This window comes from Vanessa cardui, chromosome 17, assembly GCF_905220365.1.
Source record: "Vanessa cardui chromosome 17, ilVanCard2.1, whole genome shotgun sequence".
NCBI classification, from domain to species: Eukaryota; Metazoa; Arthropoda; class Insecta; order Lepidoptera; family Nymphalidae; genus Vanessa; species Vanessa cardui.
This window is the reverse complement of record NC_061139.1, coordinates 8,138,987-8,427,344: the sequence shown is the minus strand read 5'-3', so window position 1 is coordinate 8,427,344 and position 288,358 is coordinate 8,138,987. Positions and strand designations below refer to the sequence as shown.

The 288,358-nt window shown below is 32.6% G+C and overlaps 5 protein-coding genes across 8 annotated transcripts; 1 reads left to right on the top strand and 4 right to left on the bottom strand.

Annotated features, from left to right (window-relative positions):
* Positions 1-83,847: 83,847 nt before the first annotated feature.
* On the top strand, positions 83,848-89,155 carry LOC124537102 (protein sister of odd and bowel-like). The gene is made up of 2 exons (XM_047113822.1): positions 83,848-85,030; positions 88,122-89,155. The coding sequence occupies exons 1-2, from the start codon at positions 83,976-83,978 to the stop codon at positions 88,495-88,497; spliced, it is 1,431 nt and encodes a 476-aa protein (XP_046969778.1). The 5' UTR covers positions 83,848-83,975; the 3' UTR covers positions 88,498-89,155.
* Positions 89,156-162,110: 72,955 nt separating this feature from the next.
* On the bottom strand, positions 162,111-187,635 carry LOC124536956 (protein drumstick). 4 transcript variants are annotated; one of them, XM_047113627.1, is made up of 4 exons: positions 187,400-187,635; positions 168,566-168,826; positions 162,886-162,962; positions 162,111-162,485 (listed from the first exon to the last, which is right to left on the bottom strand). In XM_047113627.1, the coding sequence occupies exons 2-3, from the start codon at positions 168,781-168,783 to the stop codon at positions 162,938-162,940; spliced, it is 243 nt and encodes an 80-aa protein (XP_046969583.1). In that variant the 5' UTR covers positions 168,784-168,826; positions 187,400-187,635; the 3' UTR covers positions 162,111-162,485; positions 162,886-162,937. The 4 variants fall into 4 exon arrangements, with proteins under 4 accessions (XP_046969583.1, XP_046969585.1, XP_046969582.1 ...); XM_047113629.1 differs by lacking the exon at positions 187,400-187,635 and adding an exon at positions 184,482-184,730; XM_047113626.1 differs by lacking the exon at positions 187,400-187,635 and adding an exon at positions 184,152-184,415.
* A 22,416-nt stretch (positions 187,636-210,051) lies between these two features.
* Positions 210,052-221,966, bottom strand: LOC124536944 (piwi-like protein Ago3). Its single transcript, XM_047113613.1, has 17 exons — positions 221,801-221,966; positions 221,267-221,418; positions 220,997-221,078; positions 220,787-220,877; positions 220,255-220,393; positions 219,822-219,993; positions 219,336-219,463; positions 218,419-218,582; positions 217,196-217,393; positions 216,741-216,890; positions 216,133-216,310; positions 214,675-214,932; positions 213,726-213,953; positions 212,798-212,981; positions 211,956-212,121; positions 211,329-211,547; positions 210,052-210,383 (listed from the first exon to the last, which is right to left on the bottom strand). The coding sequence occupies exons 2-17, from the start codon at positions 221,402-221,404 to the stop codon at positions 210,119-210,121; spliced, it is 2,760 nt and encodes a 919-aa protein (XP_046969569.1). The 5' UTR covers positions 221,405-221,418; positions 221,801-221,966; the 3' UTR covers positions 210,052-210,118.
* A 3,402-nt stretch (positions 221,967-225,368) lies between these two features.
* Positions 225,369-227,331, bottom strand: LOC124536747 (NFU1 iron-sulfur cluster scaffold homolog, mitochondrial-like). The gene is made up of 5 exons (XM_047113332.1): positions 227,170-227,331; positions 226,859-227,085; positions 226,598-226,783; positions 226,028-226,215; positions 225,369-225,603 (listed from the first exon to the last, which is right to left on the bottom strand). The coding sequence occupies exons 1-5, from the start codon at positions 227,235-227,237 to the stop codon at positions 225,472-225,474; spliced, it is 801 nt and encodes a 266-aa protein (XP_046969288.1). The 5' UTR covers positions 227,238-227,331; the 3' UTR covers positions 225,369-225,471.
* Positions 227,332-235,871: 8,540 nt separating this feature from the next.
* Positions 235,872-287,100, bottom strand: LOC124536724 (protein spaetzle 3). The gene is made up of 7 exons (XM_047113295.1): positions 286,836-287,100; positions 272,391-273,381; positions 263,643-263,764; positions 240,801-240,925; positions 240,082-240,279; positions 238,690-238,815; positions 235,872-236,997 (listed from the first exon to the last, which is right to left on the bottom strand). Exons 2-7 carry the CDS (start codon positions 273,184-273,186, stop codon positions 236,841-236,843), a joined length of 1,524 nt encoding a protein of 507 aa, XP_046969251.1. The 5' UTR covers positions 273,187-273,381; positions 286,836-287,100; the 3' UTR covers positions 235,872-236,840.
* Positions 287,101-288,358: the final 1,258 nt, after the last annotated feature.

Below are 288,358 nucleotides of genomic sequence, written 5' to 3'. Positions count from 1 at the left end.
GAAATAGCATTCAATATCGTCATCTATCACTAACTACATATATGAGCTATGATGCTACATAAATGTTTCTTTACCTAATACTGATTCATTCGCCTATTAAACTGGAACAATGTTTATCTGACAGATATTTTATAAGATATAAAAAAAAATCCTATCCCCGAATAACTTTAAATAAAATATATATATATTTTTTCTTTTTTGTCATCACCTGTTATTTTTTAAACCGGGGATATTTAATTTATTCAAAAATCCATAAATTTAAATGCAAATTTTCAAACGTTTGTCACGTGACACAAAACGCTCCTGATAGCCCGGTTTTTGGTGAAGTCATTTTCTTGTAAATTTTGCTTTTCTACTATATGTACCACAGGTTAAAATACAAGTAAGTGTCTTCACCGACCACATTGCAGCGCCATATTGTCCAAGTAGCGTTTTCGCGCTCTAAATATGGAATTTTTGATATGATATTTTTCGCAAATATGTACTAGAAATAAAAAACACAACTTTTACAGAGTTCCTCAACTTCTACTAAATAATATAAAATGAATTTTAAAAACCAGTCAAATAGCCTATTATAGAAGCATTACTACACTTACTTATTGATTGTCAAATTAAACACTACCACTCAACTAAACTCAGCAGGTCAATTTGTCAAATTTATTATTTACATATATACAATATTAAAAGAAATGTTTACGAGCAAGGAAGGGAAAAAGTGAAAGGGAATATACATCTTCGAGATCATTATTTCTCGCAACGATAATCTAAAAATGTAAGGCAAAAATCCTGCTATTTTTTTTTACTAAATATTAAGCGGTAAATATACCGTAATCTCAAAACTTCGATACACTGTAAATTAATAATTTTATTTAATCTTCTTGACAGTTAATGTTTAAACCATTGAAATAAACAAACGATCAAGTCGTTCTTAGAAGAATACAAACTCCTTGGTGAACTTAAGAAGGATAACGGATTTGAGACGCGTATTTAAAACTTCTCAACTAAAGGACCGTTAATCCGATTAAAAAATTAAGAAAAAATCTTTAACGAATTAAAATACAAATAGAATTTTTTTTTAATAAATGCTACATTTAATTCAGGGCACGGTTTGTATTTTTTGCGGCTTACAATCGAGCATTGCGTGCGTATAATTACACATCAGATGTGTTTTTAATTCGTAATCGCAGGATTTTTAGAACTGACAATTAAATAGATGATAGTTTATAGGGAAGGGTTTTGAAACAATCTCTCAATCAGTCTTCTGACTAAAACCAGGTAAAGCTGAAACGATTTTGATAAAAAAAATAGGCGTATAATTATAAAGGATCTCGACGTGGATTCCGTAGTTGCCATCGGTTATTAGGGGTCCAAATGCTGTTATAATAGTCCCGAAATTCGGTTACAATGATATGGGTATAGATAATTGTAATTTTGTTGTGACTTTAGACGAAATTCGCGGTCTGTTCGCATTTTAAAAGCGTATCTTATTCGTTTTGAAAAGACTCAGGTCTAATAATAGGAGTTAGTTGGCATGTGACAGTGTATTGACGAGATTTATGACTCAATAACTATGAACATACCAGGATAGCATCTCTATTTAATAGCTCACTTTGTGTAATGTACTTTAAATTTGATAGAATGTCATATTAATCATCAATGATATAACAGTATTTATTAGCAATATTTTTATTTGAGAGTCAAATAATTTCCAAGTTTGTTACGATTAGAACCTTATGTTACATTTTTATATTGTGATATAGGACAGAGCATTTGAAGATTTTTCTTTGATTATGCGAATACTAAATTCTAAACATTACTTTATAATTTACTTTAAATTTACCTTCTGACGTACGAACGTACGTATTAGATTAAAAATGTACATCTATTAATGGAATAGGTAGGTCTGGTCAATGGACCCCCTGATAGTACGAGGTCACCCATAGACAGTGGGTCCATAGATAATTCCTTGTATATCCAATGCGCCACCAACCTTGGGAACTAAGTTATTATGTGCCTTGTTCTTGTTACACTGGCTCGATCATCCTTTAAACCGGAACACAACAGTAGGTACCCAATATTGCTGCTTTGCGATAGAATGTTACGAGTGATTGATATATACCCAGACGGCACAAAGCACCACCTAGAAATTGTTTAAAATTTTAAACATTAATCACCAAACAACGGTAGTTATATTTAAATTAAAACGGTTACTCATTGTCTTTTTATACCTAAGTTATAAATAAAAAAAGACTAAAACCATAGGGTCGGTACCGGTACCTTTTGAAAGTCGGTCCTTAATGAAAATAATTTCGATATTAATATTAAGAAATAGGTAATTTATTGGCGCCACCGATTCGAACCGGCATCCCGACGGTCAACCGCAAACTAATCAAACACCCGGTCATTACGGCATCATTCTAAAATGATTTCGTGGGATGGGACGCAAGGAAAATGTGTAAAAGTTAAGTCACAGATTAAAAATGTATTATAGATGATTACTTTCACTAATTTTATTTGTTAATATTACAGATAAAAAATATGAAGATGTTATATATAAAACGAATTAATAAAAAAATGTTTTTGTTTTTTTGTTTAATTATATTTATTATACCACAGATATATTTAAAATATAGATATTTTAAATATATCTATGGTGTTTCTCATAGCAATTAATAAATAAAATAAGTTAAAATATTTAAAAAATAAATAATTTAATTTTGGTCAACATTTATGATTTAATATTGCACTTATTAATGATACAATTTTTATAATATTTATGCCAGTGTCAAATGAAATTTTACGTTGACTTCAAAACATTTAATTTTTAGAACGAAATATAAAACTTACAAAGAATACATCATCATTATATTTAACATCAAGCTCGGTATACTTAAGGTGTTTACGGTCGATATGTCAAAAATTATGGTAACCCACGGTCGGTTTCATTTCTGACCACCTATCATTATAACGAGAATCTTTTCGTTTTTGCACTATTTATGAATGAACGTTAATGATTACAGTTGCAAAATTCCGATTTCATTGTATTTTACGACGCAAAAACTCACTGACCGGAGCTGAGTCATTAATTTAACGTTTGTTTAATAGTAGTGTTTAGTTGTGATTGTAAAAAAAATCTAGACTATTTAAATGACTAACCGCTAGCGAACTTAGGGAGTTGCGAGACTTGTTTTTTAATATAACAGTCTTTAAATGTATCACTGCTGGGAACTGATCTACTTATGAGAAAATTTAAACTTACTCTACAAAGGGTCGAGATGGCCCAGTGGTTAGAACGAGTGCATCTTAACCGATGATTGCGGGTTCAAACTAGACAAGTGCCTTTTAATCTTCATGTGCTCAATTTGTGTTTATAATTCAGCTTATGCGGCGGTGAAGGTAGGTGGGAATGTAGGAAACTGCAAGTTTCTAATTTCATAGACATTCTGCCACACATGTATTCCCTAACCCGCATTGGAACAGCGTGGTGGAATATGTTCCAAAAACCTTGTCCTCAAAGGGAGAGGAGGCCTTAGCCCAGCAGTGGGAATTTTATAGACTGTTGTTGTTGTTGTTGTAAATAGACAACAATAGGAATTACGCAATTTACATAAGTAATAGATTTTCGTCACTCATGCAAGGTTTCGTCTCAAACAATGACACACAATTTCCAAAAGATTCAAGTAATCTTCTGTATCAATGAAAATATCTTGATGAGTCTAAATTTATTACGAGTCTTTTGTACCAATACTGGGATATGTCAGCTTATTATTGACTTTGATACAAAAAACCAAAAACTATTGTATTGATTCTTTCTAGGGGTTTTGATCTATTAAACATTGGATCTGAAAAAGACCTTAGTTAAGCTTTTAAGGTTGAGCTAGCTACTAAACATAGAAGGAATTTATCCAGTAACCTTACACTATCATAATCATCATTACATATTATAAAACAAAGTAGCGTTCCAATGTCTATCAGTCTGTATGCTTATACCTTTAAATTACGCAACAGATTTTGATGCGCTTTTTTTAAAAGATAGAGTGATTCGAGGGGAAGGTTTTTGTATGTAATATATGAAGAATATAGTAAAGAAACGTTGATCATTTTAGAAGCTTCTAATGTCATGTCTTAAATAAACATATTCTAGTAGTATATTTAGTAATACCCGTAGTTGCACTCGTGCGAAGCCGGGTCAATACTATATATATCCTTAACTATATAGACAAAAATAAATTCTTTTTCATATCTTCTAGATGGAATTTAATGTGTAATGTGATAAAATAGTCCTCGTTCAGGATAAACAGATTTGACACATCACGATTTTAAAATAACACAAAACATAAACAATTCTAGCATCATATCTAACACATGAAATTACAATAACAGATTAACGAGTCAGATTTCTTGCATAGGTGCCTTTAACTACCGGTCAGGGACATTACGAGGGAGATAACGTTTTAATGTATTAAACACGCGACAGAGTTTTTATAAGAGATACTCATCGGATATTTAAAGATATATATACTATAGCTGAGATGGCCCAGTGGTTAGAATGTGTGCATCTTAACTGTCGATTTCGGGTTCAAACCCAGGCAAGCACCACTATTTATATGTGCTTAATTTGTGTTTATAATTCATCTCGTGCTCGGCAATGAAGGAAAACATCTTGAGGAAACCTGCATATGTCTAATTCTGCCACATGTGCATTCCACCAACCCACATTGGAACGGCGTGGTGGAATATGTTGCAAGCCCTCTCCTTAATGAGAAAGGAGGCCTTAGCCCAGCAGTGGACAATTTATAGGCCGTTTACTTTACTTATGTATGTTTTATAAGCATTTGTGGATTTTGAAAGATATCAATAAAAATTTATAGATAGTGTTATCTATTTTTACTAAGAACTTGAAAATTTTGATAAGGTTTTAATGGTTTTGAATACTTCATGGGCTAAACTGCAGACATTCGCATATTCCATCGCCAAACTCTTTCTCTTTTTCTAATTTGTAGAATGAGTAATCCAGTGTAACTAGCAACTACAGGTGTAATTGACATTCCAACCATTTGCCAATCTGCTTATATATTTGCAATAAAAAAACAAGTTTCTTTCGCACCCAAGCTTGTCAGTGTTCTTATCTAACGGCACCAAGGTGTAAATAATTCTGAAAAGAGAAAAAGAACAACCCGTTCTGTACTTTCTGCTAAATAATCTATGAGGTCCTTCTTTCATACATATTGTACACATATGTATTATATACGAATGAACAAAGATATCCCAATACGAGTAAAATCTTTTATTTGTAGTAACTATTACTTTCATTTATTTAAAAACTAGCTGTACCCACGACCTTGTACACGCCTTTGAATTTAACAAAAAAAAAATGTAGCCTAAGTTACCTTACTACTTATTATATCAGTTAACTTCCAGTGAAATATCCGTCAAAATCAGTCCAGTCGTTCCAGAGATTAACCGGATCAAACAGACATACAGACCGACAAAAATTGTAAAAAAAAAATATTATGACTTATGTACCGTATGCATAAATACATATACATTGAGTAAAAAGAACTGTTTGATATTTGTTTTTTACTTAACAGATATTATTTTAATATTACAAACAGACACTCCAATTTTATTATTAATTTACATATAACTTTTTTTTCAAATTAGACGTCCATAATTAATATTCCTTTGTTATGAAATTTGAATTTGAGAATGACTTATGAATATGCAAAGCACTAGAAGTTTAATTGGTTACGCTACTCTACTGCCTAGCAACCTTAAGCAAAATTCCACAAGTTATAACCATTAGATCATCACGTACGATCACCACTTTATTGTATTAATACATTTTGAGCAATTATATTTGCCTTCAACTATTAAAAAATAGTTGTTCAAATATAAACATCGTTTACAATGTTGAACTGACCAGAAAACATCAGCCACAAAACAACGAAACTGATCATCAAGCGCCGATCCTAGATTGACTTGACCCAAAAAAATCTGACCAAAATCACCTGCAATAGTTACACCCAAAACATTAAGCGCTGGCTCACGACTCGCCTCAAGCCAAGATGCTTATTAGGGATGTGCCAAGCACCTGTGTGAATATTTTCATAATCCTCGTAATTAGAGGTTTGCGGATATTCCCAAAGAACGCCGAAAGCCAAACGGTTAAGCCTCACTGTGGAGGCAATAAATTGTTCGACATTTGACCCCGCGGACCGAGTTTTTTAGGGAATTCGCCCTCTGGCTGTCTTCATCCGAAGGAACGATTTGGAAAGTCCATAGTGTAATGTAACTTCGACTGAAATATATTTTATTTCAATTATCGTTTCATCGCTTTAATACGAATTCGAAATTCGTTCGATATTCAAATTTTATTAATTACTTCAATATTATAAACTTATTTTGTTATTTTTTTTTGTTTCATTCAATGATAATTGTATAAAATCTTCAAATTACGCTTTTAAGTAACACTGAATAAATATATTTAAAACAATAAAATATGCAAATTTCAAACGCTCAAGGTAATATTATACCTTGAGGTTGTACGTTCATGATAGTCTCACATAAATTCCGACGCGATGGTTGCTCTGTGTTCACTAATGTCGAATATATTTATCGCGGTGATCGTCAACTGTGGCAGTTTGCCTTAGGGCTACCCGCCTCGGCTGCGTCTTTCCCACGTGCTCTGAATGCTTGGATTGCGTGCGACCTCTTGTCCCAATCCCCTCTGACCACACTAACATCAACAACGGACCACAGATTGTTATTTTTTTAACATTATGCTCGACTCTCGTAACGCCAGTATCACAACTTTTATGTTCTTTAGTTATTTAGTCTGTGGCGCCAATGATATATGGTTTTATATTATCTATACAAACACGTATAGAGGCTATAGCTGCTTCAGTGGATCTACTGTTTGCTTCAGGCTAGAGATCTTCGTTCTCACCTTTGCCTTTTGTAACCGTGGGATTTTGGTTACTTTAAGTGGTAAGTGAAATTTGGTGAAGCAATATATGTCTTTATTTTAAATTGCTTGTAAAGACATTTTTTTGGACATTTTTTAAGTGGATTAACTATACACCTACATATAATATGACATTTTTGCAATTATGTCATAGATAATTATGTATGCTCGATTATGTTGGATAATAAATATTTTGTACATATTGTTAAAATTTGTCATTAGGAAATTTTTTTATTTTTTATTTTAGAGCCATCTCACGAAATGCAAATTTATTTGATAAATTTTATTTTCATTTCTATTTTAGAAAATTAATAAAACTGATAGCTTGATGTAAATGTTGATAATAATATCTTGAACACTAGGTAATCCAGTGTCCAGACAGATATCGCATAAATAAAAAACCCTTATTATACAAATGTAGAAAGGAGCCACGACCATTAGCGCAGCATATTCAAGGTCGTCGATAGGCAAAATAGTTCCATGACATTACATTTATAAAACTTTGCTTAGCATTCATCAAATCGATTTGACACGAAAAATAATCAGTAAAAATTTTAAATTCCAATTTAATATACCATTACAATTGTTTATTGATTATTAAATACTTACCACCGTTTTGGAAACAAATATCTCAGATCAAAAACGAATCGACTAGAGAAAATAAAAAAAAATTAATCCTTAAAAAAGTTAAAGAATTTTTCAATCTATTCTGAGACATTTTTCGTCAGGAATTCCTGTCTGTAAGACGACATAGTAATGGGGTTGTAATAGCTGGCAATTACGAACCAAAGCCACAGGTGATTACGAGTATTTACCGGATTATTTGGTAATCGATCGCTCACTGTAATAAAAGATTCCATTTTGTTTAACAAAAGACGATCGGGCGTTCATTTGTCCATATTTATTGATTAACGCACAATTTTAGAATTATTGACAATATGAAAATACTAAAATAAAATGTAGTAGAAACATTTTTAATAAACTTAATAAATTAAATTATAATAATATAAATGATACACTCATTTAATTTATATTATTATAAAAATATTTTGTGTTCCATTTCAGATATTATTATTTTACGTTGTATTACTACTTAAAAAAATCGAATCGGTCAAATTTAGAATGATGAATGATTAGTTATTGCCAGTTAATAAACGTAACTAAAAATAAAAGAAAAATATCGTTCGAAATGTTTTAATTTTAATTTGCATAATTTATGTAATATGTTTTTATTTCTTCAGAAGTTTTAAAAATAAAAAAAAATACAGGATTAACAGACTAGCTAAGTACGAAGCAATTTCTTAGGAACGTTTGTAGAAATTTCGTTTATTATAATTAAATGTTATCATAAAGAATTTGGATTAAGAAAATTCTTCGTTATAAATACAGTGTTTATTGAAGGAATTTTAATGGTGAATGTAACCAGTATGGAAATACCGCGGAGTAATTGGTTAATATATGTACTTAAAGGCACTTTTAAATAGCTATATTAAGTTACTTAGCTCTGTAAAGATAATTTGTTTGGGTGGTTCGTATGAGTCATGGTTGAGGATTGACTGAATTAAGCTAAACTTATTATTATATAAGTAGTTATACTTTGTTATTTATAATTATTAATTTAATAGTAAATACTCAGTGGATACCATCTCAGTCAAACCAAGGTCACACCTTCAAATCCCAGCAACCATAGAAGGTTGCTTTTTCTTCCTAGGTGATTAAAATAATAATTTTAAAATAAAATGTTTTCTTCGAATTCTGTGACATTTACGAAACTGTCATCTGACATGAGATTAAAAATATAATTTTGTATACTTACCCAGTAATTACACCTTCGCAATGTCATTCATCAATGGCCATAACAGATTGCCAATTGACTATGATTAAATTCGTACAATATATTTGGTCCCAACAAAATTACAGTCCAAACGATACCTACCAAAAGATCTTCCCAAAAATCCATCTAGTGGCACCAGCCGAATATAATCGCACTAATCATCTAGAGGCAAATCAGTAAACTACACCCTGTAATAACTTATAGCCCGCCTTTATTCCTCAAATAGTCCACCGTGAGAAAATGACCGTCGGCATAACAGTGACTCTGCTTCGTTATGATATATTACCCTAAACGTGCCATTTAGCGCTTACGCATCCATTCCTAAGTATAGTGGGGCAAATGAGGAAAAAAAATGTAAACACAACATTGTACCAATTCAATAATTAGATTAAGTTTATAATGAGGGGGTAGGTCGCTCGCGGCGACGGCGCGCCGCTCGAAACCGCCCCGTGGCGCCTCGGGCGGTCCCTTTTGACCCTATTTGTTTTAATTACCAACCAATGATCTTTAGGACAGCGGGAGAACTTTGTACTAGCCGAAAATTGACCCTAATTGGCAGTAGGCTGAAACGAATCGGCCCGTTTGAGGGGGTGGGAGTGGCGCAAATTATTAATAGTTTCATAGGACTTTTGATACTTTCGATTCGATTTTAAAATATATAACGATCGCGTACTTACTCGTCATTGTATGTCATTTCAGGAATTAACAATAATGTTTTGTTTAAACTGTACAGGCTTTTATTTCTAACACAAGTGTATCCCATTTGTCTTATGTTGCTTACCAACCTAGAGACAGATTAATTTGATGCACAAAAAGAAAATAAATTAAAAATGATTTTTGTTACGTATATCTCGTATTACTTATAATAATTCTAATTTAATATTGCAGTGGGGAGAGAAATACGAGAATAGTAACAATAGTCAGAATTGAATCCATAATATTCACATTGTTAAGAAGCGTGTAGTTTACGCTATTGAACCTCATAATTGACGTTACACATATAAAATAATATGATAATATTATTTACATCGTAAACTGCATCGTCATGTTAAAGTGTGAAATTAAATGTAAAGTTGCTATCTGTTCCAAATGCAGTTTTCACTAATAACTAATCAAGAAACTCGGAATTTCTTTCCAACGATTTTCATAAACAAGTTAATGAAATTTGATTAAATAATATTTGCCAAATGTTGGCCAAATGTCTGTTGTAGGTAAACTATTGTATATATGTACTTGTATTGTTAAACTTCAAATAAGTCAAATTGAAAAAATACCAACTTCAGCCTATTCTGGTTTGACAGGTGTAAACGTCAGTTTAATTACAGATACAATATAACAATAGATTAAGATCTAAGACTGACATTAGATGGACAATGTAATCACTATGTTCGTATTGATATAAAAATTAACGTATATTTTGTATTTATATATACATATGTTTGTAGTGGATTCAATTTCACACTGATAGAACAGTCATAAAGTTGGCATACATGTCTTTCATAGAGAAAGTTAATATTGAGCAGATTCTATGAAATAGATCGTAGCTGCTACGTTCATACGTTTATGTAGCTACCGTTCTATTGAAACAGCTACAAAAAATAATATATACAATCATACATACAGTACTTTATTAATAGTTTTTATAGTTTTTCAGACGGCAAAAATGCCACTTGGTGGTGAGTGATGGTGAGACAATGGCGCTGTAAGAAATATAAACTACTTACTAAATTGCCGACGCGCCATGAACCAGAATACACAAATATAGTTTCTGTTAGATTAACTACCCAGACGGGTTAACACGAAGATCATCCAACACAGAATATAAAATCAATTAATTACAAACACAAAATAAGAACATGCTAGTTCAGTGGTGCTTTGGGTTTGAACGCGAGATCCTTGTAAGTACAATCAGAAAACGTGCATATAGTGTAACTAATAGTAACTGGGATTCGATATATTAAAATACACCTCACTCAGGCATTATTTATTTACCTTATTATATATTTTTAATTAATTCTTTAATATAGAATATTGCTTGGTTTCATTTATCTTACCTTAACGTATTTAATACAATAAAATGATGATCTTGGTTTTTCGCTACATCTGTACCCATCGAACACACAGTGGCTTTACACCGTCTATACTTCCGGAGGCTAAATCTTTCAAACTGTTTTATGCGGTTGCGTCAATAATTGTATATAATACATGCATGTCATACTATAACATGTATAAAAGGCAGAAATTTCAATTTACCCAGCCCATTAAAAAGTTTTTGTAATGTTAGTCCTCAAATCTTAGTAGTATATACCTACACTCTTATTGTATCCGTGTAAAGCCAAAATGCCAGCTAGCGTAAAATAAATGACGCAAGCTAAGTTACCATAATAAGTTAACTTCAAAGGATATGTACACAATCAAAACAAGCTCACCGATCCTAGAATAGAATCGGACGCCGTCACTCACTCATCGAACTTGGGCAGGTAATTTAAAATTACTCAAAGATTATTGACAACTTATTTAAAATAGCTAAAACGGCTAACTTAGCCTCGGGCTCACATCTCGGCATTTCTCGGCTAAGATCGTGTGATCCTCATCCATCAAACCGGTAACGACCTTTATGCAAAACAGTGAAGTTGCTTTCATCTCACAATTTATAATACTGTTACCTACAGCGGTAAGCCTTTAAGCTTTGTGTCGACTGTGTACGATAAAACGACATGTGACATTATTATTTTTTTGTTATTATTTATTACACATACTGCTATGAATTATTAGTTCTATAGTATAAATAAAAGTTTCAGGGAGTGTACATAAAATATGATCACATATCTTGGGAGTAAAACGTAATCGTATTCAGCTAGATTCTTACTAAAATATAATTATTATTAGTAATAACAATTATATAATAATATCGCAATGAATTGCGTAGGTTTTCAGGTCTGAATTTGATGCACCACTGAATTCTTATGATTTAAAATATAATAAAATTGTGTTCCTAATTTATCCCGAAGTCCACAATGAATAAATATATCGTAAGCGAAACTAGAAGCAAGAATTATTGTTTAATCCTTGGTAGGAGTTGGACCAGTTTTTTACTGTAATTTTGTATTATAAAATGTGTTATCTTTTCTTATACCGAAGTCGTCGTCAATGTCAAAAAGTTCAATATCGACACATACATCCCGTCTGATTCTTATTTTTCAGAAGACATCAAAATATTTCAAAGCTATAATATATACCATAAATATCTGTATACGACATTAGCTTTAAGATTATGTTAAAATAATGCGTGCTAAGAAAACCTAGAGGTAAAAGGAAAGCCGTAAATAGCATTCAAAAGGATACACTGCACCATTAACCTTATTTGATTGTATTTAACTGTGAATGTGTTTGTATGTATTTACGTTGGAATATTTAGTACAATTGTTGAATTGCGTTTGGTTTACGAAATATGTTATCTTCTATCTCGTTCTTATTTCATAGTAAAGTGAGGTAAAGTAAGTAAAGTTGTTGTTTTTGTTGAGGTAAAGTAACAGCCTGTAAATTTCTCGATGCTGGGCTAAAGCCTAAACCACGTTGTTCCAATGCGGTTTGGTGGAATACACATGTGGCAGAATTCGATAAAATTAGACACATGCAGGTTTCCTCACAATGTTTTCCTTCACAGCCGAGCACGAGATGAATTGTAAATACAAATTAAGCACATATATATGTAGTGGTGCTTGCCTGGGTTTGAACCCGAAATCATCGGTTAAGATGCACGCGTTCTAACCACTGGGCCATCTCAGCTTATTTCATAAGAGGGATATAAATAGAAGTATAAGAAGGGTTCTTGTGGATAATTTTATCATGCAATATATTTAAAATATCATTAATAATGACGATGTCGAAACAATTGCCGGCAATGTCGACTAGGAGCCATACACTCGCCGCCTAGACTAAAGCAGTTACATCTACTAGTCGTGCGAAGTCGTGTTAGTAAATAATGAGCCAAATTTAAAATAATCTTCATCAATTCCTATTCAATCACGGTCGAATAATTAGACGGTATTCAGACCTTGTTATACAATATTATTTTATATATTATTTATTCAATATTTAAATGAATGGTCAATTAATGGTAGATATACATAAGAACATTCGAAAATTACAATAAGTACAAATAACTGCTTACACCGTCAATGCGCCAACATCCATGAACTCTACGATTTTAGATATCTTCTGCAATTAAATACAAAGTATTTTAATAGTGTTGTTTTAACTTTTGAGATACCCTAGTTACTCTATCCAGATGACCTAGTTCTTATAATATGTGTATCTTAACTAATGGTTATTGGGTTCAAAGCTAGTAAAATACATTGAATTAAAAAAAAAAGTGTTTTTTAAATCTGGTGCTCGATGTGAAGGGAACCGTATCAAAATCAAAATATACTTTATCCAAGTACCTAAGTCATTAACAACTGTATTAAGTGAAGCTACTGTTGGTTTGGACAGTAGATTCTACCGAGAAGAACCGGCAAGTCAAATAAAATCAATTTTTATTCAAGTAAACTTCACAATGAAGCATTTTTGAAACGTCAATAATTAAATACTCCCACCGTTTGGGAAAGCAGCTTCTAGCGAGCAAGAAACTCGCAAGAAACTAAGTAACATTTAAAAATACATGTTAGTTATATACAGTACGTATTGGAACAGCTTGGCGATTGCAAAAACGTTCTACTTGAGAGCAGCAAGACATTTCCTAATTGTGATATTTTTATATAAGTGGGTCTCGTACATATAAACTTTTTTCATCCGTACTTCTATGTTAATCATCTCACACACGCTGAGACATCTTCCTTATACGAGTGACACTCAATACTAATGAACACTCATAATTTAACGTGGAGGTACGCGTTCATGCATAACTATTAACATAACAATTAAATTCAGCCCCCTGTTACTATGACTGGCCACACCAGCGGGAAAAGCGGTTTTTTCACTTGAGTTCCACTACTACGGTAGATGTGGATAACAGATTACATTATATATGTGAATGCATAATGTGGCTTTTCCTGATTAGATAGGGTAGTTTAATGCCGTTTCGTTGTGAGATCGCGTTCAATTCTTGTGGTAAGTTGAATTTATTATGTACAGAATAACTTTCGTTCTTAAGGGCACTTTACGATAAAGATTGTTTATTATGTGTTGATGTAATTCAATATTATTGTTCTTACATAATTTAGTTTATAATATTTAACTATAAATCAGTGCTTTTTAGAGTTTTTGAAATGATTTTTTTTTAATTATAAGCCAATCTGAACAAATAGTGTTCACTGATTACAATGGTATTCTATCACCAACCAGCCATGATCACAATTAATTGGTAGCGCATTGGCGATGTAAAAATTTACATTTCTACAGCGCCAATCTATGAATATGCATGCATAGGTGGCCAATTACCAACAGTTGAACCAATATGCCAACTCAATCTCAAGAAAATGTATAAAACACTATTCATGACATTAGGTCATCCAACAAAAATAATTAATTAAAAAGATCATGACAATATATATATAAACGCGACATAATGTTTAAGCCGGAAAACAAAACATAAAATCATTGTAAAGGTGTGAGATGTCGTGACATCCGTTTAGAACGAATTTCCTTTCACTACATACTATGTACATAACATAACAGATACATAATAAAAATGAACAATGTTTTTGAATAGTTCAATGTCAATAACAAAATTGTTATTGATATTTCACGTGAATTAAAACAATAACATAAATGATATTATATACATATAAACGAAGGGAGAGAAAGGTACAATGTTCTTTTCCTCATGTGACGATTTATGTGACTTTACTTTCATGTATTGCTCCTTACAAAACCTTCCAAAAATCGAAAGCTATTTTTCAATACACTTATATTAAAACGTATGTATGTATATATATGCTGAGTAAGTCATGTATGTCGCGTAATGACAAAATTATCGGCTAACATCAAAAGGACAGGCGTGCATGTTGTCCAGGGTCGAGGGGTCACATCAAGTAGAAATTACAAGCCGGCGATGTACGTGATCAACTTGACAATAATAACAAAGCATATGCATACGCTGTGGACTCTGATAATTTCGCTGTTCAATTGTTTTTCGAAATGTGAAAGAAAATTATATCTAATCAACGATTAAAACATTTCGAAAGTCGAATTATAGTTAATGTGTGTATTTCTACATGGTATAAACCAAAGTCGCTTAACGCCATCTGAACGATTAGATTCTTTTAACTCTTTTAAGCTATGTAAAGGACTTTAATGAGGTATTCATCGATAAATAGAGTCAAGACGAAAATTTATATGTATGGTTGCGTGTTATAGAAGAGAAAATTATATCATTTCTGCATTCCTAATTCCTGCTATGCTATTATTCGCATTATTTAGTCACGATATGTATACAAAACATAATTTCGATGTAAATATTTTTTTTTACAAAATGAAGCAATTTTAAGAATTGCATATACGTAGTCTTACTTACATTGTTGCTCTCAGTAAAGTTGGAGGAAATTGACGTCATTATGATAAATTATATAATTATATATGTATGTTTCGTTCTCCATAAAATTATTATTTATTTGGTACCACTTATCAAGATTAACTTGTATAGATAAGCCCATTTGGCTACCACTCATAAATCAGATATTCTACCGGCGACTAGCAATAGTTAGTGTTATTCTGTTCAGGTTTGAACGGTGATTGAGCAGTTTAAGGGACATAACATAAGGTTGGTGGCACATTGGCGATGTAAGGATTATTTCTATGGGCTGTGCTGACCATTTATCATTAGCTGGGCCAATAGAAATTCACATATACCTTAAAATTTAAAAGAGGACATACATGAATTCGTATTAAGATTTTAATACAGCTTAGTAACAACCTTTAAGGAAAAGGTTACAGTTTATAAAATTATAATATCCAATATTATCTACAGAGGATGAATTAGGTAGGTACTGCATGCATCGATATTAACTAGGCGCTCATGAATAAACAGTAAGTTATCTAGATTATTATTACTTCTACTATCAACCAAACGTAATGAAATTTAAACACAAATATCTCTCAATTGTACGGAGAATGCGAACGAATTTAAAAACTGGTTAAAACTAGTTAACTCTATACACATTTAAATATGTTCTAAGTTATCTGGTTCAAACCGGATTTTACATTTTCCTGTCTTTCACATAAAGTTCCACATACGCATTTCATATCTACGAAGCGTCATCGCAAAATTACAGTCAGGTCAGAAAATGCATATCAGACTTATATAAGCACGATCAGATAGTTGCACCTACCAGTGGGCGTGACGGAATGGGCGGACTTCGCATTCTAAATTCAAATTGCTAGTTGCGGCTCACGCGAGCTAGTTGCGTAGATAAAAAATACAGTGAAGGTTTATGGTAATTTGAGGTATAATAGCGGTAACCTCCTTGGTTAATTTGATGGCTGGAAGTGTGAATAAAAGTACAAATAATCAATGTTGCTATTTAGTGTAGTGTCTTAATTTGCAATTTTTGTAACGTAATGATAATTCTAATAAGCAATTATTATTATCATTTTTGCTTAAGTATTTTTAACTTAAGTACTATATATATTAGCTAGTTAGCAATAATTTCCGTGACAAGTTGAAAAAAAATATATATTACTTAAAACGAAATATGTAAATTGTAACTGACAGGTGTTTTATGTATGATAAAAAAAAACTAACGAAACCATAAATAAGAATGAACATCGTAGAGCACGAATAAACAAAAAAAATAACATATTGAATACATTTATAAATAATTGACATACAAAAATGATTTAATACGTCATTAATTCTATAACACTTAACAAATTTCTCGAATAAATCATCTTAAGGAAATTTAATTTAAACAAGAAAGGGCGGGATCGCGTGCTTTTCTACACTTTATAACGGCTACCTTTTTCATATAAGATATCTCAATCGCTTTCAATAAATTGATTGCCATAATAATCGTCATTAGTCATCAGATGCAGTGTTTAAATTATTTCATACCAAGTTGCGTGTCAGGCCGCTACTTGTGTTCGCACGCAAACATATTTTTTTTAAAAGTAAATTTCCGCCTAAGGCTCTTTGAGAACACGTCCGAAAGATTATCTGTGGCTCATTCATTAGATTACGATGGCATTTCGAATCCGTATTTTGTACTTTATAAATTGTTTAACATCACGCGCATTACGTGTAAATAAATACAATGTAATAAATAGATTTAACCAGTGTGAAGTGATCTTGAAAGTCATTGTAGTCTTGATGAAGCCATAGAACTATATATACAAATTTCATTGAAGAAAAATGCTTTCTTTTCGTCATTTTAGAGCATAATAATATGTATAGTCCTAAAGACCTAATATGGTTTGACAGCCATACCCATTAACATATAGATACCGTTAAAAAGATCAGACGCAGGAACAAGTGCTTTAAGTGCTGTCTAAGGTACACTTCCAACTTTCTCGGACTCTAGGCCAATTAATTAATTCAAAACAGAAATAACTAATAACATTTTATTAGACCAACTTAGGGTTCAAATCTTTTAACTCGCTTTAATGCTTTAATGTTTGGGAAACACTGTCTTGTATTTAATAAAGTAAAGATACCGTTTGTAAGCGTTCTATTTTTGAGCATAGACTTCTCCTCCCGAGGAAAAAGTTCAGACTTTAATGCGCCACCCTGATGCGGACTATTTGGTACCTCGTCTTCCTTCTCCATCGAGCATGAAGCATGAACATGAAATCTCGGAGATATTTACCAGATCTGAATCTACTTCTTGCCTCGACATGTCATTTCAACTACAGAGTAATGTTATCTTAGGTAGCAAAAAATTAATCACATAATTATGTTAAGATATATACGTTAAGATATGACAAAAAGTCATATGTTTTTATGTAGCAGTATTAATGACTAATAATTAAATGTAATAACAGACGAGGTACATAAAAACTTACATACGAGCACAAAGATTGAGAGCTCATTATTATGTACAAATGACTGATATCGCTTACAAAGTAATTATTTTTCGCTTTCTCTTACAACAGTATGTACTACCTACAAATGCAAAATGTAACAAGGAGCTGATAAAGATTCACAGTGTATTTATTAAAAAAACTATTATGCAGAATAAAGTTTAACATTTATACTTAAAGAGAGACTGGTTTAATTACAAAACATGAAGGACTTAAGACCTTTAATCTTCGTACAACATTCACAGCATCATGAATATAATATAACAATTATGTACTAAATGTCTCACAATAAAAGCATCACATGAACCCACGTATGGATAAATGTATTAATGTTATATCATTTACATGTTCGAATCGTCATTCCCATGCGCTTTCACTGCTTAAAAGCGCTTAAGCGCTTATCTTTAAAACTTCTCACAGTATCATGAGAACTTCAATCAGCTAAACTATTTTAATGTCCTCCGATTACGAACCAATATCTTACTTGGACTGTACGCTGTTATTAACGGAACTTATATCGTTCCGAAGCTATTGTTTCCAACATTTATTTGCAGATTAAAATTACTTAATATGGACTGTCTTGTAATAGGATTAAATATACGACTTAAAAAAACTAAACGATTTTTTTGAATTGAGGTTTTTTTGTAAGCTTTTCTGTTTACTAATTCGTTTGTGTGAATATTGAACACAAAAATATTTTAACGTTATGCTATTTAGGTATTACCAATTACTTAAAAAAATTAAACACACATATAATTAGATCATGATTAAATCAGTTTTTATAGGTAAACGTAGATAAAATAATCATAAGTAAATAGTAACATCCTATTAATTTCCCATTGCTGGGCTAAGGCGGCCTCTCCCTTTGAGGAGAAGGTTGGGAGTATATTTCACCACTCCGCCCCAACACTTGTTTGTGAATTAACTTAAGCCAGGATTTCCTAAAAATTAGGCTGATTTAACACACACACACAAGCAGGGTAAACACACATAAAACACACTAAAATAAAGTGATGCTTGTCTGCGTTTTAACTCGCAATCATTGGTTAAGACGTGTTCTAACCCCTGGGCCATATCATCACTATATAAAAAAATGCACACATATTTACACTACATCAAAAGATATAGACACCAACAAGCACCATAATTCTCGGTGGTAGGACTTTCAGCGAATCTGTCTCGATACCAGCCACTCATAACAGTTCCCAAAGTTATTGGAGCATTGGCGATTTGAGGGATGGTTAATATATCTTACAGTGTCTATGGATATTAACAGTGGTGAGTGGTGATCATCCAGTCTAAGTTTCAGCCATAAACACTCAACAACAACAACACAAACAAAAAAATACAATTAGTATTTTAGTGGAAACATATCTTAAGGCTGTTATTCTCTTTTTAAATAAGTTCACTTGATAATGAAAATAAAACATCTTGATTGGCGTGGGAAAAATATTCGCAGTGAAATTCAGAAGAAAAAAGTCAAATAAGTTTTGTGAAGCGCATTCTTATTGTACTATGTCGATTATGTTGGGCCATCACTGCTCTCCGTATCGACATGGAGCTGATACGATGTTTTTATAATATTTAAATACATTAAATATAAGTAATATATAATACTCTACAATTTTATATCATAAATATTCATTTTTGAATAAAGTAAACTTATGTGACGATTAAACATTTTTTTACTAGAAAATATGGCCGCCGTAAAGGTATATACGATATTTACAAGAACACAGTCATGTGGGGAAGACTTAATATAAATGAATAAGAGCATATTTTACAGCAATTAATTAACTGGAAAATCTTTTTAAATAAACAATTATTCCATTAAGAATAATTATAATATATGTATATAGATATGGAGATTTTTAACTGTTTTTTAATCGTAACATATAGTATTGATTATACATATCAAAGAATGAATAAATTTATTTATTACATTAGTGATAAAAGGCTTTATTACCCTACTTATCTATCATATATAAATAATAGTAACTATTGTTAGATTCAATTCAAAAGTATTTTCAGTTATAAAAAAGAACAAACATATTATGATAACAAATATTAAGTCTAATATTTAATTAATGAGTTAATTAAAACAAGGATTTCAAACGAACAAGGTTCAAATGAAAAAAAACGCATATTATATATTTTCTAGGAGGTATTAACCACTCTTAATAAATGTATGAATATTATCAAGTTGTTTTTTGATCGCCATCGATGCGCAGGCGCACGCGCGTATGGGTGTATTTTTTCACGTTTCTCCGCGATTAGAATGGTGAACTCCCATCTTTATTGTTTCCAACTAAAAAACATTCTAATTTATTCTGAATCAATAATGGTGAAATTATTTCGATGTATTGTTAAGTTGTACATGCTTTTTGGGTACACTTTTTGCAATCATATTACATATATAATGGCATATATACTTTGTATATACATTCAATATATATCATTATTCATATTATATATGAATATGACCCAAGATAACATAGAAAACTAATGATAATCTAAGTACATTGACTCGGCTGGGAATCGAACATAAAAATTTGTGAATATAAAAATTTTACGTCAAGTGATTTCTATTTCTTTTCGGTAATTTCAATAAGACAGTGAGAATAGTAGATGTACATGCTGGTTTTCCTTCGTGTTAAGTCTTTGTGCAAGTCCAAGGTAAGTACTATCTACTTAAAAAGTAAAAACAAGAATACTCAGTGTTGTTGCATTGAGGTACAGGGAAATTAAGATTTCATTGTCCAAGTTGGTGTCGCATTGGTGTTTTAAGGAATCATAAATAATTACTTACAGCGGCAATATCTATGACATATGCCGACAACATATCATTAGGTTAGGAACGTTAGGTTATTTTTGAAAAAAAAACATGTATCTTTCTTTTCATACACACATACATGTATGAACTATCTGACTCTTGTTTAGTTAGATTTTCATGTTTAGCGTACGATTAATACCAGAAACAAACATGCACTTATTATATATGATTAATCAACTATGTGGAGTTAGAAATCATTTAATGACAAACCATGTATTAATATATTCGCTTTTTAAAAACAGAATCAATGAAACTTTTATAAATATATGAATTATGACCTATTTAATTTAAAAAAAAAAAACTTAAACGCCAAGCACATATAATAATTTAGGTACGAATTTCTGCTATTTAATACATTCAATCAAATTAAAAAATAAAATAACAAAATAATTAATAGAAATACTCTAGATTTAGACCTCAATAAACATTTCAATTGAAATAAAACATAAATACATTTTTAAGTTTATACGATTACAGTGATCGATATGTGCAAACATGCGGTTCAGACCGCATTGAACACGTGTTACATGAATTCTCAGCCGATTGTATGAGCTTCACTTTTAAATACTTAAGGTGAGGCCACTTGGTTCATTTCTTATATTCATCTTACTTATTATAAATGCATGCAATGAAAGTCTGTGCGTATGTATGTTTGTTACTCTTCCGCAAAAAGACTACTAAACGGATTTGGATGAAATTTTACAATAATGTAGGCTATACATAATACATAGGTTACAATTTATAATGATTTAATGCAATTCGGTTATAATACATATTAAGTATCCGAGAAAAGCCGGGACGGGTCGCTAGTTATTTAACATAACAATGAAATAATTAATTGTTACGAGCCCAGAATCAAAATCAAAATATACTTTATTCAAGTGTGCTTTTACAAGCACTTTTGAATCGTCATTTAATAATTAAGTGAAGCTACCACCGGTTCGGAAAGTAGATTCTACCGAGAAGAACCGGCAAGAAACTCAGTAGGTAGTTACTCTTTTTCAACATTTAAAAAAAATACAATCATTTTAGTTAATACAATTATTTAAATTAATATATCCTGCCTGAAAGTCAACAGGTATTAATTCCACGCTTTTTTATCATCTACAAAATTTTGTATCGAATAATACGCCTTTTTTACCAATGTATTTTTTATGAACGATTTGAATTTACGAGAGAGGATATTAAATACCGTGTTTGTTTAAAAAATCATTATTATATTATATCAACACTAGAGTGTTATGATAAAAAGCGTGGAGCTAATTAGGCAGATGTGTGTTGACTTTCAGGTAGGGTTTATTAAAAAAATATTCATTTTATTTAACTAACATAACGTTGTATCTCAAATGTTTGAAAAGAGTAACTTACGAGTTTTTGTTGGTTCTTCTTGGTAGAATCTACATTCCGAACCAATGGTGGTTAAATTCTTAACACAATTCTTAAAATTATGACGCAAAGATACTTCTAATTATGTTATAAAGTGTTAAATAAAACAATGTCAAAGAAGGACAAATAATTATATATTTCACAATATATAACAGAAAGAGACAAAGGTAAATTTAAAGAAAATGAAACGTCGCTTGGGCAAAACTCTTTTTCACTTTACTCTAAGCCGTAAAAGCACTTCGAAACAATAAAAAAAAAATTTAAAATCTTCGAATGCAATGACTTTTTAAGATTACCACCTCAAGAAGAAGTTACCAAGTAAGCCTTAGCATTAGTAAGGCGTTAAGGTGTAACCTAACCTTGCTTAGAATGAAATTGTCTATGTAACATTTTGGCAAAACAGTTTGGTTTAGTTAATCGCTTCGCCTTAAATTTCTACAGTCGAGACCCAGTGCCCTTGCACGGCTGATTGGAATTTATCGCTGGCAACTCTGAGCGGCGTTGCTTTAAACGTTTAAACGTTCACAATGGCCCGACTTGAACTTTGTACTTTGAAACCGACACACGGTTTAAATTTAACCAAACCGAAATTCATACATTTTACTAAAGTGATTTCAAATTTAAATGTATCATAAATAAAAATTCGTATATATATATTTTTTCCAACTGGCAACTTTTGTATTTTGTATATGTAATGTATTGTTGCAATTTTATTTTAATACATGGGTCAGCTTTAATACCGATATTTTTTAATTGAAAAAGTATTTGAATACCTTTACTTTGAGTAAAGTAATTTTATTGTACATATACAATTTATTATAATATATATATTTTTTTATAAATGTAACTCGGTCTTTCTCATTATTATAAATCTAACCTTTCATTAATCCTTTCATTAAATAATAGGAATACTACGCGCCTTAAGAAATGATTTATAATATACGAGTATCAATAATAAGAATAATATTTAAATACAAAAAAAAAATATTTGTTAAGATTCATCGTCGGCAAATAAATTGATAATCAATACGAGAACATAACGTAATATATATATTATAAATTAAATAATAATATTAAGCAGCATTTAATAAAATTTGTAGATACATTAAGATTCTTAAATTATAATTTGCCCTGAAATTGCCCGCGTAATTATGATCTCATTAAGCTATGCCTTTAATAATATATATATTGTACAGATTTGTAACTATAAATTAAATTTAATAAGCTATTAAAATTGTAGTCAAATGCGGAGCAAGTATTGTGCGTATGATTGCGTCATTCGAGCAGTGGTATAAAATGTAGAATGTTTGAACTGAATTATTGGCGAGGAAATAAGGTTTTATACTAATTAAAATCACATATAAACACTTGGAACATATTCATAATTAACATTTTTATTTCTAAACAATATGTTTTTTTATTTTATTTTATTTAAGGTTATGCATAGATACTCATATATTTATTATTTTTATTGTAACATTGCTGTCCCAAATTCCATGGAATTCTATGGATTAGATGAATGATAAAAATTATAGGATTCATGCACGTTTTTTTTTTTTTAAATAAACAATATTTCTAAAGAGTTCTTATTGCTTCACATTTAATTAAGAGCACAAAAAGATTATACTAATAGCCAACATAAATAAGCTCAGTATAATTGGACTTTAGATTTTATAAAACTATAGCCATAGCATGCTCTGATAGCCCAATGGTGGACCGCCCAGCCCATCTTGTGAATCTAAACCAATGGTTCTAAGTTAAAACCCAAGTAATGAACACTGAATGTATGTGCTAAAGTTGTATATATGTATAATCCATATCATGTTTGATTCGAAACCTGCACGTTGTTAAGAATCCTCTTTATCCACCAACACGCACTCGAGCAGCATATAAGCTTCAAAACCTCCTCAAAAGGGAAAAGTAGCGTTTGTAAAACAGTGGGACGTCAACAAACTATTACCTTTTTAAGGCTTTACTTTTAAATTCAAATAGATTAAAGCTTAACAACACGCGTACAATCTTCACAGTCACAGATAGATTCTGTAACGTGCTAAGGAATTAATGAGTCTTGTCTTAAGCTAGCACGGCTAAAACTTCTAATCTCTTGTGCAGGATTTCTTATCTAATAAAACATTATAAATTAACATGGTTATATTTATAAGTACAGTTATTAAACACGGGATATACATATAAATATCCCGAATAATGATACGAATATACATAAAAATAAAAAAAAAAACATGGTAAATATCCCGTATTTAATAACTGTAATCTTACCTTATACCTATTTAATATAATTTATCAATAGTTTACAATAAAAATGCTCGTACAAATTAGAAAACATGACAGAAATTAATACACAGACTTTTCATTTAAACACGTAATTAATTCAATGTATATTTGGCAACCCAAATCATATCGATCGTTGCTTACCGAAATGTCTTAAACGTTTTATGAAAAACCGTTATTTTCAGTACATAATAAATTTTCAGTTACGACTTTCTTGGCTCGGATGGAGCTTGTCGACAGCTCATTGCGTTTGCCCGCAAGGCGCCATCTATCGATCTAGTTATTGCCTGTTAATATGCAGCGTTGATGCTGTATATTACATTATTTGATCTCAAATATTATATTGTAATGTTCGCAATATATCATAAAATAAAACTTTATTCCAGCAAACCATTTTATAAGTACTTCTAAATCATTAACTTTAAATGAGTAATTGTAATTCATATTTATATGTTTGGACCTCTAAAAGCTTTTATTTTACGTTTTATAGATGCTTGATCCAGTGGCTAGGACATGTGAATCTATACCACAGATCGATCAAACCCAGACCAGGCATTTCTATATACATAATTTGGGTTAATTATTTATGTCGCGAGGAAACCATATCAAATGTATATACATATATGTAACCTACATTAGAGCAGCGTGGAATAAACTCTAATCCAACTCCTCAGGGGAAAGATTGACGGCTAAATAACCCTGAAATGAGGTATTAACAGCTGTTACACTTACACTGTTTTACTTTACTAATAATTTTTAATCTAAATACCGGAACAAAAAAACATACTGATTATTTCATACAAAAAATATCTAATTGCGTAGTACTAATAGTATAAAATGTGTGAAACCATTATTAATTTAAATTAATCATTTAAAAACTAAAAGAAACATATTTAATTACATAATAACAACCACATTAAATGACATAAATTAAATTGACCCACATAAGGCATTTAATAAAAGTTACGTTAAAAAGAAACGAAATAAATAGTAAGTATTTTAGTTTGAATGTATTTTTTAACAAAAATCCTACTTCCCCTTGAATATAACAACAACAACAACAACAGCCTGTAAATTCCCACTGCTGGGCTAAAGGCCTCCTCTCCTTTTGAGGAGAAGATTTGGAACATAGTCCACCACGCTGTTCCAATGCGGGTTGGTGGAATACACATGTGACAGAATTTCTATGAAATTTGTCACATGCAAGTTTCCTCAGGATGTTTTCCTTCACCGCTGAGCACGAGATGAATTATAAAGACAAATTAAGCACATGAATCAGCGGTGCTTCCCTGGGTTTGAACCCGCAATCATCGGTTAAGATGCACGCGTTCTAACCACTGGGCCATCTCGACTCATCGTTTTGAATATAACAACAAATTAACTCATTTAACTTCTACAGAAGTACTTCGAAGTACTAGACAATCAGAATAGTTATCGTTACTGATTCATTTGCATTTATATATTGCGCTGTTTCTGATTGTAAATTAACATTTAGACGTACTTAATACAAATAGCAAATTAAGTTCCTTAAATTTTAATAAATTATATAAAATGGTTAACTTATTATTACTTCATTAGTTAAGATTTGATTTTGATTTGATTTGATAGTTAAGATTGTATTGAAATATAGATTTTAGTTTTTGTAAATAATTTATGTTATAACTTTATTTAATATATTGATGAAAATGTGTTCTTCTTATCTCTCATTAATGTTATTATACTACTATTATATATATATATATATATATTACTCTCAATTCTTGTAATCTACTTATTAATTATTATTATTAGGTTACATTTCTCAACTCGCCACAAACACACACACACACATAGAAAACAAACATTGTAAGAACACAAATAAAAAATAAATCTCATTGATATTTTACTTTATCATAGTATTATTAAATAAATGTTACTAATGTTTACTTTTTAATTTACATTAGGTACTATTATTATAGAGTAAATTAAGAGAACTACTTGAAATAAAGAATATAAGTAATACAGATTATAAAAATATATAAATGATTACATGACGAACAAAAACCCTTCATGCTTGTATATATGAATTAATATTATATTATATGCAAAACATCCAAAAGATTATCAGCAGTACAGGATATCTCATTGTTTCCAACCTATTTGCATACAGACATCTTGCACCGTCTGATCGATTCGACATCGAGATTGTATTTTTTATATAGTGATGTATTCAATACGTACAATGTGTATTAATAAGATTTTTTTGCTGATAATAAAAAGGGCAGTGACGTACCCGTAGAAGCAACGCATATAACGTTATAAATATGTACAGTCGGGGTAAGAAAAGGTTCGTCACCTTAAAATCTATTTTCGTGTACTCAGTATAAGCGATAATCTGCTTTACCGATCGAGAATGACATATTACGTCGCAATGGTTTGATGTTTAGATTCAAAAGGTACTAAGAGTTTAAGACTTGATAAAGGAATGAATTTGAAAACTGACCAAGTTTTTCTTACCCTTACTATACATTTGTATAATATTTGATTTTATTTATAGAAATAAACGGAATCTTAATCAAAATGAATGCAAAATCAAACACAAAACCGACCTACTAGCGATGCTATATTATCAATTATGTTATATACTATCACATATTTGTATGTCTGTTCTATGTCTGTACATCAGACAAAAAACAACTATTACTATTACTCTGGCTAAATGTCAGCTATAGTTACTTAATGGTATGAATTTACTTGGTGGTAAGGTACTGTGCAAGCCGGTCTGTGTCGGCACCACCCACTTATCTCACTCATCAGTTATTCTACCGCCAAACAACAGTACTCAGTATTGTTGTGTTCCGGTTTGAAGGGTGAGTGAGCCAGCGTAACCACAGGCACTTACAGCGTCATTGTCTATTGGTGATGGTGACCACTTACCATCATGTGGCCCATATGCTCGTCCGCCAAACTATTACAAAAAAACAAAATGATTGAATGGTAGACCCATTCAATACTAACATCAATCGAATATCGAATCGCTGTCTACATCACTAGCGTTAAAACATCGACAAATAACCATACGAATAAATAAAAACCGCAGCAGTAAGTTTTCATATTCGATATATACCTAAGTGAGTTTATATATATAATCATCATTATTACATGATATAAAACAAAGTCGCTTACCGCTGTCTGTCCCTATGTATGCTTAGATCTTTAAAATTACGCAACGGATTTTGATGCGGTTTTTTTCAATAGATAGAATGATTCGAGAGGAACGTTTTTATATAATATATGGTCAATATATTGAAGATGATGTCGTAATTAACAATTTCTGTAGTATATTTTGTACCAGCATTACACCCTTGCGAAGTCGGGGCGAACGCTAGTAAAGAATACATTATAAAATAATTTCCAATAGAAAACAAATGTAACAACAACACAAGCTATACTATATACGTAACTAGATGACTGGTAGATTTAAATTACATTTTCGCCATGACGTGATAGTTGAAGCAAGGTGTGGTCTCTAGGGTTGGGACGGTGCCAAAATAACATCGATACATAAATTTTTTGAATTTGTAGGAAATCCTAATATTGATTACTAATATTTTTATTGTTAAATTTTAAATATAATAATACCTAATAGATAATATTTTGTTTGCATCAAAGTTTTCGAATGAAAATCTATTGATAGCTAGATGAGTGTTACATTTATTCCAATGATGGTTAAGAAATAAAATTATATAAATAATAAAATTTATTTATTCTGTAAAAAAATAAATATCGATAAAATGTTTACATCACTAAGCAATAGCGTGACCTCTGCCCTTCGGCCGCATCCACACATGCCTCGCCCGAGGCGAGCCCGCCCAACACCTTTTTGGTATCATCGAAAAACTTGATACCGAACCGAATCTTTACATTTACTGATCGCCGATACGCCTTCTATACTTATTAGTGACGTGACTTCGGTTTTGTGGTTTTTGTTGCTTATCGTATTTTTATCTGTATGTTAAAACAACGCGAAGCGAATTTACGAGCTATACAAAATGTTATCGATGAAGCGACTTCTAATGATATCATCCTGTATTATTCTATACTTTCGTTTTCTCTTTCACATTTACTATTAATTAAATATATTAATACAGTTAAATTCTATATTTAAAACATTATAGGTACAGACAAGAAAAAAAGTGTAATACACTTCCGTATTAACTGTCAAAATTTTGATAACAATTCGTAAGAAATACCTACCTAAGATCAGAGTCGAACCGGAGATAGAACCTCAATAGGAATTTTTAATCTTTTATCTTAAACGGCTCAGAAAGAATAGTTATAGTATTCCCGCACCATTATATTTGTAATATAAAATTTTAATTAAAAGTATTATTGCAGTTGCGAATTATTTATTTATTGTAAAAGCAAAAATATTATCAGGCAATATTCAAAATGATACGTCATTATAGGTGTAAGTTAATTCAAATTATCTAAGAAAGATTTACTCACGAGGGTTTCCTCCATTGCCGAGTACGAGATGAATTATAAACACAAATAAATTACATGAATATTCATTGGTGATTGCCTGGGTTTGAACCCACAGTCATCGGTTAAAATTCACGCGTTCTAACCACTGGGCCACTGACTCAGCTCCTACGTGACATTGGCGAAGTAATCTGTGCCCTGTCAGCAAGACTAAAAGCCATTAAACTAAGAATTGAATTGAGAAAAGATACGTCACTTTTACGTCAGTATGACGTTGACGTACTCACCACCCACTCAAACCATACCGCCAAAAACCTTATGAGTAATATTGTGTTCCAATTTGAAGGAGGCTGTAATGTTATACGCCTGTAGTATAACGGACATATTGGTTCCCAAGGTTGGTGGTGCATTGGCGATGTTGGAATTAGTTAATAATAAGTTAAAAATAATATTGTTTACGGCGCCAATACCTTGGTGACAAACGCTCAGTTGGCACATTTGTCAGTCCAATCAAATCTATACATCTAAGAAATTGAAGTGTCTATTTGTAACATTAAATTAACCGCTTTTTGCTAAATACATATGTACTGAATAAACTAATTTTCTATCTGTCTGTTTGTTCCGGTTGACTGATTTTGACGTGACTTTCATTGGCCGATAGCTGATATAATGGAGGCTACTTTTAAAAAGCAATTAATTTCAGTAAAAATTGCTAACTAAACAATATTTTTGGTAAATTCAAAATCGCATGAAGTCGCGGGCACAGCTAGTATACATACAATTATAATTGTTACAAGTTAAAACTTTGCAATATTCAATTGGCCCCATCACCCAATTTTCCCTCTTTAAAAAAAAAGATCAGTTTACACCATTCATAGATATCATATAAAAACTAAACATCAAATACAATAACAGATTTATATTACATTTGTATTATGTATACACGTTTCCTATATTTATTTACGATAGATACTAAAAAAGGTTCTATATGTACAACATGACTTTTAAATACTCCACCTTTACAATACAGATAAAAAACACAAAAGATTTTAGACGTGAAGCACGCGATCAAAAAACATGTGTTCATTAAGACGCCTTTAAGAATAATTCGAATTCCTCGCATTATTCTCTCAAAGGCGTTCAAACAACAATGTCTAAAAAGTCAGCTTGACTCGATTAAATCTTAATTCGTACAAAGAAGTCGATTAATGAAATTAAGTCGGCATTTACTCAAGTTAACCATCAAAAGCTCACAATGGCCTTAAATAGTAACAATCAAGTCAAAGGATCCTCGAAATATCGACTTAACAAAAGACCTAACTAACCCGCGCCATACAGTGACTATTAAAATTTAATGACATGATTTATTTAGAAAAAAAAAACACACACACACACACACACGAGAAAAGGGTACGATGTTACGATCCATTTTTCATACAACGCAGTTGGTAGCAAATGGTCAAATAAAAAATGTTTAACAGTCCCGACACTTTATGAAAAACGGTGTCCGACTGCGAGCGGGCTTTGTCATCGGACAGTGAATTTATTCATGCTTACCTGTTGAGCCCCAGCCGTGAATAAACTATAAAGAATATTCCATTTTTCTAGATTCATATTGCATAAAGTTGTAAGCGTCGAGAAAGTTTTATATCGACTATATTTAATACCATAAATACGGTAATGTTTACGATATTGTCTCTCACTTCTGTGGGGCAGAATATATTAGGTTCAGGATAGTCACAATATAAAATTCATGAAGTATATATGCAGATTTCATTTAATTGTAAGTATTTGAAAAAGCATTTAAGTAGTGAGAAAGAAATGTAAGTACAGCTTCTTTAACGGTTCTTCAGATTTTCAGTGATAGATTTACATTTAAATTGATCTAAAATGATAATAAAACGGTATATATTGTAAGAAAAGTTAATTATATAGTAAATAAAGTATTTTTTAAACTTATTTTTACCCACAATCTTTATTAATATTGTAAATTGATTAATTTGAAAGAAACTCTGTTTGTCTGGCTGTCAGTCGCTCTTCCGCGATCAAACCGCTGAACTAAATTTGATGAAATTTGGTATGACGCAAACTTGAACTCTAAGAAAGGACTTTATTTTTGCCTAACACATGACAACCAACACTGTAAAACGCGCGCGAAGCCCGCGGGCGACTACTAATTTAATATAAATATAAAATGTGTACAAAAAATCCGGTACAAAACTTTCTTGATGCTCAACTCTATAAATAATATTTGGTCATTCTCTTAGTGGTAGCCGTCTCATTTATAATATTTTATAGAAATCAACAAAACAGGACCGAGAACATTAACATAGACCATACAAAGCGTCATGTCTCGATTGCGCTCGTTTTTTTTTTTTTTAATTTGATACGAATTGTGTGACCAAGTTTTTTGTCTTATGCCATTAAAGCAAACTTTAGTTTAAAATAAAAAAATACAGAAATCATGCGTTATCATTATTCAAAAGTAGAACTTACTTTTCATAATAAATTTCATACAAGTACGTATATCCAATGATGCATATTAAAATAGCTTAGTAATTTTCTATTCGTTAAAAAGTTACCACTTTTGTAAACCAATATAAATAACATTAATATCGTAGAATTTTTAAATGTTACTTATAAAAAAAAAGAGTTCACCTATTTAATTATTTTGAATTAATTAATAATTATGCCAACAATATTATTAAAATAAAATCCGTGTCCTTTTATAATAAAAAAGTGCCTGTATTTCCTTGGACTTCCATCGTACTTCAAGTCAAATTTTCCAAATTACACAACAGACAGACGTATAGAGAGACATAGTTGCTTTCGCATTTATAATATTAGGATAGATTACACATAAAACATCAAAATCAACTTTTTTTCGACTACACATCTACTATTTTTTTATTGCAAAAAATAATTGATTTTTAAACCATGATATAAATTCACAAAAACATAAGCGATAAAGCAACAATAATAGCCCATGAAAAAACCCGTGAGACCTCGCAGACGAAAAGTCGCCAAACAAAACGCGACAGCAAAAAATAAGGGTAGGAGAAACAAAGATGCCTTTTGTAGGATTCCTTCACAAAATTTGTTCAGGTCATCATGACTGAGCACTCTCCCACGTGTCACCGTGCATTGTGCTCAAGTCAAAAATAGTAGCTTACACCATATCGACAAAGAATGTTAAGATAAAATCCAATCCAAAAAAAAAACATTTTTTTCCACTGAATTGGAAGCGAAAAAATTAAAATAAAATGTTGAATTTATTCGAAATTTGAGCACCTGTCACTAATTACCACCTTTTGGCGGCGATAGCTTTTGTGATAAGAAAAAAAAATGTGATCGTTATGAGATCCTTTCGAACGGGAGGCTTGATATAAATAAAATTATGAGGTAAAATGTCTTTTAGAGATTAAATTTATTCTTAAGGAATGTAAACTTAATGTTTTTTCATTCAGAATCATGAAATTATTTATGATTCTATTTTGTGTTTGACATAAAAATTATGAGTCAAAGTTAATAATAATTGTTTAAGTATAGATGAGCCGATAGAACATTGGAAAGTCACGTAGATCTTATTAGATGTTTACGGATTTAAATAAGTACCATTGAGTTTTCTATACTTTGTATCCTTACAATATTTTTTATCATTCACCTCATCTTAGGCATAGAAGACCCAGTTGATAAAACAAGCAGATCTTAATTGATAATTACCGCAAATTTCACGTTCTTAATTTATAAATATAATTCATCACGTACTGCTAATTGAGGAAAACTTGCGTGTGCCGGATGTATAATCAGCCAAATATTCCTCCTCAAAGAAAGGAAAGACGAAGAGGATTTTGACTGACGTTGAGATACTAGATACGAACTCTTACTAAGTCGTTGCAGAAAAACATCGCGAAGAAACCGGCATATATGAAATAGTCTGTGGAATATGTGTTCACCATATTCCGCATAAAGGTCCTTGTCAAAATTGTCATGATGGCATATTACATCATTATTTAAGATTACAATGTCTGAAAATTGTCAAGATGCTAGCGGCAACTTGTTGTTCAATTGCAATGAACATTAAGAGCCTGTAACTTTCCCACTGCTGGGTTAAGGCTGCTCTGAGTTTAGAGCATATACCACACGGTCGGTGGATACATAAGTGGCAGAGTTTCGTTGAAATTAGTCAGGTTTCCTCACGATGATTGAAGGTGAAGGACACCGCCGAGCACGAGATGAATTATAAACACAAATTAATGTATATGTATATCTCTGAATATTTATTCCATTAATTATAATTATCACAAGGTATTAGTGTTATCATATCGTTAAGATTTCACGCGTGAAATACGTTTTTAACATAATCTGTAACTGTAAAGCGTTTTGTGATTTGTCTCGACGTTGCCCACACTTTTTATAACTGTTAAAAAAAAATCAATCAAATCAGAGCCACGTGTAGGTTTTTTTTATTAAGTCACTCGATACACGTACATATACATTATCAGTGAATGTATTCAAATTGATGATTGATTTGAACACGCGTAGCCACAGAACTACAAACTATAATAGAAGTGGCAGAGGGTCGACAAATCCATTATTAAAATGTTAGTGAAATGATGCTTTAGTAAGTAAGGAAGGAAATCGTAAACTGATAAATATATTCACATCTAAACCAAAAAACGATGGCTGCAATAATTATAAAAAAAATGTTGACTCGTTTAATATCAAGTTTATCCTTGAAACAAGATAATACGCTTCAATTCAAGATAATGTTTATATTCTTTATAGTCTTTTAAATAAAGAAACACTCAAAACTATCTTTTGATATTTATTTTCATAAGCAATAAATAGTATAAACGCACAAGCGTATACTTTTTTTAATAACTGCATGTTTTTCCATATCATTGTACATTAAATATAAGAATCATTAGTTTTACTTGATGGTAAGACTGTGCAACCCCTTTTGCAAAGGTACAACCCACCCATAATATATTCAGAAGTTTCTAGGGTAAATTAGCCATTGTAATTACAGTGTAGGCGAAAACAACATAGCATCTCAGCTCAAAGGATTAGCCATGTAAGGAATGGTAAAATCTTTTTGCTGTGCTGTGTATATCTTATTGTCTATAGATAATAACTACCATGTGCTCCATTTTTCCGTCCGTTTTATCATAAATTAAAACGAAGTATACGTGATATTTGTACAGCTTAATAAATTTAATAGATAAATTATGCAATTATTTAGACTATAAGAATGGAAATGGTCAGAGAATCGTTACAGTATGAATGATGTCATTTCTAAATATTTTTGATCTGTGATAGTATGATTGAATAGAGATACATAATATTAGTGTCGTGGTATAAAGCAGATGTTGACCTACGACCGGTGTCGACAGTTGTGGGTGTACGCTTTGGGTACAAGGCATTCAGTGTGTTTTGGTTATAATTTTGATTAGACAACAATAACCTCGGAGATGTTAAATGTTGATGTGGAAATTTATATCCTGTTTTGAATTTGTACACATCAAAAGGTTATATAACTGTACATGTGTTTTATCGAGAAATATTTTATTCTTTATTCTGTGTTGACAAATAAAGATATAAAAATAATAGAACTGGCAATATGATCATGAAAATACCGCATATCCTTATTTTTTATACCTACATGTAAAAAACGATATAAATACCTTTCGAATGTTTGCGGTTCAAACAAATAATATTTGTGACGTCAAGATCCTGTTTCGTTTTTATGGCAGTCTGTTTATATAATCAGTCCAAAATGATGAATAAAATCAATGTTCAATACTCAAATATAATCATGGAAAGCTGTAACCATAACCGTCGAATTTTATCGCCAATCAATTTCAAAAAGTACCTCGGGAGACACATTATTCATAAACGCATTTTTGGGCATATACAGATGTACTGTGTAATGTACTGTACTGTGTATGTTGTCTAAATAGTAATAGAGAAAACTCATATACGTTTTTGACATAGTAGTGAAAATTATAGTGTAGCGCATATAAAGTTTATTTGAGGGTATTAGATAATGTTATTATATAAGAGTCGAGATGGCCCAGTGGTTAGAATGCGTGCATCTTAACTTATAATTACGGGGTCACCAAGACAAGCTCTGAATTTTCATACGTTGCAATAACCTCACGAATTCATACGAAAATATTGTGCGGAATCCTGTTTGTAATTTCAAAGAAACACATGTTATGTATCTAGTATCTACTAACCCACATTGGAACAGTGTAGTTGAAGAAGCTCCAAAATCCACTCGGAATAACTAGCCCAGCTGTGGGAAATTTACAGGCTGATATTTTACTTTTATTATAAGATAACATAACATTACTGTTTTTTTATTTGTCCTTTTGTAAATAACGTTTCTTATTGCTTTATTACATAGTATAAAACAAAGTCGCTTACCGCTGTCTGTTCCTATGTGTGCTTAGGACTTTGATGCGGTTTTTTTTTTAAATCGTGAGGAAGGTTTTTGTGGTGTATGGATGATATAGTAAAGAAACACTAATATTTATAGATGTTTCTAATGTGAAGTTGTAAATAAACAAATACTGTAGAACATTTAATATCAGTATTGCACCCGTGCGACACCAGAGCGGTACGCTAGTAAACAAATACGACTTATATTTTTGTCATGATAGCGTCAACGTAGCGTGTAAAGTATGCCAGATAACGTTGGTTGTATTAGCTAATATATCTATGTAACGGAAAGTATGATAATAACACACGAGCCGCTTTCGAATTCGCCAAACAAACAATATATTTAACTCACCGTCACCTTAATTATAGTAAACATTTATAAAATACCTTAAAAGATTAAAATTCATCGAACAGTCGGGCCAATTAAGGTCGTTCTGTACACCACTGCCGAAGATGTAACATATTGCCCTTCCAATTAAGGAGTTACTCCCTGCTGTTCCCGTACGGGTGGACTAAATAGCTACGGCACGACTTGACCCGGTCCACTTTACACCTCATTAAGTTTTGACCTTTATTGCTATGAGGATAAAGCACAGTTGGCGAGCAAAAATAGCAGGTTAGGAAACTATTAGACACACGCCCGCGAGACATTCTGCACTATTTCATAGTTTTGACTACCTACGCGGTGTTGACATTGAGAAATTATAGCGAGCGCGTGTTAGTAATATATTAGATTATTTTATTTTTTGTATATAACATGGAATTCCTGACTGTTTATCGAACGCATGTAAATTATTTATTACGGGGATGAAATAAATAAAAGACGTCGTTTGCCTTTTAAGGGTAGGTCGTCTGTGTAGGTAGGTTTTAGGTATAAAACTCCTTCCTTGGAGCTCAAACTTAAACATCATCAAAATCGATTCAGCAGCCCGTGAATGAGCAACATACAAACTTACATTCGTATTTATAATATAACTATAGATAGTTCAAGTCGTGAAAGACGTTTGTATGACTTACTTAACAAATATCGAAAAATGTCTTCTTTATTAATATATTCATAATGATTTAATGTAATTCAAATTTACTTGTATTGAAAATTGTTTATTCTGTGAAAAAAAAATATGATGCAATCTGCACGTACCAGACTATACTCCCCATGTCTACTGGAAAAAACTCTAAAGCTCATGAGGGGAGAAAGCTTTATAACCAGAAGTAGGATATAATGTATGGATAAAATTGAAATCAAACGCTTAAAAAGGTTTATCTTAAAAAATAACTTAGACGTAAAAAATATAGTTTTTAATAGAGATAAACCTAAAATGGTGCTAGTGTTTTATGCAAGCCCGCCTAGGTAGGAACCACCTAGTCATCAGTACACGTACGTACCGACACGTAAGTAGGTATTTAGGGTGTTTAGTACAACTAGTACAACAAATAGTACAGTACTGTTGTGAGCCAGTATACATCGGACATATCAACTAAGTTCCCAAAGTGAATTGGTAATGTTTTTTTTTATGGCATAGATGGCAAACGGACAGGAGGCTCACCTGATGGAAAGTGACTACCACCGCCCATGGACATCTGCAACACCAGGGGGCTTGCAGGTGCGTTGCCGGCCTTTAAGAAAGGAGTACGCTCTTTTCCTGAAGGTTCCCATGTCGTATCGGTACGGAAAAACCGCCGGCGAAAGCTGGTTCCACAAAGTGGTTGTGAGGAACGGATAGTGTTGTGAGGAAGGTGTATGTAAGGAATTGTTAGCATTTCTTATCGATGGTGACAACTTACCATCAGTTGATCCATATAAATATAAATAAAGCACTTTAATTAAATTGGTACAATTAAATATAAATAACTAATACTATATTTTAATTATTTCCATACATATCCATATTTAATTATAAAAAAATGTAAGAATATTGTAAGCAGTTTATCAGACAGAAGACCGTTTAAAACTATTACTTTTCATCTTGTATTTACCTTTAAAGGTTTTATTAATAGCTACATCCCCAACAGGTACCTAACAGTTAACGTTAACAAATGAGTTTACTTCAACGCTCAGTAACTTTATACTGGTTGAATCGCAAACATCATTCACTTCCAAGTGCATTTAAAAATTCTGACAAAAGTTTAATTCGCTACTTCCAGTTATAAAATATAGCATGTTTTCAAATTGATTAAATTATCAGTATCATATTATGCCATTTGCTACATATTTGGTTGGTTTTAAAACATTTATTTTTATATAATAATATTACTTTTTTTTTATTTATGCCACTATACTGTCCACTTAAAACTTTTAAGGTTATTAGATTTATAAATACTAAATTTAAGTTATATTTGTATTGTTAAGAAGGAATCAACAGCGTCAGGGAAAATTAAATTCCCGAGCCACTTTCCTATTATAATTTCGTAAACTATGTCTTGTATGGCAAAGATACCTACGTCATCATCCTACTTACATAAATATTTAAAGTTTAAATCTTGAGATCCCTGATTTGGGAACCCTAGGCTTGTTACACTTCCTAATAGATAAAGCTTCTCTGATCATATCAATATAATGTATAATATAAAATACATAATTTTTGGATTACAAAGTAACTCGTTTCTCACTATATAACATACTAATGCATATTTTTTATTTATAATTATAATTAAATAAGTTATTTTTTCGTATAATTAAGTACACCAATTCGAATTATTGATTGAACATCGTTAAATATACAATTATGTTAATCGGCTTGCATATTGGCATATTAAAATAGAATATGTATATTATTTTATGTACAAATATAATATGTATAAATGAACTCTCCAACCACATTTAGTCACCTACAATAAGTATTTAATTTCATTTGAATCCTAACTATGATCTGAGATGGCTCAGTGGTTAGAACGCGTGCATCTTAACCGATGTTTGCGGGTTCAAGCCCAGGCAAGCACCGCTATATATATGTGCTTAATTGTGTTTATAATTCATCTCATGCTTGGCGGTGAAGGAAAACATCATAGGAAACCTGCATGTGTCTAATTTCATCGAAATTCTGCCACATGTGCATTCCACAAACCCGCATTGGAACAGCGTGGTGGAATATGTTCCAAACCTTCTTCTTAGTGGGAGAGGAGGCCTTAACCCAGTAGTGGGAAATTTACAGGCTTTTACTGTTACCACTACCTAACTATCCAAGAGTAACAACGCAACAAATTACAAAGATTACATTACACAAGATCAAATGAAACATTACTTATATATAAATTCACAATTTAAATCAATTGATTCATTTGTCAAAATTACTATAACTTCAGGCGTTTACAAGACATGCATAGAATAAATTCCGTTAATCCTTGTCACGCAAGCGAAACCGTGTTATTAAAGACATTATGTCCAATTATCCTAATCAATTAAGTTTAATTAATATTTTAGAGTTGACGCTTTAAAGCACTTTATGCTTAACAAGTAATTGCTAGTATAAAATCTCACAGCAGTAAAACATATACAATCGAAATGTTTATAGCTTATACAGTTTCTCGTGACTTTCGTAAACGGGACAAATTATGCCATAGCTCTATGAGCTGTATTGTAAATCATTTCCCACGCGCTCACAACACTATTTGTCTTCTAACACTAAATGACTGATGTATAGTGTCGGCTAATTAAAAACAAACATAATTTGTGTATAATAACAATCCATGTGGAATGATTGTTTGTTCGTATTGCTAATATTATTTCGATTATTTGATTTTTTATAGTATCGGTAGGTGTGAGCAAATATGCTTGTGGTAAGTGGTCACCACTGCTTATTATATACCTATAATACATTGGATTATGAAATTTCAACAATTTCTTACTGAGATGTTATACTGACTTACTCGACTGTATATCTGAACGGAACAATGCTAAGTATTTAGTTTTATTTAACAGTTTGGCGTTATGTGCGGGTGGCACAAAAACATAGCACGAAATATTTATTTTATTAATATTATTAACTAGCGACCCGCCCCGACTTCGCACGACTATATGACGTCACAGTTAAAACTTCTAAAATTATAAGTGTTTATTTACTAAACTTTTCCATGTATTATATATAAAAACCTTCTTCTCAATTCACTCTGTCTATAAAAAAACCGCATCAAAATCCGTTGCGTAGTTTTAAAGATTGGAGCATACATAGGGATATAGGGACAAAGAAAGCGACTTTATTTTATACTATGTAGGGATTGACGGTAGATCGATGATAAGTGCAGATTCGTGATCGAAGATCTGCGGTAGCTTTTAACCTGTTAAGCAACATAGTTTTGCAATACTGTGAAGACATACATATGTTCGAGAAGACATTTGTCTTCTTATAATTAATAAATATTTAAGTTTAAATATATTAAGGAATATCAGTAATTCCAAAAGGAAAATAGTTAATTGTTTTTGTCCTTACTCAAAAAGTTCTGTAACTTTATTTTAGTCAATGTTAATATGTTAGAATGTATTAACATCTAACATATTGACATACGACTTTTTACACTTAAAAACAGGAACTTAATACATAAATAAGTAACTGAAAATAAAATGATATGAATAATACGATAACACTTATAAGTATTGTATACGTGATAATTATTTTAATATAATTCTCCGACTCTTCTTCTGATTTAAGTCTTGTTCTATTTGACAATGATAACCTCTGAACATTGATAAGTCTATGGGCTCAGTTTTTAAGTGCCCTGTAAAAATAACGGACCCAATAGTAAACAATCAGCATGAATCATATGTGATACTGTTATAAATGTTCCGAACATAATTGCAATCATAAAATCATGATAAAATATTTTTAATAAATTTATTATACAATCAATGCGAAGTCAGGGCATAGAATCTGTTTACAATACATTAGGATGTGTTTACAGTGAAGGCATTATAAAACAAAGACAGACAAATGATAATTTGTAATCGATGTGTATTGAAGAACAATCACAGAAGTCACAAGAGACGGATGTTGCCTGGAGCTAAGTTTGATGGATACTGTTGCCTCAGCTTAGTTGAGGACTACAGACACAATAGCACAGACTGTGAATAAACAGAGCAGACATTTGTTACTGTTGGTGGTTGAATAGATGTAAATATCACACTGCTGATTACATTCTAGAATTAGGTCAACGTTATAATGTAGGTATATTTAAGGATGCAGTTCCCGAGTCTCAAAGGTTAACCCAGGCTATGTAAAAAGAGTTTACCACATATAGACTTGCATGCACTTTAATCTAATATATCGATATATTTTTTCAATTTAACGTTTTATCTTCCACCTGTAAGTTACATTGGGAGAGCGTGGTGGAATATGTTCCAAAACTTCTCCTCAAGTACAGGCTGTTGTTGTTGTTTTTGTTGTTTGTGTAAAAATAAAAATACAAATATTATGAGCAAACAAAAAAAGTATGCTGACAAATGCCTAAATATATTTCTAACAGAGAGTTAACATTACAAGTTATGCCTGTTAAATATGCCAAGAATAAAAGATCAGGCGGCTTTCTCTATACGTTCAATGCTCTGTAAAAATCATTCATTAGCAAGTATCATTACTTACGTCAATTAATTCTTTGTTTTAAAGTGTCAGTGTTAAATTAAGAAGCAAACACTGGATACAAATGTATGAGAGATGAGCTGTCCTCAGACGGATACTTAATGAACATTCAAATACGTCGAATGCAACTAATCATTAACATAATAGGTTTGCGTAGGTAATAAGAGATTAATCTATTAAATAATAGACAATATATTGTTTACAATTCAGAACGTATCGAGCAAATGTTACTCGATTTCTTTTTTTTTCTTAGACGTATACATTAAGCTATACATATATATATGAGCTGAGATGGCAAAAGGGTTAGAACGCGTGCATCTTAACCAATGATTGCGGGTTCAAATCCAGGCAAGCACCTCTATATATATGTGCTTAATTTGTATTTATAATTCATCTCGTGCTTGGCGGTGAAGGAAAACACCGTGAGGAAACCTGCATGTGTCTAATTTCATCAAAATTCTGCCACATGTGCATTCCACCAACCCGCATTGGAACAGCGTGGTGGAATATGTTCCAAACCCTCTCCTTAATGGAAGAGGAGGCCTTATCCCAGCAGTGGGAAATTTACAGGCTGTTACTTTACTTTACTATACATTAAGGTTTAACGTTTTAGGGTTATCGTTGTCATGTATTAGGAAAAATGTAGACTATGTCCTTACGTATTATACGACATTAGTAGTATAATTTATTTCAATAGCATGAATATAATTGTATGTGCAGATATTTATAACAGGATTTCATTATATATTTATGATAAAAAATTAAATATGAAACCATTAAATTATGCGAATTAAAAACGACAATCAAAACTCTTTGTTTCCAAACATAACGTGCATTTTAATATTAACAACGAAAGAAATCATATTTTTCAATCTCGAATAACTCATTAAAACTCGCATAAAGTCCCATCCCACGAAACGACAATGGCAAATCTTAACTCGAACCTTCACGATTTAAAATTTACTCGCACGCGTCAAACCAGTAAGTAAATCACCTCAGTCGTAACAAGAATAATGATTTATATCGAGCAATTAAAAGCGCTATTTAGGGTCATTCGTGCGCATGCGCAGATGAAAATGATCGAAGCGCAGAATGAGATTAAATCGATTCGTTTCGCATCGCATCCGACGTGAAATATTTTTGTCAATTTCCTTGCAACATGTTAGAATGCTAAATCATCGACTTTAAGGTGACCACCAACCAATGTTGGACTATATATGTATAGTGAAAACATTTTGTCGTTCTTGAATGGAGCCATAAAGTCTCGCAATTTTGGTTAGGGTTGTCAAGGGGATTTAAATTTCATTTAAACATTATTCTAATTCCATTTTTTATTCCAAGTACTACTGAATACAATATTTTATTGATGTTTCGAAAAATATATAATTAGTTATCATTTTTGGTTAAAAAATTGAATTAAGTAACAAATCGCCGCTTACGCCAGAATAGATTTCACTTTTACACTCTTTGCTGACCAATATTCATTCAGTGTTTTTTAATTCTTTTCCAAATAACTCCAAAATTATTGCTAATAAGTATTAAAAAAAGTTTTGTCTAGATTTCCCAACCGAAAGTCAAAAGATTATTGATTATTTATTGAGTTATTGTAGTTACCTACTACTATAAGTTAATAAGACGTCTAATTTTTTTAAATACTTAAAAATTTTGGCGACACCCTCAGAAAAATCTACACAACGTTGAATATTTACGAAGTATTGTGACATCGGATTTCTTAAACTTTCGTGCAAACAAATGCTTTCAACTTAAAAATCTTACTAAAAATATAATAAAAGTAAATTATACTCTATATATTAGTATTAGTGGTCGTTATATTTTATGTTGCTTTCAAAATTTCCTAGTATTTCATTTTGGAAAAACTTTTGTGAAAAACTGTGAAATACTCTTATATGGTTGAATATTTTAAAAGAAGATAGTGTCGTGTAAATAGTTAACCCATTTTTAAATCAAAATAATGTATGCACACTGTTAATAGTACTAAGATAAGATGGTACAGTAACAGATGAAACCGCTACTTAATATTTTTATGTAGGTACGTTACTCTTTATGATTCGTGTTAAGTACGGTAATGAAAATAATCATGATTTCACAAGACAAGAGAGATACTTGAAATACACAGACGATCCCATTATAATTTAAAATGTAGTAGCTTTATATTAATATTAGTATCAATGCTAAGAAAACCTCGATTTCATAAATCAAAAGAAATATTTTTTTTAATAATATGAAAATCAGATTGTAATTTAATATGTAGTGTGACATTACTTTTACTATCAATGCTAAGAAACTCTCATACACCAACCCGCTTTGGAGTAGCGTTATATGAAGTCAGCTCAACTCAACATCTATTCATTTGATAAGTATTAACAAAAACAGCGCATACACTAAGAGAGACAAAAAATTAAAATACAGTACAAGAAATCTAAAATTCGATATATGCATATATGTTATAATAAGTGCTGCCTTATTTACAGGCGTTACATACACCCTTAAACGACCTCAGCCTTAGAGGATATGCCCTTAGCATACGAGTTACATTTTAAATGTATGTTTTGTTATTGCATATCTTAAAGTGTTTTACAAGTAATACCTGCCACGTCCATAGTTCTTACTCCTGTATACAATTACATCAATTAGAGAACGAGCGTGGTTGTTTAAGCTTCAATTCCAAATGTTAAATCGTAGCTATATGTAAATACAAGTTAATATAATTACGGTACATTAATAATGTATATCCAAGGGATACAATCAGAGAAAGTAACTTGTTTCAATTCTTGTAACATGTTCTTATAATACTGATATACAATTAACAAATAAGTTATCTAAAATCTGAAACTGGGCATCGTCGCTTATAGATTTTGTGACTGTTGGAATTCCTAATATAACCAATAGCCTTGGAAGCCAAGAATAATAAGATTAATAATTGGCCCTGTCACAAAAAAAAAACAATTTTTTTTGTCTTAAAAAACTTAATTCAATATTAATTTATCAGAAGCTAAAGATTGTTTCACAGATGGAAACGCGATCGAACCTAAACAATTGTTTACTCAGAAGCTAACAGGGTAACAAAAAACGAAATCATTAACAAGGAAAAGAATAATTATATTTTATAACATCCCCGCCTATTTTTGGCTACCAAAAGCACTCCCGTTTGAATTCTATTAAAACTTAATTAACTTTTTTTCTCTTCGAGATAAATTAAAGGAACCTTTACACGAACGACTCGATTTGTTTTGCTACTTCTAAACGTCACTTGATGAGTGATTAATGTGGTATTGGCGAGGAATTGCGTTTCGGACGACAACGCCGACAAAGGACGATGGAAATTAGACGATTAGTCAAATTTAGTTGAACTAACAGTGGCATTGAAAACTTAACGAAATACCTTATTAAAAATTCTATGCATATTAAGTTAGATGTTATTTTTTTTTCTTAATTTTATTACAAATGCAATACTGGGTATACTGGGTGCAATACTGATACTAAATGTACTACAGAATTTATTTACGACATCACATTACAAACTTCTAAAATTATCAGTCTTTACTATATTGTCAATGTATTATGTACAAAAACCTTCCTCTCGAATCAGTCTATGTATTAAAAAAAACCGCATCAAAATCCATTGAGTACTTTTAAAGATTTAAGCATACATAGGGATATACGGACAGAGAAAGTGACTTTGTTTTATACTAAGTAATAATAATAATGAAGTTAGAATATTGTTGAGTTTATTACTATGTTATTATGCATTATAGCTTGTATTATTTTTTAAATTTTATAATGTCCCAATAATGATTAAACTCGGGTATTAATATAAAAATATAATAAGGCGATTATAGTAAAATATTCGAACTAATTTTGCCTCGTCCGCACGTTGTGGAATTCCATCCACGCAGGAGAAGGCCTAAGGGAACCAGCCGGACCATATTTCACGGTCATCCAATGGTTTCGGGATCACCCGCTGTGCTTCTGAATTAAGTAAAAGCCTTCCAGCTCTTGTTTCTTAATACCTAGTTGGTATGAAGCTGTGGTCACACTGGGGACGGTTCATTTAAATATTAAATTCTTAACGTCTTTTAATCGTATACTTGCAACCTACATTTATTATTTATGTTTAATTGAGACGACTTTACGTAAACATCACAAAAATAATATGTTTATAATTGAAAGTGACGATATTATATACTTCTATATAGTTTATTTATTTTAATACATTAGTATATAAAATATGGATATAATATATGACTTTGTACCCTGAGATCATACGCATGTATACAGAATAAATTTAACAAAGCAACAAAGGAAAAAAAGATAACAAAACAATTTTTACATATATTATATATTTATAAGATAATAATTTATTTATTTAAGACAATTACAGTCTAGTCAATTTATGAACGATGCTTAACGATCAAGAACAAAAACAAGAATCGATTTCAATATGTATTACACATATAGCTACAAGTAAGCCCAGTGTGTCCCCACCTTAACCCCCTTAATAGATGTCTCGGTCTAATTTAAGGTTTGACGTGTTTTTAATTTAGCGTCCTCGCCCGCGGCTGCTGTCGGAAACCTAAATAACGCGTATAACTTTCAGGGATCACGCCGGCACTCATTACCGACTGATTTGAATAAAACGAACTTTTTATCCTTTTCTCGAATGTATATTTAAGGAACACGTGTCGTATATTTGTCGATTACTTTTTTGATTTTATCGGTGAGCTTCGTTTTAACCAATTAAATGTCTATCTTAGACATTAGTTGTTAAACTTCAATATATAACTCTCTAGTAGTTGTTGTCACGTGTCAGGCAAAAAAGTAGCCTATGGCCTTTCTTGGAGTTTGAGTTTGCTTTATGTTAAATTTCATCAAATTCGGTTCAACGGTTTGGTCGTGAGCGACAGATAGACAGGCAGAGTTACTTTCACATTTATAATATTAAAAAATATAGGTTTTGTTGTACTCAGAACGCTTTTATTTAAAGTTTGCTTAAGTTCGAATTGTAGTAGGAATTAATGAAGTAATCTTAACTAAAGATTGTAGGTTGATTATATATTATAGATTGTCTTAGGCGAGCATAACTAATTTTTTATATGCTTAATTGCTTGTGAAAGAAAGTAAACATTTTGTCATATATGGATTCTAACAGCAAAGTGAAAAAATCTGGGCGCCTTCACCCAGTGGAACACTTACAAGCTATAATTGTGGAACAAGAAACATTGTTATAGGTTTTCTATTAAGGAAGAAATAAATCCAGTTTAATGATAAAAATAAAATATCGTAAGTGTGTTTGATCAAAGATGTAACAAAAACATTTTTCTCGATAGAAAAAGGATCACGAAATATCCTCTAATCCTTATACTTTTTATCTATACTCTGTTCAGATGGTTGTGAAAAATATTGAAACTAAACAAGTCTGCAAGCATTACGAAAAATACTATTATTTTGCTAGTATAACAATAGAAAGCCTTTGGCGCTTACTACATTTACTTCACGCGAAAATCATATCTATCGCATGCCAAGAATAATTCAAATTCTTTTTTCTTAAATCAGTCGCTGTGGCTTATTTAAAATTCGAACGTTTTTTTCAAATTATTTTATTATATTTAAAAAAAATCTGTACTTCCGATTTTCTTCATAATAATTTGTAAATAGAATAGGTGTATATGTCAGTTTAGTATAAGTCCGTTTCGGTACATACCATTCATCAGATATACAAACCTCCAAATAGTAATACTTAGTAGGACGACCTCCGTGGTCGAGAGGTGTGTACACCGGTTTTCATGGGTACGCCACTCGGACGTCGGTTCCGGGTGCGAATCCCGGCCTAGTCAATGTAGATTATCAATAGTTTTCTATGTTGTCTTGGGTTTGAATGTTTGTGGTACCGTCGTTACTTCTGATTTTCCATAACACAAGTGTTTTAGCTACTTACATTGGGATCAGAGTAATGTATGTGATGTTGTCTCATATTTACTTAGCATTGTCGTGTTCCGGTTTAAGGGGTGAATAAAGCAGTGTCTGTTGGGACAGGGGACATAACATCTTGGTACCCAACGTTGATGACATATTGGTTATAAGCAATGGATAATATTTCTTTCGCCAATGTCAATGGGTGCTGGTGACCACTTATTATCAGGTGGCCTATTACCTACCTTAAATATAAGAAAAGTCTCAAGGAGATAAATCCTACTAATTCATAACAGTTTTGATTTGGTTTTTTTTAATTGTCCCCTGGCTTATTAATGCCTAATTGGTAAACTTAAATATTTTGTTAACAATTAACAAACTTATTTAAAAAATAAGGCGTATTATTCAACACGCGATGTTGCTGATAAGAAAGCGTTATGTTTGTATCTGTTGATTTTAAATTAGATAACGTACAGTCCCTTGATTGAAGATTCTTTTTGGCTATTGAATGTTTCATATATTTAAAAATGATCAATCGTTATGAAAATCAATTTTATTCGCCTATATTAAAAATCGTTTAAATACACACTCATTTAGACAAAATATCAGCCGCTTAAGTTAATAAAGCAATAATTCTTACAGCCATCGGGATGTGATACAGCCCAGTACCTTGATTGAAGATTCTTTTTGGCTATTGAGTGTTTCATTTATTTAAAAAGGCTCAATCGTTATGAAAATCGATTTTATTCGCCAAAATTAAAGATCGTTTAAATACATAGTCAATTAAACAAAATATCAGCCGCTAAAGTTAATAAAGCAATAATTCTTACAGCCATCGCCATCTAATACAGCCCAGTCCCTTGATTGAAGATTCTTTTTGGCTATTGAGTGTTTCATATATATTTAAATATCAATCGTAATTACGATCAATTTTTATTCCCAAAATTAAAGATCGTTTAAATACATACTCATTTAGACAAAATATCAGCCGCTAAAGTTAATAAAGTAATAATTCTTACAGCCATCGCGATGTGACACAGCCCAGTCCCTTGATTGAAGATTCTTTTCGGCTATTGAGTGTTTCATATATTTAAAAAGGATCAATCGTTATGAAAATCAATTTTATTCGCCTATATTGAAATCGTTTAAATACATACTCATTTAGACAAAATATCAGCCGCTAAACTTAATAAAGCAATAATTCTTACAGGCATCGCGATGTGACACAGCCCGTGACTCAGTACCGGTACTGGCGCTGCGCGGGGTCACTCGGGTTCAAGCGCTCAACTTTGACCGCTTAACGCCGAAATCTCGCACATTTTACCTTGGAAGCCATTGTATTCAATATTTAAATGAACCTTTACATTTTTAAATAACTAAATGAGTAAACAAATTCGTTGTTAAACTATGTAATAAATCGCATTTAGACATGTGTTAATTGTTCTATCAGTATATATGTTTGTATGTGTGTAAATATCTCTATGTTACACAATATAAAATAAAGCTGGTCCCCGAGTTTATACGGTTAGATCTTTAAACAACGCAACGGATTAAATAGAGTTATTCATAAGGAACGTTTATATGTTTGAAAAATTCATGTTATAGTAGAGAAAAACCGAGAATTATATGTATGTTTTCTATTTGGAAAAGAGCAAGAAGTTTTAATGTTTTTATCTCAAAGTTATATATACTAACCATATCTACTAAACCGGAACGAATAGCTAGTTTTATATAAATAGAAAACATCTAAAAGCGAAAAGTCTATAACAGGTGATCGTTCAACGATAAATAATGATATGGAACGACGATTCTCAAACTTTTTGTAGTGTTTAACTACACACACATATACACAAGATATACGTATGTACATATGCGTAATTGACTAGCTTATATAGCTGTGAATCATAAGAACCCGAGTTCACAAATAGGGTTATACCAATAAGTTTAATGAGTTTGTTAAGTAATTCTTAGTAACTATGAGAGCACATTGATGCTGTAGCACTCCTTGCTTCGCTTAACACGTACCAACTGTTAACCATCCCTGTCAGATTGCCATCCCATCTATACAAATAAATAAAATCGAAATATCAGATGTAAAATAAAAATAATAAAGAAATTAATATAAATGCTTATGATTTATTTGTCTGTTTTAAGTAATATCCAACGACTTAACCGATTTTGGCGAGACGTTATCATATAGATAGCGAATATTTTAAAGAGTTACTTAAGATGCTTTCATTTTGAAAAAATTAACAAATCACATGACAACAATTAAACTATAACGGTTTTGTCTGGTCAGGACAGTGTAAAAGTGACGATAGCACGTGCTGATACCTCAGTGGTTTTTTGTTGCTATTATTGTTTTGATATGTGTATTTTTGTAAATTGTTTGAACGATAAATACATTAAAAAAGTGAACCAGTGTTTGCAAGCAGTTATGATTTTGTTTTCATACATTGATCAATCTATGTGGCCATTGTGAAAGCCGTTAAATGTTACTAAAATTCCAAAATTAATCTTTTTATTTGTACCTAATTGATTAAAATTTAAAATGGTACAAAACATTATTTTTTTATAATTTTATTATACTTACACAATAATTAACATATTTGCAACGTACAGTCAGCAGAAAAATAATTTTACTTAAAACTAACATCTGTCTGGTCTGTTACCTAACTGCTGGAACGATTTCAATGAAATTTCATATGCAGATAGTTTGAGTCCCGGGAACATAGACATTTTTAACTCAGTCCTCGAGGAAGTAAAATGGGGGTGACAGATTGCGTTCTGTAGGTAAGTTTCCGTAAATTTTGTGAAGGTAAAGTCGCCAGACATAATACGGTCTGTAACTCATAAGTTTTTCCTTTTCCTCTTGTTTTGTTTACTTAAGTTACACATTGTCACGACACTGTTATTTTATGTTAAGCATAAATAATGTAAATACTTCACGCTTCTATTAGCCTTTATTTTTTTTTTCTTTTTCCTTACATATTTTTATTTAAAGATTTAACAAAACCCTAAAGACTACAGGTAAAATTATTTATATTTTTATTTTAACAAAAGAAACATTTACGGTTTTTATTTTCCACTTTTGTATGTATGTAGATTAGATGTAGCCCCATAACACCCTGGATTACCTCTAAGATATCATTATTTGTGCTACGGCCGTATATATGAATAAAAAATAATGCTATCTCTTTCTTTATCTGTCTTTCTTACTCTAACATACCTACAGTTAGTATAAGTTTTCTGATTTATAACATAGATGTATTATGTTAAAACGGTATGATGAAAATTTAAATGCGTGATAGAGATTTATGGCCCAATCGTTGAAAAGATTTTTTATTTTTACACATTTATAAAATTTTAAAAACCAGTAATATTATTTTAAATGTGACATAAGCTTTTGTTATATAACTTCATTAATACTATAAGCTAAAAATATTTCTGATAATATACACCTATATATTAAGATTTATAATTACTTGGTAGTTGACTTATAAAGTAAGATATCAATTATTACATATAATACTGCACTACAAAATAGCTTTACTGAGTTGGTCTGTTTATGTTAGAAAGAAGAGTAAGCAAGTGTTATTATAGGTACAACGGGCACTCCTTAATTCCATAGGTCTCTGCAATGGCAGTGATTTTTTTTTAATATTTTGAACAGGGGCGGTGTTAACCTACCCTTAGGTAATCTATTGCAAGTCTATCTATTTTGAATAATAAAATAATATTCAGCCTGTAGAATGATACATTATATGGCGGAATATCTTCCAACGTATACACATTTCTGGGACTAGTCCAGATTTAAACACTTTTCGGTTAAATATTGTACGATATTGTCTTGCATAAATCACTCAGATCTTACACAATAATTTATACTATAATGTAAAAAACTCAATAGTCCAACGGTAGATAAACTCTTACGTAAGGTTTAGTTCGAATCTGACACCTTTGGACTATTACGAGGGTCCTATAAAACAAAATTGAAACTTGAATGAAGACATACATTGTAGGATCAAAACTGTTTAAAAAAATTTGATGTAGCTAGGTTAACCCATTACATAAGATTTAGGTCTAAGAATTTCGATAACAACAGTACCATGATATGTAATTAAAAAATATATGACATAAACTTCTTAAATCACTATAAGTAATCCTTATAACACGATATTAAATTCAAATTACATTTACTAATTACAACAATAATATAAGAAAGTACCAATGAAGTAATATGAATTATTTATAACCAATATACAAGTCGAAATCGTCACAAACAAGATCACATCTCATAACGATTTAACTGAACAATACAACTACTTACAAAAGACTCATAAATTAAAACGATAATCAGCATTTAAATCATTCATTTGCCGAGCAAACACGATTATACAAAAGACCAAAATAAATATTTCAAACTGTTTTGTTGACTGTATTCACAAACATATTTATATTCCGAGTCCTTTGTCAGGCAAATAAGAAAAATGTCACTTTAAAAAAAAATCAATGACCTTCCATTTCGCAATGGTTCATCAGATTTTTTTTATATATTTATCGCCACCCTTTTAGGTTGAAATCGCACCAATACATTTGGTGTCTCCACCTAAAACAAATAATTTGTAATCCTGAATTATGTGCTGCTGACTGCATACATTTAAAAGATATGAATCTATAAATTAGTGATGGATATGCATGAGTCTAAAGTGTTATCGATAATTCAAGACAATGCTTACTATATTTTAACAAAAATACTGGAGAAATTCAATGGATGTAAAACTTTAATTGACATATAAGCAATAATGAAATTTATGATATTACGAATTATTTTACCATAAATATCTAAACTACATTTAAAACAACACATTCAGAAATACAATTTTACTTTCGTTGAAATATTTACTGCTGCAATTAAATATTATGTAACGTATATCGAAATTCCCAGCACTATTATTAAGTCATCGACTTGAGGAAATAAAAATATCGATGTCTCGTATCGCCCCCGACCTTTCCCGGCTGGCGTGCCTATTTGTCACCTCAACTGGACTCCTGTACGAACGCGCTGCAAACATGCTGATTCGCATCAGCAGTGTCATTTCAAAACATATTAAAAGACATTAAAACGTTTTATAAAATAAGCTTTAAAATGAACATTATAAAGTCTAATTTGATTTACACCATTTAATCATGTAGAATTGTATGAATGCGGAGACAAATTTATTCATTGGCATTGTATCCGTGAACCACGTTGTTTTAACTACGTAGCGATCAATTTGACAAGCGTTGCTTGAATTTTAAAATTGTTTAATGTAATATGTAATCGTCACTTGAATTATTAGGGAAAATTTCCTCGAACAAAATTACATTAAATCTTGCCATTAATAAATAAAAGGACCAGTCCTCGTACCGTTCGTTAGGGAAGTTACAACGTTTAAGAATAATTAAACGACAATGACAAAATTGTTATTGAAAATCCCGCGGGAATAAAACAATAATTAAAAAACAGTTCAAATAATCTATATCCATATTAATTTTGAAGATGTGAAAGTCACTCAGTCTGTCTGTCGCTCGTTCACTACCAAACCGCTAAACCGATTTTGATGAAATTTGATATAAAGCAAACTTGAACTGCCAAGAAAGGACAGGAATTTTGTGCCTGATACGTGACAATCAACACGCGTGCGGAGCTGCGGACAACTACTAGTATTAATTAAATCCATATGAATTAGAAATAGGCAGAGACAATGAAATAGTGTGGGGAAATTAGCATGAAAGGGCTCTTTTTCCTTCTAACAATATAATCAACTGAATGTAAAAGAACTTCGTTTCAATAATAATTTTCACTTAAAAAAAAGATAAACATATGAAAAGTTTTAAATCCGAGAAGATCCAGTGATAGATTGCTATCCTCGGATCGGTCTTTTCGGATTGCGACGGAGAGAGGGAGAGAGAGAATTGCAGATTCAAGACTAGCGCTAGCGCTTCTCACTTTTCACATGCTTAAGTCACAAAGAAATTAAGGAAAACATCGCGAATAAAGCTGTTCACGTTGAATATAATCTTCCCTTATGGAATACAAATAAGAAGCCTTCTCTATCGAGACATATAAATCAGTAAATTGTTAAAAAGGGTCGTTGACCTAAATAAACGCTCTTACGTTTGAATGTAAACATATTGTTGAATTTTTGTTTTGATATCATGTGCAATCGTGTGCTCGGTGCAGTGAAAAGTTAATGACGTCACGGAAGTGTTTACAGACAAAACACATTCTATGTGAACGTCGTAACTTGTTACTACGATTTTTACCTGAAGGCCACAGACAGATATTTTTATATATTTGTTTGAATATGTTGTTGTTAATTCTGCTTTTCGGGTTTGCTAGCTAGTCTGGGCAGGTACAACCTATTCATCATATAATCTACCCCTAAGGAGCAATACTTTGGATTTGTCGTGTTCGACTTTTACAGGTGAGTGAGCCAGTGTAGCTACAGGTACAATAAAAATTGTTTATTTTTTGTTACTGCGCCAGCATATATATAGGCGATAGTGATCCGTTACTATCAAGTGGCGCATATATATGCCAGTCAGCCTCCGCTTCATGTAAGGAGATGGATGGGAGCATGTACCAAAGCCAACTCCTACACCAAGGCGAGTTGGTAGATCAAAACAAATAAATACTGATAATTAATTTCGTAATCCACATATAGGGTGTACTTATATGGCAGATGTATTGAAATAAGTCACAAGGAGGTTTGCTTACGATGTTTTCCTTCAACGCTGAACACTTATAAATAAACGGAAATGCAGTTTTGTTTCACTGAGTTAGAACTTTGTACGCATTGAAACCATTCGGTTCTCATATTCTGTGATATTGACTTAAGTTAATGTTTTTAAATAAAATCTTTAATAACAACTTCTTTTCTTCTTTTCTTTATATGTGACATACAACAACTCCACGTGGAACAGGAATGCCTTCAATAGTTCAATTCACTTTAATGAGCCAGTGTAATTTTATGATACAGGATATATATGTATTATGTAATAGGTAGGCTGACGAGCAACGAATTACTTGATGGTAATTGGTCACCACCACACAAAAGTTGGTGCTGTAAGAAGTGTAAGAGATAATAACTATTTCTTACATCACACCAATGTGCCATCAACCGTGAGAACCGGAACACAACAATAATAAGTATTACTGTTGGGCGGTAGAATATCTGATAGGTGGATGGTACTTAGACGGGCTTGAACAAAGTCCTACCACCAAGTATATTTAACTTAACATTTCTTTCCCCTCGTCAAAGGCACTAAATATATACACAAAAATAATACTATGATGATGTTTATGTATTGCTTTAAATATCAATGTATAATATTATAATATTAATGTATATGTATTTGTATTACTTTCCTTTCTACATAGTATTTTTCTATGTGCCCTGTTAATATTTTGAATAAAACTCGACAACCAACCCCTTAAACGCGAACGAAGTCGCGGGCTTCAAGTAGTGATATATAATTGGAAAAATAACTCGTTAACATTATTGAAACAAATATTAAGCTTTCATAAGTACTTATTATTAAAATTTTATTTTTTAAAATTATAGATGAAACGTTTTTTTATTCAGCAAAAATACAAATTCAAAATTCCATTCAGATATACGAACAGACGAACAAGTAATTAAAATTAGAATTAAATTTTATAGCAGCAAGCGTTCGCTCGCTCGCTCTTTTGTTCTGCTTACGTTTCGAACAGTCCGCGTAGGCGTTAGAGCCATCGAATAAAATAGACCGTTCCGAACGAATAGCCCACGAAATAATTGTTTAGATTTATCTACATGTTGTTTATAGCACGGTTAGGAATCTTTCCCAATCATTAACCATAACGACCGATACAGTAAAGCAACAGACATAACGTACAAGAAGATATCCGTAAACAGAATACCTATGTAAGAATTGATTGAATTAATCGTAATTATAGACAACTTTGAGTGATATGAATGGAGTGTTGGTACTAGCAGCCGACTAATCATAAATAACAAATCAAATAAATTAAGTTGAGTACCGAGCGACATTCATTATTCTTTATAAGACATTCGATAGTCTAATGATTCTAAAACTCCGACTACCGAAATAATAAACATCAATCAAGAGCCAACGCTTTAATAAAATATATCAATCACATCGTCTATAACGAATTCGATTTTATGTAAACACAAGAAACAAAAGTATTAAAAATTAAAGGGAATAACATTTGACGTGTACCTACTGTGCAATATAAGGAGGATTCGATTAGTCATTATTTGATTTAGTTCGGCGGACTGGCAAGGCCCCTGGGGAGCGGCAGTGGGGGGTTCTTCAAGCGCTTTGCTATATGCTCGTCATCAGCGGAACCATCGACACTTAGTGGATCTGAAACGTACAGAACTGCATCCTGTGCTGTGCTCTGAGTTATGGGATCGCGAGTTATGTGGTAGTATTAACAAATTTGATATTTATTTATTGATATAGAATGTCTGCCTTCGGGCAATCGTTTTAAGATTCAATAAATCTCAAAAGTAACGCAAATAAAAACCGTTATATAAAAAAAATGTGTATTCATTATATTAGTTCTAGGAATTATTACAAGCGTATCCGCTTTATTAACTCTTATGTTTGGCTTCGAAACAACATTAGTTTTGTGTTTTATTACGATAAGACTTTTGTTATTTCGCATGTAACGTCAAATGATGTTCGTCGAATATAATTCTGGAATAACCTTTGTTGTCAATACATTATGATAAATGATTATTTTGATAAAAAAATTATAGAATTATGAAGAGTAAATTTGATAGCAGGTAGAAGTCAATTCGAATCAACGAGCTGCACACATTCATTTACTTGTACAGAAGTAATAAACTTCGAGGGGGGTTAATTATGAATAAGCAACCTCAACTTAATAAGATTAAAGTAACACAAGTAATACGATCTGAATGCAACATAATTTACCGACTTTACATGCTCATTTGTGATTAGCCGGCGCGAAAGGGCAAATCCTGTATTAAGATAGGTAATGAGGTTAAATCCTTCCTAGCATTCCGAAAGGTAACATGTTAGAAATGGATACGTTGTAATTTAAATTCTAATGATAAGTCTTACAGTACTTATGGAAAGCAATGCGTTCAAAGTTGCTGACGAGAGTGCGGTAGAAAATTAAGTACAAAAAAGTATGATATTTAATGGGATATTTTGTATTGTAGACCGTGTTGAAGGTTGAGATAGAGTCCATAATGAAAACGGTGATCTTAATGAAACGAAGAAAGAAGTTAACGATGGATTGTGTGGTAAGTCGGCACCCTGCTGCCGCGGACCCCGACCGCGCCTATCACGGACAAGACATCGATTAGTGATCGACTGAATTCAATTGCTTGGAGAGACATGAGTCGATACCGTCAAATCGAGACGGAGCGATCGAGATTTGTATTGTTCGATTTTTCGAAAATTTGCATTTTAAGAACGTCACGTCAACGACAACGCTGAGTCACCTGACAAATGAAAAGGAATCGATCGTGTCAGATATCGAAATGCGTTGACCGTAAGCCCCGTTTTATTGTTGTTGTAATATGATTACTGTCAACCGAAATATTTTTTATCGAATCACTCCTCGATTCGATCAGTCTCCGTCGATTTACTTTTGACGCTGTGTTAAATTCGTATTAAAAGAAAATCGTTTGTTAAAGTTTATTCGGATTCGAAAAAAAAAATCGATTTTACATACTTTATGTTTTGTTTAAATATGGAACATTTTATAACGAAATTTCATGTCACGCATGCGTAGCACGATCTTATAGTGTTTCGAGTTTATTGGCTTAAGTCATGACATCACCATATGCGGTGAGCGCGGATAGTTACACTTAATAAAAATGTTGATTGTTTATTATGATCGTGGCGTCACATTTATCACATGTGGCGTAAACATAAAAGTTTTAACCGGCAGTAATTAATTGTTGAACGTGCCATTATTACTTAAAATTTTAATTTAATCTTTATATCTGATATTATGACTTGTTTAATGCCTGCGTGTTAATTATTCAACAGAAATTGTTCTCGTATTTAAATTTTATGCAGTATTCATAATGATTATGATACTAGACATTCAGCATCAGCTGTACCCTGTATTATAAGAAATAAAAATATCCCTCGTGAAATACTAAAAACCGACTACATTGATAAGCTATTTCCATCCTTGTATACTTTGAATGCCTTAATTATTATAATCAATTTCGCATAACTCTGTCAAATGTCACAATTGCAGTTTCAACCTAGTATCCTACAGTCGGGGTAAGAAAAGGTTCGTTCGATCTATTTTCGCGTGCTCATTATGAGCGATAATCTGCTTTAACGATTGAAAAAGACATATTGTCGCGCAATGATTTGATGTTTAGATTCAAAAGGTAGTAAGAGCTTAAGACTTGATAAAGGAAACTGACGAAAGTTTTCTTACTCTGACTGTACATAATTTTATCTTTCTTTAGTCGTCGCCAAAGTTCCGAATCCACATTGAATATATTGGGTAACTTTCTCTTTCTCTCTCTTTTACGTTTGTGTGTGTTTACATGTGTTTGTGAATGTTTCTTTAATATTGTGTTTTTGAGCACAAATGATGATATTATCTCCAAACTAATTTAATTCGACGTTTATTTGCATAATGAATACGTCAGTTTCGGTTCGAACAAATTGCACTGAGTAAAATATGCAGTGATTCTTTGAGGTCATTAAATGGTGTATTGATAGTGTGGGACCAAATTGCAAGCAGAAAAATATAATATTTTAATTTGTGTATCTATATATATTGTCCTATTAATCATCATTACATAGTATAAAACAAAGTCGCTTACCGCTGTCTGTCCCTATGTATGGTTAGATCTTTAGAATTACGTAACAGATTTCAATGCAGTTTTTTTAATAGATAGAGTGATTCGAGAGGAAGATTTTTATATATAACACATAGACAATATAGTAAAGAAACAAGAAAAAAACTGTCACATATAATAATATAATATGATGTTGTCTTAAATTTTCGCGATTATTACACATTTAAATAAAACTAATTATAACGGATGAATCGCGTATATTAATTATTTTTAAACATCCCGACGTTTCGAGCACTTTGCAGTGTTCGTGGTCACGGGTAGACTCACGTCTACCCGTTACCACGAACGTCTACCCGTGACCACGAACACTGCAATGTGCTCGAAACGTCGGGATGTTTAAAAATAATTAATATACGCGATTCATCCGTTATAATTAGTTTTATTTAAATATAAGTCGGGGCGGGCCGATATTATTACCTATAACTCTAGGCTCTATAACCCCTTTCCCCCTCATTTGCAGGCGAAGAAGCAGGCGGAAGCTCATATATATTATATTTAACCAAACTAATGATAAGAGCAGAATTTACAACAGAAAAACTCAATAATATGGTAATGATCCAACCTGATATTTGACTTCAAGACCTCGGAATCTACAGCCTTATAATGTAACTACTAGACAAACGAGGCATTTTATTACATATAAAAGCAACATCGAACATTATGATGATACATTTCGCGTCCGCCACACAGTAGGGCTCCGGAGTTAACGTAATAAAGGGATTTGAATAATACCATTAATAACACGAACATCATTATCTTACTCTTTCTACGACCATACAATAAAACAGCTGTCTCTTTCTTACTTTATTGTACAATTAAATATCATTTGAAGCTATTTTAATAATGGTATCATCAGGTTTCGATGTACTTTGTTGTTCGTAATATTTTCTTGTTATTGATAGCGTGTAAATAACCCAGTGGATATATGTCATGGATCTTAACACGATAGCAGATTCAAATCCTATCCTGTTTACATTTATAATTCTTATTGTCCAAGAAATTTATACTAATAAAATCTTACATTTTAACTATCAACGATCAGATAAATCTACTTAGTAAAAAAGCTGAAATATGGAATAAATTCTTTTTTTCTTTATGGGATAGGTTGGCGGACGAGCATATGGGCCACCTGATGGTAAGTGGTCACCATCACTCTTAGACAATGACGCTGTAAGATAAATTAACTATTCCTTATCGCCACTGCGCCACCAACTATGGGAACTAAGATGTTATGTCCCTTGTGCCTGTAGTTCACTCACTCACACTGGCACTGGTAGAATAACTAATAGGTGGGTGGTACCTACCCAGACGGTCTTACACAAAGCCCTACCACCAAGTAAAATAAATCAAAATCAATTCTCGGAATGTAGAGTCTATCAAGATTGTAAAAACAATGACTAATCTTTTTATTATCTCATTTTCAACAATAAAGCTAAATTATTATCATTATAATGTTAATAAACTATGTACGCATTTACTAATTCAATTCGATATTAAAAAACCGTAACTAATATCGTTACCATTTTATGTAAAGGGAACATCACTAGCCTTTCTAAAAGCTTTCAAGAATCAATTTGGCACCTGACACTAACATGTTTTGATCAATTCAAGCGTGTAAATCGAATTAATTGTGACCGAAGGCGTGCATCTTCATACGAAAATGCTTCATTTTAAGCATCGATGTTTGAGATAAGATCTTAAATAAATAATGATATCGATTTTAATTATAATTGTTGTTGAATACAAGTTAATGAACGAGAGCTTATCGATAAACGATCTGATCGGTTATTTTGAAATTTCGGGTAGGTTAACCGTTGACGGGATTTATCAGTTGACTTTTATCCATTCATTAAAATTTCTTTATATTTATTAATAAGCGTTTAAAAATTGTCTGTCAGCGAGTGACGGCTTTTTTACGTGATCTCATAACCTTTTGCCTTAATGAAACTGATATGTGACGTCATCTACATATAACTTAAAAGTGAAACCTTTTAAGGAATAGTCTAGAAATTATTCATCAAAAGATCAAGGTAATATCGTTACAATTTGTTCCAAATATGAATACTCTTGTAATTATTAAAAGGATACTTTTAGTAGAATAAAATGTTTAAGATATTACACTGACATTGATATCATTACAGCTGAATAATAAACTGATACAATGAAACGAATAGTAAACATTATAGCGGTCAATAAAGTACATTTCTTCAAGTCGTAACAAATAGCTGCGCTTGCGCCGATCTCTGTTTACAAGAGCGCAGCCGCCTTTAATTGCACAACAAAAACTTTCAAATAAGACATTGCGTTAAATAATTAGATTAACGCACCGCGTTATTTATCCAGTCTCGGTATGGACATGATTGGATTTATATAGAGTTGCTAATACATTTCTATAACAACATTTGTAAATTGTATGATACATTGAACATAGTGGAAATTATTTTATTACACAGATTAATAAAATGTAAATGTACATGTAAATGTACTTTATGCACATGTACAATTATAATTATCAAATACTTTAATAACAGTAATGGTGGTAATTATCAGACCACTATATGTAATAAATAAATTATATGTTATACTAATTAGTTGAATCGGTTGATTTTAATAGGATCAAAGAAATAGAAGAGGTATAGAAATAGAGGAGGTAGAGGTCCGCATCTCATGTGGCTGGTGAGGCCTAAACTATACAACGTGACTTTTCGAATAAAATTCTAACCTTAAGAGCGATAGGAAGGCGCTTGTATGGCGATGATTCTGCCCCTCGATTCCTTTTGTCTTCTAATTTTTATTACTCATTTGATCGATTTATCAATTTAAACCCCCACTAATTAAAGCGATACATTTAAAATAAATATCGCTGAAAATATATTCACAATTATGTATGACGACCTCCGTGGTCGAGTGGTGTGTACACCGGTTTTCAAGGGTACGCCACTGCGAGGTCCCGGGTTCGATTGCCGGCCGAGTCGATATAGATTATCATTAGTTTTCTATGTTGTCTTGGGTCTGGGTGCTTGTGGTACCTTCGTTACTTCTGATTATCCATAACACAAGTGCTTTAGCTTAATTAGGATCAGAGCAATGTATATGATGTTGTCACATATTATAAAAAAAAAAAAAATTTGATCTTAAAATGTATCATAAAAATATGATACAAAATATGCGAAGTGTTTCCTTAGGTGCAACAACGACAACGAATTATAAATACTTACCTAAGTAGATACATGTATATCTCGAACAGTTTCATTTTATATATTTATCGATTATTTTTTCTGCTAGGCGGTTATATCAGCTCTTAAGCTATATTATTGCAATTTCGAAGTACGAAACGGCAAATCGATAGGTAATTTATGCGAAACAATGTAACATAAATTCGTGATTAGTCTCACATGAACTTTGTAATGGCAATTATGAATAACCGCTCCCGTCCGCCATCTTTATTCGACTTTCAGATATGTAATTACATTGCTGCTATTAGGTATAATATTGGACTAATTTACCATGATAGTAACCTACGCAGTTGGAAGGTATAAAGAGCTCTGACTTTTTGAAATTGAATGTTTTGTTGTGTACCAAATATGAATCTGTGTTTTTGATACAGATTTATGTGTTTGCATGTGTGTGTGTGTGTGTGTATAACGATTCATCTTTTAAATTTGTATTATAATAATTTTTAGATTCTCATAATAAAAATATGTAAGTATGTGTGATTTTGTTTTATAGATTGTCTAATATAATCTACATAGAGTTAAATATGTGTGTGCATGTGTGTGTGTCATTTTCGATCTAATTTCAGAATAAGAATATTTTTTGTCTCATACTAGGTGTTATACTTTTGATGAAGCTTTTTGCACCACTACTCCAAGGCCCAAGTGCTTCGACGGCATAATATTCGAAATACGAATACATTGAAATATTCAACCATAGATAACAAAAAAATCTACGCACATAATGTCAAACTTTGACAGACAATGCATAAAACATTTGATTATTCACGAAAATTCAATACACCTTGGTTTTCATTATGACGTCATAATTAACCGATTAATGTAATAGTTAAAAATACACGTATAATACTAAGACGGCTCATTAATTACATAGAACAGACTAGAATGGTGATTCTAATCGCGTGGGCAATAAATTCTTAAGTAACATCACTACTGACTAATAAAAACTATGAATTGGAGACTTAAGACACCTTTTTATTAATTATTGTTATTCTTACCTGACCATTATAGTTCTTAATTTAAAATTATATTTATATTCGTGAATGTTTTAAATAACGTTACAAACATATATGTAAATGATTATCTTGTATCTTGGTGTTAGAGTTATGTGCAAATCCGTGTGCTTACAACATATTCTACCGTCAAGCAGTCATACTTACAATTATTGTGTTCTAATATAAAGGATGAGGATGATGAGGATATAATGACGCACTCACACTGAAGGGCATAACTTTTTAACTCTCAAATTTATATTGATATGGACGATTTCATTTTCCACAAGATGCCCATGTACCAAATAGTGCAACACAACTTAGATGTAGCATCGGCAAAATTCGTAAAGCCGATCACATCCGAATTAGGTACGCTATCCCAAATTATCAATATTTATTTCTTATGTGAATATGATCTTTACACAAACGTCATAACTTGTGTAATATTATATGACCTAATCGCCAATTTGACATATCGATTTACATGCACGTCGAATGGTGCGATAGGAGCTATTTCTATTGGTTGGTTGTATAAATCGGCAGTAATCGGTTTTATTGAATTTGCCGATGCTACATCTAAGTTGTGTCGTACTATACGTGTAACTTAAAAACACTTCAGAAACAAACAACCGTAAAATAAAGAAAACGTTTCATGGAAGTGTTACTAAGGAACTTAGGAGATCTCTTATTTTATTGTAATGTATTAAAAACTTAATTTTAACTTTAGTTTAATAATCAGTAAACATTGCTATCGTTTTCGATATAAAACGGGGTTTAAAATTTTTAACTACCCGTGTCGATAATGCGCATGCTCGTTAATCGCAGAAATCGTCTTAGCGATAAATCGCTTTTAGCGACAATCACTAACTACCCACAAAAGTGATGTCAATAACATGTCGATACTTCACCGGTCTCCAATAAAAATGTATTTTATGCGTTAATCAAAACTTTATATCAACGTTCGAAGGTAGTATCGAATAACGATTTTTTTATGTATTTTTTATTCGATGTAAAAAATTATACGTCTCCCGAATGATTCGGGCTTGTATCGAGGTCTTTACATATTTTAATAAAAATGGAAAAAAAATATGGTGTTTGTGGTTGTGTTTTAATTGTCAACTAGGAACAATTGAATAAAAAAAGTAATTTGTACTTATTTCTTAGTCGCACATTTTTGCCGTAAGTACTTATAGGAAGGAGGCTTACATAACTCAAAACTAATCGGTTTATAAATGCAAATAAACTTAACGTTAAATGTATTACATTATAAAATGCAATGGTTCCTGATATCCCTGCTCTGTTAGAATCCATTTCATTTTTAGCAACTTGAATTATTATATAAATAATTGTAACTACATAAGACTCAGTACCTTCATGACAGTAATGGGTTTGATTTGATTTTTCATTGGGTAACATATCATGTACTGTTTTCAAACAGCTATAATTTTTCTCTGGAGTTTTGTTTTGAAATCTGTATTGAAGATGTTAAGGATGATTAACGGTACCAATTATTTGGTCATCTATATTTCTATATTGAATATAAAATGCAATACGCGTAAGTAGATAGGATAGAATTTAATAAACTTCGAAGAAATCTTTTAAACTACTTATAAAGTCCAAACGATTACATTTACAAATGCGTTATGGTAAAGTCAACTGATATAGCAACATTTAGACGTTAATACGCCTCTTGCAATACAAGTTGCGTTTTATTTCAATTGATAAGCACTTCCTATAACAAATAAAGCAAAAAAAATCATACTATAACGACATAAATATAAAAAAATAATTTTCACAATATAACGTATTTAAAGCTATATATTAAATATATTCTTAACGCTATACAACTTCTATAAGTCATAAAAAAACCATAAAACGTTAGAACACAAGAATATAACGATGTTTTTACACCGATATTTGTAGCTCTATTCTTATCATTATATCGCGTCATAAATTCATCGACACGTATGCAGTAATTCACGGCACATCACTATTTCGAAATCGTGTGTGGTAAAAAATAAACAAAGTGATCCCAAGTTTTATTTACCTAAATGTGGTTGTAAAACATAAGAAATCGTTTTCTACCAAACTTTAATTGCCGGCAATGAAATAATTAAATGTGACAATCGTAAAACAATGCATCCCAATAAAATATAGCAGGGTTATAGATTTAAGGCACGTCCACACTTGTCGGGCAGGTCTTGCGCAATCATGTCGAAACGTGTTAATGGAATTCCTATATGAAAACACATGTTATAATCAGCTATAAACGTGAGCTATGAATATTATAGTTCTGTTATTTCTAGACACCATTAAAATGAATTAATTACTAAGGTATATAATGATCCGTATTATTATATAACATTATAAATGTGAAAGTAACTCTGTCTGTCTGTCTGTCGCGACCGGACAGACCGCTGAACCGAATTTCACAAAATTTGGTATTAAGCAAACTTGAACTCCGAGAAAGAACATAGGTCACTTTTCAACGGACTTCAAAAAGGAGGAGGTTATTAATTCGTCTGTATTTTTTTGCCAAACATATGACAACCAATATCCAAGAATAATATTAAAACGCGAGCGAAGACGCGGGCAACTTGTGACAAAGATTTTATATTCAATCTCAAGTGACTTATTAACAAAATATTCACACACGAAGACGCGCCCCTCCATGCTATATTATCTTGCATTAGTGTGAGTGACGTGCTTACATGATGTATTAGTGTGCGTGAGATGACTATTTCAAAGTCGCCATCCGCATATTCGCTAAGATCTTTTAAACTACGCAACTGTTTTTAATGCAGTTTTAAATATATAGTTTTACATAAATAAGAAAGGCCGAGAATTTCAACTTTCCTTTGAACAACAACATTTTTCTTTTTACCCATATTAACTTTTAATCAAAATAGGAATGCCAACTAAACGTTATATACGCACTAGAATATAAAATTAAGAAAGTTGTGTATTCATAAAGCATTACACTAATATACAATATGTTTTTAGAATATTGCATATTTTTATAATAATCATAATCTGACAAGAAATATTTTTTTATAAAAGTACCATGTGGATTAAAAGTATAATAAAAAAATATGTATATATAATCTTGGAACGCTTAAAGCATTACGTCACGGTTTCGGCCAACTCTACCGCAAGCCGCATAGTAGAATTTCGTTAGCCTGTAAATTCCCACTGCTGGGCTAAAGGCCTGCTCTCCCTTTGAGGAGAAGGTTTGGAACATATTCCACCACGCTGTTCCAAATACGGGTTGGTTGGTTTTGAGTATTCCTCATGTGGCAGAATTTCTATGAAATTTGTCACATGCAGGTTTCCTCACGATGTTTTCCTTCACCGCTGAGCACGAGATGAATTATAAAGACAAATTAAGCACATGAATCAGCGGTGCTTGCCTGGGTTCGAACCCGCAATCATCGGTTAAGATGCACGCGTTCTAACCACTGGGCCATCTCGACTCTAAATATAGTTCAACAATAGTATAAAGTTCAACAATACTTTTACATAGTAAAATGCTATTGACACGTGAACAAGTGAATCTGTCAAACGATAACACATAAAACGTAACATGAAGATGACGTTAGTGTCCGTTTTTATTATATTTCTTTGATAATAAAAATAACATTTTATCGTTATATATTGACTATATCAATGAAATTCAATACAGAGTATGATTATTAATATGTAAAACAAGGTTACAGTTAATTTTCAACTGCTGGGAAAAGGTCTCTCTTAAAAAGCTTAGTGCTCAATAGACGCTACACAACTTATTGATACAAGTAAATTTCACGATGTTTTCTGTTATCAGTAATCATGACCATATGTATCTACATATCGAGCCATGACCGCCAAATTATCGTAAGCGACACTTTTGTCGAAAAATCGTTTTTTATTGATACTAATATTTTAAACCGTAACGGACCGATCCCTGTTGATAATTTCCTCAGAAAAAAAACCGTTACAAAGTTATAGCAAATGCTAAAATTATCGTGAATACATACGTTTTTAAAGTCTTAACGTAAGCGACAATAGGCATTTTTATCTTATTTGACTAATGACCGATTTTTTTTAGCGCAAGCGACCCTACTTATTATCGCAACCGACATTATTCCTTGATCGTAAGGCGCTTACAATAAAGAAAATCCTAAAAATGCAACTAACAGCGTTCCAAAGGGAACGATGTTATTTTTTAGGATTTTTAGGATTATTATATTTAGAACGCTGTTAGTTGCATTTTTAGGATTAGGATATTTAGAACGCTGTTAGTTGCATCCTAATAATCAAGGGAACTAAAAATCCTTTGTGGTTAAAAAAATAGTTTCACTCATAATAACAAATAATCAAAAACGAAATCAAAATAAACTTTGTTCAAGTGGGCTTTTACAAGCACTTTTGAATAGTAAAATTAACGTTTTAAATAGTGTTTTTATTGTGTAGTATTTGAATTAATTGAGTAATAAGTGTACTGCAAATAAGAAGCTCAAACATTTATCAAATAAAAAAGCAATGTCGACTTCAGCAGCTAAGGTATGTATTGTATTTTAATTTTTTTAAATAAAATGCAAGAAAATGTAATATGCGTACAATTTATTGCCTGTACTACTGTTCTCCCATTTTAATTGTTGGTGTGTTAGATTAGTATTGGTTAAAAAAATAGTTAAGTTAGGCCATCCACGTTGATACGCGAATGGTCTCTATTTTACCTAAGTTTAATTAAAGAAACAAAGAGTGGATGACAGAAAATTCCTTAACGATCTCTTAAAGACGGGTTCTTAATAGGTTAGTGATCACACTTTTTTTACTACAACTTTGTCCGTCCGTTTATATGTTTTACATCATGCAGTTCTTTTTAAGATATCTCTTATTTGTTATAGCTAATATCACCACTCCCCGCAGAATAAAATACAGCAAGATGCAGAGGCTTTAGTTCTTGATCCATTCTTGCTAACAGGCAGCAACAACGATATTAATATAGACCCTACACTAACTGTGATGACATCACGGTCTGATACCGTTTTAAATTCTGAGCAAAATTCCAATCCACGTATAACAATAACTCTAAATAAACTTGTTGATTATAGTGATTCTGACACTGAAAATTCTTATACTTCAATGGATTTAGATAATCTAAATGAAATTGCACAAGTAGATATAACAAATTATGATCAAACTAATTTAGGGGATCCTGATTGCATTGATCAAATCAAATCAAAATAAACTTTATTCAAGTAGGCTTTTACAAGCACTTTTGAATCGTCATTTTACAATTAAGTGAAGCTACCAGCGGTTCGGAAAGTAGATTCTTCCGACAAGAACCGGCAAGAAAATCAGTAGTTACTCTATTTTAAAATTTAAAAAATACAAAGTCATGTTTGTCAAATACAATTAGTCAAATACAATTATTTAAATTTTATATCCTGCTTGGAAGTCAACAGGTATTAACTCCACGCTTTTTTATCATCTACAAAATTTTGTATCGAATAATATGCTTTTTCTAACAATGTATTTCTTACAAACGATTTGAATTTACGAAACGGCAAAGTTAAAAATGTCTGCGGAATTTTATTATAGTAACGGATACCTTGCCCCAAGAAGGATTTATTGACTTTGCGGAGTCGGAAGCTTGGCGTTATAAGCTTATCCTTACTCCTAGTGCACATACAATGATTATCACTGAAAGTGATCAATGTTATTGTAAATATACATAATATTGTTGTAAATATACTGTGACGCAACAGTGAGTATTCCTACTTTGTTAAAAACATCCCGAAGAGAGACTCTTATTAATACAGCCTAGCACCAGTTCATTTTTGACCAAGAAGAACTAAACGGGAAGTCTTTGGATATCTACGACAATAATGCCTGCATTGATAGTGAATACTCATGGAAGCCCGCCTCATCGTCCAGTGATTCGGATGGACATGAGTCACCTCAAGAGACGAGTGTTGGTCAAAGAGGATGCAGGAAAATAAAACCTTTACCGGAACGTCTTTTATCAAAAAAAAATCGCAAAGCTGCTGTATCGAAATCTGTGCAACCTCATCCTTGTATGAATAAAAGATGTGGTAACTCATGTTCAAATAAATTTACTGAAGATGATCAGGCTAATATCCTTGAAAACTATTGTGGATTAGGTTGTGACAAAAGACACAAAGAATTCCTACTGTCATGTGCTAAAGAGAGATCGATTGGCAGAAAAGGAGCTAGTAGTAATGTTCGTAAAATATCATACGATTATTTTAAAAACTATAATGGACAGCCTATTAAAATATGCCAACATTTTTTGCTTAAGACCCTAAACTTATCTCAAATGTCTTTAAGATACTCTATCGAAAATGCCAATAATTTTCTGAATACCGCTTGGGAAAGCAAAAAAGCTCTTCATACTCATAATAAATCTGGTGAAGTAGAAGTCGCACAGTTAAAATCGTTCATTGAGATGTTGCCTTCTGTTCCATCCCGCTGTTGTCGCAATAAGAGCACAAAAGTATAATTACCTCAAGAATTTCAAAACATATCGTAAAGAAAAGAATCTAGAATGATGATTCCATCAAGAATATTTAAGTATGCGGCATAATGAAACCATACGTGATGCTTTAGCTGAAACGGACGAAGTATGATGCAAATAATGAGAATTATAATACTTTACTTAATGTTATATAAGTACGTTGTTATATTATGTATAATCTGCTTGATCTCATTATTCCAAATGATTAACATAAATATATTTTTAATGATACAAAATTTATTTTGTTTAAAAGTTATGATGGAACAGTACGTGGTGTTAAAGCGGACGAAGTAGATTCGTACCACAAGAAATACTTTATTTTATTTTATATACGTTGATTGATCTCATTATTTTAAATGTTTGATATGAATAAATATATTTTCAATTATATATGTTATTATTTCATTTAAAAACCTTTTAAAATGCTTATTTATTTACAGTTATAGTAACTTGGATATAGTCATTTTAATAGACATTTTTATCGTAAACGCCAAAATCACTATCGATTATGACAGCAAAAATAATGTAAACGCCATAAATGGCATAAATACTTATAATTTTTGTTTTATTATTAATTATATATTTAAATGTTTAAAAAATATTAAAGTATGCGAAATTTTTATTTCCTAGCACGCTTCTGTATAAAAATATTTAAAAAAAATCATCTCCTGTAAAATTTGGTTTTTGTCGGTTGCGCTAAAATGGCGGTAAAGGCTCGATATGTTCATAGTTGCTTCCTCAGATTTTAACTCGCGATCTCCTAACGAAAGAGTTTGCTTAACATCAGAAACATATAAGTTAGTCATTCTTCAAAACTATATTTACTAAAATTTCTATTCTTTGATGTCGTTTATAAAATTTACCGTATATAAGTACCAAAATGGCGTATCACGATATCCGAAATACGAAATAAGAATTTAATTGTTACAGAATCGAATTCAACAACTTCGGGTTTACTCATCATAATAGGCAATTTGACTGGTTTTTAAACTCTATTTTATATTATTTAGTAGAAGTTAAAGAATCCAGTAAAAGTTGTGTTTTTTATTTCTAGTGCATATTTGTCGAAAAATATCATATTAAAAATTCCATATTTAAATAGCGCGCAAAAACGCTACTTGGAAATTATGGCGCTGCAATGGGGTCGGTGACGTCACTTTCCTGTATTTTAATCTGTAGTACATATAGTAGAAAACCAAAATTTACAAGAAAGTGACTTCACCGGCCCGGCCAATCAGGAGCGTTTTGTGTCACGTGACAACCGTTTGATAAAATGCATTTTTATTTATGGATTTTGGAATAAGTTAAGTCGACTTTCGTTGGTAAATAACCATTTTTGAATTCATAATATACACTGATTACAATAATTCACAATTTATTTTTCGCATTGTCAAATAGCTTATTCATCCAAGTTACATCACATGACGAATGGTTTTGAGTGACAAAAGGGACTTTCATACACACATTTTATTTTATTTAGTAAGTCACATAGGTCAAGAGATATTGTTATATAAATCTATCAATACATATAAAGTTGGAGTGTCTGTTTGTAATATTAAAATGGCCCTTTTTTACTCAATGCATATGTATGTATACACGATGTATATATCAATTAACATTTTTTATAATTTTGTCTGTTTGTTGGTTCCGGCTAATCTCTGGAACCGCTGAACCGATTTTGACAGGACTTTCACTGGCAAATGACTGTCATAATAAGAGTAACTTAGGCTACAATATTTTTTTTGTTATATTCAAACGCGTACAAGGTCGCAGACACAGCTAGTCATAAATACATTTTATAAACAAATACCTTACAATGGGCTCGACCTAAAACCGGTAATCAATTACCCGTACAACATAATTGTGGTTATTTCATATCTGTTTACAAATGCTCTAGCGAGAAATTGCCGTTTTAGACACACCTATTTAGACCATACGAATGGACAATGGAGTAACTTAAAAGCAGCATAGAAATCAAAATCAGTCATTGTAAATTACACCCAATTTAAGTAGAAATAGGGAGCAAATTGCTGTAAAGGTTTTTCAGATGTGAAATGAACTTGTTGTTGTCTTGGTAAGCGAAGTTACGAGGTTTGAAATGAAATGTTGTGTAGAATTATCTGGTGTCAAGTGGACATCTTTAGAAGAGAAATAGCTTAAATTGTCACGCTTTGTTTTGATATTATATTATTTATATAAGTAGGCTCTTATGAGCACTTTTGATATTGATATTATACTACTAAATTAAATATACATCAAATTCTACCAAAACATCAAACTGTGTAGGTACTCTTTTCCAATTACATTTATATTTTGACCTCCATGAAAATCAAGCAATACTAAATCCACGTTTTAAGAAGGTAGCTTGTTTTATCTAGGGTTTTATAAAAATATTTCAAATTTCTTACACATATATAATTTTAAAATCTCTGTATAATAATACTTTTCGTCTCTTACAAGTAATACTAAATATACACTATATCGACGTTCATTTTAGTATCGAAAAACTATTACTATTTCAAGCATCAATTTTGAGTCATTCATTTTATGGCAAATAATTCGAAAATTCATAATGACGTCATAAGTTATAAGAAGATTTAATAACATAATAGGAACTTAAAGCGTGCAACTCAAGTCAGTGGTTTAAATTGATTCCTGCGATAATCTGTTTTATTACTTTGATCCAGAGTTCTAAATCCACTGGAAAGATTTCTGCGTTTACTCGACATATTTCGGTCCGATGTATTTGAAAGGCGTCGTGTCGAGGTGATGCAAATTGTCAATGATATTCTGGCCATAAAGGTGAATACACACGGAATATATCAATAAATTAAAAAGTCACATCAAATTATAAATAAAACATAACTTAATTAACAGTTATAAAGTTACAAAATACAATTCACAGTTTTATTTTTAGTTTAAGTCTTAAATGTCTTGAAACTCTACAAAACAATAATTATTGAATAAAATTAAATAAGGTCCTCTACACACTTGATTACAGAAAAAAAATGAACACGAAAATAATCTTTATAACGAGTGTGTAACGGGCTTTATACGTGGGCACACTTTCACGGTCATTACTCGCTATTACATAATAACGCATTTACGTTGAACCTTAAATCAAAGCACTATTATAATCTCAAATGTGCCAAACATGTTTGAAAGTCATTTTATGATATTGTAAAACTGCGTATGCGAGTCAACTATGATAGCCCAGTGGTTGAAACGCGTAAGCTTTTGACAATTGATTCAAAACCAGATAAGCAGTTCAGTTGCTTGACAGTGAATGTAAACATCGTAAGGAAAATTCATGTGATAGATGAAGTTAAATCATGAGTGTATATCAACCAAAACTCATTAGTGCAGCTTGGAAATGTGCGCATAAAATATTTTTTTTAAAAATTGCTGAGCATATAGCACAGTGGACTTTATGCTATATATTAACTTAGAAAAGTAATCGAAAATTTAGATTTATTTCCTTATCAAATAATAATTAATTTAACTAAATAATAAATAAAAAATAGGGATTTTGTTGCTTAAAATTTGGTATAACCGATTATTTTTTAATTTTATTAAATTTTCTTTTCATTCTTAGCGTTAATTATTTAATTTTGTTCGTAGTCTATGGAAATCAATTAATACGATTTTTTATCAAATAAACGCACGAACTTTTCTCACCGTGCTTTCATGAAATATATTAAAACAACTTTCAACCTTTAGCCCTGTACATAAATTGTTTTTAAATTCACTTTTTGATGCTGCTATCAGTTTCAGACATCATTCCCTTCACCGTGGTCGCATTAGTTGTAGATAAATTAATTTTATATCTGCCGCGAGTCGTGAGCGCGCGCAGCCTCCGGGCGACGCCGGCGTGGGAAAGCGTGAGCCACACGAACCTGACTTCGTGTCATCACTTGTCATGATACTGACAATTCCAACTTGTTAATAAACTGGGCCAATGTTTCATAAGCTGACGATTATATTGATTATATTAACTGACGTTTTAATAATCATATGTTAGTTTTTTCTATTGATAATAGTGGACCTATGTTGTTACGGCACTTTTTTAGTTATTTTAGCAATCACAGGTAGAATGCAATATTATAGGTTGTACGCGCGAGAGATAAGTGGACTGTATATTTTAGTTGATTAGGAAGGGGAGTTGTTACCTCAATTTCTGGGCTCTTGGTTTTGAAGACACTCTCTTCCTCTTGGGAGCGCTCCCTTGGTCTTCACACACTCGAAGAACACACCTGGGGATGGGTGATGTTATAGGAGAAGCATAATAGTCCGTTACACTAATTAATTTCGAAGCGCGGCGCACTCACATTGCACACATTACCGCGGCCCACACGAGAAAGGAAGTACGTCATACATCAAAATCATACCTTGGATAAATTATTAACGTTTCAATACACGCATAGAACCTAAATACGCTACATAGGTATATAATATTGAGATACTTGACCATACCTATGTATAGCTTGTAACTACAAGAATTGATTACCGACTGTCTTGCTTGAGTCAGTTCCACGAGTCAAACCCGGATTGAGCTCAACCCAATTCGTGGTTTAATGATGATTTTTTTATTGGAAAAATATTCAATGGCATCAAGTCAGGTCCACCACGGCCGAAATTGATAAGGAAGTCATTATTTTTAATTTTAGGCGTATTTGTACATAATAAATGACACCGTCTACAGACAGAATTTCAAGAAGTATATTCAATTGTCCATACTGTCAATACGCAACCAACCATGGGTTCGACGCTCTGTCAGTGGCGTCTACCAATACACTAGCTCACTCACCCTTAAAATCCGCCAAAGATATTTTTTTTTAATGAGATATTTTTTGAGAAATAATTTCATCGATGAGTTGGTGGAACCCATTGGGACGCATACGCAAAAACCTTGACCATATAAAAATACACGACAATCCTGTTTCATTATAATTTTAATATAAAAAAGAGATTTCCATCATAGGTTTTATTGACGATTTAATTAGTTAAGAGAAATTTGAAATCAGTAACGTAATGATTATTACGAGGATACTTCCCATTCGAATAAAATTACTAGAATTCTCTGATGAAATATTAAATTCTTAAAGTAATTTACAAAATGTATCATAAGTATTTATGTTTTTGTAGACATTAATTTATCTACGACTCTAGATTAGGATCTTGTGTAGGTTGAAATTAGCTTAGACTCGATTAAAGCCGAGTTCAATGACCTGTGTTCGTACAGTCAATTCCAATGGCAGGAGGAGAACATATAAACAAGTTTGACCTTGAAATGACATGACATCATTGGTCGAAATCTAAAAGAAACTATGATATGAAACAATGACGTTCGAACGTCGACGAAGTCGTTATCAGAACTTTGGAAGTATGTACATATATTTAAAGTGGATTTAAGTAGTTAAGTGTAATAGTGTTGTATTAAAGATATAAATATGTTAATCGAGAATAATTACATAATAATGTAACCAAGTTATTAGCAAATCGTATTGCATATGTTATTCTCTGGTTTGTTTACATTTGCTCTTCTTTTTCCATTAATAGGCCATCTGTAATGTAAAATATTACAGTATGTTGGAATGGAATAGCTTTTTATCTATCTATAATAATCTTGTCATAAATATAACATTATACATACAATTTAAAATCCTTTGAAAATATTTTTAAAATGTGTCTGTATGTCAAGTAGATACTGCACTGTCCCTGAAAAGGCTTTCCTTTTCAAGATCCCGTACATATGGGCAAAAACGTACATTTTCGGTTCTTAGATCTTTTGATCTTTTGAAGATTTCTGTAGCATCTAAGAAAACTCATTGCTTATAAAGCAATTTTTTTTAAATAAATTTGCTTAAAAATTAATATTTTTATTTATAGTTTATCTTTTTTAAATATTATTTTTTCTGTCAGTTAAAACTAACTCAAATTCAAATGATAATTATATATACGTTCAAGTGGAAAAAACGGACAGACAGACTATATTACTTTCGCATTTATACGTTTAGTATTTAAATTTAGCTTTCAATACTCTGTAAGAAATATTAAGCATTCAACTTCAATTTTGGGAGTTACTGAACCTATATCACTTACCATTCAAAAGTACTCTTTAAAGGTACCACCAATTAAACAATTTTAATAATAATTTGTGTATATAGTACTCTCAGAGTAGAAACCCCAAAGTTTTAATAGTTATTTCCTTAGTCTAAGCATTAAGCAATTCGATTTCGCTAAAGGTATAACAATTACAAGTTAAGCCCGCTTCATTCCCGTTTCTCATGTCAATTGTTAGTGCAATTACCACCACGCTCTATTGGAGCATGGTGCTTTTGTGTTAACTCACTAACCGTGACAACGCCAATTGCGAAATTGTGCAATGTGTATCTTGAGAAATTGCGAAAGATAAACAGTTAGATTCACGATTGGTAGGATTCTATCTCACATACATACATACCTACTTAAACATAATATACGTAATACGTGAACTAACTATACTTTTAATTATCAACGAAAGAAGAAGCTTATTGCAAATGATAATACAGAGCTCAAAGGGATGTTCTAGACTCATCAGCTGTTGAAAGAATATCGCGGGCTCAATGATATTCAAATAAACAGATATGTTATACCCATACTAAACAACAGAAAAAAGTGTGCCGCGCCGGGGACCGTTTATTTTACATTTCGTTACAAGTAAAAAGGATAACTTGATAAAAACAATAAGTAAAAGAGATAACTAGATGTTTTAATTACGCAAAACGTATTACTACATAATTATGATGTATTATAACGTATTACTGGCATAATTATGATGAAAACAACGAAAGGCAAACGTCCCAATTAGGATGTTTTCTAGTCTTCACTTTGTGCGCGTTAATGACATATCTGTTTAGTAGAACATCATTGCGCGGGCTTAAACCCAGGGCTTTGTGAATAAGTATAAACTTAACTTGAGTTTGTAATTCGAACATTTTTTTAAATTTGGCGTTTCATTATTTCAAATCATTTATAAAAAAATTAGTAAAGAAGGCGAAGGTATTACTCGATACAAAAATATGTAGATGACAAAAAGGTTGTTGTTGTTGGTCTTTGTTGTTGTTGACTTCCAGGATATACCTATTACATGCATATATATAATTGTATTAAGTACCTTGTATTGTTAAATGTCAAAAAATCGTTCCGTTCCTCTCGGTATAAATATTAAGAACCTATGTTAGCTTTCCTTAATATAGTTGTTAAATGCCGATTCAAAAGTGCTTGCAAAATTACTTGAATAAAGTACAGGTATTTTAATTTTGGTGTTTGAATAAAATCTAATATGTGTAAAGAAGAACAGATTATTAAAATAGATTCACGAAAGAATAAAAGCAAGCCATCTCTTTAAAAAAAATGGTCAGCTAAACAGCGGAAAATTTACGAGCTGTTTAATGATTAACGAAAAGACGTTTTGATGACGTCACCCTTAGATACACTTAGTCATAAAATGATGATACTTATGGTACTATTTACTTATGCAATGGAAAATATCAAATGAAATACAATGATAAGGAGATTTGACTAATCTTATGAATTGACGATATTAAGAGTTGTTTTTTGACTCATAAGTTCATTCGCCTTTTACGAATTGTAATTTTCATTGTTCATATTTTTCACGTGTCAAAACACTAGATTTGTATGTCATTGCTTTTCAAATTAAGTACTTGTGGGTTTAATATGGCAATACTTTTAGCATGAGGTAATATATTCTAATATTATAAATGCGAACGTAACCCTTTCCAACCATCTATCTGATGTTTTACTATAGATCGATCATCGAATTTTACGAAATTGTTTTTATTCACACCTGACAACCTAAGCCTAAAATGTGAGCAAAGCCGTGACGATATCTAATTATAAGTAATTAATTTTCCAACTCGAGTTCGAACGAGTAAAGTTTGTATAAATTTGGGATCATATGGAGTCATTTCCTAATTTTAATTCGAAAACTCAAAACTCAAACTCAAATTCCTTTATTCAATATAGAAGCATTACACTTACTTATTGATTGTCAAATAAACACTACCACCGGTTCGGAAAAAGGAACACCCTGACCTGTGAAGAACCGGCGAAAGAAACTCAGCGGGTCTTTTTTTTCTGTTATTTTTTTTGTCAAATTAATAAGGTACATAGTAGTATATGATTAGAAATAGCCAGGAGGCGATCGTTTCATTCCCAAGGTGTGCTATCAAACATAAACTCGCTAATTGTATAGTAACCTTTTGCACACAAGCGTTCCTTAACAATTTTTTTAAATTTGGCAACAAAAGCATTTTGAACGCTTTCTGGGATCTTGTTGTAGAAGCGTATACATTGCCCCACAAAAGAGTTACTGACCCTATGTAGTCGAGTACCAGGAGTAACAAGATTGTGTTTGTTCCTTGTACCAATGTTATGAGAATCACATTTTCTCATTAAAACATTAATATTTTTCCTTACATACAAAATATTACAAAATATGTATTGAGAAGCAACAGTCAATATCTTAATTTCTTTAAATCTATACCTTAATGATTCCTTGGCTCCTAGGTTATAGATTGCGCGAATAGCCCTCTTCTGCAGCACAAATATAGTTTGGATAGCGGCTGCGTTACCCCAAAGCAGCTAAAATATACTAGTCGAGCCGTATCAACATCAGTAAATAATCTAATTTTTTTGACCGCAAATGCCGCAGAACTCAGTCTACCCGCCAATCCGTTTATGTGGGGGAGCCACTGTAACTTGGCATCAAGAGTAAGGCCAAGAAATTCAGTTGTTTCAACTGGATCCATCGATTCCCCATTGATAGGTACATCGGGTTTTACATTTTGCACATTTGGTGTGCTAAATTTTACAATTTTAGTTTTTTTATTATTCAGTCTAAGATTATTTACGCTAAACCAATGTACTATATCGGACATAGCATTGTTTACATCGTCATACTGAACCTGTTTCCTATTAATTTTAAAAACCAAAGAGGTATCATCAGCAAACAATATTATATATTGTTTGTTCCCAACAAGAGAGGGCAAGTCATTTATGTATATGAGGAATAGAAAAGGTCCAAGAATTGATCCTTGTGGGACCCCCATACCAACTGAGACCCCAGGAGACCTTGTTCCTTTAACGTCAACCCTCTGAATTCTATTGTTAAGATAGGAAGTCAGAAGGTCGAGTGCACATTCTCTAATTCCATAGTGATATAGTTTCCTGACCAGAGTTTCATGCTGAACACAATCAAAGGCTTTGGATAAGTCGCAGAAAATCCCCAAGGCATCCTGCGACCCCTCCCAGGCCTCATAGATATTTTTTATAAGTTCGATACCTGCGTCGGTAGTCGAGCGACCCCTCATGAATCCAAATTGTTTTCTGTGAAGCAGATTGTGTCTATTGAAATATGCTAATAATTGATTTAAAATATTTTTTTCAAATATTTTGCTGAGGGTAGGTAATATTGAGATAGGCCTATAGTTATTAGGATCTGAAGTGCTACCAGATTTAAATATTGGAATGACTTTACTATGTTTCATCAGGTCAGGAAATATACCACGTTGAACACAATCATTGAATATTATTGCAAGATAAGGTGCAATCACATCAATAATTGAGTTTATCACCTTTACAGAAATACCCCATAGATCAGCAGTTTTCTTAATGTCTAATGATTTAAATGCACAAATAATGATATTGGTGTTTACAGGGGTAAAATTAAATTTTGATTTGCATTCTCGTACATTTTCTTTCATCAATGATTCGGCAACAGCTGGAGAAGAAATAAGTAACCTAGTTGTAGAAACTGGTATGTCAGCAAAAAATTGTTCAAAAACTGAAGCAACTTCCCGTTCACTATTTATGACTTTATTATTATAATTTAAGTTTAATTCGGAGCTCCGATTACCACTTCTACCAGTTTCACAATTTATAATTTTCCAGGTCATTTTTATTTTGTTATGTGCAATCTTAATTCTATTTTTTATAGTTAAAGACTTAGCCAGAAAGCAAACTTTTCTAAATAATTTTGAATAGTTACTTACATAGTTGGCAAAAGTGGCACTATGATTGTACGTCCTTTCATTATAAAGCTCGTACTTTCGTTGCCTACTTTTATGAATTCCAATAGTAAGTAGCCCAATCATTGAATTTCAAAAAGTTTTTTGTATTAACTGTTTTAGAAGTGAATATTGCATTAAACTTGTTTCTAATTAATTTAAATAGGTTATTATACAAAACGTTGGGATTATCACTAAGAGTTAGGTGAAGAAGATTGGCCATAATATTACTTCTAAACTTCTCAATACGACTTCTGGTCAAAGGAACAAACATTATTTTTTCACAATTGCTTATTTTATTAATATGAAAATTAAATAAAGCCTGTTGTCCACAGTGATCTGAATTTAGTTTATTAATAATCATTTTATTTTGTGGAATATGGGTTGCAAATATATTGTCTATGCAAGTTGCTGTGGAATCTGTTATTCTAGTTGGTTCTAAGAACAGATTTACCAGATTATATGAATTTAACAATGATCTGAATCTAATACTTGTGGTTGTATTATGCAGTAAATTTATATTAAAATCACCACAAACGAACTGAAATTTTCAAAAAAACGATTTATATCAAAGAAATTGAGTTTCAAATCATTCAGGCGTATAAGCTAAACTATAGTTTTGAAATTGGCAGATGAGGGGTAATTCACTTCTGTATAAGCGAATATAGATCGTGATATAGATACTATAAAGCTAAATCGGTTATTTTGTTTGAATGCCGTGAACGTGAAATATTCCAGCCCAATAGTTTCTGTAAGGGAAGGCTTTGACTCAGCGGTAAGATATTAACACGCTGGACGTTACATTTGCTTTCTAGCCAATATAACTGGCCCATATAGCTACTATTGGACTTGAGTTTTAAATTTAATTGTGTGCAACAAATTAAAAATCTACATATTTATACTTTCCTACTCAGTCTTGATATTATATAAATATTTTTTTCTCAGAGAAAAATAAATTTAAATCACTAAACGTAGAGTCTGATACATTATATATGGTACCATATAACTTTATGAAATGCTATTAAAAATTATAATCAACCAATACTTGGTCCAAACACCTGTGACCCAAAAATCATATTCATGATCCATAATCTCGTTAGGCAAACGAGTGATCTTACCCAATTTGTTATTTAAATTTTATTAATTATTTATCTATATTTCTAAACTAATATATCAATTTTAAAGCAGTTTCAAATATATTTCTCAATATTAATTTATATATTATGTTAGTAGTATTAAATGTCCCTTATTAACTCATTAAGAAAGTATCTATAATGTCTATTAATAGATGCGTTATAAGCCGTCAGGTCTGAGGTCTTTCTTACTTAAGAAGTATTTGGTAGGGCTTTGTGCAAAACCGTCTGGTTAGGTACCACCCACTTATCAGATGTCTACCACCCTACAGCAATACTTCGTATTATTGTACTCGCTTTGACGGATGAGTGTACCAGTGTAGTATAGTTTGGTGGCCCATTGTTATGTATGGAATGGTCAATATTTCTCTTAATCTCTTAAAAATAATGGTCAATATATTGTAAACACAAATTAAAAGTAAATTCGGTAAAAGATTAATGATGTAAAAAGTTGCGTGATATTTTAATACAAAAATGAAAAAGTTTATTAATATTTTATCGTCATACATAACTGTCGTATCTACGTAATAATAATTAAGAAAAATCTAGAAGCGAGTAGAATAACTTTACTAAGACACTAAAACCTCTTTATCCCGAACTTAAGTCAATTGTTTAATATTTCTTACAGTGCCACGCTACATGGGCGGTGTTGGCCTCTTACCTCATCCGCTTATCTCTCTTTTAAAAAAAAATATTGACAAATTATAATATTATGTACGCAAACAAACCATTCCAATCAAAACCGACGAACTCTGTGACGTCACATTTGCACAGATCTGTCCAATTCAAACCGATTATAATAAAATACCTAAAAATATAATTGTCTTTTATTTTCATGTTAAATTGTTTGAAAACTTTTAAAAAAATCTCTCGACGTGCCAAATTGTTTCCAATTATTCTAACAATTAATTTATCTATCTAATAATGGCTCGTGGCAATACGAATGAAATTATCAACACGAATCCTTTTCATATTGATTAAAACCTGTTTCGACTTTTAATTTTAAAATTTTTAATTGAACGTATTTATTTCGGTACCTATTAAATTAAAATTTTCTAATTTTATGATAAGTTATGATTAGGAGGGTAAATGGGAGAACACCAGAGCCTAAGGCTTATAACCCATAACAAAATTTCCCTTATTTAATATCAGTAATTCTGAATCTTTTTCTGAATTTGTATTTGACCTGACTGGTTTTAATTGCCCTTGTAACAAAACATTCAAAAAATTAAACTATTGACGTCGACTAGATAAGCTCAACGTACTTAGGCTAATATTTTGAAGCTGCTCAAAAATGAAACATAGCAACGAACACTTCTTATTGAAAACGAGATGACAATCATATGAGGAAGGACGCATCTTGCATTGTCATAAGCGAATAGATCACTTTTTGTTAAGAAAATGATTTCTTCCAGTACCTTTGAGCATAGGAGCCAAAGAATCGTCTGGGAATGTTCTTAAACACGGATACAATATATAACGACCAGCCTTGCCTTCACTGGTGTTATAAGGTCTAGTTAAAATTTAGTCCAAAAATCTGAATTGTTAGCGAAATATTCTTGCTCCTCACGGTCTTGATAAGCATTGTATGTACTTTTATAATGATTTGTATATAATTTTTTTATGGTATAGGTTGGCGAACGAGCATATGGACCACCTGATGGTAAGTGGTCACAATCACCCATAGACTACGACGCTTTAAGAAATATTAAGTATTCCTTACATCGTCAATGTACAACCAACCTCGGGAACTAAGATGTTATGTCCCTTGTGCCTGTAGTTACACTGGCTCACTCAAACTTCAAATCGGAACACAACAATACTGAGTACTGTTATTTGGCGGTAGAATAACTGATGAGTGAGTGGTACCTACCCAGACGGCCTTGCACAAAGCCCTACCACCAAAAAATTGATATTTATATCGTAAACAAAACTCAGTTTTGAAAATTTATCAATACTTTGTAATCATATTTTGAATAGTCTTATTCTAATCACAATTATAATGAAAGCATCATCATCACTGCTGCTGAACATAGGCCTCCCCCAGAGATGCCACGTTGCTCGGTCCTCTGCGTCCCTCATCCAGCTTCTACCGGCGATCTTGCGAATGTCGTCGGACCAGCGGGTTGGAGGTCGTCCTACATTACGATTTCCGAGACGCGGTCTAGGACTCGTCTCTAGGACTCGTCTGCTCCAACGGCCATAATGAAAGAAAGTTAATAACTCCTAACTATACCTATTACATTTTTTATATATTATCCGGTCAGGCATATGACTCCACTCCACCTGACGGTAAGTGGAAATGGAGTTCAAACGCGAAGACTATTAAAACGCACAGCAAGATTGAGCTGCACTAGTCACCCTCGCCATCCCACATATATACATTAGTATACAGCCAAAGTCTACGAAAAGATAGTGTGTCTTAAAAATGTTGTTGTTTTATATGATAGTAATATAACAAAGTAATATATACTTAAAATTTATTAAGACTTATAAAATGAATCTCCAACTAATTAAAAGTAAAGCTTAAGTTTGAATTAAGTTAAATTCTAAGTTCAGGTCAAATTTATTGCTCAATTAACTTAACATTAAGGAAGGAATAAATAAGTTATGTATATGTCAGATAAACTTAACGTAAAGTTAGATTAACGATTAATTAAATTATAAAAATAAGTATTTTTAAGTATTGGCGTATTTAGTCACAAACGGTAATTGTCAAATAAATTCCCACAGTTTCGAACCTTTATATCCTTTATAACAAATATTAGGATGCATAATTTTAACCCGACAGACCTAATAAACATTTGTATGAACAGAATTTTATTATAAGCTTGCATTAGGTTCCGATGAGAGACTTACAAATGCACAGAAGTGACTAAATCAATATTTAAAATAGTTTGAAGTGTTATGAAATAATTTTAACATTGTTTAAGCAAATTTGGAATAGGCACTAATTAAAAAAATCCGGCATCAGAGCAAATAATTTATAATAAATTTTAAGAATTAATTATATGGGAATGGTCGTTAAGATAATCCTTTCTGTAATAATATGATAGATTTTACAAATAATACTGAGAAACTAGAAGTATTTAATACGAGATGTTTTGTATTTTTATTTGGTTGAGCTCGATATTTCGACATTATCTAATACCGAGAAAGGCATAATAGCAATAAAATTTTTACGATATTTTGATCATATCTAATTGGTATTATCAATTTTAATAAAAGTATGATGCATCGAACAAACACCGATAATTTTACTGCATACAAAACTGATGTAATTTGAGGCCACTCTAAACATTATGTAATCTGTGGTTAACAAACACGAAAAACCTCACTGGCATGCTTTGGTATTTATTTACTTAATGTCCACTTTTGTCTCCGCTTGTCCACTGCTTTATAGGCGCCAATGTCTGTAATATTTTTTATGTCCCGAGTTCCCGACTCATTACACTAACAACGTATCATAATTTTTATTTTAGAATAATTTGTTCTTCGTTAATTATTGTACGAATCATTTCAAAATTAAGTTGTTCCCTTTTGACTTTATGTACATTTTATTTTATAATTACCCATGTATAATACTAGTTGTCAGATTCGCTCGATGTAGATGTTAGGTGTAAAGTCTGTGTCTAGTCTAGTCATTAAGTAGTCTTTGCCGTTTTTTGGGGGGTTTCAAGTTTGCTTTATACTAAATTACAACGAATTAGGTTTAGTAGTGTGACTGTGAAGGATCAAAAGGTAAACTGTCAGAGTTACTTTCGCATGTATAATATTAACATAGATAAAGATCTTATAAAATTATATTTCCATTCATTGTAAATGATTAAGTTAATAAAAGTATGACTGTGAAACTCTCCGTAGTACTATCACCTATTCATTCCAATATACCTACATTATAACTAAACCTTCGGCGGATACGGTTTGATAAAATATGGTCAGTTTTGAAATTGTAAAAGCGTGTGACATGACCCACTAATAAAACAAACGGGTCGATCGCTCGGATTGTTTTCCCATAGACCGATTCCATTCAGAATCTCATTACACTTGAAAGGGCCCCAACAAATCTGGCGCAACGTTTCTCATGGACGTGTCTGTCGTTAGGGCAGCGTGAGGTGACCATTACTGTACAAAGAGTTGCCTAAAATAGAGAGCTTTTGTGAGGCGGGAAGACAGACGAGGGGGAGGTGGGGGCGGGGCGGTCGCTGGCTGCCCGCCGGCTCAGTCGCGCCGCACCGCACAGCCGCCTCGCACGCCACTGCGTACCGTGTCTGCGATAGCGCACGCGCACGCGATAACCCCCCACCGCGTCTTACAACAACACGTGCTCCGATAACTGTGATCACCTGATGATAACCCATTGAACAAAATGCAAGAGCAAAGCACTTCACGAGCGAACAAGACAACTCTCAACTCTTTGGAAAGCGCTATTATCAAATTGAAAAACAATCTCCAGATACAGGATAACAAATCTACAGACATGACAGGACTGTTGAGCATCGATGCTTCGTCTGATGACACGAAGAACAATACAAGTAAGGGAACAACTTCATCTACTACTACAAATATAAATCTGTCTATTGCGTCCGCTGCGTTGTTACAAGAGAACATGCTGCAACGATCTTTACAAGGAGTAGTTATATCGCTTCAAAATGCGATGATGAATTCGTTGCAGCAAGCGGCCCTATTGCCGTCAAATTCAGCAGCTGCTGCAGCCTTAAATTTACAAGCTTTAGAATCGTATTTAACTCTTCAACGCCTTACCACTGTATCATCTGTTAATAGTAATACACAACCAAATACTGGTGAAAGTAATACCTCCACAAAACAAGATATACTAAGGCTAGCGACGGCAAGTGCTAAGATAACCGAAACAGATGTATCCGAAAGTACGTCGAGAGTAATATCACCCAAAACTCCGGAAGAATATCCATTATCTGATGCAATAGCAGCCGAGGATGTTGATTTATCGGAGGAAGTGGAAGAAGACTTAGCACTGCTCGACAACGAAGACGAGTTTACCTTGGAGCAACACTTGGACTCAACATCAAAAGGTTACTGTTACAATTCATCACAGAATCTTGATAATGGGTACCCGAGTCTTCTGATGAATGCAATGTACCAACAACAAATGAATGGGAGTCCCTCTCAGCCACCTCTTTCACCTCAGCCATCAAATTCATCTAGTTCAAAATCAACCAATAGTTCAACCTCTTCAACGGGAAGTAGCATATCGAATAAGCAGAAAACTACAGGCAGCGGACCAAGAACAAAAAAACAGTTTATATGTAAATTTTGTAATCGGCAGTTTACAAAATCTTATAATCTTCTCATACACGAAAGAACCCACACGGATGAGCGACCGTACTCATGTGACATCTGTGGAAAGGCTTTCCGACGGCAAGATCACCTTCGAGATCACAGGTAAATACAACATAGATATTCCTCATCACTACATTATACAAAAACTTTTTTATGTTTTTTAACCTTTTTACATTTTTTTTAAATTTCGCACTAATTAACTTTGTTACCAATATTTTTATACTGATTACGTTACATTCAACCAACGTTAAAATATAAAAAAGACAAAATTTATAACATTATTTTTTATGTTTTTACTTATTTGATTTCTAATTAAAATGTCTATCTCGAAAATTATAGGTAAACCAAACTAACAATTAATTATTGAGTATATGTAGATAATAACATTTTATCCAGAAGAAAGACATTTATTACCCACAGCTTATCTCTGTCTCCGGAATAAATAGCTAAATCAATGGGAGCTTTCAACTTTATACTATCCTAAAATACCGTATCGGATGGCTCAACCCGTACATATAAGATAAAACAACGTTATAGCCGTGTCGAAAAACATTTAAAAGGCTCACGATTCTCATTTTTCGATATCAATAAAAGATTTTGGTCCTCGGATATCAACGCGAAATGTTATGAACTTTTGAATAATGGCGGTGTAGAAAAATATTTCGAAACAAAAAGGTTTAAGTACGGACCCGACAGATCGTATCGACGAGTCGTCCGTCACGCTTGTATATTATAAAATCGCTAATCTGAGAAGTGAACGTTTTAATTTTGACTTTTCGTTTTGTTCCTCTTTAAATCTTTCGAATTCCTTATAAACCTGTGCGCATATCTTGTTTATCTGAATATTTATCTCGAGTAAAAAAGTCTAAATCTTAATTCGACGAAAACAAACCGAATTTCGAACGACGTTCCCAATAAATAATGCCATTACGTATATTGTATCGACGTGTTTGAAGTACATTATCTATTCCTTCGCTTATCTGTTCAAATTCTCGACCTAAGAGATGTAAAGGTGTTGAATTTTTAACACCTGTCTCTCGGCGATTTCGAACCAAATCACCGTATCTGTATAGCAATAAAATAAATTTTGTGTAGACGCCGGAGGGTTAACCCGAGCCCGGCCCGGCCTGTCGATGTTCAATCGATGTCCGTTGACACGATACATTATAATGGACCGGAGTGTTCGACGGGTTTTAACAAAGCACGTGGTGATCATGACGCGAGGATTAATGTGGATGACAAAAAAAATATCACACTTGGTAAATATCTTGCTACACGAAATTAAGATATGGTTTTTTTCTTTCTATGATTTAATTATGTATAAAATAATATACCAGACTTAATTTAAAAAAAAAATCTATAATTCGAAGAACATTTCCAAAAAATAAAATTTTAGTCTGACAAAAATATCAAATTAGTCTGAAATCATGACGCATACCTTACTTGTTATGGAGTATCGAGCATCACCCGAGTATCTGTATCTAGTAAAGCGTGAATATTACATGCTATAGTCGTCGATAATGTTTTCAAAAAGACAACTTTAAGGAACGAACCCAACCGTGTACTTCTTAATTAAAATTTATCACAAATACATATTTTGAATTCGATTAATAATACAGTTTCACTATAATTTTATCGAAAATGACATTTCATCGTTTGGTAAGATAGAAATGCACATCACATTGACATGTTTTAAAAGTTAATGAGAGCCCTCAACTAGAATTTTATAGCCTATCAATATTTATAGCAGGTTTAATTTATCAACAATGTCTCGTTGACTCGGGTTAGGCCTAACTGCGCTCGCGCCGGTGTCAAGCTACGCCCGAATGCGCGCGCCTTCCCTAATCGCCCTATCATCTTCTTTTATATCCAAATCATTTTTTCATTCATCATCTTGTACCTCTTAATCGTCAGTTATCGTTATCTCAACGATTATTACACATATAACGTTACTTTGAACACGTCGTTATTTCTTCGTGTTGTATTTGTTTTGATAATATTAAGAGTCTGATCATCGATTGCGGGTATCACGTCCTGCTTTATTATTGGTTTGAGTATATAATTATACTCCGTGGGATTTGAAATTATTGAATAAACTAGATATAATGTAGTGATAACGATACACATCACGAACGAGATCATGAATGTACGATTGAATGTAAATATGAAAAATTATAGGCGTTAATAAATATTTTACAGATCGTCATTTGTCATTTTGAATAAGAAGATTTAATGTTCTATTTATAAAAAAAAATTAAGCCACAACAGAACTTCCATTAATAGAAAAACTTATTAATAGTCGCGAATATAATGCATCAGACGTTCAAAGACCACGGAATAATGTTACGTAATAAAAAAAATCATATATCTTAAATTTAATGATGTAATAAGCGTTATTATAGATTCTTGTATTCAATCCAACAAAGCTAAAAGGTATTTCCCGTTTGTTTTTTGTCCATGTAATACCTTGTACAAGTGATTTATCATACAAGTTAAAGCTATTAAAAGACAGATATCGATGACTCGGTTATCTAAGCTCGTTAATACACGTAATAAAATCCACATTGAACATTAAAAAGAATTTTTGGACGCTCATTAAATATGCTTTAATCTAAGGAGCAGCCATTTAATTGATGAGGATACAAATGTTGTTGAAGTAACATTTAAAAATCGTCTCAATAAAATTCAAAATGTCTTCCTTGAGTTACGTAAATTGATGGCATTGGGAACGTAAATGAGAGGGTACGCCAATTTATTACACATATCCCGGGGGCACTCGTTTGTTCTCCGATCCCTACAAGACTAAGGTGTTCGAAATATGGCGTTAATGTTCCATTTCGAACGATATATTTATTATAATTGGACTGAAATAACATATGTATTTGTTGGAAACAGTTTTGGTATTGTTGCTTCTCAACGAAGGATTTATATCGACAATGCCAATAAAATATGTTATCAAATGTTTTGTTGCTAAATACTTTATGACGGACCTGTGTTATCTTTACATTTATGTAATGTTATTTTTTGTGTGTCAATCAAGTAAAACAACTGAACTGTTTGGAGACTAGGACCCGTCGATTTGGGATATTCAATAAAAAAAACCGATAAATTTTCCTCTTTTTATTCAAATCCCAGCTGACAGGTAACAGCTAATGTTAATAATATAAGTAAATTCATTTTTTTTTTGTTTCAGATATATACACTCAAAAGAGAAACCATTCAAGTGCCTTGAATGTGGAAAAGGCTTCTGTCAATCGAGAACGTTGGCCGTACATAAAATTTTACACATGGAAGAGTCCCCACACAAATGTCCCGTGTGTAGTAGGAGCTTTAACCAAAGGTCGAACCTTAAGACCCATCTCTTGACTCACACGGACATCAAGCCTTATAATTGTACCTCGTGTGGTAAAGTTTTTAGACGCAACTGTGATTTGAGGCGTCATAGCCTAACGCATAATTTAGTCAGTATATCATCAGTAAATACATCCCCTGGCGGTGTTAATGATAAAAGTCCTTTACTAAATCCTAATTATCCAATTGATAGTTTAGATACCGAAGAGGAGAATTAATAATTGCTTTGTTTAGTGAATGTGTTAAATAATAAGACTGATAATCTTCCAGTGCCTTCTTAATGTTAAGAAACGGAAATAGTTCTTGTATAAGATGTACCATTAGTGCCTTTATTACAACTATTTGTTTTTTTTGTACACAGCTTATATATATTGGATTTAATTTTGATTTAATAATTGTTTAATATATTCAGCATTAGACATTGTTCGAGCTTTAAATAAAGAATGTCAAACTGTTCGTAAATTAGCAATTAGTAGGTAATAGTGATTGACAATAAATGTTGTACACATATATAAATATAAATACGTATATTATTGCTTAATGTAAATATTATGTATTTTTATACAATGTTTTTGAACTGTCAAGAAAAATTTTAGTGGATATAAATGCTTGTACATTCTGTTGCATTTACTAAATTAAGTTTTTTATTGAATCCTTTGATATGTTATTTAATTTTTTTTACTATTTTTGGTACATTTTACGTCAAGGTTCTTTTATTTAAGGTTGTATATGCAATATGTCGAATTCACTCGTTTCTAGTATTATATCCGCATTTTTTTTAATCTTGTATATTTCTGATCTCATTTTTTTTTTGTATTTGTAAATATAGATTATAAATGGCTAAGTCAATTACAATGGATCCGTCCTAAATTAAGTACAACAAATTATTATGATAAAATCAAAATTAATTAGAAAATTTGTAACTTTAGTTTTAATTGGTTTTAATGAATGTGAAATGTAATTAAAGTTGAAGACTTGTTTTATTTTTGTGAATATCACTCGTTGTACAAAATTTAAATATATTATATTGCAATTAAAAGATTAAACATAAAATTCGACTTTTATTCTTTATTCAAATATATCTCTAAAAACAAAGGAACGAACATATTTATTTCCTTTCTTATTTATTAAATATTCTTATTTTAATTTTTTTTACAGTTAATTAGAAAGAGACAAATACATATTTGGAATGTTTAAATAACCATCATAACACCAATATGTAATATAGTAAATTACCTGAAAAACGCTTAGCACAAAAGCATTAAAAATGTTAGTGTACAATTGTGTGTCTTTATCAAGTGAAGGCTGCAAATGAATAATTGCTTTTTTTGATGAATAGTTTGAATAGTTTTTTTTTTATTTTTTAAATTAATGTTTCGTCTATACACAAGGCAGTACCTAATAACACCTAATATAATTACGAGTATAAAACTCGAAACTAATCTTAACTAATTTTCTTAAGTTAAATAGGCCTTAGTCTAGTCTTAGTCAATCCAGTGGTAAAACATAGGTAAGGGTGTTTACAGACAGTAACAGTGACCTATGATCTGACTATATCATGTAAAATTAAATATATATTAGAATTTTTGTTTAATACTTGCCTACTTATATAATTATTGATTGATAACTAAATTCATTGAAATTGTAAAAATTAACATTAGATATATTTTTTTAATTTAAACAAGTACGCCTACCCAATGGTAACTGGCCGAAACTACCCATAGACATTTACACTTGAAGAACAAACGCCAATGATACGATGACGTTGTGTCCCAACTTAAAATCGAAACACATGGTAAGTAGGTATTTCTGTATAGGGGTAGATTATGACTGTGTTATGTGTGGAACCTACCTACCTTACTGACGAGCTTGTAGAAAACACTACCATGTCAATGCATAACATATATTTCGATAAATATGTAGAAAAATAACAAAAAAAAATTAAAAATGCTTTCTTTTTTTTTAAATTTATATATTACCAGCATCGTGTACATTGTTGTCCGGAGTTGATTTTTTGTGTGTCCGGAGTAAGCATTTATTCTTAAGTAGATACATGTTACTACTATTAACTACAATAAAAAAAATCTAATGTATTTTTATAGAGATGAGATCATCCAGTAAAATAAAATCGATATTGATAAAGCAAAATCTAAAATTAGTACTTAAATAGTAATTTATTTTTCTCAGGTTAGTAGTAGATTTTTTCCTAACCGAATGTCTTGATAATTAATAAATGCATATAGGTAGTTGTGGATATAAATAATAGTATGGTCTTAAAAATACTTCTAATATTATTACATTAAATTAAAATAAACGCTAAAGTAATACCTTCAAATAAAATAATGTTTTTTATTTTTATTCAAAATACAAAAAAAAAGTTTCGTTTCAAAAGAAAGTTCTTAAGTCTACCGATAGATGTCACTGCTGGTTCTATTTATAAATAGGTACACAGACGTTTGTCAGTTTTAAATATATTCATGGTTACCTATTTTATATGATGTGAAGTAAGATATACAAATATATTTAGTAGGAAAATTATCACACTGGGAGGGCTGATAATCATAAAAGTATCTAAAAAATAATAGCTTCGATTAGTTTAGTTCGACGTTCTAAAAGAATAAATGAAAACCACCGGTTAAGTGTAGATTATGCCGATAAGAACTGACAAGACATTCAGTGATCATTCTTTTCCAGCAATTAAATAACCTAAAAATGTATGTTAATACAATTAAAATTAATTAATACGAATTATTATTCATCCCGTGTGAAAACAACAAATGTTAACTCCACTCTTTTCTATCGCTTATGTAATCTTTCGAGTCTCATTAAGAATGCTTTAAAAAAAACAATAAATTTGAATTTATTAATTAGTTAATCCAATAAGAAAGCCTCTTGGCCGATTCGTTTTTAAAACAATACCCTTTATCAGGATTATAGTAACACCAAATACTTGTTAAAAAAATCAATGAAAAAGGAAAAGAAAATACTTACCTATGTTACTTATTTTTATCCATTTTAATTTTTGTTATATAATATGTACTTATAAAATTATTAAAAAAGATAGACCAAGGATTTTATAGACATCAAATTGTTAATTGTTTAGATCACCGAATAAAGAAAAATCGATGTGGCTATTAGCAACAAAGGACGACTACCGAGCTTGAAAAATCGATTCAATTCAACGGCAAATCGATGTAAGGCCATGAGATATTCACATAACACAATAAAAAGGTCCCATTGTCGATTCAAACCGCACAAAAGCTTTAAGAGTGTATCAAAATGACATAAAGCTTAATTCTTTTCTTAACACAAAACAAGTTTATAATGGCCCATATGTTTTCTATTTTTTTTTTTTCTAAAATTTGAAAATTGATGATGTGTTAAAAAGGTAACAGGCTCATCTGTTCGTACGCGACAGTCCTGTTTCAGAACGCAACCGCCATATTTTATTATCCGCATTCTAAATTCAAATTCAACCGCATGATTCGTTACGGATTTGCTGAGTTATTTGTTTTTTTTACCATTTTTTGCATTAGATATTAGTAACAAAATGGCGTTTTATTGCTGCTTTTAGTCACGAATATTTTAAATGATTCGATGTTTTTTTTTTTTATTATTTATTTAAACGCAGGTACTTTATAAGCTATAATGTTTATTTGTAATATTATTTTTAGTATTTTATGTTTAAAAAACGAATGAAGTATAATGTCACACATAAAAGACGACGAATTGAATAAGTTTATTCAACAATCGTACCTTTTATTAAACACTATGACAACATAATAATGGGCGAGAATCGTCTTAGAGTCTTTATAGTCGAGAATTATACACAAATTACATAGCAATCGCCCCAATCGGAAATCCCGCTGCGTTAAACAAAGTATACCTTTCGAGTTTACTTTTTTTTTATATTCGCAAACACCATATTGTCATCGACACCGAAATTACAGTCGATTGTGACAAAGGATTATTTGCCCTAACCGGTGTTTGAAAAATATTTGCTTTTGCTGTTTCGAGAGCGCTTTATCGGAATTTAGTGGTACTTTTATTCGCAACGACCACACACGAGAGTATTTTTTTTCTCTCGCTTGTGAAATTGTATAAGGTGTTTTGACAATGCGCTCGAAACGTGCGTCTGCGCTGTTTCGAATGTTAAGCACGGTTTCGCTCGGCTTATTTGTCTTCGTACTGCGGTTTTCACCTCCATTTTTTATTTTAGGTCATTTTTAAGTGTTAATTCTTATTATATTTTAATAGAAATCGATTTTGATGATTTTCATTCTAATTTAAAAAACGTTTTACGTATCTACCTACATTAATCGACGAAATATTTTTGTTATCTATACGTAATTTTATGGGTTTATCGTAAAATTTTCCAATCGAATTTACGTGAAAAAAAAACCTGAATAAAACTGAGTTTAACTATGAAAAATCTTTTGATATGGAATCGTGTACATCATTTCACAATTTGTGCAAACGCAAAACTTTAAAAAAAAAAAAAAACTAAATTTTTTATATAATCTGTGTGAGACATTACAAAATTAATTATATGTTATAGGCAACATTAATGCATAAATTTAGTAAATAACAAGTTGTATTATCTGTAGTTCAGGAGACGCGTCGTGTGCGGCCGATATCTGACGCACTATCGCGACTTGCAGTAACTGTCTCGGCGCGATAACTGCGCGTGGGCAACCGTCATAGATAACACAACGTAGATGTATCTGATTTATCAAAGATAATTAGGGACACTTAATTTAAGACACAGTATATCCATATACTTAATACAGTCATGGCTTATGTAGGTACGGACTCGCCCCGGCTTCACACGGGTGCAATACTGATACTAAATATACTTACTACAGAATTTGTTTATTTACGACATCACTTTTAAAATTATCAGTGTTTGTTTAATCTCCATGTATTATATATATAATATTTTCTCTCAAATCTATACAAAAACCGCATCAAAACCTGTTGCGTAATTTTAAAGATTCATAGGGAGGAAATATTGAACATCCCTTAGGTCCTCAATGCAACCAGGGAAAGAAGATGTTAGGTATTTAAGGCATTTACTCATCAAAATAGAACACTGCGCTATTATTGTGCTGGTATTGCTGTTTAGCGGTCATCTAGTAGCTCTTATCAGAACGGAATTGTACATAGTCCTATAACCAACACCAACTAATTATTCTTTTTTTTTACATCACAGACTACTCTGATCCCAGTGTAAGTAGCTAAAGCACTTGCGTTATGGAAAATCAGAAGTAATGGTACCACAAACACAACCCAAGACAACATAGAAAACTAATGAATTTTCTACATCGACTCGGCTGGGAATCGAACCCAGGACCTCGGAGGAGTACCCATGAAATCCGGTAAACACATTACTCGACCACGGAGATCGTCTAATTATATTAATGACCTTAATAACATAAAGATACTACTATACATTGTTACCTACTTAGATATTGTACGTGTCTCTCTCATTTTACCGACTTATTTTTTTACATGGGATAAAAGTTATAAGTAGGTATTTTAGTTTAGAGGCAAGATTACCTCTGATGTTTAGGTTCTCTTTTGACATTTTTGTATATATTTTATTACTAGTAAGTGCTATAATAACTAAGAAAATCTATAATGTTATAAATGCCAAAGTAACTCTTATCTCTGTCTGTCTGTCTGTTTCACGGCCAAACTACTGAATCGATTTTGATAAAATGTTTGAACGTTATTACATTATTTTTTTTTTAAATATGAATAGGTTGTTCGGTATTTATATAAACAATTTAAACAGCTAGTCTTTTTAGTAGTACTTTTGAAGTCAGTTGAAAATGCATGTAAAATAAGTTTACAAATTTCAAAATGTGAACACCCAAAGATTTAGCATTTAAAAAAACATAATATTAAACATGATTCTTGTTCCACATCTGTTTCATAATCTTTGCCTCGCTGACACTTAGCATTCGTAAGCGGCACTTGCAATCACAATTGTCACCGTTAATTCGCTCGCTTTTGATATGATAATGCCTAAAGGTTGTAGTACTGAGATAGACTCGAAGTGAAATGAATATTTAAGCATTTGCCACACTTGATTACGGGAATGCCGTAAATAATAAACTCAACGCTTACCTACTTTGTACACATACCTTTAAATTTACTTTATTAAATTAAAAAATCACACGTAGGTACCAATGTTCTTAAAAAAATTATGACTTAATCTATACTTTGTAGTGGAATTTTGAATTTGGAATGCTAGTGCATATTTAAATAAGTGTATTTAAGTGTCAGTTGAAAGCGTCATTAACCTCAATTCAGTGTAATAAAACTAATAGGTACCTACCTACTATGACTTTATATTGTAATTTACCATACTTACGTGTCTCTCTCATTTTTGTATATATTTTATCTCTGGCCAGTAGGTACGTATAAAAAATATTAAAAAATATATTTATTTAATTGACATGTAGCTACTCACCGGTGGAAATCATTGGGAGAGGCTTATCAGCAGTGGACATCTTACGTCTGATATGATGATGATGATAATACTTACTTGTGTAGGTATATGTTATATTTCCTGTTATAAATAATATTTACTGATGGATAATCAATAGCTTCACAATAATCTTGTAAAATGATTCAAAAGTGTAGTGTAGTATAAAACTTACTATAAAATATGTTTGAATGAAAAATGATTTAGGTACTAAAAAATTTACAAACCCATTGAGCCATTTTTCATCCAATTCATCGTCTCAGTACCAAGCAGACATAGGCTTAGTGAGTAATTTTAATACTTAATTGGGGATATAAAGGAAAATTAAAATACAGTATTAGGTATATGTATCTACCTACATATAAAGAGAAACAATTTAATAATATAAATTTTACAGTCAATAAAATTTGGTACGTAAAATTGACAGTCGTTCATCCACTAGGCTGATATTAATAACTAGCATGTCCCAAATAGATTCAGCGTTGAAGTAGTATCCTGCTGCGTGAAATGGTCAGGTCAGATGGGATCATCCTCAGCAGGGCGACGAAACAACAAAGGCATTTTCGGCAAGCGTATCTAACCTCACAGGTATTATTATTATTAACAGTATTATTATTATTAACAGCCTGTAAATTTCCCACTGATGGGCTAAGTGCCTCTCCCTTTGAGGAGAAGATTTGGAGCATATTCCACCACGCTGCAGAAGTTCTATGTTTCATGTATCATGCTTCAGTATGAAATAAAGGTTTTAGTATTCAACTGTACACTTCAAGTACACTTATCACACTACTCATTAATAATTGCATTAATTTCATTGCAGACTTATGTAGTTGTCATTTTACAATTAACTTGATAAGACTACGTACTACTCAAGTATTTTCAATTCATTTAAAATGTAAAATGTCCAATATGAGATGAACATTTTTGATACGATTATTGTTTGATAAAATATTATATCATAAATAAGTAGGTACCTACCTACGTGCTTACCTCGTGGAATTTTTAAATAAATTAATAATATCTATGTATTGGGATAAATATTATTTATCAAGTAAAAATATATTTTTTTATTAAGATAGTTCTTGAAAAAAATTTTTTTTTTCCATTAAAAATAATTTTAATGGAAATGTTTTATATTCGTACAAATTGTAATTTCAATAATTTTGTAACTACAGACACAAGGGACATATGTAGCATCTTAGTTCACAAAGTTGGTGACGCATTGACAATGTAAGGAATAGTTTATATTTCTTACAGCGTCATTGTCTGTGGGTGATGGTGACCACTTACTATTAGGTATCCCAAGAATAAAGCAGTAGTACCTACGGTTCATGCAAGTAATATTTACATATAGGTATACCTAACTACAAAATGAATTAGGTAGGTAGTTAAATAACGATAGACATAAAAAATTAGAAAAGTTACCTATAAAACTCTACGTTACTTTTTCTACCAATTACATAATAATTCAAAGTTTTATTATTCGAATTAAAAAGTCTTAATAACATTTATTTTTTAAGTTTATAAATGTGTACGAACACTTTTACTTTCATTCAGCTTCGATTTATTTAAAAAACAAAACGTTGTTCATTTTTCTTGACACCTAACAAATGGTCTTAACGGCTTGCTTTTTAATGCCTCTATCTATCTATTTTAAAAATTGAACATATTCTATTTATAAAATACTTTGATTTCAGAATTACATAAATGTAGATGCATATCTGTAATGATATAAAAGTGTCAAATTAATAAAAAAACATATTTCTTTTTACATTTTCATCAAAATAAAAATCACTCCAAACTCTACCATCTGTTCACGTTATCTGTAATCCAATACTCACTGACAGTATTGTACGAGGCGGTGGGCGGTACCGATTCGACCACGCCCCTTCCCTCCCATCAAACGTTCTGATTGGTGAATGTCACCGATGCGCACGAGCATTGAAACTGAACAAGCGTTGAAATTGATTCAATCGAGTACTATTGAATACTCACGGGTCAAAGTGATAGACCTATTTTGAGTTTTTATATATCATTGCACTTTCTAGAAGTTGCCTATCAGATCTTCCAATCATAGTTAGGTAACAGCCAGTGAATGTCCCACTGTTGGGCTTAGGCATACTTTATGAAGAAGAGGATACCTATTCCGTCAAGATTATTCCATCCTTACCCTTTTTTCTTTCATAGGATGAATTATAAACGCAAATTAAATAAATGAAAGTTATGTGATATTTGGCTGGCTTTGATCCGCAATCTCATTTTTAAGGCCTATGTTCTACCCGCTGGGCCGATGGTAGACTAAACTAACACTTTTAAAATTTTCGTCACTATTTAGTTATGGGGATGGATCACCCATGGAAAAACAGAACTGTGATTCAAAGGAAAAATGCTGTTGTAGGTAGATAATTCATCACACTATGTTCATAATTCAAATAGATAACATGAATTATCTAGAAAATAAATATATTAATAATAGAAGATAATAATATTATTATTATAATAACACGGTTATTAGCTTAAACTATAGGTATGTAGGCGATGGAAAGTTAATCAAATCAATAGGTTATAGGTACCTATAGGTATAGGTAATATCCGTACCTACTTAGATAAGAGTCCTACCTAGGTATATTTAGATACCTATATAATGTTGACCCAGCTTCAGATAAACAGGAACATCAAATAATTAACAATATTCAATATGGTTTACAATATTTATTTTTACAGTTTTCTTTACAATCATCCATTATCTTCCGTATTTAAAGACAGATGAACAATTCCCATGTCAAATTTAATAACATTCTATTTCTACTTTTTTTTATAAAAATGTCAAACCAAAAAGTATTCATTAGTTAGGTACATTCATTTAATTCTGTGACTTAATATAGCTCAACAGCTAGAAGTTATACAATCTTTAATTATTATTTATAAATATTATATTTTAAATACTTTATGGGCTTACAATAATAAATTTATCATTCTATGTTACCGAAAATGTTGGTTTTTCTATCTTACCTACTCATTATTTTACCTATATATGTAAAATATTAATACCAGTATATTTATTATAAGATGACTTCCTGATTTACTGCTGATAAGAGCCACCCCATTGGAATATGTGTGTATATGAGACAGTTAAAGCATTTGTTTGAGTTACATAGATCATCAAAGTAATGATCTCCACTACATAATACCTATACGTATGGTACCGAGAATTATTCGATCATAAAGAGCATTCGTAAAGTTGGCATCTAGCAACTGGCCACTGTTTAAGTCTTCCTAATAATCTTTGAACACGCCCCATATTATCTATTTTACTTCAATTATTATAATGTGCATAGGTGAAATACCTCTTTTTGTGAATTTTTTTTATGTGATAGGTGGCAAACGAGCGGGATGCTCATGTAGGATATCTGCAACACCGGGGGGCTTGCAGGTGCGTTGCCGACCTTTGGGGAAGGAGTACGTTCTTTTCTTGAAGGTTCCCATGTCGTATCAGTTCGCAAAAACCTACGGCAAAAGCTGGTACCACAAAGTGGTTGTTCAAAGCTGAAAATGTCTTAGAAATCGCGCTGTTGTGGATTTTCGGACATCGAGGTGATGCGGGGAATTTCGACGAGATGTCCGAAGGTGAATTTAGCAGCCGGGATTAATCCGAACGTGATGTTGGTAAGCGGTCACTATCGCCCATGGACATAAGCGCCGTAAGAAATATTTACAACTCCTTAAAACACGAATGAGCCTCTAACTGTAGGAATTGAAATATTATATCAAACCCTGAAAATAGCATAACTATAATATTCCATCTTCTTATACCTATCTTATACCTAATATGAGATGGTATATATCTGTGCAAACTGTTTTGGGTAGGCACTAATCACTTAACTAGCTGTTCTACCGCTAAGAGTACTTCTTACTGTCTTTGTGTTCCGACTGACTGATTCAGTGTAATTACACAGTAATTACACTAGATATAAAAACGCTACCAACATTGGGCATTTATGGTTTCATGAGATTTCTCAAATACCACTTTACATTAAAAAAACCTAATATTGAACTAATATAATACCTATTAAAAAAATCTAAACAATGAACTCAAAAATATAAACAGTTCTCTTAAAAAATTGTATTAAAATAACTAGAAAACCTAACCTCGAAACCTTGGTTTTGAAAACAGCTTTTATCAAAAATATTCTTCCAAAATAAAACCATACAAAGATTTCCAAATAATTTCAAAACCAATCGAGAGACATTAAACCATAAATCAACGCGTTTAAATAAACAAATATTCTAAATCGAAATCATTCCACGAACGAAACCCGTTGAACAAGATATTCCCAGTCAATACGTCAAATAAACTCCATCGATTGCGAAACAACTACTTCTGAACTTAACACAAATACTTCCCACATTATCTACAAATCGACGCCGGTTCGTACAATTGCTACAAATGCATTTATTGATGTTAAGACACCGCCTAATGGACTACGAACTAGTTTCGTTTAGTATTTATTGTTTGGAAACTAGATTAAAGCTAAATCTTTTGGATAAAGCATTACATTATAGGCCGTTGTCAGAATCGCTAACTAAAAAAAAGTAAAACTATTTTTTTATCAATGTGTTCGAACTTTAAATATTATTTATATGTCCAAAAAATTCCGATTGATAAGTTATTTTATAGTAGTTACCGTGTTAGACTGGTGACAAACATTGGCGCTGCATTGGTTTAGTTCTACACCAACATGCTGGCATTTATTGTATATATTACTTTTGATACTTTACTGACTTGATTATTTTTTACACTTATTACTATTTTGCTGATCTAGAGACTAGCTCATATTATATACGCAGATCTTACCTACAAGTTCAAGTAAATAATTAGAATTTTCTATTGTATTGCATTGAAATAGAAATTGAAAGTGTGTGATTTTGCTCGGATAGCCTGGTGGGACAAATTTTGCTCCAGTGGCAAAATTTTCTGGTCGTGTTAAATTGGCCGTACGCAAAAGAGAGTGCGTTTGTACATTGGCGCACACGTAAGACTTTATAGCTTTATGTAACTTTCTGGGCACGAAATTATAAATTTTGTCAAAACATTCATAATTTAAAACAACCAAAGGCATTACATCAGAATTATTATTGAGAATTTATAACGGAATATAAATTATTAATGATGTAATCACACTACCCATTAAAGCCCTAGAAAAGGACACACGTTATTTCTTCTTTAAATAGCGCTAAGATCGTGTGATATAATGCCAAAAATTCAATCCTGTAATCTAATTTACGCAAGACCATTAACAACTCTAGCTACAAGTTCCATGATTGATAATGCGCAAACGCATAGAAAATAAACGTAAACACTTTTTAATTTTTAAGTGTATGTTTTTATGGGTAGCCAGTGGCGGATTTGCAGTCCTAGCCGCTCTAGGCCCCCGGCCATGTGCCGCCCCTTTCTTAGCCCCAACATTATAGACTATAATATACATCAGTAATGAATTTCTTCTTCCACTTTTAATGAAAAGAAAAATCTTTACTTCCACTTGTAATTGATTCAGAAAATTGGTTAACTAAAAGCTACCTTGTAAAGCTACCGTCTTATTCATAAAAAAGTTTAAGCCCTCAATAACTAAAATGTGCTTTCCAATTGAAAACGTCTTTGTGGTAAAAGAAACAAAACATATTTTAACTAGATCAGTGTAATAATATTTTTATGAATAAGGCAGTTAGTTTATAATATTTTTCGAGGTTTTAGGGATGATTGGACATTTAAATAAAACATTTAAAACAGTTTTATGCTTTGTTTTTAATAACATACATGTTTTACAATGTGTTACAAAACTCGTCTGCACTTAAGCGCAGCAAAATCATTAATTAAATCTTCGCAATCCAATTTGCTTAAAAAATCAGCTTCTATGTTAAGCAAAGCAAGATCGTTTAACCTTTGCTCCGTCATTGTTGTGCGTAAATAGTTTTTAACTCTGCGCAAACAAGAAAACGATCTTTCTCCTGTACAGTTACTGGCGGGTGTACACACACACATACGAAGAGCAATATCCACGTTTGGGTAAATGGTTTGAAGACCTTCGGTTCGTAACCATTTCAACAGACTGACTGCACTCTTTCGCTCCTCATTTTTTATGCTGCAGTGAGAACGAAAATGAAGACATTCTTCTGTAAAATTGTCTTCTAAGTCAGTAGAATAAATCATTTGCAATGCCTTGGCCTTATCTTCGACTTCTGAGATGCTTAAATTCGTCAGGTTGGTAATAAAGTAAAATTTATTGTTGAGTAATTTATAAGCATCCCGGCGTCTTTTCAGTTCTTCTGATAATGTATCAATGACTACCAAAAACGTATTTATTCTAAAATTTTCACGGCCATTTTTTTGTTTCATGTTTTCACCTGTATTTGTCTCGTCAGGAAGCAGCTTACGCTTTCGATTGCGTCGAAAATCTTTTTCATATTCCTGTACGAAGGACAGTTTTATGGCTTTATTTTCGAATTCATCGAAATTCTCTCTTGTTTCGCCAACAAAATGTATTAAAGTGTCGTACAGTTCTATGACAATGGTAATGTCAATTTCCACACTCTGAAGTTTTTTACTTGTGGCGTTGATGCGATCTAGTAAACATCCCCAAAAAACAGCCATGAGGGCCGTTTCAAAACGTTCCAGTTTCAAACGAATACCTCTAGCTTCGCATATAACGGTCCTCTTCTGTTTTGTGTCATTTTCGATGGTGACTAGCGCTTTATGGATTTCATTCCAGGATTCGCGCAAACTTTTACATGCGTCTGCACGAGCTGACCAACGAGTCGTTGATAGACTTTTGACGGTGAAATGTGTTTGAAGGAGTTCCCAACGCTGAGTTGACGCTGCAAAGAAATTGTATAACTCTTGGAGTAGAGAAAAGAAGGAACAAGCCTCTTGGCTGCTTTCAGCTGCACATTCACCTACTAAATTAAGCGAGTGTGCTGAACAGGGAACATAGTCGGCAAGGGGTGATATTTCCTTTATTTTAGTTTGTAGGCCGTTGTATATGCCTGACATGTTAGCTGCGTTGTCATATGATTGCCCGCGGCAGTTGGAAATGTCAATTCCCAATTCAATTAAAGTTGAGGTAACAGCATCTGTCATTTGTTGTGATTTGTGGCCTGTGTTTGGAATAAACTTGAGGAACCGTTCTACAGGTGATCCATTAGGCAGGACATATCTGATTACATAAGTGAGCTGGTCTACGTGAGATATATCCGGTGTCGAGTCAATGATCAGAGAAAAATATTTCGCTGTTAATATTTCCATTATAATTGTCTTCAAAACTTTGTTCCCCATAAGTCGAATAAATTCTTCGCACGTTGTTGAAGAAAGATAACTCGTAAATCCTGAGCCTGGATTTCCATAACGTGTAATGTGTTTTGCTAAGAACGGATCGAATTCAGCGATAAGCTCTAAGGACATCAAATAATTTCCATTGTGGATTGATCCAAATTTTTCATCGTGTCCTCTGAAAGGCAAACCACGTGATGCAAGTGCTTTTACGCATGCAACTACTCTTTTCAGAATGTTTTTCCAGTAATTTATTTCTTCATCTAATTGCATTGTTAATGCGTGGTCAATGCGACCTAACACGTTACTTCGTTCTTTCATTTGCAGAACAGATAATTTGTGATTAGGCGAATTCTCATGAGATGAAACTCGATGATATGAATTTTTCCAGTCATTGAAACCTTCTTTTTTGTCGAACTGACTCTCCCCGCCATTAAAAAGTAGACAAGGACCACAATAAACACATCCAGTACTTTTGGAATAAATTAGCCACTTTCGCGGAACTTTTTCGCCATTTAGAAGCTGACGTTCGAATAAATGTCTCGACAACTGTCGCACTTTATCTTTGTAAATGCGCTCACTATTAGGAAAATCATTTTGGATGTTTTGATTGGCTCCATTCTTACAAATGTGATCACGCGTGAACTCGTCGATTGTCCATTTAGCTGGATCGTCGCTGATTTCGTAGAGCTCCTTATCCGGAGGACTGGGCTGCACTCCTACTCCTGGTACTAGTGGGACATCTTCGGCTTGTTTTTTTGATATACTTGCCACATCGACCAAAGTATTTTCACTTGAAGACACTGCAGAATCATCAGTTGACGGAGCTCCGCTACTGCTATGAACGTCGAGTGTTGGTTCAATAGTAGGATCTTTAATATCTGTAGACGGTTTTCCAAAGAAATCGTCTAATTTCCGCGTTTTTTTAATCGTATCCTTTTGCTTATCATCTTTTTCTTTAGCCCGCTTGCGATACTCTGCCCCACTTAACCTTACCCTCTTCTTTCCGTCCATATTTAACCATGCAACACAAAGTTTTTACGTAAGCGTTTACTAATTAGTATAAAACTGAATCCGTCCGCTCACTGCTATTGCTATACGCACACTGTTGACATAACTCGCAGGCGCGAGCGGGCAAGCGAGTAAGCGTGGGTGGGGGGAGAGTAGCGCGACGCACCGCACTTGACTACACGCCGTACACGCGCGTAATAACAATCGATACCTATACTTCCTAGAACACTTATATTAAACTAAAGTACAAACTATTTTATATGTATCTACGATGTATGAAAATATTTATACTTTGATATGTAAAAATAGTAATTTAGGAAAATTTTAATCATACGGTACGTGATCCATATGCAAAAACATATTACGATACTTTGCATTTGAGTTATTTCTTGTTAATCTTATTATAATGAGTGATTTATTTTGCTACGATTTGCCGCCCTTAATACCTGGCCGCCCTAGGCCCGGGCCTATTGGGCCTTAGGGCAAATCCGCCACTGTGGGTAGCTTTAGATATATGCGGTATTCTTTTGAATTCTTATTTCAACTATTATACAAAAAAAGTATAAACATACAATAAATGTTCTTATCTCTTTGTTTTAACATTGTAAATTAAGTTCTAAGTGTTGGACTCTTCGATATAATTTTACGCATTTGTGTAGTCTTATTATGGCCGTCTATCACACTGTATTGTAAAAAATGGATATGATTTGTGTAAATATTACTGATTTTGTCAGCGTTATCAAAGGCTTTGGAGCTGTTTAGTGAAATAGGTTCAAAATCTCAGGAGAAGAGGCCTTGTGCAAACTCAGTATGGCATTTTGAACTTATTTGTAATTGGAATGATAAGAAATGTAGTTGAAGGTTACATACATTCTCATTTAAAAGGGTTAAAGGATGCCTTTATTTATTTTGCTTTATTTTCATTAGGACAACCAACAGTAGGTAGATACGATATCACATACAAAAAAAAATTACGTTTTAAAATTATCAAGGTAAAAGTTCTACTACTTACAGGTAGTCTCACTAGGCATTAGTAGGTATATTACATATGTAATGCTAATTACGCATTTCATGCTCATGAAGGCCATAAATACCTACTGAAACCCCTGGTACCCGATAGTCCTTACAGAGGAAGTGGGTACACTGTGGTTTACTAACTTGACTACCACGCTATATTCTAATGGGGAATCCCGGAGCACAAAGAACCCCCCCTAGTGCCAGCGACGCTAACATATAGCCGAGGTATTGAACTATTAATCTTAAAATTCATCACCTTTACACGAAATATATAATAATGGGCAGACTTACTCTATGAATGTCTACATTTTTTACTGTGTTTATTTACTCTCGACTTTTAATTTTAATTTATATTAAAATTAAAAAGAAAATGCGTAAAATACGCAATAAGACCTTAACTAACACATTAAACTAAATTCATAATAATTAACTTAATTATTCTTGAACCATACTTCCAATAAGTTCTTAATTTAATTGTTAGCATAGTTCCTTACCATTGATACCTACACAACATCTAAAAATAAATATAAAAATGAGATATTTAATTAAAATATTCCTCACATCTATTTCAATATCAAACTGAAACAATTTTGACTACTATAATTAGTTATTGGATAGTTAGGTAATAGATAAGTAATACTAAGTATTAGTATTACTTATCAATTACCTACCTTATTTGTAAATCGATTTCCGATTGTATATCTACCTCTTTAGTGTTTTGAAAATATTCAAAAAATTTTTATTCTTAAATCATTTAAAATTTCGAAAAAAGAACAAAGTGTTGTCCATCTAAAGTGTCAGTTAACAATCTAACATAATATAATACGCGTCGGTGTGAGGCATCACCATCGGCACACGCCGAAAGGCATCCACACAACAAATATTAACCCACACCATTGTGTCGGCGTCCCCCAAAGATTATCTTATCACCTGTTTGTTCACCAAACACCGCTGTTTGGTGACAGGCGCTCGTGTGTCTGTCCGTTTGTCTTGCCTTATCTATTGGAGTGAAGGAGTATTTGAGAAATTTCCTGTCGGTTTCAATACCTTTATGATGAATGATGTGTAGGATTATGTATTTATGGTTTGTGTTTGTAATTCATATGTCTATGGTTTTGAGATTGTGTTAAAACGTTTTAGAATATAATATAGGTGCTGTTATTGATGGAAGCTTAGAACTTAGAGCTATTAATATTATTTGTAGACAACACATAATGTCAAACGGCAATTATCTTTGAATTAAACTAGTCTAAAAATAACTAAATACTTTTTTAAATACCAAAGAATTGCTGTAATTAAATTTACAGCAAATTTAGAGCAAAAAAATTATTAAAACACAAATTAAATAAAACAATTGATTATTGAATATTTTTTTCAAACGAATATGCAATCTCGGAATTTGGAGAAGAATGTCACTTTAATAGTGTTGTAAAAGTCTTCTTGAATACAGTATATTTTTATTTAGATTACCATTTTGATTTTATTTTTTAGAGAACGAAATAAAGTGGTAGTTTAGTTTCTGTTGAGTCCATGCTACAGAAAAACGATTTAAATAAAAAAAAAAGTAATAAAACAAAAAAAATCCGACCAAAATTAATTTATCAGGCTGTTACCTATTAGCATTTTCGAGAATAAAGTTACGGGCTCCTTAATTGCGAACCCGTTTAGCCCTTCTTATGTCCAAAGCACAAGTAGGCAGTCAATCTTTATTGGTTTACAACACCAATAGCAACTGAGACCCCTCACTAATTAACATATCCATTCCTTAAGACCACCACAGCCAATAATTAATATAGGCCGACAAAATAGGGTACCTAATGAAAATGTCTTAATTTTATTAGATTGCCTTCATTCTTCAGTTTATGACCCCTATAGTGCTGTAAAGATAGAGCCAGCATGTCCTTATAAGGCTGTTAATGTCTTAATTGTATTGTAAAAATGTTGGAAACAATTGTTGTAAAGTAAATATTTGCCCTTTTATAAGGATGTTGCTTTAATTGATTCTTTTTTAAAATGACGTATACCAGTGTTAGCACGGTGATCGAAAATCGCATTTAATCGTTATTGTAAATTTATGGAAAACGTATGTTTACCTGAGTAAGATTTCTCAAATTTCGAACATTGTTTAATTTTGTTTTTATTTTATTGATAAAACTAAATCAATACTTTCAAAATAAAAAAAATAAAGATTGTTTGACTAATTAAAAAATACACTCTATTCTTTTGTGTTTTCCTATTTTCAAACGACTTCAAAAAGGAGGAGGTTATGAATTCGTCTGTATTTTTATTAAGATCACTCAACAAAGGTTGCGCAAAAGTATTACATTAAAAATTCAAATCAAATATATACATGAAAATATTAAAGAATACTTTATTTAAGTACGCTCTTGTGAGCACTTTTGGAACAAAACCAAATATTAATCATGATTAAACTTAAAATTGAGTCGAGATGGCCCAGTGGTTAGAACGCGTGCATCTTAACCGATGATTGCGGGTTCAAACCCAGGCAAGCACCGCTGATTCATGTGCTTAATTTGTCTTTATAATTCATCTCGTGCTCAGCGGTGAAGGAAAACATCGTGAGGAAACCTGCATGTGACAAATTTCATAGAAATTCTGCCACATGTGTATTCCACCAACCCGCATTGGAACAGCGTGGTGGAATATGTTCCAAAACCTTCTCCTCAAAGGGAGAGGAGGCCTTTAGCCCAGCAGTGGGAATTTACAGGCTGTTGTTGTTGTTGTAAACTTAAAATTTCCGATTCGGAATTTAAATTCTACCAAGAAGAAGCAGTACTTACTCCGATACTCGATTACATAGATTATAAAAAAATAATTGAATTATCATTTACTCCGCATGGAAATCAACAAAAACCAACTCAACACTTTTTTATCATGTACCTACTAGGGAACTACTCCTGCTTTACACTGTTACAATGCTGATACTAAATATACTTACTACAGAATTTCTTGTTCACAGTTTTTCTGTCATACTTTACTATATTGTCCATGTATTATACATATAAACCTTCCTCATAAATCAATCTATCTATTGAAAAAAAAACAGTTCAAAATCCGATGTGTAATTTCAAAGATCTAAGCACACATATGGATAGACAGCGGTAAGCGACTTTGTTTTATACTATTTTATGAAAATTATGATGATATAATTAATTTTTTATCGAGTATAATACTTTATTAATGAAAGCAAAAATCAATTCAAATAAAAAATAATTTTACTATAGAAACGAAAATCTTACCAATGAAGGATTTATCGACTTTGCAGAGATGTAAACTAGGTTTTACAAGTTTTCTTCTCTTATTTATAAAGTAATCTGCAAATGACTTGTTCATCTCTTAGTGATTGGGTTCCGTCGTATTCTCGAATTGAAGGCCAAATTGGTACAGTGTGGTTAAGCTTTAAGCCTTCTTCTCGAAAAAAAATAAAAATAGCCTCACAGTGAGTTACTTACAGGCTGTTACTTTACGCCTATTACTTAAGCTTCCTCTCTGAATTCCTATGAACTGTAAAATAAATAAATAAATATGATACAAAATCACATAAATTACTCTGATCCCAATCTAAGTAGCTAAAGCACTTGTGTTATGGAAAATCAGAAGTAACGACGGTACCACCACCACCCAAGACAACATAGAAAACTAATGATAATCTACATTGACTCGGCCGGGAATCAAACCCGGGACCTCAGAGTGGCGTACCCATGACAACCGGTGTACACACCACTCGACCTTGGAGGTCGTCAAACAGTATAAATAGAATACTTGTCATTGAAAATTTACCTACTTATGAGTACTCAGTACGTACGTTTCTACAAATTGATATATTTTATACTGTTGTATATATGTTGTTTGGGTGAGAGTTGTAACAAAAATTGAAATAATAACAAATCCATGTGCATAAATTCAATGTTATGTGTTTGCCTATTCATTATTAAGTAGATACATAGGTACTACTAATTGTACTCATCCCTACAATAAAATCTTTTTGTTTTATAAACATTATTACAACAACAACAACAACAGCCTGTAAATTCCCACTGCTGGGCTAAAGGCCTCATCTCCCTTAGAGGAGAAAGTTTGGAACATATTCCACCACGCTGTTCCAAAGCGGATTGGTGGAATACACATGTGGTAGAATTTCTATGAAATTTGTCACATGCAGGTTTGCTCACGATGTTTTCCTTCACCGCTGAGCACGAGATTAATTATAAAGACAAATCAAGCACATGAATCAGCGGTGCTAGCCTGGGTTTGAACCCGCAATCATCGGTTAAGATGCACGCGTTCTAACCACTGGGCCATTTCGACTCTTTAACATATAATAAATTGATTGTGATAACGAACATGAAAATTAATTAGGTAAAATCTAAAACACCAATTAATTAGTATAAAATCTTCACAGTTATTCTGTTGAATGTTACAAATAATTACTAAGTATATTCTTAAATAACAATGAGATCAGAATATAGCAAACGTACAACTGATAACATGTTATATATAGACAATTAATGTACAACAAAATATGTAAAAAATAAATGAACATCGAAAATAAATGTCCCGGCGTTTTCACACAAGTCCCGTCGAAAACGAAAACCATACGACGGCTCTGACGTAAAAATGCTTTTACACGACCATGTATGAAATAATTCTCCCAAAAAGAGGATATCAAAACGTACTTAAGTAATGGAACAAGTGCATACCAACATAACATTACCGTATAATACACGTAATAGTGGTCATAAAATCCGAATCGAAGTGTAAACGCCACTTAATGTTGTAATGAAATAATTTGCAACAGTTTATTACGCCTAAATGAAAATCAACTTATCGACTTAGCGGGTGGTAATCGAGTAATGAGCAGGCTTTTAGCACGATCAATTTGTTTTATAATCTATTCGAAATTGAACTTTATTTTGTTGCATTAAGCGCGATCTTTTTAATATAGAAGGTATTAAGACATTTATCTTAATGCATTAATGCGATCACTGTTTGCTGCTTGAGAACTAATTTGTTCTTAATTGATGAAGTTTTAATGGAAATAAACGATGTTTTTTTTATTCTTTTTAGGTTTATTGATACCGAGGCGGCCCAGTGGTTAGAACGCGTCAATCTTATTAATCGTTGCGGGTTCAAATCCAAAAAAGAAATGTAAAACATTGTGTTGGAAATATGCTTTTATCACCAACCAAACCAAATTAGACCGGAGTAGTGGAATAAACTTTAAAAAAAAATCATCATCATCCCAACTGTGGGATGTTTATTTTACTTATTCATTATATTGGTAAATGATTTGGTACTATGTACTTGCATAATTTTGATTATATTTATTAGACGACCTGTAGACGCTATATTATTTTTTGTTTCATGGAACATTCTCGGTTCGTTTAAAAATGTCGTAACCACACTTCATCACACAATTAAATTCCACCAAAGAAAGGGTATCGATGGTCCACCATAATGGGCCCTATTGTTACCATTCGTCTCACAATGCCTTACTTATGGACCGCTTAGGATATGAAAAAAGAAATGGCCAACGCATTTGACATACAGCTCCTCAGACCTGTCAACATAATCGAAATGATTCTATTTTTGTAAATTTCATTCTATGTAATATAAAACATTTATTGAAGCTTTGGCGTAAATTGAAAATTTAAATTTGGAACACAACATTATGTATTGTACAACAATTTGTAATTTTTTAAAAAAAGAATAACTTATATTGAATTAAATTCAAAATGAGTTTCCTTATTCAGATAAAATGTCCCTATTCTGGTAAATTTTGATAAATATTATTTTGTGAGACCCAATATAAAGCTGTGTGTATTACACATTATTTTGGACCATAACAAATTCGTCAGATCAACGCGGCGAGTTTGACGTTCGGTTATGGATTTCGATTATGAATATTACGAGGCTCGCTCATTGTTATAATGCTGTGAAGTGGTCTCAAGTATATATCTACATTACAATATATCACAGCCTTTGAAAAATATCCAATCATAATAATTATCGTCCAAACAAACCATCACAAAATAGGTAATCAATGCACGAACCAATATACTGATGCATTAACAATTCTTAAATCCGTAATCAAATACGATAGTTTAGTTGTCTCTATTCGAAAACCGTTGTCAGTGACCGAATTTTGAACGTCATTCAATCGAAATCTAATGCATCGCAATCAAATAAACATGGCGTCCATTTCGGTTTTTACAGCATCATGACAATTTGAACTTGATAATACATAACTAAATTCGACTTTATTACAACGTATTAAGAGCGATACGGTTCGTACGGGCGTGTACGTAAATGGATAATGTAATGGTATCGTACAGACCGCATGACAGTTGATTAAAGGGGGCCGAAAGAGGACCGAGGTCGGGGGCCCGCGACAGCGCCGCAGGAGCGACCCTGCGGGATGCCCCCCTGATGATTGTATTTAAAATAAATAAGTACCTCAATGAACGATTGTCCGCGCATTCCCGAGTGGTTTATGGATGTCCGTGATTGTGCCTCGATAATTTATACGATGTTTGTCGCTGTCGTGATTGGTACTGGAGGAAAGTGAATACGAACTTAACCCTAAAACAACTCGAGTTCTTATTTTAAACAAGTAATATATTTACTTTTAATTGTGCCAGTTATAACACGATATTTAATCCGTAACGTCAGATGGGTATTCTTCTAAATTTAAAAAACAACTATTTATAAATGGAATTAAATTCGAAAACTCTATTCAGAAGTGAAACAAATTAACCCACTAACTTCATCGTTGACACTTAAGCTTAAAATTGTACGTTACCAATAATGGTTCTTTATTTAAAAAGGGGTGTAAATATCCCATTCGTATTAAAACGATTTTTAAAATAAGAATTACGTCCCAAATAATAGGACAACCATTAAATATATCCCGATACAGCTGTCGGTTCAGATGTATTTATAATAGTTTTATAATGTTTTACGCGGGTTCTATAATCAAAAGATTATAGTTTAGTCTTTTTTTCAGTGCTGTTTTCATTAGTGTTGTAATTCGTCGACAGAACGTGTAATCATTGTTAGGGTTAAATGCGTCAGCCATTTTTACAACTACGTAATTATGGGTTTTGGTTCTGATGGTAGTCCTGTTTTTTGTGACATTTTGTGAGTATCTCTAGCGTTTAGTTTTTATTAAATTGACTAGTTTATGTATTTATATATTATTATTAGCAACCCGTCTGGGGTGAAATTTATTCATAAAGCAAATGATATAATATAAATATGTAATAGCTTCTGGCACTCAGGAATTAACTTAACTTTCTACCAGTTAAAAATTTTTAGTATTGGATCACTAGTTCCAGAGATTACACCCTACATACAAACACATTTACCTGTTTATAATATGCAATTCTAAAGTACTAATGGACAAACAGCAACAGTTCTAACATACATAAACAAACTGTATTCTGATAAATAGTCAAAAGTAATCTATTAAAGTACGAGGAGTAAACGGAGAAGATAGTAGGTGGCTAGTTTATAATAATGATAACATTGTATATTTTCATAAAATACTAGTAATAATAATTTATTTTGTAATCAAATCCACATTGGAATTACATTCGGACAATGACTAATCATTAATATCAAAGCAATATATAAATAAATAAAAAAAAAATCACACACGACGAGGCAGTTAGATTAAAAACATTGTAGACATCAAACATAGTGTAACACCGCCATTATATTGAAACAGATGATATTTCACCGAATCATAAATTTTATAACCTCTTTCCTTTAAACTGCGAACGAGGCACCTAAGTTGAAACTTATGTATGTTTATTTTTTGATAGGACTGTGTAACTGTGTGCCTTTTCTTTTAAAACTTTTTTTTTTTTATTTGAGGTTTTTATTTATGCATCCAATAAAAGAGGTCTTCTTACATCGCTCCAGTATATTTTTTTTTTCACGGAAATCGAGGTGAACTCAGGCGAAATGTTTACGTAGTTCAGCCTTCCGTTACGGTTTAGAATTATGTAAATAATTTGAATTAATACAATAACATTAGTGGTTTTTAGAATTAACGTATTTTACATACAATAAAATAAATTCGATTTTTAAACTATATAAAACCTCCTTTTCGATTTTAACTTCTATATAAAATATTATTACAAACTTGACACAGATACAAAGCGATATAAAATGTATGCAAACCTTCAAAACTACTTATTAAATGTATATTGGCTTTAAAGCCTTAAAACTGATGTAAGTTTTTATTTAAATGTAAAATAAACGTAACGAAAATATTTTCGTAAATACCTTTTTAGGTAGCGGTCTTAAAATACATATAAGAATGACGCGGTGGCAAAAATGCTTGCGTATTTTTATTCCGATGATTGCGATTTCATTCTTACTCCACAATAATATCTACGTTCAAAAAATTATTGAAATCATAACTCTAATTTTAGTATTACTAACTTTTATAATTAACAACATTAATTTTGAATAAAAATTAATATGTAACGAATCCGTTAACTCTGCTCAAAGTTGATTATAATAATGCAACTACACGCATCTTTTTTTAAATATGTATAATATTTATAAATCACAATAATATTAGGAAAAAACCCGTTAATCACTATTTCCTTTCAAAATTATGACTTGAAGCTTATTTTATCACCCCTCCAATGTGGATTGGTGGAATAATGGTTCTGTCTTTAATTCGACATCTTTTCCTATTCCTTCTGTTATTTTCTCTGCTAGCACAAAATTCATTATTAAATATAAATTAACCATGAAAATTTAATGAAACTTAGCTGGATTCAAACCTGTAATTATGAAGATTAATAACAAAAACTTACAATAAAAAAAATATATATTTGATTTTCAAATCGAATCGTCCATCGATATTAAACATTGTTAATAATATTTATAGAATCATGTAAGTTACACACACACACACACATAAAACAATATTAAACTCGATCAGATACGATAGATCCGTGTTAACGTGTTAACAAAGGGCATATCAGATGCTTCGTAAAGATACCGGGTAGCCAGGAATGTGAGTTTTGATTCCAGTGAATCACAGCACCAACTCCATTTTGTATGCATTGAGTCCCTCCCAATAGAAACGTAAACAAAAAATCACATCCGATTTTTATAGTATTGATAGATAATTGTAGTACTACCTCAACTTTATTATATCAATTTTTCTATAATAATATTATAAATGCAAAAGTAAGTCTGGCTGTATGTTATTCATACACGGGAAAAACAAGAATTGACAAAAAAACAATATCAACCAGCCATGGAATATTTTACATCGAAAACTATACGATTAATAGGGAAATTCAACTGCTATGATGTTTATAGTAGCCATTCTATTTTTAAATTCTGACAGAACGCATTCTATTTATGTTCTCAGTTTAAAAATAATACCATATTTAAGCAGAAATTTGTTACTAAAATTATTCCACAACACATCGACTACGATTTTTCTTTAAATAAAGTTGACGCGTTTTAAATTATTTATGAGTTATATTATTCACAGCAAAAAGTTTTAATATAATTATGTTCTTTTTTTAAACATCATAGTAATTCTTTTAACTATTAATTATTTTAACAACTTCAATATTATTGATCTGTACGTAACAGATGTTATATAAAAAAAAAACGTAGAAACAAAATAACTTTATTATTCAACACAGCTGCTATGCAAAAGCACAACTAGGCCATACGCTTTATCTGAATATTCATAAACTAAATTATGCATTCTCTGTTTGTACACGGGGACGTAAAAAAGGATGCTGTGTGACAAATAGCATCTCGTAAAGCCTTGGAGAGCGCCACCTTGTTTACTGTCAGCGCGATTTTTATATCCAGCTTGTAAACGTCAATTAATTTACTTCCCCTTTACATTTTCGGGTTAATATATGCTGAATTAAAAACAATAAAAAAATACGATTTAGTGTAAGTTCTTTTTTTAAATTAAGTCAGTTTGAATTTTAGAACGTTGATTTTTTTATACGGACTTGGGTTTACGTCTTTATTCTGGCAAGTTTCAATAGTTTTTTTATGGTAACGGTAGGCGTACTGACTTATGTGTCTAGTACAGAAATAGAAGATGAAGGTGTTGTAAGAAATTTTAACCATTCCGTACCTATATCGCCAATGCGCCACGAACCACTGGCTCACTCATCCTTCAAACCGCAACACAAAAATACTAAATATTGTTGTTTGGCTGTAAAATAACTAAAAACGGATGGTACCTTCCAAGACCAGTTTGACCAAAACCCTATCACCAAGGAAATATAATTAGTTTATTAAAGTTTTTATTTTTTAAATTATTTATTCATTTTAATCTAAACAAATGTGAAATGTGTTATGTTTTGTGTTGCCAGAAGTCAATATTTCGAACTTAACAAATGTAAAAATATGTTAAAGATCGTTTTGAAAATATAAATTATAATCGTATGCACATTTTCTTATTTAGATTATTTAATAAAAAAGATATGTTTTGATATTAAATAATACCGCGGAAAACGGTTTCTATATAAAATTAATTCTATTTTGCTCAAATAGTTTACTCTTGCGAATCGTACTTCAATTGACTTGAAATTTGTATTTATTGTACTTACTTGAAATTTTCTGACATGGCAACATTAACGTACAACAGATGGCATATGGGTCGTATCGGATAATTGCTAACAAAATGGTTATAGAGTCGAAAGAATCAGAGGAATTAGCTAGTTATGTACATGAATATAATTAACAGATTTAAACAAATGAAGTAACAGTCCTGAATTATCCCACAGCTGGTCTATTTAGATATTTACACCCACCACGATACACTATTTTAGGGTGTTGAATTTTTCTTCAACTCACATAATGGTTTCTCAATCGAGCATGTACTAATAAACAAAATTAATTAATAAAAACAAAAAATACTTTTTAGGATTTGAACTTACAACCCTCATTTATGATACGCGTTCTATCCACTGGGCCATCGCGGTACACATTAAAAGGGTAACGATTTGAAATAATAGCTCTGTCATAATAAAACCGACCAAAAAGAGTTCGCCTACGCGTTGCAATCCAAGCCATTGAATGGGGTGCATTTTTATTTTGCACAATAACCATGGAGTGCAAGGGGCGGGACGGGCCGCGATTATAGCGGGGTTTTTATTTTATTTGCTACGTAGATACCTTTTACATCGTCGTTCAATTACCGAAGCGACGGCTCTCGGTTGGATTTGTATGGACTCGTTACAATTCGATATGTTATATTGTTATATTGATGTAACGATAATAGCTCTAATGTTGACATTTATACACATTGAATTGACATTTTTACTTGGCGATAGGGCTTTGTGCAAGCCCGTCTGGGTAGGTACCACCCACTCATCAGTTACTCTACCGCCAAATAACAGTACTCAGTATTGTTGTGTTCCGGTTTGAAGGGTGAGTGAGCGAGTGTAACTACAGGCACAAGGGACATAACATCTTAGTTCCCAAGGTTGGTGGCACATTGACGATGTAAGGAATAGTTAATATTTCTTACAGCGTCATTGTCTATGGGTGATGGTGACCACCATCAGGTTGCCCATATGCTCGTCCGCCAACCTATTACATAAAAAAAAAAAATATTTTTATATTTACATTTAGAACAAGATATTAAAAAGAGAGCTGAGATGGCCCAGTGGATAGAACGCGTGCATCTTAACCGATGATTTCGGATTCAAACGCAGGCAAGCACCACTATACGAGTATATATATGTGCTTAATTTGTGTTTACAATTCATCTCGTGCTTGGCGGTGAAGGAAAACATCGTGAGGAAACATGCATGTATCTAATTTCATCGAAATTCAGCAACATGTGCATTCCACCATCCCGCATTGGAACAGCGTGGTGGAATATGTTCCAAACCCTCTTAATGGAAGAGGAGGCCTTAGCCCACTTTACTTTTACTTTATGCAAAATAAGCAAATGAAATGCGTAATTTTAGAACGTCAATTAATTCAATAGTTTCTGATAGTACGTATTCTCTTAAAATTGAACTTATTAAGTAGTATACAGTTAAATATATTATGTCGGAGTACGGACTGAAACGATTGACGTTTCAGAACCAACAGACTTGCTTTCCGGAATAGCAGAAGTGTTAAAAACCGCCAACTTTTAAATTCCAAGCTTAATCTAATGACTTTTTAATTATTAATGTAAATCGGAGTAAAATTCCTTGAGCTAACTGCCAAAGTAATTGTATCGAGTATACTTACTTGTGTACTTATATACATATTAGTTACTTAGATAAAATAAAATCATATATGTATAAGTAATTGTCTAAACGCAAAGTGATACAGAGCTTATCTTACATTGGTTGCTAGCCTGAGTAACAATTTTAGTAAGTTACATACAAGTTCAACTATGGTTTAAAGAAAATTGGACTATGAAATAATTCCCTGTTGAATCAAGGGACTAAATCTACTACTTCATTATGGAGGAAATGCATTTTTAATTCTAGTCGTTTAATTGCCCCCTTGTCATAATAATATACATACATACGTTCAAATCATGACAAAAATTACTTATATTTAACGTGCTTATTTTGTATTTATACTTATGACAAGTTGTTTATCCGTAAAGGGAAATATTGTCAGGAAGCTTACATGTGTGAAATTCTCTACAAATGACATATGGTTAAGTACAAACGTCCTTATCGGTGACAAAGCTGTTACTGTAACTTAGACATATTGAATCTGGTGCATTACTAAAACTTATTATATCGATATAACTCAAGTGCGAAGTAAGTTACATAAAATATATACTAAGTTACATTTATCTGAGGTTACTAAGCTTTCCAAAGAGAGCCTCGTGACGTACAAATAAACTTGATATGGTATAAATTGTAAGGTCACGTCCACACTAACCTATGCGCCTACGCACAATGATTGCGCTTGCCTTGACATTAGTTCGACTGTCGCGACTGAGAGCATGACTTACACCGAGATCACACACAGCCTTAATAATTAGACATGGATGTATGTTTCTATTCCGAAGCCCATGTTCTAAGGACGTTTTTTTTTTTTTAAATATTTGTTCCTTTACCGTTTTTAATTTGAATTTAATTTTAGAATAAAATTAAGTCATTGCATTTATTTTTATATTAGGTACTATGTACCTAAGAGCTGATATAGGCAAATAAAATTGTCTTTCTATTTAATGCATACGTTTCTCATAATTTGTTCGTGTCGTGACAATTTTTTTTTAGAATTGTTTGTCATCAGCAGTTCAATATCAATTTTATAACAATTTATTTTTCTAAAATTTATTTACAGGTGTATATTTATTTTAAAAAAGGTATTTTATAAAGTTGGGTTTCAGCTCACTTTATGTGATGCAGACATATCTACGTTAACATAAAACTCTAGTCAGAAACAATCTTGAAAAAATAAGAATAAAAGAAATATATCTTTTCACATTGCGCTACGTTTCAGCAAAGAATTTATAAAATATTTATAGTAATTATTTAATAAAAAAATATTTTTTTAACAACGCCAAATTTACATACATGGAAATCAAATATAATTCCGCATGTGTGTACTCAGCTTTATACCGTTGAATACCATGTAATACCTGTTCTTGCGGACAAGATTATCGAATTTATTCTTCCTTATCGCGTCTCGATTTACCTCAAATTATATGCACTGTTTTATTGTTGTAGCCTCAGGCTATAGCGTAATTTGCTAGGTATCAAAAATTTTGTATCACGAAATATTCATCGAATGTTTATAAACTAATATTTTCATATATATTATAAAAATATATTATAACACTATTTTAAATTTTAAACTCACTATGCAGACATATTAGCTATTGATTTTATATGAAGAGATTCTTCTTTATCCAAACCGTCAAGTTGCTACTTTTTTAAAATCTAATAGCATTTGCCTTAACTTATATTGTTGATATGACAATCAACACATTCAATTATATTTCAAAGTATTTGAAATTCGATGTTGAATTTTCACCAACATTTAATCCAATACATTAACAATCTAATACCTCTTTTTCAAAGGGCGCAAAGAATTCCACAACAAGCGTTTTAAGATACAATATAGATAATGACAGTTGCACAAAGAAACATTATGTTGAACGGGTTGATGAGTTAAAATAATGATAGGTAACAAATATCGGTTACAAAGTTAAGGATGTGTAATCCAATGAACAAAAACCTCGGTAGAACCAATCCGTTATCTCGCATGAAACCGCACACCGAGATTTTAAATCTCAAAAATCATTACGATAAGATAAAGAGACATCAACCAATAATACACGACCAGGGATGAAGGTCTCTATACAATATTTAAAAATGTAAAATATACATATCGAGTAACAGGACGAGAGTGTCAAGTTAAAATGGCGATAAGGACGGAACATCCGAATCTTAATTAGACTCTGTAGTGACCGTCAGGGCGGATTAAAAGTTCGTTTCATCAGAGAGTTGTTTTCTGCATGAGAGCGTTCGCCGGCGCCTGCGCATACCTGCCCGGCGCCTTTTAAGGTGCAGCCTTATCGATCGAATTTAGATCGTGTTACGTGTCTGGATTTTTCCAATTGAACGTAATGATGAACATTGGATTTCGAATGTCTTTCTCGACATAAAATTGAATGATAAAGATTTCTTAATGACGAAGGTCCCCAAATAAAATGAATATAAAAATGACGAAATAAAACTTGTATGATTTATTTTATCGTTCGATTTTTGTGACTCAACGCGATGATGAAACTGTTTTAGTTTTTTTGACAAGAATAAAAAAAATAATCTACGCTAATACGAATCTAAGCCATTTGTAAATCTTATAATCTTTCGTTATAATAAAAACATTGACGGTAATAATGGAAACACGAGTGTACCCAAAGGAAGATTAACTGCAAATATTAATTAAATGACAAAGTTTTTTCTTTAACCGTTAAAAATGTGACTTCTCAAAGATTTTTAAGATTAACTTGACAGGATTAAAGTATAATACAATATTATGTGTACGTTGATCTTTAATCTTAACCAGAGTGAAGACAGTAGCTGTCTGTGGTCCGTTCCCTCATAAATCATTTACATTAATTTTTCCATGGACACTGCAAAACTTAGGACAAAGGTTTATCCTTTGCATCTCGTAGATACGACTTTTTTCAATGATATTATCAATTTAAAAACATAAAGACATGTTTCAATGTGTCGTAAATCCATCAGTAGTAAACAACGGAGTCCGTTTCCAATATCCTTCGATGCATCTCACCAGCAACTGGGTGGGATTATTTTTTTCCTAACAATAAATTTACATAGAAAATCCGATTAACTTACGTTCCGAAACTTTGGTCAGATAATCTCTGGGATGGAGAAACACTGGCCGTTTGTTTGAGGACTTTGTCCCTTTTTTAGTCCGTGGGATAATAACGAAAACAATAATATGGGAGTTTGTTTGCATTCACCACAGTAAATAGAGGATCGTGAAAATCTCTGTGTTATTCTTTACTTTAAATCTGTCACTAAGACGTATATTAGTAATAAGATTATAAGATTTAATTTTTCTAATATATTAAACGTGACAAAATTGTTTAGTGTAGTTTTTTTTTTTATTAAACGTCCTAAGAAATAGGCACTGGCACATACTTTTTCTATTAAACAAACAGGTGTGTTTAATAAAAAAAATGCAACTTTGTACATTCGGATATTTTATTGTGTATATATAATTATAATAGGTACTGTATATAGTAATTGATACGCAAGAAAAATTGTATTATTTTAATGTTTTTCTCCGCCTTTGCCCAAGGCTTTCTTGCTACTTCCGTCATATCGTATATATATATTAAAATATATTTAAAAAAAATTAAGTTTATTCCACAACAACTAAAACATAGAAAACACTTAATCGATTTTAAACCCCAAAGATCGATTCTATTCGAAATAAAAATCGATAGACAGCTAATAAAATTCTACAATCGATTAAAATAATCTATAAATGAGAATCGAAGGTACAAAACAAGAGACGAATCAAGTATTTACATAGCGGCTGTCGTTGTAATCGTATACACTTGAAACGTCATCATTATAGCCACAGACCCGGCGGGCCCATCATCAGCTAGGAATTATCGCTCAATTCCAATCATATAAATTTGTAATGAAAACGACTATGGTAGTGATATCATCGACTTGGTAATTTGTTGATTTTTCATTGAAATGCATCTCTTTAATGTATAGGGAATGAATTAGAAAGTTTGTTTATGTTTTTTTTTTTTATATTATGTGTATAATTTATGTTTAAGCTTCGGTTGATAGGGCTCTTCGTCTGTTTAAAGCCATGAATTAATTTTCCGCTAAACAATAGCAGTATCTATTATATACATTAAGCACCTCGACTTCCTACGATTTCAATATCCTAATAAATTAAATTAAATCGAAATAATGTATTAAACATACAAGCATTGTACTTAGTGATTTCAAGATTAAAACTACGTTCGGAAAAGGACCATCATAACTATATAGAAAATCAAAACTCGCTATACAAAGTTATATTTATACAAACAAAATGAAAAGTTAATCATTTCTTTATTCCAACGTTTTATTACAAACAGCATTATTTTTATTAGATTTATGTCACCAAAACGCATAGATTCTCAATTAAAATAAAGTGGGGTACAAAATACTAAGTCACAGATGAAAAATATTGCCATATTTTTGATAAAGCAATCACCCACCCACCCACATTAAATTATACAAAATAATATCCTTATATGAATCAGTAATTATTATTATTTATCTTTATGTTTTTTTTAATTTAATCAACATTTTCTCTATTAAAGGCGATAATTTACTTCTTATTTAGATAATTTTAACAACCAAATACTAAATTTTATTGCAACTCCCAATTAAACGACCAACCGTTTTGCATGGAACAATTTTTTTTCTGGATATGGATCAATAAAAAATTAGTTAATTATTTTGACGTATCTCGTATATAAAAGTTAAATAAAACACATACAAAATTATATAAAAAATATAAATAAATGTTTCATATAAACGTTACTATAAATGCATAGATATAATAATAGGCTATAAATTATAATGACTTTTTAATTTTGGAACGGTTCCAGAATCGACTGCTTAGAAGGCGAGACCCTCAAATAGACCCAGTATCGACCAAGGTGGTCTCCTTATCGGCACAGCGTCCTCTGTCGCTTCTACTAAGACATTTCACCTTTTTTATTACTATGCTCTTCGCGACTTCACCGTACTGCAAACCTTATTTATCATCAACGATAGCTCGTATAGACCTTATTACAATGATGTAGAGTCGATAATTGTATAACATTAGACTTCGTGAGTGTTCTATAAATACAGTTTCGTTCATAGTTTTATCTTCGTCTACTTTCTCACCTTTTTACGACGCAACGTGTTACTCGAAGTGTCGTAGATACAATTATCGATTAGGTAATATTATCGGAGTCGATCTATTGTCTTCCGGTTAATTTTTGTTGATTTAGGCCGGTCTATGTAATTTAGTGGCGCTGTGAGGCGTCGTTTAGTTTCCTGTTTGGATGTATGCGCAATTTTTTCTTTGAAAAACCTCGTTGCATTGTTTTAAAAATAGAACATTATATTTATCACTCAATTCGCGTGAGATACGATTTAATATTGTAATATTTGCATATTTTTTATCTCTCATATAATACTCGAACCTCGCATGTGGTAGAGTAGCAATTGAATTAATTTTCATTGCGAATTATCGTTAATAAACAATGGGGAAAGAGGTAAAAAACTTAATTGTTTCTGTATGTGTTGTTCAGCCTGCTACTTTGTGTGAAAATGCCACATTTAGAAAATATCTCTTCTTCAGTTTACAAAATTTAGAGCCTATTGCTATAAGATTAACGAGGAGAGAGGTATTAACAATGCTGTTACTAAAATATATCAAGTGGGAGACCAAAACTTTTATAACATTTTACGTTTTTCGTCTAAATTTTTTATTATTTAGAAGGATGTACTCGTGCTTATATACTATCAGCATACAGTAACGTATAGTAAAAACGAACGCTAGTAGGTAGGCACAATATGTCAAAATTAGCCCACCGATTTGACCTTCAAATAGGTTTAATTTTAAAAGGGCGTCATATTACCGCAGACTTCTTTTCTTAAATATTTCAAAATACTTGCACAGACGAACCTCTGTTCCAGTTTTATCATATGTAACAGATAACCTACGGAGATGTTTATCTCAGTGAAATATGCATAATGCGTTAAGATACTATCAAATAATTATCAGCGAGATAATCTTCTATTTACAACACATATAAATACACACACAGAGTTGTATTTCAAAGGATACTGTGCTATAATTTAAATGGAAGTATAATTTTCACCGCCTACAGAATTGCTACTTCAGTAAAATCACATTATAAACCGTCGGAGGAATCAAATTGCGGGCTTAAATATGCGCACGTTATTGCACGCATACGTTCGTATAAAGACGTCAAAATGTACTAATGAAATAAAACATTTGCAAAACAAACAGACTACGATTTCTTTTTTGTTTTGAGACGATACTTATTGGGTAGTTCGATGATCACGTGACGTAGCTTAATACCGTCTTCAAAAGACTTGGGTTCATACCCAGTCGGTTTAATAGAATTGGGTTTTCTGACGATATATCTTAAGTAAGACTTTGGATTCAGTAAGTTTGCTGTGTTTAGCAAAGCTCCGGAGAGCGCTTTTTTTATAGTATAAAAACTACGGCTGTACGTTTGGTTATTATATCGTAGCTATTCCTTACATCATTAATGCTGCCCCAACCATGGAAACTAACACATGATGTCTGTGGTGTCACCAGTTACACTGGCCACTCACCCTACAAATCGAAACAAAATGATACGGTTTGGCGGTTGAACCAGACTGAAAATTCCCGTCTACAAATATTTATTAGGGAAGGAAATATTATTGAACTAAATGACAAAAAGAACCTAAACAATGATATGAGTAGATAACATTTAAAAATAACCCAACACAAGTTTCACTTGGTGGTAGGGCTTTGTCCAAGTCCGTCTAGGTTGGTACCACCCACTCATCAGTTATTCTACCGCCAAATAACAGTACTCAGTATTGTTGTGTTCCGGTTTGAAGGGTGAGTGAGCCAGTGTAACTACAGGCACAAGGGACATAACATCTCAGTTACCAAGGTTGGTGGCACATTGACGATGTAAGGAGAGTTAATATTTCTTACAGCGTCATTGTCTATGGGTGATGGTGACCACTTACCATCAGGTGGCCCATATGCTCGTCCGCCAACCTATACCATAAAAAAAAGGTTAAACTTCATGTCAAAGTAGTTTGTTTATATTTACAAAAAAATAATCTTAAATACCTACGACATTTATTTATTTTCATTTATAATTATACCATATTTTGTATGAAAATAAATTAAAATTGTACACTTATAGAAAACAATTTTTATGCTGACTGTACTACAATAGACGGAATTTAATGCGTCCACGTCTGCGCGTGCGCATAACATAACACTACAAATTGTGATGTTCTCGAGTTGGATTTACACTGCGACACTTTGATCTATACTTATAACTCAATGAGCGTAACCCAAGACCGAAGTTTTAAGTGTTCACGTATTATATACATTCATATATATGTATTTTGGAATGTGTATACACTATAATAAAACAGCTTCGCTTTAAGAGGCTTTATATAATGTTGTAAAATATAACTCAATAAAAGTATTAAATTATGCGCTAATAGGGATAGGACTATTGGATAACATTTCTGATTCCAATTTAAATTATGTACATGTAGTTTACAATTATAAACTAAAATTCTCTCCCATCAAGTATCAGGAGTACAACATACACTTCTATTAATCGTACTACTATGAATTTTCGTTTCTAAAGAGCGAACCACTCATCAAGAATTGGCCCCAAGTGTCTACCAAATGGAAGCAACATAAAAAATTTAGGGATTAAAGAACAGTACTTTTTTAGAGCAGTTTCTTTTATTTACATAAAATTCTTATGTTCTTGTAAGCAGGTATAAATTTGAAAAAAGTTCCAACTATTTGGTTTATAAATATTAACTTCTAATTAGTCGTATCATATGTATTTTGTTTAATAACATTAAATTATAATACGTCTAAATTAAATCGCGTGAATTAATTCAACAAACGCAACGGATGGTTAAATTTAATAAATTAATCGCGGCATATAATTAAAAGCGAATACAGGCGTGGCACAAGACCGAACTTGTGACCGTGAATGGAACGATGACGTTTATATTTTCAATGATATACGACCTTTTTGCAATCATTATATGCAAATAAGGGTCACTTCATAATTATTTTGATATAAAAATCCGCTAATATTAAACACTAATGAATTTATTTATCAATGGAAATACACTCGTTATATTCATCTATACTACTAAACTAAATAAGAAACTTTTTAGTATTGCCATATGCAATAAAAGCATGAAATTATATATTATTATAACAATGGCCACAATTTGGAATTTCAATTTCCATCTGCTTTAATTTTAGTGTATTTACTCAATAAGCCTAACTCAAGCATACATTTTGTCTTATTATAAAAATATATTATTATAGTATGTTGGGATAGCGTTGGTTTGGGGAAAATTGTTTTGTTCTCAAAATAACGCTCAGACAAGACGGTCTTAATTGCTGGAAACTTACGACGCCATATTAAATTATTTACAACTCACTATTCAGTACCGAGCCTCAATCAATTACTGTCAAATTAGAATGTTTTAGATGAAATATAAAATCTTCAGTTCAAACGATAGGTCATGGACTTACCAGCCTTATTTTTTTTTACTTTAACACCCATCACAAGATGAACGTTTGATACAAATTACATATTGGTAGGTCTTTGTCTGTTTGGATAACACTCACTCATCAGATATTCTACCACCAAACAGCAGTTCCAAGTATTGTTGTGTTGCGTTTGGAAGGTTAAGTTAGCCAGTGTATACAGGCGCAAGGAACATAGCATCTGCGTTCCCAAGATTGGTGACATATTGGTAATGTAAGGAATAATTAACATTTCTTATAGTGCCATTTTCTATGGGCGGTAGTGATCACTTACCATTTCATCACCTGTTTGAATAACAACTGACGACCTAAAATGAAAAGCCAAAACTCATTTACTGTAAAAGGAAATGGTCTAATAATTAATTGAAATATATTTTAATGTGGTCACGAAATTTGGATTTGATGTGTGATATTAAAACTTGATTGAGAAATAAAATCGACTCTCGAAAATTTTCCTATCACGGTATTGAGATATAATTCGATATGTGATATCAGTTTTCTATCGATTACAAGCTTTCTATGTAATTGACCCATGAGTTCCATCACGTGGGAGGGTGCTATAACGAGGTCCGGACTATGGTAAATCACTGAACCTTTCAGATCATAATATATTGTAGATATGTTATGCTTTACTTATATACCAAGCTTGATAAATGACCGTCTGTTTTGTTGACGTCTAGACTAAAATACTGACTAGCTAAGCCAGCGATATTCGATTGTGATGTTGATAAAACTAAAGGAGATAAAATGATTTGAATTAATACATACAATTAAAGATATTATTAATTTGGATTTAATTACGATTTTTTTTTATTTACACTTAACAAATATGTTTAAAAAAGAATGAAAGGAGAAGTTATATAATAAATATATAACACATGACAACCTACGCCCTAAAGCAGGAGCGAAGCCGCGGGTGACTACTAGTACAGATAAAATTTATAAAATGAATGGCGTCGATGTGATCAATAACGTTAAAAACAATCAAAACACGACTCCTAATTCTCACGACAAATTGCCGCCAGACGAGACAGGAGCAGCAAAAAATTCGCTCCAGTTTTAACACAAAAAACTATTTTATTGCGCCTAACAAGGCAACCCTGATGTTATCGAACGTATTACTTTCATCCCTTATCTTTAACTGCTCTTTTAATAATTGGTCAGTGATGGGTTTATATGGAACCGATTTTAAGACCAAAATGTGTTTGGAAATTTTGACAATACAATATGGCATATTCTTAATTCAAATTTTATTTTGTTTTGATTTTGATTTCCAAATTTAAAAATATTTTTTATATTTCATAAATTGCTGCAAATAATTCGAAAGAATGTTGAAACTGTTGCAATATTGTCAAATAAATTGTAAAAGAAAACAAACGGCATGTGGTCACATCCTTATTTTTTTTTTTCGTCGTAGGGTTACCGATAATCATGTCACACATTTTTTTACCAAAAACCACACAGGACAAAATGGCGTTACCATCAGATTATCATAGGCTTGTGGTCGGATTATTACTTAATTTTTTTCTCGCCTACCTGTTCAGAACCCGAGATATTTCAAACGGATAGGCCAAAGTTTCGGATATAGACGTCAAACAGCTAGTTTATTACGACCTCCGATGTTCTGACATTGGACTGATAAATGAGCTCTCGTTAGATTGGCAAGTAATACACCTAAATTGAAAAAGGCAAGCAAGCTCCTTAAGTGAATACAATGTTTATTATAACTATTAGAGATTTGTCTAAACAATTTATTTGACTGTGTTAAGATAACATGACGAATATCACTCATGTGAGTGACAAATACTTAGAGATTAGTTATGCATATCTTTAATTTTAACATTTGATCTTGAATTGTTATGTTATGACTAATCGAAAGAATTAAGAAGGAAATTTTGTTATTGATATATAAATGACCTATGCTTGGGTTTTATGTAATGAAATGTTTATAAAAATGATTTAAATTTTTTACTCTAAATATGACCAAACATAGTAACTTAATTACGAATATTGAGGCGTATAAAGATACTCATAATCACTCATCAAGAATACACACACCCAATATAGATTGCTTATATGACCCTAGAAATGTTTCATGCGATGTTCTACTAGCTCTGCTATAAAATGGACTTCAAACAGTTAATGGTACTCCAAAAGATCGCATCACAACTTCACATTTTTCAACAACAACAACAACAACATTTTTCACTTTAACATAAATCGAAAGATGAAATTTTCAAACTACATACATGTATATCGATATTTCTTGTTGATAGGGCTATGTCCGATTCGGTAGATGATACTCATGATCATTTTCATATATGTATTAGAATTTTTCTTAGTTCAAGGTCAAAGATACTTCTGTACTTCTACAATTGGAATCTAAAATTGAAATTTCATAAAATGCATCTCGTCAGTTTTCAAATCTGACCTACACTCAGTTCATTTTAAATTTGCACGTAAAATTTCTTCATATCGAATATTGGTTAGATGCCATAGCAAAATACGACGGAAGCAACATTTCTGATAGTGTTGTAATAAATAAATCAACTGTTGCGAAACGTTAAGATGTTAAATATTACACTATTAACCTTGATGTTCTTGTTAGATCATAAAACATCATTCTCCTTCAGTGGCAAATAGTTGATGATCCATAAAACAAAGCAACAGTTTCTAACAAAGTAGAAGCCTCAGTGTCATTCTAAGTCTGAGTTATCGCTGATATAACAATTTTATTATAATATATGATGCTTTAGAATACCTCTTTTATATATAATTTGACCACAAATGGACCACCAACGTTCACAGAGGTGGTGAAACTATTTTTAATACTTATGTTTCGGAGAATGTCAATGTCGAATAATATGTAATTTCTGTGATATCTACGTAGCTTGTTAGTGTGAAAAGTATTTAAAGAATTTCATACATCAATTGTAACTTGTTTAATTTTTCTATTTTATTACTTATACGGCCTTTTATATACCTATAGTTAATAAGGAGATAAAGGATTTTAAAGGCTTGATTATGTACCATTTTACTTTTCTTTACATTGAAAGAAACCGGGGCTAGTTAAAATAATGCTCAACTGTCTTAATTATAGGTATTTATTTCTATATTCACCGCGCACACATACATATCAATTTAATTATACAGTAACATTAATAAATTGTATTTATAAACTATATACATATGTTATTCAAAATCACAGTCTATGAAAAAGCAAGAAAGTGTTTAGATCATTCGTACGTGTTTGCTAGACTCGATTTCGCTTCGCTGTTCAAAGCGCTTTAAGCGATGTATTGCATTCAATTTGTCATGAATTTTTGCTTAACTGTGTTCAACTAAGAGCAAAAAAATCTTTAAATATTATACATTATCTTATGTGAGCACAATAAAGATGACGTGATAAAAGCAAACACGCTGTATAACGATTTATTAATAAATAATTCGAATGAAAGAAATAAAAAAAGAATATTATACATATCACAAGGAAAGCAGCTCAATCGTTGAATGGAGTGTGTTATTTATTAAAGTAGATTATCGCAACAAATCACTCGGCTGATTGCCATGGTATCATCTTGTGTAACCCGAGATCGCCCCTTACATTTGATGATTGGACAAATAAATATATTTCCCGTATCCTGTTTATCAGGTCTGGGGTGTTAATAAAAATGTAGGGGAGTTTCGGGCGTGTTGGACTTGTTTTTTTTAACAAAAATTTTTTAGATAGTATTTTAACGTTATTTTCATACCGAAATGAAAAAAGGATTTGTTAGGTATTTTAAATCAATTAATAAATAATAATTAAATTTAAATATCGATATAATCGGTAAACACACTTAGTAGGTAAGTATCCACTTCCCATAGGTATGCGATGACATAAAAATATCCATAAAATTACACGATATTTTTACGAGTAATTACATTTTAACTACGTTCTTCCGTGGTACTTTGTCGCATAATATTAAACAGCAATATGTTTTTACTAATCTGCGCAAAGTTTTAAATAAAGAACGACAATAAATCAAGGCCTTAAACTACGAAAAATCTTTAAACAAAAACAATTTACACGCAAAACTTTATGTATCCTTCTGCCCCAGACTCCTCGCTCGGTGTGAATGGGCCTGTGGTCAGGGTGGCCGGCGTCCGTCGTCCTATCGTTCCTAATAAATTAGAAGCCACTAATACAAGCCGTGCCCTTACAGAAGACTGGTCGTGTCAAGTCGCCACTAATGTAGTGCCACGATAACACTTTCAAAAGTACTCATGTACAATCAACCAGCATAAAGAGACCTATCGAGCACGTTATGTATGTACGAGTTGCGTCAACGTGTCACGTCTCTTGAATTATGGTCGTATGGAGTTGATATTCGTTGTATTGAGGCGAGGAATTGTTGCCTCCTTTATATCGTTAGTTTAGGATTCCCTGTCACTTTGCTCGTTTGTGTAATGTAAATTCCAGCGTGCTTTATTGTTGATGACTCTGTAATTGATTGTGGTCGGATTTATGGCTAAATAAACATTTTTATGTTGTTTTTTTTTCAATGAATAAAATATTCGCAACGTGACTAAGGCCTTAGCGGGTTTGTACCGTTCGCGGGTGACAGTTTTTAAATCTGAGTAATGGAGCATAAAAAAGGACCTTAAACTTATCTGAAATCAAGAGGTCGAATAAAACGCATTCCTAAATTTATATTTATACCGGCGGATATTAAATCATTGTTATCATTATTGTACTAACTGTTGTCAGATAGCTCCATGTGGGGTATCGAAAATATACATTTAATAAATTCAATTACACTTATATATCGTCGTTACTCCTGCAAAAGTCGCTATGTGTTTTTTACAATTGCTGTGCATTTTTAATCGTTATTTCAATGTATGGAAATTTCGATGTATGAATATCGCATATATAAATTTGTAAACTTTTAAAGTATAGAAGTAATAACAAAACTGTTTTTACAGCGTGCGTATTGAAATAAGGATTTAAACGGTGTAACTATCGAAAAATATTAAAAAAACACATAGCAACATTTGCAACAACGACGATACATAGGTTGTATAGAACTCCCAAACATTCCAATAGCAACATTTAATTATATGCTTAAATGTATACAAATATGAACTAGAACTAGTTACTGTACAACTCGACCGCGTGAAATGGTGGCAAGAATGCTAGCAGCATTTCCCCGTTGAATCGCAAATTATATACTATTCATAATAATTGATTAAAATATTAAACTATATTATAATATGGTATCAATCAAAATTGACACTTATTTTAATAACGAATAAATACGCTTTTCCTATCAATGATATTACATAGACGTTAAGCATACACAAAAGAACTTTACAAGCATGTCTTATGATTAAAATATAATTAAATTAATAACCAGGATTGATTATGAACGACTTCGTCAGTTCGTAAATACATTTAACAAATTAGTAATCTGTCGAGTTATTAATAAGTTCGTGGATTCGATCAGACCGGGCGAGCAGCGGTCTGGAATAATGCGAGCTCGCTATTTGTAGTCGAATACTTCGAGATATTGCAACTAGCGTAGAGAAACACGTGTAGGACGGTGTAATGCTATACGACTGAATTAAAATAACATTTAAATGTATAGAAAATAATGAAAATTCGATGCTCCTAATTTTAGTCGTGTATCATAACGTCACCTGTTGAAAATAATCTGTTCCAAATGTATAGTGGCTTACTTTTTATTCAACACAATATTGTTGGATACAAGAGATTTATAATACTATGTAGGTATATGATTCGTAAGAAGTCTTTAAGCGATAGTGGTCACTTACTGATCCATGATACCATCAATTTGCTTATTAGCCTTCACGAAATAATAGAATCCTATAACCTCATTTAACTTTCTAAATCTAAGTAGGTCTTAAATTATCTTTAAAAGTTTCAATTAATGAAGCTTAAATCTTACATCGTACTTTATAAATGTTTTAATTGTAATCAGTAACAAGGCGGTTTCTTCTTGTAACGATTTTTTTATTAATATATAGATAGGCATATGAGCCAACCGGTGGTAAGAGGTTTCCACGATTGAAAATATTAAATTTTAGTGCCACCAAACTTGGGAATTAAGTTGTCAGGCTACATCGTCAATGTCACCACACTAGGGAAATTAGATATCATCTTTTTTATGTTATAGGGGGCAAACGAGGAGGCTCACCTGATGGAAAGCGATCACCACCGCCCATGGACATCTGCAATAACTGGGGGCTTGCAGGTGCGTTGCCAGCCTTGTCCTATCTAAATGTGCCTTGTCTCTCTAGTTATACTCACTCACTGACCCGAACCCAACAATGCTACGTACTTCTGTTTCTCAGTAATCTATTAAGTTCCCTAGTGTCCCATCGCAAAGTTTAATAACAAAAGGGAAAATTCAATATTAAAATAAACACCAATGATTTTATGTAAGTACGTTACTGTATAACGCTGTTCAAGGAATGCAATAAGTACAATATAAGTCGCTTTGTTAATGTTCACAATCCGGTCTTGAAGACATCCAACTAGGACATAATCGACTGGACTTTGATGTCATGACCTATTAATCTATACATAAATCTATCATAAGTCATATCATTTTTCTCAAGTTCATAATTGTGATCATTATAATTTTACGTCCAGAAATATAAGTAAAATTTAAATATAATTACTGATGAGGACCTTGGTAGGACCTTGGTATCGATCTATTTTTAGATAACCTTTTATTTTGAACTAGTAGTCGCCCGAGGCTTCGCTTGCTTTTTAGGGTGTTGGTTGTTATGTATTAGACAAAAAAAATAGAATTTCTTTGACTTCACGTTTGGTTCATACCAAATTTAGCCATTTGATTGTTATTGTTTCGTTATCTATTTTTTTGCTTATTTTTTTTTTTATTAAGTATACCTATTTCTTTTTTTTTGTAACTTTTCATATTTTTATCGTGTAAGCTACTTTTATATCCACTATCATTGCATGAGGTATTCTCCTTTATAGGTCATTTAGTTTTAAGCTATATGTTGTTATTGTTACTAATATTGTGTTGATGTATTTACTCCTGGAGGATCTTAATAAATAAATATATAAATTTCATCAAAATCGGTTGAACGGTTTGGTCGTGAAAGAGCAACAGACAAACATAGTTACTTTATAATATAATATTAGTATGGATTAATTGTCAACTTGTCTGATAGGACCTTGTGCAAGACCGTCTGGGTGGGGTAGGGTACCACCAGGTATTCTACCACTAAACAACAATATTTAGCACCGTTGCTTGGTGACCACTTTACATCAGGTGGCCCACTTGCCCGCCCGCTTCCTATTAAATAAATAAACCACTTCTATCGATAAATAGTAATACTTGATATTGTTGTATTCTGATTATATATTATAAGTGGGCCAAAGTGAATACCAGAATAAAAGCAGAATTACTTTAGTACTGGTTGCACTATATCGTCAACATCCATCGACAATGGTTACCTGAAAAAATGGTGTATTAGCATACCACAACAACAACAACAGCCTATAAATTCCCACTACTGGGCTGAAGGCCTCCTCTCCCTTTGAGAAGAAGGTTTGGAACATATTTCACAACGCTGTTCCAATGCGGGTTAGTGTGTGGCACATGGGGCAGAAATTCTATGAAATTTGTTTTTTTGTTGCAGTTTTACTCACGACGTTTTCCTTCACCACTGAACACGAGATGAATTATAAAGACAAATTAAGCACATGAATCAGCGGTGCTTGCCTGGGTTTGAACCCGCAATCATCGGTTAAGATGCACGCATTCCAACCACTGGGCCATTCTACTCTTTCTTTTACATATTAAGGTATAATTTTAAAATAATACTACTATTTTTTGTGTAGTCGGTTAAATAACGATCGTGTCCTCGAAGATGCACGAAGGCAAACGACAATTGATTCCCAACAGAAAAGAGGTTATTTTATGGCGGTGCGAACGATCCTTTTATTTCCCCTCGTTAATATTATGAGCTGTCTGTTAAAATCAAAGCCTATGCTTCAGAAATAGATAAAACTATAAATACTAATTATATTTATCTTTGTTTTATATTTAATGTCTTACATGTTTGATACTTTTTAAAATTAAAATTATTTTTAACCTGTGTAATAATTAGACAAACTTTTTATAATACTCTGTATTTTAATTCTTAGAAAATGAATGAGGTCTAATAAAATGAGGTCGTATATTTCGTTTATTTTTTAAAAAGAAATAAGAGATGCAATGTCATTGTAAGTATAAATAATAATATTTTAAAATGTAATTGTATCTATGTTCGTGTGTAATTCATGTAAAGCATTAAGTTAAACGTAACAGAGATTGATTTTTACTGAGCAAGGGCTATTTTACGACTCCACAGATTATGTTGCTCGCCCTCCTCAGGGTTATTTTTGTGCTACAGATAAAATAGGAATTTTATAAATTATAAACATGTCCACGTAACAAGGTTCTTTACGAGTTTTTACAAAAAATACTTGTATGTTTTTAAGGACGAAATCTTTTCTTAATGTCTCTTTTATATGATAATCGAAATGAGACAATTTCAGCTATGATTCACTATAATCATTGAAGTATTTAATCTAATATTGTATTTATACTAGATATTATACGGGTTTTCAGTGTTAATACAAATATAATGTCGATTCTATGGGTATATATTAAGGTACAAATATTAATAAAAGGAGAAAATTTTCTGAAAGAAAAAGCAATGATTGATTGAATAAAAAATAATATAAATATATATTTTATTATCTATGTATATAATAATAGTAAAATTATTTACTCATATTCATAGTTGCATTGCAAAAGGATACTTTTAAAAGTTTATCAGTAACGATTATAAATCATACTTTGTTGCTTGAGCACGTGTTAAATGACTTTATTAGATGCCCTTTTCGACGACTTGGATTTCTTAAGGCTATAAATTCTGACTTAAAAAACACTTATTTTACCCTCCACAGTCAAAAGTTATGTATACAATACATAACTTGATTATTAAATAAATGAATGTTCAACTAGTTTTCAAAACAAAAATGTATTGTTACCTCAAGGAACTTTCAGACTTCGCTACTGAGATTTAATTATAACGGTAATATATGCTTATTTTTATATAAAAATATAATATGGTTATAAAGAGATGGATAGGATGGCCTGCGACTCTGTCATTTTATATGGCGTAATTAAGTGTTCCATTTAAGTGACATAACTTTACATTTCAGATATTGGAATAGATTTACTACGCCTCTTGGTAGAATCTAGGTTTCCGAACCAGTGGTAGTTTTTGTAAAAGCCTATTTAAATATATGAAGTATAATGATATGTTACACTGCCTATAAAATTTTGCTACGTATACCTAGTGAATACTTAAAAGTCCGTGTACTACAAACGGGAAGCATCTCTCCAGACAATGCCTTCACGTAATCTGACCTTAGGCTAATGCACTTGATGTCCGTTGATAGGCAAAACTAGTAATTAACTGACCGCCAATACATTTTTGCTCCCACGGTCGTCTCAAAAGTCACTTTTTATATCTAAAAGGTTTTAGACTAGATAATTATACGTAATAGGGGATGAGTGATAGGTACATTTGATGCTGTTTGAACGTTGGACGCCGTGCAGTAGCTCGGCGATCGCTTTTAGGATAACATCAATAACCAATTTCGCTGTCAGATTCTGGGATTAGCCTTGGAAAAGAAGCGTTATTCTCTTACAAATTATATCATCGATTTATTATTTTTGTGAGTAACCAACAAATGAATAAGGCGCTTTCATTGTATGTATTCGTTATTATATAAATTGTCAACTGCTTGTTATAGGTTTGTAATTAAAGATACGTAATAAGGACTCCCGAGTTGATATGTTGTATCTAACCAAACGTTACTTAGATATCGTTTTACTTATTAACAAGGAATTTGTTATTCGCCAAGTTAAATTGTTATAGTAATTTCCCAATTACATGTACAGGGATGATTTTGTCAATAAATTTAAAACGTGCGACAGATACTTAATAATTCTTTGATCATCCAATTTTTGGTTACTTTAATCTCTTGGTTTTCATTTGGGTATGTTAACTATACCTATCAATAGATTTTCTCGTCGATTCGTCTTTGTAGAATCTGCATCCAGAACCGGTGGTAGCTTCACTTACCTACTATAGTTTGTTTAATGACAAATCGAAAGTGCTTATAAAAAAGCCTACTTGAATAAATTATATTTTAATTTTGAGTATATTTGAAAATAAACGTAATTAACTAATTAATGGATCGATAGTAATTTAAAATTCGAACTACCTCCGAACCGACGCATCCACAAACATTCATACCAATCATTTAACGTCTATAAATTTCAATTAAAATTTTCATTAAAATAAATATTTATATAAAAATAAACATTCACCGGTCGAAATGCAGATAAATGAGCAATTATCAGCTTCGTTATGTATATGCCACTCGGTAAATGGAACTAAGGAGCGGTCATTAGGGCCCGCGCACACTGGCTTCTGTTACACCTTTTTGTGGTTGCGAAGTGCGCTCGATTACCTGTCGTTAATGCAGCGATACGCATCTGTGGAGAAAAGGTTTTATACAGTGTGTTTCGAACTTATAAAACTATTTAAATTAAAAGGAAAGTGCAAAAATCCACTAATTTCTAAACATATAAACGAAAAGGGAAATTTGTCGAAATTATTAAAACACACTTGAAATTATGTAGTTTTGTCCAAAATAATTAAATATAATACATACTGAGACGGATAAAACATCTTTAACTGACTTTAATGTACTTGATTGGTGAAAACCCGAATGTTACACATTCATTTGTTTTACTTATCCAAAATTAATTATTTGGAGGTAAAGTTTAAAATAAGAACACGCCGTATACAGTCGTTACAAATAATACATATCAGGGCTGTCAAAAAGATGTAGTGGTCACGTCAATCAGGTGGAATCTTCGAGCAAAAAATAATTTGCCAATTATGGCAGTTTGTTTCACCCCTAATGGGTTTCGCTTGTACACTGATTATAGAAAGACCTCCTCGTCATAGCTGGACATTACTTGAGTGATTTCTTTTATCATCGGTACTGGCATTAGTTGTGAGGTATTAATTTCGTCAATATTTAGAAACGCTTAAACGATTTGTGTCTTTCTTACTCGAGTCTTTCAATTCATTAATGAATTAATTAATCATGTACACATAATATCCGAGATGGCCCAGTGGTTAGAACTCGTGCATCTTATTCGATGATTGCGGGTTCAAACCTTGGCAAGCACCGTTGAATATTCATGTGCTTAATTTTGAATTCATAGTGCTCGGCTGTGAAGGAAAACATCTAATCTAAATGTCTAATTTCATAGAAATTCTGCTAAATATTTTTTCCACCAATCCGCATTGGAACAGCGTGGAAGAATATGTTCCAAACCTTCTCAAAGGGAGAGGAGGCCTTAGCCCAGCAGTGGGAAATTTACAAGCTATTATTGTTTTTGTATACAGAATGCGTCTTAACACTTTTACATAGATCTCCAATGTACTCCTAATTGACTGTCTTATCCGTTATCATGATAACGAGTTAGTTCATGAAGATCATCAAATTTGACCGTATACAACTCCTGCCTTGTTATCCTGCCCTTCTAAAAGCCGAGCCTCAAGTTATTGTTACCTTTTCGTTATGATTGATTGCCAAAAGTCTGAAGTTTTAAAACAACAATTTTGTTTTAATTAATATCGAGGATTGAGCCGATATGGTCCAGTGATTAAGAAAACCGAAAATTGCGGGTTGAAATCTGGCGCTACTGAATTTTGATGTCGATTAATGGATCTCATTATCCGATGGTTTGGGAAATATGACAGAACCGAAAAGATTTCATGTGTCACCAAAGACCGAATGTTTTTTTTTTAAATCAGCACATTAACAACTTGTGGTATCCAGTGCTATATATTTTTTTATGGTACAGGTTGGCGACGAGCATATTGGCCACCTGATGGTAAGTGGTCACCATCGCTCATAGACAATGACGCTGTAAGAAAAATTAACAATTCCTTACATCGTCAATGTGCCACCAACCTTGGGAACTAAGTTGTTACGTCCCTTGTGCCTGTAGTTACACTGGCTCACTCACCCTTCAGACCGGAACACAACAATACTGAGTACTGTTATTTGGCGGTAGAATAACTGATGAGTGGGTGGTACCTACCCAGACGGGCTTGCACAAAGCCCTATCACCAATTAATATACTAGCGACCCGTCCCGGCTTTGCACGGTTGCAATGCTCTATTATATATATATACATGTATGTATTATAAGTGTAAACCTTACTCTAGAATCAAACTATCTTTTAAAAAAATCATTTTAAAATCCCTTGTGTTATATTAAAAATCTAAGCATATATAGGGACAGAAAAGTTAGTGACATTGTTTTATAGAATGTAATAATTATTAAACAAAACAGCGCGATATGTTTTTTGGCACAGCCCTAGACTTGAATCCTGGACTTACGACCATATAAACTAAATACTAGACTAAAGATTTATTAGATATATTATTTACAGGATACATAATGAAATAGCTTAAGAAGTTACCAAAACAATGGTGTTTGTATGAAACAAAAATATTTTTAAAAACATTTAATAACAGCCTTATGCGACCTGTGATATTATAATCACAGGTTCTATGCACGGGTGTTGTCAGTCCGCATCGTATGCCACTGGACGTTTTGACAGACGGACAAAAATGTTAATTATATATATATAAACCGACCGTGTCTGATAAGTGTGGGTTGTGTTACCGTTTCGTATTTCATTTTCTATTACGTAATTATGCAGTTGTAGTTTTTCGAAGTTTTTTTTTTGGTTTTATTTGACTATTTTACGTATCTACTTTTTTAAGAAATTGGTTGGCTGGGCAGATCATAAAAAAAATCTTATTATTAAAAGCGTTAATAGTCTAGTAAAAAGGTAAAGATGTACAAATTCCTAGACGTAATAGCTTTCTATATAAACTTACAATAGTGCTTGAATTGTGTTAATTCGAAAATAATTCATTTCGTTAAAGGATGTACTGTCAAGGTAAATCTTTATTCAATATAGAAGCGTTACACTTGCTTTTTGATAGTCATAAAGCTAAGCTAACTCAGGTTCGGAAATAAAAACCTCAGCACTAAGAAGGACCAGCGTAAGATAATCAGCGATTTTTTTTTAATGCCATATTTTATACTACCGGCCCGTTCCGGCTTCGAATAACTAATTTCTTTTTAAATATATTTATCTTTTATTTATATTTTTATGTGCTGCTTTTTCGGACATGCTTAAAAATTGTCATTCTATTTCAACTTATTAAAAAAACAAATACCTTAATAAAGTGTATACCTAAACCTTCCTACTGAATCGTCTGCCAATGAGTGAAAACCGCATGAAAATCCGTTTTTTTACCGCGAACATACAGACAAACAGACACAGTCGGGTGCTTTGTTTCTTTATAACTTCGATAATATAATATACAAGTAGTAATTTATCAAGAAACCTGCACGTGATAGATGAAAATCTGTCGAAATTTTGTCCACTAATCCGCTGTGATAAATTTTCAACCTGTGACAATACTACCTTTATATATATTTGCACTTACAATTCTTTAAAAAATTATCAATTTTGTTGAAAAATATAATAATTACCATGACTATTGTGTTAATATAAAAACACAATAAACATTATTAGCAATAGAAAAATCAAAAAAAAAGGTTATAAATATTTCAATTTAAGCACCCGATTTAACCCTAAAATGCGTCCGGAACAAATCGTACAATAGAAAAGCACTTTAGGCTAATACGATCACTAGTACCGACCGAGCTCTAAGAACCGAATTGATTAATTAAAACTTGACGCGTTAAGGGGGCGTCTATAAAATTTGTTTTTTAATTATACTTTATTAGACCAAATTGGCTTTGTTTTTTTAAAGGGGAATCTGTTTCGACGGGTCCCTTTGTCCGTATATCGGTTCTATTTATGATTTTATAAGGCCAATAATCATTATTGACTGTGATCGTATAATTAACAAGTTTTACTGAAGGGTTAGAGGCACAATAATATTAACAATCTATAAACGTAATGTAATTACGACCACCTCTGCCTTAATAATTTTATTGGTGGACTTTGATTATATTTAGGTACGGAAGTTATTCTTTACAAAGGTATTTGAATAAAAATATGATAGGATAAAAATATTCTAAAAAGTAACGTAAGGACACAGCCTATACAATCCCAAAAGCCCGCAACGCACCTGCAAGCCCCCTGTTTGCTAATGTCCACAGCCGATAGTATTCACTTCTCATCAGGTGAGTTTTCGAGATCGTTTTCATAACAATTACTCATACCAATCACCGTACTTCACTCCACGAAAAGAAAGAATGAGTTTTGTCGATAGAAGATGAACGCTTCTGGTACCTTTTGTAATAGTAGGTAAGCGTCAAATATATAAAAAAAAAAACATAATTAGTTCTACGATATTAGTATCTAATATATTTATCTACTTAATTAGCTTTAAATCTTCATTGTTTTTTTTACATCATTCACATAATAAGTGTATTTATTGAGATTTTATTTTTATATATTGTTCAACGTATTTTTTTTGCTCATTTTTTATCCGTTACTTTTTTTTTTGTCTTGCTTGATGAGTTAGCCTGCAAAAGTGATTTACATATATAGAATTAGATACTTTGTATATCTCATTGGTTTCCCAAATATATTAATAATATTATCACTTTAAATCATTTATCTACGCAAATAAATTTTATTTAAAAAAAAAAACAGGCACGACGGATAGTAAACTCCATTAATTCTTAACACCAAGGTGGCCACGATAACGTTGTTTTGACACCACGTATTTATGCAGTGTTGGGACACATCTTTATCTAAACGACGGTTTTTGGAAGCTTCAAACACACTATTGATACAGTCGAGTCATTAAAAAAATGTGCCCACAGAAACGTCTTTATTTCGACCATTTTGAATTTTTATGTTTCCCTTATCTTAACATAAGTCCGAATCTATGTTCATAAGTAAAGAATTTCATCCTAATAACTTTTAATCATCATTCGTTTCAAATTGTTTTGTCACAGAATAAATTTAATCATGAGTAACGTTGATTAATTCTTGTTCAATATTATATTTTATGCCAAAAATCTAAAATTATATGATTAGGAATCTGATGTTGATAATCATGACAACGATAGGTCATGAGGGCCGAGGGCCCAGTGGATAAAACTCATGGATATAAACATACATCTAATGGGTTCTTATCTGGTACAAAACATTATATATGTTCATATGATTGAATTGTTTATATATAAATTGTATATAATATTTATATAGATAAAATAGCGATAATCCATTTTTAATAAAATCTCTGAATAAAGTAAATAACAAAAGAATTCGAGGCGTTTGTAATTAAAAAATAATTTAGTTTTTAACTGGTTCCCATATAATGTAAGAATTCACTAAAAGAATGTTGTCTCAATCGCAGCTGGGACAAATTAATTTCGTTAATCAAACGCGGCGCAGGCGCAATGCATCAAGACGACAGCGGGCGAACAGATAACATTAGCGTGATATACGACTTACCAAAAATATCGATGGTAAAAAAGGCCCCGTGAGTATTGTACGGGTTACGAATATTTTCACAATTTGAACGGGGTATGAATGTGTAGCAAATTTTTTGTCTTAGGAAAATATTTTTATTTCGTAGGCGGGTTAATTTTAAAAATATATATATTTATGAAATATCTTGACTTAAATATGTATAACATACCTACTATGAACATGTATCTTCATCTAAATAATTACATCTTAAAAAAAAGTAATAGTGCAGAGATGATTTGGAGCATAATCCACGACGCATGTTTAAGATGAGATTTTTTTTTTATTAAAAAAACATAGGTGCATGCTCGGTATTTCGGCTCTCGGTATTGTTTGTACCGTGCTATAACATTTTTAATTATATTAAGGTTAAACTAAGACCTACCTATATTATAATACACATTGTATATAATCAGAGGACACTAAGTTGGTTAATCTAACATTAATTTAGTCCACAAACACCATTTATTATGTACAATTTCTTTCAAAAATATTTAGTGAAACTCACGCCTTACTACAGCAACAACAATAACAGCCTGTAAATTCCCACTGCTGGGTTAAAGGCCTTCTCTCCCTTTGAGGAGAAGGTTTGGAACATAGTCTACCACGCTGTTCCAATGCGGGTTGGTGGAATATGTTCTGAACATGAACATGTGGGAAAATTTCTATGAAATTTGTCACATGCAGGTTCACGATGTTTTCCTTCACCGCTGAGCACGAGATGAATTATAAAGACAAATTAAGCACATGAATCAGCGGTGCTTGACAGGGTTTGAACCCGCAATCACGATGCACGCGTTCTAACCACTGGGCCATCTCGACTCACGCCTTGGAAGCATCGTATTATTTCATAATATATGAATGGAGTGTAAGTGGAGTAACGATTTAACGATTTCACCGGGCACGGTGGAGTGACGATTTATGTAAGGCGGCAGGCAGGAGCTGGATGCGAGTAGCTGAAGATCGATCTCAGTGGCGTGCTATTGGAGAGGCCTATGTCCAGCAGTGGACGAAAACAGACTGTTGATGATGATGATGATGAAGAGTAAGTATTCAACAGTGAATATAAATTGCATAATGATTGAATATCATTTAGATTCAAAATCAAAAACTTTATCAAAATATACTTTATTCAAACAAACTTCGAAGAACAAGTATCAGTTTTCAAGATAAATTGAAACGTTAAGCGTCGAGAAACTCAATAATTACTCTTTTTTTAAGCAAAATTTTATTTCAATAACATGACTTTGTATTTTTTAAATGTTGAAAAAGAGTAACTACTTAGTTTCATGCCGGTTCTTCTCGGTAGAATCTACTTTCCGAACCGGTTTACTTAATAATCCGGAACTTTACTTAATTGTAAAATGACGATTCAAAAGTGCTTGTCAAATCAAAATCAAAATAAATATACTTTTTATTCAAGTAGGCTTTTACTTTTGAATTGTCATTTAACAACTAAGTATATTCAGTGAAGCCACTATCTACTAATATAATATACATTTTTTTTCAAATCGCACATGTTAGGAGTGCATCTTGTAATATAAAGTTTTGTGTATGTACCTATTTTTTTAAAAGTTTCTTCAGTATGCAATTACATGACATTACAAGGAAACATCTGCTGATTTATTAAATTAAAACCGAAATATAATTTATTGAGTACGCTCATAACATAACATTCAAATGTTTCATTCACACACAAAAACTAATTGTCTCGTTGCAATATTGTCTTAAAAAGTTAAATGTTAGGAAAGTAGATATAAATATATTGACGAACTAAATTTAAATGATCACTAAACCATCCCATATTCGAATTTCAGTTTTTTAACAAAAGAACAAAACGCATATAATACAAAATCACGTCATAAAAAATATCTTAATAAAATATAAGAAGATTATACCGTCGTCGGATGTATAAATAACAAGCAATTTCGTCTGAACAACCTCATTTTGTAGACTGCTTTATATTCAAATTGTCCTACGGCATTATTCGAAACTGTGTAATCATCCCACCTATCTAACTTGCGATGACGGATCGCTTATTGTCCGCCGGCTACCGGTCTTACCTGTATCCTTTATACAGCAAAATATCTCTAAAGTATACAACTTTAAAGAATATTTTCCTTTGAAGGAAATGACAACTTGTTCTGTTATAGTTTTGCAGTAAATCTCAAAGGTGCTACTGTGTTACGCATTCAAAAGTAAAAATTTGGGGTTTTTATACGTGTTGTAATAAAGGTGATTTTTGTTTAAAATATTCAATACAAAATAAAACATTGATACAACAAAGTTTAGTTATGAATACTTCTTAAATTTGTTATTATTTTTTATAATAATACATACCTATTTGTTTTATTTTTATGGTGAATTTGCAAATTATTTAGTTGTCGCCCGCGGCTTTGCTCACGCTGTACAGATTGGTATCAGGCATAAAACTGTTATGTCCTTCCTTGGAGTTTAAGTTTGCTTCAAACCAAAACTTCATAATATTCAGTTCAGCAATTTGGCCATCAAAGAACATTTAACATACAGAGTTATTCTGTAATGATGGTTTTGTTCATCCGTTGATCTAAAGAACATTCTGCAACAGTGAACGCTACTATCAAATATGTAGTTACTTAAAAGCTAGTTTGTATTCGAAAACTATAATTTATCATAATGTTTATGTATCAATGGTATTAGTAGTTAAACTATACCTCTTGATAACGATGATATCTACCTGACCGGGATCCAGCTGTACTGTGTGATCACACTGATGTTTCTCTCTTCACATCTATGTAGGTACTAATGTGGTACTAATAATTAAAGCACATTGTATATTTTGTCAGTAACTTCAAGATAAATAAATGCTTCAAAAAATTTCCTATCTGTTACAAGTCTTCCAAAATTAAACAACGTATTATGTAAATCTAAATATCAATCATAATTTTCCCTACAATCACGAACCATTCAATTCTCTGCCGCTCTTTGAATCAATTGAAAAACATTCGATTGTTCGAATCCCTTTGATTTGCTGACAAATTATTGTAATTGAAAACAATGGGAGGCGGGTTGAGGAGGGCGCGTCCAGGGCTCAAATGCCACGCAATACAAATTCTAACTAATAGCATATCTCTCGTATTTAGAAGGTAAAAACTATCCCTTCATTCAACTGGTTTTTATTTACAGGAATATAAACTCCAAATCAATGTATATGAAGTAGAAATTATACACTAAATAGATTATACTAAATATGGTTTCATTTCAACTTGCCTTATATGTAAACTAATATTATAAATGCAAAAATAGCGGCAAAACCGCTGAACCGAATTTGATTATTTTTGTACGAAATAAATTTAAATACCAAGGAAAATCATTGGTTAATTTCTGACACCTGACGACAAACCCCTAAAATACGAGTGAAGCGGTCGTCAACTAAACTTTTATAAAAATAGTCACTCATGCGTACACATTAAATTATTTACTTAGAATATATCTTAGTGTGCATGATACGACTAAAGACACAAAATAGTACAGATTATAAGAAATAAATAATTTGACATGAATTTATATCATATGCTCGATGTCTTTCTCATTCTCTCCCTTTTCTCATGTTTCTTTGGCTTTTCCTACAAACTTTACTTGGTGGTAGGGCTCAGTGCAAGTTATTCTACCGCCAAATAACAGTACTCAGTATTGTCGTGTTCCGGTTTGAAGGGTGAGTGAACCAGTGTAACTACAGCCACAAGGGACATGACATCTTAGTTCCCAAGATTGGTGGCACATTGACGATGTAAGGAATTGTAATATTTCTTACAGCGTCATTGTTTATGGGTAATGGCGACCACTAACCATTAGGTGGCCCATATGCTCGTCCGCTAAATAATATCATAAAAAAAAAAAAACAAAAAACCAAATATACCCCTCATATGGACCACCCATATAATATGTATATTTAACTTTCAAACATATTTGTACTACGTTTAATCGCATTTGAATGTTTATGATTTTCTTTTTAAAGCTTCATAAAGATTACCTAGTAAATAATAATAGCGTGAAGGAAAACGTCGAAAAAATATAAAAACTCCTACCCTACTCCTAACCCTACTTACCTGTATTTTTTTTAATATGACTTTCCTTATTTTTAAACAATTCAATTTAATGAAAAAATAGGCATCAAAGTTTCATAAGAAACAATCAAAAAGAAATTGTATATCTATATTAAAATTTATTAATCATATCATCAAAACCTATGAATAAAAATGAATGAATATAATATACTTATTGATAAACGTTGCATAACAAGCTCATTAGTGAATGTTGACATCATATCATTATAATGAAGTCATTAATATGACATATTAATTACAAACGTATCCGTCTTCGAATATGATTGAATTGATTCTGTCATATGTGATATTTGTTCAAATATAACTTTGATCATCGAAATTTATTGAACAATAAAAATTCATTTTATTACGTGCAAATATTAATTCGAATTTATTGTTATTAATCATTTTCTTTGACGTATGTTGTAACATTATACTTTTTTTTTATTTTATTTTTAATTCAAGGCCTTAACATATACAGCCTAAAATTATTTTTTTATTTAAAATTTAACTTAGGTACAATATCAATTCCTTAAGTATGTTATAGTGTTTTTTATGAAGCTACGTACAGATGAATTATAAAATATATTATTATCTGTAGCGCATGTTATTAATTTTAAAGTTTTTTGCTAAGTAAAAACAATAAATGTATGTTCGAATAAACGGCGACATTTGATTGTTTTTATTGCATGTTCGTCTCTGTAGGAAGACTGCAAATGAAATAGCATTAGACATTTTGCCATTTATCGTACAAGGCTATATATTTAGAGGCGCGTTCTTATGGCACCGATTTTGACCTTATGTCGCCGGTCTCCGGTACGAGTTCAGAGTGAATAGTGATGTAATGCTGTAACATCGATATTTTTATTATATTTATATTGCATTAATATGAATAATTACTAAATGATTTTCATTTCATTGGTGATTACATCTTATAAAATGTAATTATTTACCTAATTATTTTTTTTAATAATGAGTTTTATTTTTATATAATTTATATTATTTGTTACTCTAGATTCATATTTAAACATAAACCTATTAACAATTATTAAATATAAAACACAACACACTAAAATATAGATCTTATTTCAAATAAAATATATCGATATTAAAGATCACAACCCTAGATGCAACCGCCCACGCGGGTCGCGATCTCGCTCGCGCCGCCCCTCGCTCGACAACATCAAGGGATCGTTCAATATCTTTCGCAAGTCCCCTCACTCGCTCATCCTCAACCTTTGGTCGACAATTATAAATCTATTGCAAAACATTAAATTTATTACGACAAAAATCAACACTTCTTAATTGCCATAACGTCGTAACACCCACGTGATCGATTGAAAAACTATTATTTATAATCTTGTACATTCATCCGAGTTGGAATTAAATACTATCGACTGGTCCGAAACGAGAACGACTAGTCACAATATTGTAATATAATATCAGATCATTAAGGCACTTAAACGCGGAAATGTGTGGGTGCAAAAATACCGTATCTAAACTATAATTTGAGTTCTGTCCCGTCGGTCCGTTATACACGTCCAGTAATAGCCGTGAATACGTATAATTGTTGCCGAGATCGGTGATTTGTTAGACTACGATTTTTAATTGTTAACACGTGCGTCAAATTTTTGTATGCCATCTCTTAGACGGATACAGATTTATTTATGTGGGTGTCTCTCCGACTTTCTATTTGTTTAATATTTGAAAAATGGTGTCATGATTGTATATCACTGTTTCTAAATTACGTGAAATAAATACCGACGTAAATGCAATGTCATCAATCAAAGGAGGTTGTTTATGGATTATAAAAAGTTGTTTGAAAATTGCGTGTGGATTGTTTAAAATTGTCTTCGATTTGGTAACCACTGCATGCACAAGTAAGGCACGCGACATGCACAATGTTGCGCATGCGCGTCCGCCGCTGGCATGGTGTGGCCCGCGATTTATTCAATGGACCTCGCCGCCCTGGATACATTTGTATCAGTTCTTCTTCTTGTTATAGGGTTGTCTATTCAAAATAATGTTGTATATATTTTTATTAAATTTATTTACAAAATCCAAATCGATGTACTTGTCAAAGCGTTTTGGTTTTAAATAAGCATTTATTTCTGACGCAGAATTTGTACGTCTAAATATGCATTAAATGCATTTTTTTTGCTAAAATATTAAGTATATTAAAGTATACAAAAATATGAATAGTTTATTCCAAGATAAATAAACTAAATACCACTGAGATTTCGTGCAGCTCACTTGTGTTTTGTGTTTATAATTAATAGCTAAACACCCTGATTCACACGGATACAATAAATATACCATATACTACTTTTAAGTGGAAAAAAAATCAACAAAATCAAATATATATCTTTCAGCTACGAAAGTTGAACTTCTTGGCCTTTCTCTACTTTGCCATGCATGTATATACATAAAAACCTAACCTTTAAATGAGTCTCCTTATTGATAAAAACCATGAGTAGAGTGGCAAGCGACCATATCTGTTATGTTGAGAATTTGTGCTCGGCGTTGCAGGATAAGAGAAAATTTGCGCTGTATCCCAACAACTCAGGATACACTATTATTTTCATTCTGCCGTAACAAATTGTCATCACATTGCCTCGTTTTTTTAATCTTAGCTTGAATATGAATAATAATATTATTGTACGAATTCTAGGTAAGATGCTGATGTCTTAAATACGGATATTCATTTATGTAGTTCAGATTTATATTTTAACAAATGAATATGTACATTTAAGCGTATACCTGTTACATGCATGCCTCAAGTTTAAGTAATGAACTTTTTCAAATATTTCATTCGATAATTTTATCGACAAGTGACAGCCCTATGCCGTCTCTTTTAGTCCCGTGAATGAAAGGCACTAAAGAGTTGAACGGCGTCGTGTCGAACACGATGTTAGCTAGCCGTGCATCAAACGCTGTAACCGCGGTTATTTATATGGCCTGTGTTGCCCATGGCTTCGACAATAAGAGAACTCCACTTGATATTTATAAGCATAGTGACAAACGAATGTCGAATAGCTTGTGAGAAATGAGTTCTCTGTACGTCAGTGGCGGATTTCCAGATGGGATAGCTTGGCGGTCAATTTGCGTAGGCGATTTTTTTTTAACAACTTTACATTATTTCATTTGAATATATTTATCACAGGACTTTATTTGACGACCTATGTGTACACTGTTTTTAGTGGAAGTCCCGGGTTCAATTCCCAGCCAAGTAGATGAAGAAAATGTTCATTAGTTTTCTATGTTGTCTTGGGTCTGGGTGTTTGTGTTCATCGTTACTTCTGATTCTCCATAAAACAAATGCTTTAACTACTCACAGTGGGATGCAGAGTAATGTATGTGACGTTGTCCAATATTTATTTGTTTTATTTATTGATTAGTTTTAGTAGGTTATCCTGGCAATAGGTTATAATCCCTTGTTATATTCTGTGCCACCAAGCAGCAATTAAATGCTATTGTGTTCCGGTTTGAAGGGTGATTGAGCTAGGTTCAAAGGACGTCTTAATTCCCAAGATTCTTAGCGGATTGGTGATGAAAGAGATTATTAATATAACTTACAATGCTAATGATTAGTGCCAGCGGTTGTGATCACGTACCATTCTGCTTACCTAGTTTAAAAAAGTATTCTAACTACTATAATATAGTTTCGAAATTTAAATATAGTATAGTCATACTATAGTATATTTGAATTTTGATTCAGTCTTTAAAAAAAATACATTACAAGAAACATTCGTGAATGTTCTTGTTCACGTTCTCATTTATTTATTTTTTTATATAGAATTACTTTTTTTGTCGTTTTTATTTTACCACCACAGGTCACCATCACCCATAGACATTGACGCTGAAAGAAATATTAACTAATCCTCACATCGTCAATGCGCCACCAACCTTGGGATCCCTTGTGCCTGTAGTTACACTGGCTCACTCAACCTTCAAACCGGAACACAACAATACTGAGCACTGTTGTTTGGCGGTAGAATAACTGATGAGCGGGTGGTACCTACCCAGACGGGCTTGCACTAAGTCCTACCACCAAATAATCGTGTAATAAAGTAGTTGTAAAAATTCATTGCCAAAATTAAAAGTATTATTATCAATAAATGCATGAGTAAGGTAACTTGTACCCACTGAGTATAAAACTTAAATACTAAATAAAACTGATCCCTTTGTATCTTAAGGCTTTAAGGTTATTACAAGTGGTATAATAAATAAACTCCCTCAATGGATGACTTGATATGTTTCCTCGAAAGTCAATTTCGCGCTATTCCCTCCCGACCGCATGTTACGATCACATGACAAGAGATTGACCGCATCAGTCATGCGCATGCGCATCCATTATTGTGATGTATCGATTGATCATGCGCCGTCATATCGGTATAGCACAATGTTTACAAATCCGTCTTGTACATCTTCTATTTTAAATGTTTGTTTTAATTTACATTTATGAAGTATATTCATTGTAATAAGAATTAATAATTAGATATCTGTATACTCTTACGGTTCTGCTAACCTTAAGGGAAAAGGGCTGGTATTATTTTTTTTTAATTGTCATATATTAGTCGGCAATAGTTATCATTAACTTGAATATAGTAAGTATTAGTAGTAGTCTTGGTACTTCAAATTTGGAATTAATGGGTTGCATGGGCTAGGTCTTTGTACCAACCACTCACCAACTATTCTACCGCCAAGCAGTAATACATAGTATTGTAGTCCAATTTGAAGTGTGATTCAGCCAGTGTGTATAACATATCAGTTTCCAAGATTAGTGGAACATTGGTATGACCAGTGATAACTTACCATCGGCTGACTCATCTGACCGTTCGCCTACTGATGTAAAAAGAACAAAAGAAATTTTTAAAAATAACATTCATTATACTATTTTGAGTTTTTATTCTCCAAGGGACCAAATAAATCAAGTCTCCGCGTGGAAATCATCTTCAAACCAATCCACCCTTCCACCCTCCTTAATTACAAGAAATAAAAAAAAAATTATCAATAACATCAAAATCAATGCAATAAATATTATATTTAGCAGACTTGTAATCAATAAACAGAATATGTATTCACATTGTTTATTGTCCTACAAACGTATGGTTAATAAAAAAAATCTTCATTTGGATTTGAACCTGAGACCATAACATTACCAGATTGCCTAATAATTTAAACAACAAAATATGTGCACTATCACTTCAGGCATATATCTACTTTATCGATCACTATTGTAATACTTATATCTAATCAATAAACGATTTAAAAAATGTTAACATTAAATTTAAGTGTTTCAACAAAGGAGCGTTTCAGTAATACAATTTCCGCTTGTAAAGACACTCCTTTGAAAGTAGGTATTTAAAATTTTCTAACATAATCTGAAATTACTAATTTCAGTACCCAGTTAAAAGTATCCAACTATCATGACATAATATGTATCAATAATTGGATATCACTCTAAATCATTATTTATTAAAGTACGTAGCGTCTAGATTAAGCATCATTTTTTTGTCCTTAGTCTTTATAATTAATCTCGTACTTAGCGAGAGAGTTATATCGTAAAGAAACCTGCATCCATTTGTGTGAACCCCGCCTTGAAGCATCGTAATTGAATAATACTCGAAATCTTTCAAAAGAAGAGAAGTTAACCAGCAGTTATTATTTTTACAGGCTTTATTTTATAACTTTTAAATCGATAAGTTTTATACGTTATATTTTTAATGCTTTCGACGATTTTGTAACTTTTATTTGCAAAAATAAAATGCATTTGTATGTAATGGTCGTCGTTTTTGTGTTATACGTATAGTTACTCAGAAAGATAGTACATTCGTCGTTAATAAATAATAATATATAATCTCCATATTTTATTAGTATTAGTAATATGTCATATAACAAAATGTAAACTTATTTCGAACTCATTTTTTTAGGCTGAATGAGATTGAATTTTTATCAAATTAAGATTTCAATGTTGTCAGCATTGCGACATAAACCTCAATATATTATAAAACACAGATTAAATATTGACCTAACAAAGCTATGAATTATTTATAAATGTGTAAATATCGAATAACTAAATTGAATTGATTTATTTCGTGATGAATGTCGAGGTTGTTGACACGACAAATCTTTTAATTTTCTACATACATAATGAACGCTTGTCACGCGAACCATTCAAACTTGACGCACAGATGATTTCTGGACCATTCACGGATGTGCCATTGATAAAACATATTCGAAAACGAACCATAAAACTATTATCAACAATTATAGATGCACGGTCGTAGAATCCGTTTATAGAAAATCGATAAAAATAATCGATTATAAAAAAATTTATTGTTTTCATGATAATCAAAGGAAGTATTAGTTTTGATGTAATAAACTATTCATATTTCGAATACGAATAACCAACTTAAAAAATTTATGTATCGTGACTAATTTGTCGGTGTTCGATGTGGTCTCAAAGAGTTCACATTAAGGCTAACACCGTGAGATTTTTGTACGAGACTTGCATCACCCACGCTGTAATCAAAACTTATACCGGACGGACGAGTGGCAAACATCCACAGACCTCATGGGTTTATACTTTTTTTATGGTATAGTTTGGCGGACGAGCATATGGGCCACCAGATGGTAAGTGGTCACCATCGCCCATAGACAATGACGCTGTAAGAAATATTAACTATTCCTTACATCGTTAATGTGCCACCAACCTTGGGAACTAAGATGTTATGTCCCTTGTGCCTGTAGTTACACTGGCTCACTCACCCTTCAGACCGGAACACAACAATACTGAGTACTGTTATTTGGCGGTAGAATAACTGATGAGTGGGTGGTACCCAGTGGCGGATTTGCAGTCCTAGCCGCTCTAGGCCCCCGGCCATGTGCCGCCCCTTTCTTAGCCCCAACATTATAGACTATAATATACATCAGTAATGAATTTCTTCTTCCACTTTTAATGAAAAGAAAAATCTTTACTTCCACTTGTAATTGATTCAGAAAATTGGTTAACTAAAAGCTACCTTGTAAAGCTACCGTCTTATTCATAAAAAAGTTTAAGCCCTCAATAACTAAAATGTGCTTTCCAATTGAAAACGTCTTTGTGGTAAAAGAAACAAAACATATTTTAACTAGATCAGTGTAATAATATTTTTATGAATAAGGCAGTTAGTTTATAATATTTTTCGAGGTTTTAGGGATGATTGGACATTTAAATAAAACATTTAAAACAGTTTTATGCTTTGTTTTTAATAACATACATGTTTTACAATGTGTTACAAAACTCGTCTGCACTTAAGCGCAGCAAAATCATTAATTAAATCTTCGCAATCCAATTTGCTTAAAAAATCAGCTTCTATGTTAAGCAAAGCAAGATCGTTTAACCTTTGCTCCGTCATTGTTGTGCGTAAATAGTTTTTAACTCTGCGCAAACAAGAAAACGATCTTTCTCCTGTACAGTTACTGGCGGGTGTACACACACACATACGAAGAGCAATATCCACGTTTGGGTAAATGGTTTGAAGACCTTCGGTTCGTAACCATTTCAACAGACTGACTGCACTCTTTCGCTCCTCATTTTTTATGCTGCAGTGAGAACGAAAATGAAGACATTCTTCTGTAAAATTGTCTTCTAAGTCAGTAGAATAAATCATTTGCAATGCCTTGGCCTTATCTTCGACTTCTGAGATGCTTAAATTCGTCAGGTTGGTAATAAAGTAAAATTTATTGTTGAGTAATTTATAAGCATCCCGGCGTCTTTTCAGTTCTTCTGATAATGTATCAATGACTACCAAAAACGTATTTATTCTAAAATTTTCACGGCCATTTTTTTGTTTCATGTTTTCACCTGTATTTGTCTCGTCAGGAAGCAGCTTACGCTTTCGATTGCGTCGAAAATCTTTTTCATATTCCTGTACGAAGGACAGTTTTATGGCTTTATTTTCGAATTCATCGAAATTCTCTCTTGTTTCGCCAACAAAATGTATTAAAGTGTCGTACAGTTCTATGACAATGGTAATGTCAATTTCCACACTCTGAAGTTTTTTACTTGTGGCGTTGATGCGATCTAGTAAACATCCCCAAAAAACAGCCATGAGGGCCGTTTCAAAACGTTCCAGTTTCAAACGAATACCTCTAGCTTCGCATATAACGGTCCTCTTCTGTTTTGTGTCATTTTCGATGGTGACTAGCGCTTTATGGATTTCATTCCAGGATTCGCGCAAACTTTTACATGCGTCTGCACGAGCTGACCAACGAGTCGTTGATAGACTTTTGACGGTGAAATGTGTTTGAAGGAGTTCCCAACGCTGAGTTGACGCTGCAAAGAAATTGTATAACTCTTGGAGTAGAGAAAAGAAGGAACAAGCCTCTTGGCTGCTTTCAGCTGCACATTCACCTACTAAATTAAGCGAGTGTGCTGAACAGGGAACATAGTCGGCAAGGGGTGATATTTCCTTTATTTTAGTTTGTAGGCCGTTGTATATGCCTGACATGTTAGCTGCGTTGTCATATGATTGCCCGCGGCAGTTGGAAATGTCAATTCCCAATTCAATTAAAGTTGAGGTAACAGCATCTGTCATTTGTTGTGATTTGTGGCCTGTGTTTGGAATAAACTTGAGGAACCGTTCTACAGGTGATCCATTAGGCAGGACATATCTGATTACATAAGTGAGCTGGTCTACGTGAGATATATCCGGTGTCGAGTCAATGATCAGAGAAAAATATTTCGCTGTTAATATTTCCATTATAATTGTCTTCAAAACTTTGTTCCCCATAAGTCGAATAAATTCTTCGCACGTTGTTGAAGAAAGATAACTCGTAAATCCTGAGCCTGGATTTCCATAACGTGTAATGTGTTTTGCTAAGAACGGATCGAATTCAGCGATAAGCTCTAAGGACATCAAATAATTTCCATTGTGGATTGATCCAAATTTTTCATCGTGTCCTCTGAAAGGCAAACCACGTGATGCAAGTGCTTTTACGCATGCAACTACTCTTTTCAGAATGTTTTTCCAGTAATTTATTTCTTCATCTAATTGCATTGTTAATGCGTGGTCAATGCGACCTAACACGTTACTTCGTTCTTTCATTTGCAGAACAGATAATTTGTGATTAGGCGAATTCTCATGAGATGAAACTCGATGATATGAATTTTTCCAGTCATTGAAACCTTCTTTTTTGTCGAACTGACTCTCCCCGCCATTAAAAAGTAGACAAGGACCACAATAAACACATCCAGTACTTTTGGAATAAATTAGCCACTTTCGCGGAACTTTTTCGCCATTTAGAAGCTGACGTTCGAATAAATGTCTCGACAACTGTCGCACTTTATCTTTGTAAATGCGCTCACTATTAGGAAAATCATTTTGGATGTTTTGATTGGCTCCATTCTTACAAATGTGATCACGCGTGAACTCGTCGATTGTCCATTTAGCTGGATCGTCGCTGATTTCGTAGAGCTCCTTATCCGGAGGACTGGGCTGCACTCCTACTCCTGGTACTAGTGGGACATCTTCGGCTTGTTTTTTTGATATACTTGCCACATCGACCAAAGTATTTTCACTTGAAGACACTGCAGAATCATCAGTTGACGGAGCTCCGCTACTGCTATGAACGTCGAGTGTTGGTTCAATAGTAGGATCTTTAATATCTGTAGACGGTTTTCCAAAGAAATCGTCTAATTTCCGCGTTTTTTTAATCGTATCCTTTTGCTTATCATCTTTTTCTTTAGCCCGCTTGCGATACTCTGCCCCACTTAACCTTACCCTCTTCTTTCCGTCCATATTTAACCATGCAACACAAAGTTTTTACGTAAGCGTTTACTAATTAGTATAAAACTGAATCCGTCCGCTCACTGCTATTGCTATACGCACACTGTTGACATAACTCGCAGGCGCGAGCGGGCAAGCGAGTAAGCGTGGGTGGGGGGAGAGTAGCGCGACGCACCGCACTTGACTACACGCCGTACACGCGCGTAATAACAATCGATACCTATACTTCCTAGAACACTTATATTAAACTAAAGTACAAACTATTTTATATGTATCTACGATGTATGAAAATATTTATACTTTGATATGTAAAAATAGTAATTTAGGAAAATTTTAATCATACGGTACGTGATCCATATGCAAAAACATATTACGATACTTTGCATTTGAGTTATTTCTTGTTAATCTTATTATAATGAGTGATTTATTTTGCTACGATTTGCCGCCCTTAATACCTGGCCGCCCTAGGCCCGGGCCTATTGGGCCTTAGGGCAAATCCGCCACTGGTGGTACCTACCCACAAGGGCTTGCACAAAGCCCTACCGGCAAGTAAAATATAATAAATACTAATAATAATATAGATTTCATACCGATAAGTCATATTTTCATAAACATATGATATTGATAAGTCATAAAACAGGTTACATAGGTTAGGTTACATATTGAATATTAATAGGTATCTTAGAAAAATATTTTCAATTTATTAAAAAATATAGTAGATATATCTTTAAGAAAAGTTTATACAAATGTACCAAAGGAAAATGTATATTTTATTGATAAAAAAAATTAAAAACGTTAAACCTACAATACGATTTATTATGATAACTTTTTATATCTATATGCCTCCTACTAACACTGACTAATACCGAAGACACATAGCATAGATAGCATCGGCAAATTCAATAAAACCGATTACTGCCGTGTATAAAACTATACAACCAATAGAAATAACTCCCTATCGCGCCATTCGACACTATTCGTCGCTATAGATTCTTGCGTCAGCTCTACCCGAGAAAGCAAGTGCATGTCACTTGGTGGTAGGGCTGTGTGCAAGCCCGTCTGGGTAGGTACCACTCAATCATCAGTTATTCAACCGCCAAACAACAGTACTCAGTGTTGTTGTGTTCCGCTTTGAAGGGTGAATGAGCCAGTGTAACTACAGGCACAAGGGACATAATATCTTAGTTCCCAAGGTTGGTGGCGCATTGACGATTTAAGGAATAGTTAATATTTCTTACAGCGTCATTGTCTATGGGTAATGGTGACCACTTACCATCAGGTGGCCCATATGCTCGTCCGTCAACCTATACCATAAAAAAAAATTTAAATCGACGTGTCAAATTGACAGTCATATGATATTACAAGTTATTACGTTTGTGTAAAAATATTACATAAAAAATAAATATTGGTAATTTGGGATAACGTACTTAATTCGGATGTGATCGGTTTTACGAATTTGGCCGATGCTACATCTAAGTTGTGACGTACAATAATATCTACACAAACGTGTTGTCACTTCTATAACTTCTTTGACGTCAATACGTTTATTGGACTAACTAGGATCACTATCAGGTCACAATAAGCTGCAGTTACGGCACTGGTTCTCAGTGAAGTCTAAAAGCCTAGTCTAAGATGCGTTATATTACCCTTAGGTCGTTGCAACAATTTCTAATACATTTGTTTGAAGTATCCTCATTAAGTTGCCTCCTACACTCGCCCACTTATCCTTAAAAGTAATCCGAACCCTTATTGGTTTATTGGTCATCTTGTAACCCATACATAGAGTATATAATTTTTAGAAATGGCAACTGTAGAAATTTCTTTAATTTTGCAATTACAAATATACGGATGATTTTCGATCTATTGTTAATTATATTCACTTTAATACGTAAATATAAAAATACAATTATACAATACGTTTATCTACAACGATACATGTCACCGTCAAATTGTGTGTCAATCAGTCTAGATCTATACTAATATTATATTGCGGATAGTAATTATGTCCGATACTCTTTTACGGTCAAATCACGGAGCCGACTTTAATGAAATTTGTTATATCTAAACTTGAACCTCTTTTTATCGGTAGATGGATGACCAAATGCACCACCAAAAAAAAAATCAAAGTATACTTTATTCAAGTGGGCTTTTACAAATTACAAGCACTTTTGAATCGACATTTAACAATTAAGTGAAGCTACCACCGGTTCGGAAAGTAGATTCTACCGAGAAGAACCGGCAAGAAACTCAGTAGTTACTCTTTTTCAACATTTAAAAAAAAATACAGTCATGTTAGTTAATACAATTATTTAAATTAATATATCCTGCCTGGAAGTCAACAGGTATTAATTCCACGCTTTTTTATCATCTACAAAATCTTGTATCGAATAATACGCCTTTTTCACCAATGTATTTTTTATACACGATTTGAATTTACGAGACGGTAAAGTTAAAAATGTCTGCGAAATATTCTGATAGTAAGTTGTCACCACCGCCCGTAGACAAGGCACTGTAAAAAATATTAACTAATACTTACATCACCAATGCGCCATCCTTGGGAACTGTGATCATTAAATAAAATAACGTGTTATGAAAATATAGAAAAGGAATAATTTAGTAAACAAACAAAACGATATGATCTCAGTTACAGAGGTTTATGCATATAAAAATCACTTGCTGTCTTATTTATACAGGTAACTGGGATGATAAAACAAAGTAAGTAATTCCAGTTACAGAGGTTTGTTTCGTTCCACTAATAAAAGTAAGTCAATGCCAAAGTACGCATCTATAAGCATATTTAAATTACTCCTTTAATATATTAATTAATATCTTCTAATATAAGAAACACGCATATGCACACACACGGACTACACGCACTCTCACGCACACCACACACACTCACACACACACAACACTTAGCCATTTCTTGCAAATATAAATTATAATAAGTTTTGAGTACCTATGTTAAATTAACTTTTGATACTTACCAATACCTTTACAAAGTGCAGCAATTTGTAAATGGACTATAAGAGGAAGGCGCCTGTGTCTGTAACACAGACGTTCAATCAGTCTCTAAAATGTATAACATTGTACTACCTGCATATCAAAATGGTGTTTTTATAGAAAATTGAGACGGAAATATGTAGCTGGCTTTATGAAATAAAAAAAAATATTTAAAAAAGTAATCAAGGGACCTCAGCAAGAGTTTCAGTTATGGAAGTATTTTACTTATCCAGGTCCCACTTATCCAAGCTTCACTGTGTAAAACAAAATACAGGCACAAAAAAATAATTAAAATGAGAATCTCACATTTATCAAATTACTTTTTTGTTCCATTTGCTCTCAAAACGCTTGGCCCTTGGAGTAGTGGTGCAAAAAGCTTCATCAAAAGTATAACTCCTCGCCTCATTGCCTCCACTGGTGATAGGGGGGCTGGTTCGTTTTTGCCCAGAGAATCTGAATTGCGATTCAACGGAGAAATGCTGCTAGCATTCTTGCCACCATTCCACGCGGTCAAGATTTATACGGTAACTAGTTTTAGTGCATATTTGTATATATTTAAGCAATTAATGTTTTTAATTCTTGAAAAATTTTTTGAAATAAGAATTATTTAAAAACAAATCAAAGGTTTGAAGTCGGGATGAGTGGTTAATAATATAGATATAATAGTTTAAGCTCACGTTTGTGTACAGACTCCTTCCGCGTATTGTATCGATACGCGCCGTGAGCGAAATGTACGATATCGAAGTTCGTGTTTTCGTTTGTTACGATAACATCGTGGGTAGTCCACGATCTAAATACAGGAAATATGAGTGTAAATTGTTTTTTAATGTCACGAATAATCTATTGAAATTATAGATTATATATGTAGACACGAAGTATTATAGCCTCATATCATCCTCCTGCCCTCATCCCAATTTTATTTGGGGTCGGCGCTGCATGTCTTCTCCTTACATACTTCTCTGTCGGACGTCATCTCACAGGTAACATTCTTTCTAACCATATCATCTTTCACAAAATCCATCCATCGTTTCCTTGATCATCCTCTACCTCTATATCCATCCATATCCATGCTCAAGGCCTTCCTCACAATATGTCCTTCATTCCTCAGCATTACATGTATTATATCCTGTGGATAAAAATATGCCAGATTTAAAGTAAAATCAGTTCTGGAAAAGTACAAAAAAAATCTTGTGAACTTCTGTCACACGTGTAACCGACAAAAGCCTGTCGCCGAATGTATATTACCTCACAAGCTATCCAGGAATGGTTTTAATTAACAGCACTATAATTTTAAATATGTGCACTTGACAATAAATGTCTTCAATGTTGACTATTTTATGAAAATTGATATAAGTTCTTTAGTATGATTGCTACTTAAGAAATGCGAGTCAAATGAAAATATCACTAACGAAAGTAATAGTAAGAAGCACACACAAGCATAACCGTTGCACACATACATACACGACAAACATAACACGCAAAAGCGAGTTAAAGGGTTTGGATTTTTAAATATCGAACTCATTCTAAATACGAAGTTCAATACAATTGTTTTAATGACTAATTTATGACGAATGATTTTACAATTTGTTTCATAATATGAGTGAACCGTGAGAAATCGTCAGATATGACTTACATTATAAAAATGTAGCTCTCTCGCAAGCTTCCGTAGGACCATCACGATATGATCTGAGATGAAATCTTTGCGAAACAGATGACTCACGTCTTTCACGATTAATATGTACACACTCATTGTTGAGCTAATTTTATAATTTAAAAAAGTACTTTGTAATAGTCATGTCTTACCGCAGTTAGGTACATGCGTTTGCAGTCTAGTCTCAATTCTAAAAATACTTTATACCATTCACTCTTTCTGACGTGGAATTAAAAAAGAAACAACAGCTTGTAAATTCCCACTGCTGGGCTAAAGGCCTCCTCTCCCTTTGAGGAGAAGGTTTTGGAACATATTCCAGCACGCTGTTCCAATGCGGGTTGGTGGAATGCACATGTGGCAGAATTTCTATGAAATTTGTCAAATGTCCAATTTGGTTCAGAGTTTTGTTCTGTTTGAGACAGACAGAAAGAGTTACTTTCACATTTATAATATTAGTATAAATTAACAAATACAATATATGTAAAATATTATTGCCATAATATTAATTTTTGCCCAAGATTAAAGCATCAATAATGACACTCCTCCAAATTAAAAATAAAACTATTACACTCTCCACTTACTAAGAAATAATAACATTAAAATACACACCAAAGAGGTTATATTATATAACAATCTAAACTACCAGCAATAAATATGTTTAGATAATATTATTGAATATCGCAATAGGATTTTGTTTTAAATGTCAATAGGTTGATTGATGAAGCTATTTCGTCCAACAGTTATAACGTCGGATCGCCGATGTAGCTCAGGTTCGCCCACTCGAAATATAAACTTTATGCTCAATTACAATAAATATATTACTAGACAAATTAAGATAATAGAAACGAAAAGATTAATAGTTGAACGATATCTGAAACACACAATAATTTAAATAAGATCTTTATGGTGTCTCCGTAAACATTTATAACGGAAATTAATTTAATTTTAAGATTTTTAAATATGGAATATGGTATTATTCTACGTCCTAAGATTTAAACTATATTATATACTATTTCTAACGCGGCTTCGCTAGCGTTTTAGATAGGAATCATCGTCAAGCATTTAGCCTTAAAAAAATAGTCCTTTGTTGCATTGATTGATTTGATTAATACCAAAAGTTATCAAATGTAGTTCAACAGTTAGTTATATTCAAAAGATAGACAACAAACGGAAGTATTATATATAATAGTTATGTATAGATATTAAGTTTAATATTAGGTATTACATGTGGAATGAAATTAGGTCAATGATTACACTTTAATACCAAATTAACATTTATAATACCTACTACTACTATTTCAAATGATATCAAAACTTATAATTAAAATAGATCAAAATATTGTATTAATATCTGCTCAATAAAGCTTAAGATTGTCCGATATTATAGTCGATCTTAGATTACCAGCGGACAGACGATGACTAACGCGGGCACAGCCACCGCGTTACGCAGAGAACCGGTCCCGCGCAAAAATAGCTGATACACGCCTATATTACACAGATTAAAAATTTATTGTGACATTTGCTTTATGAATTGACGGTGACGTTTCTTTTTTTTTTAATTGATTCTTTGCTGTGGATTATGAGAGCTATGCTTAAAATAAAATAAAAAGGTTTTAAATTCGTTTTAAAATTATATTTTGGTTAGGTTTATAAATTTGTTTTCTTAAATAGTAGTCTTTTTACTTTATATTTTGTTATACAATTGTCTGTGAACTATTAATAGAAATAAGGCTATTTCTAAAAATAGCCAAGTCTAGCTAGGTTCCTAGGTAAATTAGGTGTTTAAATAAAATTAAAAAATGAAACAACTATTATCATTATACAATATTTATTATCATTGATCTACACATTGTAATGGAATACATACAAATCGTAACTATAAAAAAATATAATATTTTTTTACAACTAAATCTATATAAAATATGGCTAAATGACAGAGTCCTGTCAAATATTGGCACATGGAATATTTTTCTTACCATCACAACTTGTCAGTATAATATTTTAAAGCATATTCTGTTTAAGCGATTGTCTTATGACATTTGATATATAAACTGTATTTATATATTTGTAAAGACATAATATAGAAAGATAAAACTTTGCCATTACTATTTCGCTAGCAAAGCGAAACGGTGGTAGTTTTGGGTAATAAGATGCTGACACGAATACAAGAAATATTTCTATTATTTTTTTTACACATAATTTCATAGACACTTCTATTATTTTTTTAATAACTTTTCAATACCGAAAGGTAAACGAATTTTCAAAGAGAAATAAAATATTAAATATTATCATTCACATAAGTCATTATTCAATTAAAACAGAAAAAAAATACGTATTAACTTAAAACTATTACTGTATTTATTCATTTATTCTAAATTTAGTGTTCTAGCGAACAAAACAAGAACAGAGAATCATTATCAAAGTTTGATGAAAACTCGAAAATGATTCTCAAACATTCTGTTCGAAGGCACATATGATTTAAGGCCAAGCCAAGTCATTGTTAAAATTAAAAAAATATACCCATATTACTAAGCATTAGGAACAACCCTTAAAATGTACAAAAAGCGACAGAGAATGTTATATAAAAGCCTAATATATAAATGAAAGAATTACAAATATATTTTGAAAGCCAACATAATTATTGTTCATCTTCTCATCTTTTCTAAACATACTTCTTAAAGATTCTCAAAACAAACCGATCGAATATAAGGTACGTTCTACGTAGAAGATTATATTAGTAACAATATTTTAAATATTATATAAATATTATTTTACATAAAATAGCTAAGCAGTTAAGCCGTTTTAATGCTAACATAACTTATTCTAATAAATTACTATTTACAAATCACCAGAATGCTTATTAATTTTTTTTTTGAAAATCGAATCGAAATGATATATTTCAAATTACTGTATCGCTGAAATAATTTCAAATTAGTGTTTTTTGTTTAATTTGATATTATAACAACAAGGCTTTTAAATACAATGATTTATCAACATACAGTTTAACATACACTATTATCCAATAACACTGAATTTTAAAATGTCCTGTATTTTTTGTTATTAATAAAAGTTAATGTTAAAATGATACTTATTCAGTATCAATTTTAACAAAATGCCCGTTTACAATCGTGCTACTGGACAATAGGTTGATTAAACAGATACTTAATTTATTTTAACATTGCAAAGTCCCATTCTGGTGTCAACAATAGAAGCATAAATACTGTTTAAATTCCCAGACGTCATATGATCAATGGTTTTCCAGTGATTGTATTATCACCATCGTATGTTCATGGTCTCCTTGTTGGAATTGTAGTGTGTATCTCTGTAACAATTTATTAATAATTAATAATATATAAAGATAATAAAATATTTCTTTAAATGTGTTAGTCCAAATAATAATCATGTCCACAAATAAACCCAGTGTTAACATTCGTTTGGTATGCTTGTGGATGTTTTAATTTTTATTTTTATTTTAGCACGATCTTCTATTTGATCAACGATACATTCGTTCGTCTGTCACAATTCGGTCTCCAATTCATTCAATTACGAAACTATTTCAGGAACATGTGCTTAATAACATATAAAAGTATCAATTTCAACAATAAACATTGTTATGTTAAAATTGCTTTGTTAAAATGGTCTAACATTGTGTGTTCATGCAAACCAAACTTAACTCATATTTTATATGTTTAGACATGAATTAGTAACGTGTAGAACCTTACTCTATTGTGTAAGAGAGACCGTTGTTGTTGGATCGTGCTATCTCCTTCACCTTCACCGCCACAAGCATTGACTACATCTACAACAATTGAAAAAAAATTATTAATAACAATATTTTAATAATACATAATTGACATAAACACATCTTGTTTTATAAGTGTCAGAATATTTTGTACATTTTTTTTTTTTATATTTATTCATATACTTATAGATTAAATAATATGTCTAAGTATATGAATGATAACAATTCCATCAGAATTTACGGATAAGTTTTATGTAAGTCTTCGTTTGAAATGTGAATTTATTAAAGAATATACTAATCAAGTTACCGTTAGTTTTAAGTTAAATAGTGCATCATAATCCCAAAATAAAAGTGGGTAAGAAATTAATTTATTGTTAGTTAATTTAAACTTAGGATTAAATACCGTTACCAAAACAATAATAAAGAAAAAAAAAACATGATAATTCGTTAAAAAGTTAAACCGTAAGAACCCTAAATAAGATTACAACATCCGAGAGAGGATTGTCTTAATTCCTATATCTTGCAACAAAGAAGCACTTTAATCCTTTTAAAATGTTGTATTCCTGTGCATCTTCTTAATCTGTAAATCTTTACAAACAAAATCACAGCGCTTCACATCTGTTTCAAATTTAAAAAAAAAAAAAAATTTCGATTTCCATAGATAAAAAATATATTGATGCAATCCAAAGACTGAGATAAACCGGAGAATCGAACCCCAGCATATTAACAAGCAAATTTCAGTGCACTTAAATCAATATGTAATTCTATATCATAACTTGTGAAACTTATGACTAAATATATTAGTAAATAAAATGTATATAGACAATATTGTTTAAGATAAATAATATATAACCTTAAAAATATAAAGTCAAATCATTAATCATTATAAATGCAATTTTTAATTAAATGATTTATAACTCGATGTTTACATATCACCAACTATTAATTAGTGATAGTAATGAAGATATATAATAATGAAACATTCGTTAACTCAAGTTTTTTATGTTAATTAACACTCTGTAACAATTATATGCTGTTAAGGTGTTAATACTTTAAATGACAGCTTTGATCTTGACATTATGGTACAAAAATAAAAAGTAACTAAATTAAGTTGAAATGTAACCGTTTACATGACATAGAATTCAGTATCATTATTTATTTAATAACATTTAGTTTTAACAGACACTACGCACCTATTCGAAATAACGAAATGTTAATAACAGGCGACGCGAGTTAGCGCAATCGCGTATTAAACACTAAGGAGAATATACGCGACCTGTGCGGTAGATTGTACAATGTTGAACTATTCGAGTCGCATTCGATAGTGCAATTTACGTAATCGTAACAACGATCGTTCTCGCCGAATCTCGCTACGGCAACAGTTAAAGGGCGTAGGTGACAGGCGGCTCTTATACTTCCGCGCGATACAACACCGGGTGAGTTCGTGCGAACACCCCGTATGTGCGACTGTGGGAACGGAACGTTTTGTCTCTTTATACAGCGTGATTGCGAAATAAATTGCGTTGTTATACTTGTATGCAATTGTTGTATTCAACTAAATAGATAATACGTATTTTATATTGACACATTGCTTTTTAAAACTCACATAATCATTTCATAGAAAAATGAGCTTGAAAATGTTTAATAGGTTATATTAATGAGTATAATAGTTGAATGAAATACTGAAATAATTTAGGGTGATACAAATGGGACAGCCTGTATCGTGAGCGATATTTCCAAGCGCGGCTAATTAGCGTTGCCACCTCGGACGCGAACAATTGTATACAATTGTGTGCTAGCGACCAGCTGTTTTAAATCGTAATGCATTTAACTGAATAGAATTTAGGTTTAAATCTTAAAAGATAAATAGAAATAAAAAATAACATATCATTTTCTATTTTAAAATAAATCTTAATTTTTTTATTTTTAATATTAGGCTGTATAAAAAATGTCTTTGCCTAAAAACATTGAAACGATCGATTGTATAATAAAAAACACAATTTGACATTATTAATAAAATATAGGATTGTTAATTTTCATAAATTCATTGAATCTCAATAATACACTTAAGTAGTGAACGACCTATCTTATCCCGATCGCACCGATGACCCACTCCGCTAACTCAGTAGAGCATCTCTCGATTTCCAATCGTAATTAAGCTAAGTAAGGACCCTTTGTTATCGATACGTCAAAGGCTAGCCTTAATTACGATTTCTGGATTCGAGCCATCGATAAATTATAGTTCAGATGTTCGTTTAATTAAGTTTGCATAAATGTCACTATTTACATAGCTTAATCGAAGCCGCTTGAAAATGCTGTTTGAATTACGTATTATAATATAATTGAAGTGCTTTAAAGCTACTTATTTATAAATGCGTCAAAATTATAATTCGTTGTTTTTTAAATTTAGAACGCGTTTGTTAAAGGATCATATTAGTACATTTGTCTAAGTTTTTATTATCTGTGACTTTTGTTGACAATGATTTTTGACAGGTATGTAATACATCGATTGTATAGTCTATGGTCGTCTCGTATGTTAGTGTTTCCGCGTAAACCTTCAGGTCTCAACTGCTACATACTTATTTAGTAAAATAATCAGTAGCGGTACTCCGCCGCCATCGGCACTCACGTCTCTCTTGAGGTATTCACACGAGCTGAGCCACATCTAGTAAACATAGCTATAGTCTTTTTTTATACTGAATTATTAAATACATCATGTACCTAGATACATTTCATTCAATTGTTAATACCTAATTCGCCTATTGATGCCTAAACGTAAAAGATATGTAATGACTTAATAAAATGCTTATTAAAATGTACCTACGATTAAAATGCTTCATATTCATAGTAGGTAGATATTTTTAAGTGCAGTTCTAAAAGGTTTTATTCCTAACAAAATCTTTGTATTTATAATTCGTTTCGTACCTACACGTGAAAATAAGCAGATGTCATTTTGACAATCTACACTCGATCATCTTATAAAATAACATCTAAACATTAATAGGATAGGATTTAGTGCCCACCGCCTACTACTAATAGCCATGTACCTACGTTGGTATGTATGGTACACGGTACGGTTATATGAAACATAATACCCAACTAAACATATAAGGTTTATCGTTATTTAAGCATTTACCGTAAGCCATCGGATAGGCGAGCCCATCGTTTAACCACCGCAATTCGGGTTCGGCGGGTTAAGCGGCGTGCACACTGTTCCTTGTACGGCGACTGCAAATTATACGTTCACGTGTGGGGCTACCGCGTTCGCACAGTTTCGGAAGCATTAGGGGCTATTAAGCACCGTTAACACACGGGCTCGTCACGAGCTCACGACTCGCATCGTGAGCGATCTATCGACGATCTCGGTAGCGGATACGGGGCTCGGTTTTCACACGGAAACCAATGTACGCGTATATTGTCCCATTTGCAAAAGAAAGCCGTTTCAGTTCGTAATGTTCTCTTTTTAAATTTCGAATTAAACCTCTTTTGATCTGAACTGGCGCTGTGCACGGATGCAATGCTGATATTAAACATACCTACTACAGAATTTGTTTATTTACGACATCATATTACAAACTTCTAATATTATCAGTGTTTCTTTACTATATTGTCTATGTATTGTATACAATAACCTTCCTTTCGAATGGTTCTATCTATTGAAAAAAAACCGCATCAAAATCTGTTGCGTAGTTTTAAAGATTTAAGCACACATATAGGGACAGAGAAAGCGACTTTGTTTTATATGATGTAGTGATCGTGGTTACTGTAAATTCATTTCGACAGAGCAAACTTTAGGTCCCTATCAAAGTTGCACTATTGAGCTATTAGACGGATTTTCAAGTTTCTAACTATATACATAATGGCTAACTAGAAGCTATATCAACGTTTAGAAGATATTCTGAGATTTGCACTGTGACCCTGTCAACTTGTCGCTACCATTACATTGTATGTTAATTATCTGTGGGCGAGAGTGTTCTGTCACTGTCGTGTAAATACGTCTTCACTAATTGGGACAATGTCGCTTGTCGTTGACACACATGTAAACGAGTCCCTTATGTCAAAAGTTTAACGACCTCAATATGACAGATAATGCTAAGCATGAGTTTTTATAGTCCCGCTTTTTACGTTCGTCAATAATCGACATTGTATGTAAATTACAAATTGCATGTTCGAAATGCATTAATATAGATAAGCTAATACATATATTCGATTTAATTGCTCGGATCATTTATTATTATCAATAAATTAATTGTTTGTTAAATGTTTATTATTTGGCTGTAAACCACTAAGACCTTTGTTTATTCAAAAAAAAATAAAAAAAATAAGAACTCTTTCGAATAAACCTCATTTCTATATTTTAATATAGAATATAATTTAATATTAGAGGCGTAATGGGGTTTTGAATAAACTTCGTGTGGAAACTATAAACTTAAACTCACAGTACGATGTGAAATGTTTTCATCATAAACCTAACGTACATCTAATCTTATATTGGTCACTGCGGTCATTGTAACAGTAGGAACTGACGCCTGACATCTCAGTACAGGACACTAGAACAGCTCATTGCTCATGTGAAAAACTAGACCCTAATACCGAACGACAAGTGTAGCCGCGGCCTTGCATCCCGTGGTGTTCCGACCACAGATTATGTAGGCCATCTAAAATGTCTATTACGCAAAGATTCTTGGATTCTATTAAATTTCAATTATATTTATAATTTAATGTTGTTTTTATTTATATTATATCTTGGTATTATTACAACATATTTTAAAATTTAGTTTTTCATTTAACCATATAGTTTGATCGATTGATTATGATATATCTTGTATGGGTATTTTCATTAAAATATGTTTTGTTAATTAAAGTAACTGTAAACCGAAGTATTCTGTAAACATCTAAGGTACAATTTTTTTTGTACTTTATTTGTTTTATGTACGACATGCCCTTTTTAATTCAGATTTTTTTGTATTTCAATTTCTACACAAAAATTACATAACAAATTACTATTTAAATATAAGATACCTATATAATCATACACATATAAAGCTAATAGAAAAAGACGCAAAATTGTATCTTAAAATGTGAATAAAATTTGTACCTATGTATGATATGTGTATGTAATAAATATAGTATTTTAAGGTAACAGTTTTATAAATTTATAAATCTCTGAGTATATCAAATAACCAAAACGGTAACTCTTTAAAGTAAAGATGTACATTCATTTAAAATACTGTAATAATTATAGGCAATCATTTTAAAAATCGAAATATGTTATATCTACATATATTATAACTAGTAGGTATAATATACAGTATATTATACCTACAAATATAAAAGATAATCAATATCAATCATTATTCAAAATTTCACATAACTTCCTAAATTAATGATATAAAACTATATTTTTTTATAATTTTGTTACCCCATCAAATTTTACATCATTATTTCACATATAACACATGAAGCTACAACTGGTTCAAAGGTAAAATTTCCCCAAGAAGCTGACCAAGAAACCTACATATATTATTTACACATTATAACATTAAATACGGCATGAAAATCAACAAGTACTCAATTAATGTTATATTATAATACGTATGTATAATGTTATATAAAATATAGATACACTTAATACAGATACAAAATGAGAGGAAACTAACCTGTGCTGACGCAAATTGTCCTGCCTTTTGAAACTCTTCCCGCAGACCTCGCAGCTGAACGACAGCTCCGGGCTCTTGTGGGTGCGTTCGTGAATCATCAGGTTGTAGGACTTCGTGAACCGACGTTGGCAATACTTGCAGACAAATTCGCACTTGGGGCGCAGTTTACGCCTAAAATCCCTGGTGTGATCTTCGTCGATTTGCATCACGGCGAACATTTTGTCTGATCTATGGTGCTCGCTGCGGGCGGGGCTTGGGCGCCTGTGTAACAATGATAACTTATCAGACACACGCATCAATCAAATACAACACCTTACCGTATTGTAATAGAGCTGAAAATTATCTAACACTCTACAAAGATAAATGTAATACTTCATTTGTTTTAACTCAGTATTTATTTAAGGGAGGTACACATGTATAACATATGCGCTATAAATTAAAGGTTGAATATTTGTTGATAATTCACTTATAAATATTAAGATTCCGTTTCATAATTATTCGAGCTGTCAGTGAGTTTATTGTAATATATATCATCGATGAATATATTGACGAGAGCTTTATAATTAACACGTATTAATTTATTATCGAGACATTGATTACTATGTTAACTACACGTATATTTATAATAGCTATTAAGTAATACGCACCTTTAATTATTGTATAAAGCTAGTAAATTAACACTTTCACTGTAATTTGTTTTAATAACACAGCGTATGAAACTCCTTCAGTTTCGTCAAATGATTTTAAATTTTACAAAGAGCTAATGTGACTAGAAGTGACACGGTAGACGTGCGACGTAGACCGGGTGCGTTTGGCAACTGCGCTGGCGAGAGGGTGCGGAAACTACTGATAACATTACGCGGAAGGCGCGTATCCCCCACCATGTACGCTCGCCTGAATGAACAGGTAGCGAGACGGTAGGCTGGTGCCTGATGCCGCATAGAGGAAAATTATTCATCAGTATATAACTCATAACACATCGCGTATCGCATATATTGAATTTTCAATATATGAACTCATGAATTCTTGTATTATTCCTTTAGCATAACCATTTAAACACATAAAAAATAATAGTGTTTTTTTCGTAAGTGTTTTTTTAGTATTTGATTTGTAATATAGTCGGGTAGTACAGGTATATAATACTCGTTGAAATTAAGTATTTCTTGCTATCCCCCAAACACTATTAAACTCGGTAAACTAAAGGATAATTACAGAAACAAGCATTAAAATGGCAACGATTACAGTACAGTACACCGGTCGCGGTGGGAAAGCCGCGGGTGGCTCGCGGCGCTACCGTGCGTGCGTTCCACTCACGATATTACTTATTTCGGCACCGGCGCTTGCATTGCCACCCGCTAAATTACCGTTTGCATTCGGCTTCTGTTATTACCGGTCAGTTGCGCTTTCCGTTCAATATAGATCCGTGTATATCAACGCTGAGAATTATAACATATAAACTTAGCGTAATAAAGAAGCTATTTTTGTACTTTTAATTGCCAGCACAAGTGGAAACAAAGCTTAAAGATTATCGCGTTGATAATCACGGTTACAGAAATGTATTTTTAATGTGAATTCTCAGCATGATTCTATTAACGGAGCGCAGTTTTTTACCGTCATTTGCGATAAGAATTTAATATTTAACTGTGGAATCACGAAAAGATGGCAAGCGAAAGAAGCTATGTTGTATATATTTCGACATACTTAGCTACCATTTAGGGTTAGTCTTCTGCGCCGGTACTTTTTGATAAACATCTGATAGTCACGAAGTTTCCTCTTTAGTAGCAAAATAAATGCCTCTTATGGTATGAAAGATGGTCCCGAGTTTATCTCAAGTTTACTGCTCATCTTGAAGAAATTATCGTCATTCTGTGTTCACAAATAGCGGGTACATGTAACGCTGGATTTGTTTAAATCTCGAAATATTCAAGTTATATTCTCTAAAACTCTTCAATTTATTTCCATAACTATTCCAATAGAACATATAATAAAAAAATATACAAATATTGTCTTACAGAACTCAAAATAAAGTTCAAAATAAGTACAGTCAATAATAAGTCATTAAAGTTTTTCTAAAGTTATTTCCTTATTCTTACGATTGGCGAAATGCTGCCTCATCCAGATAACATCTATCTGTGTCAATTTATTTGTTTTAAAGACACGGATCTGCGTATGAATCAAGGCACACCTTAACTTACGTTACGATTCTATGTATTTATGATTCATAAATAACTCGTCTTGAACTACTGACCCCAGGATTCATAGAAGCGTATGCAATAGGTGTACGTTAATTATAAATTAATGAATTATTAAAACAACATTATTCAATATTTTGACGAAATAATTCGTCACGGGTAATTCAAAGCTAATTAGCGATTACGCATAATAGCGTGTAATTAATACTTAGGTTTATGACATCGATTTTTATAATATATTAATTAAATAATATAACTTTATTAAGTGTATCTAATATATAATAATTTAATGATAATAATTATTCAACATTTGTAGCTTATTAATAATATTATAATTGGACTTGTCTAAACAAATCAGACGAATTCAAACTCGAGCGCTTTATTAGAAGACATGGAAAAGTTCCACTGTTACTCTCCTATCTTGGTTCAAGCCAGTTTTGCCAAATTATTTTAAATCATCCGAATTTAAAACTTAATTTAACAACAACAGCCTGTAAATTCCCACTGCTGGGCTAAAGGCCTCCTCTCCCTTTGAGGAGAAGGTTTGGAACATATTCCACCACGCTGTTCCAATGCGGGTTGGTGGAATACACATGTGGTACAATTTCTATGATATTTGTCACATGCAGGTTTCCTCACGATGTTTTCCTTCACCACTGAGAACGAGATGAATTATAAAAACAATTTAAGCACATGAATCAGCGGTGCTTGCCTGGGTTTAAACCCGCAAATCATCGGTTAAGATGCACGCGCGCTAACCACTGGGCCATCTCGACTCTTAACGTACTCGACACTTAATTTAATAATGTATATTATTATAGTTGTAGCTTATACTTTACTTCCTAGATTTGGTAACGACTGAAGCTCTAATAAACATCGGAAATGTCACTTCACTTCATAAAGTAAGATTGTTAAAAATATATTATTGAGAGCGAAAAATGAGGTTTATTTTGTAAGTATACATTCGTCATACAACTCATGCGTCATATCGAGAGTGTGGTTAAACTGTTAACTGGAATTTACATAATTAAACAACACGTCGCAGATTCGGTCGCGAAAAGTTAAATATCGCGGTTAAAAAAACTGTACCATCATAAACGTACTGAAAGGAGTTCTATAGGTCTGTAGGGTTTACATTGTCGTGTCTCTAAATCATCGTTTATAACAAAAAAATATGAGTATTTATTGTTATTATACCGTTATTAAAGAAGATTCACATTACAGTAAACATCCATATAAGCCAGTAAAAATAGCTATACGAAAAATGACAAAAGACTTTATAAAAAAATTGTACAAAAAATAGTCGAAATAAATCTCTTGACAAACATAAAAATGCACGAAAACATTATTTATAAACAATATTTGGCATATTAGATTGCAATATCACCAAACGTGTGAATTTTTTTTATCTCAATCAAATTGAAAACAACGACTATACATATTATGAGTTAAAGGCAATCTAATATATAATTGAAGTCAAGTTAAGAGCTACCACAGCTTATAATAAAATCCCAGTCTTGTCAAGAACTGGCGTAAGAAATTCAGGACAATGCAAATTGTAACAAATCGCATTATAAAAAATACGATTTTTTTACATCTTCACAGATGTGGTCCACTAGAGCATTTATTGGTAGATAGTAGGTACCTTACTTTTTTTAAACATAAACTTGGCAATGATGCAACTCGTTCATCCAAATAATTAAAAACATTGTATGTATAATATCTGGCATCAATATAATCATTGTAAACAGAGCTCCATAATACGCCTTAATGATCACCACAAAAACTGCCACTTTAAAAGTTAATTACGTAAAATTCCACAAACGAATAAGTAACTGCGTAAAACATTCAATTGTTCGCAACATAGTATTTGCAACTGTTTGTCTTACATTGCGCGATTCGTTGCTTGTTGCAAACTGTACCTACATATATAAAATGTATGTATGCGAAATGCTTGAAACTATCGTTTTGTTATAATACGGGTGAATTTTCCATCTATGATGATCGTAGTTCAAATATATTTTTTTCTTTATCGTTGCAAGATCTCGGGACTGTTTTACACAATATTCTGTTGGTTACTTAGTTGTGTAACTCATGTTTTATCATACGAGTATTAATTACCGATATTGGTCTGCAAAATGTATCATAAGTTTATACTTTTTTTTTAAGTTTCGGTGTTACATTAGTTATGTTATTCAGAAAACCGAACATTTTTACTATAGGCGACATTCCGATTCTTTATAATGGGAGGAAATAATTTACCTAAATGAAATTGGAATAATTAATAATAATACAATCAATGATGCAAAAAATGTTTCGCTGTGAATGATTAGTTAGCCAGTTAAATTACAGACTAAAAGGGACATCTAAGTTACCAGTTCATGACACATTAGTTATGTAAGGAATAATAAATTTTTTCTTTTGCCTAAAACAATTAAAAAAAAACAAATTTTGAATGTAGAATGGAATAATGGGCAATGTACATCAAACATATATTTACGAACTCAAATGGACAACAAAGTCGAACGATCTATCTTTACATTTTCACTTCGAGTATTGAACAATTAAAACGAGGATCAAAGCTATAAACGTAATGGCCGTTTTCATATGAATATCGTTGTTAAATTTTATCACTCGCATGTTAAAGAGAAATCGTTAATAATCACTAATTTAGTTCTATTCATATGTTGAACAACTATTTTATTAGTCGTTGCTTTTGCATAACGTTTTATGAGATTTTATTTTTCTTAACAAATTGAAAACGACGCATCGTTCGTTTCCACAAACGGCACTCACATTACAGATTAAACATGAGTTAATTATAAAAACAATCTGTTAAGCAACGTACGTTTAACGCAAAAGTACTTTTCGTTAATTGTAATTTTATGTCTTAGCATTTTAATGATTACATTTTTGTTACGAGACAGGTTACATTTGTAGTAGGTAGGTTTAACATGTTTTTTGACTTATACTGAAAGATTACATGTAGGTACCTATTACCTATTGTTATTAAGCAATTGATGAAAAACATTTTGTAATGGAAGCTTATAATCTACTTTATAATTTCGTGTTTTTAATTCAATTGTATTTGTAACTGGTAGGTTACATAAAGGTTTAATGTTTGTTTTTTAACGTAGCCTAATTGTTCAGAGTAAGTCGGAACCTACACCCAAAAAAAATACAGACGAATTGATAACCTCCTCCTTTTTGAAGTCGGTTGAAAAGGCATACCATTGTACTTATAGTCCTATAAGTATGTCCAACAAATATGTTTCTTTTTAATTGAATAAGTATTAACTAAACTAAACATCTCATTATTAGATACTGACCTTTCAAAGAGGTAATTCTTTTTTAATCTACTTTTGACATAAGACCTCGAAAAATGCTGAGATTTGCATCAGATTTAATATCAAGAAAATGAAATACCTAGATTTCCATCAAGGGACCATGTGGGGCGGATTATAAAATCGATTTCCAAGAGTAACTATACAATTCGATCGAAATTGACCGCATTACACGAGATTTTAAAACAGTAATTGACACCTAGGTACGTGAATTTTTGTGTAATAATAAGTATACGTATCAAAATATCGAATCAATGGAAATTGGTCATCAACATAGTCCTACAGCTTAGAAAGATATATCTCAGACTCGAGAGGAACCAAATCAATCAAAGATGCTTCTAGCTAAAAGCTGAAAACGATTGAACGTTACTGAACAACACTTGGACTCGATTCGTAACGATTTAAACATTTCAAAAGCAGTATTTATCATGTTATTGTGTCAATGCCTTTATAGTCACATCTAATACGGTCTATTACTGGGCTTTGTGGCCATTGTTCGTCTTTCACGAGGCCGAATGCAAGTCAGCGTGAGTCAATTCGTATTACGGCTTTCGGCGTCGGCTTTCTAAGAATTCGTCTGTTCCTTGTTATTTGTGCAATTGTCGATATTTTTTTTCGAAATCTGTGCATCTTATTTATTGTTTATAATGCAACTAAACTCAATAATACATATGTATATGAAACAGTATTGGATGTATTCCTACTAGAATAACAGTGGACTAAAAAATTATAGTTTTATGTCATTGCTGTGTCGATATATTATATTTTAGTTAAGTAGATATTTATTTGGCTGATTATACTTAAGTTTAATAACTCAATATCTGGAATATATCTACACAATAATTAAAAACGCAACGAAAGCGCTGAAAGCGCTTTCGTTCGAAAAAAAAAGCATTAACTCCATATTGTTCAATTCGTGTCTCTGTATTTCAACACGAAATTATGTTTATCATTCTGTTTGACATTTTTACGAACAATGAATCATTCGTCTCTTTCCCACCGATTAAAATCGACGAAATATAGAAAGGGATGGAATGCAATTGTTGGCTTGTCCTTTAAGTTATGAGTATAAAATGCTTGGTATGGGCTGAATCATGCTCTTATAATTACCTTGATGTGGTTTCGTTTATGAATAAATCTTTAGTAATGGTCGGTGATCCTTGTTATGGTGGCAGTTCTTAATATTAATAAAATTGCTTGAACAAATTCACGAATTACTTATTTGTTAAAATGAGGTGTTATAACAACAAATTAGGCTGAATGAGCACCGACTTTTGCTTGAAAAACTAATTAAAAGAATCCTACATATTGTTTTGAAAAATATATATTTTTTGTGTATACTCAGTCAATACACACTAATTATATTATTACTTAAAAAAACAACAAATATAAGCAAACAATGGTAATGAGTGATGTCTTTAAGACTAACTTTAAACTTTACGCCTGAAATATCAATTAGGTACACTCTCTCACAATTTATCAATTTCTTTCTCTCCTATATTCTAACTAGCTGATTCTGCGGCTTGAGCAACGCAAAATTGATAAAACACACAATACAAACCCCCATAAAATCCGTTCATAGAGGATATCTACACCATATATTTATAATAGTGTTCGGTATTTAGGCCGGTTAAAGAAAACTTCTTTGGTTTTGCTAAATACCTTTATCTGAAGATACAGGTGTTACTAAGACAAGAAATCGGAGCGGAATGATATTCAAATTTTAAATGTAAAGGAAGTAACGTATAGATAAAAAAGGATTACAAATGTCTGTAGAATATCGTAGTTAACATGGACAAAATGTCATATAAAATAAATGTAATGCAGGTCCACACGTAGGCGCCAACAAATAGTTTTATAATAGTTTCTGATAATTCGTTATTAATCAGTACGTATGCGTTATATAGCAATAAAGATAATGAAGTACAGTAGTATGATTTATCTAACCGGTCACCAGACAGAAATCGGGAGCGGGATTGGCTTTTCGTACTTTCCGAGGCAATTCAACGCTAAGACTACTAAGAATTATTTCAAATAAATACTTTTTACAGTCTTATTTATCTGTGATTTCAAACTGGATAAGACATGAGAACCCAAGAGTTGTAGAGAGATAGAGAATGGTAAGTAAAAATAAACAGTCATCGTTAGTTATCAGAGCCGAGATAGACCAGTGGTTAAAACGCCATATTAATCGATGATAGTGGGTTCAAACTCAGGCAAGCGCCACTGAATATTCACGTGTTTGATTTAACTTTATAATTCATCTCGTGCTCGGCGGTAAAGGAAAACATCGTGAGGAAATCTGCATGTTTCTAATTTCATAGAAATTCTGTCACATGTGTATCCCACCAATCCGCATTGGAATAGCGTTGTGGATATTCCAAACCTTCTCCTCAAAGGGATAGGATTAGCCCAGCATTGGGAAATTAACAGTCTGTTGTTGTTTTTAGTTTTCATTTAAATTAAGAAACATAAATTATTTGAAGGAATTGTTCAAATTCCTCATAAGTCAATCATTTGGACGTATTATTTACAGCGTGTAATCCAAGTTATATCGATTTAAATTGAAACAGGTTCCACAGCCAAATTATAATATACAAATGAGCGAGTGAGCAGATATAACGAAACAGTTAACGTCTTGCGCGTTCCCACAGGAACGGTATGCGCGACCTGGAACAGTGGAACGAATGGAGACGACTGTTAATTATATAAATATTGTTCTCTCAAGAGCTTAACAAAAATGAAAACGCATAGATCAACAAAATAAAACATCACGATTATTATTTTTATCGATAATGACACATAAGTCGACACATACATCGAGTATTAAGACTACTCTATTCGAACATGTATAAACAGGTACATAATTTTATGCTATATGTACTATATTTAATTTTATTTCAAATATCTTACCTACAGAAGATACGATACATTGATTTGATATTAAAAACAACAATTATGATAATTTACTAGCCTCACCCATCCTTATTAATTTTTCAAGTTTAAAAATTTAGAAAGTCTTGTTTATCTTAGGTAGGTATACCTACAAAATTATATTAATAGGTATTATTTTTTGTTTAAAATTTATAACTTACTTCCTAGATAGGCACGCCTTATAAAAATAAAGCTGTAATACCTATAAGCACCTTAAGTAATTAAACCAAAAGACGAATACGTAATGGAGCAAAAAATAACTTATAAATATCAACTCCACTGTTTTACTGTGCCGACTGATATATTGGGCGCTTGCCCGTAGCCCCCGGCGAGTGCCTCCCCGTACATTTTAGCTGATTGCCTATGTTTCAACTTTTAACCGCGGTACCTACACCTATAGTTATATATTATGTACTTAATACGTACATCATTCTGTGCACCGCATACTTATTAGGTATTTATATACTAGAATTATATTAAAAAATTTATAATGAGTAGTTGACAACAAAAATTTGAAAAAAGAACTAATCTTTTGCAATAAAAATGCAACAAGAATAAAACGGTCAAAATTCGAAATAAATAAAAACCTTTTTGATATATATCCATATAATTTTAAAAATCGAATCAAAATTAACTTAAGTTTTCTTAAACCACCATTAGCACCAAATTAGTAGCTTAATATCTAATTAACTCCAATAAAATGTCTCTAGTATTCAGTAATTAATTCAAATGACAAAAAGCTGATTCGTAATATAAGTTTCCTCTCGCACCCTAACTCCCTTTATATATTATGCCCTCTGGTAACACATGCGTATTTATGTACATGTGTTTACGTGTGGGTGTCGCTACTGGTTTACGCGGCGGCCAATCAAAGACGAAGGAGAAATCTTTAATAACAGTTCGTGAACTCTTTCCAATTGATTACTTGTGATTGGTCGATTCGAAAATAGAATTCGAATCGTTCAATTTGAATGTTTATTTTAAAATTTTATATAAACCACTACTATTCCAAATTCAAAATTTTGTTTGTACTTATAAGCAATTATTAGTGTATTAGCTTTGGAAAAAAGACAAGAAGAATACAGATTAAAAATACTCGAGGGTCTCAATCTCAATCGGCACAAAGGAGGTCGCTTTATTAGAGTTCGTGACCAAACACACATAATTAAAACATGGCTTCGCCCTAAGGGCTTTATCTCATGGTATTTAACGTTACAGCTTTGCACTCTAGTGTTTTATGATCGATGATTACAATCGATTAAACGGTGCCTCACTAAACTGACAATAATTTTTAATGAATAAACTTTTTTTTGAACGATAATGATTTGTTTTTGAACAAAAATCGATATATACAAGAGTTAGTTTGGATATATTTAAAGCGATATGTGCGTGCGCAATGAAAAAATTTAATCCGGCTACTGTTCACCAATCAGCGCGGAGGGCGTGGCGCGTAACACGGTAGCCGATTGGGGAAGCATTCAAAAAACGAATTCTTACTTTTTTATTTACAAACGAGTGAAGCGTGGGAGGAACTTTCTACAGCCGGAAGGTTTTTTCACGTGGGACGCTGATATAGCTTCAAAAGCTTATTAATATACAGTATAGCGATTAAACTGGAACAAATGTATATTTAAATAACTACCCAATCATTTCGAAAAATCTCTTATCTTATTAAAGTTCTATAAGGAAATGCTTTAGGTTACATTTCTGTTAGAGAAAAATCTATACGCAAAATTAAAAATATATATAGTGAAATACGTCGGTATCTCATTTTTTTTAGTTAATATTTATAAATACAGAAAATAATACCAACAAAAGCGGTCCTATTTCATTCGCTTAGAAATAAAATCAACAAAAATCTCAATCGCATAGAAAAAATCTACGGGTAAACATTAAACACTTCTAAATCTGACCACAAACAGACCAAATCCAAGCATCGAAATCACTATGTCCATAAAAAGTCAGGTATAGTCACCTGTGGCGCTATGGGATGTGTTAGACGAAAGCGCCGGTGTGAACTGACCTTAACAAACATCTCTCAATGGACGTAAAACAAGTTGAATGAGTGTGCTAAGTGCTTAATATCAGGTAAATGAATAGAACGTTTAAATACACGGCTAGTTTGGACCGTCGACGCTAATTCCGCAACCACAGACTATAAAAACTTAAGCAATGTGGTAAATACCCTCAATTTCAAACCGTGTCGAATTGAATAAAATTCTGTTAAATTAAAAAGTTTTTTTTTTAAATTTTTACTCGACTATCGGAGTTAGAATGAATGCAAAATTGCGAAAATGTTAAGGATTTTTTTAAAGGTTTTTGTTACTTTAACACATGTCTTGCATCTAAAATAGGTAGATCAAATATGTTACCACCAGTATCATATATACCTAGGTATATATTTTCCAAGACTATACTACGTCGTGTATCATCACATTTAAGAAGTTACGACGGATTAGCGTTAAACGATCCTATCTTATAAAATATTTAATTGCAGGAATCTTTCTTTTATTAAATAAATATAATCTATCTTATTTATTAAATAAATATAATTTCTACAGATTGTATTCATTTAGATTATATCAGAAAATGCTGATTAAATTGTCTCCCTATGAATCGACAGTATTACGCAACAAACAGTAATCTTAAAGTATATTTATATTTAAAATGCTCCGTAACACATGTATTGCTGTATCGCATTTGCAATACAAATACAATCAAACATGTATGCATTATCTTCAGAACACAATCGTATCAATTCACGGTCGCGTTTACGTATACCATAAAAACGTAATGATATGTGATAAGGCCAGTGTTACTTAGGTAAGTGGTTATATTGTTTGCAGTAAAGTTTATCGTTGAACAAAGTAATCAGGTGGCGGTGTATTCAAAGAGCTCGTACTATGGAATGACCCGTGCACAAACAAAGCGATACCACCAAATACAGATAAAGATTTAAAAAGGATATGTTCGCTCAAATTGCGCAGCTTTTTGTATTTTTGCATAGTGCGATTGTTTTGCACAGATAATATAATCTGTTTTTGTTAAATATGTTCGAGGAATACACACCCACCAAGGAGGAATGATAACATGTTAAGAAATACAATAGATACGACAAGTATGAGATATCCTTTTAGTAATTTTTAGTTCATTATTGTACAATGAATTTCGATAGTAAGGTTTTGGCCGATTGGTATGTTGTACAAGGTAGGGTTGAAACTTTTTTATAGGTTTTAATTACTTTTCTAATTATATCGATTCTTTACAATTGCAGTCTAGTTATTTAGACGCAGAAAATAAATTGCATTGCGGATAATTTTACTAACGTTAAACGTGGTTTATAAGACTAGGAAAGAAAACCAAAATAAATCGATTATTATTTTACTTGATTCCGATTAATTTTTCCGATTAATTGGAAATTAAGTTGAAACCCTATTAAGAATTACGAAAATTAAACAATACGAAGCTTATAACAGGAATGGAAACTTCAAACATTATTTGTTAGTATTTAACACATCCAAGAAAGGAATTCGTTTATCTATTGTGGTCGGAGTCAGATAAGAGCTGCCCAAATTCGTCAGACCATTGTCTTTTATCTAATACAAATAAAAGTTTCCTGCCATATTCTCGCGACTGACAAATTATGTGTTAAGAGGTTACTATGTACAAATAAAGTATATTATTTACATATGATTGTTTGATCTTGTATTTGTTTCCTGTATGGTAAATATATTGACAACGCGTTCAATGATTATGTTTTAAAATAACACTTATGTACTTACAATATTTAACTTATACCTAATTTGGAGGTACAGAGTTGATTTGAAAGGGTTAGGTTTAAAATCGGAAACTACATCGAATTCTTATTATTATTGTGTTTGTTATTGTAACCCAAACGTGTTGAAGATGAACGTATAACTATTCTGATAAGAATAAAAATACATAACAATTTTAGTTATATTAGAGGTTCCTAGACACTTATGAAATAGCCAAACTGAATTTACCTAATAACGGTAACGTTGGATTACTTTATAACTTGCATCTAACGCAATGATGATATCCCTCAGATCGACTTTTGACTGGGGTAAATTTTTCAACGGAGACTACGATGACCAGAGGAAGATATTATGGAGTAAGCAGAGATCGCTCCATAATTCGATAGGATAGCAAGCCGAATAGAACTTAGACGAAGGTCCAATGGCTTTCTGCCAATACCTATACAAACTCCGAGGAGGTTTAAACATTAAAACCTCAAAATCAGCTTTTTATAGCTTAACAAAACAAATAGAATAATATGAGTAATCACATAAGAACACCGATATAATAAATTAAAAAATATATCGTTAAGTCGATATGGACTTCTGTTGTAACATACCAATGGAACATATATTAGATAATGGTAAATAGCATTTATATGAAGTATCGTCTGTTCTGGTGGACTATAATCAATATTCTGTCCTCGTTCAATGTTTAAACATCGTTCGAAAATTAATGGATGCAACATCGGTCGATTCGGTCGGCGTTATGACAAAAGCCTTTCTGACCATAAATAATCATTGTCTTGGATATTATTCCACCCCGTGGCTCATAAACTCGACGTTGTGTGTTAATATGGGGAATAGCTTGTTCTACACAGCCAACAGATAAAAACATTAAATTAAAATAATCGTAATAAAATCAAATACGTCCTCTAATTATTATTACTGCCTACTTTTAATGTTTGCAACTATTTTGATAGATATCTTCGATTTGTTGCCATTTAAAAAAACGATAGATTTAAAAACATTTCAAAGCAATAGCACTTGTACAATTCTTATTTTTTAAAACTGCACACGATTCGAAAATAAAGCTGAGGGGTATGGTATATTACATTCGATTATTACTTGGTCGCGTATGTGACATTTGTCTTTTTAGTCTGTGGTACGAGTTCGTTCGGCAAAGTTAAAAGAAAGTGGCGCGCAGTACGCCCCGTCGCGCGTCCTCGACATTCCAAAAATATTCGAACACAATTTCAAATTTTAAACTTGGAACGTTTGTTTTTTAAAATGCAAATTTTCATTTCCCCGTTGTGGTTTGGACAAACATTTATTCAGAAATAACATATACCTAACACTTTGTAAAACTGTCGTTCTAATTGAAATAAAGACGTATTGTTAATTCAACTTAACTAAGCTTTTATTAATTTAAAATCAAAACAAATAATCATAAAATAAATCATTATGCTTTGCAAAACGTTTATGTGGAAAACTTTGCAATAAAAAAAGCGATTTGAAATCGTTTAGCGCATAATTTGCGTTCTAAAGCTGAATTGGCAACAAGCGGTATAATCGCATGCTACCGAGTTACGCTCATATTAAAAGAGCTCAACACTAAGTTTTATCAACATGCGATACCTACATATTTTATAAATTGATTTCCTTAAAACTGTGATATGAAAAATATCGTATTGTACAATACTATAAATATTTTTTTAAATTATATTTTTTTGATGTTTTATTAATAGTTAGTAATATCATTTTTATTAATTAAAATAACGAAAATATAATTTTTTTCTATATTTAAAGTAATATTTACTTTAAATATAGAAAAACATTGAAAAAAATTATAAATATTGCCGAAGTTTTAATTACGAGTATACCTCAGACTTTTGCATTTTTAACTCTTGCTTATTCTATAATTTGTTAAAAAAAAGTTAAACTATAAAAAGTGTATTAATGTTACCATTTTCTAAAAATATTATTAAAAATATCCGACTCTCAGCCTATAAAGGCCACTCAGTAATTACGAATGTATGTTATTTAGCCTTCGGCGTTGTATAAGCACGAGAATTAGTCTGACATTAAAGGCATAAAGTAATTTTCCTTATTGTTAATTCTTAATTTTGTGTACGAGTAAAATACGCACACCCATCAAATTGATTTTAAATAATCGATATCTTTTATACACCATCCTACTTACGAACTTAACCATGACTAAAAATTAACACTCGATTTTTTGTGACATTAAAAGAGGTACGACACTTTTTGTTTTTAATCAATGGGTTAAAGTTTACTCACGCAAATTTGAATAAAATTGATTTTATTTATTGATAAATGGGTATTTTTTAATTAGTTTTCATTATTCAAAGTATTTTTATGCATTTTTAATTGTCATTATTTTTAATCTATCACACAAAGATTTGGCGGTAAAATGCTCAAAAGAGAACGTCAAACACATCTGACATTATTTTTTTTAAATCTCATGGGAACCAAGAAAATATCGTCCAAAGTCTAATGATGCGTGCACTTAAAATCATTCATAAACAACAATACAAATCGGACAATCCCGAAATGTCTAATAACGTTAGGGCAACGTTTTTAAGAAACCATTGTTAAATAAACCATAAATCGTTATAAAATGGTTGCGATCAGACACTCAATGGTGCTCAAGTTGGGTGCTCGTAACTAAAAAAAATTATAAGTTTTGTAATAATTTTTTTCAAGCGCCGAGGCGCTAAGCACCATTTGCATGATAATATAGTCGGGTCTATTCAAATAAAGAACGTATTGGATATTTTTAATCATCCCAATCCTTCAGAGGTAATTTTGAATATCGAATCAAATTTATATTTCGAATTCAAATAAAATGACTTAAAACGTCGATATTTCGATATACATTCGAACTAAATTAACGCATATGACAAATTTTACACCTACTGTTCTATTAGACAATATTTGCATAAAATCGTAAATGCTAATAAGAATGTTTGGTTATTATTCATACGGACGAAACTTGAATGATTGTAGTTCGCACCTTATTGCTTGCTTGTTAATTCATTATTTATCGTGTATAAATATAAATAGAAAATATATCAAGAAAATAATATAAAAATTTCGACTTACAATTCGAGAGGAATACATTACTTGTGACGAACATAACACTTATCAAAATATACATTTGCAATATTAATCGTTTTCTCCCTTAATCGCTTCGTCGGATTTTAAAGGTTTTATGTTGTATATATCTTATAAGGCTGAGGCAGTTGGTGCTCAACTCTTATGTTCGCAATCGACAGTACGCAATTAAAGAGAGCTTCGATTAGATTAAGCATAAGTAAGAAGGCGATAGAGTACTCACTGTGATCGGGCGCTAACAGCGGCGTTTATTGCTGATTAATGTTTATTTTTACGTATAAATTAGTCGGCTGCGCGGCGTAGACTGGTCGAGTGCAGTAAAAAACAGTAATTTATTAGTGGCGACTTCTCGTGTTGGCACGGGCTTAACGAGTGTGTGGCGTGCGGTGCGGTGGTAAGAAAAAACTGGCTCGCTTGGTACGTAGCTCGAGCAGCAGTGGCCTGAGGAAGAATAACCCCAGGAGTCGATGGGAGCTGCCACCGCTTCCGAACGCACCCCGCGCCCCGCACCTCGTACCGCCCGCTCGATACAGATCACGCATTCTACGAATACCTTTAGCCACGGCGCTGGCGATCACCTGCCATCTTTTTCACTCTTTTGCCGTTGCTGTTGCGTTGGAAGACCACGATTATGCGGGATGAAGGGGGTCTAATGAACGTTTTACACCGAACGACGCTTCCTAAGTTCACCGAGTAAAGGTCACACGGGCTAAGCGAGCCGGACGACGCAGCGTGAGCGTAGAACTCGACCGCGCCGAAGTAGCTGCGCGTGCGCAACACCGGCAGCGCCCACATGACCGGCCGTTTAACTGCGCGCGCTCCTCGCGAAACGCTATCCGTCTCGCTCTCGCCTGCTCAAGGAAATCGCCTCTCGCTCGCTCACATCGACGTGGAAAAATGTATCTAGTTCTGTGGAGGCGACGCGGATTGCAGTAGCAGTTAAAGGTTTTTTTCGTTTTAATAAATTTGTGGTTGTTCGTCTCGCTTAGGCGCGCGCCCGGGGCGTCATGAAGCGAGAAGGTAGATTGCCACCGAGTTACGCCTTCCGCGCGTTCTCGTTATTATGTAGGTTGCCCGCGCATTAGAGCCTCCGTGTATTGCGCCTGCGCATGTATAAAATATAATAATGTAGTAAATACGTCGCTTGTTTGCGGTGAAGCCGGTTATTTATGTGCGCCCGCGGCTACCGCGCTACGCGCCGCCTCTTACGATTTACTTCCCACTCGATATTCATCAATCATACCTAAAAGGGTTGTATATATAAGAACGGATAGGGATTAAAATGTTATTTTTTAATATTTAAGGGCTTATAAACATTTATGATTTAATTTATTTATTACGTCATTTTTCACACAGCCAAAGTTCTCGTTATTATTTTTTTACTGAATTAGATACTTACTAAATCCAGTCCTAACCTAACAACTATAAGAATATTTCAGATATTAAATTAAATAACAATCTAAGTAAATCTAAATAAAGAAGATAACATATAAATTTGTATTTACAACAGTCTTTATTGTAAAGAAATGTATTTCACATCAATTTCTATGTCAGTAAAAATAAATGTGTAGGTTAGAAAAAAAAAACTTTTATGTTCCCGATCAAAAGACAACTACAAATCGAACATAACGGTACCACGCGACACGCATGACACATCCAGTGAGACAAAATTAAACAAACAAAGGAGGCTTTTCCAAAAAAAAGGTCTTACAAATCTTCCATTTAGAAACATCACTATTAACTTCTAATCAAGCGTGGACGGTGACAAAACGCGACAATGACCAAAAACATCAAAACATATTAAGGGATTTATTGTTTACGAAATTGGAATTCATTATACGAAGCTACGGGAAGCTTATAGACTCATTGTCCTACATTATGGTCTGCGAAGTGTCACTGGGCACGAGCATAGACAATGCTGTCGCTCAAAAACACAATGTTTGCTCACAATGACCAGAAACAATCGGCAACTTTTATGGTAACACAAAAAGACATCAGAGATACTTTTGTTGACAGAATGAATGCCAATTTCGACCACACCGAGTTGATGTGCGTTGCTAATTTCCTAATTCAAATTCCGTCGAACGATATGGAATTGTAATTTAAAATTTATGATAACATTTCAAGGGTTTGTAGTCGTACACAAAATATTTCTGAAACGGGACATTATTTTTCATATCGAAAAAAAGTTTATGTTGGTAATGAAATGTTACCATTTGATTGTCTGTTTTATTTACTCGTACAAATAATAAACTAGCGTGCTACCGGCACCATAAAAGCGAATTGTATCTTCACTGAGATCGTCTGTATGCCTTATAAAGCAAAGCGGAGCTTGCTAGCCGAACCTCTTCTAAAAATAATGTTTTCGCTCATCATTAACTCCACAATGCGCCGCGATCGCTTCGTGCTTTGTCTTTTTAGTCGGTGACGCAATTCATACCGAAACGGAACAATAAAATAAAGTACCCCATCACACGATTATAAAACTTACACTTAAAGTTTTAGAGTAGCAACTTTCTTGTACACGACAACTGTTGATCTCAGAAAGAATTGTCCGTTGACAACAGAGACATCGATGCTATTCTTTTTTGAATATCGATTGTAAAAAGCATTCTCATGACGCTGTGAGAACTCTCGAGCCGAGAGTACAGTCGCGTCTTAAATTCTTTAGCCTATTCAAAGCGTTCTATCAGCCGTCTTTGTGTCAATATTTCAGCTTTGGAGTTACTAGTTAGCTTGTCAAACAGTCGTAGTTAATTTCGAACGCGAAGGTACAATGCGGATCGGTAGAAGCATAAGAGATTATCAGATATTTTCCCGTCGGCTCAGCGTATGACAATCTGAATCGAGTTGAAGCCTTGTAGGAATATAATGGCTGGCTAACTGTTGTTGGATCGTATGATTAGGATGAGAAATATAAATTATAATAAATAATTTATGCTATAAAATACAAAGTTACAATAAAATTAAAACGTTATAAGGTTATAAAGTGACATCGCTCTTTAAAAAAGGATAATAAAGACTTAGGGCTTAAAATTAATTTTATAAATACATATTCAAAGGATTCCTCTTAAACCGAGGACGCTGATGCACATATAAAAATATGCACGAGAGATACATCTTAATAAAAACAAAATTCAATTATTGATATACCCAAAAATGAATAATAAAATATTATTCTTAAGAAATCTCTATCGTATTAAAATCAATTAAAAAGAATATGGTATTTCGATGCAAATATTTTCGAATGATTAATGCTACTAATCTGCAATCTGCCACTGAATTCCACGCTACATTCCTTGGAAGAGGTTTTACGCATAACCAGTAAATTATACGACGGTATCGCCTTTTATAATCTTGTAGTTGCTAATTTATAATATCGTGCTCACATCTCATAAAAAAAATTGTTTTCAATTTCAATTAGCACACAAAAACATTTTAATTAAAAGCTTAATAAAACAGAACGCTTACCCATTTGTACCGTTTTGCTATCAGCTGCCGTCGAAAAAAAAAATTAATATTACCACACGACCGTCGAAGAGCCGGCGTTAAAATAAAAATTCTCTAAAACGTATAAATGAGACCGAACAATATCAGCGCTGCGACACAACTGCTTGTAAAAGAAATCAGGAAAGTATGATAGCGATTTTTTTTAGCTTTAAATATGTGAATTTACAGGACCGAACCGATTCGGACTGATACAAAAAAAAAGACATCGACAGATGACATTCGGCCGCCGAATAATTGTGTTTTACAAACGGAGCGAATAATAAATAATTCAATTTTGCGGTCCGGCGATTAAATTACAGCCTTTATCCATTCCGTATGATGCAGGCGACAATAAAAATGCAAATGACGACCAACGATGCTGTTATTTACGGTGTTGAGACATTGAAACAATCGACGGTCCGGCTGCTGCCATTCTTTTTATTTCGTACATGCTTTTAGCCGCGGGTACGTTCGTTATTTGAAACGAATTATTATTTTTTAGGTTCTTATATAAAATACATACAGGATACGTCATTACTCTTTGGGACCTGATGATTTGACAGTTATTAATAACATAGAATTAAAGGCTGAAGTCGATTTTTACATATATCTAAGAGTTTTACTCTGCTTGGTTATAAAGACATCGAAGAGATATAATATCTTTGATAAATACTAAGTCTTTTACATGAATGAACGGGTCAATTATTCTGTCTGTTTGTAGTTCTTTTAAAATATTTATTTATTTCGCAGAATGAAAAGAACACAGTTTTCAATTTTTGGAAAAATAATATTTCTTAAACTCAATATAATATATTATGAATATACGTATCTAAATATATTTTATCATTCAATATTAATTATACTAATATTAATAAACAAGCATATTATAGTAGCCATAATACTTGGGGACCAAATGAAACAGAAGCTGCCTGCGAACTTTTAAAGATATTGTTAAGTTTTCAATACGAAAAGAGAAAATTTCAACCAAACCTCTATGAAGTAATAAACCAAAGAAACTGCATATACCAGACCTGACGTATCAGCAATGCATCTATTATTTTCGTGAAGCGAGAAAAACAAATGAAGATCTTAAATTAACGGAAGATGATGAAGTTTATTGACATTATTGATTCACAGAGTATAAAATTGCTAAGTGGTCTGTCGTAGGTATCATGGTAACATGTTACCATCTCTAGAGCTGAGCCAATGAAGTTGGTGATATGGTTATTTCATTATTTCAAGGAAGGACTGCGTGTATTTTTATGAACAACATTCATCTCATGCTAGAAGAGGCACAACATTGTAGATGTATCAGAGAAAACTGTCAAGCTTAGACCTACCAAACCCCCAAAGCGTTGTGGAACATGTACAACAACAACAACAACAACAGCCTGTCAATTTCCCACGGCTGGGCTAAAGCCGCCTCTCCTTTTGAGGGGAAGGTTTGGAACATATTCCACCACGCTGTTCCAATGCAACCGCAATCATTGGTTAAGATGCACGCGTTCTAACTACTGAGCCATCTCGGAATATGAACAATATTTTTTTCTGTTCATTCTATGAAAACTTTATAACATTAAATAAATATTATATACCTCTTAACACTTATGACGTCATCTGCCTGGAACTTTTTTTACGAATATCGCGTTCGCTTAGCTTTGTTGTGTTAGTGTGTTCGATACTTAAAGATTCTCTATGACACCTACACATTATATGCTTATTAACCTGTTTTATTATATACAATATATCATTAGTAGATTACTCTATCTTGGAAATATATATATACAAATAAATAGAAGTGTCCATCAGTAAAGCTAAAAAGTGTTATTATATATACTCGTACATTACCTTACCTTACCGTACCTACCGTACCGTACCTTAATAAATAAATTCAATACTTATTTAATGAAACTATATTTATTTAGAAGGAAAATGTCGGGTCTATGAAATTAAGCACTAAGGTACAAACAATATCTTAACAATTTATAAAATCCAGTTAGCGTTTTTTCTTTGCAAAAAAAAAAGAAAAAAAAATACGCTGACATCATTGACGTCTATGGTTTATGTTTCGACGAAACAAACGTACCTACACAGATAATTAAAAAAATGCAATAGATGATTCATTTTGCCAAGCCTTGTTTGACGTTATTGTTAACGTCACATCTTATCTTTATATTAAATATCAATTAAATATTGCCTTATTCTACATTTAGTTATTATTTGTAATATTTATAAACTCGACAGTATTTTCTTCTAAATGCAATCTAAAGTCGCAAATAGGCAGTCTCTCTTTTCTAGTTAGCCGTGATATCTCTTAGGTAAAATTATGTCACATGGATTGTTAGATGGAAGATCTTAATATTGAAACTTTTTTTATATTAACAGACAAACAAAGTTCTTTAGATAATCTATCTATTTATTGACCTCGTCACTTTTATGAATATCTCATATTATTAAACGTTGCGTACATTTAAGTATTACGCAAGAATAATTTAGGTATTATGTAAAGATTCAGAACACAAAACATTTAGGTATAAATTTTTATCACCTTTTGATGTTGCCGTTTGTTTTATAAAGTTAAGTGACTCTTGACATATTTTATACAACAAATGATACGTACTAAAACCTTTTTTTTTTAATAATATCAAATCTCAATAAATTTATTTTAATACCGTACAAGAATAGATATTTAATCTATGAAGCCGAGACCGAGTGACAAGTATGTTTTTTGCTTACATAAATTATAATTGAAATGTCACCAAGAACGTTTTAAAGTCGTTTTTTGTTGTCTTATTTCCTTCCTTATCAATCTATAACCCCAGATGTTTCTATTTCCATTGGCTACATCAGAACGAGATGCCAAAAAATCAATTTACAGGTTATTTAATGAATGTATTATGCAGATTTCATCGATTTAGTTTTTCGAATATCGATAAATCTATAAAAGCGAGACAAATAAGTCATAACATTGGAAAACCTGGTAAGGACAAGGCCAAATTATTTATTTTTTGAATATCGATGCAGGAATCAACTCGTTGTGAAATAAAAAAAAAATCAGTTTTAGTGGCCGTGTTTTAGACCAGTTTGACGCTTTATTTCGCCGTTGCGAACACCTCGATCCTTACCCAAAAGCGTTATGGAAATGTTATTGGATTGCAATTTAAAAAAAAGAACATTGAAACGTTTTTATTCTGTTTAATACGCAAAGGTGTTCCGTACAAATTTTATATATCATGTCTCACCTTTTCAGGAATAAACACATTTTCTTCTTCGTTCTTTTTCTTCAATCTTGAAAAGTCTACTAAATTAAACTTTAAATGAAACGCTTTAACTTATAGTTTAGTACTACTATTATGAATTAACTGAGACAAAACTACTAATTATACCATCAACATTTATACTTCTGGACCGATAATCTGGAGAAAGTGGTGGGAGAAAACGGAGAACCAGACTTTAGCGCACTTTGACCTATATCTAGCAGTTAATTGAGATCGGCTGATAGTTATATATATGTACTAATTAAAATTTTAGCTTCCATTTTTGAAAATAAAAACGATATAAATTACCGAGCATTGGAATATATATTTATGTGGTCATTTATGTAGGTATGATATAAGTTTGGATCAAAAACGTCACCTTGTGGAACTCCAAAACCGGCATGTTACGTTGTACGTTGCAAAATTATTCAAAAATCAAATAAATTGATGTAATATTTATACACAATCTCCCGCAGAAAACCCTCAGAATTTTTATGACAAATCGAGACTAATTAGGCTCCTTCTTTCGACCGATACTTAATATACAATATTATTGATTTTTACAAATTTTATAATAATTTGTTTGCAATAACGAGCCCGGATGGTCATTGAGACGTAAACTTTAGGTGTTGTAAAACACATTTCATCGGTTTGTAATCCGATATTGTCACACCTACACGATTATTCAAATATTAAATAAAATATAAACTGATTATTTATTTTACTGTTTGTAATATTTTTTTTATATTTGTATAAAAAGTGTACTGATGATTATTATTTTCTTGAGTTACAAGATTTACTTTTAGTATGTTAAAATTGAAAAAGTCATCTAACTGGCATGTAGTTATTTCATTGTTACTATAATTGACCAAATAGACTAACTAACTAAGTAGTTACGTATCAGTTACACGTACTTAGTTAGTTAGTTTGAGTTTTTATCGGTATCGCTGAACATAATGTACATTGATAGCATAATATTCAATTTATTTTTTAAAGTGACAATAAAAAAATCATAAGGAAATTTGTTAAATATGAATTTTTGTCATATTAAACGTTTAAAGTCTAGTTAGTATATGATATTCAGTAAGTTACGTTAGAACTGAATTGGTTCAGTGTTTAAAATACAAGAACTTCGTTTTTTTTTATGGAATAGGTTGGCCGACGAACATATTAGCCACCTAATAGTAAGTGGTCACCATCACCCATAGACACTGACACTGTAAGAAATATTAACTATTCCATACATCGTCAATGCGCCACCAACCTTGGGAACTAAGATGTTATGTCCCTTGTGCCTGTAGTTACACTGGTTCACTCATTCTTCAAATCGGAACACAGCAATACTGAGTACTGTTGTTTGGCGGCAGAATAACTGACGAGTGGGTGGTACCTACGCAGACGGGCTTGCACAAAGCCCTACCACCAAGTAGTAGTAGTAAACTAACTCTTAGTTTACTTCTTACTATAGGTATAATTTGCAAGTTTAACCGATGAATTTTCAAAAGGTTTTAGATGTCTATCAATATGGCGCTTGGCGGTTCAGAAAAGCGTCGTAAGTAAGTTTTCCTACCGGCATTGAAGCCAAAGATTGAATAAGTTTCTAACAATACCTTAATAGTAGAGGATCTCTTAAGCAAATAGTGAAATTATTACAACTTTATTATCATATCTTAGCATTGTTGTTTCTTTTGATACAGTACCTAATGAAAATAAGCAGTTTAAAAAAGTACTTTACAAATAGAGAAATAAACAGCATAAGATACTTTGTTTTTCTGTCTGATTTATACGAAATAAAATAACCACTACGAGAACAGTAGACGTTTTTAGCACATTTGTATGTTATTGAAATTACAGACTCAAATCAGGAGACCAGATGATCAGAGAGTTTTCATTGTTTTTGTAATAACACTGACTAAATCTTTTTTCTTTTGATAAATGTACATGTATTGATCTAAGATCCGATCTATCCAATCCGTCTAAGATGATTTGTCTCTTGCGCCAAAAAAACCCTAATTAAGTAACTCTGACCAGGTTATTATAGAGATGTGCAATTGAGGTATAGCTTGTTTCTATTTCCACATTCGGCCTTACCCTTACTAAAATCATTTATGATGATCCAAAACGTGGCATGCGTAACTGATCTCATGGCATCCCTTAAAGATGAGCAGAACTGTTTTCAGTAGGTATTATGGAACTCGGTCAAGCCTATTTCACGTTACCTTCAATTAATTCTAGAAAATTTACCTTTAATATGTTGTGTATTATACGTCTACAATATTTATTATTTATTATTCTGACCAAGATTATAGACATAATTACCTAAATAATTAAATAGTTTAAAACTATATGATGCTGCTAAACAGCAAAACGGAATACTAAGCTTCTTTCATGAGCTATGAAATACGCGACATAAAGTATCTGATGATAGATGTTTTGCAATCTGTGCAGTCATCCCATATTAAGCATACATATAAAAATTAATAAAACTAGATGCAGGCAAATTTTTCATACGATAAACTAATATCGAAAGAGTTATAATAACAACTAGCTGCTTACATATTCCGATTTGCGAAACTATGTTGAAAAATAAACCACTCAAAACAGTTACTGCCATGTTTAATATTTACACTGGATTAACTTATTGTGTTATACAACATTTACTATTCTATTAGAGGCCAACAACGCCTATTTAAATATAGAGAAGTATCAGATTACATGTCACCCAGACATTACCTTCAAGCAACTTGCAAGTTCTACTGTAGTTTCAATTTCCTTTCTAGAATGTCTTGTAATACCAGCGAGGTTACACCATTGTATGCCGATTATAAATCTTGGTATACACTGATGTTATTATGGACAAAAATATTTGAAAAGGGCATTTTTTTATTTGAGTATATCTTCCCAAAAATGTTATTTTACGACAGTGATTACTGGTTCAGATTAAGACGGTACTCGTCTGCCTAAATAATGCCTACTAATTCTTGCTTTCCCAAATATTGGCTGTACGTAGGAGAAATAAATTCACACAAGACTCTGTGCGAATGGGTCAAATTTCGATGCCGTAGGGGTGTAGACTTGCACAGTTTCCAGTTATACGATAATAGAAGAATAGGGTAAGTGTATACGTATCTTATATACACTTACATGGAAAAATGAACGATAAAGAACTACAGATATTATACTTCAAATAAAGCTATATAGCAGTTTAATTGAAGTAAAATTTCATTGGAACATTCAAATTCATATTCAATATTTCTACTACAATAATGCTTGAATGAATTATTTATGTCTGATATCATTATCATTTTTGTCATGTAGACCGGTTCGATTTTCATGATTTCTGTACTAAATAATGTTACTTGATAATAAGGATGGTTGGACTTGGCTGTTAAAGATACATGTATGTACCTAATGTAAAGAGGATGTTCCCTAAGTATAACGACGATAAACGTTTGTTCCAACACACAGGAAGTCTTTATTTGTCGGCGACAAAGATACAAGACATTTACGAAACGAACCATTGGAATACATACAGAATCAATACTTTTTCTCGGAACACTGCGGAAAAACTATAGGGTGCCTTTATGACTTTACGTAAGTAAAAACCTCAATACACACTTGTGTTTCAAATGTGCAACGTGTCGGAGGAAATTGTGATCTATTATTTAGGCTTTAAGATTGTTTTTAGAATGGTATAGAGTGTTTTAATTTATATGATGTTTAAGATACGTCGTTGGCGGTAAGTTGGTGACACTTTGCAAATAAGTGTGCATGTAGATCGCCCCGTCGGCTTTCATTTGTCGATTGCGGGCGGTCCGTTCCAAATACATCAATATCTATAACAATCAAAGCAACATAACATAGATCGTTATCAGACAAAAAAATGCATTCATAATCATATTTACCTACTCGTGTTTCTATTTTACCAAATTGGTAACGGCGTTTTATCATTTTGAAATCGTTCTTAATGCATTTAACAAATTTTAATTTTATCGTTAATTAGTATATTTTTTTAAGTTAAGAGGCAAGGAAATTTAAAAGTGTATACATATATAGTAGCAATAAGTAAGTTGACAATATAATTAGGTACCTAATTTATATTGACATGGAATACAAAAATATCTAACCTTAAAATTAAACCTAAATGCCATAAAGGTATGCAAGACTTAACAATATACGATCATAACGGCGAGCATTGACGTTGCCGTCCGTCCTCAGTACATGACATGCACACTTATTTATACCCCTGTATATTGACGTCTGTAAAGCGAACCGCCTGTATAGTAGGTCGTACGATTGTACCGAGCATATAGCGACCATTCATCTCCGGTTGGTAGGTACTTGAAGAGTGATACTCTTACGATGGCAATAATTTCATATTCGAAATCTTGAGAAAAGAACCGATTTAATACATATGTTGATATAAATATAAATGCGCCCCGCGTCCCGTACCCCTCAAATGTTTAAGTTGATCCTGTCATTGCGTGGCTACAAGGGCTGACAGCTGAAAATCAGCAGAGGGATAAAAATCCCTCATAGCCTGAGCTGTCTCCTTTTGACTGCACACAAGTTTTATATTCATTATACTTTTTCTTTCTTTATTATTATATCTTTCTTTGTTTATGTTGTTTTTATATCCATTTTTTTTTTCTTTATATGTGTGTATGTCAATAAATGATGTTTTCTTTCTTTCTTTCTAAATATGTTTTATAGACTGCCTAATAGCCTGGTTGTTTACTTACTCACCTTTCAAACAAGAACACTACATTACTAAGTACCTATTGCTGGTACTAAAATATGACATGGGACCTCCCTAGACGGATTTGAACAAAGTCTTCAGCACCACAAAGATTGTTACCCATTTATATACTTATATATACGAAGTTCTGTGAAAAACGATATGGCTGGAAATAATATTACTTGTGAGTTGACGTGAGATAGTATGAAAGAAGAAGACAGCTCCGCTGACCCCAAATGAAATCGGGATAATGGCTAAGATACGTAAGAAGTTAACGTCTAATATCCCATCCCGCAGTCAAAGTAATCTTCCGTAAAAGAGCCGAATTTGAAATCTCACTTCTACCTATTAAAGGCAGAAACACTGTTTTCACGAAAAACAACTCGCTTTGGGAATACTTTCCCTATGGATTCAATTTCACGTTTTCGAAATTTAAGCCACAAGGAGAAACTTTTCCTATCGAATGGCTTGAATTCATCGCGTACAATGTTGTATAGTTATACATATGCAACGAACTTACAACAACAACAACAACATCAGCCTGTAAATTCCCACTGCTGGCCTAAAGGCCTCCTCTCTCTTTGAGGAGAAGGTTTGGAACACATTCCACCACGCTGTTCCAATGCGGGTTGGTGGAATTCACATGTGGCAGAATTTCTATGAAATTTGTCACATGTAGGTTTCCTCACGATGTTTTCCTGCACCGCTGAATGAATTATAAAGACAAATTAAGCACATGAAACAGCGGTGCTTGCCTGGGTTTGAACCCGCAATCATCGGTTAAGATGCACGCGTTAACCATTGGGCCATCTCGAGTCAACGAACTTAATCGTATGGATAATTGATGCTTGTCACAATTTCAATCAATGATCTACAATTAGGTATGACCTTTATTGTATAATTTTTCTTCCACGTTAATAGGAAACTGGTACCATATTATTAAATGGTAGTATATTGGTTTCATAATTGATAATAATACTTGGATGCATTGCTTATTAAAACCTAATTTTAATTAAAAAGATTCAGCAATCATCCAGGTAACTGCGCCTGCTATTACATACAAACTACAACTAAATGACAACCAGCGTTTTTTTTTCACGATGATTCTTTGTTGTACTACTTATAAAAGAAGTATATAGTGGGTACTGGAAGTCGTATAGTTAGAATTTATAATGTAGGCAATATTATATAACTAATGGGATTATTTCTATCATAAAACCTAAAAACCAAACATTGACAACGACACTCTGGACATAATGTATGATTTATTTACATACCTAAATTTAATTAAAACAAAAGAACAATAACGCTAACTGTTAATTCCTTAATACCATCACAAAAGAAGACTTTATTACATTGTAGGTAAGTTAATTAGTTTTGTAAACGCTGTATATAATAAAACGATACATATAGAATATGTATAGCTATACCAAAATGAGCTGCGTTCCAAGTTGATGTATAGATACCTCTGCAGTGAGTAAGTTAGTTCCCACGCCACGCCTGAGGCGACGAGCCGGGCTGAAACGTGTCCGACAGACCGACACTGAAACTAAACGAGCTATAAACCAAAATAAGTAACTAGGTATTCACGCTTGACTTAGATCAGCAGATCTTTCTACTACATTTATAAATGAAAATATTTTTGGGTCACAAGAAAATAAAATTTCGTATATGCAAGGTTTGAAAAGCAATTCTGACGTGAGAAGGGTGATGAAGATTAGGTATTGATTATACTATACGGTCTAAACTTACATATATATGTATATTATCATTAATAGATGTAAAGCTAATGCAAATATTGATATTGAAGGCATATTGCACAATAGAAGATTACAGATGATAAAAATGCTTGGTGTTAATACCTACTTGTTGACTCCCAGGCAGGATATATTACATACCCATATAATTGTTTTTAACATTCGTATTTTTAAATTTTGAAAAAGAGTAATAACTGATTTTCTTACCGGTTATTCTCGGTGCAATCTACATTCCGAACCGGTGGAAGCTTCATATTGTAGTTAAATGCTTGTAGATGCCTACTTGAGTTGAATTAAATGTATCATTACTGTACAATATCATTATTGTTAATTATTGTTTTCAAGGCAGGTTGTATAAAAATATAATATAAAAACCATTCGTAACAAATCACCTCGCCGAACCAATGTAAGATTTGTATAAAAATCAATTCGTTAGTTTTTGAACTTATCATTATTTCATACACAGAAATAGATGACTTTATTCCGAATACAAATAAATTTGAGCTTCGCTGCTGTGTGCCTGTTCTTATTACGTTAAAATAACATTCGACGTCATCATCAATATTTTGTGTTCGAATTGTTTTATAGATGTAATTCGAAACAGTTGCGTAAAATTTTATACTACCTCACAACACACAACAACAGCCTGTAAATTCCCACTGCTGGGCTAAAGGCCTCCTCTCCCTTTGAGGAGAAGGTTTGGAACATATTCCACCTCGCTGTACCAATGCGGGTTGGTGGAATACACATGTGGCAGAATTTCTATGAAATTTGTCACATGCAGGTTTCCTCACGATGTTTTCCTTCACCGCAGAGCACGAGATGAATTATAAAGACAAATTAAGCACATGAAACAGCGGTGCTTGCCTGGGTTTGAACCCGCAATCATCGGTTAAGATGCACGCGTTCTAACCACTGGGCCATCTCAGCTCATTTTATACTAGGTATAAAATGAGCTAGGTATATTTTTAGGTGTCTCAATTTAGAAACTTTGTAATAAATAAAATTGGGCACTAATATTAGGTACACAAAACGACGCGGTAGTACCTATTCTATTATCGAAAATATATAAAAATCGCGAATCATACAGTTTTTATGATTTACGATTAATTAAAAACTTTATATCATTTTTAAATGATAAAGTTATAAATTGATCATTTAAATTAATAATAGTTGTATAAACATTTATTGATTTTGTCGATTTTTATTCAAAAGAATATCTTTATACTTTTTGCATTACATTGTGTTAGAAATTAATAAAAAGAAAGTCCAAACGTCAGAATCGAACCGACTTCAACTTAGTTAATAAATAAATGATTTAGTTTTAAATATATAAGTATAATATGTTATTAATTGTTATTTAAATATATAAGTATAATATATAAGTATAATGAGTTAGTATGTTTAAGTAATGCAAAATATAAACAAATTATATGATAAAATCTTGTACTTATAAGTCCGGTTGCATCTAAACAATAAAACAACTGTGCAAATAAAGATATACACAGAGGCACTTCGTTTTATAAGAACTCTGCAGGATATCTCACGTTTCAGATTTTATGGCTGCCTAGACTAGATCCTGTATTAACATTGTCATTGAATTCTAGTCCATATTCCCACTGCAATTAATAGCACATTCGCATAATAATTTACGTAATGTAGATATATAAATAATGTTCAAAGTGATCAGCGTTTTGTCATCTGCAGTTTGGAGATCAGCTTCTGATAGATTATATCGTATAGAAATTATCTTTTAAGATTATATAATGATAGAAATTATTACTTTATAAGTTTGTACGTTAAATTAAACGTTGTGTGTTAAATAAAAGCGCTGAGTTGGTTTCGCGTCAAGTATCTAGACTTATTCGAAATCCTACTAATATTGTAAATGCTAACGTTTGTGAGGATGAATGTATGTTTGTTACTTTTTCACGAAAAAACTACTAAACGGATTTGGATTAAATTTTACAATAATATAGGTTATATAGGTATACATCAGAATAACACAAAGGCTAAAATTTATAATTATTTTATGTAATTTCTTTATAATATTACCTACTATACATATCAAGTGCCCATGCGAAGCCAGGGCGGGTCGCTATTCAAAAATAAATGTATGCGTATTTTCACAAACCAATTTCCGAACAGATCTTAATTCATACCTTAACGAGTTTATTCATTCATAACTCTGTCATTAGTATCGAGCCAATAGCACGCGATTCGAACTTAACGCAAGTAGTTCGAAATGTTTCTACTTATCAAATTCGGACGAGCCATTTTTATATTTATCACCACACAGTATAGCCTAAAATGGTTTGAATCGTTTCGACACTACATACCTATTACGACAAGTTACTCGGATATGGAAAAGCGAGCTTGTCAGCGTTGCTTCTAATTATCGCCGCATCTTTATCGCCAAGGTTTTTGCGGTTCCATTTACCAATTATGGTCTTTACTCCCTCTGAATACGCATTAGAAACTGTTTTCTCATTAGATTATTTTGTTTGTCCGTCTATACAAATATTCGTCACGGTCACAGGCGGGCGGATGTAAAAAAATGAATCGACGGCCGCCTTGTGCGGCCTAATTAAGATATGTAAGCGATACCACTGGCTCACCGTTGTTAGACGCACTATTGTCCCGGCAACACATTGTGTTCAATATATAATGTAAACGATCGAAGATACCACTCTTATTTAGTATATGTGTTGTCGTACACATGGTAAATACCTTTATCTACCTACATATCTTAAAGACCAATACAACTAAATATAAGTCTACAGTAATACATGGATTTATCTCGAAGTATCTATAAATATCGATCGCCTTGCTGTTTCTTTTGATTTTGAATATTTGTAAATAACTACTAACCACCCACAACAGACCTACTGAGTTTCTTTTACCGGTTTTTCTCAGGTCAGGGTATTTTCCCAACCGGTGGTACTGTTTAATTTGACAATCAATAAGTAAGTGTAATGCTTCTATGTTGAATACAGGAATTTATTTATTTAATTGGAGAACATACAGCCGTTGATAAACAAAATACCAAATACCTAATAACTATTAGGCCAATAACAGTTCTCACATTTAATTTGATTTATCTGCGATTACGTAAATTAAAGTAAAAGAATAAGTTTATGGAAATGTTATAAGTACCTACATATAATTATTTTCTTTAATGTAATTGTTTTATGTCATAAATAAAAAGTAATAATCGTCGTTTCTGGAATTTTATATATTTTGGTCAACATAAGTTACTTAGAAAATATAATATAATAGGTAGGTACTTGAAATTAATATTGATAATTATAAACTACGGAAAAAACTGTTTCTTCTTAATGCTTACATATTATGTAGCTAGAAGATCAGCAACTCACCGATTTGTTTGAATTGTTTTAATTCTAGATATGAACAAATGAACTTAAAAGAAAAACAAAAATATAGATTGATCGCCTCCTTTTTCTTTGTTATTTATAAATCTTGCTGCGTTTGTTTCGCTGTTTCTTCTCAGGTCAGGATTTCTTTTCCAAACCAATGGTAGTTTTTGCTATCAATACATAACTCCAAAAAATTATATAAATATATAAAAAATCATTAGATAATATAAATTATTCTTTTGATTTGTAGCAATGTAAGTACCTAACTATATAAAGGCCTTAAAAGTTACTAAGATACATCATCATCATCCTTCTGCTCTTATCCTAATTTTATTTGGGGTCGGCGCAGCATGTCTTCTCCTTCCATTCTTCTCTATCAGACGTCATCTCACTTTTACACAATCCATCCATCGTTTCCTTGGTCGTCCTCTACCTCTATATCCATCCACATCCATGCTCAAGACCTTCCTCACAATATGTTCCTCATTCCTCCGCATTACATGATACAATTGGGCACAAATAAAATTTTTATACACCATTGTATATTGTAGGTATAGCAGAATAATTATTGACATACCTATATCTATATCTTATCATTTTGCTCAACACCTTATCATTGTAATGCATTTTTAATTAAGTATATTTCAATTATATACTTTTTAAACGACACATACAGTACAATAATATATGACAGATATATTTATTGAACTTACGCAGTTCAAATGTTTGGGATGTTTTTTTCTAAAATATTTTTTATTTTAGTTACTCTTCCCACTATATACTTTACATAAATAAATAATTTAATGTTTATTTATAAATTCTCATATATTATTATAAACACCTCATAAACGACAAAAACTGAACATTCGATTTCATCGTGTTACAGTTTTTTTGTTTTTATTTAAAATAAAATATTCCTCAAAGTAACCAATACAAAACCTAACCCACACAAAATGCCCCGATACCTACCACAGAAGTGTTTGGTAAAAAAAAGTGTGATTAAAATGCATTTGTGAGTGGATATATGGTGAGGTAAATACGAATAAATATTCGGGTTTTCTTTAATTGAATGTGTCGAAGCCGTCGAGCGTGGGATGGCGATACGAATTATAGGCTATTGTGATTTGGATATGGGTGGGCAGTTTTAAGTATTGCAAATAATTCTATATTAAACACCTATCGATTGTTTCTTGTCGAAATTTATGTTAAAGATAACTAGCTACTTAATAAATTAAACCACGTAGAATTACAAGTTATATTATATTTCGTACTCATAGAATAAATATTTGTCAAAGATACTTACTAAGTATTTTAATTTCGGTTTAAAATATTTATTAAAAGAATAAGTAGTCCAAAAGTTATATTTTCATTTGTTATTTCTATATTTAAATGTCAATGGGCTTAAAACATTAAGAGAGTATGTAATGCCAGTAATGTTTATTTAAAAATAGTATTTAATTTGCATTATGTAATATTTTAATTTTAAATAAAATGTACCTATCATATGTAACTAAGTAAAAACAACATTAAATTTCGAATAAGAATACCAATAGAACACCTATTATGTACTTTTAAGAGATTTTCTGAAAGAAAAATTACGTTGTTTTATCGTATGTAGCGGAAACAGGCGACCTGAATTTACGAATAGGCATTAATTAAAGCATGAAGATATTCATGATAGAGACTAGGCGTGTGCCGGTCTCCGTAAACATCGCATTTGCATCCAAAGCCCGCCGCAGAATTCAACTCAATCGATCGCTAAAAAATCCATCGCATTAAGCTCGCCGCGTGTCTATATGTCTTCTGGACCGAAAACAACAACCCATCCGCCCACGCTTTCTCACGGAAAATGATACTTATAACCATACGCATAAAACCGAGCCCATACAACGAAGCATAATCGCATAAGCTGTTGTAAGCAAAGGAGATTCAACTACAATAATACGTGCACTGGGCCGGCGCGCGCGCAGTCTGATCTGACCACTACTGTGCATTTCCCACGGGCTACGTATTGTTCCGTCTCGCTCACACTGTATAGCGCCGTCCTCGTTCCCCCTGATGGACTGCCGCTCTTTCGTTAAACGAAGCACACCCACACACGGTGTCGGTATTTCAGATTATTCCGAGGTAGACCGACATAGATTAGCTTCGTCAGCTTACGGGTAAGCTAGAACATTCCTGGCTGTATGAACTTTGTGTTATAATATACGGATTCTTTTTAAATTCAAAATCGTGCAGTTATTCTTTTCTATCGCTTCCATTTTTAACGGTAGAACAAAGTTCATATAAAAAAAAACATCAATAAATAGTTAATACTTATTACTTATTTAGTTACTATAATTTAGCCATTAGGTATACAGCATATGTATTCAGTAAACATAGAAAACGTATCTTTTGAAATATAAATCAGATATATACAGTGGGTCTAATGTCTTAAATAATGTGAATTGTTTATTATTTTGTAGATTATGTTGTTTTGTAATCATTTTTAAGGCAATGTATGAGCGATTTTCTAACATCTCCAGACAGACGCAGTAAAGCGTTGTCTAATTCCAGAACGTCTAAAGTTCGTGCAAATCTCGTCTTCTGTCAAATAACGCCGCGAGCGCAGACTCTATTGCACCCAATTAGGGATATTTCGGACACGACAAGCGATTAGTCTAAGGATTAACCTTCGTTGTAATTGCAGTTATTTTTACGTCAAATATTCTTTTTTTTTTATTTCGCGTTTTTATCGAATTATATAGGAACGCTAATCTTTTGTGGTTATATTTGCATAATTGCTTGGATTTCACGCCTATGATGGTATGATTTTTATTCTATAATTTTATTTCTTTAATTACGTAAGAAATTTTTGTTCTTAAAAGTTGGTACTAACTATATGACTTAAATTCTTACAATAATACTAAATATTCATATTAAAAATAAGAATCATTTATGCAAGATATTACAAAGATATTTTTTAACTTTAGAATAAATACCGAAGTTACTTGTTTTCATTTATCAAAATTTAATGGTAGGCTTGTATCCAATTCCTTTCAACAATTAACCAAAAAATACGTATAAAAAGAAAAAAAAAGTATTCATTTCAATATCGTTCAATTTTTTTTTCGAGTATAGGTAACCTATTGAATGTGTTTTTATGTTCTAGTACTTCTCTGTAGAAATAATTAATTTATTAGTTGGCGCTAAACTCGCTGTAGTTCATAAGAAACGAACTCACTCAAAAGTTTTGTCGTCGAAATAACATTTAATTATACAAGAGCTTATGTCCGAAACTATGCGGATTTTCTTTGAAATTTTGTGATTTACTTACAGTCAATATCAAAAAGAAATAGCCAGGGGCGATCGTTTTATTCCCAAGGTGTGCTATCAACCATGAACTCACTAACTGTATTTATCTAATAACCTTTCGCACACAAGTGTTATTTAGAATATATTTTGTTTTTTATTTAACAACAGAGGCATTTTGATCACTTTCTGGAGTCCCGATGTAAAACCGTATACATGGCCCCACAAATGATTATGCAGTACTTGTGTTTGTTCCCTTTACCAATGCAATGATTATTGCATTTTCTCACAAAATCTTTCATATTTTTCCGTAAACACACCACATTATAGAACATACATAGAGAAGCCGCAGTTAACATATTAATTTACTGAAATTTAGGTCGGAAAGATTTTTTAGCTCCTAAGTTATGGATTCTGCGAAAAGCTGTATTGTGCACCGCACATATCGTATGGATAGCAGCTACAAAGCATAATATCGAAAGATATTATCTATACAATGTAATTGAAATGTATTTACCTACCAAGCGAAACGTATTACCGTCAGTTTCCGAGTTCGAGCCCCGGGTCAATATACAAGATACCGGGTTTATTCATCGAAATATACTCTGTAGGAACTTGGAAACTTAATTGACAGTGTACAAACTAACCTGCCTCTGATAGTAAGGAACTAAATCAGTTCTGCGCCTGAACAATGTCGAATTTATATTTTTACTAATCATGGAGTAAGATTACCGCTAAAATGATTTCTTCTTACCAAAGGTTTGTAGAATAAATATCCTAATAGATTTAATTTCCCATCAAAACTTAATTATATTTAAGTCAAAAGTGAAACAAATACAAATAAACATCTTTGACAATAAATAGACGCGATGTCAGCACAATATCGGAAATTAATACCAAAGCGGTGGTAGATTTTCGACTAATAATAAGCAATTGTATCACTTCACGAGTCGAGATGGCCCAGTGGCAAGAACGCGTGCATCTTAACCGATGATTGCGGGTTCAAACCCAGGCAAGCACCGCTGTTTCATGTGCTTAATTTGTCTTTATAATTCATCTCATGCTCAGCGGTGAAGGAAACCATCGTAAGGAAACCTGCATGTGACAAATTTCATAGAAATTCTGCCACATGTGTATTCCAAAAACCCGCATTGGAACAGCGTCGTGGAATATGTTCCAAACCTTCTTCTCAAAGGGAGAGGAGGCCTTTAGCCCAGCAGTGGGAATTTATAGGCTGTTGTTTTTGTATCACTTCTATATTCAATAGATTTTCGACTTTAGCTACCATTGGTTGAGACTCGAGATCTCCGTCACGGTAGCATCCGTAAGCGATCCCGTGGCGTCCGCCGAAAGACGGAGAGGGTACCGCTGGTTTTTAGTGGGTAAACCCGGTGTGCTTGGGCGCACTCGGCGTCCAGGGATTCGAGGAGTTACAACACCACCCCCCCCCCCCCCCCCCTTTCCATCAAAAAGCGCGTAATGCGTTTTTATAGCAAGAAAATAAAAGACTTAAGATCTCGAATAACATAATCTATCCCGCTTAACATCCCCGTAATGGGTACCACATATGATTAATGATTGTTATTTAAATATTTTTTAGACAATTTAGTCAGAGTATATGTTAACGCGTTTATGAATTGTTGATTCCGTTGATGATTTATGTCTAGATTAACTATGAAAGCGGAAAACTTCTCGAAAACTTCTCGTATTAATAATGTTGTCATGCTAAAAAGCGTAGAAGTCCCATTAAAATTGAATCAAGCATTTGAAAATCAAATCAGATAATGATGATTATTTTGATAAATACCTAAAACACCATATTAGTAAGGAATAAGTAAAACAAATATGGATTTATGTAACAAATTGTCATTTATTCGCTGTTAAGATGTAAATGTTAAGAAACTATTAATTAAACGATACACATGGTACCCAAGACCAGCATCTTAATAATGATTACAGCAAACAGGTACACATACAATTTAAAAATCACAGTTGGTTTTATAATTCTTATAATTACAACATAAAAGTACACAGAGGAAAAAATGACTTGAGATTACTATAGCAGACATTTTAATTTTCTTTTAATATAGATTAATTAATTTGGAGAAGGGAAGCAGATCGAAAAATGGACCAATCAAGTAATTACAAAGTATTCCTTTGTCCAATCGATGCGCCTACCACATCCATTACACGAAGTCTTTACTCAAATGCCTCAGCACGACCTTTATTTCCATAGAATATGGATATTCCCTTTAATCCGCCTGATAACAGTCTATGATTGAACATATTGGAAATTATCACGCCTTGATGATTATTTCACAATTAAACTTAGGTAATATTAAATTAAAAAACGATTTTAATTTAAATTGGTATTTACTACTTTAATGGATGGCTACTACCCAAATGGGTTTAGGTAGACCTACCCCCAAGTGTCATTTTAATTGAGACTCTAAAATCTTAATATATAATGTCTAGTAACTAAAGAGAAATAAAATTCGTTATTTATACCTATAGAAACACTATGTATATTAACTTATTGCTTTTGTCGTTTCACAATATTTTATAGTCCAAAATTGTCAACACATATATATCTACATGCTAATAAAGTAACTTTATCTTATCAAACAACTGAAACGATTTTGATGAAATTTGGTACAAAACGAGTTTAAGGCTTTTATATACTTAAAACCTAACCCCACTAACACGAGGGCGAAAACTAGTTAACAAATAAATCAACGCCTATATTATAATATTGTGTTCGTTACACTACATTATCGAATTTGGAAAATAGATCAATTTGAAAATTAATTAAAATGGCACAATACATAAGCTTAAACCCAACCACTCAGATACAGGACAGCTATTCCTAGACATGGAACAAATAAGAGCCAGAAACCTTCCGTCCACTATTACGAAAACTCTTCAAGTAATTAGAGTACAACTTAAGAGTAAGCTTGAATTCTCTAACCCTGTACTTCACCATAACTGTTGATGGAATAGTAAAGGCTAAAATCATAACAACTACTCATTAAATAAAATCAAACAGACCATACACAACTGGCGCTGATGATCAAAAGTTAAAGGTCCAAAACTACTGACCTCTTAAACGAGCTCAAAGCAGCTGCTGAGGGACACAGCGAAGAATCTAAGAGAAGGAAAACTAATGATCAGGACATCATCTCACCTCGTTTTCTCGTGACCTGTACCTCTACATGTTGGTTCGAAGTAAGAGGATAAAATAATACCAGAACTTAAAACAGAATTCTCGAAAAAGTTTCCGAACCTTCGACTGTAAATTTCCCACGCCTTGGCTAAGGCCTCCTCTCTTAGATGAGAAGGATTGGAGCACATTCCATCAAGCTGCTCCAATGCAGGTTGATGGATACACATGGCAGAATTTCGTTGAAATTAGTCACATGCAGGATCCCTCAGGGTGTTTTCTTTCATCGCTGAGCACGAAAGGAATTACAGATACAAACCACTGAATTTTAATGTGCTTACACATGATAATTCATTGGTGCTCGCCTGGGTTTGAACCCGTAATCATCGGTTAAGACGCACGCGTTCTAACAACTGGGCCATCTCGACTATCTATATATAACGACTAAAGTATACTGATTGCCTTTACACAACTAACAGGAACTCATCATTAGAATCGTCTCAAAACAAAGATCCAAACCATTATTAAGTTTTCAAACCAAACATGGGAAGCTCAACTAGTGAAGACCAGTCAGGCAAGACGATTTGTATATATTCCATAAAAATTCTAGACGATCCAAATATCACATTTGGAAAAACAGTAACCCAGAGATACATAGTCGAGAAGAAACGTGAGATTTGAGCAAGATCTAACTCTTTCAACTACCTCAGTAGGGCTTACTGATAGAGAAGTATCAACCTTAGCAGATATCTTGTCATTATCAAAGACTGATAGCGTATCCCTGCAGAGTTTGACCGGCATCAACATACCCAATGATCGTTGAGAGCAGCGACGAAGATGCCTCTGACTCTATATATTTCACAATATATAGAGTCATTTTACACTCTGAGACATTAATTTACTGATTACATCAAACACAATTCAGATACATGAAGTCTTGAGGGAATCGTGTAGTTAATTTTTTACAACCTCAAAGTGCCGTTACTGTTATTTCGAAATTCAAAAGTTATCTAACTTCATTAGATTTGTTTGCTGGACAAATGAGCAAATGTCTCACAATCTAATTAGGTTTACTTTACTTTATTCTAATAGCTAGCTGGCTAGTATTTTTTGAGCCTAGACATTATTAATTACAAAGTATAAAAACGAGTATTACTGTTACGACTAATGTAAAATATTCAAAGACCAGAACGTTTGTTACTGACGATAAATGACGATTAAATAGTACAAACAATTTTATCAACAAAACATATGAGAATTATGAAATCACAAGTAAAGCTTCGACCACATATGATACCGATAAATTAATCGTAAGTCTGTGTAAATCGAACTCAATAATTTATTGATTGATCTAATTATTATTTTATAATCTGTTTTTTTGTATTTTAATATCGACCAAATACAAACACACTTATATTCCTCACTCTCCCTCTCTCCACATAACAAAATCTCAATTGCTTAAAACGTATAAAAAATAAGATACACATAGAATATATATTTAAAAAGTGGAATGGCGAGATACAAATAACTAGAGATAAGATTTGAAATCAACTCTTGGATAAGTTGTTAGGATGACTAACAAATGAACATCTAGGTTTTTTTACTTGGTGGTAGGGCTTTGTGCAAGCCCGTTTGGGTAGGTACCACCCACTCATCAGATATACTACCGCTAAACAACAGTACGCAGTATTGTTGTGTTCCGGCTTGAAGGGTGAGTGAGCCAGTGTAACTACAGGCACAAGGGATATAGCATCTTAGTTCCCAAAGTTGGTGGCGCATTGACGATGTAAGGAATAGTTAATATTTCTTACAGCGTCATTGTCTATGGGTGATGGTGACCACTTACCATCAGGTGGCCCATATGCTCGTTCGCCAACCTATTCCATAAAACAAAACAAAATAGGTTTACGGTTGTCACTATTTTGATAGTCACCTTTATGGTATAGTAAGCATTCTTAACACCGTCAAAGATAGACTAAATAAAGAAGCTAAGATTTTCATTCGTTTCTTTCATTCATTCATTCATACGGCCCTACCAAGGGAAGTCACATTGAACAAAACTCACCTAACACATTCGTGAAATCTCACAAGTGATATGGATTAATTATCACACTGAGAGTACCATTTTGAACTGGATATGTTAACAAAAATAAACATATTTAACTAACTAACCTTGCATATTTAATAACGTATCAAATCATTAACCCTATAATTACTAACCTATAACTGTTGTTCAGAGGTGATTAGAGAAACAATGCTGTTTTCTTCTTTCAAATGTCAAAACAATTGTAACAGAAAGAGATAGAAAATGTTTAAACACCCACTAAGCAACGTTTATAAGGCTCATATTTTACAAAATACTTATCTATAATTGTTTTGAAATATTCATATAAAAATATAATACTCTGTGTATGTACAACATGTTTGTACTAAGTTTCTAATCGCTGTTATTGACATATCAATCACATAACTACTATAATGATCTTATAAAATGTAACTTTTAATACAAATAACATATTACATGTTATAAAAATTGTAATTAAAATGTAATAGAAATAAAAATCTCCATTAAAACAAATTACATTTAAGAACTACAATTAAACCGCTTAAAACCGGTTACATAATTAGTAGTGTGTACTAGTACAGTAGTCAGTAGTGCTGTCTCTTTCTGTTGAATATCGAATCAATGATGCTAGTAAGAGAGAAAGATAGTTTTAATGAAAGTGTTGATCTAAAACACCCATTCACAAGTCTTTTAAGTAAAGTCTTAGGAAATTTTTCTTGAGATGTTTGATATTAATACAAGTTTTAGTAATAAATTTTCTTTGACTTTTTTAAGATATTTTTTTTTCTAATTAAACAATTTTCACAAATTGTAATGTCATTGAACCATATATACCAATAAAACAATATGAAATTGTTTTAATATATTGAAAATAATTTAAAACAGATAAAGCCTTTACTTAAATCTTCATTTTATTTTGTACATTTGTGAATTGCCAATGCACAAACACACAATCGCACGTGCCAATTAGATTGGCATAATAAAATTGTATCAGTAATGTCAATAACAGCGATATAATTAAATGCCAAACTTACGTACTAGAATTGTCAGTAAAGCCTACAAGAAGAATAGTTTGTCGGCTAATGCCTCAGACGGCTGCTGGTGTATGTTCTGACCCACGAGGTATGCTAGTTTGTGTGCGTACTGGCACGGTGCTGGCACTCGAACCGTGCCAGGCCAGTTGTAATACAAATGGCACATTTTGTATGTGAGTCGCTGGCACTGATCTGGAGTCATTCCACTGTCATCGTGGACTACAACATAGTGTGTCGGTGTAACCGTTCCTTGATTAACTTTTTGTGATACTATTAGGAAGTCATACCTGAAACATAAATTAACTTTTATTAATATTAATTAAACGTTAAAGATGTTTGATTGTTCTTTTTTTATTCACACCTAAAATAAGTATTTTTTTAATAGTTACAAGATATACACAATTTTGCATATTATTTTAAAGGGTATTAATTATGGTACAGGTACAGCAAACAACTTCATTTGAAAGACATTGTCGTGTCTGAATTTATCGAAGCTTAAATCTTGTTAAAACACATTTGGAGTACATGCACTATTTTAACATAGGTTTCCTTTTGAGCTGTCAATCAATTAATATTTTTAAAATTGATGTATGTATGATTTAAGGAGTTGAGCAAGCCCGTCTCAAGTCAAGCAGTCTCGTCAAAAACAAGATTAGTTCTTAACACAAGATAGTCTTAGCTTGACAGTCATCAACTGGCTGTTAGTATCTTGTGGTGCTTGCTATTTGCCACATATCTTTGCCAATTGTGTGTAATTAAAATATCACATCAGATAGTCTGTGCACTGAGAATGGCTATACATTATATAACAGGCTAGGCTATAAACATGACTCATGGGAGTGGGGCAACACGAAATTGAAACCCACAGGGAGCAGAATTTTTTTTTTTTTATGGTATAGGTTGGCGGACGAGCAGATGGGCCACCTGATGGTAAGTGGTCACCATCATCCATAGACAATGACGCTGTAAGAAATATTAACTATTCCTTACATCGTCAATGCGCCACCAACCTTGGGAACTAAGATGTTATGTCCCTTGTGCCTGTTACATTGGCTCACTCACCCTTCAAACCGGAACACAACAATACTGAGTACTGTTATTTGGCGGTAGAACAACTGATGAGTGGGTGATATCTACCAAGACGGGCTTGCACAAAGCCCTACCACCAAGTATATAACAAACTATACAATTTTGAAACAATGCTTGATGAATTAGATTCAAATATTACTTACCAATCTCGTCTCGTAATATCGTGATCGACGACAGTTCCCGGTGGAGGGTTAGCGAACTCTTTTCCAGTCTTCATGAATATACGCGTGTTGATCCTTTTCTGCACGACGACGTACGTAAGGGTGGGTTTGTAGGTCTCGCCGACGAGGGAGAAGCTTATCTGCATTTGAGGAATCTCATATTGCTGGACGAGCTTCAATTGACCATCTCCGACTCCGTCTCTGTGCACAGAATATTATTGGATGACGATTTTATGATTCAATATATTGTGTGTGTATAAGCACAGTCTCAGCTCAGAGACTGAGATGGCTCAGTGGTTAGAACGCGTGCATCTTAACCGTTGATTGCGGGTTCAAATCCAGGCAAGCACCACTATATGTGCTTAATTTGTGTTTATAATTCATCTCGTGCTCAGCGGTGAAGGAAAACATCATGAGGAAACCTGCATGTGTCTAATTTTATCGAAATTCTGCCACATGTGTATTCCACCAACCTGCATTGAAACAGCATGGTGGAATGTTCCAAACCCTGTCCTTAATGGAAGAGGAGGCCTTATCTCAGCAGTGGGAAGTGTACAGGCTGTTACTTTTTACTTTACTGTATCAATTAAATATTTTTTTAATACACACCTGTATATGATGATCCGGTCGGGTAATCTTCCATTCACTCGCAGATAGTGCTTGAGCGCGTCGACGAGACAGGACTTGAGGCTGTCGACGATCTCCTGACCTCGCTCTTGGAACACGGCCCTTGAGTACCAGTGGGTCATGGTCTGGTTGTACGACGCTATGAAGGCTTAACAAAAAAAAATCCGTTTATATTTTTTTTGTTATAAATAAATAAATATGAGACAACATCACATACACTCTGATCCCAATGTAAGTAGCTGAAGCACTTGTGTTATGGAAATCAGAAGTAACGACGGTACCACAAACACCCAGACCCAAGACAACATAGAAAACTAATGGTAATCTATATCGACTCGGCCGGGAATCGAACCCGGGGCCTCAGAGAGGCGTACCCATGAAAACCGGTGTACACACCACTCGACCATGGAGGTCGTCAAGTCAAGTGTTATATTGTGTACTCAGCAATAAATAGTAGGGTAAAGACAATAACAGACAATAACAGCCTGTAAATTCTCACTACTTGGCTAAAGGCCTCCTCTCCCTTTGAGGAGAAGGTTTTGAAACATATTCTACCACGCTGTTCCAATGCGGGTTGGTGGAATGCACATGTGGCAGAAATTCTATGAAATTTGTCACATGCAGGTTTCCTCACGATGTTTTCCTTCACCGCTGAGCACGAGATGAATTATAAAGACAAATTAAGCACATGAAACAGCGGTGCTTGCCTGGGTTTGAACCCGCAATCATCGGTTAAGATAACCTAACCAATGGTTCAACTCGACTCATAGCTCATTTGCCACGGAATAAATATATACAAGTATAAGTTATAGAGATGCACCCACAACACACGCTGCGGCGCTTGCGGGCGGCGTCGTGGTAGGCGTCGATTCCGATCACCATGGCCGTCTTGAATGGGATGCTGATGTTCCACAGCGTGCCGCCCAGCTTGCAGTTCATCTGCAGCAGGATCTTCTGGGTTATGGAGCGAATTTTCTGACTATTCATCAGAGTCCGAGCGTTGATCACCTGATTAAAAATAACATATTGGTTAATTGTTTCAAAGTTTATCATTCTATAAACATTATATTTTAAGTAATTTCTTAATGTTTTTCTGTCTGTATGTTCGCAATAAACTCCATACTGAACGGATTTTCATACGGTCTTGCACTAATACACAGAGTGGATTCATGAAGAAGATTTATGTATGTTTATTACGATCTTTGTGTAAATATACTGAAATAGAACGACAATTGTTAAACATGTCGGAAAAATCACGACGCCAGGGAGTTTTCATCGAAAATGCTGTCACTGTTATCCCTTTGAGATATAATAAAACAATGTATGGGCAGAATATTACTTTTTTAGAGATCTACAGATCTACGTTTATATAGAAACTAATGTCCATCCGTGCGAAGCCGGAGCGGGTCACTTGTGTAATATAAATCATTCATACCTGTGAGTTGTTGTCGAGACGGCCCAGTGGTTAGAACGCGTGCATCTTAACCGATAATGGCGGGTTCAAACCCAGGCAAGCACCGCTGATTCATGTGCTTAATTTGTCTTTATAATTCTTCTCGTGCTGAGCGGTGAAGGAAAACATCGTGAGGAAACCTGCATGTGACAAATTTCATAGAAATTCTACCACATGTGTATTCCACCAACCCGCATTGGAACATCATGGTGGAATATGTTCCAAACCTTCTCCTCAAAGGGAGAGGGGGCCTTTAGGCCAGCAGTGGGAATTTACAGGCTGTTGTTTTGTTTGTATACCTGTGAGGGGACTGGGTTATCTGCGCAGCAAATCTTCTTGATAGCAGCGTAACGATCGTCTCGCATGGTCGGCGATATGGCGACGACAAGTTGCAAGTGCGACGTGATGCATTTCTTCAGCGCCATGACGTAGGTGTCTGTGCGGTCGTTGGGCAGACGGAGCAAGTCCGGGTTGGATACATTTATACCCATCGGACGACTACACCGCTTTAATGTCTCAACGAAATCCTAAAAGGAAAAATTTTATAATTACATAAATCTCCGGAATGCTCTGGTAATATTTTATTTTTTGAAATAAATTTAGATTTTCAAAGACAAGAACTGCCAACCATAATGTGATATGAGCTATGTTCCAAAAAAGCTTCTGTTTTAAACTTTGAAGACATTATGCGATCACGATTAGTAAGTAAATTATGATGCCTTTCGACTCCACGCTTAAAGGAACCCTTGATGGGAATAGTGAACCTCCATTTTCCCAACAGGTGAAGCAGTATACCTGGTAGTAATATGGAATTTGCTACTATACCGTAAATCTGCGGATCACTGGCTTTTAGACTATACGTTAAATATTTAATCACAGTAATATAAGTGATTGAAATTACTAATTATTTCAAAGTTTTCTTGGTGGTAGGGCTTTGTGCAAGCCCGCTAGGGTAGGTACAACCCCCTCGTAGATACCCCAGATATTCTACCGCTAAACAACAGTACGCAGTATTGTTGTGTTCCGGTTTGAAGGGTGAGTGAGCCAGGGTTGGTGGCACATTGACGATGTAAGAAATAGTTTATATTTCTTACAGCGTCATTGTCTATGGGTGTTGGTTACCACTTACCGCCAATCTATTTAATAAAAAAAAGTATTTTCAGTTAATAGACATAAGATGCACTGACTGCAAAATACAAAGGTCATACAAATAATTTTATTACTTTAAAGTTATATTAAAAGCCTTACCGTTGCAACTTGTTTATCCCTGTCGGTATACAAGAGCACCCATCTCATGATATCAACGGCTTGCATCACAGCATTCCTCGAGATATCTCCGTTCCAGTCAGCATTAGGCTTGCCCGGTACTTTAACGTCGTTGCCAAAATACAGTGTCTCCGGTGGTAGAGTCCTGGCCGTTAAATTGATCGTCTCTGGAGCTATGCTGAGACCCCATCCTTTTAGACGATTTTTTGCTGTCTCGTTGTTAAGAACGTTTTGGATGTACTGATAAAAATTATTGCATATTAATATATAATTAATTACTTTATAGTGTCATGTTTACTATAGTCTGTTCGCGTTAAGAATGCAGTGAGTTGTCATTGTTTACCGGCACCTTTGACCAATCAAATCTTTTCAAATTACAAAGTCAAGTTCACATTGAACAGGAAAAGACATAAGTTCGAACGTGACGGTTGTGGATTTCATTAATTATTAACTGATATTTTTATAATTTAAATTAAATTTTTATTATTATTAACTTATATATATATATATTTAAAAAAAAATGAATACCACACCAATTTGTAAGTGCGAGAAATGCTGCGACCACATCCTACAAGAAGAAATTGCCATGTGGGATTTAGATAATGTTATGGAACTCGCTGCAGAAAATTATTTTATTATAAAGATGTACTAAAGACGACACTTATAGTAGTAGTTATTAAAATATTAATGACTTGTTTTCGATTTTTTACGTTAATGTGTATTTTTTAAATTCATTACACTTAGCCTTTAAAACAAATATAATTTGTTGGAATTTTAACACAAATATACAAACACATTTACCCTTTTGTTAAAAATATTTGATTGGTCAGGGGGCGGAGTAAGGCCGGTAAACAATGACAACTCACTGCATTCTTAACGCGAACAGACTATAGGGATTTATGTACATTGTTTGTTGACATTAATTTTTAAGAACAATTTTAACCATAACTACCTAGTAATAAATTCAATGTAGCTCACCATACTATGAAACAAGTAATACTTAGAATATATTTGTAGAGTAATGTAAAATCAAATCTAAAACATCTTTGTAGAGTAAAATCTACTTTGCTGGTTGTAACAAGAGATTCCAAATTACAATATAGCTTTTAAAATTTGCAAACTACAGAGACAGGAAGAACTCTAGCCAAATGTATAAATTATGTGAAGAATAAACAGGCAGAGATGTTCTTCCCGGACTGTTTAAGAGAACCCAATAACAATATATATAACAACCAGACTTATAAACAGTGCTGGAGGAAGATGTAAACTTAATGTGGACAAGATATATGTGGAGTGAGGCACTTTGCACCCGCGGTGGCCCACACAACCCGCGCCATAAACACAGACAACCAGGTTATATAACATACATAAAAGGTTAACTTTTTCCTATAGAATGAGCCACAATTGATCACTGTGAGGTATCATAAATTAAACAAGTACCTTTTTAAACGCTGCATGCCGTTGATTAGGAGTTATACGAGTATATGTAGCAACGTCCTTCATAAGCCTGAAGTTACTCCTCTGATCATCAGTGAGTCCTGTAAGTTGGCAAAGTTCTGGCACAAGACATATCATAAAGTCCGTTGGCTTTTCTGATCCTGGCATTCGTTTTGAATCTCTGAAATAGAAAATAAACTATGTTAATTGTATATTATATGTGTATTGTGTATTATTATACAAATAGATTAAACTAGCTGTGCCCGCGACCTTGTACGCTTTTGAATTTAACAAAAAAATATATATTATTGTAGCTTCAGTTACTCCTTATTATATTAGTTATCCAGTGTAAGTCCCGTCAAAATTGATGCAGCCGTTCCAGAGATTAGTCAGAACAAACAGACAGACAGACAAAAATTGTTTTTTGGTATATGTACCATTGAGTAAAAAATAGAATAGGATAAATGATATGGACTACGTAAATTTTCTTAGAACATTTTAAAACTACTATATTTCAGATTAAATTGATCCAGTACAACATAAGCTAGATTGGTTGGTAGTGCATTAGTGTTGTAAAAAACGGATTTCCTTTAGATGTAAAACTAGCATACCTGGAAATAAGCATTGGTTGATCGACATCCATAATATCAATTCCATAGTTCTTCTTATAATACTCTATGTAACTAATTTTCACCATTTCACCTTTCTCATTCTTTTCAAAAGTCGATCTTGGGTTCATGGAGTCATCTATACTATCTACTCTGTAAAATAATAACAATATGTGATACATTTCAACAAACAACAACAAAAAAACAACATTCCAAAGCTTATCATTATATTTAAAAAAGAAAAGTTTATTCTATTAATGAGCTGTATAATCGCTTCTTGTATAAAGTTAGAACACACAAAATAATCAATTCATTAATCAATTCTATTTCCACATTGATAACAAACCAAAGAGTTGTCACTTCAAAATGCTGATACATTAAAAAAAAAAGCAGAATTAAATTTGAAAAAAAAAAAAAAAAAAAATTAAGTAAATTGTTTATGAATTTATACAACTCACCGAAAGAGTTTCTTATTATACGTAGTCATAACCGAGCAGCCTATCAGCTTGTCGGACATAGCCCTCTTCCAGTTGGCGCCCTCGGCTTGGACTGTCTCCTTGATGAGCGACAGCACCGACTGCGTCCGAAGCACACGGTGCGTGGAGTCCAGCGTCAGCATTAAGCCGCCCTCGTACTCGTCTACCGCCGTCACATAGCTGAAACAGGTTGCATTTATATATTAACACTTATTTTTCATTGCATAGTTAAATGTCAAAAATTAAAAAAAAAAAAAAAAGTAAAGTAACAGCCTGTAAATTTCCCACTGCTGAGATAAGGCCTCCTCTTCCATTAAGGAGAGAGATTGGAACATATTCCACCTCGCTGTTCCAATGCGGGTTGGTGGAATGCACATGTGACAGAATTTCGATGAAATTAGACACATGCAGGTTTCCTCACGATGTTTTCCTTCACCGACGAGCACGAGATGAATTATAAACACAATTAAGCACATATATATAGTGGTGCTAGCCTGGGTTTGAACCCGCAATCATCGGTTAAGATGCACGCGTTCTAACCACTGGGCCATCTCAGCTCATCGTCAAAAATTGAGGCAGATAAAAAATATTGCCGATAATCAAATTTATTTAGATTAGCGGCCCGCTCCGTCTTCGCACGGGTGCAATAATATAACATCACAATGGAAACTTGTAAATATTATCGGTGTTTCTTTAGTAAATTGTCCATGTATTATATATAAAACCCTTTTTTTTCTCGAATCACTTTATCTAATAAAAAACACCGCATCAAAATCCGTTGCGTAGTTTTAAATACTGATACAGATACCCCCCATGAGTCGAGATGGCCCAGTGGTTAGAACGCGTGCATCTTAACCAATGATTGCGGTTCAAACCCAGACAAGCACCGCTGTTTCATGTGCTTAATTTGTCTTTATAATTCATCTCGTGCTCAGCGGTGAAAGAAAATATCGTGAGGAAACCTGCATGTGACAAATTTCATAGAAATTTTGCCACATGTGCATCCCACCAACACGCATTGGAACAGTGTGGTGGAATATGTTCCAAACTTTATCCTCAAAGCGAGAGGAGGCCTTAAGCCTAGCAGTGGGAATTTACAGGCTGTTGTTGTTGTACAGATACCCATTAACGTTGACTAAAAGAGATTAAGTTTTAATCGAAATAAGCAACTTTTTTTTACTACACATAAAGAAGCACAACATTACCCTGGCCATACTTCCAGCTTGTACTGCGGTATCTGTATCGCAGCGTGCTCGTTAAAATGCTGCCGTCCGAATCGAACCAGCTGTAAATCCTTCATTATATGCTTGAATAGCACGTTGTATATTTGTATCATCTCACTCAGACGTCGCGTACGGCGAAATATTATCTAAAATAAAGTAGAATTTTATGTTTTAAAATATATATTTTTTTAATTTTGATAATTTGACTAAAACTTCTTAAATATAATTAATATTGATATACTTAAACAGTCATTTTTTTATATTACATATTAAAAAGCAAGCCTATGGATAAATGGGTAGTATATAGTAACTAACATATAACTTGCTAGCTTGCTTGTATATGTAATATAATAAAATAATACTGAAGCACATTGAAATAAAACTAGTTATAACAGATTTGAATCGCCTTTATTAATTATTTTTAACATCCCGACATTTCGAGCACTTTACAGCGTTCGTGGTCACGGGTAGACTGAGAACACCGAACACTGTGCTCGAAACGTCGGGATGTTAAAAATAATTAATATACGCGATTCAAATCCGTTATAATTAGTTTTATTTCAATGTGTAATAATCGCGAAAATTTAAGACAACATTATACTGAAGCACGTTAAGAATCAGAATACCACAATACAAATATTCAATGCTTAGCAGTATTATACATAATATGGGGTATGTCAATAGTGTTCTTTATTGTACATCTGACAATGTGTCTTCAAAATTTCTTGATGAGCATCAGAGTAGTTAAGATGTGGAAATGTAATGAACAAACTTGTTTTCCAAATTATAATATTATTTAGGAGCCCTTCATTTATGATATAGAGCAAGTATTCATGCCAATTTTGAAGACCAAAAGTTTATAGGGATATGGCAAACTTTTAAAGATTTGCAATACTCACATTTATATTCACTTTACTTTCATCAAAAGGATTAGTTGAAACAAGGTTAAGTGCTTCATCTGGAAGCATGTGCGGCACATATAACGTTGTGCCATCAAATGTCTTTTCTTTGAAAAAGTGATTATGCTCTACAAAAGAAATAAATACTTTATAAATAAGCTTATATGCTGAAAACTAATAATAATAAATACGATTTTTTTAAATAATAGTATTGACTATATCTTACTTAAAAAAGCTCTAATTTGATTTGGAATTATTAATTTTTTGAATCATAATTATATACATTTTTTAATTAGATAAGTTATTAAATCATCAGCTATAATTGTGACGGCAACTAATGCTTCCATTGCTCATTGTATTGGGATAGTTTTGATCGACATAACCTGAGCACCAATTAAACTACAAGGAACCTTATGGGCATGTTGCACCAAAGTTTGTATATAAATATTCTTTAAAATTATTACCATAAAATTATACTATACACACCATTTAATAGTTTAAAGCGTAGGTGCTTATAATCTTGATCTGGATCATATCTGACTTCATATTCAAAGACATTGTTCTCTTCAAAGTTCAAATAGATGAAATTAGCTGTTACTTCACAAGGAGTTCCCGTTTCACCTTTCTTAACTACCGGTGGAGTATCTTTGACTTCTTTCTATAAAATATAACAAAAATATATATTTACATACACATTGAAAAGACAAGTATAGAAGTATTCATTGATTAATGTTACTAAAATAATTAAAAACAAATCTATTTAAACCAATACAGAAACTCAAATACAAATGGAATTAATAAAAACATATCATAAGTATAAAAAAAATTATTTAATGATATATTTTAGAGTAATAACCATAACAAGTGCTATATTTATGCCAGTGAGAATTAAAATTTAATGTAAGGAAAAATTACTTACAAAGTACTTATTTTTTCCCACTAAAGCTTGAGAGGAAGTTGCTACAGTTGATACTGTACTAGAAGCCATTTTCTTTGTCAAACTATCGACATCGCTATCGACAAGGCTTGGTGGTGATTGTGCGGCTTGTGAGGCTTTCCTACAACATCATTGTTATTTAATAATATTGCTGTATAACAAACTTCTTTGACCGACATACTACATACTGTTGTAGAAATTAAAACAATTTTACTGTTCTAAGCTTTTGAGTACTGTATGTCTTTGAAACGCAGATGAAGTATTTCTTGAAACTTTTTTTAAATTATCATATGTTTATTATTGCTTACATATATGTATATAATAATAATATAAAAATGTTTAATCTTGGTATAACACCAATAATGCAATTAAGCTAAATTTTGTATTATATACAAACCCATACATTCAATAAATATTTTCATTCATGATGATGCTAAATATTTATGTCACAAATCTATTTATATAAGGATTTCATGATAGTATATCAAACATATAATTTTTATTATATACTCACAAACTTTTTAGAAGACTTAATCCACGTCCGACACCCCTACCAACTGTAATGGGGTTTGGACTTACATCTGAAGCTGGGGTGAATGTTGCATCTAAAAATTATAAGCTGTGTTACTGAAATGTATGCTTACTTTTCGATTTGTTTAAATATACAATTTCTTGTAGTTGGAACAATATAGTTTATTCAAATAATTTTATGAAAAAAACAAACCTCCCGGTTTCTGCTGCATTTTAGACAGTAACATCGCTGCCATTTTACCCCTTCCACCTAAACTGGTACTAGTTGAACCTACCTGCATGACAAAAGCTTGATAATTATTAACTAGTTAATAATATGTTATTAAAATGATCACATTTGACATTAAAAAGATAAATATTTATAGTAGTATATATCAATAGAATATAATTGTTCAAGTAAATACAGAACTGCATTTTCTATTGAAGTTTATTTTTAAAATGTGTATTGTATTTAAAAAAGTACCACACTAGGAGCAACACTTGGCGCTGGTGTGGGTTCAGGAGTAGGCACTTCAGTCGGTGGTGGCGATTCCATCATTTGTGACTTTAAGGCCTGGAGCAAGGCCAAGCCTCGACCTCGACCCTTTCCTGGGTCTGCCATTATTATTTTATTATCTATAAATGAAATAAAAATATCAAATATAAGCAAAAAATATAACAATATAAATTAACGTTATGATTTAAAACAAATTTGTTTACGTACAAAATCGTCGCTCTTATAGTTTGGTATGGTATGGTATTAAACTTTCTAAAAGGTATGTGGAAAGAGAAATAAAAAGAAGGCAAAGTAAGAAAGTGTTAGACTAATCTTTGTAGGTACTTTTAGAAACAAACTTTGAATACCTTCATATATAATTTTAACATTTTACATAATGAAAACAAAATGCTGAGCATGCTTTTAATGAAATAAAATATTTCCTTAGTAATGTATACTGTATGCTATAAAAATGTAAATTCCTAAAAATATATATATTACTGAATATTTTAGAACACTTACCGTACAAACTTATTTAATTTTAAGAAAAATCAAAAGTTAAGTATTTCAGCCCGCGATAAATAAAATCAGAAAACCATACAACTAGCACAGATTATATTACACAAACTTCGGAAGTTTGGTTCGGAGAACTCGATTCGCAAATCGCATGATAATAAAAACTTTTTTATTCCACAGACTCCACATATTAAACATTATTCACGTCGGGAAAAAAAAATCTAAAAGCCAAGTTTGAATGTTAATAAAATATTGCAAACATGTATCAAATTAAAATAAAATGAAAACCTAAATTGTATATATCTATGGCAGGGCTGGCCAATAAAAATAATGTTCATTTACGTTTTGGATAAAATAAAAAAAAGTAAAACCACTCTGAATGATGGTAACCCCTCCCCTCCTAATAATAATCCCAACTTACTAGAATTATTAATTAAAACTCTCCTAAGCATCCTAAGTACATGTAATGAAATTCCTCTACCGTCCAACGTTGCCAATGATCTAACTCAACTCTTCAATATAATTAAAAATGGCCCCAATCAGATTCCTTCAATGGAACTGTAAGAGTGTCCGTCATAAGAAACCTGACCTCCTCTCTCTTATAAATTCCCATAAACCTGTCATTGTTACCCTCTCTGAGACATGGTTGATCCCCGGTTCCCGTTTCCGGATTTCGGGTTGCTCCTGTTTTAGGGATGACAGAAGTGACGGGTATGCAGGTTGTGCCATCCTGATCAGGCACTCTATCCCTTTCTCCCAAATTCCTCTTCCTCCTTTTAGCCAGCATATCAATGCCGTGGCTATAAAGGCCTTCAATATTTCCTTTTTATCACTTTACATTCCTCATCCTAATCCTTCTCTTGCTTCGGAATTACTCTCCATTTTCTCTTCCCTTCCATGCCCCATTCTTGTTATGGGGGATTTTAACTCCCATTATACATTATGGGGCTCCTTTACTGTGATGGATTTGATCCCTTGTTGGTGGACATTGCTGGGGATGTAAATTTATGTATTCTTAACGATGGCTCGCCGACTCGTAGAGTTTACCCAAATCAGAATCCTCATTCCGCTGTTGATCTAACCCTATCATCTCCCTCCCTATCCTCACAAATCTCTTGGAATATCCTCCCATCATCATTTGTAAGTGACCATTTCCCTATCCTTCTTAACTCACTTAATAACAGATCCTTCACACTCATCAAATAATGCCCACTCCTAAAATATAGACTCAACAACGTTAATTGGTTAGCATACGCTAACTCGGCTAATGCCATGTTGGACTCTCTCCCTGATTTTGGGAATGATGAGAATGTCGTTGCCTGCTACGAACTTTTTCTTGATGCTATCAAGTCCTTTGCAGATGCACAATTCCCTTTAAAAAATACTAGCAAAAAGACATTGCTTTCCCCTCCATGGTGGGATGAGGAATGTAATGTCATGGTCCAACAGAGATCTGAAGCCGAAGAGTCATACACAGTCTCTATGACTCCAAAAAAATTTCATCAAATATCAGCGCATTGATGCCAAAATTAAAAGACTGTTTTCAAAAAAGAAAAAGCAGGGTTGGACCAACTTTTGTGAATCCCTCAGTCCTCGGTCTCCACCTCAAACAGTTTGGACAAATCTTAAGAAATTTCGTCGTTCCCTCAACTCAGAAAAACCAAATGCCAATAATCCTTCCATATGGCTTAATGATTTTGCTGCCAAGCTTGTACCCCCCTTTATCCCAGACAAGGATAGCTTTTTAAAATTGCAACCAGCATCTGCATTAGATGATATGGATAGCCCCTTTACTCTCTCGGAACTCCATACAGCCCTAAAGGGACTTAAGGACTCGTCACCAGGGGAAGATGGCGTGCCCTACTCTTTCATAATCAACCTTAATGATAAAGCTAAATGCGTCTATTTGAATTTGATTAATGCTTTTTTCTCGGCAGGAATCGTCCCGGAATCTTGGAAGTCCCAAATTATTATCCCCATTCTCAAACCAGGAAAAAGCCCATTGGACCCAATTTCTTATAGACCCATTGCTTTATCATCTACATTAGTAAAAGTAACTGAACATCTCCTGAAAAACCGCTTGGAATGGATAATGGAAAGCAGGAATATTCTCTCGCCCTCTCAATTTGGCTTTCGAAAGGGTTTGAGCACTCTTGATAGTCTCAGCATTCTTACGACAGACATTCGAATAGCCTTTGCTAACGGAGAGTACCTTGTGGGTGTTTTTCTAGATATTACTTCTGCATATGATAATGTTCTTCTTCCGGTACTCAGGCAAAAACTGCAACAGCTGAGTATCCTTCCGAGGATTACTCATTTCATATGTAATCTGCTTTTTTGCAGATCAATTTCTGTTAAATACCAAAATTGTATTCTCCCCCCCCCCCCCCCCCCCCCCCCCCCCACTCGTCTGGAAAGGTCTCCCGCAAGGCTCAGTCCTCAGCCCTCTGCTTTATAGCATTTATACTCACGATCTCGAGCTGTCTGTTAATAACTTTTGTAACATTCTTCAATATGCTGATGACATTGTATTATATCTTAGATCTCCTTCAGTCCAAAACTTAACATTGCAATTAAACTCTGCTTTGCATTATCTTGACCTGGCTCTCTGACCATGGCTTATCCTTATCAGTAGATAAGACTCAGGCAGGCAATATGTATCTTTAATAATTAAAAATGTCTGTAATTTGGTCAGCGATAGGGAGTATTGTATTTTGAAAATACCTATTTTGCATTTAGCATTTGAAATACAAAACGTAAACCTATTTGGTATTTTGCATTTGAAATACTAAATCTGAAAAGAATTTTGCATTTTGTATTTAAATGCTTTTTCAAAACCATTTTGTACATCTCTGCATATAAGGTGCGAATCACTTACGGTCCCTGCTTTGAACATCTCTGCTCTATCATGTATTTAAAATATGTACCATAAATAATTAAATACCTATGCGCATTTCTAACCATGATCTAATTTTTGTTACTAAAAGTAGAAACAGTGACCGAACTTCTATTTAAATTTACTTCTATAATAATGTCAAAATTAAAATCGTTAATAGCCCAATTGTTTGTGGGCCGCCTAAGTATTAAACTTTAACTAAGAAAAAATCGTAATTACTCAATTTGGAGCAAAACTATTAACGTTTTCTCGGGTTGGTTGTCAAGTTTAAGCTATAAAAAGTATTTAATAAGCCGATCCTTCCTTGAAGTTGAAGTCTGTTTTATAACAACTTCATTAAATTTGTGTTGTTATGATGCAGTGACTTTCGCATTTATAATCTTTGTTACTATAATATTGTATTTTTTAAAATTCTTGCTTAAATAAAAAACAACGTCATTTTTCTTTTGTTCTATATCTGTAAACGTCGAAACGCTATTTCTAGAAAGTTATTTAAAATGGAACTTTTTTGGGTGTGCACCAGTAAAAGTAAAGCAAAAACCACTTAAATATTAATGATGATTAGATTGATCCTTGAAAAGGGAGTTTCATTTAAAGACAAGCATAAATATATTAATATATAATAACAACACCTCCTACATCAAATAATCATTCCTTATAATATAAATAAAAAAAGGATTGAAATATTTACATTATCTATTTATTTACTAGATCCATAATGTTGCTAAGTAATAAATAAAATATAGTTTTTTTTTTTCTTATTTAAAATGTTTATCTCATTTTATTCCTGTTTTTCCTTGGTTTTAAGCTGTTCAAACTCCTTAAAGACCTTCTCACTCAATTTATCACCTTCATCATCAATTTGTTCAACTGCCAAAACTTCTGGTATATAGAACTGCATCATATTTTGAACCTAAAAAAAATATAGCAAAATTTACCTTAATCATTTTTTATATTGCCAACCTTATTATCAGAAGAATGACATAGGCTATGATTTTATAAGGAATATCACCATTCAATCATTGTTGTTGAAAGTAAATTATTAGTAAATATGGGTAACAAAAACTTTCAATGGGGAGTTTATGGTGTATCTGCTCTGTAAAATGACTATAAAGTTATTTAAAGCAATCATTTTTCTTTTTTTGAATAAAAAGAAACAGATAAATTTCAACACTACTCTTAGGCCAGTACTTTCAAAGATAAAAGAGGCACACAATAAATAGCTTTTAGGAATGGTTTTTCTTCAGTCCAAATATATATGGACAGAGGTTATGAGATGATCCATATTGAACTAACGATTATTATGACAATTGTATTTTTATTATTATTATACTTACACCATTCTTAAGTGTGACAATTGAACTAGGGCAAGATGAACAAGATCCTTGCATCTTTAGGCGGAGAACGCCATCTTTGAAATCAACAAATAGAACATCTCCACCATCTTCCTGTACAGTGGGCCTAATGCGCGTATCCAAAAGTTCTTTAATCATTTGAACAATTTCATCATCATCTTCATTGATTTCTAGAAGTAAGAATTTCAATAATTTAAATAATAAATAAGCACTTATAAATTTTAACAGTAACAACCTGAAAATTACCCACTGCTGGGCTAAGGCCTCCTCACCCATTAAGGAGAGGGTTTGTAACATATTCTACCACGCTGTTCCAATGCGGGTTGATAGAATGCAGATGTGGCAGAATTTCAATGAAATTAGACACATACAGGTTTCCTCACAATGTTTTCTTTCACCGCCGAGCACAAGATGAATTATAAACACAAATTAAGCACATATATATAGTGGTATTATTATATAAGATTTAAATATTAATTTAAAAATTTGCAATGGCTTACTAACTGAAACAAATGTTAAATATGTGTGTGTGTGTCTTTTATTAATCCTTACGTGTATCTCCAGAAGGCTTAGCATCGGTGACAACTGGTAATCCACTAGCAAAGAAATCCATGATTGTTGCATATATATCTGGTTTCATAAGTTTCCAATCCACATCATCATCTTGTTTTGTGACTGTGACAAAGTCTGATCCAAAGAATATTCCCTTAACTCCATCAATGCGGAATAACATTTTAGCTAAAAAGGTTAAAATAATTAATGTTATTTGATTTATTAACATATGTAGAATATGCCATTAAAACAACATTTTACCTAGAGGACTACATTGTGCAGCTCCAATGTTAGGAAAATCCATGGTTTGTCCCGGCTCTAAGACTTTAGTGCCAGGCAAGAATTTCAAGCTATTAGGATTTGGTGTTTCTTGTGTCTGAATAAACATTGTGCGATAACTGCACTGATTTAAACAAGGCCTATTTTGATATTCTTTCGATCGAATAGGCAGCTGCGATAAGCTGCTAAATGATTTCTTGCCATTATAACTGGAAAAATTAAATTATACTATACTATTCGATAAGTAGTAAAATATTTAGAATATATTAGTTTGGTTTATGAGTAAAACTTACTTATGTACAACATATATTCTCTTACATTGATTTCCAATTCTAATAAATCGAATTGAATTTCGTAACATATTTATTTTTTAAACTGCGACGTTACGCAGACTTTAATTAATATTACGTTTGACGATAAAATGCAAGAACTAGAGAAAAATATTTCAAATTCAAATGACATAACTATACATAATGTTACCAATTGTAAAAAAAAAATCTTAAAATAATACCGTCTCGCTATCTAGACTTTGGGAACTTGTCTTTGAGTTGATCAGAATCAAATGTAATAAAATCTGTTGCTTGTATTATATTTATTTAAAACGACTAAAACCATTATATTCGTCAAAGAAATAGTGACTTTTTTCGAAAAAGTATAATTTTTTTTGTAGTCAGGCGTAAGGTAAATGTAATAAGGTGTCAATCTCAAATTGTTTTTGACGTATAGTGCGTTTCAACGAATAGTTCCTATGGCATTATATTGGCACCCCTGTCTGTCAACATCACTGACACGAGAAGGCGCTTTCGCAGATTTTATTTAATTTTATTTGATTTTTGACTTCCATCGGGGTCGTTCAGCTTAGTCATAGATGGGCAGAAGCAATTGAGAGCAAGGGAGAGGCATTGGCGCCCAGTCTGGACCTAACGAAGGCCCTCGATAGCGTATGGCACTAAGCGCATCTTTCAAAGCACCCATCCTACGGGCTTCCTGAGAAATTATGCAATTGGATCACCAGCTTTTTGGCAGATGAGAACATTAAAGTCGTTATGTATGGTGCATCAAAAGACCGAAGAGTATAATCAGCCGCTGTGTATGGCATTTATGGACTAAGAGAAAGCCTTCGATTCCATCGTAACCTGGGCTGTTCTGGAATCTCTGCAGCGATGTCATATCGACTGGCGATATACCGACGTGTTGAGATGTTTCTACAACACTGCGACGGTGACCGTGCAAGTTCAGGACCAGAGAACAAGACTTATTCAGCTCCGATGCGGGGTGAGAAAGGGAGATGTAATATCTCCAAAACTGTTCACCAAAGCGATGGAGGACGTCTTCAAGACTCTGTATTGGAATGCACGAGGCGTCAACGTCAATGGAGAGCGCATCTACAACGATATATCAACGATATAGTCATCTTTGCAGAGACGCTTGAAGAGCTTCGCGGAATGTTGGACGACCTAAATGGGTCCTCCCGGCGGGTCGGTCTAGGCATGAACTTGGACAAAACCAAGATCATGTTCAATAAACATGTCGTGCCGGGACCGATATCTGTCGACGGTAACGGTCTTAACCTTGGCCAGACTATCCAACTAGGCAGACACAACTTTGATTGGGAGATTGATAGGAGGATTCGGTTGGGCTGGACAGCGTTCGGCAGGCTCCGTCGGGTCTTTATGTCGGCGATTCCACAACGCTTGAAATCGTAAATTTTTGAGCATTGCATCCTATCGGTGATGACGTACGGTGCCGAGACGTGGACACTAACGGTGGGGCTAGTCCACAAATTTAAGGTCGTGCAACGGGCGATGGAGCGAGTTATGTTAGGTGTCTCTTTCGTGGATAAAATCAGAAATGAGGTTATCCGTGAGAGAACTAAAGTAACAGACATAGCTAGGAGGATCAGCAAGCTGAAGTGGTAGTGGGCTGACCATATCTGTCGTAGGACCAATAGCCGCTGGAGCAGACGAGTCCTAGAGTGGAGACCGCGTCTCGGTAAGCATAATGTAGGACGACCTTCGACCCACTGGTCCGACGACATTCGCAGGATCGGCGGTGGACGCTGGATGAGGGACGCAGAGGACCGAGCAGCTTGGCGCGCTCTGGCGGAGGCCTAAGATCAACAGTGGACAGCAAATATGTAACATTCACTGCTATGCGGACGACAGTACTGTAGACACCTCATACACCGGCTGCGCTAATATTTCTCGGGAAAACGTCGGAGAAAACCGGAAGAAACTTGTGCCTGAAGTCGAGTCTTCATTAAACAAAGTCTCGGCCGGCTAGACTTAGTCCAGATTGCTAATTTGCTATTAAAATATCTAATGGCGGGGAAGTACCCTTGGTAGTCCCTTAGGCTCACTTAGAAGCTTCGGACCCCCCGACTGAAATTAGTCCACTTCAACCCCAAAAAGAGGCAATTTTGCGTCTTAGCCGCTAAAAAAATACCATTTCTCGTATCTCCACGATTTCAGAAGATTCCAATAGCTACCGCAGCTAGTATCGAAATACTTTCGAGGCTCGTTCAGTTCCGCGGTCAATTGGAACACAAAGACAAATTTGCATCAAAAAAGCTCGGTGTATTCAGCAAGCCAAGACAGTATTTCACTTCGGCCCATCGCCTAAAAGTATACAAGGCGCAAATTAAACCTCACATGGAATATTAATCACACCTCTGGGTGGGTTTTCCCCAGTACCAGCTCCTTCCATTTGACCGTATCCAACGCAGCGCTGCTCGAATTATCGATGATCAAGTTCTTTTTTCGACCTGCTTGATCATCTGGCTTTGCGTAGAGATGTTAGATCATTCTGCATCTTATACCGAATATTTCATGGAAAATGTTCGGGGCATTGTTCGGATTAATGAATTTCAGCTTGGGACATCTCGTCAAAATTCAAAGTTTCACCTGCACCACCTTAATGTTCAAAAATCCACAAAAACGTTTTTTAAGATATTTTCTTCCTTCGTGCATCGTGGTCGTTTGCAGATATAAAAGAAGTCGTCGGTTGTCTTTTAAATAAATGTGTATAAATTGTGTATAATTTTAATATATTTACGCTTATTTTATTTTAAAATAAACCTGTTGCTTTTTTTCCCGGAGCACGAACAACCCCCCCCCCCCCCCCACCGAAATGAAATCCTGCCTATGGCCCTGAGATAGAGTGCTATAATAAATATATTGAGAGTGCTGAAAATGATATTAAACGTAATAGTAAGTTCTTCTGGTCGTTTGGTTAATCCAAAAAAGCTTCAGCCGATATCCCGGATGTAATGTTATTTAATAGTGACCGATCATTCGATGGTAATGAAATCTGTCACATGTTTAATACCTATTTTCAGTCCGCTTTTGAACCAGATTTACAGTCCACCTGTATCGACGATTATTTTCCAGTGGATAACTGTCATGGCTCTCTTCCAGCTTCTATTGGTTCGATTGACCTCTCTATTGAAACTGTTAGGAGATATTTGAAAGATTTAGATATTGGTAAGGGATGTGGCCCAGATGGCATACCACTCATTTTTCTTAAATCTTGCTGGAGTAATATAGATTTACCTTTATTTATCTTATTTAAATTATCTCTTAGTACAGGTATAATACCCAAAGCATGGAAACAATCATTTGTTGTACCCATTTATAAGACCGGAGATAAGCATTGCATCCAAAATTATCGACCTATATCTAAACTAAGCACTATAGCTAAATTATTTGAAAAAATTATATAAGATCAGTTATGTTTCGTTCTAAGGCCGCTGATCTTCGACCAGCAACACGGATTCGTCAATGGTAGATCTACTGAAACGAATCTTTGTGAGTTTACTCATCAACTCGCAACAGTGATGGATAACGGTGGTCAGGTGGATGTTGTGTACACGGACTATTCAAAAGCCTTTGATAAGATCTCTCATTCTTTGTTGGTAAAAAAACTTGCTGCCGTTGGTATTCACGGTGACTTGCTTCGTTGGCTCGAATCATATTTGAGGGATCGTAGCCAAGCTGTTTCTATCAAAGGTTTTTGTTCATCGTTTGTGCCCGTTACCTCCGGTGTTCCTCAAGGTTCTCATCTCGGGCCATTATTATTTAATATTTTTATTAAAGACATTAGTCAATCTATTCATAATTGTAACATATTACTTTATGCGGATGACATGAAAATTTTCAAAATAATTAAGTCGCCTCAAGATTGTTTAAAACTTCAAACTGATCTCAATAGCTTAGATAATTACTGTGATAAAAACCTCTTACGCTTAAATATTAAAAAATGTAACATTCTAACATTTACTAGGAAACTGAGGCCAATAATATTTGATTATAAATTGCAGAATACCTGTCTGGTTAGAGTTTCCGAGATTAGAGATTTGGGTGTTTACTTAGACCAGAAGCTAACTTTTACCTATCATGTGAATTATATAACAGCTAAAGCGTATCAAAAAAAAGAGTCGAGATGGCCCAGTGGTTAGAACGCGTGCATCTTAACCGATGATTGCGGGTTCAAACCCAGGCAAGCACCGCTGATTCATGTGCTTAATTTGTCTTTATAATTCATCTCGTACTCGGCGGTGAAGGAAAACATCGTGAGGAAACCTGCATGTGACAAATTTCATAGAAATTCTGCCACATGTGTATTCCACCAACCCGCATTGGAACAGCGTGGTGGAATATGTTCCAAACCTTCTCCTCTAAAAGGAGAAGAGGCCTTTAGCCCAGCAGTGGGAATTTACAGGCTGTTGTTGTTGTATCAAATGCTGGGATTTATTCTTAGATTGACTAAGGAATTTAAAAATAGCTTTACCTTAATTCTCCCTTTCAATGCTTATGTTAGATCTATGTTGGAATATTGATCTACAGTTTGGAACCCTTATTATAAAACGTATGGAAACAAAATAGAAAAAATTCAGTCAAAATTTTTGAAACATTTGCGATTTAGAGGTGGCCTTTCTGATAATACTGACAATAATGATATCTCGGGTATCATTCCGTTAAATATGCGTAGAAGTATAAGAAACCAAATATTTTTATATAAAATTGTTCATAACATTGTTGATTCTAAGAGTCTCTTTAATAATATACTTTTTAAATGTCCTCGCCTTAACTCGAGAAACCAAAATTTATTTTTTGTACCCCTTTGTAAGTGTGACTATTCAAAGAATATGTTCTTGTTACGTGCATGTAAAAGTTATAACAAACATTGTACAGAATTAGATATATTTAACTCAAAATAGTTTACGTCATATAGTTAAATTATAGCAATTTCACTTGCATTCTGTGCTTTCTGTTTTTGTTTTTATTTTTAATATAATATGTCATTTGTTTGTATTAATTTCAAGTGGAAACTTGATTGATTTATGTTTTTCTTATATTTGTTTACTATTAAGTGTAATTATAATTGTTTGTTTCCAAAAAAAAAAAAAAAATTAAAGCGGCGAATGATTTCTCTGTTGTAATTAATATAAAATATACAGAAATTCGAAAAAACCTACAAACTTATCAATAAAAATAAACAAAATAAAAATTGAAATTCTACCAAATTATAGTTTGATAAGGCATGAGTATTCCCCAAGGACACTTACACAGGACAAGACGAGTGTGTGCATAATCGCTTTTTAGCGGTTCAACCGACAGCCGTCAGTAATTATTTTCGTTTAATATTTCTATGTATTAATACATATATATACGAACAAAAATAATATTTTTATATAGTATTCATGTAAATTTGTTTGAATATGGTTTATATACAGTGCATTAATAACCTTAGTAAGTATAAAAAAAAATAAAAAGGCATCATCATATTTATGCATAACAAGTTATCGCTAACAAATATTATATTTATGAAAATGTTGCTATTAAAATGTTAAAAAAATATGAAAGAAGGCCCATTGAAGGTTTATATTTGATATAATTTTGTTTTTAACAATAATCACGAATTAAAGTAACGTGAAAGGGAACGTATTTCAAAACACTATTAGCCAGCGTTGCCAATGTGTGGGGAATACCCCAAATTGCGGGGAATCGCAAGTCGATCGGGGATTGGTGTGGGGATTGTCGTATGTGGGGAAAATAAGGGGAATTTATACTTATGCGTTTTATACGAAAACGATCGGTAATTGATTATTTAACTATGACTCGTCTGATTCAACGAAAAAAAAGGTCGTCAGTAACCATGATTACTCTGATTTGCCAATTACCTCGAAAATTTGATTTTATTGTTAGGAAATAAAAAAACAAATATAACATGATTTTTTTTTCCTTTATTTCTGTGTGGGGAATTGGGAGATTTCCTTCCCCCAATTTGGGGAATTTCACTAAGATTTTTGGGGAATTAGGTGAATAGGTTGGCAACTCTGCTATTAGCCTTCAGTGACGTCACTCTTGTTATGACTACTTACTTTAACAGAGGAGGTTATAGAGAGGTTATAGTTGTAAAAAAGTGAACATTGAAATGAAAATTAATTGCGTTTTTCGAATTAAAATGGTAGTTGTCAGGGCCGCCGTAAGCGGGTGTGCAACGCGTGCACCGCACGCGGGCGGGCGCCCAGGGGGCGGCAAATTGAGCAATACATAATGTACCTAATTTAAGTCATTATTATAATTCCCACAAATCCTTAAGTAGAATAAATTATTCAAAGCATCGAAAAATATCGCACTGAATAAAGTTAAAAATCCGTCGTCTGTTATCCTATGAAAAACAATACTGTCGCAGTTAGGAGAATCCCCTTTAAGCTTCCTTATCAATTGGTAGATTAGGTATCCGTTACTCGTAGTAGGGCGTTGTCGTAGGGCAGCTTGAAGGGTATCGCGTCGTAAGGTATATTGGTGGTCGCTCGTAATAGCAGAGCTACGGGCACCGTCAAAGCTGGCGCCAAGGCCATACGTTCGCTGTCGCAGGCGCAACGTGCTCAACGCAAACTTAGAGGTACAGCTGTGGGCCGCATTAGCCGCATAGCCGATTCTGTACTTGGACGGAAAATACACCTATTTGGTTGAACTCCCTTAATGCTCGTAACAAGGCTCTTGTCTTACGGGACCGTGGGTACAGTGCTGCTGACCCGCTTCTGCGAAGAAGACCAGAAGAAGGGGTCTTCACTATGGATGTCTTCTCCTCCCGTTATAAGTGTCCCGGGGTTAAGGGTTTCTGTACCCTGAGAACTCCCTAGGAAGTGGAACCCCGTGAGCCTACCGTCAGGACGTCACGGTAGTATGCATAAACGATCTCGTGACATCCTCCAAAAAGACGGAGTGGGTGGCTAACGTTGGTTTTTTAGCAGGTATACACCCCACCCCCGCCTCATGTGGAGGAAAAGTGGTATGCGTTTTTGCGGCGAAAAAAAAGGGCGGCATCATAGGTATTGCACGCGGGCGACAAAACAGCTAGCGGCGGGCCTAGTAGTTGGGTTTGTCACAGCAGACTCTAGATTCATCTTTTCAGCTTGAAACCTCTTTTGTCTCAGTTTTGTGTCAGAAGGTCCAGTCAAAATCCATTTATTTGAAATCTTTGTTGAAGTAGGTGAACATATTGGCATAAAACATACGTCAACGACGCCTTTTTCGGATTATCCATATAGTTAAAATTTTTTACAAAAAAGGATCTCGAAAAAAATGCATAAGTATGAAAGCCAGGATAAGTACGATCAGTGGGCCAGTAACAGACAGCAGTGACGTCATACGAAAAATAGACCCGTTATCGCGCGAAAATTTAAATTGTCATTTTGAAACCGCATTTTTTGCCGTATATTACAGAGTTTTAAATTTTTAATATACTTGTGGTCTATTCTATATGGAGTTCTTTTAAATAATCACAAAAATAAAAATATCGCATCTTCCTTATTTTTAAATATAACTAAATATTATAATTGTCATTTGTTTTGATTAAGGCCATAGTTAATGCCATTAATATAATGTTTACAAACAACAAATTATTTGGTTATAGAGTTGTTTTTGAGTGTTTCATTATTTCCTACTGTGGCAACCCTACTAGATTTGGTATAAGTATATAGTTTTATACGCTCGAAGACTGAATTGACCAGCTAGTATTTAGGCGATAATCACAATATCCACGATAACATTACAAGAAAATGCTTATCGTAAACAATATTAACCATTCATCACATCGCTATTGCGCCACCGGAGTGCAACAATACTAGGCTGTTCTTTGGCGTGGAATATCGCTCCGCGGTCTCTTTTTGCAACATGATACTTTCGCAGATATGTCTCCTTCCAGCACCTTACCTGTCTAGCACGGCGGTTATCACGCTCGGCAACGAGAGATCTAAGCTGACTAACACCATTAAGGAATGTCTCTGAAGCCCCCAAGCGAAATAACTGTCAGGGCATAGCATATCGTCTACGTCATCTCCCGCCTCACTATGACGAGTAAGCTCCTGCGTTGGCCTGTGTGTTCCATTACTCCAATCCATCCCACTCGTCAAAACTGAGTGAATTGTCTCCATTGTCGCTATGCCTACTGATCGGGCAATCCTTTCATCTGCGAATCAAGACTCGTTGGGCAAAAGCGACGACTCGCTCTACCTCCACGGACGGTCACCGCTCTCTGAGTCTCTCTAGCTTCCACCTGTCCGGTGCAGGGTACTCTTACATGAGTATTGGTTACAGGTACCCACCTCCCACTGGAATTTCGAGCGTGGTCCACATCGTATTGTATTACTATGTATATGGTATACACGTATTGTATCACTCATTATGAGGGAGAGTGAGGGTGTCAAATCATATTGGTATACCGTACTGCATAATTATATTATATAGTTATTACAATAATATATTATATAATTGTAGTAACTTACTCACATTTCAAATCGAAACACAACGAGGTATTGATGTTTCGCAGTAGAGTGAATAAAAAATGGGTGACACCTACCCACACGAGTTATCAGATAATTTTTGTAGCAGTAAGTAAGTTTTTAAATTTTGGAAGTATATAAATAAATATATAAGTTTTGTTATAAGTATAATATATAGATGGTCTTATTGAAACAACTTTTTATAATTGCATGTCTATAATTACAAAAAAATAATACAGCAAACTATAAAGTATCTTATTTGAATATATCTTATTAAATACTTGAATGTAGGCACCACTAGGAAGTTGGAATTAAATACCTACAAAACGTTACCTTTACTGCAGTATAATTTTGTTATAAATCTAGGTAATTTATAATACATAATATTATAGAAGCTTTGCTGCATTTATAGATTATGTAATTTATTTATAAATTTTATTAAAGCTTCCATTAAAATGAATTATCACAAATAACTTACATCATATACAAATATAACCATTCACATGTTCAATATGCTTTCAAATTTTGTAAATATAAACATTTTACGTAACACATAATGTATAGATCTGATCTTGTATTACTTAGGCTTAAATTAAGTTAAAAAAAAAACTTAAGATGGCAGACGGCAGTGTAAATAGGTCGAATAACGAATGCGACACGTCAATTTACTTTAATTTTATTACGTCGCTGTCAAAATCAATTATTTTAAATAAAATCAAATACTTTTAACCTCCTATCAAACAGGTTAACACTGTAATTAATGATTAGTATTAGCCAATATGATTTAAATATAAATATGTTACATCGATCGAATAGTTTGAAAAATATGAACACATTTAATTTAGGAATTTCATATATTCTATACCGATTAACTGGATAACAGATTTAAATTAAACAATACGACATTTCTTCAAAATATTCTTAAAGATTTATTTAATAAGTAGGTAGGTACATACACAAAATTATTAAAATCTAAGACTTAATATAAATATTTAATTAATAGCTCTCATTAATATAGTAATTACAAAAAATTAAAGTCAATATTTTAACGAGGCAGTTGATTATCGATCTTTAGATGCCTGTTTAGCCATTGTGCAAAAAAAAAAATGTCATGTTTATATAATATTGACATAATTAAATATAATTTGAAATTACTATAAGTTTTGTTATAATCTATGGCTTGCATCGGCACACGCAGCATGACGGGAATAAAAACCAGTCCATGAATATACCAGCACAGTCGTCGCTGGGGTCATAGGCCAGCAGTCGATGCCATTTGTACTTCTGTTCGCACCCACAATCGCCTGAACATCTCGACGTAGATTGTTTGCTAATAAAGAAAACATTGTTAATATCGAATTAAATAATTTAGATAAAATTGTCTTATTTTAATTATATAACATTTTAGTTTCACTTTTAACATATTACGTGACATTCTTTTTTTTTTAAAAAAAGAACGATTTCTGTGTCTGGTCAGATATAACAGATTTTTTTTAATCTACTTACTTATTAATTACAAACTTAATAATTTTATATATTTTATTCAGGTAAAACAAACTAAAATGCTTTTGTTAGTGCAACTTTTGTAACTCTTATAAAAAGAATGAATTTATTAAAAATTCCACTATTCATCTCTTGTCTCTATCAGATCAGCCCGTCAGTACCAGATTATTGTATTAATAGGCCCCGTATGGTAAGTGGTCACCACTGCCCATAATCTAAAAACGTAACTAAAAAGTAAACACTAACAAAAATATTCTAAGAGTGCAATATGTATGTTTTTTCTAAAATTTTCAATAATAATTATGATCGTACTACTTAGTACAACTGTTTGCAATACATTTCGTTTGGTTAGGTTATCCATATGTAGTAGATTACGTATTATTAGTAATGAAATGTCGTAGGTACAATTTGACACATAAATAAAAAAAAACAATTTCGCTGTTTGCTTTTAATCAGACCTGCTCAATAACAACCGGTTATACCGAAGAGAAAGTCTGAAGAAAGCGAAAATATCAAAATGGACGAAATAATAAATATATTCTTTCGATTATTTCAATATTACTTAACTACACAATTTATATGAAGCAATATTTAGCTAAGAAATGGAGATAAAGGCGAAAAAATATGTATTGCTACGACAGAAGGAATTTCAATAAAGTAAATTTTAATGATGTTATTTAAGACATATATACACCGTATTTGGTTATATTCATCGTTCTGCATTCCAATTGGTCTAGTCATACGTTTATCACTAGGCCATTATAGGTAGCATTTCGATAGAATAGTTTATAAATTTTCAACTAGCTAGTACGTAATCGTATTCGGTCTAATTAACCTTTTATTTGTTGTCACAAAATTATTTATTTAATATTCATGTTTTGTAAAGTACTCGATAAAGTTTAAAACGGATTCTTTTAACATTTATATCTAAAACTGTTTTATATATATCTTAAAATTGAACTTTAGTCTGACTATTGCAAACGTTAGCACTCATTTCATTAAAATTAAGAGTCAACAAGAGTAGTCTGCTGAATAAATTAATTAAATTAAAAAAATATATGAGTTTTTTATACATATGGATGTTGGTTGGCCGTTGGTAATGGATATACTTTGAAATGTGATGAATTAAATGGAAATATTAAAGACATATATCTGGCTTTTAAATCCATATAAATTTCTAAAAACTTTGTAACATTCGAAAAAACAATCTTCTTTATTGCGAATAAGGAGAATAACAAATCAAAAATATATAGCAGTTTAAATGTGCTTGCACAAGCACAGGGGCACAGGGGCACTGTCTATTTCCGTACATAGCTTCAAAGCAGCCTCGGAGAAGACGAGAGGCAGGTCTGACCAGGCCATTTACTAAACTCTGATGGCCCTTTACTAAGAATTACAAATAGGAAATTAATTACACGAAATTTTATCCGCCAATTTGAACCCGGTAGTCACTAGACCATTGAAGCAATGAAAATGAATCACCGTTATATTAAAAATTTAGTTAAAATATATGATTTACCTGCAAACTTCTTGATGTATAGCTTGTTCGAAATGCATAGTGTTGACTATTGCCCGCAACTTCCTCGCTGAGTTCAGCGCCCAGTACGGCGTCATTATTTCTGTTTTGCTTTCACAGGCGTCTATCCTGTAAAAAATAATATTCATATTATGATTCCAGTTCATAGAGAATCCTATAGATTTTCAATAATGTTGAAATTAAAAAAGAGGGAAATCTAATAACTGATAAATTATATTTCGAAATAGAGTTGTATCAAAGACATTGATTTGATTACTCAAAGCAATAAAGCAATTTGCAATAAACCTATTAATGCAGATCACACACACGCACACATACACACACACACACACACACACAAACACAAACACACACACACACATTTCAAACACGGTATCGAATGGGTTACAAATTGGTTAATAACCTGTGATGTATAAGATACCTTATAGAAAGTATCTGAAATACAAGTTGTAAGATACTTTACAGTATAAAGTATTTCAGATACAGATAAAAGTTATTTTCTAAAAAGGTATTTGAAATACAAGATACAAAATACCTATCTTTAAAATACTTTTTAAAGATAAAATACTTTTGTAAGGAAACAACATTTAATTGAACTTAAGTTTATTTATTAGAGAAAACAATTATTAGACAATTTAGACAAAATATGGATAAAACATATTGATTAAGTCTCAATTTTAATAAGGTATTATAATGATATGTCGCCATTTGCCATTTTGGACTGTCGATAAAATTTTAAAATAATGCTTTGAGTTACGTTTCCTTCGGAAACTAAAACTGCGGAGTTTATTTTAGTCAAAGTAACTTCAGGAACAAAGTATCTTCAAAAAGCCAAGATAACAGGAAAATATTCTTTTTTTTATGGTATAGGTTGGCGGACGAGCATATGGGCCACCTGATGGTAAGTGGTCACCATCGCCCATAGACATTGACGCTGTAAGAATTATTAACTATTCCTTACATCGTCAATGTGCCACCAACCTTGGGAACTAAGATGTTATGTCCCTTGTGCCTGTAGTTACACTGGCTCACTCACCCTTCAGACCGGAACACAACAATACTGAGTACTGTTGTTTGGGGGTAGAATAATTGATGAGTGGGTGGTACCTACCCAGACGGGCTTGCACAAAGCCCTACCACAAAGTAAATATATCCGAATATAAGATACAAAATATAAAAGTATTTGAAATACAAGATGCAAATACGTGTTTTGTATCTTGTATCTGTATTTCAGATACTTTGATGTAAGAACGTCACATCTCTTTTAACAACAATGACGCGTGTCCCGTATGACGTCATAGTCTTGTAAGATATATAACATAATATCATGTTTGGTATGTGTTTCGAGTGTAAAATTTAATCAAGATTACCTACCTCCCAGTATTATTGACGGATTGCGTGTCAGGTAGCGAAGGCTTAGTCTGCCGCACATGTCGGAAGTAGGAGTCTCCTGAATGCATGTCAGGCACACCGGGGGCTCTCCGCACTCTGTTGCCCCCTGGTATTGTGAACGAACCGTACATTCTCTTTATAAGTGCTTTATTCTCATCAATGAACGTTTCAATTTTGTCTCTGAAAAAAATTGGTAATGAGGTTTAACTACCGTTTATATATTTTTTTTATATTCTGTACGCATTATATAAAAATACACAATATAATATATCTGATGTGGTTGCTTATGAATTTGTAAGGGAGAGCGTGGAAGTATTTGATTGTGCTTGATCTGAAGATAAATGGTCGAATAAGAGGCATAAAATATTGTTATGTAAATTTTTCATTTTCGAATTTTTGTCATTTCATAATACTATTTTGTATTCATTTTGATTAAAATATTAAGCACGATGAATAGGATTAAGAAGGACTTTTACATGACAAACAAATAAAATTACAATATAAAGTCATTCATTTAATATTTATGATTTTCGTAAAAAAACATTTTTATCAAATTATAAATTTAGCAAATATGTTTTAAATACATAATCTATCTATTTAAAACAAAGAAGTATCTATCTATCTATTACAATAACATTTCGAAAAGAAATTGTCAGTCAGCCCACAGAGTAATGCAAATTAGCGAAACAATAGACACTTACATAGGATACGTATTACCGGCGGTCGGACAATAGAGTTGAAAATTTCGTTTCACGCAAGGCACTCCTCGTATAACTTGACCTTGAAGCTCGTAACCCAAGGCTAGTGACAGGGCAGTCCAAAGGATCTAAAAAAAACAGTAATTTATGTGAAATAAAATGGTTTTTATCACAACGATCGACTATAGAAAATTTTTATATTTGTGAATAAATTTATTCATGTGTTTTGTCTATTCCGATAGTCTAGATATGTAGTATTTGTTCGACACAGACGACGGTGGTGTCTTTAATATACCTATACTCAGTATCTTGTTTAATTATAGTATAATATTTAATTTATAAAGTATACTATTCTTCAATGTTGAAAATATAGTTGTTTAAAACCATGCCCAAATGAAAGACAGTTTCAAAGAACATTTAATTCTAAACTAAATCAAATATGTACTCATACAAGAAAAATAAATCAAGCGGAAATACTAAATACTGTATTCATATAACATTTTAGAAGCATTTTTAATTCCCCTTCAGAATGTACTCGTAAATCGACAATTGATCGATCTGTGCGTAACTAGTATTTCTTTTGGACTATTAATTAAAAAATATACGTGTTAATCAAATACGTTTAAGTGTAGGAGACAAAATAAATATCGATCTAATTTAATGAACAATGGAGCAGGGTGAAATGAACTCCATACCTCAAAAGACTTTTGAAAAGGGTAATACTAACTCATTAGATATTCTACCGCCAAGCAGTTTATTATAGTAGTATTGTGCTTCGAAGTGACTTAGTCTAACTACAAGCACATAGCTGCCGCTATAGTTGCCGCATTGATTATAAGGAATTGTTAAAATTTTTATGGCGCCAATAGACAGTGGTTATCATCACGCTTTATCAGGTACCCCAATTTGGAAGGTGTTGATGCGTTTTAACTATTGTTTACATCGCATTTATTAATAAACGGGGTACGACTAAGACTGCATGTACGCTTCGGTACTACATGTCAAGACTTACGACTAGTTAAAGTAAGGAAGGACTTGGATTTAGCTTGTCTATCAAGTGAGGAACACACTTTATCAAAAATACAATATTCTAACCTAAATTACGACGTACTGTATTTGTAAATAAGCAAGAAATTTGTGCGACTTCGTGAGAATTATAGTAATATCGTAACAAGTGCAGTTTAAGTTATATTAAATAAATATATGTACTCACATTGACCGATGTAATATAACGTTTATTATCCATGTTCGCTACCGGATTTATTGTTTAATTAACACGTCTCGCTTCTTAAATGTGTACTAATTATATAAAAGAATTTAAAACAAGTCGGCTATAAGCGACTCGCGAAAAAAAGACGGTGTTCGCGGTACGCCATTCTACACAGTGACTTAAGATCCTAAGATACATCCGGTGATATTAGCGCCGTGACGTAATTACAGTATAAGCTAATATTTCGTTTCGATTGCACTTATGTACTCTTATTTACATATAAATCAATTAATATACATATGTAAGAATTTTTTTTTATTGTATAGGTTGGCGGACGAGCATATGGGCCACGTGATGGAAAGTGGTCACCATCACCCATAGACAATGACGCTGTAAGATATATTACCTTACATCGTTAATGTGCCACCAACCTTGGGAACTAAGATGTTATGTCCCCTGTGCCTGTAGTTACACTGGCTCACTCACCCTTCAAACCGGAACACAACAATACTGAGTACTGTGTGGCGGTAGAATAACTGATGAGTGGGTGGTACCTACCCAGATGGGCTTGCACAAAGCCCTACCACCAAGTATTGTTTTGGATAAAAAAATTACTTAGGGACAAGAATAAACTTTTAAGTTAGAATTTTAATTTAAACACAACCTTTTATTATGTAACGTTTGAGTGAAATTATTGTAAAGAAAATGAAATATTTACTAAGTTAGATACTTATTTTTTTAATAAAGAATTGTTGTTAAGTGAAATGTAAGTAGAAAAGATTAGTTTTATTTATATCACGTCTGTTATTAACTCACGTAATAATCACTCAGTTTCCGAGTATTTTATTATAAATAATTATGAATCACTATCGCAAATAGTACGGCTATGGAATGAATTTTACATTCATATTGAACATCTTCGTATCAGACCGTAAATCGAACAGTGTGGAGGAAACATTAAAGTGTTGAGAATTGTAATAGCAAGACATACAGTGAATACGTAAATATATGATATCTCACTCGATCTAAATATCACCAACATTGCATGACAATATATTATAATAAACTCTATATATAAAATATATTGATACCCACTGTGCCCGCTGCTTTATGCGCGATTTAATTTAGCAAACTAATTAGTGTTGTAGCCTAAGTTATTCCTTATTACATCAGCTATCTGCCAGTGAAACTTCTATCAAAATCGGTCAAGCAAATCCAGAGATTAGCCGGAAATTTCAGTATATGTACCGTATGCAAACATATGTATTTAGTAAAAAGCGGTTATTTCAATATTACAAAAAGACATTCTGTTTAAATTCTTTGTTCGAATTTCAAATTCACGAAGACAGAAAAATAAGGAAGAAATTTGTGTTTAACAAACATATATGTAATTTACACACGAAGGCGCGTCCCTCCACGTGGAATTACTATTCGCTTGCATTAGTGTGAGCAACGCTAGTGCTTACAAAACGTGTTAGTGTGCGTGAGGAGATTAAGAGTAACGATAGCAAAAAAATATTAATACAAAGTGGAGGGGCGCGTTTTAGTGAAAGAAAAGATCTATATAGTATTTTGAATGTAAAACTAGATCACGTTATTTCTTCATATTCAAAGTAGACGTATATGTAATCCTTTAATATTATATAATACGATAATGTAGGTAAACCAACTAAATAATGTTATGAATTTTGGAAAGATTGTAATGAAATTAAATATTAAACTTAATTTAATCTATTTTAGAATATTCGGTCTGTGATAATTTGTTTGGTAAGTTACTTTATTAATGCGATTCTCTATTATGTTAGCGCCAAGTATCTGTATAACCTCGCTTATTCAAATAAATTTGCATAAATCACTATGATTTTTTTTTATTGCGGCTCTTATGAACTAACTTTATCGTTTTATGAATTGTAAGCAATTGTAATGATTTCTTATATTAAAAAAGAAAAAACAAACTATATTTGACGTGTAATCTATTTTGTGCTTTTTCTTTTTTTATTTGAAGCTAAATAGAATTTAATGTATTTGTACACGTAACTAATGTAGCTTGTAGTTACTAGATGGCGTTAAGTCAAAATAAATAATTGTCTAAATCGCGATGTCAAGATTCGAAAACGATTATATATAATGTTATGAATTTTTTGATTAAACATGATTATCAGTGGCACCTATTAGTTTTACTGTGAAGCATCCTTAGGATCTAGTGATCTTAGTTGTTCATTGGTCCTTCGAGCCGGATGTGTCTCATCAGACGTAACCAGGAGGATAGAGCAAGTCTTCGACTACGGAGCATGGTGGATCGTCGTCACGGGCGCAGGTGGACCGGCTAAACCTCTGCTGCTGCTGGCGACTGGCGAGTACCTTGGAGCGGTACTGTCAAGGAGACATCAACGTAGATGCCCAGGACTTACTGAGACCCAGTGAAGTCATCGCGCTACGGAAACCTAGCTAGGAGTGAGTGGCGGTCATCGGAGCCCCCTACTACTCCAAGTGGGAAGCAGGAAAGTTGGAGTTAACACCAACATATCGTGGATAGTGATGTAAATATATCAAGTGAATTTATGAGTACAATTACATAGTTTGAAAAAGAAGATATGAACTTAGAATTATTTCAATAATTTAGTTAGTTTATAAATTAGAAAAATTCGATTGCTTGATTTTTATTTGAACTATTATATTTAGATTTTTTTTTTAAAAATTGTATTTTATTATTATTCTTAGTTTATAAAAATGGAGTCTCTAATAAACTTTCAATATGATTTATGTTCGCGTATATCTAAATCTAGGTTAAATTTTAAGAAAAGCCCTAAAGACCGGTTAACAAAAGCTTATATTGAAGGAAAATTAGAGGCTGTTGATCAATTATGGCTAGAGTTTTTATGTGGTCACAAAGATTTAATGAGAAATTACGAACCTAAATTATTAAATTCCACCAATTATGTAACTTCTGACAAATACAATGAAACTGAGGAAATTTACCTGGAATATAAATGTGAATTAAAGTCTAAGTTGGTAGATATGACACAATGTGGAAGTGGAGCTCATAATGTAAGCACAAGAGCTGCTCAAGTAAAATTACCCAAAATTAATATACCTACTTTTTCAGGAGTTTATTCAGACTGGGCTTCTTTTAAAGATCTATTCAAATCCTTAATTATTCAAAATGTATCCTTGGATAATGTACAAAAATTGCATTATTTGAAGGGGCATGTTACGGGTGAAGCGGAGCAACTCTTGAGGCATATACCAATTCAAGAATCTAATTTTGAAAGGTGCTGGCAGCTATTAGAAGAAAGGTATAATAATAAAAAATACATCTGCCACCACGTTTTAAAACGACTTCTTAGTCAAAAGAATGTATTATTCGAGTCTGCAAATGCATTGAAAGATCTTGTTAATACAACTAATGATTGTTTGGCTACTCTCAGAAATCTAGGTATAGATGTAAATAGTTGGGATATTTTAATAATTCATATCCTTACATTGAAACTGGACCCAGAGTCTCGACGTCAATGGGAATTTAGTGTATCATCGAATATTTCGTCAGACGAACTTCCCACCTATACCCAATTCAAAGAATTTTTAACGAAGAGATTTCGCGCTATCGAGTTTTTGGGCCCGGTTTCAAAACCAGAAAATAAATTTCAAAATATTAATAAAGTTAAAACACTTCATATTGCAAAGTCTGTAACATGTCCGTTTTGTTCGGAAGGGCATAAATTAAGTAAATGTAAAATGTTCCATAAAGAAACGGTTGAATCTCGTCGAAAGTTCGTTTATGACAATAATGTTTGCTTTAATTGTTTGGGAAGCAATCACTCTGCCAAGGAGTGTCGAACACTTGTCAGGTGTAGTGTTTGCAAGCGGACTCATCATTCGCTGTTACATCCTACGGGTGCTAATTCATCTGAAGTAAACAAGACTGAGTGTGTTGTCAATTCTTCAGAAGGTGCCACAACCTCATTTGCGAATGCGTCTCCATCATCCTTGATGGTTTCTTGTGTTGCAGCCGGTAAGAAACAACAACAAGTGCTACTTGCCACGGCTGTCGTCAAGGCTATCTGTAAGAATGGTAATGAGTACAGCATTCGTGCGCTCCTAGACCAGGGGTCGCAGGCTTCGTTTGTAACCGAATCTACGGTACAATATTTGGGTTTAAAAAAAACTGTTTACACCAGTCAGATAGCAGGGCTGGGAGGAAATAAGGCAATAGTCTCTAAGACTATGGTCACCATGGAAATAAAATCTCGGTACAAACCAGATTTTAAAATTTTAATTAAAGCACACGTGTTAAAAAATATAACCTCTCTCTTGCCAACTAGGAAAGTGGAAGCCAAAGAATGGCAAGAACTTGAAGGTTTAGTGCTTGCTGATCCGGAATACTTCAGTTCAAATCACATCGATCTTCTTTTGGGCGCGGACGTATATGGAGTAATCCTGCAGGAGGGTATGATGAAAAATCCTGAAGGAACCCTAATAGCACAAGCAACCAGTCTCGGCTGGATTCTGTCCGGAACTATAAGCTGTAATACCAAACGCTCATCTTGTATAAGTGTAATGCATTGCTGCGAAAGTGAGGATTTGTTGAAGAAATTTTGGGAACTAGAGACAGACGTTCCGAAACAAAAATCCAGTATGTTTACAGAGGAAGAAAGGCTTTGCGAACAACTTTTCAGTCAGACTACCAAAAGAGATCCCAATGGGCGGTATATAGTTCAGCTCCCTTTCAAAAATGGATATCCTGAAGTCACAGGGTCTAGAGACATCGCCGAAAATCGTCTTAAATCGTTAGAAGTCAAGTTCAGCAAGGACCCGATTCTGAAATCAAAATATCACGAGGTAATAAATGAATATCTTACGCTGGATCACATGGAAGAAGTACCACCAGAAGATATAAATAATCCTAGGGCGATATACTTACCTCATCACGCCGTTATCAGAAATGATAAAGAAACTACGAAGGTCAGAATTGTTTACGATGCATCCTGCAAAGGTAAAAACAACCTATCACTCAATGATCAGTTATTGGTTGGACCTACCTTGCAGCCAGAATTGCGGCATATAATTATTAAGTGGAGGTGTTCACCGATTTGTATGTCAGCTGACATCGTAAAGATGTACCGGCAGGTTAAAGTGCAAAGGCAAGACGCAGATTGTCAAAGAATACTGTGGAGAAATAATAAAACCGAGCCTATAAAATATTATAGGCACACTCGAGTTACCTTTGGCACATCTTCTGCTCCATATCTAGCAGTGAAGGCTCTGCAACAAGTTGCTCTTGATCACAGTGCTGATTATCCGTTGGCAGTCGAAAGAGTTTTCAACGATTTTTACGTAGATGATCTTATGACAGGAGTTCAAACCTGTGAAGAAGGTAAACAAGTATTCGTGGAAATGAATGAACTATTGAGTAAAGCAGGTTTTTCATTACAAAAGTGGAATAGCAATAATGATAACCTAGTAATGGAGATGAATAAAAAGGAAAATGGAAAACAGGATATAAAGGAAGGAATAAAAATAAAAGAAGACGAAATAACAAAAATATTGGGACTTACCTGGAACCGCAGTGATGACACCTTCCGCTACGCAGTAAGTCTTCCGCATTTGCAGCAACCTATAACGAAAAGAAAAATTATATCTGATATTTCACGACTCTACGATCCACTCGGGTGGGTAGGGCCAAGCATTATTATAGCAAAGGTAATGATACAAAAATTGTGGTTAGCAGGACTGGATTGGGATGAAGAAATTCCAGACAATTTATCAGAGGAATGGTTAACTTACCGTGAAGAACAGATTGCATTAAGCAATATTCGCTTACCAAGGTGGATTGGGATAAAGTCAAATGATAATTTAGTTGAATTACACGGATTTTGCGACGCGTCAAAAACAGCATATGCAGCAGCAGTGTATGTACGTGTAATTGATTCGGAAGGAAAGGTCCACACATCTTTGGTTACTGCTAAAACAAAAGTTGCACCAGTAAAGCAGGTCTCAATACCTCGTTTAGAATTATGTGGAGCTGTTCTGCTTACAAGGTTAATAATCGAAGTTGCAAGAGTCATGAAAATTGAAAAACACAATCTTCATGCATGGACTGACTCAACAATTGTACTTGCGTGGCTAAATAGTCACCCAAGTAGATGGAATGTTTTTGTAGCAAATAGAGTGTCAGAAATATTAAGTAGTTTAGATCCACAGACGTGGTGTCATGTGATTTCGAAACAAAATCCAGCTGATTATGCATCTCGAGGAATGAAGCCATCTGATCTAGTAAATAATGAGTTATGGTTTCATGGGCCGAAATTCCTCTCATGTGAACCGATTATTTATCATAAACCAAAAAATTTAGGAACTGAATTAGAAACTGTTAAAGTGCATCATGTTACAGAAGATGACTTGGGTTGGACTAAGTTTTCGTCCCTTACCAGAATGACCAGAGTAGTCGCTTATTGTAGGCGATTTATAAATAATTCAAAGGCATCAAATCATAAATTAAATAAATCGTATCTAACAGCTAATGAATTAAAAGAAGCTTTTAAAAAATGCATTATAACATGTCAACTCAGCAATTTTAATAAAGAAATAAGCATTATAAAAGAGAAAAAGAACTTACCTAAGAACTGCAAAATCCGAATGTTGAACCCATTTCTGGACGACGAGGGCATATTAAGAGTGGGAGGAAGGCTGATATTTTCGTCATTAACTTTTGACAGGAAACATCCTATCTTAATTCCAAAGGAGTCTCATTTGGCACAACTTATTATTGCAGACGCTCACAGGCAGACACTTCATGGCGGGCCACAAATAACATTAACATACATACAATCCAAATACTGGATATTGGGAGTTAAACAGCTTGTTAAAACATATTACCGTAAATGTGTAATATGTGCTAAAAATTCAGCTGTCACCAAACAGCCTTTAATGGGTCAACTACCGGCAGCGCGAGTAACACCAACTCGACCTTTCAAAAATTGCGGTGTAGATTACGCGGGTCCGATCCTAATCAGAACGAACAAGGGAAGAGGTCATAAAGCTCACAAGGGATATATTTGTTTGTTTGTGTGTATGGCAACACGGGCAATACACTTGGAGTTAGTAAGTGATCTTACATCCGAAGCATTTCTACAAGCATTCAAAAGATTCGTGGCAAGACGTGGCCAATGTACACATCTATGGAGTGACAACGGGACAAACTTTACTGGAGCGTCACTTGAGTTAAAGAAATGTGGCATATTTGAGAAAAAACATATGGGAGAAATCGCTGAATCATTAGCTCAGAATAACTGTGAATGGCATTTTATACCGCCTCATTCACCTAATTTTGGAGGACTTTGGGAGGCCGGTATTAAATCGGTAAAATATCACTTGAAACGAGTCATAGGAAACTCAACATTAACTTTTGAAGAAATGACTACAGTGTTAACTCAAGTAGAAGCGTGTCTTAATTCTAGACCAATGTCAAGTATCAGCGACAATGTGAATGATTTTGAAGTGCTAACACCTGGACATTTCCTAATCGGAGAACCTTTATTAACTGCACCGGATTACAATTTTGAAGAATTATCTATAAGTAATCTGAGAAGATGGCAACACACTCAAAGAATGTTGCAAACCTTTTGGCGAAAGTGGTCGAAAGAGTATTTAACGCGATTCTTACAACGCTATAAATGGGCTGATAATAAAAATTCTCAAACTTATATCGGGGACATTGTTATAGTAAAGGAGGATAATTTGCCTCCATGTCGCTGGCTTTATGGTAGAGTCATAGCTACTCATTCTGGTGCAGACAATATTGTCAGAGTAGTTAGTCTTAAAACTAAAAATGGAATATTAAAACGGCCAATATCCAAGTTATGTTTCTTGCCCGTAACAAGGGACTAAAATTTTAAAATTATCATTTATATTATTTCTATTTGTTTTAATATTATTAAAACATAACATTTAATATGTTAAAGGACAAAGTTGCACTTTGCCCTTGGGGGGCGATGTATGTACACGTAACTAATGTAGCTTGTAGTTACTAGATGGCGTTAAGTCAAAATAAATAATTGTCTAAATCGCGATGTCAAGATTCGAAAACGATTATATATAATGTTATGAATTTTTTGATTAAACATGATTATCAGTGGCACCTATTAGTTTTACTGTGAAGCATCCTTAGGATCTAGTGATCTTAGTTGTTCAGTATTCAACTGTCGTATTAGTTTTCCTAAGAAAATATGTTCAATATATAAATAATTTATAAGAGTTTGCGTTAAAGGAAAACACGTGTCTGCATAAGAAATTTTACCCTTTTTCTCACGTAATAATAAATTTTATTTCATTTGTAGTTATTTTTAATTTGAGACGATAGAACTTAACTATGAACTTGTTAAAGTTTTATATATTAATGATATTACTATCAGTTTGAGATTAAATTGTTGACCCATCCTGTAATCCTTCTCTTTAATTTTTCTATGTGTTTATTTGTATAGAGTAAAATGGTAACAATGTTGCCAATACGGAGGAGGAGGAGGAGTTGCCAGATATAATATAACTTAAATAATGGTAATAGAAAAAATATATAATTCAAGAAAACCACTAAAGAAATATAAACCAATAAAGAATTATATCGTTCACATTTTGTGTATAACAAGTTTTTTTTTTATTTCAGCAATTGCTACTATAAGGGATATCAAGCGCTATTCCAGTTTTTTAAGTAACATTTTATATATTTTATTTTATGTATTATATAGCTTAGGACCTGAAAAGAAAAAATTGAAAAATTCACAAACAAAATCGCAAATGATGGTTTTTTTCTTCAATATTAAGTATTCAGCGTGTGTTACTGTTTAAATGGTATTAAATTCTAATAGAGTTCAATATTCGGATTACGTACCACAAAAACTTATATCTCGAGATAAATATCACCTTGGTGTACCTTGTGTACACGTGAAATAAGCAGCCGTTTACTGCCAGTGACCATCGGGTAATGAACGGAACACATTTATTACTCAACATTGGTCACTGTTTGAATAAAAAAACACGAGATTGTTTCAATCACTAAGTGACGTTTTATATATTTAAATAGACTGTGATCTAATTTAGTTTTTTTTTATTCGGTGCAAGATTTGGTAAAAATATTAAACAATTCCGATTATTTAAAAAAAGAATGGCTGTATATCTCTTTACCTTCGCCAAATGAATTATAATTAAAAATATTTTTTTTGTACAACGCATCTCAGTTTAATTCTTCGATCGAGATTCCACGTGAAAACCACTGACTGGACTATGATGGCGTTATAGTGAGTAATGCTGATGACATTTATTCATCATCATACCGCTGACCCGATCGTAATGAACACGAGGTATAGAGGCAGACTTTATTACTATATTTGCATATAGATTGCAAAATTAACGTGAAAATACAAAAACTGCGTTATTCATTCAGGAGCAGCTAGTCTATATTAATAATAATATATATATAAAGGTAACTCGGTCTATCTGTCGCTCTTTCACGACCAAACCGCTGAACTGAATTTATGAAATTTGGCATAAAGCAAACTTACTACACTTACTAGTGTAGTACTTACTACACTAGTACTTGCTACACTAGTACTACTTACACTAGCTTACTTGGTGGTAGGGCTTTGTGCAAGCCCGTCTGGGTAGGTACCACCCACTCATCAGTTATTCTACCGCCAAATAACAATACTCAGTATTGTTGTGTTCCGGTTTGATGGGTGAGTGAGCCAGTGTAACTACAGGCACAAAGGACATAACAACTTAGCTCCCAAGGTTGGTGGCACATTGACGATGTAAGGAATAGTTAATATTTCTTACAGCGTCATTGGGTGATGGTGATCACTTACCGTCAGGCCCATATGCTCGTCCGCCAACCTACACCATAAAAAAAGAAAACTTAAACTCCAACAAAGAACATAGGCTACTTTTTGTGCCTAGCGCATGACAACCAACACCCTAACACGCGAGAAAAGCCGCGGGCGACAGTTAGTATAATATAATATACGTAAGGAGAAATGTGGATACGCTTTATATTGAGGTTCCGTCGATTTAAAAGTAAAACCTCTTTTATAGGTTTGAGTGATTGAATGTACTTAGTCGTAGTGTTTTCCTCCTAGAATTAGTAAATGTATATTATGTTTTAGTATTCGATTTAGGTATTTAAATTTTATCTGTATATATGTAGTGTTTACCTAATATATGTATGTTAAGGAAATCATTGATTGATGACTTAGTCTTTATGTTACAAATTGTATAGAGTCAATCATTTACAATATACCTTTATATGTAGTTACTTATTGAACGTTAGTAATATAAGTAATTAACATTTAATTTACCTTTTACTTTTATTTACACAAGTCGAGATTGGTTAATAGTTAAAACATTCGGTTTCTAAACGAATATTGAGATTCAAAATCGGAAAAACACGACTTACTTTTATGTTTAATTTTGTTAATAAAGTCTTGGCCGGCGATGAAATAAAACATCATGTCGCATGGATCAATTGAACTTATGGTGTATATCCACCAACTCGTATTTGAACTGCGTGGTGGAATAAACAAAACGATTTGCAAGCACGTTTCTTTGCTAAGCCACTTTATTTACAAATTGTTACTTTAAAGTTGGAAATTATAAATTAAATTTGCTTCTTTTAAGAAAGTTACTAAAACGAAGCTGAAGTTCCTACTGGCGAGAAACTTAGTTAAATGTTATCTATACGCAATTAAGTCGGGGTCAATAAGTAAATATATCATAGTTATTAATTTAAATACGTATATGTGTATTTTAATGTCCAGCAAAACTTAAGAAATCAATATTCTAATGACGAAGTAGAGATAAAACCATGAATACCTACAATATTTAATACCCTTAGAATACACCTGTGTTATGCGGCATAAGGCGTAGTGCAGATGAATAGCTTTAAAATCAAATAAATGCATATTAACCGAAGTTTGCTCTTGGCGAGCAACACTGAGTTTTAATTTGTTTATTTTGTGTAACAATTCCTATATTTTGACATACGTATAACATATTTACGTTATTGAATTTTATTGTTTATAAATAGACAAACAATAAGATTTTTTAAATCTTTTGTGACTCATACCATAAGTATTATTTAAATAATGCACTTTACCAAACATATTTACTAGTTGTCTGACTGACTTCGGTCGAGATGAAAAGAGAATCTCATTTACAGTCCTCCGATCGCAACGCCAACTACCGTGTAAAATTAAAACAATCCCCAAAAGTACTACAAAAACACCTAGAATCCAACTAACCGATCGAAGTATGTTGTTGAATTCTAGAAAATTTATACACATACATGTGTTGAAAGTCACTATCAGGATCAGATATTTAATGAGTGAATCCGAACTTTCCAAATTAATTGTAAGAAAACACAATCAAATCTATTAAACAGTTTTTATTTTAAATGTCGCAGACACAATTCTCACGGGACACATTCTCATTCGCTGTCGCCTCTGATCGACTGACGTTTCATCCGTCAAAAAATACCAATGACAGCTCGCCGCCAGTTATTGTTCAAAAGACTAAACGATAACAAACATGTCAAATATTCCACATATTCGTAACAAATGTCTTGTCAATATTACAAGTATTGAGAAATACCATAAAAAAATTCTATGTACACCAATCCTATTTCTTTATTAGTAATTACTTCTTTGTAATGCAGACCGCGACTGAACGAATCTTTACAGTATTTAAAACAAAATAAAGCAGCTCAATGCAAATTAAGCCACTTTGACATTTAACAAAATATAATACGGTTTGTTTTTGCGAATAGTTTAAACAGTAGATAGTCTGTTAATACGTCAATTCAATTCACGTAAACGTGTGTTGTGACTCATAGATACAATGGGTTCGTTTACATTAAATTTTAAATTGTACAAATATCTATATAAGGTTTTTAGAATGTGACCAAAATAAACCTACAATAAGAAATCCGAAATAGGCTCGTATATATGTATATTATAAAGCTTTAGTTTTATAGGCGTTCTTTTATTAGTTACCTAAATTTCCTTCGAAAAACAATGTACTCATAATTATCACACGGTTAGGTTTGTTTGCTGAAAGGAAATACAATTTTATCATCAAACCGTTTTATTTATTTTTTTTTGGACATCATCACATACATTACTCTGATCCCAATGTCGACGACGACGACGACGGTATCACAGACACCCAGACCCAAGACAACATAGAAAACTAACGAACCCAGAACCTCGGAGTGAAAACCGGTGTACACACTGCTCGACCACGGAGGTCGTCAAACAGTTTTGTGGATACATTGTCAGTAGAAATATACAGTCTAGAGAAAATCTGAATTTCTTCCGAAAGTATCAGTTTTCTCAAGTTTTTTTTACTTTATCTTTGACATAAAGGAAGAAAGCGTTTTTTTTTTCGATATTTGTTAGTGATTATTATAGATATACACATATCTATAAAAATCACAAACAAATATGTGTCTATATGGGTGTGTAAATAAAACATGATTGATTATAATCACGCGTGTTGCAATATATTTTAATTAGTATACTTCCTTATTCGTTATATGTTATTTTAATGTCTTTATAACTTCTTCACGAGTATTAATTGACTCTCAAACAAACAACTTTACTTGGTGGTAGGGCTTTGTGCAAGCCCGCCTGGGTAGGTACCACCCACTCATCCGTTATTCTACCGCCAAGTAAAGTACTCAGTATTATTGTGTTCCGGTTTGAAGGGTGAGTGAGCCAGTGTAACTACAGGCACAAGGGACATGACATCTTAGTTCCCAAAGTTGGTGGCACATTGACGATGTAAGGAATAGTTAATATTTCTTACAGCGTAATTGTCTATGGGTGATGGTGACCACTTACCATCAGGTGGCCTATAGGCTCGTCCACCAACCTATACCATAAAAAAATAATAATAAGACAAACTTAATTCACTCGAAACTGACAATACTTTTGATTTTTTGTTTTAATGAAAACATAAAATGATTTTTTTTATTAGAACCGTTTTATATTTACTATATGCAATATTTTTTTTATGATATTATTCATTAAGCACATAAAAGCAGATGTATTGTTTTATGATTTTCAATATATAATATTTGCACGGATAATATTACGTCAATGCTTTAATGAACAATAAATCATTAGTTTTATTAGGTATAACCTTACTATGATAACCTTTTATCTTTGCGTAATATTTGATTCCTAAAAATAAGAAGCACGTCACAAAATATAATCGATATTAGGATATTATTTATTAATTAATAACTGCTTGAAGCCCAAAAGTCATTCATGTACACAGTGTACATGAATACATAAAAAAATACAGACGAATTGATAACCTCCTCCTTTTTGAAGTCGGTTGAAAACAGTCAAATAATAAAATTAATGATCTGTTAACAAATTTGGCTTTCAAATTAGGGAGTGCCTAATAATAACAAGAGATAATCCATAAATAAATATAAATATTTAAAAAAGAAAATCATTTAAAAGCTTTTAAAAGCTAGTTCAAGGTTTGTAAATAACTCTTTAGTACTAATGATAAATATATATTATTAATGTAATTGAACATGTCTGTATGTAGAATATTTTTAATAAGATTTATTGTTTAAGAAAATTTTATGCAAATATTGATTTATTGCAAACATTTATACGTCTATGGTATCCATATCGATAGCATTTATCGGTTAAATTACTAAATGGGAACTTAATAAGGTACATTGAATAATATACGACGACCTCCGTGGTCGATCGGTGTGTACACCGGTTTTCTAGGCACGCCACTCCGAAGTCCCGGGTTCAATTCCAGGCCGAGTCGATGTAGATTATCATTATTTTTCTATGTTGTCTTGGGTCTGGGTGTTTGTGGTACCGTAGTTACATCTGATTTTTCATAACACAAGTGCTTTAGCTACTTACATTGCGATCAGAGTAATGTATGTGATGTTGTCTGATCTTTACTTATTATTAAGTAACATGTATGAAATATGTTTTGTTCAAAATAGCGTATTAAGATAATTGCTAGCAATGTGTCTGTATTTATAGAGGCTTATCGCCTTGGCTTTGAGTAACAAGGTAAGCACTCTATCATTAAACCTTAATAAGGATAAATTATATCATTCACATTAGTATCTTAATCTTGCACGTTTTAGAAGTAGCCCACGCAACGACGACCGGTGTCATTTCAACGCGAAATAGGCAAAAATAAGAATAACGTCCTTTGAAACAATGAATTATGTTGAGCGCAAACGAAAATGTATTAAGAATATTTAACAATTTATAAAAAAAAATAATGTTAAGGTACGAAAGGCAAAATAAAATAGCCTTAATTAGTAGGATTGTAAGGCTTAGTTTAATTTGCCTATAATCAGATTATACGAGTTTGGGTTGAGGCCACGTGTCATCCTAAGGTACTAAATGCGGAAGATAGGTCTCCCCGAGGGACCAACTCCTTTCAATGTATTGCTATTTGAATCTAGCAGTTTCTCATCTTACCTTAGTTCAAACTATTAATGTAATGTTGAAAGCCTCTCTGCAGCAAATGACCAGATTTGTGACACACACACACACACACAGCACAATGACAGTGTAATATATAACATATACATACATACATAAACATCCAAATCATAATAAAAACAATGTGGAAAAATTAAAAATATTTGACACGAATGCGATTCAAACCCATGACCGTAAGTGCAGAAACCAGGTGCAGTGATTATTGCGTCAATCGTTTGTCGAGAATATTATCGTAACTTAGGTTGATTCACTGGCATTAATTGCATAATATCAAGGTTTATATATAAGTCGTTTGGTTAGAACTATGTGCAGTTCATGTATATACATACCTATCTTGACATATAAGGTTCTAAGAAATATAAATATCACGTCCAAAATCTAAATGAAAAATAATTGAAAGATCCAAAAATATTATATGAGTGCGAAATTCTATTCCTGACAACTTGGATTTTTTTTTTATGTCGTAGTATGCAAACGAGCAGGAAGCTTTCTTGATGGAAAGCGATTACCAACACTCTTGGAGCATCTGCAACACCGGGAACCTTGCAGGTGCTTTGCTTTAAGGAAGGAATAGTTCTTTTCTTGAAGGTTCCCAAATCGTATCGGTTCGGAAAAACTGCCGGCTAAAGCTGGTTCCACAAAGTAGTTGTCGAATTTAGGAATAACTTCAATAATGCGACAATAATGTTATTAGCACAGACGAATAAAAAAAAAATTAAAGAACATTTTAAAAAGGTTTCGTAATTCATAAATGTACTGGCTACTAACATGATTCATTACTATGTACTCGAAAGCGAACAGAGTGCGTGGTCGTCGATGTTGTCCGAACAGACGTTTCCTTCGGTCCTACGCCCATCGTAATTCTAAGCGGCGCGTTAGAGCTGTGGCGGACCGGTATAAATTATATTTTACTCTTGTTTCACCTACACCTACGCCTTTCATTCTTGTTGCAAGGTCTGAATAACACGATCAAACTATCAATCAACCAATTTAACGTGTGTAAATAATCGAATAAAAAAATCGAATCGAAATAAATACAATTGTTATAGGCTCAATACAGCTTAGTCTGTGCCCCAGACTAAAAAAAAAACATCAAATATATTCTTTTGCTACGACATATCTTTATTTTGTTCCATTTTTAAATGTTGGAGTTATTTCATTATTTATGAATGCATTGACCCGTCTCTCTGATTATTTTACATAAATCTTTAAACGATTTTCCTCAAGCGTTAAAGCGGTAATATAGATCATGTTAGCATTTAAAAGGTGAATAACAACTGGTCGCTAATGATTTATTGATTTTATATATCTTAGGCTTCATTACTCTACAAGTAGAATAACGGTATTATTTTATACAAATATTGTAATATGTATATTTAAATGTATTAGTTACCAATATCGGCCATGGTGGTTATACGCAAAGTTGACTAAGCAAATGCTCTATGTACTATAGTGGATGTATGTGGATGAAAATTTGTTGTCTCTGCGTTTCCTTACTCTTTAAGTCATCTGGAAACTATTTAGACACCACGACAAACTGTTAAACGTGCGTAATGGCGTCGTATACACGTAGACGAGTTAGTAAGAACGAGTAAGAAATGGAAATTTCTAAATTTAGAGAATTATTAGGCAGAAAGAAAACTTATACATTTTTTTGGTCTAATTAGAAAAGCAGGAATTTGGGATGTATAGTAACTAGACTAAAGTCATTTCATAACCGTTCATAATTAGGTCATCGCTATGGTTTATCTTGGTATGTACTAGTTCACCCATAGTGTGGGTAGATGCAAAATTATCAACTTTTATTTTTTCTATTATAAACAGCTGATTCCAATTAATTGAAAATAATTTGAGATGTGTCTTATTATGCGCTAAATTATAGTTCGAGTCAATATAGTCCAATTTACAACAAAAGTTTAAAATAAAAATACACTTTAATCAAGGAGTATGCATATGTTTTTGAATCGCAATTTTAAAGGTCTAAATAAAGAAATAAAACACCTATAGAACCTTTTTAATTCATGAACACGATTAGGTACAGACTCATCGTTACAATAATCCGCCTGGCCTTATTTGGTCAGCGCACTTGGATTATATTAATAGAAGCGTAGAAAAAAAAATTGCAGACTTCTACTCGGCATCAACCCTTTTTGGCAATATTATTATTAGTTATGAGATTTTTTCTTTCTCTGATCTAAACTGAATACATAATGAATACTAATTTTCTTCCATAAAACCGTACACATATATATACCAATATAAATTAAATTACTTTATCTTTCAAATTGAAATTAAGAAATTGGAATAATAAAATCGGAGTGGGTGTAGTATTAAAATAACCGCTTTTTACTAAATGCATATGTATGTATGCACGGTACGTATACCAAAATAACATTCTTTACAATTTTTGTCTGTTAATTTCTTTGTACAAGTTAATTGCTAGAACGACTGGACCGATTTTGATTGGACTTCCACTGGCAGATGGCTGATGTAGTAAGGAATAACTTAGGATGTAAATCTTTTAGAATTTAAATAAAATCAAAGTAAAGTCACGCTGCAATGTCCAACTATCTTAAATTTAAACACATGTAGTAAATATCTATATATAGATGATAGGTATGTAGGTATTGTTTAGTAAGAATAATATCAACATCAGCGTTTATTTGGTGACATTACCGAATAGTATTTAGCAATACCGTGCCAATGCGCTTTCTAAACGCTCGATTATTAGCACCTACGCTACACCAGTACTATGTAACTATTGTTAAAGCATAATATACTATAATTAAGAGTCGGAATTGCTTAGGGGATAGACTACGTGAATTTGAATATAACCAAAGATCGATACAAGTCCCTCAATACCAATAAGACATAAATAATCCTAATAAATTCACCTCAGGTTCGAAGGTAGGAAAGTGACGGAACCATCACCAAATAGAGGAATGAGCTCGAAATTCATCTCTTTGACAAAGGACGATTTATACAACAGCACATTTATAACCTTCTACTACGCAATTTTGTTTTTTTTTTTTTGCTTTAATATTTAAATAATCTTTCATAAACAACAGCCATTAAATTTACCACAGCTGGGCTAACGCCAACTCTCCCTTTTGAGGAAAAGGTTTTGAAACATATTCCACCACGCTGTTCCAATGCAGGTTGGTGTGGTAGAATTTATATGATATAAGATACATGCAGGTTTCCTCACGATGTTTTCCTTCACCGCTGAGAACAAGATGAATTATAAACACAAAATTAAGCACGGGAATTTTCAGTGGTGCTTGTCCAGGTTTGTACCCGCAATCATCGGTTAAGATCTCAATCCATCCATCTCAATCCAGCCATCTCGCCTCTAACTTTCATAAATATCTGTAATTGATTATGGTTGCTAGACAATGATTTTGTTTCAGTGATAAATGAAGATGTAAAGTTTACAACGGCAATTATAATTTCATTTTGGATGTTAACAATAAAGGATCACAAACACCTTTATGTATGATACTACATACGACTTTTTAATTCTAAGAGTAATCGGTATTTGTACATACCTACTCATACACGCGACTCATATTGGAATTCATACTAACAGGATAAATAAAGTTTACGTCTGTCTCCGTGTCTTAAATGATTATGCGTCAAACTATGACAAACTAATTATCATAATTATTTTAATGTAGGCGTATAAAAATAAAATTTAAAATGGCTACTGTATACAGCAAGGCCATTGGGAAGGATTGGATGCTTGCAGCATTACGAAGAATCACAATTTCGAATTTCTGGAAGTGGCTGTCATTTGTGTATATAATACGATGCTTAGAAGGGCTGTTACTCATTCATTTAATAAATAACATATAATAAATTAATTAGAATTAAGGAAAAAAATCGTTTAATCTAAATAACTGTGTAACTTTGTTAGATCCAATTCTAAAAAAGAAATTTCTAGTTCTACAATATTATTTATGACAGTATAAAGATGTTAGGTAATTAATTACTTATATTATATCATTTTCTTTATCGCTAAAGTACAACCGTTCGAAATCGGGGCGGGTTGGTAGTTAAAAATAATTTTGAACTGACCTTATAAAATTTGGTTCAGAGTAATTATAATATTTTGCAGGTAATTTTTGAAAGTAAAAAAATAATTATTATTTCGTATTAATGATTGACTTGTCTTATATAGCTGAACTCGCGTCTTCACCCGCACGAGACTTTATAGTACACAAACCTTCACCTCCCAAATTTACGTTTTTTTATGAAACATTTGAGCTGAGATGAAGGAAAACATCGTGAGGAAACCTGCATGTGTCTAATTTCATCGAAATTCTGCCACATGTGCATTCCAATTCCACCAACCCGCATTGGAACAGCGTGGTGCAATATGTCCCAAACTCTCTCCTTAATGGAAGAGGAGGCCTTATCTCAGCAGTGGGAAATTTACAGGCTGTTACTATGAAACATTGATAGGGACGAAACACTTAACAATTTGTCAGTGGCATATACTTTTATTTATTTATTTATTTATTTATTTAAACTTTATTGCACAACTATTTAACAAAAAATAAATTGAGCAAAAGGCGGGCTTAAAGCTATATAGCCTTATCTACCAGCCAACCTTAGCACATGCAAGAAAGATCGTACAGTAGATGCATAAAGCCATCCTTATATTGAATTACATTACACATACATACATATATATACACATATATATATATAAACATACACACACTTACATAAATATATATTATAAATATATACATATAACATACATTTAATAATATACTAATGATAAAGTAACAAAAAGTTAACAATAATACTAAAAGTACAGTGTAATAATAACAGCTTAAATAAAATAAAAGGGAACGAAACCAAGAAAGGCGATAAAAGCTAAGACTTATATTTCTTTAAGAGAAATTGTTTTACCCTACTTTTGAACAGATCTTTAGAGGACGTTTCTCTGATGACGACTGGTAATTCATACCAAAGTCGTATAGCGTTAACAGTGAAAGAATTAGATACAAAACCAGATGTGTGAGAAGGAATAGAAAGAAGAAGGTTATGAGAAGAACGAAGATGCCTAACATGAGTATCGAAAAGACAATTAAATTTGGACTTAAGATAAGAAGGAGCAAGTGGATTATAAACAAGAGAGTGTAGAATACATAGTATTCTTAAATGCCTACGATCTTTAATAGGTAGCCAATTAAGCATTAACCGATATGAAATGTGCTCAAATTTACGGAGGCCATATATAAATCGTATGCAGGTGTTATGCAATCTTTCGAGTTTACTTAAAAGTGTTACATTAAGATCGGGGTAACATGCATCACCATAATCTATAATTTAGACTAATAGTTATCGGAAGCAACTCACTGGTAAATGTTCAAGGTTCATTTCTTGTATGAGTGTGATTTATTTCGACCGTGTATATAGGTGTCTCCCTTTCGACTGGATTACGTCGAAATGTGTGTTCGAATTTCTGTCTTTGGTATAATGAAAAGGGTACATGTGACTATATAAATCACGATGCATAATATATATCAATAGGTACGCATTTTTAGTAAATAAATGTCTCTTTGTATAGATAAGTATAGACTATTTCAATGGAAGCATTATTCATTATAGATAAAAAATAATCACATAAATTCATAGTGAATACCATAGGCTATTCAAACTTTCATTTAGTGATATCGCGTTAATTCAAAGGCTTTTTTCTTAATTTGTCCTTTGTTTTTGTTCAATAAACTATAACACAAATGGCATCATTTAAGGTCGTTATGTAAATACGAGCTGTCATTTAAAAATAAAAATGTAACAAAATAAAATATTTTTGGTAGTAACACTCACTTCTATAACAGCGCAAATCGTTTAATATGATATAAGTGTATATTTTTTATTAATTATAATAATACTTCCTTTAAGGTCGTTACACTGAGTTGAAGGGTAAGGGCAGACCAAATCGAACCAATTTTCCAGACAAAATATTTATTTATGACGAGGCTTAATTTTACGAACACGTATTTAATATTATTTTAGTGAGAAACGACACATATGATTTACTCAGTAACGAACGCACGATAATTCTATTTAACACACGTGTTTGTTAAGCCCAGCATAAACAATTCTCATTTACTTTAACGATTCTGCAAATTACTCATTGACCGATATAAGGCAGTAGACCTTCTGTTAGAGGCGGTAATATGTTTTTAACTAGCGCAGTAATTACGTGTGTTTTAACAGTTATTTATTACGAACTCGCTATAGATAATTAATTTGCAATCTTTTGTCCGATTCTAAGTTATGTTCTATTGAATTGTAAAACTTAATTATATTAATTAAGTAACAACGTCAGGTATATGTAATTTACATGTTTTTGTTCGGAAAATTTATCGTAATGATGATAAAATGATGTGAAGGGTTTGTCTGTCTGGCTAATCAGATAACATCTCGTTATGATGGCGCAAAGAATTATGGTTGACCTCGAGTAACCCCGTGTGGTGGTCATAGTAATAAAAGGCTGGATTATTGCAATGTTTAAGAGCGTTTATTTCATAAACTGTTAATTTTTTTTTTACGTTGAATTGCCTATAAAACATTGCGGCAAAATATGCTGTGTTTATTAAGTTATTATGTGTACAGCTAGTAATTGTTAAAATATTCAAAATATTTTCATACAAATTCTAGTATCATGCAACGCGATTAGACAAAGAGAAAAAGAAAGCTGGTCAAATGAAAGACTTGCCTTATCGTTGAAGATAATTTTGAAGGATATAGTTTAGACGTTTTTGCCCCTATATAGTAAAATATATAGGTATAAAAACTACTTTCAATGATTTTGAACGATATAAATGGAATGGTGCCGTATCAATTTTCTGTCGGTTAAAACAATTATCGATAATCTTTTCAGAGACATTGATCTACCTTTATCTTTTATATTTCTGTTATATCTAATACCAATTTAACCGGATATTCGTTTTTTGTATTTCTTTGTTTATACATGACATTGTATTTGTATCATGTCAGTTTAAATGCGTTAATCTACAAATAATTTTGACAAGGTATTAAAATACTTGATGTAATCTGTGTAATGCTTACAGGTATTTGGTAGAATGATCCATTGTTGACTGTGGGGTAGGAGGTGAGAGGCACGACGGGTACGGAACCATTGCGTAATAAAATAGGACCCTGTAGAGGCGTTACTGCAGGCTGATCCGAATCTGAAAATGATGGAAAATCAATTAGTAATGTATATTTTTTAACGAATTGTTAAACACTAAATTCGGTTGTATGGCTTATTCAAATATGGAAGGTACCCACATATTAACCATATATTCTACCACTATCGAGTAATACTTTGTATTGTTTTGTTCCGGTAATAAGAGTGAGTGTTACAAGGGTCTTAACACATTAGGTCCATATTTTGGTTTGACGATGTAAAGGATGGTGAATATTTCAATACAGTGACGATATCTATGTGTGGTTGTGGCCACTTATAACAGGTCATTTTCTAGTCCTATACAAATAACTTCGTACTAATATGTTACAGCTTAGCTTGAATAGAGATAAGGTGGCCCAGTAGAGAGTTTAAAATAGGATTTTGATTTCAACAAAAGATCGCCGTTTACTCAGTTCTCATGTACTTAATTTGTGTTAATAAGTAATCTCGTTATTAGTAGTAAGGATACCTTATTGGGTGAACGTGGCTTTTTAGCGACTAGTTACATTTTCTTCTCAAAGAGGAAAGGACGTCTTAGTCACTGACCCTTTATTCGAATACAATTAAATAAATATGTGCAAATAATTATTATGAAATATGAATACGTGTATCGTTTATACCTACGCAAAGTAAAGACGATGCGAGTTATTTAATAGTGATCATTCGATGACGAAACGCTAGAAATCTATAAAGCTAGACAGTTTAAGTAGATCACAGACATCTAGGCGATAGGTAAAAGCTATTTGTAAATTGTGTGACATCTCAGTCGTTGGTTGGTTTCATAACATGGGTGCGTCAGATTGTGGTCAGAGGTTACGAAAGTTCTAGATCTTATTTAGGATACATAGTTGCGAGCTGCGTCTCTTACGTCAGAGCTTCGCACCTCAGCAACCTTTAGTGTGGAAAGTGGTGGGAAATCAAAAAATTTGCAAAACCATTTTCAAGAAGGTTACCTTTAAATTTTCTTGCTTTGTAATTTATATACAAAAACAAGGATAATCATAATTAAAATATTGCCTTATCAAGTAGGCTAATGAAATCACTCTTGATTCTTGGCAGTCATAGTAATGTATTAGATGGAAAAAAACCAGTCCGAAAAAGAAACTGAATAATAATTAAAATGAAGAGAATACTCTTCATTCTCTGAGGTCCCGGGTTCGATTCCCGGCTGAGTCGATATAGATTATCATTTGTTTTCTATGATGTCTTGGGTCTGGGTATTTGTGGTACCGTTGTTACTCCTGATTTTCCATAACACAAGTGCTTTAGCTACTTAAATTGGGATCAGATTAATGTATGTGATGTTGTCTCATATTTATTTATGTATTTACTCTTCATATTAATTGCAGAGTTTATGTCATCAGTAGTCACAGGCAAAAAGGACGTGACGTCTTAGATGAGAGTGATAATACGTATAATTTGTAATAAAATGTAGCCTACGATAGGTATCCCAATATATTTATAACTCAAATTCTTTATTTAAAATGTTAAAAATAGAGATAAAAGTTTTCATAAATAATAACGACTATAGGTATAAAATCATACCATATTAAATATTTAAATATATGTAAAAAGGCTAAAATAAATATACACGTTATACATGGTAATATTATAATTCTATTATGACGAATATATTGTTGCTATGGTCATTTATTATAAACCAAATATAGTTTTATAAATAAAATTTTGTACATATCGAAATCAATCTTATGAGTCGCGTGATATTTATATGACCTAGCTTCCGATTCGCCGGTCAATGCCATTTGGTTACAACACACTTAATTATCATAATGATGTAAATGAGAGTGAAATCAAAGTATGTTTGTAGAACGGATTCGGTCGTCTCTGATCTTAAATGATACTAATGACTATTGATTTCTTTAATGATTATAAATTATCTGTCAATGCAGTCAGTGACTTATTTGAAATTAGAACACGAAACCTTCTCACGTCATAAGTCTTAATTTAAAACGAATTAAATTGCGAAGCTCATCATTTTTAAATACAAAATGGATGCGGCTTATTTTTACTAGATAGATTGATTAAAGAGGAAAGTTTATATGTATAATTTATGCACAATATAATAAAGAAACAATAATAACTTTAGAGTTTTTTTTTAGTATATTTAGTATCAGTAGGGTCGATAGTATACTTATATAATATATTTGTTACTAATGCATATTATAATTTGATGTTCCTTGCCAGTTTGAACACGAAATCTGCATTTATAATAAATGTTCTTTGTGTAATGAATAAAAGGTTCCGTATCTGCGAATCTTAATAAAACATGACGCTTTCAAAAACGTAGTCGTAATAGGAAGACTAAAGAGTTTTTTGTGCTTAATTAGTAAGTTATGTTTTGTATGCTCTAAGAATTACAAAAAATCTGGTAAGTGGGTACAAACGTTTTGAGAAAAATCGGTTTAAAGACAACGAGATCACTTTAAGGTATTTGAAATTTAGAACAATGAAAATCAAACTGGCATCATTGACCATATATGACACAATATTAATTAGATCATTGTTGCGTTGCAATATATTTACAACAATATTATGTATATTCACAGTAACATTGATCACTTTGATAAAATCAGTGATAATCATTGTATGTGCACTAGGAGTAAGGATAAGCTTATAACGCCAAGTTTCCGACTCCGCAAAGTCAATAAATCCTTCTTGGGGCAAGGTATCCGTTTCTATAATAAAATTCCGCAGAAATTTTTAACTTTGCCGTTTAGTAAATTCAAATCGTTTGTAAAAAATACATTGGTAGAAAAAGCATATTATTCGATACAAGATTTAAGTTTAAGAGATTTAAGTTTGAGAGTTAATACCTGTTGACTTCCAAGCAGGATACATTAATTGAAATAATTGTATTGAATTAACATGACGTTGTATTTTTTAAATGTTAAAAAGAGTAACTACTGAGTTTCTTGCCGGTTCTTCTCGGTAGAATCTACTTTCCAAACCGGTGGTAGCACTGGTAGCTTCAATTAATTGTAAAATGACGATTCAAAAGTGCTTATAAAAGCCTACTTGAATAAAGTTTATTTTGATTTTGATTTTGATTATATTAGATGATATCCTTGTTTATTACATTTAGTTAGGCAGACTGACTATTGGGCCATCTGATAGTATTGGGCTCCACTGCCTATAGTTATTGCTATTGTGATATATTGTGATATATCTATCAGGGCACAAAGATATATCCCTTGTGCCTGTGTTGGCGCACCCACCTTACAAACCGGAATACAACGATACCAAGTAAAGTAAGTAACAGCCTGTAAATTTCCCACTGCTGGAATAAGGCATTTAGGGGGACATCTTCCATTTAGGAGAGGGTTTGGGACATATTCCACCAAGCTGTTCCAATGCGGGTTGGTGGAATGCACATGTGACACAATATCGATGCAATTAGACCCATGCAGGTTTCTTCACGATGTTTTCCTTTACTGCCGAGCTCGAGATGAATTATAAACAAAAATTAAGCACATGTATATAGTGGTGCTTGCCTGGGTTTGAACCCGCAATCATCGGTTAAGATGCACGCGTTATAACCACTGGACAAACTCAGCTTATATACTATACACTAATACTAAGTATTACTGTGTAATTTATGGTGGGTGGATGGTATCTACCCAGACGGTATTTTATAAAAAAAACACCTAGTAGTTTTATATGGACCTTATGGTCCAGCCGTTGAGAGAATGCCTTCCTATCGATATACATTAGTTGATCACGACAAGTGTTACACTACTAAAATTAAATAATATTATTTTCGCGTACAGTGCAAAATTAATTTTACAGTCTTTAATGATTTCAACAATCGTTGATAAGGTTAATAAACGATAATGATATTTTTATGTTAAAATCGATATCTCGATTATCTCGATTCTGTCGAGCTCCCGGTGTTTAAAATAATATAAAATCGTTGGAACTGCGTCTGATCAGAGGATAACGTTTAATTGAGATAATTTATTGTGTTTCGTATTTCGATTCAGCTGTACAACCTCCTCATAATTTCTGCTGTGGACATTTATCGGGTTTTTTATTTTTTTATTGTAATAATTCATAGGGTTGTTATTCATTATTATTTATTTAAGTGAAACTGAGCATTCTTGTGTACCTATAGACTTCTGCTATATGTCCTGCGTACGGTTGACTAGTCTTTATCAGAATGGAAATTAGTAAGAGCTTCACTTTTAGTTGCAAATAATCATTTGGAAACGTGAAATTCGTACATTATTCATATTAAAGTAAACTAACAGCCTGTAAAATATCCACTGCTGGGATAAGGCCTCCTCTTCCATTAAGGAGAGGGTTTGGAACATATTCTACCTCGCTCTTCCAATGCGGGTTGGTGGAATGCACATATAGCAGAATTTCGATGAAATTAGACACATGCAGGTTTCCTCACGATGTTTTCCTTCACCGCCGAGCACGAGATGAATTATAAACACAAATTAAGCACATATATATAGTGGTGCTTGCCTAAGTTTGAACCCGCACTCATCATCTCAGCTCTTTATTATATTCATTATCCATAACCTACTCGTAATTTCAATGATATGTATTTTTTTTTTTATTTTTTAACTGATGTACCTATACCTACTTGATGACCGACCTTTTAAATGCGAATGTAACCGCGAGCTTCTACTAGTATGTTTTAATAATATTTACTCTGTATTTATGTAATGAATAAATACATAAAGAAACAGGTCCAGTATAGTCACCTAAAGTAAGGTCGGTATTTGAAAGGGCTCTTAGTCAAATAAGTTATTTGTATTCACTGGTCAGTTGGTTTTCGTGAGCAAATTAGTCCATTATTCTCTTTGTCATGTCGCTTTAATCTCTAAATATAATACAATTGTAACTAGGTCGTATCTGCTGGTAAAGTTTTATTTTTCTATTTGAAATCATACCTAATTGGTCTGATTTTTGATCGATCGATTCATTTAAATTCAATAATATATGAATCACAGCTAACAAAATGTATATGATCAATTTAAATTATATTAAATGCTGTTTTGATTTTTTTTAGGGTAACTTTAAAATAACTTCTTCAATAAATAACAATAACACTTGTTAATATTGCAATGTCGGGTTAAGAAAAGGTTCGTCACCTTAAGATCTACTTTCGTGTGCTCAGTATGAGCGATAATCTGCTTTACCGATCGAGAATGACATATTGCGTCGCAATTATTTGATGTTTAGATTCAAAAGGTACTAAGAGTTTAATACTTGATAAAGGAATGAATTTGAAAACTGACGAAGGTTTCCTTACTCTGACTGTATGTGTTTATTTGTTCTGAAATTTTCAATAACAAGTAGGAAGTTCTCGAAGCCCTCATAATCCTTTTTCTTCTGCCTAGCATTTTATTAATCATGGCTATTGCCAGGATGTATCTCCGACTAAGGCTACTCCACTTTGCACGGTCTTTAAATCAACCTGTTAAAGTCAAGTGGCTCTCCTATTTCAGTTAATCTTTTTAAAATTTACTTGGTGGTAGGGCTTTGTGTAAGCCCGTCTGAGTAGGTACCACATACTCATCAGTTATTCTACCGCCAAATAACAGTACCAGTATTGTTGTGTTCCGGTTTGAAGGGTGAGTGAGCCAGTGTAACTACAGGGACAAGGGACATAACATCTTAGTTGCCAAGATTGGTGGCACATTGACGATGTAAGGAATAGTTAATATTTCTTACAGCGTCATTGTCTATGGGTGATGGTGACCACTTATCATCACGTGGTCACCATCACCCATTCAATATGACCGAGCATATGGGATGCTCGGACATATTGAATTCTCCCTCGGATTATGGAAGTAATGCATCTGTATTTCTACACGTACTTGGTCAGAATTATGTATATCTTGTCCAGTACAATCACTATTTAAAATAGACTAAATGGTTCAAGGCCATATCAATACGTTATTTATTTCATTACTTATTCTTATTTAATTCTTAAAGATCATAGTGTTTTATAGACATGGAGCCTCAAATTATCATTGCACGTATTAAATTTGATGCGTAAAATGTTTTTCTCACTTTTTTATAACAAATATACATGTTAATTTTTTTAGATATCACTATTTACAAATAAAAGACCTGATCAGCGAAAATATTTTTCGTTTATTTCTTTCGACTTGATAAATTATCTCTACACGATATAAAAATGCGATTATTTTTTCATAATTATAGAGGAAGGACAATACATACATATTACATTCAATATAATCCATACATATTATGATAGAGAAAAAAAACAATTTTTTTCCGTTTATGTTTGATCTGAATTTAAAAAGTTGTATATATACTTTTATTGTATCCATGTGAGGCCGGGACAGGAAGCTATTTAAATAAATAAAGCCTTCATAACCGAATATCACAACTGAGGAGTTAACTTCCAAGGAAGAATCCACACATTTAAGCCGTTTTAAGCCACCAACCTTGGGAACTAAGATGTTATATCCAATGTGCCTGTAGTTACACTGGCTCACTCACCCTTCAAACCGGAACACAACAATACTGAGTACTGTTATTTGGCGGTAGAATAACTGGTGAGTGGGTTGAACCTACCCAGACGGGCTTGCACAAAGCCCTACCACCAAGTAAAATACAAATATTGTTATTCAAAAGGTAACACGCATTTCTAGGAAAGTCTTATACAAAATATACTTATTCAAACCATTGTTTTCTATCAAATAAAACACATAATATATTTTATTATTCCACACGTAGCTAATAATTTAAATAGACAAGTCGTTTCAATAGCAGTGTTTTTGAATAGTAAATAACAAATATTTATGTTTTCTATACAAAAAGTCGTGAGGAAATCTGCATGTACGAAGTGAAATCCTATCAAATGTCAGTTTAACTTGTTGGTTAACAACATAATTTAAGACTTAAAACCTTCTTGTGGGAATTTGGATGTTTCTTTAATTTATGCGGAAAGTACATGTAATATTTTATTTACGAATAAGTAGAGGAAAAAGTCGATAAAGTGCAAGAATATCATAAATCAGGACATAGGTAATGTATAAAGATGTGATATAATGATAGGATAGTAACTTTTATTTTGACATATAGTTTTATTTGTATAGTTGATGAAAAAAATTTTTCGGACTTCGCTGACTAATTAGTTGTACTGCTACCGAAAGATATTACGAACGAAGAGATTACTTGATCTTGTATATTTTTTTCAATGTCAACAATTTTTATTCGATATGGAAGTGTTACACCTACTTATTGATTGTCAAAAACTACCATTTTACATTAAAAATAACCGCTTTAACACCTATTTATAATCATTTAATTTTTTTTTTAAACTTAGTCACTTCTTGGTTTAAAAAATATTTGCTTAAAATATCTAAAATTTGCGTAATAAATGTAAAGAAAAATAATATACAAAAAACGTACACAATAAAGTACTAAGCTACTTGTACAAATAGATTTGATAAAAGATTGTTGTTAAGCCCCGTTGCCTTTCAATTATTTATATAAAATTCGAATACAGTTCTTATCACGAAGGCCTTTGTTTAAATGGGTACAGGATATTATTGTAATCAAAATTCAATAAGAATATATAGCACACTTTTAAAACGATATTACCCATCATACATCATATGATTTGTGTGAAACCAGCTTAAGAGTTTCTTGAGAAAGTGACGTAAATTTAACCCGTCCTCTCGAAGATAATACGCTCGAAAGTGAAACCAAGGTCGGCACTGATGTTTTTATACACACTGTCTTAAAAGTAAAGACGCTTACACGCAATCTTTAACACATAAACACGTATGTTAATAGCCGTTTGTGCTGCTGATGAAAACTGGCTGCTGGTTAAGCAATATCTAAATAAAAATGTACATTTTACCTCCTCATAAATATTTGTACAAAAGAATAAGTAAAAACTAATTGTAACAAAAGTAAAACAGCTTATACGCCTCATAAATACTTCTGAGAATTGCTAGTTTAATTCCGTGTCTAAAGATCTTTTGAAAACGCTGGTACACCAGACCCAAATTATGTTAATCTAATTTGCAGTGATCTCATGTAATATCAGCAAAATGGAAAGTAGTGATATATAATTCGTAACCTTAAGTCTACATTTATAGAACATTGTAAGCAATCATGTATCAACGTCTGCGGTAGACTATTCATTGTTTGTATGGCATTGGCTAGTCGGTATTAAAACGATCGAAGGCTTTTGAGTAAGAGCTAAGGCAAGAGAGTTAGCGATCTGTTTAAGAGCAACGACCTTGGATATAGAACAGTGTATGGCAATCGTAATAAAGTTATCGCACTTTTATTTTCAATTTATGTAACATAGGCTTCGCATTTGATACCATTGTGAATATTATATCATATTTGTATGAGGAAATATTCAGTTTCGCTGTTATTTTTGATCTTAAGCCGTGTCCGAAGGCTGCCTGCTATCGACTGATAGTGGAAGTAATTGGACCGATCGTGCAAATTCAATGTCTTGTAGGTAGGTATTAAAACTATTTAACGGATAACAATCTAATTGTAACGTATCTAAGCAATTTATATCAATCAATATTCTTTAATAAGACACAAATGAACGCTTAATACTTAAATGTAATGTGTGAATTAATTTGATCATTTACCTGATCCCGGTACGTCTTCATAGTAATCGTCGTCGTCGTAGTCGAGTATAGCGTGTAGTTGAGTTTTACCCCCTGAACCGCCTGTTTCTACTTTAGTGAAGCCTCGAGGGCGATCTGGAGGTATTTGTCCATTTGTACCACTATTACCACTAATTTTATTTCCAGCCTCATTTTGCTTCCGCGATGCCGATTGAGTTGACGGTGTCGCAGGACCACTTACAATATTAAAGTTTTGGTTTGAGACGCCATCAAACCTTCGACTAGATGGTGGACCAGTTGTGGTCGCTTGCAGAAAAGGTACATCCGCGTAACCTGGGTTATAAGGTGGTCGTTGCCCTCCATTTTTACCATTCTTTCTTTGCGCATAGTCGTAATCTCCAGCGGGATCATGAACATACTGTCCTGTATTGTCATAATTTGCATTGATGTCATGAACTCGCTGATTTTCTATTTGTAAGTTGAGTCTCGTATTTTGTTGGTATATTTGTGTATGTAGCTGACTGTTGAAAGGATTTTGAGGAACATTATTTTGCTGTGGATAATGTGTGAATTGGTTTGGTGGAGGCAGATATGCTGTACCAGCACGCTTTCTAACCTTTGATTTTCTTGGCTGTTGTATATTAGGGGGTGGTATGAAGGGTTCGTTGCCAGTGTACTGTGCTGCGTATTCTGGTTGTTGTTCTTCAGGTGAATAGAGAAGATCATCTAGTTGTACTCGCAAAGGGGCAGACGGTGTTGCCGCGAGCGCAGGTGTTGCAGCATTGATACTGGCCACCGTAAAATTCGCCAAAGCCATGATTCAATATTCGCTCGACATTGCCTTAAATGTCAACTCAAATATTTATGCGCTATTACGATCGCGCTTGCATAATAATGTAAGCAGCGTGGGATAGTCAGCTGCGCGAGCGTCTTCTCATTGTAAAAACAAAGAATACACTGCACTGCCACTATATTTCACTGAATCACTTTCGAATACGTGCACCGCGTTTACCTGTAACAAATTAATATATATTACATACAAAGTTTAATCGTATTACATTTTAAAATTACAACGTAAAGTTATATTTTATTAAGTACCGCAAATTAAACTCTGTTATAATCTATTCTTGAATGATAATATTGCCTAGATTTAAACTTATGATATCGACACCAACTGAACCAGTTTGTATGGTCGCATACAAAGGTTTATAGCTGGATTTCCCTTGTTTCGTGATATCCTTGCCACTTTACAAATGGCATTCATATTTAAAGGCACAAGTCGTGATCAACGAACGTCGATTGCAGATGCTTTTGGTACCGAAATAGGGAAAAACCGATCTTAAGACGAAACATTCGCCTTTGTCCTTGTACATACAATAGTTACTTATTCTTAATTTCTCGCCAATGCTTATAATACTTGCTTCATTTGTCTCTGTTTTGAGTTCATATATTAATACAGTAATGTATGTATTAGTTTTATAAATGTCTATAAATAATTTGTTAATTTAAAAACAATTCCCGATGATCCAATAACACGTATCAACAAAGCCTGATATTATCCTTAGAAGTTAATGCATTTATTCATGTTAATCGAGGTAAAAATGTTTGTTTTAATTTTTCTAAGTATCTGATAAACTACGTCTTAAAAAAAAATTCAAGAAATTTAATCGATAAAACATAATTTAATTCATTATCTCGGTGTACTAATGCACAAAATCGTACCAAAATCTTCAAGCTATGATCCAGCCATTTTCTATATGAGAATCCTGTTATAGAATTATATATATATATGTATATAATTACAGCTTGCACGTGTTCTAAAACAAGGATGCAACAGCTCATATGGTTATAAATTTTCGTTTGTGTAATATTCGTGTTGTCCTCGCACGTCTGACGCGACCACTATCACCGAAGAGCATCAGCTTCACGACGGTACATGACAAAATGTATGTGTCATAGACGTGGACGGTAACATGCCTTTTGAAGGAAACATAGACGAAAATGTAACCTATTGTTTAGATACGTTTAACCTTGCAAACATATATTTCTATTTCGTTATCAAGTTGGAATTGGAACTTTGCACAATTTTTTGGTACTTTTGTAAACATTTTTTACATAATATTGCAGGAGTCATCAATTTGTTTTGGAGTAGCATGGATGGGGAAGGTCTAAATTTTCTCCTTGAAAATGAAATGGCGCCTTAGTCCAGCATTGAGATATATACAGACTGTTACTAAACTTACCAGTGCAGAAAACTGGTGAATATTCGAATATTTATTGGAAGAAAAGTGAGATATTAATTAGTAATTGATTTTTTCGTCATCTTACAACATAATAAGACAAACTAAATATTTTATAATAAATAAAATTTTCTCAAATGCAACTAAATTGATTAATTTGATATCCAAATAATATAATTTTTTTTCTCATGAAACAACTTTTCAGGTGTCATTTCGATTTGCTTTTTTTAAGTGTATTTTTGTTAAATTTAACGAGAATATTCTATAATTGACCTTCTTAACGCTCTACATTTTTATAAACAGAAGATTTACTTCAAAATGTGACATCAAAAGGAGTTATATAAGTAATATGTAACACAGAAAACAATAGTGTTTCATAATCGATCACATTGTTTATAAAGTATTCTGAATACGTACTTTTTATCTGCTTTTAACCTTCTTTCAACGTTATATTTAAGTGGGAAAATTGCCGATCGTAATATAGTTTTTATTGGACTTCTGGCAGAGCTTTGAGCACCTGGGTTGGTACCATCGTTTCATACGGTATTATTCGATTTAAATTTCTATTGATGTGTTAACTTGAAAAGGAATAAGTGCCACAAAAAATAAAACTTCTTAAGTCCTTTTCTTGGCTTATGTCATTAAATAAAGTTGCTTAGTTCTGCTCTTCTAGTAACTAATTCACTAAAATTTTGGCAGTCTGAGTTTCCTTTTTTTGTGTTATATTGAAGTTCGATTTTTTTTTTTATATTTCAACATGATTACTCTGAATTAACGAATTAATTAATTTATAACCTGTGTCGCTCCAGATGATGTAAGGTTTTTAACGATATATCAAACATCACAAATTTTTCAGACATTTTAGGTGATAGTTAATAAATAAACCCACTTTTATATTTATTTATTTAATATTTTTTGTCGTTTATTACCGTAAGTTTAGACATGAGATAACAAAAGTGTTATGTATATATATCTAGTATATATAATTTAGATTTAGATTTATTTTTTTTTTAGATTTAGATTTAGAGATGATTTATTTCCCATTAAGAACAAAGTTCACTTACATAGGAAACTTAAACTAGTAACATAATAATAAACATATATATATTTAATGGTGACCTTATTTATACAAACATTCAAACATAATTATAAAGTTTGACAGTATGTTTTTAATTTAGTTTTAAATTTCACAAAAGATTTTTCGTTAAATATTTCTTTCGGTAGATTATTGTACATTAGCGCTTAAATTTTATTTAATTAAATTTAATTCTGAAACCTAACATACATTTTTAGGCAGTCGTTTACACTTATATTTTCACTAGTTTCAGCTTTCTTCAAGTTTTTTTATTGAACACGGTAAATATTGCAACAATGTAGTTTTATAATATATCGATTTAAATGTACTTATAAAAGTTTTTCGAATAAAGTATATTATGATTTGATTTGAGTCAACAGGTGACTTAGATCTGGCAGCTTCTTCATGCAATATATGTGTTTGGCTGTACAAAGGGGTAATTTTGCCAGTATTTTAGGTAAAACTCATTGTGGATTCGATTTGATAATAATCGATACTTCATTCACGTGCCTTTAATTTACTTAGACATCGTTGCAGTGTGTTCGTTATATGGAAACTCTCTTAGATTAGGTATTATAACTGTCGTGTTTAATATTTTGTTTGCTATTGGTGGTAAGCTGATTTCCAGTATATGAGCTTCTCCAATACTTGGTACACGAGGCAGAACTTTTATGGATGCGTTTGTTTGCTTCATCATACCCTCGATGTTTTTTATACAATCGAAGACAAAATGAAAAGTAGAAACGAATAAAGTATATTGATCAATTTGCCAATTCTGATCTTAGATTAAGATTGAAGTACGTCAACACACATACAGATACAACTTTCAAATATCTATTGCTTCTACTCAAATCCAAACACTTCCTCAATAAATGATTTAATAACAATATTTTATATATAAATTAACTGCCTGTCATTCTTTTATTATATGTAATATTTTCTTAGCGCCACGATCAATCCGAAGGTTGTAATTGCTTATAATTATATTGTTTTACTGTAGCAATCTACGAGTAATACTTTTTTTTGCTGTGTTGGAAATATATGTTTTCTATTGTAAAAACATACCGTTGAAGTGATTAGTAAATAACTATTATTATTTTTTAATAAAAGGCTCATTCTAATATTGTTACGTGCATTTAAATGAAGTTAATTGAAAATCGAATAAAAATTACATAATTTTTTAACAACACAAATACAATAGACAATGACATAAAACTTTGGACAGCTCAATTAATAACCAGATTGTCAACTTTGATATTTTTTGCTAACGTTAATTAACGTTTGTTCCTGATCGGCACAAAAAGCTACTGTAGACATAACAATTGGTTTAGCAATTTAAACACTATTATTTAGATGAATTACAAAACGTATAGTCTTTAAATGAAGCAGGAACGATTTTTTGGTCTATATGATGAGACCTAACATCTAACCTTTAAGTCAGAGCACTAGTGTTGCCACTAGTAAATAAGATATAAACTAAACTACTTATAATTGTAGAGCCGTATGGAAAAATAAAACAGAAAAGAAATCTACTAGCATAATACAATAAATAATTTTGTTTTACTATTTTAATTGCTATTCATAAAAGTGAGGTACTTTTTTTTAAATCTATTATTTGTTTAATTATTTTATAAAATAAAAGGGTTGCATGACTTTTAAAGTTTTAAATAACAACTGTATTGAATTAGATGCGGATGATTTACTATTAGTTACAAAACAAATTCTAATAACAACAGTTTTTTAATAAAGGCTAAAAAACAAGCAAATCAAGGCCTACCTACTCGTCATTTAAAAATTTCTATGGGTATTATGGGGAATGGGTAGATTTACATCGACATACCATAACAACGGTATGTTACATTCTGTTACATTTGGAAAAACTTAAAAAATTATATAAGTGTATCCAGAGGTTTTTTATGGTTTTCAAAATTTATTATACATGTATCTTAATTAATTTTTCTGAGTGAAAGTATAAGTGCAAGTATATTATTTAATTATAGTGTTAGCAGTTGTTCCGATTAGCATACTTTGATTTGAATACGTAACTTTTGTAAACGTAAGGAGGAAGTTGAAAAACATTTTTCAAAATATTTAGTTATTTTTTTTTTTTAATTTAAGCTAACATTTATATGCCATGGTCTGGATTCTGATATTCCTCGCACTCTCGCACTTAGCTTTACCCGGATCTACCTACCTGCTACCAATGTACACACTTTTTTTTCGTATTTCATATATTTGTTTATTTCCTTTTGCTTTTTTTCTTCAGTAGTTATTTATTGTATTTCTCATGATTTACATTTTTACAATAATTTGTTATAACGTTTCCGTATCTGATATAACGGTTAACAAAAATGTAATGTAAAAATAGGTAATTTTTTACATAGCCACCCAGAAGTAAGTTAATACATTTTTAAATATTACTAATACATTTGATAACATGGTAGCCCTACATTAATGGTATGGTTAAACGTGGATTGACGTATCTAAACAAATCATACACAAAAAACCGTTTTCGAATTATTTAGATATCTTAAAAAGATTCCGTGATTGAATTTTTCAAATTATACAAGATGGTCTTAAAATATGAAGTGTCCCCAAATGTCGGTATTACATCCTTATTATAATTATGTAAATGTATCTTTGTAATATGTCTGTAACTGTACTATGTATGGAATATAGTAAATGTATACAAAAGAATGATTTTTTTTAAATATATATAAGCTAGTAATCGTAATAGTAGTCAGATAACGACCTTGTCACTTTATTTCGAGCAATACTTACTCATTGGAATGTAACAGTGACCGTGAATACAAATGCTTCAAATATTTTTTATTGCAGTCATAAAAATTATAAGTTATTACTTGTAATACTATACGGTCATAAAATGTGACTATACAATGTCTGAGGAATACATATATGACAAAGGAAATATGCGGGAACATATTTATAAAACTGTTCGATATTTTCGATCGGGCTATTTTCAACTTAAAAAATATATTATGGTTGATAGATTTAGAAAGGAAATAGGTTTTTTAAATATTTGTCAACATGCTTTAACGTACCAGAGCCCCGGACAGACGAATTCGTTAAGACATTCACTTACTAAAAAAATTTCATCAAGTGTAATTTTTTTTAAGTCAGTAAGTCAGTCAGTAATTGCCAAGGCTTATTACCAGACTGATGCAGGTTGACCCAGTAACAGCTTCCTATGTTGTAGTCATTTAGTATAGACATGTAAAAAAAATAGAAGTGAAAAAACATTAATATAATATTTTTTTATAATATGGCAACACCGGTGAAAAATTTCAGAGAAAGTACAAAGTTAAAATATAAGAAATATAGTAAAAAAATTCTAGTACTTACTACTGTTATCTTTTTGCGGAAATTCCACTAGTGACTTACAAATTCAAATTACAATTTGTTTTAAATGAAATAAAGTAGCCTAAAACAAAAAAGCATTTTTTTTCTAATTTTATCTAATAATTAAAAAAAAATGTTTGATAAAAAAATTAATAGCAAACATATATTAAAATCAAGAGTGTTATACGCAATAAAAAGAAAGTTGGCATTATTTTGTGGATATTTAATTTGTTCGACTGAGCCAAAGTATACCGTGACCCTGTTCCGCCAATCATGATCACGTAATAATAAATTGATGATTACGAGTGTTACTCTTATCATGGGAAAGTATAACACGTTATATACTATATAAAATATTCAAGTAATTCTTTGAAGACTCAAGAAGTTTTTACTCAGAAAAGATAAAGTTAATTATGAAATTGTTTTGTCAAATATATCAATCAGGATTAATATTTTAGAATTCTTATCCTGATTCCCAAAAAGTAAATATGCCATCAACTGACATCCCGTTGCTGGGAAAACCTTAAGAGGAGAGAAGTCCTCTTATAAAGACATTTTCGAGTTAATCGAAACGAAAGCGGCTAAAAAGCATTTGTATGGATAAATATGCGAGAGAATTTCATTCGATACTAGCAGGTTTTCCTTTACCATTGAACACAAGATTAATTATAAACTCAAATTAAGCCCATGAAAACCCAGTACCTTATCCGGGTTTAAATCCGCAATCTTCGTTTAAGATATACGTTTTATTGTATTTCTATTTAACTTATTAAGTTCATTTCTTCTAAACAATATTAATAATATTCGAGTTACCAAACGTCTTGTTTACCCAAGACATGTCCTCTTTTTTGTAGTTTCCTGACAGGATGTAGATAGTTAGCATCCTAGGCTTGTATAGCATCCTGATAAGGTATAGTATTTTCAATTTTTCACGCCACTACTGAACTTTTTACGTTACCAGTGGCCTCTTGACCCCTGAATGGTCATTTTCCTGGCTCAAACATTATTATTACTTTTCTTTATCAAATTTAACCCATTTTCACCATACATTAATCGTTTAGATTATATACTACCTTGTAACCAGGTTCATCAAAATTCGAGTTCTACTTTTTGTAACTTGGTGTTGGCACAACAACAACACAACAACAGTCTGTAAATTCCCACTGCTGGGCTAAAGGCCTCCTCTGCCTTTGAGGAGAAGGTTTGGAACATATTCCACCACACTGTTCCATTGCGGGTTGGTGGAATACACATGTGGTAGAATTTCTATGAAATTTGTCACATGCAGGTTTCCTCACGATGTTTTCCTTCACCGCTGAGCACGAGATGAATTATAAAGACAAATTAAGCACACGAATCAGCGGTGCTTGCCTGGGTTTGAACCCGCAATCATAGGTTAAGATGCACACGTTCTAACCACTGGGCCATCTCGACTCGGTGTTGGCAACTCTTATATAATATTTAGAGAAGTTCCGAAAAATATTGTCACATTGAAAATATATCTCTCGATTTGCTGATTAGAGAAGTGATAATAACAGACCTGTTCTGGGGTACTCTTATCACAAACTTTGTATTTGAATTAAGGGGAAAGTAGTCCCTTGAATTATTATGGGGATTAATTAATTATAATTTAAATTTGCCCTTTATTGTTTCGTCACTCCTGAACAGGTAACCAATTTTTTTTCTGCAATATATAATGTATAGTCGTTTTCAGTTTCTGTCATCTTTATTTTGCTGAAATGTTTACTGTTATTCATGTAATATTTCTTGGATGGCATTCTAGTGTTCAAGTAATTCCTAGTAGAAGTATAGCTAGTGACTTTTATTCCACAAAAAGCGGTCTCGTTGATTGAGGATATATTCATTTCACTTGTAATTTGCTATTTATTGTTAGTTAGTCACTTTTGGACTGGACTACTTTATTGGACTGACAATTTTTTTTAGAAATTTTTCAAAGCTAAAAAGTATTCATTATTTTTGAGGTCCGTCTCTTTGTTAATATATATTTTTTACTTTGTTTTAGTTGAGTTTTTAAATAATTTTATTGTTCGCGTCAACTCTCTAACCATAGAGTATCATCATATCAGTTTAAAAAGTCGAAAAATAAACTTGTTTGTAACATATTTATTTTTTAACATAACTTGCGCAGATAAGTCAACAAAAACTAGATTACCATAGTTGATTTCGGTCCGGAGGACGTAATCATCATTAGTAATACTTGTAATCATAAATTATATGGATATTACCGGATAATTTGATATAACAAACAAGCTGGAACTGCGGCTTTACGAGCGCTAAATTTATAAAAATGCATACACACCGCATTTTTAACCCTTTGAGGGGTGAACAAAAAAATAGTCTGAGTCCTCGGAAATGAAAATACTCTTTAAATTTCATCAACAAAAAATCAGTTCAATAGTTTAAGCGTGATGAGGTAACAAACAAACTTATTTCCGCATTTATAATATTAGCATAGATAAGGATGGGAAAATATATAACATATAAAAACAATATGTAAAATCGTAACGGATCAATTTCAGTTAAATTATAGAGATAATACCTTACCCTAAACGATACCAAATATAATATACATATATGAACATATTTATATAATTGTATTTAACTAAAATGCCTGGTTTTTTAATATTTTTTTTATGGTATAGGTTGGCGGACGAGCATATGCGCCATCTGATGGTAAGTAATATATCAAAGAGTAATTACTGAGTTTCTTACCGGTTCTTTTCAGTAGAATATACTTTAAGAAAAGTGGTATCTTCACGTAATATACCTAGTTGTTAAATGTTGATTCAAAAGTGTTTGCAAAATCTTCTTGAATGAAGTATATTTTGATTTGCTTTATGTGGTTTACTGTAATCACCGCCTGTCCGGATTTGTTATAAACTATCTGTCGTAACAATTTCACGGTAACATTAGCATTATGTATCCATTTATCCTGTGTCAATACTAATGGTAGAGCCATGTGTACTCTAGGCCACTTCAATTACATTGTAATATTCGTCAATCGTTCAAATTGACGACCTCCGTGGTCGATTAATGTGTACACCGGTCTCATGGGTACGCCACTCTGAGGTCCCGGGTTCGATTCCCGGCCGAGTCGATTTAGATTACCATTAGTTTTCTACTCGGTTGAGCGATTTGGTCGTGAAAGGGCAACAGACAGACAGAGTTACTTTTACATTTATTATATAGAAGAAGATAAAGATTTCGTGGTAAACAGATGTGATCGAAATCCAAATAACAGTACTCAGTTTTGTTGTGTTCCGGTTTGAAGGGTGAGTGAGCCAGTGTAACTACAGGCACAAGGGACATAACATCTGAGTTCCCAAGGTTTGTGGCACATTGACGATGTAAGGTAATATATCTTACAGCGTCATTGTCTATGGTCTATGGGTGATGGTGACCACTTTTCATCAGGTGGCCCATATGCTCGTCCGCCAACCTATACCACAAAAAAAACCACAATAATTGTTACAAAAATAATGATTTTTCTGTCGATAACATATATCCGTAAATGTCGTATAATCGAGATATCTCGATATTAAATACATATGATATTCAGTTTAATGGACGGGCATGTTTGACGTTTACATCCGTAAAGTTTTTCACTGCCTTCAGTAAGTATGTTCCAAATAATCATTTCGTTCTGGATTACGGTAAACTCAATGAAAATATTCACAATAAATTACGAACATTACCTCCACTGGTGATACACCACTGGTGATATGATGGCTGGTTCGTTTTTTGCTCAGAGGATCGGAATTGCGATTCAACGGGGAAATGCTGCTAGCATTCTTGCCACCATTCCACGCGGTCAAGATTTATACAGTAACTATTTTTAATTCATATTTGTATATATTTAATGTTTTTTATTCTTAGGTTAATAAAAAAGTATATAATTAATTATATAAACAATATTTGTTTACTTTAATTTATTTTACTACTACTATTTAATCTATTATTTATATCATTAATTTGTAATTTTGACAATAAATAGACAATTCGCAATTTATATGATAAACAGCAGATATGATCATCGTTAGCAATAAATGATTTGTCATAAGACATTTACATGCTCTGATAGACATGTATAATTTGTTTTTGTGATATGACGAACTGATTGATGGGCCAGCTGATGTTAAGTGGTAACATCACCATTACCATCAGCTTTGGATGCTAAGACGTTCCAGTATACACTGTCTCACTTATCCATCAAACTGGTAGAATAGCTGACGAGTGGGTAGTACCTACCCAGACGGGCTTGCACAAAGGCTATCGAGTTATTTAATATTTAAATTTTAATCATAATTGCTTTTCTCTTATTATAATAATAATAATAAATATTGGGCAACGTCAAATACATTACTCTGATCCCAATATAAGTAGCTAAAGCGCTTGTGTTATGGAAAATCAGAAGTAACGATGGTACAACAAACATCCAGACCCAAGACTACATAGAAAACTAATGAAATTTTTCTACATCGACTCGGCCGTGAATCGAACCCGGGACCTCAGAGTGGCAAACCCATGAAAACCGGTGTACACACTACTAGACCACGGAGGTCGTCAAATCTCTAAAAACTCACTCTTAAAGTATTGAAACTCTACATACGGCGATAAGCAATTTTGGTGAGTGTTTGCTTTAAATGTTAGAACTATAAGAGTCATAATCGCATATAACTTTTTGACATTTCACGAGCGAGCTCTGTGGTGAGTTTCGAGTTTATTCTTACAGAATATATATGTAGTTGGATCTGTTTGATGTATAACGTGTGTATGATTAAACGTTGAAATATTAATAAGTAAAATCAATCAACGTCTATATACCGTTTATTATGAAATAAAATTATTAAGAAATAGTTTTATACAACAATATTTGTAAATCATTAATTTATTATACAAATGAATATATTATCTAATGATAAAACGTATTTTTTTACATAATCGATCAATAGCGGTAGTTTGGATACATTGAACTCAAACTACAAATATGATTTCGATAAATCTTTTTTCAATAGACAGTCCTTTATATAATAATAATAATAAATTTATCGGAGCAAAAAACCACATATCACAAAAATTAGGTCTTTCCTTCCAAAACAGGTTAAGTTACCGTTAAAAATATTACATTTGTTTTCAATTTAAATTAGTCGAGATGGCCCAGTGGTTAGAACGCCTGAATGACAAAACCGATGATTACGGGTTCAAACCCACGCAAGCACCGCTGTTTCATGCGCTTAATTTGTCTTAATAATTCATCTCGTGCTCAGCGGTGGAGGAAAACATCGTGAGGAAACCTGCATGTGACAAATTTCATAAAAATTCTGCCATATGTATATTCCACCAACCCGCATTGGAACAGCGTGGTGGAATATGTTCCAAACCTTCTCCTCAAAGGGAGAGGAGGCCTTTAGCCCAGCAGTGGGAATTTACAGGCTGTTGTTGTTGTTGTATGTATTAAATACAAACAATAGCAGAGAAATTTAATGAAAAAAATGGTAATTTTATACAAACGAGCATGTATTTGAGTGTGCCTGCATGCCTGTGTATTAGCAAACAGAGTAATATAATTTTTATATTAATTAAATACATAATTGTCTTCGATTAGTAGAAGAGTAGAGAGCTTAATAGTTATTATAGAAAATTATGTTTTTTTTAGCAATATTAACTGTAACGTTAATTATAAAAAGTAACATAAAATAGAGTTATGTCCCTCGACATAATTAAACTTAAAAGCACTTATTACTAGATCCTTAAACCATTTTATGTTATACAATCTTGGAGTTGCTTTGATTAATTACAGAATAAACAATTTATTTTACTATGATTTGTCTTTGTAAAATAAATACTAAATGTGGTTTTGTGATTATTTATTAAGCAATCACGACGAAAAAACTATTCGTTTGGTTAAGAACAAATAAAATATGATATTCGTGGATGAGAGAATATAATTGAAGCACTGACCACAAAACGTTATGGATTTAATATACCGACCTAGCTTTGTATGGATGCAATGCTGATACTAAATATACTACAGAATGTCTATATACAATTTCCACAGATATTTTGTCATTAGGCAATACAAACTGATATTTTCCTGCATTTTAAATTTGTAATTTCAAATATATTAGTTTAAATTAGGCAGTACAAGGTCATATTGATCTTTATTATATTTACAATATATTAAAGGTACTTAATTGGATAAGGATTAATGCTTTATCGCTTTAGAAAAGCCGCATTCAAATCCGTTGCGTATTGCGTAGTTTTAAAAATCAAAGCAGGGAAAGACTGACAGCGGGAAGCAACTTCGTTTTAAACTTAGTATAAATTGATTAGCTATCTGTCTGGGATAGTTTTTATTTATAGGTTAATAAAGAAAATGCTATGAAATAAGAGGAGGAGAGATAGGAGCAGAGATGGCCCAGTGGTTAGAACGCGTGCATCTTAACAGATGATTGCGGGTTCAAACCCAGGCAAGCACCGCTGATTCGTGTGCTTAATTTGTCTTTATAATATAATCTCGTGCTCGGCGGTGAAGGAAAACATCGTGAGGAAACCTGCATGTGACAAATTCCATAGAAATTTTGCCACATGTGTATCCCACCAGCCCGCATTGGAACAGCGTGGTACAATATGTTCCGAACCTTCTCCTTAAAGGGAGAGGAGGCCTTTAGCCCAGCAGTGGAAATTTACAGGCTGTTGTTGTTGTATGAAATAAGTATGTACAATTTATACCCTATAGCACTGTAGAATAACGTAGATTGCTACCATATTTTTTAAATATATGGATGATCCATAGATTGTCGCCTACATATTATTATAGAATAGATTAGTAAAGATAAATTTTTATTTGATTTAAGATTAGGGATCTTAAAAACGAGATTAATATTAAATCCTTAGTTTAATAAAGCCGAGATAGAGCGATCGCTGATTCAACTATGGCAATGCCACCGAACTTAATTTACTGATTTAATTTGTATTCATAATTTATTTCGTGCAACGAACGTAGAGTGGAAACTTTCGTGTAAATTGGATGAAATTTTGCCACATGTAAATCCACCAAACTGGTGGAACAGCGTGTAGGAATACGCTAAGGATAGCAGTGACCTTTCACCATCAGTGGGTCATATGTTACTACTACTAATAAGTTTATTTAACGTAATATAACTAAACCAAAGAAACATTGTTCAGTAAAATGGAATACAGAAAAGTCACTTTAAATAAATGACGATCGTAGTTTAAGTTGATTAAAATTCATACAAAAACTATCTCTTCAAATTTATTAACCGTTTGGACTTATTAACTCTTTCGATCAATTTAGAACAGCCTTGGAGATGTGTTCAAGACATGTTTTTACGCAAACCTCGAATCTCCGATCCAATCAAATTTCGCCAATGACATAAGGCCATAGCTATTAAGACGTAAGTTTGTTTATGCATTACAACATTTGACATTAAATTAAGGTAAAAATAATACCTGGATATGTTTTTGATATTGCATAATATTTACAGAAATAATCATATTATTAGCTATCGGTAATTACATTACATTCAATTTATTGCAAGATGTTTTCATATCTTACGCAAAATTATAAAGTATATAATTAATTTTTATTATTTCGTAAGATGGCAAAGTAAACAACTTGAAAATTAAATATAAAATAAGAGATTACCTTATAAAATTAAACAGAAGAACGTGTAGTGTACGTGACGAAACAAGTATATAAAGCACACGTAAATTAAATAAACTATACTCTCATAATTGCATATTTACCTTTATTCCTCGTTTACGCCTTCACGGAATTGTTAAACCTTAATGTTTATACCCTAACAAACAATAATTGTCCACAGATAATCTAGATAACGTAACTGTTTATAGGAATGTTTTCAATTTGAATTTCGAATGAGTTCACGTTAGAATTTGGCGGGCTTTATTTTGAGCGGTAAACGCGTGCGTACTGGTAGCCGGTCGCGCGTACACTAGAATGACGCGAACCGCGTACTTTTACTCCGACTGTCTTATTGTCACTGGTCAGCAGTCAGCTGTACGGTGTACAACCGTCAACAGTGAGCCTTCAAACTTCCGATGATGTATGTGTTCCGGCTGGTATGAATGGTTACATTGTGGACGCGGAAACTGTAGCGGATCGAATTCTTTCGAGCATTGTGTGTGGCTGTCAGGGAATTACGCCATTTTTTACGATATGATCATCTGGTCATTTTCCCGGACCCAGCACTCCGCTTGCGGTTCGCACTATCAACTATGCCTTAACTGTAATGCACCATGCGCACTGATTGTTGTTAGAGGAACACATTCTATTTAATATGTTATACATTTTTTTTATTTTTATTATATGTTTAACGGAAACGAGCTCCCAATTTTTAATGCAAAAAAAAAGCAACTTGAGAGATAGAGCCAAGTTTTTCAGCCCTAGACCAGATGATAACAGACAATTAGGTGTGCCATTAAATAGCAAATATTATGGTCATTGGTAAAGTCTGGCCCTAAATAGTTGTAAAGTTGTTGTAGCATTAATATTATTTACAAAGCTTAGTATTTGTATTACTTACAAAGCATACAATGTTTATGTACCTTTGCGATATACTAAATATGTAGCTATACGAAGTAATATAAAATAAGAGTTTCATTTCATTTATTACAAGGACGTTACTCGAAAAGAAGGAAAATCTAATCTAAATAAACACAAAAATAAAACTGAAAGACTTTTTACAAATTAACTCCAAAGGGAAATAGATTTTCGTTTTTGTTGACATTACAAAGTCTTTTTTATTAATTTAATAAGTTTAATATCTGAGTTATACGCTTAAGCAAATCTCTACTATCTTAAAGAAATAACTCTGTACGCATCTCTATTCGATTATTTTTCTGACTATTTATGTATATTTAAATCTATACAGTACATACTGTTGCATTGCAAAATGTGCTTAAAATTTAATGAAAAAAAAAATTGTTTTAACCTAACGTAACCAATTGAATAACTTCAATTTTCAGGAGAATATAAAGATAGTTTTCTTCTTCTAGAAGAAGACCAGTGTTCTGAGTGTCATTCAGACCGCAGATTGATGGTGCCGTTAAGTAAAATGGACAGGCTGTTAATGAAAAGACAAAATAATCTAATCTATGTTTTTGGAATAAATATTTGATATTCTTATAACATTGGACATCTGTAACAGTTAATAACGCTCATATAAGCCTTAGATCCGCTGTTATACAAATGATTTGTTATGCTAGGGCTGTCAGTAGTTTTAATTTTATATACCACACATATGTATGTC

What these genes read in the sequence shown, in the direction of transcription:
- LOC124536944 (XM_047113613.1), bottom strand. Translation starts at nt 221,404, where the DNA reads ATGGCAGACCCAGGAAAGGGTCGAGGTCGAGGCTTGGCCTTGCTCCAG. An exon ending in CAACCAATGCTTATTTCCAG is followed by an intron (nt 216,311 to 216,740) that starts GTATGCTAGTTT and finishes TTTCTATTTCAG; the next exon opens with AGATTCAAAACGAATGCCAG. An exon ending in ATAACCCAGTCCCCTCACAG is followed by an intron (nt 212,982 to 213,725) that starts GTATACAAACAA and finishes ATTTTTAATCAG; the next exon opens with GTGATCAACGCTCGGACTCT.
- LOC124536724 (XM_047113295.1), bottom strand. Translation starts at nt 273,186, where the DNA reads ATGGCTTTGGCGAATTTTACGGTGGCCAGTATCAATGCTGCAACACCT. An exon ending in TCCGTCAATAATACTGGGAG is followed by an intron (nt 238,816 to 240,081) that starts GTAGGTAATCTT and finishes TATTTTTTACAG; the next exon opens with GATAGACGCCTGTGAAAGCA. An exon ending in ATACATCAAGAAGTTTGCAG is followed by an intron (nt 236,998 to 238,689) that starts GTAAATCATATA and finishes TTTCTTTATTAG; the next exon opens with CAAACAATCTACGTCGAGAT.
- LOC124536956 (XM_047113627.1), bottom strand. Translation starts at nt 168,783, where the DNA reads ATGTTCGCCGTGATGCAAATCGACGAAGATCACACCAGGGATTTTAGG. An exon ending in GACAATTTGCGTCAGCACAG is followed by an intron (nt 162,963 to 168,565) that starts GTTAGTTTCCTC and finishes CAATTGTTGTAG; the next exon opens with ATGTAGTCAATGCTTGTGGC.
- LOC124536747 (XM_047113332.1), bottom strand. Translation starts at nt 227,237, where the DNA reads ATGTTACGAAATTCAATTCGATTTATTAGAATTGGAAATCAATGTAAG. An exon ending in TAAGCCTTCTGGAGATACAC is followed by an intron (nt 226,216 to 226,597) that starts GTAAGGATTAAT and finishes TCTTACTTCTAG; the next exon opens with AAATCAATGAAGATGATGAT. An exon ending in TTGTCACACTTAAGAATGGT is followed by an intron (nt 225,604 to 226,027) that starts GTAAGTATAATA and finishes TATTTTTTTTAG; the next exon opens with GTTCAAAATATGATGCAGTT.
- LOC124537102 (XM_047113822.1), top strand. Translation starts at nt 83,976, where the DNA reads ATGCAAGAGCAAAGCACTTCACGAGCGAACAAGACAACTCTCAACTCT. An exon ending in GATCACCTTCGAGATCACAG is followed by an intron (nt 85,031 to 88,121) that starts GTAAATACAACA and finishes TTTTTGTTTCAG; the next exon opens with ATATATACACTCAAAAGAGA.